The sequence below is a fragment of the Macaca nemestrina genome, chromosome 12, assembly GCF_043159975.1.
Source record: "Macaca nemestrina isolate mMacNem1 chromosome 12, mMacNem.hap1, whole genome shotgun sequence".
Classification (NCBI taxonomy): Eukaryota; Metazoa; Chordata; class Mammalia; order Primates; family Cercopithecidae; genus Macaca; species Macaca nemestrina.
Genome location: NC_092136.1, coordinates 110428868 through 110717225, shown reverse-complemented (window position 1 = coordinate 110717225; position 288358 = coordinate 110428868). Strand labels below are relative to the sequence as shown.

The 288358-nt window shown below is 38.5% G+C and overlaps 1 protein-coding gene, 1 long non-coding RNA gene and 1 pseudogene across 6 annotated transcripts; 2 read left to right on the top strand and 1 right to left on the bottom strand.

The window, feature by feature from the left end:
* The first annotated feature begins 24933 nt into the window (after positions 1 to 24933).
* On the top strand, positions 24934 to 27709 carry LOC105493638 (heterogeneous nuclear ribonucleoprotein A1-like; annotated as a pseudogene).
* A 72768-nt stretch (positions 27710 to 100477) lies between these two features.
* LOC105493640 (Rho GTPase activating protein 20) lies at positions 100478 to 225084 on the top strand. 4 transcript variants are annotated; one of them, XM_071075569.1, is made up of 15 exons: positions 100478 to 100571; positions 120077 to 120159; positions 175447 to 175611; positions 181606 to 181755; positions 189340 to 189381; positions 190301 to 190385; positions 193215 to 193292; positions 195561 to 195627; positions 197844 to 198032; positions 209836 to 210014; positions 211207 to 211368; positions 216068 to 216177; positions 218431 to 218620; positions 219701 to 219815; positions 220926 to 225084. In XM_071075569.1, exons 2-15 carry the CDS (start codon positions 120080 to 120082, stop codon positions 222779 to 222781), a joined length of 3468 nt encoding a protein of 1155 aa, XP_070931670.1. In that variant the 5' UTR covers positions 100478 to 100571; positions 120077 to 120079; the 3' UTR covers positions 222782 to 225084. The 4 variants fall into 4 exon arrangements, with proteins under 4 accessions (XP_070931670.1, XP_011759754.1, XP_011759755.1 ...); XM_011761452.2 differs by lacking the exon at positions 100478 to 100571 and adding an exon at positions 100769 to 101080; XM_011761453.3 differs by lacking the exon at positions 100478 to 100571 and adding an exon at positions 101096 to 101542.
* Positions 135091 to 152536, bottom strand: LOC139357586 (uncharacterized). Of its 2 annotated transcripts, none has more exons than XR_011611052.1 (4): positions 152410 to 152536; positions 151485 to 151573; positions 150784 to 150884; positions 135091 to 135210 (listed from the first exon to the last, which is right to left on the bottom strand). It is a non-coding gene; the product is annotated as an uncharacterized lncRNA (long non-coding RNA). The 2 variants fall into 2 exon arrangements; XR_011611051.1 differs by lacking the exon at positions 135091 to 135210 and adding an exon at positions 150472 to 150567.
* Positions 225085 to 288358: the final 63274 nt, after the last annotated feature.

Here is a 288358-nt window from a genome sequence, read left to right as displayed (position 1 = left end):
TTACAAACTGCTAACAACTGTATGACATGATACCCAATATCATTAATCATTAAGGGAATGAAATAAAAACTTCAGTGGGATACTACCTGATACTCATTAGGGTGACTACATTTACAAAACAGAAAATAATAAGTTTTGACAAGGATGTAGAAAAATTGGAACTCTTGTGCACATGGAAATGTAAAATGATATAGCCACTGTGGAAAACAATATGGTGGTTCCTCAAAAAATTAAATACACAATTACCATATGATCCAGAAATCCCACTCCTGAGTATATGCCCAAAAGAATTGAAAGCATGGTCTTAAAGAGATATTTGTACACCCATCTTTATAGAAGCATTATTCATAATAGCCAAGAAGTGGAAGCAACCCAAGTGTCCATCAATAGATGAATGGATAAACAGAACATGGTACGTACATACTATGGATTATTTAGTCTTATAAAGGAAGGAAATTCTGACACATGCTACAACATGAAAGATCCTTGAGGACATTATGCCAAGTGAAATAAACCAGACACAAAAGGAGAGATATTGTATAATTCTACTTACATGAGGAACTTAGAGTAGTCAAATTCACAGAGACAGAAAGTAGAATGGTGGTTGCCAGGGGCTGGGGGAAGGGGGATAATGGGGAGTTGTTTAATGGATATAAAGTTTCTGTTTTCAAGATGAACAAGTTCTGGATATTGTTTACCTAACAATGTGAATATACTTAACACTACTGGACTGTACACTTAAAAAGGCCAGTATGGTGGTAATCTTAACACTTTGAGAGATCAAGATAGGAAGATTGCTTGAGGTCAGGAGTTCAAGGTTGCAGTGAGCTAAGATCCGGCCACTGCACTCCAGCCCGGGCAACAGAGCCAGACTCCGTCTCAAAAAAAAAAAAAAAAAAAAAATTACCATGGTAAATTTTAGGTTATGTGTAATTTGCCATAATTAAAAATTTTTTACTTAAAAAATTTTATCAGCCTCTAAATTCATGAGTTAAATAAGAAAAATACACAAAACAAATAATTTAGAAGTTCTTTTAATTGAAGCTTACAAAAGACATTTCTTTTAAATGGCTTCTTGGCTGAGAAGCACTTCCAGAGCAGGCTTAGAATCATTTCCACTTACACTCTAAGATTACCAGCCCTCTGGCAGCTACAAAGGACTTCTGGACATCTCTTCAAGCAAATCTCTGCATTTGCAATGAATTAAGTACAGGAGAATACACACAGGCTTACAAGACATAAATAAATATACAGCACTGTTCAACCAAAGTTAGTGTTGAACTGAAGAGTAGCAGGTGACATGAGGAAACAAGTACCAAAAATAAGGGAACAAGTGCAAAAGCTGAAAAAAAATTATAAAAATGTGACTATTTTCCAACATATAATCTAGAATAGATGGTATGGCCAGAGCACTGCTCTGGGGGTCAGAGGACTTGCATTTTAGTTCCAACTCTTGCCACAAAACAAGTACCACATTGTGTCCTTTGTAAAGTGAGCTGAGTGGACCAAATCACTGAGACCCTACCCATTCCTTCTCACCACACAGGAAAACATTTTAAGCATCTATTTAAAGCAGAGATTCACCATCTTGTTTGTGTGTTACTGAAACCCTAAAAGAGGAAGCAAATACAATTCAGTATACTGAGCTCTGAAAAATTGCAAGAGAAATCTGACAAAAATCCATCCACTCTTGAACACCACCGTTGCTACAAATACAAATTCACTTTAAGCTCTGGGGTAGTAAACTGAACTTGCTGTCCAAAACATGATTATGCACATGTCCCGTTGCATATTCCTGTTGGGGGTAATTGTCCCCACACTCTGGGACACACAGGCTTCTTCAAACTACAGAGTGAATCACACGTAGTGGTTAGTTCTCAGGGAAATGAATTTTCACTTGGGTAATGTAATAGTCTGCTCAGGTGGTTTAAACAACATAAATGTATTCTCTCACAATTCTGAAGACTGGATGTCTAGATCAAGACGTTGGCAGGTTTAGTTTCTCCTGCAGCCACAGTCCTTGGCTTGCAGACCATGGCTTTCTCACCATGTCCTAACATGGCCTTTCCTCTGTGCATGTATGCTACGGTTTGGCTCTGTCCTCACCCAAATCTCATCTTGAATTGTAGCTCCCATAATTCCCACATGTTGTGAGAGTGACCTGGTGAGAAATAATGGGACCATGGGAGCAGTTTCCCCACTACTGTTTTCATCATAGTGAATGGAAGTCTCATGAGATCTGATGGTGATATAAGAGGAAACCCGGTTGCTTGGCTCTCATTCTGTCTTTGCCGGCCACCATGTAAGACATCCCTTTGCTCTCCCTTGCTCTTTTGCCATGATTGTGAAGCCTCCCCAGCCACGTGGGAACTATGAGTCCATTAAACCTCTTTTCTTTTATAAAATTCCCAGTATCTGGTATGTCTTCATCAGCAGCATGAAAACGGACTAATACTACGCATATCCTTAGTATCTCTCCATGTATCCAAATTTCCTCTTCTTGTAAGGATACCAGTCATGTGGGATTAGGGTCCATCATAACAGCCTCATTTTAACTTAATCACTTCCTTAAAGACCCTCATCTCCAAAACAGTCTCATTCTGAGATACCAGGGTGTAAGCCTTCAATATATGAATTTTAAGGGGATGTAATTCAACCCACAGTAGGCAGTGTATCCCCAGAAGCCAGGGGAGAAAAATAACCTTAAACACCTGTAGTATATTCTGCTTCCAACATTTGCTAAAGTGAATGTACTGACAAAACATGTATTTGTAGGCCTCATTTGCCTTCATTTGCAAAATTCTTGTAATCATAGTAGCTACTCAATAGTTTTGTTGAGAAGATTGAATTTGTTTGACCACTCAATACATTGAGTTATATAAACTACTATTATTATGAAGTGATGAGTGTAGTAGGAGATATAAATGAATGTAAGACATCTCAGCATACAGAGTCATGACATCATCCAAGCCAGTCCAAACAGAGCTCAGTGTCTCCTTCCCAACCTGGTCCTCTTCTCACCACCACATCTCCCCATCACATGGAGGTCGAGGCTGCAGTGTGCCGAGATCACACCACTGCACTTTGGCTTGGGTGTCAGAGTGAGACTAAAAATCAAAACAAACAATACTCCATGGGAAGGACCCAGGAAAAAAAATGTGTATTTTTCTTTTTGATAAAAACTAATAATTAAACTTTATATCATGTTTTTTAGTTTTCAGTACACTTTTCATATGTTTATCTTATTTAATTCTCACAAAAACTGTGTGAGGTAAGCAGTATTTTTATCCCTTTTTATGGACAGAGAAACTCAGAGTTAGCAAGTTGTGTAACTTGCCTCAAATGACAGGGCTAGCAAATAGGGCATCCTGACCCGAGGTTACTAATGGGAGTTAAGAACCATCAGGTCCTTGTCTTCAGTCTGAGTATATTGTTGCTGGATCAAATCAGCATTGCTTACTGAGTGCCTATTTGAGTTTTCAGCAAAGTTCCAAGTTTGTTCTGCTATCAGAAGGACATGAGTTTGAATACCAGCTCTGTTGCCTACTTATGTTGTTCCTTGGGCCAAGTTATTCTTTTCTTTGTTCTTGCAGCAACATTGACCAAGTGCCTTCTATATGCCAGGTACTGTTCTAGGCTCTGGGAACACAGCAGTGAGCAAAATAGGCATGAACATATTCTCATGAGCTCACAACCTAGAGGCAAATAAAGATGCATTACCGAAATCGTTCCAGAGTCACAACTGCTATGCAGAAAATGACACAGGGGAAGGGATAGAGAAAGATTCTGGGAAGAAGAGAACTAATTTAAAATGGAGTGTCAGGAAAGACCCCTTTTAAGAGATGAGATTTGGCCTGCAACCTGATAGATCTACAAAATAACCACCACTCCTCGATCAGAAATCACTAAATTCTTCAGCAGAAAAGTAACATTGATAAGAAGGATCTAGACATTCAAAGATCTGGGACCAAGAGAACAGAAAATCCAGAGACTCTAAAACAAGATTTCCTTGAGGTTTCAACAGAAAGAAGGCCCTTGAGACTGAAGCATAGTGAAGGAGGGGAAGATTGGTAGGAGAGAAGCATGAGAAATAAGTTAGGCTGTATTATACAGGGTCTGAAGGCCAAGATAAGGAGGTTGAACTTTATTATAACTGCAACCAGAAACCACTAAATTTTTAAGCAGGAAAGTGACATCATGTGATTTATGGTAACTGCTCATAAATCTAACCTCTCTAAGCTTCAGTTTCTTCATCTGCAAAATTCTTGTAATCATGGTAGTAATTCAATAGTTTTGTTGAGAAGATTGAATTTGCTTGACAACAACTCAATACGTTGAGTTGTGTTAACTATTATTATGAAGTGATGAGTGCTGTAGAAGATATAAATGAATGTAAGACATGTCCATGCACTCAACTGTTTTGCTATTCAACAGCACTAATTTAGTCTTTCTGCATTTTTGCTGCTTTTTAAAATGCAATGTAAGTTTCCCATGCAAGAATACGTTCTATATAATTTATGTAGATACTTTGCCCTCAGAGAGGTGGAGCATAATTTCCCACTGCTTAAGTGTGGACTGTGCCCAGTGACTTCCTTCCAAAGGGTACAATATGGTAAGGTGTAACCAAGCACCACCTGTACCCCAAAAACCTATAGAAAAGTAAAATTTGTAAAAATCCTTACCTGGAAATAAAAAAGATAACTTTGCAGTGGAGAAACACTACCTGAGCCAGGTGACCAAGATTAACATCAACAGTGATAAGTCATATGGAGAGTATGTACCTTAGATATGATGTCACGAGAATAGCACTTTACATCTGAGATTTGCCTCCCCAAAACACAATATCCCGATCTAAACATGAGAAAAAGTATAGACAAATCCCAACTGAGGGACATTCTACAAAATATCTGACCACCACTCCTGAAACTGTCAAGGTCATCAAAAACAAGGAAAGCCTTAGAGACCATCACAGCCCAGAGATGCCTAAGGAGACATGGTGACTAAATGTAATATGGTATCCTGGATGGAACTGTGGAGTAATAAAAGGACATTAGGTAAAACTAAGGAAAGCAAAATAATGACTTTAATGATAATGTATCAGCATTCTTTCATTAATTATAACAAATGCACCATACTAAGGTAAGACTTGAAAAATAGGGGCAATTGAGTGTGAATATATGGAACTCTGCACTATCATCTCAATTTTTCCTCTAAATCTAAAAGTATTCTGAATAAAATGTTCGCTTTAAAAAATGCAATGTTGCATCTTTATGCAAATTTTGGTTAATTAATCCAACACCCCTGGAAATTATAATTATGACATTTGAACATGATGTTATAAGTACAACAATTAGAATACACCACATAATATCCACAACTTACATTAAAGGTATATATTGCATAAAGACACACTGCAAAATTCACTTGCAAAATCCAGAAGTGTATACTGCTTTGTGATTCAGCTTTATTCCAGGGAGAAATAAAGAACTTAAACTGTGTTAGTAGAGGTCATCATCTTTTTCTCTTCTCTCTACTTTTTTCCTCTTTCCAGTAGTTTCTAAAAGGCCTCTCTGGTTTAGTCCTGCAATCCCCATCCATGGTTGTGGCAGAAACTGTGAGCCATTCACCAAACCATTTCCTCTTCCTCCTGGGCTCACAGCTGATTATCTTTCCCAACCATCTTTGGCCACTTAGCAGTGGCCCAAAGACTGAAGGTGAACAGGGGTGATTTGTGCCACTTCCTGGCCAGCCTAGCCCACAAAATCCTTTTATATAAGATCCTCCATGTTCTTTCTCCTTAAATTGGCCAGACATCCATGCCCAGGACCACCTCAAGAGCCACGTACCAAAGATGGCAGAACCTCCATTAATCTGAGTCCCCAACTAATTTGCAGAGTCCTCCAGATCTACCTGGAACTACCACGAACTTGTTTTTCTGTCACAACAGTAGTTTCCTCTAACTAATGCAATGGTACAATCCATTGCTGTTGGTCTTGTTATGTTAAAAATCTCCTCGCAGATGTTTGTGACCTAATTTCTGAAAACATTTGGCCCTTCACAGAAAACGTTTAATAGATACTCACGAGACTCTAAAGGATCTCCCTGGTTTCATAGCACATTCTTTGGTTTCCAGCTGCATCTGTCCTCCAGCTTCTCCTTCAGAGAGGAGCATAAAAATCTCTGCGCTGGATTACTATCTAGTTCTGTGATGGGTATCTGGAAAGTAAATACAGGACCTCTATTTAGGGAGCTTTGTCCATAGATGTATCTCCTCCTTGAACTCAATTTTAGATTCTGCCTATTCTGTGCTCCCAGTGCTCTGTGATTCCCTCGGCAAAGTACTCATCACACCATATTTTTGTTATATGTCTGCGTCCTCTGTGTAGGCTCCTGCAGGTACTTGATGTCTTGTGCAGCTTCATGCCCCCGACAACTAGCCTCTGCCTGGCCCCCAGGAGGTGCTCAGGGACTTGAATTAATTTGGGAGGAAGTGTCGTTTTCTAGATTTACTACTTTGACACAGAAATTAGACTCTTCTATAATAATAATCATTAAGCACCTTTCAACAACTACAAGCAATATCTTAAACTCCCTTTAGGAATGTTCCCAGGGCAACAGCTCTGTCACCAGCACAGCCACCCAAGCATTGCAGCAGTGCTGTGATGTTTACATCATGCACACAGTACTTCTGTATAAATCGTGAGCTCTAACTAGAGGCAGGGACAGTGGTAGCTCACCACCACATGGAGCCTGATCAACACCCTTGCGATTCCTGGCCTCCTCTCAGTGCCAACAGGAATCCAGGTGGTGCCCACCGTCCTTCCATGATACAGGGCTAGACTCTCAACATGCTGCAGGATCAACTGAAACCAAGTATTGGCCCTGTTCAAGTTTGTAAAGATGTTCTGATTTTCCAACATTGTTGTTTGATTTTTCGCAAGGCAGGAAAATCACTATGATTCTGTTTTCCACGATCGCTAGCTTGTTTATTTCTGATATGAAAATTTCGGAAAGAAGTAGTTGGGACCCGGAGAAGCAGTGGTTTAGTGGATAAGGGCAAAAGCTTGGGAGGGTGACAGATCCAAATTTGAATTCAGATGCAGTATTTACTAGCTTTGTGAATCTGGGCACATTGCTTAAACTCTCTAAGCTCAGTTTTCTCATCTCTGAAGTGGGAGCAGAAAGAGTACTCATTCACTACAATGGACTGCTGATAAGGGAGATACTGTACATGGTTAGCATGGTGCTTGCTATGTAGTAAATAATCAATACGTGTTTACTATGCTTGTTATATGAGTATCTTTTTCCTTAATTTTATAGTTGAGTGAACTGTGGCCTGGAGAGATTAAGTGATTCACACAGCTAATTAGGGGCAGAGCAACTGTAATAAATTGGGTTATTCTGAGCCTCGCTGTGGGGTTCTGCCCATTACAAACTACAGTTTATTCCCATACTTCAGGTTCTGAAGATCAATGCACTGTTTCCCTGATTGGGAATATTGTGCCATTTGCTTTTTCAAGACTTTCAGTCAGATTGTAAAGAGAGACAATTGCCTTGCTTTTAAGGCACTCATAATCTAAGCACAATCTAAGACTTGTGTGTAGGTGGAAATAGAAGACACACAGATTGCATATTAAATTGGACAAACAGATGTTCTAATATGACATCCAAAGAAATGTCCACAGGAAGAAACGAGGTAATTTGGCACCTTTCTGAGAGGTTCTGGCAGATGTAGAAGGTGGACACTCAAGAGGCACAGATAAAATCGAGGGAACAGGGATTAGAGATGTTTCTACTCTCAGGGAACATTGTGTAGGAGAGCCTTCAGGAGGACAATAACCATTAGTGGAGAGGAAATTCTAAGAAGTTAGCTACTCACAAACCACAGAAGTCCCCAACTGAACCTACACTCAATGCGTCCTTATCTAAGCCCATTCTAGGCACTTCCTCACCATGCCTCATGAACATCATTGATGGCATTTCCAATCTCCTGTCACCCATTCTCAACTCCTCCTTCTCCCTCGCATCCAGCCATCACCAAATTATGTTGCTCCAATCTGAAAATTGAACCCACCTGCTATCCCCACTAGCACTGCCCTGTCAGAGCACAGGTTCACTTGCGGGAGGCACTGCTGCAGTCCCCGACTGGCTAGCAGTCTTTGGAACTTGAACCCTACAGCTGTTTTCTGCCTCACACCCTCTCTTCTAGAAATTATCAGAGCATGATAGCTGTTAGAGAAGACTGTTTGTTCTTCAGGATAACCTCAATTTGCTCATATATTTGCTTTAGTGCTTGTGTTTCAAATGGAAAAATAGACATAAATAAGGCAATTAGCCCTGTAGAGTGTGAAATCGTTAGCTACTAAATCAGTGAGAGGACCGTGTTAGTTTTATTTTGTTTTTAAGTAATAAACATCTATATCTGATCATAGAAGATGATTTTTTAAACTGCAGGGCTATTTTGTTAAGAACTCTTTAGGTCCCTCTAGGCTTAAATTATGATACAATAATGAAGACATTTAAAGACTTTTATATGGAATGAGAAGGAGTTAAGTGAAAAAAGACTGCAAGAAAAATGAAACACTTAAATCGTTTATCAAGTGTTCACTCGGTGTCTGCTGTATATTGAACTCTGCCGGGTACTATAATTGTGGCAGAAGAATTTTAAGACCTGGTTCCTGCTCTGGAAGACCACATAATCTGCTGCTGATAAAACAAATACACGTGATACGACTGGAGAATGATACAAGTCACCATTGTATAGTATTAAGAAGAGGAAAAATAAATAATCTCAGAACAGGACATGAGACTAAGCCATGATTAACTTGTTCTAGTTTCACAACACTATGCCTTTCCAGAATCTTAATATTTGGTTCAGTTGCTTTGAAAATATTTGGTCAAATTTCAATTTCATTCAAATTTCTTTTGAATGAACATTTTTAAAAATTATTTCAAATTATCCCAAAAATATGCAGCACAATTTGATTAGAATTTATACTGTACTGTTTTCAAACAATTTGTTTTATTGGAGTCAGATAGAGGAAGAAACATACATCTTCAGAGTCATGAGTGTTGGCTTTACAGCAACTAATGGATCATTTGTGAATTGAATTATTTTTTAAAATTAAGTTTTACCTATTTCTATCTTTTTATTATTGTTAAAGAAACCTTCATTATGAGAAAAGACAGAAAATGCAGACAAAACAAATATAAAATATTTGGAATCATCTTTTCATTTATATTTATATACATTTCTAGCAAGAATAGGGTAATATCTCACACCATTTTGTAACCTACTGTTTTCACTTAATATATTATGAATAGTTTTCCATATCAACAAATATATTTCTGTGACATTTTAATGACTACATAATATTCCATATGATCAAATCCAGTGGTTTTTATATATTTTGGTCTCAAGACTCCTATACACTCTAAAAAATTATTGGATACTCCAAAGAGTTTTTGTTTAAGTGCATTATATCTGCCAATATTTATCATATTACAAATTAAAACTGAGAAACTATAAAATATTTTATCCATTCATTTCAACAGAATAATAAACCAATTATATATAAACAACTTTTTATGAAAAATGATATTTTCTAAAATAAAAAATTTTAGTGTGAAGAGTGGCATTGTTTTATATTTTTGGAGTGTTCTAAAACCTGGCTTAAATGAAGGCAGGTGACTCGGGCGTGGTGGCTCACTCCTTTAATCCCAGCACTTTGGGAGGCCAAGGCGCGCAGATCACGAGGTCAGGAGATTGAGGCCATCCTGGCCAATATGGTGAAGCTCTGTGTCTACTAAAAATACAAAAGTTAGCTGGGCATGGTGATGTGTGCCTGTAGGGTCCCAGCTACTTGGGAGGCTGAGGCAGGAGAATTGCTTGAACCCAGTGAGCCAAGATCGCGCCACTGCACTCCAGCCTGGTGACAGAGCGAGACTCTGTCTCAAAATAAATAAATAAATAAATAAATACATAAATACATAAAAAGGCAGCTGAATATCCCCTTTTCATTCAATCTATTATGATATCACATATCATGTAGCTTCTGGAAAACTCCACTGTCTACTTACAAAACAATGAGAATAACAAAGACAAATGATGTTGTAATACTATTAAGAAAAAGTTGATCTTCCAGATCTCCTGAAAGTGTCTCAGGGACCCCATACATGAGTCCCTGGAACTCCCAGGGAGCTCTGCGCCACATTTCGAGAAATGCTGATCTAACCAATGCTCGATTTGTAAACATCTGTATTGTATATAAACTGCATCTTGTTCATAGAAATACTTTCAAGATGCTTGAGTACATTACTAATAAGCTAACTGAAAGACTAGAATGTCATTCATTGGAATGCAGCATAAATTTTCAATAATAAAAATAACAGCCACTTATGAACTGCTTTATATATGGTAGACACTTTGTTAAGGACTTAAGAGGCATTTTCTTAAGACATTCTCACAACACTGCAAGGTAGATAATTCCGTTTTTAATTATACAAAGGACGCAGAAAAGTTCAGCAATTGCTGGTGTTTCAACTGAGGTCTTCCTCACTAGAAAGCCCATGCTAGGCCGGGCGCGGTGGCTCAAGCCTGTAATTCCAGCACTTTGGGAGGCCGAGACGGGCGGATCACGAGGTCAGGAGATCGAGACCATCCTGGCTAACACGGTGAAGCCCCGTCTCTACTAAAAAATACAAAAAACTAGCCGGGCAAGGTGGCGAGTGCCTGTAGTCCCAGCTACTGGGGAGGCTGAGGCAGGAGAATGGTGTGAACCCAGGAGGCGGAGCTTGCAGTGAGCTGAGATCCGGCCACTGCACCCCAGCCTGGGCGACAGAGCAAGACTCTATCTCAAAAAAAAAAAAAAAAAAAAGAAAGAAAGAAAGCCCATGCTATCAATCAAAACAGCATATACTGCCTCCCATGAGGCACAGCAGTTAGAACGGGAGCTGAGTACAGGTAAGAAGTAGAGCTGGGTGGTATATCATATCGTGATTTGTTATATATTAACTTATCAATATCTAGATAATTTCATAGAGCTTATCTACATAATTGTGAGAATTTGATTTTTCAAACAATTTTCATTTTATGTACTAGATACTTAGGTCACTGTAGATGTAGCAATATTAGATTCAAATCAAGACATTTACACAAAATCATCTACATGATGCATGTAATTTTTGTATAGATGTTTTCTGCTATATCTTCCTTGTTTTTACTTTAACCTTCCATTATTTTTATGTAGGTGCCTTTTCACACCAATGAATAAGTTCGTTGATCTGATAGCAATAAAATGTAATAGCTTCCCTTATTGAGAAGTTCCTAAATACTGACTCTGTGCTAACTGCTTTCTATGTATCATCTCTTCTTAATCCTTAAAACAACTCTATGGGGGTAGGTATTAATTACCACCACTTTACACATGAAGAAACTGATGCTTAAAGAGGAAAGAGGCAAAGCAGAGGAAAATAGGACTGAACCAAATGCTACGTCTTTAACCACCTTCTACCACCTTCATGGTGATCATATGTTCTCCATCTTTTTATGCGCTATAGCACACAGTAAATGCCAAAGGACTGCAAAGTAAGGACGTGAAATCTTACAACCAGCATCCCTACATACTGTGGTCTTTCAGCTGGAGGTTTGTGAGCCACTTCACACAGAGGATAGCAACTCAGTACTCAGATCCTATTTGACTCAGCCCAGTCTAAGATCTGGCCAGTATTTCTCCTCTGATCCACAATGATGGCAAGTCATAAAGCACAGCATGCACTGCGATTACTTCTTTCTTTTAAAACAGCATCAGTCATTTCAGAAAGCTTGGATTATACAATATGTTGGAAATTCACAACATTTATTTCTGGACTTGACACTGACCATTGGCTCGGATATCTATGTCAGTTTCTGGCATTAGGCAGAAGAAGAAAAATAATTTTCTGTGAAAGCATTTGAGGGGGTATGATCATAACAACCCTATGACAATTATAGAACATAAGGATGATGCTCCTTAACGGAGGTTGAAATTTATAAAATACACTGAGTCCTCTAAAATGGCCTGAAAGGCTTTGGAAGAAAGGTTTCATGTAAAATGAAATAGTATTATATATAAAGCCAGAAGAATATAGTATATAATATGCATGTATAGATAATTATTCCTATTAACAAATGAATGCAATATAGTTTACTGAGAATACATTCATAGTAATAGAATAAGATACATGCCTGTAGACCAGATGTCATCTTGAATCCCCTGAGAGATCTGGACCAACGTAACCTCAACTCCAAACCCACAGACAACTATTGAGTGTTAATTGTGTGTCGGGCTGTAGCAGAGACTTCTTGTTGCCTAAACAATAGCCATTCTCCTTTTCAGTGTTAGAACCCCAGTATCGCTTAGGATGCCAAAATGCCCAGTAAAGATATTTGCCCTCTCAGATTCCCTTACAATCAGGGGATGCCATGTCAAAAAGCTCTGGCCTCTGACACATAAGCAGAAGTCTGATAGAGATTTCCTGGTAAATTTTTGCTTTTCCTGACAAAGGCACTACCTTCTTCCTTCCTCTTTATTCTTCCTGCACTGGACAGGAGGCTGGAGGCAGAGTGGCCACTGAACACGTGTGAAAAAAGCCAAGAGCAGAAAGTTAGCAGGAGCTCAGGACCCTGGCCCCATCTGAGAGCCAAAGCATCAGTCCTGTATATTCCTCAGGACTTCCTGACATCCCAGGAAAACAAATTCCAACTTGGTTAAGCCACAAGAGTTGAAGTTCCGTGACTTGTGTCCAAGCACCTTCTGGCTCAGCCACAGGCACAGTTCATGGCCTTTAGACACATTATTTCTTTAAATCCTCAAAACAACTCTATGACATAGGCACTGTTAGGTCCCATTTTATAGATGTTAACACTGAGATTTACCTAAGAAACTATTTCCCAAATGTGAAATGGGGGCTGAAAATGAGAAAACAGAAAATCTAAATTTATGGGCAATGGCATATAATGCCCAGATATCTCATGAGTCATAATGAAGTAGCAAAAATAAATAATTCACAAGGAAAATGAACAATAATGGTCCTCTCACTTGTCTGGCAAACTCCTGCTCCTCGTTAAGTCCCAGCTGAAATGCCAACTCCCTATTAAAATCTTCGTGGACTCCCCCAGGTAGATCAACTTTGCAGTCCTCTCTCCTCACATAGCCCCCTCTAGTAGCATTTATTGTGCTTTATTATAATTGATATGTTTATGTGTCTGAACCACCAGACTGTGAGCAGTTTGAGGATAATAATCAGGTCTTATTTATTCAGATCTTTCTAGGGGTAAGCGCAATACCCAGCATAATGGATGCAGTGCATGGTTTCAATTGGCAAAGCCCTCATTAGTAATATTAAAAAAAAAAAAAAAAACTGTTTTCTGGTTTTCAGATGGAGATCCACAGCAAATGATGGGATGCTACACATCAGCTCTAATAACTGAAGACAAATTACAAATATAGGAAATTAATGATTAGGAGAAACTAAAAGGGAAATAAATTACAGAAAACTGAAAAATGTAATAATGCAAATCAGGGGTTTCCCTGAATTTATGTGTAAAAGCAATGTCTACGGAATTTGCAGCAAAATGAAGCCCATCTTCTTTGGCTTTGGTTTGACTGTTAAAAATCTGAGACTTTTTTTTTTCTTTTTTGCAATTGTCTTCAATAAGACTGGAGTCATGAATACCTTTTTGCTTTTGCTTTTGCTTTTTTTTATTTTTTTGGCAAAGTCTACACAAATGAGTATTTGAAAACTTTAGGACAGGTTTCAAGAGATAGGCTAGGGACCATGTAACTTGGAGGAAAACACATGTTTTCATTATTCACCTGAGAAATGCAAGGGTACAAGTGATGAGATTCCATTTGGTTGGTGTTACTATTGAACACAAAGGAAATGGGGCCTTGCCCTCAGCTCCACAAGTTAAAGGCCACACTCCGGCCTCCTTCATCCATTTCTCCCTACTAGACAAAAAGGATGTGTCCACCCAGAGCCTGCATCCCCCCTTCTGGGATCTCGGCTCACTGCAACCTCCGCCTCTGGGGTTCAAGTGATTCTCCTGCCTCAGCCTCCAAAGTAGCTGGTATTACAGGCACCCGCCACCACACCCGGCTAATTTTTGTATTTTAATAGAGATGAGTTTTCACTGCGTTGGCCAGGCTGGTCTCAAACTCCTGACCTTAAACGATCCACCCACCTCGGCCTCACAAAGTGCTGGGATTACAGGCATGAGCCGCCTTGTCTGGCAATCCTACTTCTAAGACTAATTGCAGCCTCTCCGTTGGGTCAAGGGCAGACTGGTCTAGTCCCAGAGGATGGCCAAGAAGTAGTAGAGGGCAGTGGGGAGTGGACAAAGCTCAAACACACAGGCAGGGATGGCCCCACACAAGCTCCCAAGGTTCCTCACTGTGTAGCAGGAAGTGGGCCACCGGCCAGTGCTGTCCCTCCAAACTGCCATGTCTCGGTGCACTTCTCCAAGCCAAATGACAATCACAAACTCCCACCTGGCCTTCCAAGTCCTTAGTGGGTATTTTTATCAAAGTAAGAGGATAGAACATTTTTCACTTGTTTGTGATCCTGATTTATACACTAAAAATTAAAACATGCCTTGTAACTAGACTTCCACTTACGCTCTTGCCCTGGGCACCCTTAATGTGAGGAGGCAGTAGTAACGATAGTCAGTGTATAAAACTGAGAAAGAAAAAGATAAAACTGGCTGGGCACGGTGGCTCACGCCTGTAATCCCAGCACTTTGGGAGGCTGAGGCTGGCGGATCATGAGGTCAAGAGATGGAGATCATCCTGGCCAACATGGTGAAACCCTGTCTCTACTAAAAATACAAAAACTAGCCAGGTGTGGTGGCACCTGCCTGTAGTCCCAGCCACTTGGGAGGCTGAGGCAGGAGAATGGTGTGAACCTAGGAGGCAGGGGTTGCAGTGAGCCAAGATTGCGCCATTGCGCTCCAGCCTGGGAGACAGAGCAAGACTCCGTCTCAAAAAAAAAAAAAAGAAAAAAGAAAGAAAGAAAAAGATAAAACCTAAAAGACTAATAGATTAAAAGGCTTCCCTCTCCAAATTCACAGTAAATGTGAACTCTGAGATGAGAAAGATTCAGACCCTAAGAGCACGTGATACAAAATAGATGCTGATTAAACACTTGTGGAATGAATTAATGAGGAACAAGCATGTATTGCGTGTTCAGCTCAATGACAGCATTGTCTATATGACGTAATTCGGGGTATACAGGGAAGCCGAGCATGACCAGGACCACCCACCACCCCACTGGACCTCACAGAGTCCTACAAGGTCCTCAGGTGACCTTGGCATTTCCTCTCCCGGCCACTCCAGTGCCTCTGTATCCCTTCATGCTGTTCATGGGATCAGCATTTTTTTGAGTTCTCATCCTTTTGGTTTTCAGACAGATTTTCACCCTTTTTAACATCTCAGCAATTTCTTTGACCTCTCCCCTTGTTCTGTCCCACCCTCAGCCAATCAGCAGCCAACACCAGACCTCCCAATCTCTGCCCAACCCCCACTCCCAAATTCCTGCAACAATCACCCTGTACTACTTCCCCTTTTAGGGGTGCCAGTGAATCTTTCTTCCCCATTATATGTGACAACAATGTCTTACTTAATTTTGCTTTCCCACAGCACCTGGCACAGGGCTTCTCACCCAGTTGGCACTGAGGAACATTTGTGGAATATTCATTGAATGAATTTTGGATGCAGTAGAACCATTTTAAAACATTTTTATGTTTCTAAATTCCTACATGAATATTTTGCATTAAGAGCATAGGTTCTGGCGTCAGGCTGCCTAGATTCTAATCCCTGCTCTGCCACCTCCTACTTGTGTGATCTTATGCAAATCAACCTTGGTTTCCTCCTTTGTAAGATGGAAATGATGACAGCTCCTACCTCAGAGAGTTGCTGTAAAGATTCATGGAGTTAACATATGTAAAACTAAGAAGTGCTTAGAACAGTACTTGGTACATAAGCCTTTGATATGTGTTAGCTTTTGTTGTTGTTGTTGTTGTTGTTGTTGTTGTTGTTGTTGTTGTTTTTGAAACAGAGTCTCTGTCACCCAGGCTGGAGTGCAGTGGCACGATCTTGGCTCGCTGCGACCTTCACCTCCGGGTTCAAGCAATTCTCCTGTCTCAGCCTCCCAAGTAGCTGGGACCACTGGCATGTACCACCACGCTCAGCTAATTTTTGGTATTTTTAGTAGAGACAGGGTTTCACCATGTTGGCCAGGCTGGTCTCGAACTGCTGACCTCAAGTGATCCACCTACCTCGGCCTCCCAAAGTGTTGGGATTACAGGCGTGAGCCACTGCACCCAGTCACATGTTAGTTTTTATTTAATCTTCTCAACAAGCTTACTTGGTAGGTACTATTGTTTCCATTTTCTTTTTTTTTTTTTTCTCCTATTCTGTCTTTTATTTATTTATTTATTTTTATTATACTTTATGTTCTCGCGTACATGTGCACAACATGCAGGTTTGTTACATATGTATACATGTGCCATGTTGGTGTGCCATGACCCATTAACTCATCATTTACATTAGATATATCTCCTAATGCTATCCCTCCCCTCTCCCCCCAGCCCACAACAGGTCCCGGTGTGTGATATTACCCTTCCTGTTTCCGTTTTCTAGGCGAAGAAACTTAAGGTGTTTGGAGGACTAAAGTAATGTGTCCAGCCTCACAGAGCCAGTGCTCCACAACTGAAATTCCCACCAGGATCAACCCACTCAGGCCTAGGGCTACGGACTCCTCACTACATCACTGCACTGCACAAGGCAGTCACTAATAAATGCCCTGTGACTCAGCATGACAGAAACAGTGGAGCAGACACTAGACAGGTGCAATCCCGTCAGCCAGAACTGCCCTGTGGTTTTACTCTCTGAGAATGGGGAAGCACAACGAGGGTAATTTCTCAAATCAGACAGCCCTTTTGAATCTGGCCTGGGAATCAACGTGGACTGAGTATTTTTTTCCTATGAGACTTCAGACCTGCCCCACCACCTCTCTGGCACCAGGAACACACTGTGACTGGTGAGAGGGGATGTGGTTCATAACTGCCCCACTTAGGCCATATAAAGGGCCATATGGAAGCCAGAAGGGAAAAAAAAAATGAGGTTCTACAATGCATCCCAAGATAGCATAATATTTAATACTTTTAGAAGCACAAGACTGGCTAAAACTCCAGTAGGCACTCAATAAATACCTGGGAGCTTGTCTCCTTGATAGAACTCTCCTGAACCTGACAACTGGCCAAATCATTGCCTTTAAGAGCCATGTCTGTCCCCAGCTCCCACTATATTTGCCTCTGGGTTCAAGTGATCCTCTTGTCTCAGCCTCCAGAGTAGCAGAGACCACCGGCATGCACCACCATGCCCAGCTAATTTTTTGTATTTTTAGTAGAGACAGGGTAGTAAGCCCTTAATCAAAAGGCCTATGAAAGTAGAAGCAGCAATTTTTATTCTAATATGAGATTTTAAGTTCTCCAACTCTTAAGGATTTGACATGCTAAATTTCTTTGTGTTAAGAAATTGTTTTTAAGAACATGTGCCTGGCATATCCCATGTCAGGGGAACATGCCAGAGGAACTATAGAAATAATTCCAGATGCCAGTAAAAGCAAAAACAAACAAGCAACAGAACAGATGCTGGAGTGTGCTCAAGTTATTCAGTAGCTTGATGAGGTACTTTTTTCTCATATTGAGTTTTTTTGATTGCTGTTTTGTTTTGTTTTATTTTAAAGTAGTGTCTTGATACATTGCCCAGGTTGGTCTTGAACTCCTGGACCAAGCAGTCTTCCCACTCCAGCCTTCTGAATAGCTGAGACTACGGGCGCACACCACTCACCTGGTTCAGATTCGTTTTTAATCTTCTTTTCTTTTGTTTTCTTTACTTTTCTTTTCATCTTTCTGAAACTGGGTCTTGCTCTGTCACCCAGGTGCAGTGGCATGATCTTGGCTCACTGTAATGTCTGCATCCTGGGCTCCAGTGATCCTCCTACCTCAGCCTCCAAGGTGTGTGCCACCATGCCCAGCTAATTTTTGTACTTTTTTGTAGAGACAGGGTCTTAACATGTTGCCCAGGCTGATCTCGAATTTCTGGGCTCAAGGGATCCTCCCACCTTAGCCTTCCAAAGTGCTGGGATTACAGGAGTGAGCCACCATGCCCAGCATTTCAGACACTTTAAGGTCATAATTTTTACTGTAATCCCTAATTAATAATTTCCTATTTTTCAAAGGCTTTCATTAATCATTGAATTATTTCATGTTTCAGATAGGTATAAACCTATTATTTCATGTTTGGATATTTTGGTAAAACAAATTTAAGCAATTTCTTTAAATTCAGGTCTTTGGAATAGATTGTTTTTTTAAGTAGAGTAACCAAAAGCTAATTTAAGTTCATCTAAATTCAAATATTAGTATTAATCAAGAAATTTAGTTCCAATTTTCCAAAGTTGGAAAAATCTACAAAAGAAAATAACCACAAAACTTTTTTTCTCAGGGTTCAATGCTTAGGTAAATCATGCAAAATAACACAACACATGCTAATATAAGAAATTTGCTTTTAAAAATGTTTGTGAAACTACAGGTCATAATCCACTGAGATCATAAAATCAATTCAGTAAGTCACAAACAGCATCCCTTTTGAAAAGTGAAAGACAATTTTAAAAAGATAATTATCAGAATACATTGCAGCTGGTAGGTACATCTTTGCAAAATTTTTGTCTCAACTCTTTATGTGAATACACACACACACATGTTTATTGGTAATGGATGGTGATAGAAATTTTTTTTTAATGTGGGTTTCCTAAAATATGTTTGAAAGCCTTGTTCTAGAAATGTCCTTCAGTTAACACATCTTCTGCCCATGAACCATGTACATGTACAGTTTAGTACATCCAGTCAACAAAAGTTTCTTGAATGCCTATGTGAGAATTAGCATTCTTGCTCATGACCCAGCGCCCCAAACTATCTAAGACTCATTTACGTTAACCATACTCCAGTGCATTTTAGCATGGATTAAAATGAAAAAGTATTTAGGCCAATCCAAAGGTAAGCAAAAAATTAAATTAACTAAAAAGCCCCATTGTTCAAGCATACTCATGGTTGTTTGTAATAACCCTTTGGAAACTTGAAACTGAAAACTACTTCCTTGGCATTTTTTTCCTCCATCCTGTACACACACTGATAAGTTATTGTGGGCAAGAAATGTTTGGGAGGATATGAGTTAGCACAGAATTTTTCATTCAAGGGAAAAAAGTGTTATATTTATTTTGAGAAGAAATGTCATGCAAAAATTACACAGATTCATAACTTTTAAGCCATGTGTGCTTTCTAAAGTTTGACACTGTCTCTTCCAGCACAATTTCTCAATCTATTTCAGTGCTATGAATTTTATCATTATTTAAAAATTAATTTTTGAATAAAATTCCATCTCAGTTACATAGATTCACAATTATAAACTTAAAAAGATTATTCAGTTTGTAGCTTAGAGCATACCAGAATTTACTCATATTATATAATAAGATTCTGCATTCGTAGAGAAAGACTTTGCTGAAAACATTAGTGTAAATGCGAACGGTTAAGATGGTTGTTAAAATTTTTAAATCACTTTCATTTTGGGTATTTTAAGTAATTTTGGGGTGCCTTAAGTGCTTCAGTGAAATATCTCCACAGAGTAATCCTTCAAAAAGTGTTGATTAAATGATGTATTTGGAGAGTTAATAAATGAAGCAATCAAGCAGAAGCAATAAATCTATTGATAATTTTCACCACAATATGTTTATCGCCAAAAAGCACTGGTTGCTGGTGAAATCTATTGAACACTTGCTATGTGCCAGGAACTAAGTTAGGCATTTCCATGTGTTCTCTCATTTTATCCTCACAAAAATGTGGAAGTGAATACTAGCATTATGGCCATTACACAGATGAAACCACTGAGACTTAAATAACTTTTTCAATGTCCCACAACTGGTAAGTGGAAGAATAGGATCTAGGATTTGAGATGGAAAAAAAATTCAATATTGGGTCCAAATTCTAACAATCTTAAGTGAATCCTTTGGGCTGCTTTATTTTTATGAAAGAGCCTTCCGGCCGGGCAGTTACTTACACCTGTAACCCCAGCGCTTTGGGAGGGTGGGGCGGGCAGATCGCTGGAGCTCAAGAGTTCAAGACCAGCGTGGGCAACATGGAAACCTTATCTCTACCAAAAAAGATTTTATAAATTAGCCAGCTATGGTGGTGCACCTGTAGTCCCAGCTACTAGGGAGCCTAAGGTGGCAGGATCGCTTGAGCCCGGGAGGTAGAGGCTGCAGTGAGCCGAGATCACACCACTGCACTCCAGTCTGGGCAACAGAGAGACACCCTGTCTCAAAAAAACAGAAAAAAGAGCCTTCCCACTTCAGCCCTAAGACCAGAATGATTTGCCCACTTTTTGGAGCCTTCAGGAAATGGAATACATATCTGAGAGACAGACTTAATGTCTAATCTGCAGGAACAATCTTTCATGGTAGAGATGGGAGGAAGTGGGGCTGTGCAGTTGTATCTTTGGATGGCCTTTCAAGCTAAGACCTTGATCTGCTCAAAGCAATTTCTCTCCTTCATGCTCAATGAGCCCTGACACTTTGGTGTCCTGGATCTGTTACTCATATTTCTTTTATACTGGAAACCTGCAGACTCTCAGCTCTTCCCAGGAAGGCAGGGCCAGGTTGTTCGCCACAAAGCACTGGTTGCTGGTTGAATCAAGAGTAGGTGGACCGGAAACCAGTAGGTGGCTTTATTCAAAGGATCTCACCCAACAATGGCAGTAGAATGAGCTAAGCTAGCCAAGCTAAGTTCCTCTGGAATTTGGCTCAGGAAATATGGAGAAGGGAATGGAAAAGAATGTGGAGAGAAGCTGAGACAGTAAGAGAGAAACTATATGGGGCCAAAAGAGAGAGTCAAGAAGGCAGAAGGCCCCTAGAGCTGGCTTTCTGTTCCAGCTCCCATCCATACATGGCTATTCATATTTTGTTTTTATAAAAAGTTTGTAAACACCTCTTTTTTTCCTTAAGGAACCCACTGTTTCTTCTCCTAACTGATCTATTTAAATTATCACTGTGACTATGAAACATGGAATTAAAACCATAGACACTACTCCATGAGCATCTATTAGCAACGATCTCATAGTAACTCTATCACCCAGACCTTGTCAAAGGGTGAGAGAGGCCTGTGCTTTTTCCAACTGGTTCCTGGCATATGTAAAAAGTCAAAACACCTATGTGCAACTTATAAAAAAGTTAAAGCTTTTAGTTTAGCTTTTTAAAGAAAAGGTGGACCTTTTCTTCCTCGGGCTTGTCAGTGGATCTCTGTGACCATGCAAAACTCGACCAGAGATTGTATCAAAACTCAGTACTTGCAGCTCTGAGTGAACATGAAGCCAAATAACCCTGTGGGCTCCCCCTCTGCTGTCCTTGATACTGCTTTAGGAAGGAGAAGCCAGGGCCAGAATTAAGGGGGAAGGGAACACAGGATAGATGCATAGGGCAGGGGTACTTTGGTTCCAAGGAAATAAAAGTTCTAAGTCTGTGGTGAAGAAGACCTTCAGTAAGCGGCTAAACGGGAGTGCCAGGAACATATGAGAAAGGTAAGATGTGGAAGAAAGAAGGAAGACCTCATAAAAGGCATGGGTGGCTGGGCGCAGTGGCTCACCCCTTTAATCCCAGCACTTTGGGAAGCCGAGGCAGGCGGATCACGAGGTTAGGAGCTCAAGACCAGCCTGGCCAACATGGTGAAACCTTGTCTCTACTAAAACAAACAAACAAACAAACGAAAAACCCCACAAAAATTAGCTGGGCGTGGTAGCGTGCACCTGTAAGCCCAGCTACTCTGAAGCTGAAGCAGGAGAAGCACTAAACCTGGGAGGTGGTGGTTGCAGTGAGCCGAGATCGCGCTGCTGCACACTGTAGCCTGCGTGACAGAGCAAGACTCTCTCGGAAAAGAAAAAAAAAAAAAAAAGAAGGCACGGGCTACAGGAAGAAGTCAACGGTAAAACGTTCACTTCATGCTTTTCCCTAGGGTCTTTCTCATAATACAAATACATGCATTTGCCTCGAGCTTCTGTCTCTTGATCCTGATCTTATAACATCAGCATCTGCATCGCACCTTACACTTTCCACAGGACTTTCACCCACCTTATTATACTTAATTCTTACACCACTAGGAGTGGGACAATATGCTTATTAATCTATTTTACAGATGGTAAAGTGGAGGCCGAAGCTATTAATTTTGAGCAGCACAAATCCAGGGGTCTTTTTTTCATTGCACTATTCTTGAAACAGGCAGGTAAAAAGCTTCTCTCAGACATCACCACCTCTGCCTTTGCCTGTTCATGCAAGTCTGAGATAAAAGAAAAAAGGAGAAAATCTAATTTCTCCACAATATAGAAATGTAATTCAATACTAATGGGTATTTCTGCTATAGTTATTTTATATGCAGGACTTTTTAAGGATTCACCCTCAGAAGACTCTATCCCTTCTTAGTCCTCAATTATATATATCACTTCTTATTTTGACATAAAAGATGAATATTTCATTTAGGCAGGCTTATTGGAAAGGGTAACACACTATCTTGGTTGCCCTACTTTAAAAAAGATTCTTTATGCTTACTTGGGGTTAAAAATAGCTTGATTTTACAGCAAAAGCTTGATACCGCACATCCAACACAAAGTGTACCAGATTAGGCCCCCAGGACTGGGCTCTTTCACTCTCCAATATCATATTTTTCTCAAAGTCTCCTTGCCCAACCTCAAAAGTTCTTGATATGAAACAAGTAACTTCATGCTTATTTTTAAAATCTCAGTAAATGTGAGGAACCTTTGCCATAGGAATAATGACTACAAGCATGTCCTTATGTATCAGTTCATGGTTCATAAAACATTTGTATCAATATCATATGCTAATCATCACAATACACAGAAATGACTGTTAACTTCATATAAATGTTCGTAATCAGAATCAGAAAGATTAACTTGCCCAAAGTTTCACAGCTCGTTGGTGGCAGATCTGGGACTAGAACCTAAGCACCCTGAATAACTGAATGTGGAGAGAAGACATTTATTCAGTGTCTTTTCAATATTCCATGATCATTTCTGCATCAACAGTAAATCCTAACATGATAATTTATTTATTTAACAATCAAGCAACAAAACCCTATTCATTAATTCATTCATTCAATATTATCTGAGCCCTTTCTCAGTACCTTTTCTAGGTACTGAGAATACAGCAGGGAAATAATAGACAAAAATGTTATATTTCAATTGTGATTCCAGCTAATTATTTGTGTGTGTGAATATATATATTTACATTGCATTACATTGTATTAGGTATTAAAAGTAATCTAGAGATGATTTAAAGTACACAGGAGGATGTGCATAGGTTATATGCAAATACAATTTTACATCAGGGACTTGAGCACCTGTGGATTTTTGATTTTTGACTAGTGTGTGTGTGTGTGTGTGCATGTGCGCGTGCACGCACATGTGCATGTGTATGCCTGTATATACGTATATACAAAATCTTGAGATGTGTTATGTATGTGTGTGGGTGCATGCACCCATAATGCTAAATAGTAAGAAATATTAAGGAGAAAAATAAAGCATAGATGGAAGTGGGAACAATTATTCATGTGCACCAGGAGAGTACACCTTGCTCATCTGCTTTAGTTTTATGGTTTCAACAGTAAAAACACTGCAAACAACCTAACTGCTCATTTTCATGAAAATGGATAAATACTGCGTGGCAGAGTTACAGAATGGAATATTATGCAACAGCAAAAATGTATGATCTATGTGTACCAGATACAATATAGTTTAATGATAAAAATATAACCTTAAGTGGGGAAAAGCAGAAAGTCACAGAAGACTACATACACTATCATGTCATTTTTTAACCAAAAAAAAAAAAAAAGCAAAACTAAATGACATACTCTTCAAGAATACATACATATGTGGTAAACATATTTTAGATGGTTAAAAATGCAAACTCTAGTAGGAAAGTAGAGGGTTGGATCAGAGAAAAACACACAGGGCTGTTTCGTTGATGTTGAGAATGGTTTAGCATCTAGGATGGGTGGTAGGGTCATGAGTTTTCATTTTATTATTATGCTGCAAAACTTCCATATATGTTACATATATTATTGTATATTTATCAAATATATGACAATACATAATTTAAGACATATACGAGAAGAACACTTAGAATTATGTTTTTAAATCATTTCAGATTGTTTATATCACAAAGTTGCATTTTATATTCGAGCAACAGGCAGCCAAGAAGATGTGTACAGTACACTGAAGTTTACAAAGGCCTTTCTTATAATGTCTTTTTTAAATCTTGTATAGTAGTTATTATTATCCCTAGCTTTCAGATGAGTAAACCAAGGAAGAGCTTAAGTGATTTATTTAATCTCACACGACTCGCCAGTGGGAGAGATGTCTTTAATTGTCTAAAATTAATGCTCCTATAACCATTTGGAAGCACAGGGCTTTCTTGCTCAACAAAAGACCAAATAAATCCTAGAACATTAGAGCTGGAAGGAGTTTAAAGATCAACATTTTCAATTCCTTCATTTCACAGATGGAGAAAAGAAGACCCACATACATTAAGGATTTGCCTGGCATCACACAGCTCCTTTCAATGGAAGAAAGGACAGTTGACTCGTCTTGACTCACATCTGAACCCGAGTGAAGCCCTTTTACACTCTGTCAGACTGCCTTTGAAGTAGATTGATACTATTATTTTGTAGCCACTAGGCTATAAGAAGACCAAAAACTTGAACTTAAGGCATGCCAAATATCCATCATTCAGATGAATGTTGAAGACTATTATTCATAACAGAAAAGCTACAGAGAGTCTTATTTATTAATAACATCAACTGATGTATTAAGTATCACAGCACTTTACTTATGAATGCAAGTTTGATATATGAAAAAAAAAAAATTCCGGTAACAAGATGAAAAACCCAACAGCTGCTTTCTGAAGAGAGATAAAGAACCTTATCATTTGAAGAGATCCTCAATCTGAGACATCCAATGAAACATCAGTGATACTGGTTCTTAAAATGGCATCAGAGTCATTAAAACATATACAAATGAGTTGTTATATTAGTCTTTTAAGAATACTCAGAGCCTCAATAGTCTTTCCTCACACTCCTTATAATCTCCAGTTACTAAAGGTTTTTAAATTCATTTAAATAAACCCTATAGTGAATAACCATAAAAAGTAGAATGAGGAGATGTATTTGTCAGCTTACTCCTTTCTGCCCGTGGACGCCGCTGAGGACACATCATTAAAGTCTCTCTTCTCCCTGCCGTCATGTCTAAGTCAGAGTCTCCTCAAGAGCCCAAACAACAGCCGAGGAAGCTCTTCATTGGAGGGTTGAGGTTTGAAACATCAGATGAGAGCCTGAGGAGCCATTCTGAGCAATGAGGAATGCTCACAGACTGTGTGGTAATGAGAGATCCAAACACCAATCACTCCACGGGCTTTGGGTTTGTCATATACACCACTGTGGAGGAGGTGGATGCAGCCATGAATGCAAGGCCACAGAAGGTGGATGGAAGAGTTGTGGAACCAAAGACAGCTGTCTCAAGAGAAGATTCTCAAAGACCAGGTACCCACTTAACAATGAAAAAGATATTTGTTGGTGGCATTAAAGAAGACACTGAAGAACATCCCCTAAGATATTATTTTGAACAGTAGGGAAAAATTGAAGTGATTCAGGACATAGGCATGGGAAAGGACTTCATGTCTAAAACACCCAAAGCAATGGCAAAAAAAGCCAAAATTGACAAATGGGATCTAATTAAACTAAAGAGCTTCTGCACAGCAAAAGAAACTACCATCAGAGTGAACAAACAGGCAACCTACAGAATGGGAGAAAATTTTTGCAATCTACTCATCTGACAAAGGGCTAATATCCAGAACCTACAAAGAACTCAATCAAATTTACAAGAAAAAAACAAACAACCCCATCAAAAAGTGGGCAAAGGATATGAAGAGACACTTCTCAAAAGAAGACATTCAGACAGCAAATAGACACATGAAAAAATGCTCATCATCACTGGTCATCAGAGAAATGCAAATCAAAACCACAATGAGATACCATCTCACACCAGTTAGAATGGCAATCATTAAAAAATCAGGAAACAACAGGTGCTGGAGAGGATGTGGAGAAGTGGGAACACTTTTACACTGTTGGTGGGACTCTAAACTAGTTCAACCATTGTGGAAAACAATGTGGCGATTCCTCAAGGATCTAGAACCAGAAATACCATTTGACCCAGCCATTCCATTACTGGGTATATACCCAAAGGATTATAAATCATGCTGCTATAAAGACACATGCACACGTATGTTTACTGCAGCACTATTCGCAATAGCAAAGACTTGGAATCAACCCAAATGTCCATCAGTGACAGACTGGATTAAGAAAATGTGGCACATATACACCATGGAATACTATGCAGCCATAAAAAAGGATGAGTTCATGTCCTTTGTAGGGACATGGATGCAGCTGGAAACCATCATTCTCAGCAAACTATTGCAAGAACAGAAAACCAAACACCGCATGTTCTCACTCATAGGTGGGAATTGAACAATGAGATCACTTGGACACAGGAAGGGGAACATCACACACCAGGGCCTATTGTGGGGAGGGTGGATGGGGGAGGGATAGCATTAGGAGATATACCTAATGTAAATGACAAGTTAATGGGGGCAGCACACCAACATGGCACATGTATACACATGTAACAAACCTGCACATTGTGCACATGTACCCTAGAACTTGAAGTATAATAATAATAATTAAAAAAAAGAAAGAAAGAAATCATGACTGACCAAGGCAGTGGCAAGAAAAGGGGTTTTGCCTTTGTAACCTTTGACAACCATGACTCCACATATAAGATTGCCAATTCAGAAATACCATATTGTGAATGGCCACAACTATGAAGTTAGGAAAGCCCTGTCAAAGCAAGAGATGGCTAGTGCTCCGTCCAGCCAAATAAGTCGAAGTGATTCTGGAAACTTTGGTAATGGTCGTGGAGGTGGTTTTGGTGGGAATGACAACTTTGGTCATGGAGGAAACTTCCGTGGTCGTGTTGGCTTTGGTGGCAGCCATGGTGGTGGTGGATATGGTGGCAGTGCAGATGGCTATAATGGATTTGGTAATGATGGAAGGAATTTTGGAGGTGGTAGCAGCTACAATGATTTTGGCAATTACAACTCTCGGTCTTCAAATTTTGGGCCTATGAAGGGAGGAAACTTTGGAGGCAGAAGCTCTTGCCCCTATGATGGTGGAGGCCAATACTTAGCCAAACCATGAAACCAAAGGGGCTATGGGGGTTCCAGTAGCAACAGTAGCTATGGCAGTGGCAGAAGATTTTAATTAGGAAACAAAGCTTAGCAGGAGAGGAGAGCCAGAGAAGTGACAGGGAAGCTATAGGTTACAACAGATTTGTGAACTCAGTCAAGCACAGTGGTGGCAGGACTTAGCTGCTATGAAGAAGACATGTTTTAGACAAATTAGACAAATACTCATGTGTATGAGCAAAAAACCTCAAGGACTGTATTTGTGACTAATTGTATAACAGGTTATTTTAGTTTCTGTTCTGTGAAAAGTTAAAGAATTCCAACAAAGGGTTTTAATTTTTTTTTTTTTTTTGGCACCCATGTTGTTGATTGCTAAATGTAACAATCCGATCATGATGCTGAATAGAATAAATGCCTTTTTTAAAAAAAAGAAGTAGAATGAGGAAAGGGAAGAGTACTGGACCTTTTTTCTGGAGTCAAAAGACCTAGGTTTAAATATCAGATATGCCATTTACTTGCTTTCTGAGGTTAAACAAGTTTCTCAACCTCTCTGATCCTTGGTTAACTGATATGTAAGGTGACAATGATAATTACTACCTTACAGAATTAAGAAATATAATGTATGGGGAAGGTCTTAGTAAACAGTAATAATACAAATATCCTTGTAGCTTTTATACAAAATCCTGTGACTCAATCATTCAATTACATAATCATCCATTCAATAAGCATATTGATCACCTACTCAATAAATGAGTGACACTGTTTTTGACACTGTGGACCATTCCAAGATACAAAAAATCTAGCTTTGGCTGTTTGGGAACCAAAGGAGATATTTTTTCCTAATATATGTAAATATTTATAATATGAACCCGTATGTAATAACGTCCGTAGAATTAGTACAGAAAAAAAGGTAAGACTACAGGGCTGGGAGAGATCAATCTGACTAGGTGATAAGGAAATGCATCTTAAAGAAGACAGCATTGGGCCAGTTTCTAAGGATGGGCAGGATTTCTAAAGGAAGATGGTGGCTTTCAAAGTGGAAGAAAAAGCATGAGCAAGGACTTAGAAATGGAAGCACACCTTCCATCATCCTCTGGATCCTTATTTGTTTTTTATGTGAGCACCTGGTTTTTCACAGTGTCATTTTGTTTACTGGTGTCTCCCTTGCAAGTCCAATGTATTAGACCATTCTTGCCTGACTATGAAGGAATATCTGAAATTAGATAATTTGTAAAGAAAATAAACTGATTTGGCTCACAGTTCTGCAGGCAGTACAACCATGGTGCTGGCATTTGATCAGCTTCTGTAGAGGCCTAAGGGTGCTTTTATTCATGATAGAAGATGAAGTGGGAGTAGGTATGTCACACGGCCAGAGCAGGTGCAAGAAGGGGAGGGAGGTGCCACACACTTTTAAACAACCCAATCCTGAACTCACTCATCATCAAGGAGATGCAATTAAGCCACTCATGAGAGATCTGCCCCCATGATCCAAAAACCTCCCACCAGGCCCCACCTCCAACACTGGGGATTATATTTCAACATGAGATTTGGTGGGGACACAGATCCAAACCATATCATTCTGCCCCTGCCCCCACAAATCCCATGTTCTTCTCACATTGCAAAATATAATCATCTCTTGCCAATAGTTCCCCAAAAGTCACAATTTGTTTCAGCATCATTCAAAAGTTCAGAGTCCAAAGTCTGAAACAAGGCAAGTCCCTTACACCTATGAACCTATAAAATTAAAAAATATATATTTCTTCCAAGACACAGTGTGGGTACAGACATTGGGTATACACTCCCATTCCAAAAGAGAGAAATTGGCCAAAACAAAGGGGCTACAGGCTCTGTGCAAGTCTGAAACCCATTAAATCTTTAAGCTCCATTAAATCTTTAAGTCATTAAATCTTTAAGCTCCAAAATAATCTCCTTTGACTTCATGTCCCACATGCAAGACATAATGTAGCAAAGGTGGATTCCCAAGGCTTTGGCCAGCTCCACTCCTGTGGATTTCCGGGTTCGGCCCCAATGATTGCCCTTACTGGTTGGAATTGAGTGCCTACAGCTTTTCTAGGCTCAAGATGTAAAGCTGCCAGTAGATATACTATCCTGGGGTTGGGAGGTCAGTGGCCTCCTTCTCACAGCTCCACTAGGCAGTGCCCCAGTGGGGTCTCTGTGGGGCCTCCAACCCCAAATTTCCCCCTCAATACTACTGCCATAGTAGACGTTCTCTGTGAGGGATTGCCCCTGCAACAGTCTTCTGCCTGGTACCCAGGCTTTCTCATACATGCTCTGAAGTCTACAGAGAGACTGCAAAGTCTCCTTTACTCTTGTACTCTGCATGCCCACAGGCTTAACACCACATGGAACTCTCCAAGGCTTATGACTTGCATCCTCTGAAGCAGCAGCTTGAGCTGTATCTGTGGCCCTTTGAGCCATGGCTGGAGCTGGAACAGCAGGGATGTGGGAGCAGTTTCCCAAGACTACACAGGACAATGGGGCCCCAGGCCTGACCCATGAAACCATTTAGCCCTCCTAGGCCTCTGAGCCTGTGATGGGAGGAGCTGCCTCAGAGATTTCTGAAATGCCTTTCAGGCCTTTTTCCCATTGTCTTGGCTATCAGCACCTGGTTCTTTCTTACCCATGCAAATATCTCTAGCAAGTGGTTGCTCCCCAGCCCACTTAGATTCTTCCCCTGAAAATGGTCTTTCTTTTTCTACCACATGGCCAGGCTGCAAATTTTCCAGATGTTTAAGCTCTGCTTCCCCTTTAAATATAAATTCCAATTTTGAGTCATTTCATTGCTCCTGCATCTGAGTATAGTATGTTAGAAGCAGCCAGGCCATATCTTAAATGCTTCACTGCATAGAAACTTCCTCCACAAGATACCCTAGGTTGTCACTCTTAATGTCAAACTTCCACAGAGCCCTAGGGCATGGACACAATACAACCACCAAGTCCTTTGCTACAGAATAACAAGGGTAACCTTTCTCTAGTTTCCAATCAGTTCCTCATTTCTATCTGAGACCTCAGCAGCCTGGACTTCACTTGTCCATATCACTATCAGCATTATGGTCACAACCATTTAAGCAGCCTATAAGAAGTTTCAAACTCTCACTCATCTTCCTGCCTTCTTCTGAGTCCTCCAGACTCCTCCAACTTCTGCCCATTGCCCAGTTCCAAAGCTGCTTCTACATTTCCAAGTATCTTTATAGCAATGTCCACTCCTAAGTCCCAATTTTCTGTGTTAGGCCCTTCTTGTATTGCTATAAAGGAATACCAGAGACTGGGTAATTTATAAAGAAAAGAGATTTAATTGTTTCATAGTTCTGCAAGTTGTACAAGCATAGCACTGGCATCTGCTTGGCTTCTGGGGAGGCCTAAGTGATCTTTTACTCATGACAGGAGGCAAAGCGAGAGCAGGCATATCACATGGCCAGAGCAGAAGCAAGAGAGTGAGGAGGGAGGTGCCACACACTTTCAAACAACCCAGACTGTCATAAACTCACTTCTCACCAAGGAGATGGCACTGTGCCATTCAAGAGAGATTGGCCACTATGATACAAACACCTCCCACCAGGCCCTACCTCCAACACTGGGGATTATATTTCAAAATGAGATTTTGCAGGGACACAGATCCAAACCACATCATCCACTAACCCCAGTTAGAATATGAGATCTTTGAGTGCCAGAATCATGTCTCGTAAAGCCTAAGGCAGTGCTGGGTCCACAGAGAGGGTTCAGTAAAAGAGCTACTGACATACTTTTATAGAAGGCTCCATGTGTGCTTTCTGAATGAAAGGACAGGGAATAGAAAAATACCTGCACAGAAAAGTGCTTTAAATTAATGAGACTAATGGTATATATAAACCAGCACATTTTCCCATAAACTTGGCCATTTTCCCATAAACCCTATGTTTTGTATTTTGCAAAGCAATAGAATTATTACTTTACTTTGGGAAGAACACACACACACATACACACACACACACACACATAGACACACCAAGAAGGAGAGAGTGAGACTTAATCTCTAAAGCTTATGTGTGACTTGTGTTTTGGATGTCAATAAAGATAAAACAAATAAAGCTGGGAAATGTAGCTTTGCTTAGGGTTTTAAAGATTCTTTCTTTTTCATAAAAAACTTCTTAACTTGAGTTTATACCTATCCAAAGCAACAAGCCCAATGCCAATTTTATACATTTTGAAGGCTATGGCAATCTTTCTCTTGATTTTGGTTCTTTTTATAACTATATTCCATTATTATCAAAACATCTTTGATCTAGTCCCTGTCCTTCATGTGAGATAGTTAAGAGTGACTCCTAATATTAAATCCAGAATACATGGTTTGAATTAGAAGCTGTAGGAAGATTAATCTCTAATATAAAGTTATTTGTAGGAAAAATATTCCATGATACTCTATGTGTAAATTATTAACAAATGCATTTCCAGTGAGTCTTTTTTCTCACTCTTTGGTTCTGTGAAACAGCAGGAAAAAATATATTGCCAATTAAAATATTTTTATAACTTTATTTTTATTGCCTTTGAGATAAATCTCAGAGTACAAGTTTTTGAGAAGACCTCCAGCAACAAAGACCTATGTATATTATATATGCTAACAATTATTTTCTGGTTTGACTTTGGGAAAAAGAAGATAAAATTCATATATTATAGAGAGTTGATATTGATATTTTTGTAAAGAAAGAAATACCAAGCAATCATTCAATATTACTCTAGGGAAGTTTTCTGGCTTGAGGGTTTAAATAATATTTTTATTTATATAAAAGTACAGTGTAAGATCAATTTTGTTTCCTTTTCATTAAATAGCAGTAGGCAGTTTGTCTGCATTGCATTTGAGAGATACTTGTCTTCTTGCCTTTGGCAACTTAAGAAGATAGCAATAGATAGGAAATAAGACATCTTTTATATTTATATTATACATTGGATTCTAGAAAAAGTTGCTCTTGAAAAGGGCTCCAAATTAATTTTTGACTTTTCAAAAAGCAATTTTCAGTGTCCAAGCAAAGCGGAAGACTGAAAAATTATTCAGTAATTTGAATTCTAAGTAGCTTATTTGGATAATTGGAGGAGAAAACATTTTATTTACTCATTCCTTCATCCATTTATTCAACAAATATTTTCTGAGACTCTCTGGTTCCACGCATACATTCAGCCCTGGAGATTCGGTGGTGAACAAGATAGGTACAGCCCTGCCTACTGGAAGTTAAATAATCTTCTTAGGACTCCTGCCCTTCCCAATCATAAGAAAATCATATTCTGTTCAAGGATAAAGAGAATGTAGCCATGAAATTCAGGCAAAAATAATAATATTAACAGTAACAATTCTGTAAGGAGCCCTTGTGCTGTGTGCATCATAAAATCACTTCCATCGTTACATTAGCCAAAGAACGCTTGCCCAAAAGCTTATTGCTTCTAAATCAAGAGTTTTACAAAAACAATAAAACATTATTAAATGATAGTATCGTATCATGTACATTTGCCATTAGAATAAGTTTAAGTTTTCAAGGATAGCTTTTAGAAAATTTTCTCATATACAGAATCCCTCCTATTTGGGCAGCTGCCTGCAGGGAAGGGCAGAAGACACTGAATAGAGGATCTAACCTGCTTTTCTCCTATTGATAATATATACATAATTTAAGGAAAACTGACATACAGAGCAAGATTTAGGAAACATATGGGACATAGGTCTCTTCTATCACTAAATTTTAGTTTCTGATAAACTGTATCTCTATTCAATTCAACCCTCATCTTCCCTATTTCCCTGGCCTTATGTTTCCTTTATAAAGTAGAAGATCCTGTTTTGTACACACTGTCTGGTGATTGGGATTAAAGAGTTGCCGCTCCTATTCTCTGAGTTCCCAAACAAAAGACCCTTAATAGTAACAGCTTATCCTGGCAAGGTCCTAATCATGGTTTCCTCCACCCTGATAACTAGCCTGTGTCTTTCCACTTCCATCATCAGAAATATAAAAATAAAATTTCCATATGCATTGAAGGTTTCATTTAGAAAATGAGATTAACACTGATTCCTACTCAACACACACAGCTCTCCTGAACATAATATGAACTAATAACTAGAATGATTCTAAGTGCTTAGAATGAACAATTGTCTAACATGAGGCTTACAATCCTCCAAATTTTTTTTCAGGGATATTTGATGTGTAGTGACTGGAATATACTAAATGCATATAACTATATTTTAAATAGTACTATCAACATTGGGTTTTTCTATTATGGCATTAATGCTAGTAAGATAGCAAATGTAATTGTCATAATATATTACATAGGTAGGAATGAAAGAGGAAAAACATTTCGTTAACACACTTCTCATATCAGTGATACATAACTTCTGATTTCAGTGATACATAAGTACAATATCACATCAATTCTAAAATCAGATTTCGTTGAGCAATGCTGATTAAAAACAGGATGACATTTAAGTCAAGCTGGACAAATCTAGTATTGATCAATTTCGTCTCAAGAAAAATTGTGTATAAAAGAAAGATTTATAGGCCTTAACTGTTGGCTCTTTTGTTTTGAATAATAATTATAATAATAATCATATAATAGTTATAGTAATAGCAACTAACATCTATAAGCAGAATATATGGAACTCACTTTCTATGCATGATATCTTTTAATCATCACAATAGCCCTATTGAAAAAAAAAATACTACAATTATCTTCATTCTACATACAAGGAAGCTGAGGTGCAAATAAAGTAATTTGTCCAGTTATGTAGCAAGTAAGTAATGGATTCAGGACTCAAACGCAGGCAGTCTATTTTCATTATGTAATAGGACTAACCCCTAGAAGAACAAAAAAAAATCTGCACTACTTTGGTATTTATTGTAACTGAAAGAAGTAAGGTAACAACTAAATTTTAAAAGCTTATGATCCCTGGAAGTAGGGAAGGAATGAAATGCAGCATTTCTCAAACAACATTTATTGAATATGGATTCTTCATCAGAGAGACTCAAAATCACTCTGTGTTTAAATAGGCTTATGAAATACTGGATTAAGCCAAGTGAAAGAGTGCTTCTTGCTAGTGCATATTTTGGGGTCTTATTATGCTGATATGCACTATGAGTCTATGAAACGGAGATGTAAAAAGAAAAAGGGATTTGATCAAGAGCACTTTTCTTTTATGGGGCATGTCTGAAGAAGTGAACTAAAGTTTTTTCAACACAACTTTGAAAAAACTCATCTAAGGAACAAACTGGGATAGAAGTTGGGTGAAGAGAAGGGCAGCAGAGGCCAAGTGGAGAGCATAGGCCAAGTAGAGGGCCAGTGAACAGGTTTGCTCACAGAGTACAAGTGGACTGTATCACCTTATAACAGGCATCACTGAAATAAATTATAATACAATATAATAGTAACACAGAAAGTTCTACAGGGATCTGGAAGGTCAAGTAATCACTCTTTTGGCAGTTTCTTTCCAAAGGGGAGAAAGTGAGGATGTTTGCCCCACTTGAGCTTGATGGTGGCAGCAGCTCAACTGACAGCCTGAGAGGCAGCAGCCTGGAATGTCCCCTGCTGGAAGGGACAAAGCAGCCACTGTTCAGTAGGCTAATAGGGCTTGCCATTTTGGAGAATCCATGGAACCATTATCAGAGAAGAAGAGGCCCTGGAGGATACCAAATGGCAGTTGTGCTGGCCAATTCTAATGGATATGCAACTGGGATGACAAAGGCCCTGTATGTGAATGTGTGCATGATTCCTCTAACGATTTCCTGAACTAGTTGAGAGGAATTTGAATATAGCTGGAGTCTCCTCAGTTCTTCAGGTGGAAACTGAGCCATAAAAATAGCACACTATGCTTGCACATAGCATATTGTGTACAGCTACCATTTATTGAGCCCTTAACCAGGTGCTACATACTATGTTAATGATTTTATATTATTTAATCCCCAGACACCTCTACGATGTAAATACTATTATTATTCCTGTTTTGCAGTTTGAGAAACTAAAACACAGATAGTTCAGTTTACTTGAGCAAGGTTAAAGAACTAGAAAGCCAGGGGCAAATAGAACTCAAATTAAGTTTTAAAATACCATGGAGCTTTCTTTTGGCTGAGAAAAGTTTAATGAATTCCAAAATCTATTTGTGAATAAAAAAGAATTTGGCACATCAGTAGTAAAAGGAAACTTCCAAAGACTTAACAACAAAAAAGAGTGTCAACAAAAGATCTAGTTTAAATATCAAATTTAGTAGTGTAATTACCAGTCCAATATCCAATATTCAGCCTAGAATTTAGTATTGGAATTTAGTATTGGAATTAAGGTTAAAGCTTCCATTTTTGATGAAGATTAAAAAAAAAAATTCCTGATAATACCACTTCCATTAAACATTTAACCAGAAACCCTAGATAATGGGGTAAAACAGGAAAAATAAATAAAAAACAATAATATACAATTCTTATTGAAATGGAAACAGGCAAACTATCATTATTTACATATAATTTTCACATTGTAGCTTGTATAAGCTCTACACCTTCTGCTTAAGCCCTCCCATGATTTCTCATCCATATCAAGCCAAACTATTCTGGGTCAAGGTTAAAGTAGCCTTGCTACAGTCTCTCTCTCTCTCTCTCTCTCTCTCTCTCTCTCTCTCTCTCTCTCTCCTGGAAATCGTTTGCTAAGAAACAAACTACCCCCAAAATTGAGTGGCTTAAAACAATAACCATTGAATTGTATCACATGATTTTGTCTGTGTTAGGACTTTGGGCAAGGCTCAGCTAGATGGTTCTTCTGTCTCATGTGGCCTTTACTGGAGTCACGTGGTGGTATTAAGTTTGCAGCTAAGCTGGTCCAAGACAATATCACTCACTTGTCTGGCACCTTGGCAGGGGCAGCTGAAAGGTTGGGCTCAGTTGAGGCCTTCTTTTCTTCACGTGTTCTCAGGGCCTGACTATGTGGCCCTGCAGCAGGTTTTCAGCCTTCTTACATGTCAGTTTAGGGCCACAGAGGACAAAGATAAAAGCTGCCAGTCATCTTAAAGACTAGGCTCAGGATGGGCACCACATCACTTCTGCCATGCTGTAGTGGTCACAATAGTCAGAGGCCAGCCCAGATTCAAGAAGAGGGGAAATAGACCCACATGTCTATGGGAGGCATCTTTAAGAGTGTGGGGCCATCTCTCATCTATCACATTCTCCAGCCTTTTCTCATACTACTCTCCCCTCACTCACCACATGTACTTTCTTTTTGTTCCTCAGATAGGCCAAGATTATTCCTCTTCCAGGATTTTGTGTGTGCCAGGAGTGTTCTTATCCTGACTGGCTCTTTCATGTGATTAAGCTCCCAGCTTAAATGTAATCTCTTCACAGAAGCCTCCTCCTCACCATTTTGTGAAGGCCTTCCCTGGTCACCCAACCTAACTCTCTGATTTATTTCCATAGTATTATTACCATCACTGCCACACAATCTCTCTGGTTTTGTTTTTGTTTGTTTTTCATAGCTCTTCCAATTAGAATGTAACAGCAGGAGAGCAGGGACCCTGACTATCTTGCTCACTTCCTCATTCTCAGCACTTAGAACGAGGCCTGGCACAAAATCGGTCCTTAGTAAACATTTGTCAAGTGAAATATGAAGTGGTGGACTGAGATTCGAAACTAGATGTGACTGACTCCAGAGCCAAAACCAAACTGTCCTTGTAACCCTTTGTATTCTAGGCAGATACGGTCTACCTAGAACCTAGGGCAAAGATACTATACAAAGAAAACAACTCGCAGACACCACAAAGAAGGGATTAGCTAGTATGGAAGCTGCAGCCAGGCCAACCTATATAGAAAATTAAAAGAGAAGTTTCCATTCCAGCAAAGTCCAACATTTCTTTGCCTGACTTCGTTTCAGCCATTGTTGTTTTGACTCTTGGTGATGAAAGATCTCCAGGGTGTGGTGTTGCCTCAAGGCCATTTGCAGCTTGGGTCTTGTTTCTGGTTAGCCCCCTCTGACACTCAGTTTTGCTGGGGACACACCAGTGAGTGTTGCCTCGTCCAATCTGGAATTGGGCCACAGCCGTGTTTGTCCTGAGGCATTAGGGAAACATGGTTTATAAATGCTTGTTTCCTCTGAGTCACTGCAGGGACTTGTTCCTTCAGTACAAACTTTCTGTTTGGTTTTATAACTGGGGAAGGAGGGGGTGGGAGCCAAGACTAACCGGATCAGGTTTGAAAGGAAAGGGGAAGTAAGAAAATTTAAATAGATTTTTCTATATTAGTGAGAACGACAAAGGAACCCTTATCTGGGTCTCAGATGCATGCACAGAGTTCCATCTTTATTTGTTTATTTGCCTTAATAAGAAAAGGAAAAATTCACAGACTAATTTTTTCCCCTCAGGTTTCCATAAAAATGCTGGAGACGTGACAACAGTTTTACAAAAACAGTTTAAGAACAATTAAAACACATATAACCCTTTTTTAAAGTTTATATTAAATGGTCTTTATTAAATAAAAAGGAATTTTGCTTCTAATTTCCAGGCAATGTTGACTGTATTTTCTCAATGACCAACTATTAGCTTTTATCATTACTGTAACTTTTCTGTGATACATTTTCCAGATAAAAAGATTTAACTCTTTATTTTCAGTCTTTTAAATATATCATGACTTACTGCCAGGCTTCTCATCTGTAGAATTCAGCTTATAATAACAATTCTTGCTCATAATAACCCATAAAGTTATTATGAAACTCAAGTATAATTAAAGCATAGATATAAAAGTATGATTCCTAATTCATTCATTAACAGTTGACTTTGTGTAAATTACCATCATAATTATCAAGCTCAAACATTTAAGGAGCATCAGTTAGGTGTAGGGCCCTGTGTCTATCATTGGGAACATAAGAGGTACCAGCCAATCCCTGATCTCAAGGGGATTACAACTCAGTACAGAACTAGATATGAGCTCTCTGAGCCATGGGTTCATCATCGTTAACTAGAGGAAAATACTTAATTTTGTGCCTGGCATAGAGTTCAAATACCACAGGTAAGTTTATTTTAAGTTCCAGGGTACATGTGCAGGATGTGCAGGTTTGTTACATAGGTAAACGTGTGCAATAGTGGTTTGCTGCACCTATCAATCTGTCACCTAGGTATTAAGCCTGACATGCATTAGCTATTTATCCTGATGCTCTCCCCTCTCCTCACCCTCCCCTGACAGGCCCCAGTGTATGTTGTTCCCTTTCCATTTCCATGTGTTCTCATTGTTCAGCTCCCATTTATAAGTGAGAATGAGCAATGTTTGGTTTTCTGTTCCTGCATTAGTTTGCTGAGTATAATGGCTTCCAGCTTCATCCATGTCCCTGCAAAGGACATGATCTCATTCCTTTTTATGGCTGGATAGTATTACATGGTGTATGTATACCAAATTTTCTTTATCCAGTCTATCATTGATGGACATTTGGATTGACTCCATGTCTTTGCTATTGTACCACAGACAAATTTCATAGCAGATTCTGCCAATATCCTGCCCAGTGTGCCACACACAACCTCCAGTTATGAGTTCGGTACCTAAGGATTTTTCTAGAAGGTTGAATTCTAGCCACCCTCTTTACACACACTCACACACACATAGGGCACAGGCTGGAAGTATCAGGAACTAACAACCTCACCTCCAGCAGTGAGTACTCATTTCAACAATGAATAATGGGCGTGAGTGCACAAATTGCACCCAGCTCCCTCATCCTCCATTGGGATAGTTCCAAGGCATGTGTTTCATGGTGTTTCCTAGGGTTTTCCCATGGGAATAACCTTCCATCACCCACTTTGATAGATGGTGTCATAACACATCCCTTCTTGATGCCTTCCTTTTCCTGCATCACTTCCTCTTTCTCCTGCTGGAGTTTCATGGGGTCACCTCTCAGATACAGTACTTGCCCTTGAATCTTTGTCTTAGGAACTACTTCCACAAAACAAAACAAAAAACAAAAAACCTCACACTGAGATAGTTTTCTTCCTTACAAAGAAAACTTGCTTATGGTTTTAATGCCCAGATGAGCCAGTTAGCTTTGTACAAAAGGAAAATTCCATCCCATTACCACATCTATCTTGGCTATTGTTATCTTTAAAATATCTAAAAATATGGTAAACAAATTTATAATTGTTGAAGTTCTTTAATATATACTATAGCATTTAATCTTCACAAACAACCCTCAGAGATAATCAGAGAAAATTGAGACTGGAAGAGGTTAAATGTCTTGTCAAAAGTTAAAGGGTTGACCAGGCTTGGTGGTTCACACATGTAATCCCAGGACTTTGGGAGGCTGAGTTGTGTAGATCACTTGAGCTCAGGACCAGCCTGGCCAACATGGCAAAATCCATCACTCCAAAAAACACAAAAATTAGCCAGGTGTGGTAGTGCAGGCCTGCAATCCCAGCTATTCCAGTGGCTAAGGTGTGAGACTCGTTTGAACCAGGGAGGCAGAGGTTGCAGTGAGCTGAGATCATGCCACTGCACTCCAGCCTGGGTGACTGAGCGAGACTGTCTCAAACAAACAAAAAAAGTTAAAGTGTCAGTAAGTGAGAACACTGGATCTCAAACCAAACAGATCCTGTGCTTTTCCCACCGTTCTCACACTGCTGACTGAGAGAATGCATAGAGTGGAGAGCAGGCTGCTCCCCACTCCTGGAAAAGTGACTCTAAGTGCATGTTCTCCTGTCAGGGTCAGGAGTACCATCTCTGTATACAAATGTGAACTCTTCAAGCTGTCCTTTTAAACTGAGACAATGGTCATCATTTAACACCTCTGGAAAGGGTGTAAATGGCAGATTTACTAAAGATGCTAAGTGACACAGAATAGAGTATTCCAGTTTTTATTGTTCCATAATACTTTAAAGGGCTAAGGAGATCTGAAGTACCTTGATAGGTCAAATTTAAGGCCCTTGAGTCAGAGGCATTGAAGGGTTTGAAAATGGTGCCAGCAGGATCTTCCTTGCCACCAGCATCTTCCGTTCTCCTATAAGGGAAGCTTTAGTTTCTCCTCGACAAAGTGAAGCTTGAAATATCAACCTCTGTTACCAACATTTCTTGTTACATGAAGATTCACAACAGAAAAATGCTTATTTTTTATTCTAGCTGGTATTGTTGAGTACCTGCTTTATTGCTGTCATAACTGGTAAGAGCTTTAAGGCTTGCAAAGAACTCAATAACACAGGTCAACAATAAAAGTGAGAAAATGGAATTAGTACTGGGGCAACAGGTTCCTGAGTTTCAGAGTCTGCTGTCTAAATCCAGTGTCCAAAACTATGAGATGCTTCAGAACCAAACCAGTGGGTGGAGCCAGTGGCAGGGGAGTCCAAGTAGAGGTGATATTATACTCAACTGGGTATGGGCAAATTAGCTCTAGTCAATACAGAATTGCACTCAGAAGCTGGCTGAGGTGGAGAAGAGTGCCCAGCCCAGAATAGGAGGTTGGCCATGAACCCCACAGATTGTCAGAACTAGATTTCAGGAAGGGGCTTCAGTCTCTGCTTGAAACTAGACTGCTGGGCATACACCTAGTTTCTCTGATGTGACCTGTGTAAGAAGTCTTCAGGGAATACTGTGACTGGATAGGCAAGAAACCAGGGCTCCCTCCAGGCATATAAGTGATGCAGCACAATTCATTCTAGACTATAAAACCTGGTTGAGATGGGATATGGGAGAGTGGGGTAGGAAGCTTCCTAATATAGACTTTACCTTGGCCTGGATTATTTCAGACACCTCCTCAGAGATGAGCTTATATGCTGATTACAGCAAAAAAAAAAAAAAAAAGACAGCAGAGGAAGGTATACTGTGGTCCCTGCTTTCAAGGGGTCACCAATCCAGTTAGGGATCCAAGACATGTACCCACTGAAGAGAACCCTTTAGATTGGGCAACCTTGGAAACAGTTGTTACAAAGAAAATGATAGCTATACCAAAAAGTCTTATTTCAGAGGCTTACTTATATGAAGACATTTGGAAAAGTAATTTATTTGGTTCACTAATGTTTCCAATAAGTATGAAGAACCACAGTCACTTCCACTCACAGCTTCTTTGGAATGTTGAAATTGGCCTGCAGAGCACGCAGAATGTCATTAAAGATTTACCCCGTTTATCCACCATCACCACTCCCAAGAGCTGAAGAGAACTGAAATAGGATGTGAGCTCTGAAGCCTTCAGGACTTGGCCTGAGACTGCTATTTGGGGGAATTTCATTGATTGCCCAGGAAAAAAACTCACAGTATGCATTTTGAGACAGCTCTTTGAGCAGTAAAATGGCAAGAATGCTATTGCCTGCACCCATGAGAAGATACGGCACTTGGAATTTGCCAACTGTGTTTCTCTGGGCTCCTAGAGACCCAGATCCTATCTACCTGAGCTCTTCTTAGTTTCCTCTTATGAACACAATGCAGAGGAGCCTTTAGTTGTCATTTGAGCCATTCTAAGACCTCAGACACAGAATGGGGAAGTGGAAACCCTGGGAGGAAGAGGCAGCGATGGAGGCTCTGAAATTGAAGAGGTCAGGAATAAAATTTCTGCTCAGCTCAGTGCCCTTAGGCAAATTATGTAATATCTCTGTCAAATAAGAAGAATATTAACATCTCAAGTTAGTTAGGAAAATTGAGATAATCCAATAAAACATTACCAAGCAGTTCTTATGTTCTAGACTTGGAATTAGGTACTGGTAGGAGGGTAAAAAGATGAATTCATTCACAAAATGTTTACTGAGTATCTACTATTAACTCAACAAATAAAACAAAGCTCTCACTTATGTTCTACTAAAGAATACAGGCAAAAAAAAAAAAAAAAAAACAACCCCACACCTAACCCAACAAATATGTCTAATGTCAGGCATTAGTAAGTGCTCTAAAGAAAAATAGAGTGGGATAAGGGGACAGAAAGTGAGGGAGGGTGAAGAGTAGGCCTGCTGGAAGGAGGGTGGCCAGGGAAGGACTGTTTGAGACATTAAGGAACTGGAATGAAGTAAAGGAGCAGGCCAGGCGGCCAACTGGTAGAAGAGCATCTCAGCAGAGGGGACAGGAGGTATGAATCCTTGCAGTGACAGCATGCTTGGCGTGTTCACAGAAAGGCAAGGCTGCCCCTGTGGTTGAAGCAGAGCAAGCAAAGGTAAGTGTGGCAGGGATGAGGTCAGAGAGGTGTGTGAGGGCTAGACTGGGTGGGGCCTTGGAGACATTGAAAAAAGATTCAGACTTTGTTCTGAGTGTTATGGGAAGCCACTAGAGGATTTTGAGCAAGGGGTGATAAGATATGGTTTATATTTTCAAGGGATCACCCTGATTATTGCATGCAGAATGGACCTGAGAGGAGGGCAGACAAGAATAGAAGCAGGAAGAGTTAGAACAGGTTATGCACAAGGATGATGACTAAGGCTGGCTGGTTAGTGACAGGGATGCTGAGAAGTGGTTGGATTGGGGGATGTTTTGAAGATAAAATTAATAGAATTTCCTGATAAAGTAGGTATGAGAGAAAGAGACAAATAAAAAAAAAATCCAAGTTTTTTGGTCCGAGTATCTGGATGAATATAAGCATCATTCACAATGAATGAGAAGGAAGAGGTTTAAGGGGAAAGGAAGTCAAAAGTACAGCTTTGTAAAGGCTGGACTGAATATGAAAAGTAGAGACATCTGGTAGGCACCTACGTAAATGAGTGTGGCGCTCTGGAGAGAGGCCAGGGCTGATCATATAAATTTGGGAGACATCAGGGTATGCATGGCATTTAAAGCCATGACTAGATGACATCACCCAAGAGTTAGCAGGCTGGAGAAAAGAAGAAGTGTAAAAATCAAGCGCTTTGAAAGTCCACTCTTTAGTATTTGAGTGAGGAGAAGGAGAAGAGAGAGATGAATAAGTCTCAACCTGAAGGAACTCGTTAGTATGTAACCAGCACCATGTCTGGGACATATCAGATGAGCAATAAACATTACATCTCTCTTATTTATTTATTTATTTATTGAGACAGAGTTTTGCTCTGTTGCCAGTCTGGAGTGCAATGGCACCATCTTGACTCACTCCAACCTCCACCTCCCAGGTTCAAGTGATTCTCCTGCCTCAGCCTCCCGAGTAGCTGGGACTACAGGTGCCCACCACCATGCCCAGCTAATATTTGTATTTTTAGTAGAGACGGGGTTTTACTTTGTTGGGCAGGATGGTCTTGATCTCCTGACCTTGTGATCTGCCCACCTCAGCCTCCCAAAGTGCTGGGATCACAGGTGTGAGCCACAACACCCGGCCCCACATCTCTTTTTTTTTTTAACTTTTGTTTGAAGTTCCAGGGTGCACATGCAGGATGTGCAGGTTTGCTTTATAGGTAAATGTGTGCAATGGTGATTTGCTGCACAGATCAACTCATCACCTAGGTATCAAGCCCAGCAGCATCCATTAGCTATTCTTCCTGATGCTCTCCCTCCCCCACCGACGAACCCTGGTGTGTGTTGTTTCCCCCACAATGTGTCCTCATTGTTCAGCTCCCACTTATAAGTGAGAACATGTGGTGTTTGATTTTCTGTTCCTGCGTTAGTTTGCCAATAATGGCTTCCAGCTCCATCTATGTCCCTGGAAAGGACATGATCTCATTCCTTTTTATGGCTGCATAGCATTCCATGGTGTACATGTACCACATTTTCTATATCCAGTCTATCATTGATGGCCATTTAGGTTGATTCATGTCTTTGCTATTGTGAATACTGCTGCAGTGAACATATGTGTGCATGTATCTTTATAATAGAATGATTTATATTCCTTTGGTTATATACCCGGTAATGGGATTACTGGGTAAACTGGTATTTCTGCTTCTAGATCTTGAGGAATTGCCATGCTGTCTTCGACAATGATTGAATGAATTTGCACTCCCACCAACAGTTTAAAAGCATTCCTTTTTCCTCTGCAACTTCACCAGCATCTGTCGTTTCTTGTTGTTGTTGTTTTTTTTTGTTTGTTTGTTTTTTTTGAGGAGTTTTGCTCTTGTTGCCCAGGCTGGAGTGCAATGGCACGATCTCGGCTCACTGCAACCTCCACCTTCCAGGTTCAAGCAATTCTCCTGCCTCAGCCTCCCAAGTGGCTGGGATTACAGTCATGCACCATTGTGCCCAGCTAATTTTGTATTTTTGGTAAAGACAGTGTTTCTTCATGTTGGCCAGGCTGGTCTCAAACTCCTGACCTCAGGTGATCCACCTGCCTTGGCCTCCCAAAGGGCTAGGATTATAGGTGTGAGCCACCACACCCGGCCTCTTGACTTTTTAATAATCACAATTCTGACTGGCCTGAGATGGTATCTCGTTGTGGTTTTGATTTGCATTTCTCTAATGATCAGTGATGTTAAGCTTTATTTCACATGTTTGTTGGTCACATGAATGTCTTCTTTTCAGAAGTGTGTGTTCATTTCCTTCCCCCATTTTTTAATGGGTTTGTTTTTTTCTTGTAAATTTAAGTTCCTTATAGATTCTGGATATTAGCCCTTTGTCAGATGAATAGATTGCAAAAATTTTCTACCACTCTGTAGGTTGTCAGTTTGCTCTGAGGATAGTTTCTTTTGCTGTGTGGAAGCTCTTTAGTTTAGTTACATCTCATTTGTCAACTTTGGCTTTTGTTACAATTGCTTTTGGTGCTTTTGTCATGAAATCTTTGTCCATGCCTATGTCTTGAATGATACTGCTTAGATTTTCTTCTAGGAGTTTTATAGTTTTGGGCTTTACATTTAAGTCTTTAATCCATCTTGAGTTAATTTTTTATATGGTGTAAGGAAGGGGTCCAGTTTCAATTTTCTGCATATATGGCTAGCCAGTTCTTCCAGCATCATTTATTACATAGGTAATCTTTTCCCCATTGTTTGTTTTTTGTCAAGTTTGTTGAAGATCATATGGTTGTAGTTGTGCAGTCTTATTCTGAGTTCTCTATTCTTTTCCATTGGTCTATGTGTCTGCTTTTGTACCAGTACCACGCTATATTGGTTACTGTAGCCTTGTAGTATAGTTTGAAGTCAGGTAGCATGATGCCTCCGGGTTTGTTCTTTTTGCTTAGAATTGTCTTGGCTATACAGGCTCTTTATTGCTTCCATGTGAATTTTAAAGTAGTTTTTCCTAATTCTTTGAAGAATGTCAACAGTAGTTTAATGGGAATAGCATTGAATCTATAGATTACTTTGGGCAGTATGGCCATTTTCACGATGTTGATTCTTCCTCTCTCTGAGTATGGAATGTTTTTCCATTTGTTTGTGTCCTCTCTGATTTCCTTGAGCAGCGGTTTGTAGTTCTCCTTGAAGAGCTCCTTCCATCCCTTGTTAGCTGTATTCCTAGGTATTTTATTCATTTTGTAGCAATTGTGAATGGGAGTTTATTCATGATTTGGCTCTCTGCTTGCCTGTTGTTGGTGTATACGAATGCTTGTGATTTTTGCACATTGGTTTTGTATCCTGAGACTTTGCTGAAGTTGCTTCTCAGCACATTTCTTCTTTATTCTCAGTAGAGTCACTGGACATTAAGTAGAGGCAGATTACCATGTGAATTACAGTGACAACAACATTTAATGTCTTACTAAGGATATCTGTGCTTTGGAGAAAAGAAGTAACGGTGAAACAAAAAGTGAAAGTAGAAGATGAAACTGAGCATTAGTTTTGGAGTCACAAAGAGTAGATTTGGCTAATTTCTTTAGAACGCTAAACTCCATTTTCCTTCTCTATAAAATGGGGCTAGTAATAATAATAACCTGTTTTGCCAAACTTTTATAAAGCTCAATTGAGATGGTGTATATAAAAATACACATTATCTCATATATGCTATTTTATATACTATTGTGAAATTCAAGAGCTGTGCTTCTTCCAAAGTCTCTAGGGGAGGATTCATTTCTTTACCTCTTCCAGCTTACAGGAATCATCTGCATTTTGTGGCCCCTGTCCCCTTAGTAATGCTGGAGTTTGTCTTCTGTCCTCACTTCTCTGACTTATACCTCCTGATTCCCTCTTATCAGGACTCTTGTGATTATGTTGGGCCCACTCTAATAATCCAGGATAATCTTCCCATCTCAAAGCCTTTAATTTAATCACATCTATGAAGTCCCTCTTGCAATGTAAGGTAGCACATTCTAAATATTGGTTCTTGCCTTTTAAAAGACTTCTTAATCTAAGAAGTGTAAGACAAATGCATAAGTAACTATAGTAGAAGACAAAATGTAGTCAAGCTATCTCAACTGTACCACATTCAGTAGGAAGGAAAAGACTCTCAGATAAAGATTAAGAAAAATGTCAAGGGGAAATGATAGGAAGGAAACAAAAATAATGTTAAGAATTCAAGCCCAGATCATTAAGTTAAATAAAGGAGTTGTCAACAACATAACTATGAAAATCAGAATGGCAGCAAGGGATGGGGGGCTGGTCTCTGTTATATGATAGGTGAAGTCTGAGACATATTTTAGAATACCTAGTTCAAGATATCCAGCAGAGAGTTGGAAATGAGATATGCATTTGCAGCTAAAAAGAGAAATGAGGTTGGATATATGAACATAAAAGTCATTTGTATAGAGACAGAAGTTGATGCCTTGGAAGTAGATAAAATTGATGAAAAGTAAGAAGATTAAAGAGGACTAAAGAAAAAACTTTTGAAAGACAGTTTAGAGAGGAACTCGTAAAGGAAAGAGGAATGGTCAGAAAAACCGGGAAATTAGCACAATGAATATCACAAAATCTAAGCAGGAGTTTCAAAAGAAGAGATGGTTGGCACTATGAACAATTTCAAATTACCAATGTGAGTAAGGAGGTGAAAAGAGATGTTCACTATGGTAGAATATTTCTACTATACAAAGGCAATAAGTGAAATACCCTCAAGAGCATACATTATGTAAAATAATTGTTATGAGTCTTGACAGTGTGTATTACCTTTGATTTTAATAGTATATTTCATTTTAAGCTTATATAATTTAATTTTTAATAATGGCTGTGTTTAACAACAAGCTCAGATAATTTCTGAAAATACAATGATTGACAATTACAAGCCAGAAAGAGTCTGCTCCAGCACATCAATGTTCTGGCTTAAAAATGCACAATTTCATCATTCTACTATAAAGATACATGCACACGTGTGTTTATTGTGGCACTATTCACAATAGCAAAGACTTGGAACCAACCCACATGCCCATCAATGATAGACTAGATAAAGAAAATGTGGCACATATACACCATGGAATACTATGCAGTCATAAAAAGGGATGAATTCATGTCCTTTGCAGGGACATGGATGAAGCTGGAAACCATCATTCTCAGCAAACTAACACAAGAACAGGAAACCAAACACCGCATGTTCTCACTCATAAATGGGAGTTGAACAATGAGAACACATGGACACAGGGAGAGGAACATCATATACCAGGGCCTGCAGGGGAATGAGGGGCTAGGGAAGGGATAGCATTAGGAGAAATATCTAATGTAGATGAAGGGTTGATGAGTGCAGCAAATCACCATGGCACATGTATATCTATGTAACAAAACCGCATGTTCTGCACATGTATCCCAGAACTTAAAATATAATTTTAAAAAAGAAAAGAAAAAACATCCACAATTTCTTCATTCATTCATATTGATGCCATGCCTGCTCTTTGCTGGGCCCTGAGCTAATTACAGAGGAGATGAATGTAAAAAAGAGACAAGCCCTTCGCTTGAGGATCTCAGTTCAATGGAAGAGACATAACACTAGCAATACGTATGAGTGTTGCAATAGAAATCTATACAGGTCTGACAAGAGAACAAAAGAGGAAATAACCAATCTTGCTGCATTAGGGGAACAAAAAGTCCATACTCCTTAGCATGAATTAGAAGAACCTCTATGAACTGGTCCTTCCTTACTTACCAGCCTCAGCTCCCATAACTCTACTTATATCCAAGTGGTAACATGATGATTAGGCACACAAGCTATACAGTCATGTGCACCTGTGTTCAAATACAAGTTCTGCTACTTATCCACATTGAATCACTAAGTAATCTTCCTTTCTAAAATGAGACTAATAGTACCTATCTCACAAGGTTGTTGTAAAGATTGATGCAGATGATGTCAATAAAATATTTAGTAAATACTTGGTGCACAACTTGCAATAAATTGTAGCAGATGTTCTTATTTTATTTGTGCCCCACTATGTTCCAGTGATAATGAAGTACTTGTAATTTTCGGAACACAAGATGACTCTCCAGGATCTATGCCTTTGCCTGATGAATTCCTGCTTATTCTTCAAAATTTAATGCACACATCTGGTCTCCTCTGTCAAGAGCTAGATATTCTCTGTTCTGTGTCACTACTATGCCAAGTAAATGCTATCTCATTGTTGCACTGATCACAGGATAACAGCAAAGTGAGGCTCTCTTATGGATGGGGACCATGTGTTATTCCTCTTGTCATCCCTAGTGCTTGACACGAAATAGACACAAGATAATGTCCAATTAGTGAGCATATTTAATAGGAAAAGATAAAAATGTAAGTGAAGAAGAAAATACTTAAGATTTTAAAATGTTCTTGCCATTTGATCCAGTAATTTCAACTTTAAGGAGTTTAGGAAACAATCCTAATTAGAGAAAAAGTCCTAAATATAAATGTTTTCTGCAGAGTTATTTATAATATCACAAACCATAAAAAATAAAGAAGCTATATATATGATAATAGAGACATAATTCTCATAAAAATATGTGTGATACAACTACTGGGCAAATTATTATGTTATCATTAAATATAATAGGTATAAAAACCATGCAATGACAAGGGAACATGCCAATGACATAAACAAGTAAAAAAGAAGAAAAAATTAAAAGCATTATCTAAATGCACACACATACAGACACACACATGCATGTGCATGTATGCACATAGAAAAAGAACCGAAGGGAAATAGACCAAACCTCCCAACAGAGCTTGGGTTGGAGTATGGGAATTATAGATGACTCGGTGATTTGTTTCCTTTATTGGGAAAGGGACCATTTCAAAATTCATCTTCTATATTTTCTATAAATAATGCATTACTTTCACAAAGCTTTAAGTTATAATGTACTATTCAACATGGTTTTCTGAACTTCCCTAGGAACATTCAGCAGCCTGGGAACAGAATCAGAGAAAGCTAATAGTTGAGTTTTCTCAGAAGTAAAGAAATTTGAGAATCTTAATTGTAGCATCATGAGCATCACTGACACGAGGTCCGGCCTGGATAGGGAAGTATATAAAAGCCAGAACAGGGTCATGGTCTGAGAAAATGTGGTCAGACAGGAAAATATTAATCCTTTGTATTTTGGAAATAGAGTGTGAGGGCCAAGCTGAAATAAATGGATAGCTTCTTTGGTCTTATTTTAAGACACTATTATAATAAACTAATTCATCTGATTACCCAGCCCACATGAAGTTAGAAGCAGTTAATTGAAGGAGGCATATATATATGAAACCAAATTAGATGGTCTAAGCTGCTGGATGTAGGATGTCCTGCAATAAGAAATAGGAGTTGATTCTACAGAGGTAGCGGCCACAAGGACTGGAAAGCATAATAAGCAAATTGGGACCTGAGAAAGGGGCAAATATTGTACACCCTGAATAGACACATATGACATCATTGTATTACAGTGCAGCATGAATTACAGCATAGCAACTCATACTTGAAACAATAATTCCCACACCGCAAACATGAACCCAGAATCTTCCTGATACAGTTTGGCTGTGTCCTCACCCAAATCTCATCTTGAATTGTAGCTCCCATAATTCCCACATGTTGTAGGAGATAATTGAATCATGGGGGTGGTTCCTCCCATACTGTTCTCGTGATAGTGGATAAGTCTCACGAGATCTGATGATTTTATAAGGGGCTTTCCCCTTTCATTTGGTTCTCATTCTCTCTTGTCTTGCCACCATGTAAGACATACCTTCTGCTTTCTGCCTTGATTGTGAGGCCTCCCCAGCCACGTGGAACTGTAAGTCCATTAAACCTCTTTTTTTCTTTATAAATTACCCTGTCCCAGGTATGTCTTTATCAGCAGCATGAAAACAAATTAATATATTTCCTTTTAAATTTGTGAAAAATCAATGAGAAAATGTATATGAAAGCACTTTGTAATGTGTCAAATGCTACACAATTGGTTCATTATTATTTTTAGCACTCTGTGAAGGAAGACAGTAATACAAATAATGCATTTTTAAATGTGTCTATCCAAGCCAATTAATTTTTTAATTGGCTCTTACAATTATCATTTTTATTGATCTAGAAATTTTATTTTTATAGAATACCTCATTTTCTAATACTGCTGAATAAAAAAGATGTTATTGTTCCCTTGGGATGATGTCTCATAACTTAGAACAAATGACTTATTCATATTTTCCAGGGCAAATTTGAGAGATGGAGAGCAAGACAGCAAGAGAGAGAGAGAGAGAGAGAGAAGATAATAGCTCAGGACACCTGGGGGAGGGAATGCCACAGATGTGGAAAGAAGGAGCAGAAAGAGGCAGCAGGGTTGCCTAAAATAAACTTTCCTTACTCCCCACTTTTGCTGTGTTGGCCAGTGACTGGCTGCCAGGCTGCATGCCAAATTCCAAAGGACAAGTAAATAAACAGTTAATGCAAGTTATTCTGCAAATTTGCACATGCCCGCCCACACAAGCACTAAATTAAACTTTTCCCAGCTGAAATCAGGCTGCAGGCAAATAAGAATTGTTACCTCTTCTTTCCTCATTAGACATCCTTACTGTGACTTTGGCTCTGGGAAATATTTGGTTGTCAAGCAAGGTACTAGTTAATTTGAGCCCTTTTGCCCAAGTCAGATTCATTCCTGAATATAGCAACTTCACTTGTTGTCCTTGAGAAGAAGCTACAGATAGTGGTGTGGTCAGATTTATGCATGTAGAAAAAAACAAGCCCACATTCCCCCGAAATGTCTTAACTTTGACCAGCTCCAACTGGATTTTATTGCTATTTGATTTCTAGAGGGCCATGTGCCTGACCGCCCAGGGGAATAGACAATGCTCAGAATGAATATTGAAATACCAAGTCATTATTTACTCTGGGGGACTGCCAGAGCTGCCTGCTGCCTGAGTTTTAGGGGAGCCGAGTAAGGGGTTCCTATTTTAAACACACAAAGTAAAATAATTCTCCGTGGTCCCCTCCAGATAGCACAAAATGAAGTCACTGCAAAGAGTGATGTACCAAAATAAGATATCTAATGAGAAAGAGCGTTTTCTTATTGTGATCAAAACCTGATGGTGGGGCCCAAGACCAATCAGTGTAAGTGGATCCCTCACCTACCCTGCCCAATACTTGTATGCAGATGAAACAGAAAAATGTATGGCAAGGGCAGCTTTGAGTTGGAGAGGTACACTTGACGGCCCTACCAACAACCTCCATACATAGCACGTGCTGAAGAGGAGAAGCCATGGTGAAGGAAAGCCCGTGGGGAGCTGATTATAGACCCATGAAGTACATGCCTGTTTTCAAGCTTGCAGTGTCTTAGCTGGTGCCTTCTTTGAATGCCTCATGTATCACAGGCAGAGGCAGCTAGGCATCAAATCAGAAGAACGAGCGAAGGATTCCCCAGGCACTTTTTTGAAGGCTGGCAGTTCTAAAAGGTCATCCTGCTAAAATGGGAAGTAATTCATGGGCTGGTGGTGATTCTGCCTTTGGTAATAATAAACAAAGTTGAGACCAATGATAATATTTAGGATCCCCCACTATGTAGTGATGAAGGAGAGTGATTCTGATGAATTCTGATTGCTTTGGAGGAAAAATGCAAAGAAAATTAATCTTCCCCTTGGGGGTAAAGTCCTCACCACCGGAGGTCAATGGCCCCTCTCCCAGAAGTGGGTTCGAGGCTCCCATTAGGAATAAATATCCTGTTTTACTTTTAAGAGGTAGCATTTCACCTAATTATAAAAGTATGCCATAATTTTCAAAAATATATAGGGCTCCCTTACACAATTTACTACCCTTGAAAACTGTAACAACACATAGGGATGTGGCTCCTTGCTTGGATGGGACCAGACTGGAATGCCGGGTCAGAGTGCAGCATTCACCATGGATAAAAGACAGGATGGCTGATTTGAATGAAAGCCAACACTGAAGTTTCCTGTAACCATGGTAACCAAATCAGAAGCACATATTAATGATAAGCAAAAACAACTGGCAGTTTGCCTAGGCATCACTTAGAAGTATTAACTTCCTAAGGTGAGTGCCATGAACAGTCTACAGAAAAACAGTTCTACAACAAGTCCATAACATTCACTTATTCTCCCTGAAAACACATGTGCACACACACATACACACACCCCCCACAGGTTTGTTGCTGTGGTGGCAGTGGTACAGGTGTGCACCGTCAGTATTTGTTGCAGATACAGAAGCACTACATGAGATCAGGGAGCAGAGCTCATTACTGGGGCTGATTTCTGGGAATTTGCATCTCTTCTTTATTGAGTGGACTCCAAGCAGAGACTCGCATTTCCCTAGCATGGCCTTACTTGTCATCTAGCTACATTGCTTCACTGAGAAATGAAGATTGAGAAATTCAGTCTTTCAAAAATAGGGGTCATGATAATAGCAACCACTTCTACAGCACTTTTATGTACCGGTCACCATTCCAAATTATTCCTAAATTACATATCTTTAGTTAATTCAGTTTCCCCCATAAGTAGCATCAAGGTAGTCCCATGGCCATCTAAGCATAAGTCATTTGCCTTTCCATGGTATGTATAGTCTTAGGAACCCTATAGTGGAAGTTTACAAATCCATAATCAGGAACTGGGATCATCAGCGAAATTTCGGTGAGCAACTCACAAGCTTCAACTTCAGAAGACCTGAGTTCAAGTTTAAGTTCCCTTGCTTCCTGCATAACTTCGGGCAACTTGTCTCAGGTTCAGTTGCCCCATATCTGAAATGGGGATAATCAGTTTTTACCTTGATGACTTTATGGGATTATATGAAATGTTGTATATCAGGGCACTTAACTTGCCCCATCAGCAAAAACTGTTCCTTCTTCTGTGTTATCATTGCCCATTTTATTTGTGTCTCTTATAAGATACCCTACAACCTGGCTTTCATTAGTTTTATGTAAGTCTAATTCATTGACTTATGAGCTCTTTAAAGGCAGGAATAATATATTAGTATTTTTGTATGCTCAATACCAAACCTAGTTTATTTCTATAAATTAGTACTTTCATATAACTTATAAGGAGGTCACTACTGGAATGTTTAACTGAATTTAATTCAATAAAGCTGAATTGGATTGATTTGAATTGAATTTGCTGGCTATTTGCTCCTCAATTACCACTTCTTATTGTGAGTATCTGGAATGGGCAGTAGACAGTGTTGGGCAGCTTGGGCAAGATGGGATCTGGAGTAGATTCCAATCAGAGTTTGGGGTGAGATTGAAGCCACAAACCATCAGTTGGAGGCATGTGTCTGCCATCACTTTCTGCACAGGCTGAGGCTATATAGCCAAATCTAAACATTTGAGCTCTGTTTCTGGAACCAATACTGTTCTTCTCACCTAACTGAGAAGCTCTTCAATAATACCATTTTCCTTAATCTGTTTCCCTATTTCTAGGCCCAAGAAGTAATATATCCATATCTCTAAGAAAAACAGTATCCCCTTGAATAAGAGGAGACAGACTGATAATGATTTTGAGGGTAATATGTAAACGTGTACGATCATTTTGATATTTGAATTTTTAATAAAGATATCTGTCTTTTATCTTTCACAAGTAAATCAATGAGATAATGTATTGGAAAGAGCTTCTGTAAACTTCAATAGACTACACCAAGTTAAGTTGTTACAAGAATAAAAATCTGCATGGCATCAGTTGCCTCTGTTCTATCACTTTTAATGTAAGGAATTTGTAAACTTGGATTCAGGTCCTGGAGCCAGTTCCTCTGTCCAGCTGTCAGGAATGTCACAGCTGAGTCAGGGTGCTCTGTGGGGCCATCCTCGCATCCACAGGGTTTCCTCTCCACAGCCTGAGCCACTCCTTAGCTGGATGCTTGCCTGCCTCATACCAATTAGGCTTTCAAGCATAGGGCAAATCTAAACCAAGTTTCTTTGGGTGTTTCTAGGGGTTAGGCATTCTTGACTTCGCAATCATGTGGTACTTCATTATCTTCTATGAGCATTGCTTTTGCGGCCAGCATCGCTCCAGGAAGTACAGAGTGCCTGGCTGAAAGTAAATCTTGGAGTGTTTCCAGTTCTTCACAAAGAGCAGTTGATCCTTTAGTAGTAGCTGGTATTCCAGACTTTGCAGTCCAAGATGAGAAATTCAGTCTCTCAGAAACAGGGGTCATGATAACAGCAAACACTTCTATAGCACTTTTTATGTAGTAGGCACCATTCCAAATTATTCCTGAATTATATATCTTTAGTTAATTCACACTATTAGCCCTATGAAGTATAGATATTTTTGTTAACTCCGTTTTATAGATGATGAGGCTGGGGCACAGAGAAATAAATGCCTTGACCAAAGTCATATAGCTATGCAGTAGTATAGCCAGCATTTGAACCCAGTTGGTAGAGCTCCATACTCTTAATTACTATGCTATTTATAAAAAGGGGTATAGAAAAGTAAAACATACAAACTCTAAAATCTCATTATAGCAAATAATTTTAACTAATTCCCCCTCATTAAGACTCTTTCAAGATGCCTCTTTCATAATTTTGTTGCCTGAATGTTTTCTTCTACCGTCTCTCTGGCATTGCTGATAATCAGCAATAGAGTGGCCAAAAGGGAAAAAAATAATCCTCTCTTTCTCCTTTTTTCTTCCCCTTCTTCCCAAACATATTGAATCCTAATATCTACTAGTAATTGACCTCAGAGTGAAGTATGAGCATAAATAAGTTATGTTGTCAAATAATTCACAATCTATAGAAGGAAACAGAAATATAACTAGTAGTTCAAAGTTTTATAGTTAAAATATACAGTTATTTTTTGTTTTGTTTTTGTTTTTGTTTTTGCAGGAACACTCAGTATCGCTAATTCTGCCTGGAGTTCCAGGAAAACAGAAAAAGAAAGAAAAGAAACAAGGATTTGAGAAAAGTCCAAAAACAGATGTTGATTACCTCTCAATAATTAAAAGTCCTTTCAATTCAACAGATGTTTAGAGAGAGTCCACTGTAAATCTAGCATTATATTAAGGTCCAAAAGCATATGAAAGATGATATGACAAGGTTCCTGCCTCAAGAAGCATATAACTTTATTGAGGAAATGAAAGCTACACCCACAAAAGTATTAGAAATGTATGACAGAGTGACAAATGCATCATGTAGACAAGAAATGCAATAGAAGGTGAGGGAAGGGAGCTATATAAACATGGAGTTGAGAAGTCACAAAGAATGTTACGGAGATAGGACCTCACTGTATGTGTTTTGTGTACTAACCTTACTATGGCTCCATCTTATTTACCTACCCCTATTTTCCCTTAGCCAGAATTTCTCTGTCTAAAAAAAAGGTTGTATTTATTTTTATAAGCTGATTTGAATCCTTTTTTTATAAAAGGGTAGAGAAGGAAGGAAAAGGAGGGAGAGAGGGAAGAAAAGAGAAAGGAAAGAAAAGTATCTCCATTAACCCTTGAACCTTACTATGGTCTGAGGCATTCAGTCCAACAGCATATCATTATGTAAACACTGTAGTAAAGCGAAGTGTGTAAGAACATAAGCTTAAAAGTTTGACTTCAGGGAGTTCAGCTCTCAGTTCTGTCACTTATAGGTATGTGACATTGGACAAGTTACTTGTGTCTTTTGAAAACTTTGAAGGAAGAAATCTAAAACTATTTTCCATATTGATATTCCAAAAGCTTTTGTGTATTTTTCCTTCCTGCAGCCTCTAATTCATAAGCCACATATGGAGGCCTTGGTTTTCTCACCTGTAAAATGGAAATAATACTATTACTTTCCTCAATAGGTGTAGTTAAGCTAAATACATTAAAGTGCTTAGAGCAGCCTCTATACATAATTATTATTTGTTAGTCATTTGGCAATTATTCCTTGAACATTTCAAGAAGTGAGCTAAATCTTGGGAATATGAAAATAAACAACTCACAGTCTCTATATTTAAGAATTTCACAATCTAGTGCAAGACATGCTAAACAAATAATTTTAATACAGTTTGGTATTTGCTAAATTAGCCATATACAGAAGCATATTTTCATATTATACTTTAACTAGCATAGCATAAGAATGCATTAACTTTCTGCTAGGCTTATCAAACCATTGGCTAAAATTGAGCTCATTGTCAAGAAAAATTTCTGGATTTTGTCATGTGAATTATTACTTATTCGCCTCTTCTCTATCCTGTAATATGCAATCGAAATTTTTAAATGTGTCTTTTTCTGTATTACATTTCATCTGCTTTAAGCAGGTCATTCCAACTTGTCAGCACTTCTTTAAATCTTAAATATCATCCATAACCCTCATTTTCCCTCACAGGTTTTTGTGTCATGTAAATTTGATGAGCATGTCATCCACTTCTTCACTAGGTTTATGAAGAGGACAGTCAAGGACAGAGCCCCATGGCACCATGAAAGACATCCCTTCATGTTAGTACCTAAGTATTAATCAACCTTTTGATATTCAACAAATTGTATTAAACTAAGTTTGACCTCACTGTATTATGATTCAGTCCATGTTTTTAAGTTTTGCTTGTCATTATATTTTACTGAATTTTTATTTTATAAGTTAGGTAATAAGAGACTATGGTGTTTTGCTAAACTCCAGATATATTCCCTATACAGTGCTCCTTGATCTATTAAGCCAAAACCCTACCAAGGAATAAAAATAAATCATTTTTAATGGCTCATTCTGACCCCTAACAATCACCACTTTCTTTCCTAGTACTAAACTGTCTGATGATTATCCCACCTCTCCAACTCCTCATCCCACCCCTCCCCATCCTCTAAATTGTGAGCTCCTCTGGGTCAGAAACATAATTCTTTGTCCATAGCACCTAGCATACTTCTGGACATATAATAGATGATCAATAAATAGTTGTTGAATAAATGAATAAAACCATCTGTCCTATTTGGTTTAGGGTGAAGTTTTATCCAGGATATTCCTTCACTAAATTACAATAACTATTCCAGGCCAAGTATGCGATCATTCTTTGGAATTTATTAGGTTATGGGTTATTAATAATAATAATAATTTCAGTCACTAACTTAGAAATGATGATGTACAGCATGGCACATATATACATATGTAACAAACCTGCACATTTTACACATGTACCCTAGAACTTAAAGTATAATAATAAAAAAAAAGGAATAATGGTGTAATGTTAATGGATAACAAAGAGAAAATGCAGCTCAATTTCTGTTTTACTTCTGCCTTTTCAAGGAGAATGGTCTCCATGTTGAAAAGATTAGAATAAAATTGGTTAGATAGGTATAGAGATTGTAAGAAATCTGCCTATTCCCAATGAGTTCCAGTTTCTATGTGGATTAAAACCAGGGAACTCAGGTATCTTGCAAATAAAATCATTCTAGGTCTACCAGCGGCCTCTAAAAATATGTTGAGAAGTCTTGGAAGCCTAGAATAGGTAAAGGTAAATAGCATTCTAATTTTCTAAAGAGAAAAAAAGTAGATTATGTCACTTGGCATTATTCTAGACTGTAAAAGGAATGGTTTGCGAACACCCAGAAAAGAAACTGGTGATAGCTTAGAGAAGACCAGTTAAACTTCTCTCATTTCCTCTTTGACAATGTTCTGGGCTGATTTTTCTATTATTCATCAATTACAGAACTCCTACTCCAATTAGACACTGTGCTAAGTGCTAGGGATATAACAGTGAACAGGACAAATATGGTCCTTCCCAGTCAATCTTAACCGAGTGCAGGGGTTACAAATGTTGGCTCACAAATCATACACACCAAGCAACTGTTGTTTGGCCAACACAGTGTTTCTTAAAGCAGTTTTAATTAGTTGGCACCATTTTAAGCTGGAAGTTTTCATATGACAATCTAGATTTCTAACTTATTTTAAGATAAGAGGAAAAGCTAGAGAAGACTGTGATGCCTAAGAGATGGATAGTCAAGAAGGAAAGAATGGGTTGTTCCCCAGAAGGCTACCCACGCCTCACATGCCATTTATCACTATTCAAGCCCCAAAGGCACAGCTCAATATTCCCAGTGGTTTAAAGGGAATCATCCCAAGCAGGGCCCATAAAAGCCTCCCCAGGGAGCTCGGCCAGGTTCTACAGCTGCTCATTGTTTAGCAAGACCAAGAAAGCTAAGGATGACATAGAACCAGAGTCAATTCTCTTCAGACCTGAGAAATATTCATTACTCTGCTACAGCCTTAGAGAGATTTAGGGAGATCCCTGATGAGGACCTGCCCCTCATAAGCACTTTGGATAAATATTTCTGTCAGTCGCTGGCATCTGGATGTCAAGAATTTTATGAACATGGAGATTAGCTCCAGATCCATCACTCCTATAGAATATGTAACCACCCAGGCTTAGCTACTGCTGGCAGCTCAGAGTTAGAGTCACTTAACTCCTAAGCCAACCGTCCTAGAATAACATCCTCAACTCTTATTTACTCAAAATATTTAGATACAATCTGGGGAACTGAAGAAGGAAAAAATGACCTTCTGCAGAAGATAATGGGTAGGTTTGATTTACCAATTCAGGACTTCATCTGTTGTTGTTTTTAAACCACAGTTACCATAACAATAGCTCTTAGAGAAGTCTCATGCACAATTTTTGCTCATTTCATTTTGGGGAACTTCAGAACACTGTGTTATATCTGATTCAACAAAGAATGTTTCTAACATTTTACCATTATATAAACTATTTGCTGAAGCTTGAAGTAGAGTGCCTCTTCTGTTCCTAATTTACCAAAGAACTTTTAATCAAATGATTTTTCTAAATCTATTGAGAATATTGTCATTTTTATTTTTACTTTCTATTAATGCAATACATTCATTATTAGATTTTCTAACATAAATGTGACCACAAATTCCTGAGATAAAACATTTTCAACATGATCTATTACATTATTATATATTCTTTCCAGATTCAATTTACCAATATTTTGTTTAATACTTTAATATCTCTGTTCATAAGTGGATTGGACTTTGATTTACTTTTATTTTCCTATGTCCAAATTTGATATCAAGGTTATTTAATATTACAAAACGAGTTGGAATATTTTCCCCTTTTTTCTGTTACCTTGAAGACTTTGTATAGGACTGAAATGGTCTGCTCTTTATAGTTTTGTAGAAATTACAAAGTCATTTAGTAAGGTGTTTTCATTCCAGGATGATTGTTCATTACTGAGCAATTTTTTTTCAAGTTATAGGGCTACTTTAATTTTTCATTTCTCTTTGAATAACATGTTCATTTTGTATATGTTTTAAAGTTTGTGGGCAAAATGTAAAATTTATTATTGTCTCACTAACTCTACTATGTTGTATTATGACCCCTTTTTATACCTAAGATTTTTTTGTTCTGCCTTTCTTTTCATGATCAGTTCCATTTGAGATGTGTCAATGAATTTTTGGCTATATTAACTTAAATTATAGTATATTTATTTTTTGCTTTTTTAGGGTGTTATTCTGTTATCTCATTACTTTTAATCTCCTTAAATCAGTTTTGTTTCTTTTCTACCTTAAATTTTACCCTTCGTTTATTAAATTTCAGCTTTTCTTTTCTTTCTTTCTTTTTTTTTTTTTTTTGAGACAGTCTCGCTCTGTCACCCAGACTGAAGTGTAGTGGCACAATCTTGACTCACTGCTATCTCCGCCTCCTAGGTTCAAGTGATTTTCATGCCTACCCCACCCAAATAGCTGGGATTACAGGCATACACCACAATTCCTGGCTAATTTTTTGTATTTTTAGTAGAGACAGGGTTTCGCCATATTGCCCAGGCTGGTCTCAAACTCCTGGCCTCAAGTGATGCACCTGCCTCAGCCTCCCAAAGTGCTGAGATTACAGGTGTGAGCTATCTTGCCCAGCCTTACATTTTTTTCTTTTGAAATGAAAGCATTTAAAGCTATAAAAAAAATTCTCTAGCTATCAACAGAGTAAACAGGCAACCTACAGAACGGGAGAAAATATTTGCAAACTGTACATGTGGCAAAGGGCTAATATCCAGAATCTACAAGGAACTTAAACATACAAGCAAAAAAAAAAAAAAAAATTAAAAAGTTGACAAGACACCTGAACAGATACTTTTCAAAAGAAGACATACATGTGGCCAACAAGCATATGAAAAAAAATGCTCAATATTACTAATTATTAGAGAAATGCAAATCAAAACCACAATGAGATAACATCTCACACCAATCAGAATGGCTATTGCTAAAAAGTCAAAAACTTACAGATGCTGCTGAGGTTGCAGAGAAAAGAGAACACTTATATACTGTTGGTGGGAGTATAAATTAGTTCAACCATTGTGGAAGGCAGTGTGGCAATTCCTTAAAGGACTAAAACCAGAACTACCATTGCACCCAGCAATCCTACTACTGAGTATATACCCAAATGAATATAAATTGTACTAACAAAAAGACACATGCACACATACATTTATTGCAGCACTATCCACAATAGCAAAGACATGGAATCAACCTAAAAGCCCATTTCAATGGTAGATTGAATAAAGAAAATGTTGTACATCAAGGAGATACCACAGAAAAGTAAAAGTCAATTAAATGTTTTAAAATATAGGATATGAATGAAAAATTCTCTAGAGAAATAGGTATCATACAGAAAAAACAATCAACTTATGGAAATGGAAAACACATTTAAAAAATACAAAATGCAGGGCAAAGTTTCAATGATAGACTAGAAAAAGTAGAAGAAAAAACTTCAGAGCAAAAGACAAGGCTTTTACATTTACCCAATCAGACAAAGACAAAGAAAACAATTAACTGAACAAATCCTCCAAGAAATTTGGAACTATGTTAAATGGCCAAACCTAAGAATAACTGGTGTTCCTGAGGAAAAAAATCTAAACGTTTGTAATACTTATTTGAGCAAATAATTGAGAAAAAACTTCACCAGCCTTGCTAGAGATCTACAGAAGAACCTCAAAGAACATCAGGGAAATTGATTGCAAAAAGATCATTGCCTGAGCACATAGTCATCAGGTTATCTATATTCAAGAAAAAGGACAGAATCTTAGGAGCTGTGAAGCAAAAACATCAGATTACCAATAAAGGAAAACCTATCAAATTAACAGCAGACTTCTCAGCAGAAACCTTACAAGCCAGAAGGGACTGAGTCCCTTCTTTAGCCTCCTGAAACAAAATAACTGTCAGCCAAGAATTTTGTATCAAGCAAAACTAAGCTTCATAAATGAAGGAGGGATAAAGTCTTTTTCCAATAAATGCTGAGAGAATTTGCCACTACCAAGTCAGCACTACAAGAAATGCTAAAAGGAGTTTTAAATCTTGAAACAAAACCCTGAAATACACCAAAATAGAACCTCCATTAAGCATAATCTCACAGGGCCTATAAAATAATAACACAACAGAAAACAACAACAACAAGGTATTAAGGCAACAACATTGTTGTTGAGCAGTACCTCACATCTCAATAGCAACACTGAATGTAAATGAACTAAATGCTCCACTTAAAAGATACAGAATGGCAGAAAGGATAAAAATCTACCAACCAAGAATCTTCTCTCTTCAAGAGACTCACCTAACACATAAGGACTCACATAAACTTAAGGTGGTAAAGGGGAGGAAAAAGATATTCCATGCAAATGAACACCAAAAGTGAGCAGGAGTAGCTATTCTTACATCAGACAAAACAGACTTTAAAGCAACAATGACAACAACAACAAAGATGGATATTATATAATAATAAAAGGATTATTCCCACAGGAAAATATCACAATCCTAAATATATATGAACCTAACACTGGAGCTCCCAAATTTATAAAACAAATACTACTATACCTGAGAAATGAGATAAATGGTAACACAATAATAGTAGAGGACTTCAATACTCCACAGACACGACTAGACAGGTCATCAAGACAGAAAGTTAACAAAGAAACAATGGTCCTAAACTATATCCTACAACAAATGGACTTAACAGATATTTGCAGAACATTCTACACAACAGCAACAGAATATACATTCTTTTCTTCAGCATATGGAACATTCTTCAAGGTAGATCATATGATAGGTCACAAAACAAGTATCAATAAATTAAAGAAAATTGAAATCATATCAAGTATCCTTTCAGACCACAGTGGAATAAAACTGGAAATTAACTCCAAAAGGAACCCTCAAAACTATACAAATACATGGAAATTAACCTGCTCTTGAGTAATCTTTGGATCAACAATGAAATCAAGATGGAAATTTTAAAATTCTTTGAGCTGAACAATAATAGTGACACAACTTATCAAAGCCTCTGGGATATAGAAAAAGCGGTGCTAAGAGCAAAGTTCATAGCATTAAATGCCTACAGTAGAACATCTGAAAGAGTGCAAATAGGAAATCTAAGGTCACATCTCAAGGAACTAAAGAAACAAGAGCAAACCAAACCCAAACCCAGCAAAAGAAAAGAAATAACAAAGATCAGAGCAAAACTAAATGAAATTGAAACGAAAAATACATAAAAGATAAATGAAAGAAAAAGCTGGTTCTTTGAAAAGATAAACAAAATTGATAGGTCATTAGTGAGATTAACCAAGAAAAGAAGACAAAATTCAAATAAGCTCAGTTAGAAATGAAGCTAGAGATATTAGACCAAGACCACAGAAAAACAAAAGATAATTCAAGGTTACAATGAACACCTTTACACACACAGACTATAAAACCTAGAGGAGATGAATGAATTCCTGGAAATATACAACTCTCCCAGATTAAATCAGGAAGAACTAGAAACTCTGAAAAGACCAATAACAAGCAACAAGATTGAAATGGTAATAACAAAATTGCCAACAACAACAAAAAAAGCCCAGGACCAGATGGATTCACAGCTGAATTCTATCAGATATTCAAAGAAGAATTGGTATCAGTCCTATTGAAACTATTCCAAAAAATGGAGAAAGAGGGAATCTCCTTAAATCATTCTCTGAAGCCAGTATCACCCTAATTCCAATACCAGAAAAGGATGTAACAAAAAAAGAACATTAAAGAACAATATCCCTCATGAACATAAATGCAAAAATCCTCTTCCAAATACTAGCTAACTGAATCCAACAGCATGTCAAAAAGATCATATGCCATGATAAAGTGGGGTTTATTCCAGGGATGTGGGGATGGCTTAATACATGCAAGTCAATAAATGTCATATATCACATAAACAAAATTTTTTTAAAATCACATGATTATCTCAATAGATGCAGAAATTACAGATTTGACAAAATCCAGCATCCCTTTATGATTAAAACCCTCAGCAAAATTGGCATAGAAGGGACATACCTCAACGTAATAAAAGCCAGCTATGACAAACAAACATTATACTGACTGAGGAAAAGTTGAAAGCATTCCTCCTAAGAACTGAAACAAGACTAGAATACCCACTTTTACCACTTCTATTCAACATAGTACTGAAAGTCCTAGCGAGAGCAGACAAGAGAAAGAAATAAGGGACATCCAAATTGGTAAAGAGGAAGTCAAACTGTCATTGTTCGCTGATGATATAATCATATACCTAGAAAATCTAAAGACTCGTCCAAAGAGCTCCTAGATCTAATAAATGAATTCAGTAAAGTTCCAGGATACAACATTAATGTACACAAATCAGTAGCACTGCTATACACCAAGAACGACCAAACTGAGAAACAAATCAAGAATTCAATCTCTTTTATAACAGCTGTAAAAAATAAAATACAGTACTTAGGAATACACCTAACCAAAGAAGTAAAAGATCTCTGCAAGGAAAACTACAAAACATGGCTGAAAGAAATCATCAACACCACAAGCAAATGAAAATACATCCCATGCTCATGGATGGGTGGAATCAATATTGTAAAAATGACTATACTCCCAAAAGCAATTTACAGATTCAATGCGATTCCCATTAAAGTACCATTATCATTCTTCACAGAACTAGAAAAAACAATCCTAAAATTCATTTTGAACCAAAAAAGAGTCCACATAGCCAAAGCATGACTAAGCAAAAAGAATAAATCTGGAGCATCACATTATCCGACTTCAAACTGTACTACAAGGTTATAGTTACCAAAATGGCATTATACTAGCAAAAAAATAGGCATGTAGACCAATGGAACAGAATAGAGAAGCCAGAAATAAAATCAAATACTCACAGCCAACTGATCTTTGACAAAGCAAATAGAAACATAAAGTGGGGAATGGACACCCTATTCAACAAATGGTGCTGGGATAATTAGCAAGCACATGTAGAAGAATGAAATTGGATTCTCATCTCTCACCTTATACAAAAATCAACTTAAGATGGATCAAAGACTTAAATCTAAGACCTGAAACCATAAAAATTACAGAAGATAACATTGGTAAAACTCTTCTAGATGTTGACTTAGGCAAAGAGTTCATGACGAAGAACCCAAAAGCAAACGCAACAGAAACAAAGATAAATAGATAGGATTTAATTAAACTAAAAAGATTTTGCACAGCAAAAGAAATAATCAGCAGAGTAAACAGACAACCCAAAGAATGGGAGAAAATATTCACAAACTATCCATCCAACAAAGGACTAATATCCAGAATCTATAAGGAACTCAAACAAATCAGCAAGAGAAAACCAAATAATCCCATCAAAAAGTGGGCAAAGGACATAAATAGACAATTCTCAAAGAAGATATACAAATGGCCAAGAAACATATGAAAAAATCCTCAACATCACTAATTGAATATGAATCAAAACTACAATGCGATACCATCTTTTACTCCTGCAAGAATGGCCATAATTTAAAAATCAGAAAATAATAGATGTTGGCATGGATGTAGTACAAAGGGAACACTTTTACACTGCTGGTGGGAATATAAACTAGTAAAACCACAGTGGAAAACAGTATGGAGATTCCTTAAAGAACTAAAAGTAGAGCTACCATTTTTTCCAGCAATCCCACTACTGGGTATCTACCCAGAGGAAAATAAGTCATTATATGAAAAAGACATTTGCACATGCATGTTTATAGCAGCACAATTCACAATTGCAAAAATATGGAACCAGCCTAAACGTCCATCAACCAACAAATGGAAAAAGAAAATGTGATATATATACACCATAGAATACTACTCAGCCATAAAAAGGAATGAAATAATGGCATTTGCAGCAACCTGGATATAGTTGGAGACCAATATTCTAAATGAAGTAACTCAGGAAAGGAAAACCAAATATCATATGATCTCATAAGTGGGAGCTAAGCTATGAGGACACAAAGGCATAAGAATGATATAATGGACTCTGGAGAGTCATTGGGGAAGATAGGATGGTGTGGGATACAAGACTACGCATGGAGTACAGTGTACACTGCTCAGGTGATGGGTGCACCAAAATCTTGGAAATTACCACTAAAGAACTTACCTGGCCGGGTGCAGTGGCTCACACCTGTAATCCCAGCACTTTGGGAGGCTGAGGCAGGCAGATCACTTGAGGTCAAGAGTTCAAGACCAGCCTGGTCAAGATGATGAAACGCCATCTCTACTAAAAATACAAAAAAAAAAAAAAAAAAGAAATTAGTCGGGCATGGTGGCAGGCACCTGTAATCCCAGTTACTTGGGAGGCTGAGGCAGGAGAATCACTTGAACCTGGGAGGCAGAGATTGCAATGAGCCAAGACTGTGCTTTTTTGAGAACCTGAGGCTTGTGTGATTCTCTTGGCAAAGGACCTCAGCACAGGGAATGAGCAGTTCCCTGGGGCATTTCTTCAACCCCATTTACCAATGTATAGATGACAGATGATCAAACAAACACACACACACACACACACACACACACACACACACACCCCACCACCAGTACCAACACTACCAACTTGAATCTAGAAGAGAAAGCAAGTATATAAAATAAAACAATTAGAATCAGTCTCTAAATCCAAATATAACAAAATAAACTACCCAGACATCCACAGGGAAAAGTTAAAAATGAACATTTTTTCATTATAATCTCACTATGCCACCTTTATGTTAGTTTTTGTTTGTTTTTAGAGATTTTTTTTTATTTTAAAATTATACTAGGTGGTTGCCAGGGGCTGAGGAGAGAGGGAAATGGGAAGTTACTATTTAATTTAATGAGTACAGAGTTTCAGTTTTGCAAGATGAAAAGAATTATAGCAATGGATGATGCTGATGGTGGCACAATGTTATGAATGTACTTAATACCACAAATTGTGCACTTAAAAATGGCTAAGATGGTACATTTTATGTTGTGTGTATTTTGCCACAATAAAAAAAAATGTAAAGGAAAAAAAACCTACATCAGATGTTGAAGACAAGGAAAATATGTCATTTTGAGATTTCATTTTCACTCTGTAGAAAGAGTGAAATGCTTTTAATGGCAATTAATGCAGAGTCCTGCTTTTTCATACTGATGACCACCTGCCCAGTACAGAAAAGTGAATTTAGCTTAACAGTCTTAGGAATTTTCATACTGTCCTTAAAACCTTAACACACTGTGCTGTAACAATATAGCATTGCTACTAAATGCAACGGCTTTGGGCAAGTCACACTGGCTTGTCTGCAACCCACTCTTCCCCCTTACTAGCTAAGTGGCTTTGGGGGTAGTTACTTAAGCTCTCTGAGCTTCAGTAATTTATGGGCATTAATATTTACTTCTTGGGACTGTTCTAAGGATCAGTTGAGATCGTGCATGTAAAGTGCCTGGCCCATAGTAAGCACCACAAATAGTGTTGATGATTATTTGCACATGCTATTCTTTATGTCTGTGCTACCTCCACCTGCCCACACTTAGCCTGGCTAAAGAGTTACTTCCAGAAAGCCCTACTGATCCAGACACCCTCACCCCAATCCCTAGTGCACTCTAAGTGTGTTGAATTCTATACTTCTTCTTACCACATGCATTATAATTATGTATGTCATTGTGTCACTAGATTGTGAACTCTTTGAAGGCAGGAACTATCTTGAATCTTTATAGCCAAAGAATCTAGCAGCACTTGTCACATAATCATGAAGAACAATGTTATATGTCCTCTAAAAGATCTAATATAATCTTCAGGAGTATTTATAAAAATAGCATGGTCTCTGTTTTTAAAAGCTTTTACAAATAAACTCTGACAATTGGGATGGAATCTTGTAGAACATTAGCTGCATGGTTGGATTAGATCCATGGTTCCCAAGTGTGTGAGAGTGTTGTAGGCAGGGTAGGGGGTAAGTTTTTCAAGCATTCTTTCTTGGGAAACTATTCTAAGACTATGTTATTATGTACTTCTGTGTTAAATTACCCTTCTTAAAAAGTGAAAAGAGAACTATGAATATTTAGAGAGTGGGGATCTTTTGTTCAGTTTGGTTTAACGTTCTTAATTGGCAAAATTAAAAATTAGCAACTTTTTCTGTTCTCCACCCTCTAGCATTCCAACATTTTAAAAAATTTAGTTCTCAGTGAGACCAAAACCCAGAAACCAATGAACATTAAAGTTCATTTCAACCCTTATTCTGGCTGTGTGATAGAGAAATTGTGTTCTCTACATACAGCATCTGATCATACATATAGGCACATTTTACAATTTAGGAAACAGAAAAGACTCCCCAAACTCCTATCACCAACTTCCACTAATGGTAACCCTAGATGTTAGGTGAGTGACAGATTTTTGAGAACTTACTCATGACGTTAAATTGAAGCCCCTTGTCACCAAGAGATTGTCTTTCAGAAGGAGGCGCTAGGGATGGGAAGTATGTGGGGCCCTAAGAGAACATTACAAGAGGCCATGCTGTTAGGTGGACTTTGTTTTCCAAAGATAAAACAGAAACTATCAAAGCCACATAATAACACTGCTACTACAAGCAGACTGACATCTTTTCCCAAAACTTCATTAAGCCATCGTTTGCTTTTCCAGTATTTCCTTTTTGATCACTCCAAACAAGAAAGATGCATTATCTTTTTAAAAATTGGCTTGAGAATCCTCTTGTCTTCTTGTTAACTTAGAGATGTCAAAAATCAGTGTTTATGACATTTTAGTTTATATATGGGAAGTGACAGTTCAAACCCTGAAATTGGCTGATGTCAAATAGCCAGATAATGGAAACTTCTGCTAAAAGGTTAATCATGGAGGATGGTGGGATGAAATGTGGTTTAGAGGAAACTTGCAAAACTAAACATGCTAAGCACCTGAAAAATAATCTACAGGACAAAACTCCCTGTAGAATCGGACTCGGTAGGCTTAGAAGAGGGCTATTTGTTATCAGTGGTAGTGCAGTTCTGTTCCCTGTGCTTTCCCCAAAACAGCCACACGACCTGTACTGCAGGGAAGACTAGAAAAGATTCTAGGACTGCATTCTGCCTACAAAAAACTAAATTATAACATTTGTCTTGACAACAGTGGTTGAAGACAGTCCTAATACCTAATAAGAGTTATTTAGCAAGCGTCTGAAGGCTTTATAGTCAAATGGAATATTTATGCTGAAAATAATCCTATTGTGCCTCCCTAAGAAATTCAACTTTCTACTCTCCCAACTATTTCACATCTTCTCTTCCCTGCTCAAATCTCTAACTACCCCTCCTCCTTCCTCCAGCTAAAGACCTCACCTCATACTTCATAAAAAATGTAAATCCAATTAAAAAAAAAGCCACCTCACTGCTTAATAATCCTACCAATTTCCTTGCACCTGCACCCTTTTCTCTCCTACATAAATGTCTGCCTTTTGAGTGGATCATTCTCATTGACATACAAACATCCCTTACTGTCTTCCATCTTAAAAAACAAACTTGGCTTCCTTGACTCTACATCTCAAGGTCCTGCTCTGTTTCTCAGATCCCCTTCTGAAGAAAACTCCTGTCTCGACTTGCCCACCTCTCATTCACTTTCCAATGTACACTGATTGTGTTTTCGATCCCACAGCACATCAGTGACCTAACTTTGCCAGTGCGGTATTCTCCATATCCATCTTTTGTGAACACCCAGCAGCAGTATTTGTTGTGATTACAGAGTCTTTCTTCCTAAGCTTCTTTCATACCACTATCACTTGGTTTTCCTCCTACTCCACTTTGCACTGTACTTGCCAAGGTCTTCTTCTTCTAGCAGATTCTAAATGTTAGAGAAATTTGGGACTTTGTCCTCCACTCTCTATTCCTCTCTATCTATGCTCTCTGGGTAATCCTATTTAGTCCCACATGTTTTAAGATAAGGATTCTGAAATTTTTAGCTGTAGTCCCGGGATTCTTAAACTTTGGTGTCATAAACCCTCTTGGCAGTCTGATTAAGCCTAAGAGCCCTATCACAGGATAATGATTCTATAGGCATGAAAGAGTATTACAAAAGAAACAACAAATTGTAGTACAATATAGTTATTAAATTAAAAAATGATATAATAAAAGATAATTTTCTAAATTCATTAAGTAATATGATAAAGCATAGGACTTAATAATGAGGATCAATAATATCAATGTGGTGGTGAGTATACATAATATTCAAGATAATGGTAATGATATGAAAATATCTCTAACTTGTACTGTTGAATATATCATGAATATACCCAATGTTACTGTTTTGTTGTCTATAATCATAATTGAGAGAAACACTGAATTTCAATGAAAATTGAATCCAGTAATAGGTAACATAATAATGATAAAATAGGATATATTCCAGGGGAAAAAAAAGAGATATATAAATGGTGTGGTGGCTAATTTTATTTGTTGACTGGGTCACAGGGTGCCCAGATAATTGATCAAATGTTATTCTAGACATTTCTATGAGGGTGTTTTAGATGAGATAACCATTAAAACTAGTAGACTGAGTAAAATACGTTCCCCTCCCTAACGTGGGTGGCCTCATCCAATCAACTGAATAGAAGAAAAGGGTTAGTCCTATCCAAGTAAGAAAGAATTCCTCCTGTCCGACTCACATTGAACTGAGACATTGGCTATTTCCTGCCTTTGAACTCTAACTGAAATATTGGCTCTTCCTGTTGAGCCAGGGTCTTGAGCCTTTTGGTTTTCAGGCTGGAACTACACTATTGGCTCTCTTGGGTCCCCAGCCTGACAGTCCTACAGATCTTGGGACTTTTATTCACTCTCCATAATTGCATGAGTCAATTCTTCATAATAAATAAATAAATAAATAAATAAATAAATATTCTGTTTTCTATTGGTCCTGTTTTCTTCTGGAGAATCCTGACAAATACAAATGACTATCAGCACATGAAAAGATAGTAAACATCATTAATCATAAAAAAATTCAAATTGAACCCAACATGATACTACTACACATCCTCTAAAATAGCTATTTTTAAAATAATAACAGGTGTTGGTGAGGATATAGAGCAATGAGAATCCTCATCATTGAATGTAGATATGGACAATCAACTTGAATAATAGTTTGGCAGTTTTCTTATAAAGCTAGATACATACTTATAATACATTATAACAATTTCATCCCTAGGTATTTAACCAAAGAAATGAAAGCATTTGTTCACTTGTGGTGGGATATGGATGGCCCCAGGCATGCAGCAGTCTTGCAATTATTTAAACTTTCAGTGGTTAATTGGGGTGAAATACTAATGGAAGGGACTGCACTGGTGGGTGCAACTTGTCAAGCATTGGAAAGTACAGGGGAAGTAGTAATTATAAGCACCATGTGGAATTGGATGGAAGACACTTATAGTAATGAATCATCAATTAAAGGCTAATCACAAAAACCAGAAGATATCCTTGTGGTATCTCCTCTCTTCTCCTCTCCTGTGGCTAGAGAGCAAAAACAAACTTAAGAATCAGAGTAGCAGAGCTTCAAAGGATGTTGAATTCTCCACCTTCGACTTCAGCAAGTCTGATACACCAAGCTTAGGGCCCTAATTCGGGAAGATTGGGAGATAATGCCGGCACACTGATAGGGTAGTACTTGGAAGCTTGGAGAAAGCAATGGCTCATAGCAAGTGAAGTAAAATGCCACAACTGCTGTGGTAGACAGAAGAAGAAGGAATCAAAAGTCTCAGAGAAATGGGCAGACTAGGGTATATATACCACATCAAAGGCCAGAAAACCTACTATATTTTTCTGTTTTTCAGCTGCTGACAAAGACATACCTGAGACTGGGCAATTTATGAAAGGAAGAAGTTTATTGGACTCAGAGTTCCATGTGGCTGGGGAGGCCTCACAATTATGACAGAGGTGAAAGACACTTCTTACATGGCAGCAGGAAGAGAGAGAGCTTTTATAGAGAAACTCCCATTTTTAAAACCATCAGATCTTGTGAGACCCATTCACTATCATGAGAACAGCATGGGAAAGACCCGCCCCCATGATTCAATCACCTCCCACCGGGTCCCTCCACAACACGTGAAAATTATGGGAGCTACAGGATGAGATTTGGGTGGGGACACAGAGCCAAATCATATCACCTACTATATGGCTCTGTTCCATGGGAGGATCTGAAGAACACTCCATTTACCAAAGCAATAACCAATGAGCTGAGTGGATGAGAAGGGGAGCAATATCACTACCTATTGCTGGCAACCCCCTGCAGGCCTGAGCTGACTACAAGAGATGCTATTACAGGACCTGGCTCCCTGATAACAATGGTGAGCCTGAGATTCTCGAGCCAGGTGGTTGTGCTTACCTGTTTAAAGCAAAATAAGTGCAATCATGGTAATAAGCAGCAAGGTGAGGGTAGCAGCCAGGAAGGTCTGGACCTGAAGAGAGCTAAAGCATTAGTTAACACCATTGTTCTCAAACTTGAGCATGCATCAGAATTACCTGGAGGGTTTTTAAAAACACAACTTGCTAGATTCCACCCACCGCCTTGCTGATTTAGTAGTTCTGAGGTGGGACCTGCTATAATGAATAATAAATAAGTTCTCTGGTGATACTAATACTGCTAGTTCAGAAATCACAAATTGAGAATCACTAGACTAATAGAACATGGCACTCCCAGGGGCAAGATACACAGTCAACAAGAATATTGTTAAATATTTAACATCAAGAGAAATCATGAATGAATAATCAGAAGGCTAAAGGCCTGATTATTCATCCTTAATTTATTTTTTTAGAGTGGGGCTTATGGAGGCCAACTAATAGAATTCTGGCTCAGGTTTGGCTCACAGTGGATCCATTGGATCTATGGACCCACCTGGTTATTTCCTCCATATTGGTTCCTTGGTTTGTGGAGCAAGAAATATCATACTAAAAAGGCTAAGTGGAAACCTCTGAAACTCCTCACTTGTAACCCAAGAAAGAGAGTAAACCAAAAATAAAATTGCATCCTGGGAGGAACAAAAGAGAAGATTGTCATGCTTAAAGACCTAAAGGATATAGAGATAGTGACCCACATCATAGGACCTCATTTAATTTACCAGTCTGGGCCCTACAAAAACCAGATGGGTCCTGCAGGATGAAAGTAGACTAAAGCAAAATAAATGAAGCAGTAGGTCCAAATACAGCTGCTGTGCCAGATATGGCTAAAACTAATTAGCACCGTCTTATTATGGTATAAGGCTACTGACCCGATTAACAGATTTTTTAACCCTATCTGAAAGGAAGATAAGAATCAGTTCACAATCATGTGGGAAAGACACCAGTATAAAATTACTACAGTCTTACCCCAGGGTATGTTCACTGTCTTGTTCTCTGTCTTAATACAGTCCAAATGAACCTGGACCATCTAGACATTCTGCAGAATATCATAGTAGTCAAATGGTCATAATTAATTAACAAGATGATTAACAAGTGGAAGTACATTGGAAGCCTTGGTAAGAAACATGCACTGTATAGGATGGGAGATAAATCCTATAAAGATTCAAAGATATACCAGATCGATGAAATGTTTAAGGGACCATTGAGGAGCTTAGGACAAGTCCGTCAAAGTAAAAGACAAATTATTCCATCTTGGCTTCCTGTTACGAAAAAAGAACCACAAAACCTGGTTCTTTGAATCCTGGAGGTAGCCTATGCCCCATTTGGGAATGGTACTCTGATGATTTAGTGCGTAACCTGTAAGGATACCAGCTTTCACTGTGGCTCAGATGAAGGATATGTTCTATAGCAGGTCCAAGCTCTGTGTAAATAGCCTTGCCACTTGGGCCATATGACCCAGCAGACCCTATGGTATCTCTGGTGGGAAAAGACACTGTGTAGAGTTTCTGGCAAGCACCAATAGGAGAATCACAAGTAGATCTGAGGGTTCTTGCTCAAAGCCATACCATCGACAGCACAAAATTATATACCGCTCAATAAACAGCTCCAAATGTGCTGCTGAACCCTTGAGAGCATCTGATCATGAAACATCAAATGACTATGAGGGTAGAACAGTTTTTCATTCTGTCAGACCCACCATGTCACAAGGTTGTACTCTTCCAGCATCAATCCATCTTAAGATATAAATAGTACATTTTCAATTGAACTCATGGAGGGCCAATTCAAGGAGATAAGTAAGCTGATGCAGGGGAATCTTTGAGCAGTATACTGGTCACTTTGTATGAAAAGAGAAGTGGACCAAGGTTATAAATTCAAAGCAGTGACAATTGACTTGGCTAGTTGATCGGAGGTCTGGAGGAAATAGATTGGATGATTGTATACAAGTCTGCAGAAGAGGCATGTGGGTAGATGTATGGGAGAGAACATGATGAGCGAAGATCTTTGTATCCCATGTTAAGGTCCACAAGAGGGCATCCATCCACAAAAGAGGCATTTAACAACTAAGTAGACAGAATGACCTGGTGTTTGATGTCAGCCAACCTCTGGCCACTGGACAAACAAGTGCAAGCACAATTGCTTTATAAAAAGAGAAGTTAATTCATGGGTCCAATTGCTGGTTCAGCTACTGCCATAGCCAAAGGTCCCATGCGCCAGCAACAAAGACCAATCTGAGTCCTAATGCAGCACTTAGCAACCAGCTACTTCACAAGTTTATTTCAGTGGATTCTCTAAATGCTGGAAAGAACAGCAATTCTTCTTGACTGGAATTGACACATATTCCAGGTAGGGTTTACCTTTCCCACCCACAGGGCCTCAGCTAGTGCCATTACCTGAGGGTATACAGAGATGATAACACTACAAGGATAAAGTGCCATTCTCCAGGCCAAGACAATTTCTATTTAGGGCCACTGGTGGGCCACTGGGGCGATACTCCTCTGCTCAATTTTGATGGTAAATGGACAAATATTGCATCCATAGCCTAAGGAGGGTGTGGTGACCAAGTCACTCATACCCCTCAGGTATGAGTGACTGACTGAATGAGCCCACCAGTTAAGCCACATAGGCCTGTTGAGAGGCTGGTAGTAGAGGGATATGAGGTGTGACTTTCACAACAGCTGTAGATGCAGAGATTGTATTGCGTCCTACTAATCTTCCTCTTACAAATCTCCAGGAAAAGAGACGAACTGCAGTCCTGGGGACCATCCCAGATGTCCTATGTGAAACAAGAGGATCTGTACATCCCAAGAGGTCAATTCTAGTGGATTCTTTGGTATACCATCCAGGCTCTTTTTCAGTACCAAGGCACATACAATATCAGTAGCCAGGAGTATTTGCTGCTAATTACTCACAGCTGTGTCTCCCTCCAGACCTTGCCCTCTGTGAAACGGTACTACTTTGTCCAAAGTTATGCTCCCTTTTCACAGGAAAGTCCACATCTAATAACTGGTCTATGTGGGATTACAAGAACTCAACCCTCTTGCCTCAATTGTGGATATCTCTGAAGTCCCAGCCCTTCAGAGTTCCCTGTGGGGTTAACTGAGGCCTCTGTTGCAAGCTGCATCCCACTTCTGCATTTCTATCTGTCCTATCCTGCTTCCTTTGCTCCCTCAGATTTGTGCCTGTGAACACTCACTTGATAAACCTCCTGCATATATATCTCAGCATCTTAGAGTCTATTTCCTGGGAATCTGACCTGCAACTGTAATGTTACTTTATGTAGTTTGTAGCATGGCTGAAATATTAAAAGAATGGGGGTATGAAGACCAGCTAGAAATTGTTAAGTACCAAAGCAAGAGATGTTATAGGCCTGGCTGAGAAAGTGTGTGTGCGATGGGGAAGGAGATGCATATTTGAGAGGGATTTCAAAAGGAGAAGAAGCAGTATTCCATTCTGATTCAATGTGGAAATTAAGAGAAAGGTAGGAGTAAAATTTAGACCTCTGGTTATTGATAGAATGGCTGTGCAACTGAGAGAAAAGAAGGGCGAATAGCATAATAGGGAAGAGAAGGTGTTTGCTTAGACCTGTTGTATTTGAGGTGATGGTGTACACCTGAAGGAAATGTAGTTACTTTAATATATTCCATAGAAAACATGTAAATTGAGTGAGTAGCAACCACTCCTCAGTCATCCTTGTGCATAGATTTTTCTTACACAAGGCCTATAGGTAAGGATGAGCTCACTAAACTCCAACAGATTGATTCTTGGATGTTTCTCTTATCTTCATTTTTTCCACTTCCAGATTTGAGGTCTGATATCAGGAATGCTCTGTGAGATGATCAATCTTTATGATATTTTTTCCTGAAAGTAATTAAACGGGCTGAAAGTTAATTGTATAATCTACCAGGTTGAGAGATTTGTAAAATAAATAGGATATTTTTAATATACCAGACCATAGTTGCAATGGACAGATACATAAAACTATTTCTCTAAAGTCAAAGTATAATCTCTTTATTTTGCAGAGAAGCAAATAGACTTTAAAAGCACAGAACTATCAGAGGCATGCAAAACGTGTCAGACTATGTGAAAAATACTCCATAAGACAATTTGATCAAATCAGCTTATCTTGTTATGCATTACTTTCCTCAACCCATCTGCAGTTTGGGAAAAGTGTATTTTTGAAATTTAAATATGCTGAGCCCCTCTCTCATATGCTTTTTTAGGCCATTAGGCTATTAATACTATATTCATCTGTATTAGATTTATTTCCTTAGGAAAAGGCAGCCACAATAGTTATAAATACGCAATGTACTGCAGAAAGGACTGAAAATGCTTCTGTGTGTTACTTCTCCACCATAGGGTATTTCTTAACAACGTGTTTAAAGACCTAGTCTTCTTCCGCCTCCCAATCTTAGATCAGTCCGTCAAATTAAACTTGCCAGGACATACTAGGTTTGGTATGCCAATGCTTGTTTGCACACGAGTTTCTTCTTTCTTGCTTGTTTTCTTGCTTTTTGTCCCGCTTCCTCTTTCCCTCTCTCCCTCCCTCTCTCTCCTCCCTTCCTTCCTTTCTTCTCTCCTTCCATCCCTCCCTTTTCTTTTCTCTCTCTCTCCCTTTCTTTCTTTCTCAACATAAAGCTGGAGGCTTAAAGGGAAGCAAGTTGACTATGACCATCCATGGAATGTGAATACATCCTGTGTCTATTTCTGTGTTCTAGCACAAAACAAGATATGCATGTAAAGCGTCTGCCAATAAAATACTTAAATTCAGAATCCTCCAATTTCTGTACTTGTATTTCATTAGCATTTTGGAAGAGTGTTAATATTTGGTTAAGCTAAATCCTGCTGTTGCTCTTGTCAAGATAACATAAAAATGCTGTATCAGCTGTAATTTTATCTTGACTCCTCTTAACATCCTCCTACAGAGCAACAGTGTGCCTATAGCAACACAGTCTGTGATACATTGCATATGTCTTCATTTGATGTCTTCTTTCTACAGAGCATTATTTTCTCACCTTGTCCTTGGATTCAATGTGGATGATGCCTAACATTACTTTCCAACCAAAAGACTTAAAAGAAAATATATTGGTACTTTAATTCAGCAATCATATGATACTCAGAAAATGAATGTGTATTTCTCTCCCTTCCCTGCCACACACAGTGTGCAAACAAAGGCTCTGTCTGATCACCCAGCCTGACAAGGCAAGCCCTTAAGCTATGCCACAGCTTAAGCACATGTCTGCAAATTTAATTTGCTAAAAACCCCATTAAACAATCATGTATATTTTATTTCTTTCCTTTTTTTTTTTTTTTTTTTGCTTATTACTAAAGCATTTCCATGTGTAAATACAAGTATTTTCTTTTCTCATCAGTCTCCACTTCCTGCTCTGTTCTTCGAGTTATGGTGGCATTCAGTAATTTAACGTTGCCATGTTTTATCACTGGAGCTGTAGAAACAGCCTACAGTGCCTTAATAATAGGAAAGAAAGCTCACATAGGAAAGAAATGTCCTGGCAAGTTTAATTTACAGGGATGTGACTTCCTGTTGTCTCACTCATATTTGCATACTCTGGTTTTGTAAGGTCTTTTTGTATGGCTTGGGAAAGATGGAAGGATTCCTTCTTCCCCTTCTTCTCCTCCTCCCCTCCTCTACTTCTTCTCTCAGGAGATCCTGTGCCTGTTCCAAGGCTTAGAGAGTCAAGGAACTCCAGAATTAACTCGTGGCCCCCAACCTAGAACTAAGGTCCCAGGACATTCATGTCCACATTAAACAGAAGATCATAATAATACCATTTTTTGTGTAGTGCTTTGCATTACACAACATGCTTGTACTTACATTCATCTCATATATACCAAGTCAACAAACCCTTGAGGTATTAAATATGTCTAAATTGAAGTACAGAGCAGTTAAGTAATTTGCCCATGTTTACACAGTTAAGAAGTAGGGTATGGAGCCAGAAAGCAAACTAAGATCTCTAAGAACAGAGGTTCCCTGATTTGGATTAATGGGCCTCAGAAGGAAAGTGCCAGGAGCAAATTCATAAATTTAGGTGATTTTGAATTTGTATTGTTAAGGCAAAATAACTTTCCGGTATAAATAAAATGCTAGGTAGTCAAGAGTTATTGGATAGCAATATTGTACATGAAAATGCCTAAAATGTACAGTGACTGAAAAAAATGATATAAATATGCTTGTGGACATTAAAAATATTTTTATGGACTAGTCATTTGTTCCTCCCCAGCAGGTATTTTTCTTGATTGTTTTGGAATAAAGCCATTTTCAGAATTCATACTTTAAATCAACTATAAAATGTCTCTTCATAGAATGATCATTTCATAAAATGCTGTTGTTAGCCCAACCTACTTCTAGGTATGAAAGTAATGAGGTGAACAGATTCAAGGTTAATTGCTACCCAGAAAAGAATCTATTTGCAAAGCTATAATCCTAGATCAGTTGCCTCTCTGAATCAGGCAGTCAACATTCACTATTGTAGGAAATCGGATCCATTTTAACATTAATCTAAACATAGAACAATTAGCAAAGAAACTTTACTGGTATTATAAAAAAATTAACATATTTCTAGACAAAATATAAAATGCTTTTTAGATAATCCGCAATTTGGGATTACTTGAATGCTGGATCCATTACTGGATAATCTTATTTTGCCTGCAGAAGAATTTGTTTTAAGTCTTTTAGTTTTAAAATTTCAGAGAAGCATCTCTGATTTATTTTTTCTGATTTATGATTCTTGGAAGGCATGTCATTCTCTACAAGAAACTAAAGAACAAATTCAAATAATGATAGGAGTTTCTTTCCATGACCCATTCCCTCAGAATGTGGGTTTATTACACAGTAGGATAAATCAGAACATAAATTACTAATCACTATGTCTATCTCATTCACAAAATAAAACCTATATTCATTTATTTGCTCATTGCTGAAGCAAATTCACTGTAGTATAGTCTGTACACGTATCAAACTTCTTTTATTTTCACAGAACCCATCTCAAAGCAATTGCCTCTTCAAGGCAATTTCAGTTTTCTAATTCACAAACATAGCACTTGGCTACTGCTTCATAGAATTATACTGTAAAACATTTCCCGATCTGTCCATCTTTCAGTAGAAACTTTTCATTCTAAATCTTAAAATTGTATATGTATGAATATGCCTTAAAAAAAAAGAAAGAAAGAAAACAAAGGAAGAGTAATGAAGTATCTGAACAGGTAGAAAAAAACAGTTTATTAAGTTTTGTTTGTTTGTTTATTTTCCTCAGGACAAAAAATATTTCTAGGCTGAAGAACTAAGTATAGAAATGTTTAGTTATGCTGTGAGAACCTCACACTCTCTGCCCTTCTCTAGTTTCTTCCATTTCTGGAGCACAGCTAGAACCACAAGCTCTGTAACCACAAAGCCAGCTCTGATCTTGAAAGAAAATTGCCTTGGGCATGTTTACTAGGTCATACAATTGGGTTGTTAAGGAAAGTCTTAGGAATCATGATTTCTCTGTGTAGCATATTTTCCAAGAAAGGGTGAGGAGGGAAGAAAAATCGATATAAACATATCAAAGTAATAATTAAATCTCTGTAAAAGTTTATTTCTGTTTCTGCAGTAGCATATACACGATTGTACACACATACACCACATACGCACACACGCACACACTCTCTCTCCCTGGAAAGCACATAAGTGGTGGCTCTGTCATGTGATTTGGGGAAATTATTTTACCTTTTAACATTTCCGTTTCCTGATCTAAAGGGGGAAAATTCTCCAAAGATTATGAGGATTAAATGAGAGAATGAATGTAATGGGCTTTGAAGTTATACAATTTGGGTTAGAATCCTGCCTCACACAATCCTGGCAAGTGATTTACTGTCACAAAACCTCAGACTCCTCATTTCTAAAAGCAGGAATAATAATAGTGCCCATCTCCTGGGTTTTTTATGAAGACTACAGGAGATAATAAAGGACTTAGTCCAGTGCCGAGTACACAGTAGGCATTCTTGAAATGATCATTATCTTTTTCCCTTTCCCTTCAGTTCCCAAATGCAATCTTATGATTATTCTCACTAAACTTCTTATCCATTTGATGATCAAACTCTCCATTACTAAAATTAAGGAACCTAGGGAAAAATTCATTTTAAATTTCCTTCTGAAGTGTGAAACTTACATAATGTGCTCATTTGTAACTGCTTTTGTTTACTAAACAAGTTTGTAAAGACTTTTAAAAATATCTTTCACTAGCACTTTTTAGAAACAAAAAATGTTAAGTACAATAAGAAAATGAAAATAAGAGATTTCCATACCCAACATTAATTACGGTTAACATCTTAGCAGATTCACTTTATTTTTCTTTCTTCATTCTATAGAAAAATAACTCTATTCTTTTAAAAAGATGATACATGCTAAGTATAAGAGATCAAACAATCCAGAAGACTAAAAGCTTTAAGATCACTTTAAACTCCACTACCCAGAAATTATTATTATAAATATTAGGAGAAGATAATTCAGGATATTTTCTATATAACTACAGATAGATGGACTAACACATGTATGTATTGATGGATGAATGGATGGATGGATGAGAAATTACTTAAAAATTAAATGGGCCAGGTGTAGTGCCTCATGCCTGTCAGCACTTTGGGAGGCTGAGGTGGGTGGATCACAAGGTCAGGAGTTCGAGACAAGCCTGGCCAATGTGGCGAAACCCCGTCTCTACTAAAAATAAAAACTTAGCTGGGCGTGGTGGCAGGAGCCTGTAGTCCCAGCTACTCGGGAGGCTGAGGTAGGAAAATTGCTTGAACCTGGGAGGCAGAAGTTGCAGTGAGCCCAGATCACACCACTGCACTCCAGCCTGGGTGACTCCATCTCAAAAAAAAAAAAAAAAAATTAAATCATATTTTCTTGGAATTTTTTTAAAAGAAAACAAGTAAATTGAAGGAATGTCATATTCAGATAAAATATTTCTCCTCAAAAGATATTATTTTCCAAAACAGCTCTTTAAGGTTTTATGTGGGAAATGAGGGTTTTAAAAAAGAGAGTATGAAATATTAATAAAATCTGTCATTTTTTAAACATATAATTATCCATTTTATTCAATATCCATTGATGCTATGCTTTAAAGAAGACTAAATCTTCTTTCCCTCTCTACTCCTCTGATTTCTCAAAAAGTTTTTAGTTCTTTTTTACCTTTACATTGTTAATATTTTGCTATTTTTGCATCTTCTCCTGTTACCATAATACCTGAAATATTTTATATTGGTTTTATACTTAAGTTGATTCATTGCTTACCCACAAGTCTTTTTATTATGGTTTCCATATTCATGAATTCTTTGATTCATCTCTTAGCTGGCTAGCTTTATATTTCAAGATCTTTTTTCAATAATGCTGTGTTCCCCCAAATTGTATAACATTTGATAATATCCGTTTGTTGCCTTTATTTCAGAATACCATTTTGGCTGGGTATAATTCTGGAATCACTTTTACTTGCAAAACTTCCATTAATGTGTTTTCCTCTGGCTGCAGAGAAATCTGAAGTTCCTCATCCTTTTATGCATGCAACGAATATTTACTAAGTACCTACAATTTGCCAGACACAGTTTTAGGCACTGATGATACAGCAACAACAACAACAAAAACAAACAAACAAACAAACAAACAAAATATTCCCTGCCATCATGAAGCTCACATTATACTGGAACACTTGAAGTTTAACAGCTTAATAAAGGTAAGTCTTGATGCTAAGTATTAAATCTACCAAGACATAGGATGATTTTTCAATCCTCAGATTAAATTTTTATGTTTAATTTATTTGATTGCTTTGGGTCCTTGTTTTATCTTCTTATGTATGAAACCTCTCTTTTCATTTCATATGTAATGTCATCTTTGACCACTTGTTTCATTACTTAATTTGCTCTATAGAAGGCAGAGTTTATAAAGAATTACTTCCTGTTCCATTAGGTTATATTTGCATTTAGGTTTGTCTCTCTCTTTTGCATGCAATGCATGATTTCATGCTGTGCTATAGTATTTTTGCATAGTTGTCATGCCATTTTGTTTCACCTTGCTCATTTTTTTCTATCTCTTCTGAGATTTTATTATATGTTCTGGTTGGGGTGAAGGATGGTATACTATTCCTGCCTCAGCCTCCTGAGTAGCTGGGGCTACAGGTGCCCGCCGCCACACCTGGCTAATTTTTTGTATTTTTTAGTAGAGACAGGGTTTCACCGTGTTAGCCAGGATGGTCTCAATCTCCTGACCTCGTGATCCTCCCACCTCAGCCTCCCAAACTGCTGGGATTGCAGGTATATAGTATACGCGCCCAGCCAGATGGTATACTATTCTGGTGGGGAAAGACCCTCAAGTTTTGGATCACTCTTTGAATTGATGTATAGCCTAGAGTCCTCCTTCCCATAAGAGAAGCAGCTTTACCATTCATTTTGTATCACCTGTTTCTCTCCAGTCGCAGTTCATGCTAATTATTGATCAGAAGGAAAAAATAAATGAAACTGCTTACTCATTTTTTTTGTAGACGAGGCAATATTGGGTAGAATTATATTTAGCCATTTCAGAAGTTTATTCTCTAGGATCTGGAGTGAGGTGAAGAAGGCAGCCCTATTACTCTTCCTTACTACTCTACAGAATTGTTTCCCCTCTAAGTAACCAGGTTTTGAAATTTTGGCTTAGGTCAATGGATTTTAACTTTGGATGCACCTTTGCAGCTTTAAAAATTCCTGAAGCTTAAAGATTTGATGTACAGGTTGTACCCCAGACAAATTGAATCAGAATCTCTGATGGAAAGAAACCAAAATATTATTATTAATATTATTATTTTATGTATGTATGTATGTATTTATTTATTGAGACCGAGTCTCACTCTGTCACCCAGGCTGGAGTGCAGGGGTGTGATCTCGGCTCACTGCAACCTCCGCCTCCAGGGTTCAAGCAATTCTCCTGCCTCAGCCTCTTAAGTAGCTGGGGTTACAGGCACTCACCACCAAGCCTGGCTAATTTTTGTATTTTTATTTGAGACGGGGTTTCGCCATGTTGGCCAGGCTGGTCTCGAACCAGGCAGGTGATCCACCTGCCTCGGCCTCCCAAACTGCTGGGATTGCAGGCGTGAGCCACTACGCTAGGCCCAAATATTATTCTTAAAAGCTCCCATAGTGGTTTGAATGCTTGAGAACTTCAAGCTGAGGACATGCTCCTTTCCTTCTTTGGTGGCTATAGGAGATTAAAAACAAACAAACAAATTCTTTTTGCTTATCTTGTGATATGCTTTTGGAGAAAAATTCTATGATAAAATTATAATTTGCCACACTTTTAAGCACTTCTTAACAGGAAACTGAACTGTTCTCAATAATTATTTGCTAATTGCTTAAGTTATTTTTCATATAAATGGTACAGTCCTCTGAAATCCACTTCTGCCTTTCACTCACTCAACACATACCTATTTATCACAGGAAACAAAGCAAAACCCTCTCTATTTCATTCATAGATCATAGAATAGTCCTCATTTTTAGTAAGAATAAGAGTAGTACAAGTGCTATAGTTATATCCAGTATTAGAAAATCATAAATTCACATTTTCAACAAATGTCTATGGGATCTAAAGTCATGTTTCTGTTCAACATCTTGAAGGTATATGTGTGTGTGCATGTGTGCAGTTTGTGTGCATGTCTTTGCCCACATATGTGGTAGGAAAAGAGAAATGACAGGACTTTAGGAGATGCCTACATTAAACATATTGGCAGGAAAAGAGGCTCCAGTGAAGACAGCTAAAAGAAGTCAGAGAAATAGGAGCACAACTAAATTCAGGCTTTAGAAAGATAGAAAGCACATCTAAATTGTTCATTTTATACCTTTAGTGCCTAAGATGGTGGCTAACACAACCTCGGTAACCTATATACTTGTGAAGTGAATGAATTAATGAATGAATGAGTAAAAGAGACATACAGTTTCATAGCTGCCAAGAAAAGAATGGCAAGTCATATGCTACAAAGAGTCATCCTTAAATTGATTGTGAAATTTATTGCATTTGATCATTGGGAAATCATAGAAGGGATCTCATGTTAGCAAGAAGGGAAGGCAATGAAAAAGTAGAGGCAACGAATATGAATTCTTTTCTCAAAAAGTTGGCAAAGAATAGAAAAAGAAAGTGGAGGGAGGGTAGTAAGTGATAACTCAAGAGGGAAGCATGCTGCAAAAAAAGTTTTATTTTAGAATAATGAAAACCTGGATTTCTGGTTGCTGGTTCCACATGGAAGGAGCTTGGAAATTGCCACTCCACTCTAACAACAATTAAAAAGCTAAACAGAGGGGAAACAAATCAACAACTCTTCTTGGATCCAGAGAGAGGAAAAGACACAGAGGTAACTGCTGGCCGCAAGGTTGGACAGACAGAGAGGCAAACATAGGGAGTCACAGTTTAATTGGAGCAGAGACTCACAAGTGGAAACTGCAGGGGAACCAGTACTGGGTGAGGAAAACCTGAACTGTAGTTAACAAATTGCTGGAATCCCAGGGCAGACAAAGATGAGACTTAAATCTCTAGGGGTCCAAGTCTTGGAGAGGCCTCCACATTTTCATGAGTTCTACCTCCAGACTCGATCGGGTCCTCATAGTAAACGTCAGGAAAAAAAATCGCCTCATGCTTCTGGCAAAAGAAGGATTTAAAATATGGCAGAGCACTCTGTTCTTCTTAACAAGTTCTGCCCTCAGGAAAATTAGTTAACCAGAGTCTAACCTGCTGGAGTATTAACAGGGCCTTAATGATCCATGGGGAAGGAAATACCCAACTCGAGTCACCTCTAGCATTCCACTTGGAAGAAGGTAAATGCCCAACTCCAACCTATTCTAGCCATTCTGCCCCACCTAAGGGAGAAAAAGGAAACTGAGAAACATCTGTGAAGTTCACAGTCCAGAGGTATAAGCTCAGTAAAAGACTGAAATCTAGTCATAGTACTGATGCTTTCCCTCTTTCATTACATCACCCCTTTCCATTATATTGTAAAGGCCTATTTACAACAGTTCCTTTTGATCCAGTATGTGATGTCTGACTGTGAACAAAACTTAAAAGATATACCAAGAATCAAAGAGCAGAATGTGAAGAGATAGGAGAAGCATCCGAACCAGATATGGCAGAGATATTGGAATTATTAGAAGAAGGAATTTAAAGCAAATATAATTAATATACTAAGAACTCTAATGGATAAAGTAGAGAGCATGCAAGAACAGTTGGGCAGTGTAAGCAAAGAGATGAAAATCCTAAGAAAGAACACACACAAAAAATGTAAAGATCAAAAGCACTCTAAAAGAAGTGAAGAATTCCTTTGATGGGATTACTGGTATACTGGACATAGCTGAGGAAAGCATCTCAGCTTGAGGATATATCAGTAGAAACTTTCAAAAGTGAAAAGCAAAGATAAAGACTGAAAAAAACAGCACAGAATATCCAAGGACTATGGGACTACTCCAAAAGGTGTAACATACATGTAACGGTAATATCAGAAGGAAAAGAAAAAGAGATAGGAACAGAAGAAATGTGTTTAAAAATATTGACTGAGAATCTCCCCAATTTAGTGTCAGAGATCAAACCACAGATCCAGGAAGGTCAGCAAACACCAAGCAGGATATATGCAAAAAAAAAAAAAATTAAATTAAAAAAAAGTAAGGAAAAAATCCTGAAAGAAGCCAGAGAAAATAAACAACTTACCTACAGAGAGCCAATGATTATAAAAATGGCATCCAGCTTTTCCTCAGAAACAATGTAAGCAAGGAGAGAGTAGAGTAAAATATGTAAAGTGCTGAAAGGAAAAAAAAAAGCCAACTTAGAATTCTGTACCTTGTCAAATTATTGTTTAACTGTGAAGGAGAAATAAGTACGTTCTCAGACAAATAAGACTGAAGGAATTTGTTGCCAGTAGGAATTTCCTGCAATTTGCCTTATGGGAAATGTTAAAAGAGTTCTTTAGAGTGAAGGAAAATAATTTAGGCCAGAAACTTGGATTTAGGTTAAGAAAGGAAGAGGATCAAAGAAGGAATAGGGAAGGTAAAATAAAAACTTTAATATTCTTGGACTTAATTGATCTAACAAATAACAGCTTATTCAAAATAATAGTATTATTACACACACTTACGTATATATCATATATATGCATATAGAAGCAAAATAAATGACAGCAATGATATAATTGACAGAAGTAAAGAATTAGAATTATTTTGTTATTATAAAGTACTGGTGCTAACCATAAAACAATACAGTGTTGTTTGAAAGTGAAATTGGATTACTTGTGAATATATATATATTGTAAAGCTCTAGGACAATCATTTTAAAAAGTTTAAAAAAAGAAATATAGCTTAGTGTGTGTGTGTGTGTGTGTATATATATATATATATATATATATATATATATACTAAGAAAGAAGAGAAAATGGAATCACACAAAATGCTCAGTTAAAATTACAAAAGTCAGAAAAAGAATGGAAGACATAAATAGAAAAAAATAACAAAGGCAACAAATAGAAAATAGTAACAAATATGGTAGATATTAATTCAACTATATCAATAATCATTTCAAACATCAGTGGTCTAAACACACTAATTAAAAGGCAGAGATTGTCCCTAAGCAAAAAGAACAAAACTGGAGGCATCACTCTACCTGTCTTCAAACTATACTATAAGGCTACAGTAACCAAAACAGCATGGTACTGGTACCAAAACAGATATATAGACCAATGGAACAGAACAGAGGCCTCAGAAATAATGCCATGCATCTACAACCATCTGATCTTTGACAAACCTGACAAAAACAAGCAATGGGGAAACAATTCCCTATTTAATAAATGATGTTGGAGAAACTGACTAGCCATATGCAGAAAACAGAAACTGGGTCCCTTCCTTACACCTTATACAAAACTTAACTCAAAATGGATTAAAGACTTAAATGTAAAACCCCAAACCATAAAAACCCTAGAAGAAAACCTAGGCAAAACCATTCAGGACATAGGCATGGGCAAAGACTTCATGACTAAAACACCAAAAGCAATGGCAATGAAAGCCAAAATTGACAAATGGGATCTAATTAAACTAAAGAGCTTCTGCACAGCAAAAGAAACTATCATTAGAGTGAATAGGCAACCTACAGAATGGGAGAAAATTTTTGCAATCTATCCATCTGACAAAGGGCTAATATCCAGAATCTACAAAGAACTTAAACATCTTTACAAGAAAAAAACAACCCCATCAAAAAGTGGGTGAAAGATATGAACAGACACTTCTCAAAAGAAGACATTTATGTGCCCAACAAACATGAAAAAAACCCATCATCACTGGTCTTTAGAGAAATGCAAATCAAAACCACAATGAGATACCATCTCATGCCAGTTAGAATTGCGATCATTAAAAAGTCAGGAAATAACTGGAGTCTCACTCTGTTGACAGGCTGGAGTGCAGTGGTGCAATCTTGGCTCACTGCAACCTCCACCTCCCTAGTTCAAGTGATTCTCCTGCCTCAGCCTCCTGAGTAGCTTGGACTACAGGCACCCGCCACCATGGCTGGCTAATTTTTTGTATCTTTAGTAGAGACTATGGGGTTTCACCATGTTGGCCAGGATGGTCTCCATCTCTTCACCTCACAATCCACCCGCCTCGGCCTCCCAAAGTGCTGGGATTACAGGCGTGAGTCACCGCGCCTGGCCAAGGAATGCTTTTACACTGTTGGTGCGAGTGTAAATTAGTTCAATCATTGTGGATACGGTGTGGCGGTTCCTCAAGGATCTAGAACCAGAAACACCATTTGACCCAGCAATCCCATTACTGGGTATATACTCAAAGGATTATAAATAATTCTACTATAAAGACACATGCACACATATGTTTACTGTAGCACTGTTCACAATAGCAAAGACTTGGAACCAACCCACATGCCCATCAATGATAGACTGGATAAAGGAAATGTGGCACATATATACCATGGAATACTATGCAGACATAAATGAGTTCGTGTCCTTTGCAGGGACATGGATGAAGCTGGAAACCATCATTCTCAGCAAACTAATACAAGAACAGAAAACCAAACACTGTATATTCTCACTCATAAGTGGGAGTCGAACACTGAGAACACATGGACACAGGGAGGGGAATATCACACACCAGGGCCTGTCAGGGTTTGGGGGCTGGCGGGGGGATAGCATTAGGAGAAATACCTAATGTAGATGACGGGTTAATGGGTGCAGCAAACCACTGTGGCACATGTATAACTATGTAACAAACCTGCATGTTCTGCACACGTACCCCAGAACTTAATGTATAATGAAGAAAAGAAAGGGAAAAAAAGGACAGAGATTGTCACAGTTAATTTTTTAAAAATACTCCACTTTATGTTGTCTATAATAAACCCACTTTAAATATAAAGACACATACAGATTAAAAGTAAATAGATGGAGAAAAACACACCATGCTAACATTAATCAAAAGAAAGCAGGAGTAGTTACATTAATTTCAGACAGGTAAGACTCTAAAGCAAAGAACATTAGAGATAAAAGAGTATTACATAATAATAAAAGGGTCAATTCTCCAAGAAGACAGAACAATCCTTAACATGTATATGTCTAACGACAGAGCATCAAACCATGTGAGGCAAAAAAATATGACAGAACTGAAAGGAGAACCAGATGAATCTGCTATCATAGTTGGAGGCTTCAACACACTCCTCTCAGAAATGTATAGATCCATATGGCAGAAAATCAGTAAGGGCATATCAATGAACTGGATAGGATGGACATCTATAAACTCCATCAACCAACAACAGCAGAATACACATTCTTCTCAAACTCACATGGAACATCCACCAAGATAAACTACACTCTGGGCCATTAAATACACCTTAACAAATCTACAAAAATGGAAATTATACAATGTCTGTTCTCAGATCACAATGGAATTAAACAGAACAGAAAGATAACTATGAAATACAAAAACATGATTAAATAACACATTTATAATAAATAACACAGTGGTCAAAAAAGAAACCTCAAAAAAATTTAAAGTATTTTGAACTAAATAAAAATGAAAATGCAATTTATCAAAATTTGTGAGATGCAGCAAAATTAATGCTTAGAGGGAAATTTACAGCATTGAGGCATATATATTAGAAAAAAAGAAAGACTGAAAATCAATAAGCTGAGTTTCTGCCTTAGGAAACTAGAAAAAGAACAGCAAATTAAATCTAAAGCAAGCAGAAGAAAATAAAGAATAAGAATTAGTGAAGAAATCAATGAAATTGAAAACAGGAAATCATTAAGAAAATAGGAAATCAATGTACCACACAAAGAGTGAATCCTAAGGTGAACTATGGACTTTGAATGACTATGATTTGTCAAGGTGGGTTAATCAGTTGTAACAAATATACCACTCTGGTGAGGGATGCTGATAATGAGGGAGGCTATGAATGTGTAAGGGAGGGGAGGTAGAGGAAAATCTCTGTATTTCCCTCTCAGTTTTGCTGTAAAGCTAAAACTACACTAAAAAGTAAAGTCTTCTGAAAAAAAAATTACATTTAAAAAGTTGTAAAGACTTAGGTATATTTTGTCAATATACTTAAGTATTTCTTTCAAAGGAAAGAAACCAATGGAGAAGAATTGATTAAATGAGCGCATATCCCATTCTCCCATCCCCATTCCATTAAAATTCATTGTGTAGAACTAGAAAAAACTATATTAAAATTCATACGGAATGAAAAAAGAGCCCAAATAGCCAAGGCAATCATAAGCAAAAAGAACAAAGCTGTAGCCATCACATTACCCAACCTCAAACCATACTAGAGGGCTACCATAACCAACATAGCATGGTAGTGGTACAAGAACACACACTTAGACCAATGAGACAAAATGAAGAAACCAAAAATGAGACTGCACACCTACAACTATCCAATCTTCCACAAACCTGACAAAAACAAGCAATGTGGAAAGGATTCCCTATTCAATAAATGGAGCTGAGAGAATGGGCTGGCCTTGTGCAGAAGATTAAAATTGGACCCTTCCTTACACCATATACAAAAATTAACTCAAGATGAATTACAGACTTAAATGTAAAACCCAAAACTATAAAAACCCTAGAAAACAACCTAGGCAATACCATTCAAGACATAGGTACAGGCAAAGATTGCATAATGAAGATGCCAAAAGCAATTGCAACAAAAGCAAAAATTGACAAATGGAATATAATTAAACTAAAGAGCTTCTACACAGCAAAAGAAACTGTCAATAGAATAAAGAGAAAACCTACAGAATTGGAGAAAATTGCTGCAAACTAGGCATCTGACAAAGGTCTAATATCCAGCATCTAAAAGGAACTTAAACAAATTTACAAGAAAAAAAAAAAAACATAAAAAAGTGGGCAAAGGACATGAACAGACACTTCTCAAAAGAAGACATATGTGTGGCCAACAATATAAGAGAAAGCTCAACATCACCGATTTTCAGAGAAATGCAAATCAAAACCACAATGAGACCATTCACACCAGTCAGAATGGCTATTATTAAAAAGTCAAAACATAACAGATGCTGGCGAGGTTATGGAGAAAAAGCAATGTTTATACACTGTTGGTAGAAGTGCAAATTAGTTCCACCGTTGTGGAAGACAGTGTGGTGATTCCTCAAAGATCTAAAGAAAGAAACACCATTTGACCCAGCAATCCCATTACTAAGTACTTACAAAAAGGAACAGAAATCATTCTATTGTAAAGACACATGCACATGTACGCTCATTGCAGCATTATTCACAATAGCAAAGACATGGAAGCAACCTAAGTATGCATCAATGATAGACTGAATAAAGAAAATGTGGTATTAACACATATACACCATGGAATAGTATGCAGTCATAAAAAGAAACGAGATCATATTCTTTGCGGAGACGCACAGAGCTGGATGTGATTATCCTTAGCAAACTAACACAGGAACAGAAAACCAAATACCAAGTGTTCTTACTTAAAAGTGGGAGTTAAGTGATGAGAACACATGGACACATGGAGGGCAACAACACACACTGGGGCCTTTTGGAGGGTGGAGGGTGGGAAGAGGGAGAAGATTGTTAAAAAAAAAAAAAAAAAAAAAAAAACACTAATGGGTACTAGGCTTAATACCTAGGTGATGAAATGATTTATACAACAAACCCCCATGACACAAGTTTACCCGTGTAACAAACCTGCACATGTACCTTTAAACTTAAAATAACAGTTTTTTAAAAAGAGAAAATTCATTGTGTAACTAGCAGTGTTGCTGATAGGACTACATTATCATATTAACTATATTAGTACTAATTATATATAGTAGATAGATAGATAGACCAAGATATAGATAGATAGACAGATAGACAGACAGATAGATACATAGACAGATAGATAGATATCTTGACTCTGCCACTTATTGATTGCGTTACTTCAGAAAGTCACTTAGCTTCTCTGAACCTCATCTTCATATTTCAAATGAATTTAATAATACCTACCTTTTTGGTAACAACATACTAATATAGTTAGGACTATATCAGTACGTTAACTACATAGAGAGAGAAGAAAAAATTAAGAAGGAATTTAGGAGTGCTTCTTTGCAGAATATATCAATGATTTTAATATACACATTTTATAATATACATTACAATTGTCACACGAGCAGTATTACAAAACCTGTTTGACTCTGGAACCCTTTTTTGTAAAGCATCTTAAGGGATTCCTGTTCCCTATAGCATACTTTGCAAAATATGCTTTAAAGTAAAAATTCTTTCAGAATGCCTGCATCTAATTTCTTATCTTTTATTTGATGTAAGCATTTTAAAATAGTGCTTTTTCAAATTGTCAATATCATTTTTTGTTATTTTCTATTGAAGTTATGCAACAGTTTATTTTTACTTGTAACTTAAGTAGTATTGAAGGAAAAGGACTGAAGTCTCATATTTTTGAGAGTCAGAACTGGATTGGAATGCTGCTCCACCACCTATTAAGCTGAACAATCTTGCACAACTCACTAAACTTACTCATGAGACCAAGCTTCCTAACTCTACCATATCAGCACAGACAATAATCAACTTTGCGGCAAATGTAGCAGTGAATTAGGAGTATGGTTACAAGGACTATTTCCACAAATCTCTGGAGAGGATTACACCATAAACATAGACAGGACTAACAAACATCCAGTCAATCGAAATGCCTAGGAAAAACCAAAAGGAAAAAGAAAAGAAACCCAAAGTGATTTGTGACAGAGAGAAGTGTCACAAATTGTACTTACACTCAAAGAATGGGCAAGAGCATGAGGCATGCAGTAGACAATAAATGATGAATAGTTAATTAATTTGGTCTGGTTCACAGAGCAATCTAAACTTTGATGGAAAACAGACATTCCTCCTCCTTGTTGCTGTTTCTTGTTAAAATATCAAGTTACTTTGTAAAATACATTTTTAAAATGATGAGGCTAAGCCTCTGACCAGCAAGCAAGTTGATCGTGGACTAAGGAGGAGGGTTTGGGGTCGTATTTAGTTTTATGTCACATGAAAATGAGTGCAACACAATTTATGATGCTCCCCAGTTATAAGGAACAAAAAGAAGACCGCACCATCAAGTCTTAGTAGTTAAGAACATGGGCTTTGGTGTCCTGGTTTTGAATCTGGCTCTTGTGCTCAGTAGCTATATGATCTTTGACAGGTGGCTTAATATCTCTAAGTACATGGCTCTTCATTTGTATAGTGGGCATAAAAATACAAGCCATTAGAGTTGTTTTTGAAGATGATGGTAGTGTATAAAGTACTTAGAACAGTGTTTGATTGCCAAATTTATATCTCCCTATCCTTCAAAGTCAAATACCAGTGAATGGTAGCTATTGTTAATACTGTAACACTGTTGATATTGTAAGCATATATGTTTTGAACCCAATCAGACCTGAATTCAAATCTTGGCTCTGCCACTAATTGATTGCATGACTTCAGAAAGTCACTTAGTTTCTCTGAACCTCATCTTCATATTTCAAATGAGTATAATACCTACCTTTTTGGTAACAATGAAGTATGTAAGGTATACCTAACACACGGGAGGCACTCATCAAATGCCAGTCTGCTGTCTACCACTTTCCCTAGAAAATGTCCAGATTTTCACCATGGAATCCAAGGTCCTTCACAGTGTGACCCCAAGCTCTTTTTCCAGCCCTAGCTCCAAACACCCTCTCACTTATACTCCCTTTTCTCCTTTATACTCCCTTTTCTCCTTTCTTCCTCCTCTCTATTCCCTAACTCCAGCCCATAAGCTTCCTCTCTTAGAAATGGGATTATGTATTTTGAGGAAATAGCCCCTTTTTAAATTCCAATACAAGAAAGAAAAAGAGAGCTCCACATTTGGTCCTGATAATTACTTAAGGTCAAAAGCTCTCTTAGATCAAGGTTCATAGTCATCCCTGAGAGCTGAGTCACTGGTGCCCTCAAATGACAAAAAGTCACAAGGCTTTCTGTGTGTCACTTAGACTGGTTAGAGAAGCATCTAGACTCTACACAGCTGTCTTCTTGCTCTGCAGAATTGAGGGTCGAGGAAGAGGCTTGAGTGCAGGTCAGGGAGAGGCAAGAATTCATGTCTGAGATGCAGGCAGGAAGATCTGATAGGACATTTGTGAGTCTGGATTGAGTACCGAGAGTAATGGAGAGCCACTGAAGGTTTCCAGGAGCACACAAACGTGATCAGACTGGTGTTTGAGAAAGATGGAATATGTGTTACTGCTTAGAGGAAGGCAAGGGTACAAGCAAGGAGACTTTTTGTTATTATTGTCATTTTAACCATTTTTAAATGTACAATTTATTGGCATTAATTATTCACAATGTTGTGCAGCCATCACCACCATCCATTTCCAAAACTCTTCTCTCACCCCAAACAGAATCTCTGCAATCATTAAGCAATAACTTATTCCTCTCTCCCCCAGCTCCTGGTAAACTCTTACCTACATCCTATCTCTATAAATTTGCCTATTCTTTAGAATATGAAATATCTATATTTCATATGAGTGGAATCATACAATACTTGTTCTTTGTATCTGGCTTATTTTAATTAGCATGTTTTCAAGGGTCATTGATATTGTAGCATGTATCAAAGCTTCATTCCTTTTTAAGGCTGAATATATTCCATCATTATGTGTATACCACGTTTCATTTATCCATTCATCTGCTGATGAACAGCTGGGTTGTTTCCACATTTTGGCTATTGTGAATAATGATGCCATGAAGACTGGCATACAAGTATCCATTTGAGTCTTTGATTTTTACTCTTTGAGGTATATACCTAGCACTCAAGTGGAACTTCTGGGTTATAAGGTAATTCTATGTTTCACTTTTTATGAATCACCAAACTGCACCACTTTTTATTCCCCCCAGGAATATATGAAGGGGGAGGAAAACTCTTTAGGAAAAAAAATCTAGTACAGAAGTTTTCTGTGGGTATGGCTGCAAATAAAAATGAAGGGAAAGATCTCAGGTGCACAAAATAAGAGTAAGGAGAACGCGGTGGTCAATTGCGTGCCTCTGTGGATGAGAGTAACTGGGCTGCAATGGGGTGAGAGGCTGTTGAATAGGTTTGAAGAGAAAGAGAAATCTGTCATTTTCACAAGGTTTTAAGCTTGAGCTACTGAGGAAGATGATGGTGGAAGTTACATAGAACTGGTGAGGGTGGCAGAAGGAGATAAGGAGTTAATATTAATTCAACTTTAGACCTATTGGAGTTTGAAGTGTTTTCAAGGCATATGTATTAGTCTGTTTCCACACTGCAAATAAAGGCATATCCAAGACTAGATAATTTATAAGGAAAAAGAGGTTTGATGGACTCACAGTTCCACATGGCTGAGGAGGTCTCACAATCATGGTGGAAAGCAAAGGAGCAACAAAGGCATGTCTTCCATGGTGCCAGGCAAAAGAGTGTGTGTAGGGAAACTGCCCTTTATGAAACCATCAGATCTCGTGAGACTTATTCACTATCACGAGAACAGCATGAGAAAAACCTGCCCCTATGATTTAATTACTTCCCCCTGGGTCCCTCCTATGACAGGTGGGGATTATGGGAGCTACAATTCAAGATTCAAGATGAGATTTGGGTGGAGACACGGCCAAATCATATGAGCATATAAGTGAGTCAGTTTGGGTGATCAACAGGGAGGTTTGGGAGGTAGTCAGGGAAGTAATTAAAAAGGACTCCGTTGGTATCGCATGCAAGGAATGAGGGCAAAATCACAGAGGGTTCCAAGGGCACCAGGAAGAGTGAGGGTGAATCCCTGAGTATTTCAGGGCTGGAAGAAAAAAGGAATAAGACCACAGAATTATTTGAGAAGGAAACCAGAAGAAATACATGTTAGTGATTTTTAAGGAGTGAGGAAGAACCCAGGCCATGGTCTTGCCCATCAACTACTCTCTTACTAGCATTCTCAACTCTCTCGCATTATTCTTCATCACACCCAGCTGGCATACCTTCTCCTTGAATGAATCCTTGAAGAGAAACCATAGGCTTTGTAGGCAGTCCATTATAAATTCATGGCTACATACTTTGGCTGAGCCCTCAACACAAACTTATCCTTGCCTATTCTCACTCTTCAGTGTCTGTTTAGAACATTCAACTCTCCTCCAACCTCCAACCCTTAGATTCACCCTGCTGCCCAATCTCAGCAGACTTCACTGATTCACAAATGGAACACATACGTTTTGAGTTCCCAGCCTCAAACTGTCTTCAGTGCCTCCTGTTTTATAGGGAAAATAGAACACATCAGAAGAGCTTTCTATCTTAGCACCCATTCTTTCCTGCTCTCCTATTATGATAATGAAAGCACTGCTCTTGCTCTGATCTAGGCTAACTCTTCTATCTTTGCTCTAGAGGTCCCATTCCCATCCCATTGGTCCCAGTGTCTTCAGCTTCTGGGTCACCCCTAATGTCTTCCCATCACTATTTAAATATACTCACATCTACAGTTACACCCATGTGGCTTTCCTCCAAACTCCTATCCCCTCCAGCTCTCTCTCCTCCCTGTCCCAATCATACTTCCCAACAGAGTTGTGCACATTCACTGTCTTCAGTTCTTCCTCACTTCTAAATCCCTGGTCCATTCATTTCACTTGAGTCTTTCCAGATAAACTCACCAATGACCTGCTGGTTGATAAATTCAATAGATATTTTTCAGTCATCTTTCTTGACATTACTGATAACTTTCTCCTTCTAGAAACACACTTCCTTCTGGCTTTGTTTTCCAAGTGAAGACTAACATCTTGCCTCACTCTTAACAGATCTGCCTTGTACTTTAGTAATAAAATAGATCTCATCTTCCTCTGATAGCTCCTACCCTTTCTCATATTCATTCTGGCCCAAGCTTCTTGAAAGAGTAGTCTCAACTTTCTCTCTTCTCATTATACTTTAGTCTTTACCAGCTTACTCTCTTGCAGCAAAAGATACTGTCAACCGTTTCTGTTCTTGAAAAACTCTATCACTTTGGCTTACTTTTTTTAAAAAAAGCATCCACTTTGTGTTTCTCATTCCCTGGCCTCTTCTCTATGTCTCTTGCCACTTTTTCACCTTCCATTGCCTTATTTGTTAGTAGTTTCCCAGCACTAGGGACAGTGATGACTATGAGAGTTCATTTCCCTTAGGGTTGTTTTGAGCATTTAATGAAATAACACAGCTATGACTCAGTTTTAGCTGATTGGTTCCTTGGAGAAGTTGAGTTTAACGTTGTTAACTTCTTGATTTTTTTTTCAACAGAACCCAGAATTCTATTTGAAATATTTTGATTTTTAAGGTTAGTAATAAGTTTGAAAAGAAAGTGCATATGTTGAAAAACATGCCCGAACTCACCCAGATGGCCATCAGTTTGCAATCACTCATGTAGGGTATTTGGATAGCAGTCAATGATTCTTGTGTGCATCTTGGGGTTTGCAAGCACTATTTCTGGGGATTCATCTTGATTGTACCCCGAGCGCCTGGCACAGTATCCTGCACATAAATATACATCGAATGAAAGAGTTTCAGGAACATCTTTTTATTTTTTAATTAACAAACAGGGTCTCACTATGTCACTCAGGCTCAAGTGCAGTGGCACAATCATAGTTCACTGTAACCTTAAACTCCTGGGCTCAAGTGATCCCCCTGCCTCATCCTCCTGAGTAGCTGGGACTACAAGCATGTGCCACCACACCCTACTAATTTTTTTTTTTATTTTTTGTAGAGACAGGGTCTCGAACTCCTGGCCTCAAACAATTCTCCCTCCTCAATCTCCTAAAGTGCTGAGATTATAGGCATGAGTCACTGTACCTGGCCCAAACATTTCCTTTTATAGTTAAATTTCTTCACTGTTATTTAATCTAATGGTTGGCAAAACATTTTGGTTTCATTCTTAGTTTCTGCTAAAGGTCTGCTATTGGCATTTCCCAGCTGTTAAGTGTTGCTATTCCTAGTAGTTTGCTTTAAGATTTGTTTCGAAATATTCTGGATACTTCCTGCTTTTGTCAGACATAGGTCATCACACTCCCTTAACTGTCTTATCACTTTTGTTTTCTGGCACCACCCTTTTCTACAACATAACATTCCTAGTGCATGGAAAATAGTTTCACAGTCGAAGGAATAGTCCAGAATTGTTTCTTTCCCATCAAAGTATCTTCCTTAAATTGTACAGCATAATAATGGAGATGAAGATGGTTTTTTCTAATATTGCATCCATTCTTTCAAAGGTAAGACATTGAAAAAAAATTCATTGAGAGCATACTTGTGTGCCTGGCATAAAGAAGAAAAGACAAAATACGATCTTTTATTTCAAGGCAAGTAAAACAGATGGTAATAGTATAATGTAATATGTGCTATAAAGAGAAAGAAATACACGCAGGAGAGGCAGTTGGCCACGTGGCTAAGAACACAGGTTCTGAAGCAGACTTCCCATGTTCCAAGCTTGGCACTACTACTTACTAGCTGTTTGAGCATATTACTTAATATCCTTGTGGCTTGGTTTTCTCATCTATAAAATGGGGTAGTAAAAGAAGCTACCTCATAGATTATAGAGATATAAGTAAATTAATGTGTGCAAAATGCTTAGAATAGTGTCTGGTATTAAGTAAGCAATCAATAAATGTTACCTACAGTAGATGCCCCACCTGTATGGTTGGTGTGTGGCGGTAGCTAGGTAAGGAGAAATGAAGTCAGGAACTGATTTTTCTAATAATTATTGATTCAAGTCTGGGAGATTTATTTCCTCAACAAATATTTACTGGGCATTTACTATGCACCAAGTGTTAGATATTTAAGTGTAAAGTAATAGGGGTTGGAAATATAAAAGGAAAAGTTCCCGCATAAGGCAAACAGCAGGTTCAAAGTCACAAGGATGTGAGATGGCAAGGCGAGTTCTTGGAAGGGGAGTTCTTGGCGAATTCAATGTGACAGGGAATAGGGTGAGAGTTGAAGCAGCGCAATAAATGACAAGAGAAACAAGTGGAGGCAAGGGTGTCTGTTTATAGGCAGCCTTGCATATACATCATACTATGGCATTTGAAATTTATCCTGTAAACACAAGGAGCCAAAGAAGGGTTTAATCAGGGGAGTGATGTGATCAAATTTGTGTTCTTAAAACACGACTCTGGTGATAATATTAATCTGAGCAAAGTCAGTTTTCTTTAGGTATGGAACAGTTTTCTATGGAAACCAAAACTAATGGGTTTTGAAGTAAAAGCACTTAAAAATTAAGAAGTAAAAGTGAGTTTTCCAAATATGCAGTGAAATACTACTTTGATTTGGAACATGCAGTATTGATCACAAAAAGAAACATGTGAAAAAAAGATCACAAAAGGAAACATGGGGCACTCTGAGTGGAACAAGCAACTCTACCAGCCTGGCCCTTCTAAGACCTATCTCATAACCCTTGTGTGCCTCCTTAATTCCTTTAGCAAATGAACGTTTATTGCACCAGACACTGCTTCAAGCGCTTGGTATACAACAAAGAACAACAACAACAACAAACCCACAAAAGATTCCTGCCCTCTGGAAGCTTGCATTTCTCCGAGATATAGATAATAAACACTAAACATACTAAGTAAATTACATGATATATTAGAAGGAGATTAAGTGCTATCGAAATAAAACAGAGTAAGGAAAATTGGGACCGTGCATTTATGATAGGAACCAAAAGAAGCTAACAAGTTGTAAGTGGATGATTTCAGCAAGGAATGAAAGGAACTGCAAAGTCCTCTGCAGTGTGGAATTCATGACAAACTCTATGCTGGGGGCAAAGTCCTGTCGCTGCACATGGGTCTCAGCTGCAAAAAGAGAGTCACCAGGAAAAACTGTGTATGTATATGCATACATACACAAACACAATAACAGATGATTTATAAATCATAGATGTGACTCACACGTGTGTGTGATTTATAAAGCCTATGTAAGCCTACTTTAAACAATATGATGTGGACAAGGCTTAAAACGGGCTGGAACATTTTCCCCCTATTATTTCCACAATAAACAATTCCTGGGCATGGTGGTGATGATGTGTGCGCGCGCGAGTGTGTGTTGGACAGCATGCCTTCCTTGGAACAGAGCCGGCCAGAGCCCTGTTCTTCTACAACCTGTCCTATCAACAGCCTAACCAGGCAGGAACCTCGATTTTTTTCTTCTTACCACAAAAGCAAACCAAACCCCTTCCACAACCTAGTATCATAGCGCGGTGTCCTTCCTCACTAACCCACCACTGCTTCTCTAGTCCTGACTCCAAGGGAAGAATGCCATCTACCGAATCATCCGTACCAATCAAGCAGCCCTGCAAAGTGCAGCAACACTCAGCTCAACGCCGGTCAGCTCCAAATCCCCTGCCTCTGATTATTCTTTGGCCTTTAAAATATTTTTGCCACTATTTGGGCTGACAGGAAGTTATGCTCTCGGCCCAGATATCTGATAAACACTTCCACATATTGTAGCCTTCTCAATAGCTTAGCCAAATTTCGGCGTCCTCGCTCAGTCTGCATTTTCCTTCATTGCGCTTTCACGTTTGGAATGCCCTCGTCTCTGCAGCCTGCAGACAGCGGAAACCGCGGGTGCAAACGTGCAGGGGCAGCTGACACGACCGGCTGCTGAAGCCCACTCAGGGTTAGACAGGCTAGCGTTGGGGATTGCACAAGAGGTCAGGCGATGCTGTGGGCTTCCAAATTTGCACAGCCGCGACACTCTGCGACATGCCACCCTATCCCGAGGCCTCGGGACTGTGGGTGGGGCGGGGGATACCCTCCGCAGTCCCCTGAAAGCGAGGCAGGAATCACTACAACTCCTCTGCTTAGGCTGAGGTCGCCACCGCTCCGTGGATGCAGGCGCTGCAGCGGCGCCTTCCGCCGCCGCGGGCACGGCGTGGCGCGGGAAGGGATGGGGTCGGGTGGGAGTGGGCAGGTGGCGGTAGAGGCGCGTGTCCGTGCACTGGAAGCCCCGGTGCGTGACACAGGCCGGTGAGCTCCTGCGGGCTGCACCCACGCGAATTCACAGACCGAGAAGGTCAGCCGGCGATCCGTGCGCTAACCTATGTAGAGAAACGCCAGCCAGGCGCGCCGCAGGCTGGGACAAGGCGACTGGGGCCCAGGCTGGAGGAGGGCTGAGGAGGGTTGCGGGGGCGGGCCCCGGCGCTGGGCGCCCAGAGCGGAGGGGGCGGGCACGAGGCGGGGCGGGCCGCGGCGCTGACTGGCTGTCGACGCTGCACTAGCCTCCAGCCCGCGGTGCCGAGCGCAGGCGGAGGTACATGGCCCCGACGGGAGGCGCGCGGCCGGCACCCGGAGCTCGGCTCCCCGCCTGAGCACGGCAGCCGCGCCTCGGCCCGCGCGTCCTCGCCCCTCCGGCCGGCCGCCCGCGGACATGATCGTGTAGCCTCCTCCTGGGCTAGGATTTGTTTGAAGATTTTCTTCATGGAAGCGATGTCCCCCCAGCAGGAGACTCTAGGGGGACAGCCGGGGCGCTCCTCTTCCCTGACAGGAGTGTCTCGGCTCGCGGGAGGCAGCGGCACCAAGAAGGTGAGGACGCTGAGCGGGGGCCCGTGCCCTCCGCCGCCGCAGCCCCCACTCCCGGCGCGCGCCCTCCGCGCCCGCCACAGTAGCGCGCTAGGCGGACGCCGCGAGGATTTGACGCTCGAGGCTCGCGGCCCCTAACGGGAGTCCCAGGACACTTCCCGCCCTTGACGGCCGGCAGCGCCGCCACCTCCCGCGGAGCGCCCGCTTCTCCGTTTCTAGAGCCTTAATCTTTCCCCGAGCGACCCCGCAGCCTCCCTCCCGTCTCCATCCGCCGCCGGATCGGCAGCCCGGCTCCTCCCTCAGTCGAGGCGCGCGGGCTGGAGTGGGCGATCGCCTTTCCCCGACCCCTCGCCGTGTCCCTGGGCCCCCCGAAGTGGCCTGGGCGAACACTGCCCTTTGGCGGGGTCAGCCCCGAAGTCAGGCCCGGCGATGTCTGCCCGGGAGCGGCAGCCGGCGCTGAAGAAGGTAGGCGGCGGGGCTGCGGCGCTAGTGGGGTCGGCCCCCTCACCTGCCCGCCGAGGCGCGGCTGCTCCATGGCAGTTTTCGGGGGGCAGATATAGGGGGGTACTGCCCCCCACACTAGGATCCTGGATGATTCCAGGTCTCCGAGGTGGGGGTCACAGTTGGAGGGGAGACTGTGGATGCTAACGGTCGACTCTACGGTGACATATAGGTTTGGCTGGGCCTAGAACCGGGCAGGGTGGGGGCGGGTGGGCTGTGGTTGGGGGTCCTGAGGGCTGAGGCGGGGGCCTTCTCCCTGCGCTGGTCCCCTGGCCCCTGGGACTCTGGCCGGGCTGGAGAGGGGTCCAGGTGTCGGTGTGGGCGTGGGGGCAGCGCGTGTTCCCTGTCAAAGCTGGGAGATGGATGCAGGTGACAACTTGTAGCGTTCCATTCCAATAAACACAGCCGCGGTGCTGCGGGAGGATTCCGATCCGGGTCAGGTTCCGTTGGAACGGTTCCCTTAGCAAGTGCACGTGGGCCGCGGGCTGCCAGCCTCGGCCGTTCCGCTCCCTGAGGAATTGATTTGGGTGTTTCTAGCCCTGTCTGCCTATCCCCCGCCTCCTCACCCCCGCCCCCAGTATAAGACGTTCTGATATTTGGCCATTTTTTTCCTTGTCTTAGTGGTGCACTTCCAGGTTTTCTGGAAACAAGTGGCGATTAGAGGCATCTTCTAGCTTTTCCTTAAGAAATATCTTAAGGGGTTGCATTTGTTTCATTAGAGACTTAAAGGGGTTACGCAGGTTCCCTGCTTGTCTTATTTTACTGCCTTTCATAAATCTTCCCACCAGGATCTTGGGTTGGCTAGAGGTCAGTTGAAGAGAGGTGATTGGTGTGCCGAGTATAGAAATGTGTGGGAGTTCCCAAGGACCTTGACCGTGTCACGGAGCCATCGAAGGGTGTCCGTGAACTTGATGATGTATGGGCTGTAGTGCCCGCTTAGCCTTTGATGTATTGAGGCTGCGGTTTGTCCTTGTCGCTTTTCCCCTTCAGAGGTGGAGGGAATGTGTGTGTGTGTAGTCAAGTCTTCCCAAATAAAACGTGAATTTATCAGGCTAGCCCTACATTTACTGACATAAATTTTAAAACTTAAAACATTTTCTTTTTGTAAACGTAAGGAATTGGAAGAAAAAGATTTATTTTTCTCAACAGTTTTCTTTTTCTTTTTCTTTTTTTCTTTTTTTTTTTTTTTTTTTTTAGCTAAGGGTAACACAGCCAAAGGGAGGAAGCATTAGAGAGGAACTTCATTATCATTTATCAAGTAATGCTTGTCCAATAAATGCAGGGTTGCTTCACTCTTTTCTCACGTTCTTTTTACTCATCGTAGTCACTATCCTTAAGATGCTGTCATTTGTTATGAAACAACAGCTTCACACATTAACAAACCAGTACCTACCTTTCCAACATCGTTGGGAAAAGTAAATGTGAAATTCAGTAAATAATGACATATAAAAGACACTTAATAAATGTTAGCACTTACTGTTTGCAATATTCCTGTATCTGTAATTCATACCTTTGTGTCCCAGTTGTTCAAGCCAAAAATCTAGGATTCATTTTCAACTCATTTCCTCTCTCTGCACCAACCAATCCATCAGGGAAGCTACTGTCAATCCGAATGTGTATTGAATTTCTCCACTTCATCTCCACTGTTCCCATTGTAGTCCAAGCCAAGCTGCCATCTCTCACTTGTACCTTTGCAGAAATGTCTTAACTTGCCTAACACCTTTCTTGCCCTTTTTTGATCCAGTCACCACTTAGCACCAGAATAATCTTTCATAATGTAAATTAATCATGTTGCTCACATGCTTAAAATCCTGCAGTGACTTTTCATCCATTTGTAATAAAATTCAGACCCCTTTTTCTTGGCCCTGTCTACTTCTCCCACCTCATCTACGCGTCCCCCCTTGTTTGTGTATTCTCCAACCACACGGGCCTTCTTCCTCTTCATGTATCAAGTCATCAAATTCATTCTTATTTTGAGGCCTTGATGGTGTTTCTCTGTGCTTCAGCCCCAGGTCTTTGCAGTCTTGACTTTCATATTGTTGTCAGATCGTAGGTGCTAGCAGAGGCCTGCCATTGACTACCTAAGTGGAAGTTGCTCCTCAGTCATTCTGTGTGCCTTCTGCTTTATTATCATCTTAGCATTCATCCTTGCCTGATATTTTCTTATTTACTTGCTTGTCATCTGTTACCCACATCCCTCACCAGATTGTGAAAACCATGATAATAGGGACCTTATCTGTATTGCTTAAGGCCGCCTCTCCAGTGCCTAGAATAGTGTCTGCTGTATATTAATTAGATTTTCCATAAATATTAGTTGGGTTATATACAGCAGTGAACAGGACAGATGTGGCCCCTGGCCTCAGAATTTATGGCTCAGAGCAGGGTCAGCAAACCTTTATTTAAAGGACCAGATACTAAATATTTAAGGTTTGTAGGCCCTCTGTTACAGGCTACTCAGTTCTGCCATTATAGTGCTAAAGCAGCCATAGACAACGTAGAAATGAATGGACATAGCTGCGTTGTAATAAAACTTAGTTTGGAGAAACAAGTGGGAGTCTCTGTGGTGTAGTTTCCTCTCTCCTGACTAGGGGAGAGTAGTGCCACTGAGTAGTACATTGTGTAATGATAGAACTCCTTTATCTACCGTGTCCAGTTCAGTAGCCACTAGCTACATGTAGCTATTGAGCTCTTGAAATGTGGCTGGCACGACTGAGAAACTAAAAATTTTTTAACAGCTTCACTGAAGTATAATTGATATAGAATAAACTGCACATATTTAAAGTATATAAATTTAATAGTTTTGACATATATATACGCTAGTGAAACCATCTCCACAGTTTAGCTAAGGAACATATTCATCATCCCCCAGTGTTTCCTTATGTCTCTTTCTAATTCCTTAATTCCCTCCCCATTCCCACACAACCACTAGTCTGTTTTCTGTCACTGTAGGTTAATTCACATTTCCAAAGATTGTAAGTATAATCATACTTTATATTCTTTTTATGTCTGCCTTGTTTCATTCAGTACAATTACTTTGAGGTTTACCCATGGTTTTGCATGTATCTATAGTTCATTTTGTTGCTGAGCAGTATTCCATCATGTAAATAGACCACAATTTATCCATTCATCTGTTGATAGGCATTTGGATTATTTCCAGTTTTAGGCTATTACAAATAAAATTGCTGTGAACATTCATGTACAAGTCTTTGCATGGACTTCATTTTGGGGGGGTTAAATACTTAGGTGTGGAATAGCTGGATCATATTTAACATTTTAAGCATGTATATATATGTGTGTGTGTATGTGTGTGTGTGTGTATATATATATATAACATTTTAGGTATATATTTAACATTTTTAAGAATCTGTCCAATTGTTCTTTCCAAAATGGTTTTATATTCCCCCGGCAGTGCATATGAGTCCAACTTCTCCCAATTTTCACCAACACTTATTATTATCTGCCTTTTTTAATTACAGTCATCCTAGTGGATGTAAAATGCTATCTAATGGTTTTGATTTGCATTTCCTCAATGACCAGTGACATTGAGCATCTTTTCATGTGCTTATTTGTCATCCATATGTTATCTTTGGTGAAGTATCCAAATATTTTGCCCAATTTTAATTGTGTTTTTCCCAGTCTGTGACTTGTCTTTTTACTTTCTTAAGAGTGTCTTTCAAAAGAACAGAAGTTCTTATTTTTGGTGAAATACAATTTGTCATTTTTTTTTCTGTAAGCTTCTTAATTATGATCAACTTGAATTTAAATCTGAAGAGCCACATGTGTCTAGTGGCTACTGTATTGGACAGCACCGGTCAGAGGAAGAGACAAAAAAAATTAATAAATGGTGATAACTGTTATTAAAGGAACAAACATAACCCTGAATTAGACAAATGTGGTTGTTGAGCTAGATCATTCTGCATTAGAGTGTTCAGGGAAGGCCTTTTTAAAGTGTCCCTTAACTCTCTTATGGCTTAAAAAGACCATGCCATAAAAAGAAGTGGGAGCATTAAGTTCAAAGGTCCTGAGGTAGATATGTTTGAGGAGCTAATATATAGATGCTGTAAATGAAGTCAGTCTCTTAATAGTATAGCCACATTTATTATTTTAATCTCAAGCAGAATTGCCTAGCTAGATCATTCACTTTTACTCACTACTCAGAGGATTTCATTGTTTCCAAAAGTCAAATCCACTCTCAGAAGACAAAGATTTTTCTATCACTGAGGCACTTCCAAAGAATATACAATAAATTTGCACAGTAATTCCTAAAAATTGGATTCTAAAATATAATAGCATATAGATAAAGCATAGATAATACTTTAAATTATTCTGGAATCATACATCCTTGAGGATATCCACATTTTCACAGAATAGTTTTAATGAAGTGGAAGCACATATTAGAATCATTTTAGGAATGATTTGTATCAGACTCAAATACTCTGACCTTTTGGTTTCATATACTAATTGAAAAATCTTTAAATAGGATGAGTGTTGGAATAGGGAAAAGAGACTTATAGGCCCAGAAAGCCAGACAAGGGAAAATAATTTTAAAATAGCTCTAACATTTTTAAATGTAGCAGCTGCTGTTGTAAACTTCATTCTGCCTTTTCTTTCTAATTCTCTGGGTCCAAATCTGTTTATAATACCTCATGGTAAAACAAGGGCGAACTTGGACCATGTGTGTGTCTTATACTGGGGCTCGAATTAAACATCTTAGTGAGTAAGCTTTAGTTTTACTCTTCAATACTGAGAAAAATATTATGCCCATAGTTAAACTAGTATCCTACTCAATTCTTATCTGGTGTTACTCACAAAATGAGTTGCATAAAATCAGATACGTGAGATTGTTTTGTCAAGGAGGATCCTAGAATTATAAAAATAAAATTAGATTAATCAGGAATGGCCTCTGTTATCCCTCATGTGACCTCTGAACTTCCGATTGGGCTTTGTTTCTTTGTATGTAAAATGGGGTAATAACCCCAATCCTGCACATCTCACAAGGCTGGTTTTTATGGGTCATGAAAGGTAAATGAAAACACTTTCCAAAAGTGCAGGAGTTATTAGTGTATCTTGTGAGCGTAGGTGTAAAGCAACAACAGGAGTTTGAGTTTAAAAATGTAACATCAGAACATGTACATGCATATGAATGTATACCATCCTTTAAAGCAGTCGTCATTGGAAGCCATGAATATAAAATACCATGAGGCAGAAACTTGAATAAAAATATAAGGGTTGACTATAACTTATGGAAGAATAAAGAAAATTTAAAAATCTCTTTAAGTGAATGCTTAACTATATTTAAAACACATCAATTATATGAGGCAGGTATTAATTTTTTCCTAAAGAAGGAACTGAACCATGTCAATGCTACAGTACAGTTTAAGTGGCAAAACTGGAATTTGAACCCAGTTCTTCCAACTCCATTTCTCTTTTCAATGAGACTGTTGCTGCATTTGTTATTGTTTGTAACATAAGATACAGGGGAGAGTAGGTTTGAATTATGTGTATCCAGCTAAGAAAAGTACAATTGAGGGCCTTTTCTCAATTAAAAAAAAAGAGTATACATTCTTTGGAGAGTGGCATTTCTACCCTCTCTGTCTACCATTGAATGTTATGTTCACTGCTACCATTAGGTAAATATTAGGTAAACATTGACTTTTCGTGACAATGAATGACACAATCACTGGTCTAATTACTTTGGTGATTTTTATGCTTGGGTGTCTGACATTTTCAGATGTTTTGTATAAGGCAGATGTATTTGAAGAGCTCTTAGCCGGCCTGATCTCTATGCTGATACCTCAGCCTTGCTTGCTATTGGAAAGATTGCCATATTCTCCAGAAAAACTCAGAAGAGCCTATTTCAAAGTTATGTGTGAGTGCACTGAATCCTAAGCCTCAGATGATTCCACTGTGGAAAATCATGTGGAAACCCAGTTGAAACTCTCTCAACTCAGTAAACTTTTATATCACTGCCCCACTGAGTCTGGAGGGAAAAACTTTGTGTCCATAGTTATTCTCACTTAAAATGTGAATACAATAGTGCATTTTACCATAGCAGAAGAAAAATTAGTTTTTGTGACTCTAAAGTTTATAAACTAGAATAAATTGTAGTTGTATAAAATAAAAGTAAAGGATAATCTTTTTATATATGTGTAAAAAGTAATTATTAATTTTGAAGATTGAGTCCCCTAAGTTAAAATAGGCAGTTGGAATTCGTAGACTGAAAGTTCACAAGTCATAGATACCTAAATAGTTAGCGCAGTTGTTGCTTTTAGTTCTAAAGTGAAGATTGTCATGAAGCAATTTATCACCCTCTGTGCCTTCAGCATTCTCCCGGGTTATGATTTGGCAAAAGGGCTGCAGGACAAAAGGTGGAACATGTTCAGTAGATGGGGGAGAACTGAGAAAACTGATGGTATCTACAGGAATGAAATCCTCTCCAATCAATAACTTAGATGTCTGAATTCTTTCACAATTCTTACCTTTCCATCCAGGACTTGGAGGCTATCCTTTTCAAAGTAAAGTCGTGTTATACCTTATGGGACTACATACAACTTAACAAAAATATGTAATTGTAAAACTTGCCTTCCTAGAAGATATCTGTAGCTGAAAATATACTAGATTTCAACTTAAATTGCCGCTAAAATACATTATAAAGTGTCACAAAAAATAGGTATATAATATCAAAGTTATATGTGTGTATATAACACTTGTATACTCATAATATGCACAGTGCTTTGAGGAAATACATATTTTTATGATTCAATGGAGTTTGATTACTCGTACCCCTCATGTCTTCAGAGCATTTAGTATAAACCTTTAAAGTAAACTTTAAGTGAAGGAAAAGTTTGCTCTCCTGTTCTGTTGGTACTTCAAGTGTTTAGGATCACAGGGATTCTAGAGGTCCTGATGTGTGCAGAAAGCCTGCAGAGAGAATGCTCAATTTAGTAGTGGCAACTACAACAGTTTTCTGAAGCAAACTAGGATAGGGTTGATCTTTAGCTTTTGTTTACTTGTAGGAGACTTTGCCACAATGTAGGAGACTGGAAAGGGAGCAGAGATGATTGCCTTTGGTCAACCATCAATAATGGGGCTTGCAGGCAATACAGCCCAGTTTATTTTATATTTTGTTTCAGTCTTATTTTCTTTAGGACAAGTTTATGTTAGAAACATCTAACTGACAGCAGAAATAGCCTCATCAGCACTGTAGGTCAGTGGTGTGCTGAGAGCAGCCTTGACCTAATTTTGACAGACACCTGTCACATGACACAACTGAAATGTAAAACTTGTTTTTGGATGTCTGGTCACTTGTGTGTGGACTCTGAAAATGGAACGTATGTGTGCCCACACCAGCTCACATATCAAAGATCTGGAAAACACAGCTGCTCTGTGGCCTTTTGCTTTCCTTATTTACCTGAGTCCTAATTTACACCTAGGAGAGTGTGTTTTTATTTCCTCTCCTATCCCTACATTCACTCTTTCGAACCTCAGCTTTAACAATAGCCATCACCGGGTAGGTAACACTATGTCTGAATCTAGATAGACCTGGCTCTGCTTTTTTTTTTTTCTCATTTTGATATAGTCCGTTAGTTTTTTACCATTATGGTTTTAGGATTTGATCACAGTATTTTTCCCCTCTGCGTTGAAAACAATGAGGGGCTACCGTAAGGCAAAGCTTCCCAACTGTTGCAAATGTGTCTGACAATTAGCCCCTTGGCCTTCAGGTGAGTGGATGGATACTGGGGAGCCAGGGTGCCCCTTTGTTTATCATAGAGTGTTATGGTTGTACAAATATAATTTTGTATGGACCATTATGTGAAAAAGGTAGGAAGAAACTATTTTTTACAGGCAGGTTCCTGCCCTGCAAGAAACTATTAGGCAGAGAACATTGGTGATTGACTCTACCTACTCCAGGGTGCTACTTAAAGATTATCATGACCAAAGGTTGAAACTTGTAGCTTTGCCAAAGAAAAAAAATCCAGCCAGCATGAAGACCCATGGTGATGCTCCATGAATCCTGCATGTGTGAGGATGGAGGCAAGGAAACAAAGAATAATATATAAGGGAAATTCTAATATCCTTATATTTATTTATGTACGGCACTAAAGCACTTAAAAATTTACTGTCTATATGTTACATTATCACAGTGCCTTTCATTTCAGAGGACTTTCATCCATATATATATGAATGAATATATCTATATAGTGAGTAGGGCAGGTATTATGTCCATTTTAGAGAAAATCTGAGAAATTAAGTGGTAGAACTAGGGTCCAGAATTAAGGTCCAGTGTCTCCTAGCCTAGTGCCCATTCTTCTGCATTACATAGATTATCATATTTATTGTTGTATTTCAACGTGGTAATAGTCCTTCGGAAAGAGGAAAGAGCTGAAAAGTAAAATCATTTCTTTCTTCGCAAAGGAACGTATATTCATTTACAGTAGTCTGTACTGCGATTACATTTATTTTAGCTAAATGTTTAAACTGGTTCTGATTGGGATGATTTAGAGGTAAATAGAAGATCGTATTTATCACAGACCAAATGGACAAGAGCGGGAAGCTTCAGCTTACCTAGTGGTCAAAACCTTGTTGTGATAGTAGGACCCAGAAGCAAGGTGCAAGGTTAAAAGTAATTCTCTTTTTCCCTTACAGAGCCAGTGTTGTTGAAGTATAATTATTCAGTGGCTTGGATATGTCTCCACAAGTAAATGCCACAGGCATGTAGGGAAGACAAGAAATACTTTAATGCTCACCAAATTGCACAGACTAGCCACAAAAGAATTAATAGTCAAGTTTGGATAAGCTAATTTGTAAATTTGATTACTTATTTTTTCTAGCCTTGAAAATTTGGAGTTCTATAAAAGCTTTCCCAGTGCCCCTATTTTAATACTATGCTTATTTTAAATGCTTGAAAGTGACTTCACCATCCATAATTCAACTGAAATGCTTGATTTTTTTCCCTCATAAAGTGACTGGAACAAAACAAAGCATGAAAAATTGCAGTTCACCTCCAACTTTAATCTTTCATCCTGTTCCTTCCTTTTGATATGCTTTGTTTTTCTTTAATCTCTGTGAGAACTAATAATGAGTAGATTCAGAGTGATTTAGAGGTTCCAAAAATAGTACTATATCTCTTGGCTGTCATGAAGTTAAAATTCCAGTGAGAGTCTACATACAGGTTTTTATGTAAAAAGTGTTTTCTGCATTGTTGAAAATAAAACAACAAAACTTTTTTTCTTCAGTTACCTATTTACAACTTCATTTTTTCTACATAGGCACACTTGTATTACCACCTTAAAATCTCAGATTTTGGATATGTTAATTCATTCACTCAATACACAACTATTGAGAATTTGCCATGTGAAAACCCTAAGGACACCGGAGGAATAGGGGAGGAATGGTGGCAAATCACAATAGACAGGAAGTAAGAATAGATATGTCATGTAAATGGAAAACAAAAGTGAGCAGGAGTAGCCATCCTCATATCAGATAAAACAGACTTTAAACCAACAATAGAAAAAAAAGACAAGAGCATTACATAATGATTAAATGTTCAATACAAGAAGATTTAACTATATATGCAGCTAACACCAAAACACCCAGATTCATAAAATAAATACTACTACACCTAAGAAAACATTGATAGTAATACAATAATAGTGGGGTACTTCAATACCCCACTAATATCACTAGACAAATCATGAAGGCAGAAAATCAACCAAGAAACTCTGGACTTAAACTGAACTGTAGACCAAATGGACTTAACAAACATTTACAGAACATTCTAGCCAAGCAGAGAATATACATTCTTCTCAGCTCTACATGGAGCATTTTCCATTATCGACCATATGCTTGGCCATTGAAGAACTCTCAATAAATTCAAAAAAATCAAAATCATATCAAGCATCTTCTCAGACCACAGTGGAGTAAAATTAGAAATCAAGACCAAGAGGAACTCTCATAAACACACACTATGTGGAAACTAAACACCTTGCTCCTGAGTGACCTTTGGGTAAACAGTGAAATTAAGAAATCAAAAAAAAAATGTTCAAAACAAATGAAAATAGAGACACAACATATCAAAACCTCAGGGATACAGCAAAAGCAGAACTAAGAGGAAAGTTTATAACTTAAATGTCTACACCAAAAAGATAGAAAGATCTTAAATTTACAACCTGATGTCACACCTCAAGGAACTGGAAAAATAAGACCAATTGGAACCCAAAGCTAGCATTAAAAAAAAAAAGAAATAACAAAGATTAAAGCAGAAGTAAATGAGATTGAGACAAAAAAAAGATATAAAGGATCAGTGAAACAAAAAGTTGGTTATTTGAAAGGATAAACAAAAATGACAGACTGCTGGCTAAATTAACTGAGAAAATTCAAGTAAGTACAACCAGAAATGATAAAGGTGACATTACAATTGATAACATAGAGATACAAAAGATCATCACAGACTACTGTGAACATCTCTATGTGTATAAACTAGAAAATCTAGAGGAGGTGGATAAATTCCTGAAAATATAAAACCCTACAAGATTGAACCAGCAAGAAATAGAAGTCCTGAACAGACCAATAATGAGTAATGACATTGAATCAGTAGTAAAAATCTTCTAACAACAACAAAAGCCCAGGACCAGTCAGATTCACAGTTGAATTTTATCAAACATACAAAGAACTGGCATTCAATCTTACTGAAACTTCTAAAAAACCAATGAGGAGGGATTATTTCCTAACTCATTCTATGACACCAGTATCTCCCTGATACCAAAATCAGGGGAGGACACAACAGAAAACGAAAACTATAGGCCATATCTCTGATGAACACAGATGCAGAAATCCTCCACAAAATACTAGCAAACCGAATCCAATAGCACATGAAGAAGATAATTTATCATGATCAAGTGAGTTACATCCCAGGGATGCAATGATGGTTCAACATCCACAAATCAGTAAATGTGTTTCACCACATACACAGAACTAAAAACAAAAACCATACAGTCATCTTAATAGATGCAGAAAAGGCATTCAATAAAATCCAACATCCTTCCTGATAAAAACCCTTAACAAAATAGGCTGATGAAAGAAATCGTAGATGACACAAATGGAAAAATATCCCATGCTCACGGATTGGAAGAACCAGTATCATTAAAATACCCGCACTATTCAAGGCAATCTACAGAGTCAATGCAATCTATCTCTATCAAATTACCAATTTCATTTTTCACACAATTAGGAAACAAATACTAAAGTTCATATGGAACCAAAAAAAACAGCCCAAATAGCCAAAGCCATCCTAAGCAAAAAGAAAATCCAGAGACATCGTATTGCCTGACTTCAAATTATACTACAAGGCTATGGCAACTAAAACAGCATGGTCCTGGTATAAAAATAGACATATAGATCAATGGAGCAGAATAGAGAACCCAGAAATAAAGCCATATGCCTACAACCAACTGATCTTCAACAAAGCCAACAAAAATAAACAATGGGGAAAGGACATCCTATTCAATAAATTGTGCTGGGAAAAATTGGCTAGCCACATGCAGAAGAATGAAACTAGACAAATGCAAATGCAACATAAAAATAGACAAATGGGATTTAATTAAACTAAACAGCCTCTGCAAAGCAAAAGAAAGAGTAAACAGACAACCTACAGAATGGGAGAAAATATTCACAAATTATGCCTCTGACAAAGGACTAGTAGAACTTTACAAGTAGAACTTACAAGGAACTGAAAGAACTCGACAAGAAAAAAACAGCTCCATTAAAAACTAAGCAAAGGACATGAACAGATATTTCTCAAAAGAATAAAAGCAAGTGGCAAAAAGCACATGAAAAAATGCTCAAAAATCACTAATCAGAGAAATGCCAATTAAAACTACAATGAAATATTATCTTACACCCATCAGAATTGCTATTATTAAAAAGTAAAAAAAAAAAAAACAAAAAAAACAGGTGTTGGCATGGATGTGGAGAAAAGGAAACATACAATATTGATGGGAATGTAAATTAGTTCAATATCTATGGAAAACAATATGGAGATTTCTCAAACAACTAAAAATAGAAATATCATTCAATCCTACAATCCCATTACTGGGTATCTACACAAAGGAAAAGAAATCATTATAAAGACACCTAAACAGAAAAAGACACCTGCATTTCTATGTTCATCACAGCACTACTCACATTAGCAAAGTCATGGAGCCAACCCCAGTGTCCATCAACAGTTAACTGGATAAATAAAATGTGGTACATATACACCATGGAATACTATGCAGCCAAAAAAAGAATGAAACCATTTTCTTTGCAGCAACATGGGTGGAGCCTAGAGGCCATTATCCTAAATGAACTAACTCAGAAAATTAAATACCACATGTTCTCACTAATAAGTAGGATCTAACAATCGATATAAATGGACATGAAGATGGAAATAATAAATACTGGAGACTGCAAAAGGGAGGTGGGTGGGAAGGTGGCCAGAGTTGAAAAACTACCTATCAGATACACTGTTCACTATTTGGGTAATGAGTATGCTAGAAGCCCAGTCCTCACCAGTACACAATATACTGATGTAACGCACATGCACATGAATCTAGAGTTTTTTAAAATTTTTAATTAAAACAATAAGCAGGTGGGCAAATTCCTCAGATCTCTGAAGAACTCAAATGGAGAGCCACTGAAACTTTTTGTACAAAAAATATATTGGATAAAAAAAAATTTCCATTTTCATATAGTTCAAATGATTGTGATAAGAAGAAAATTATAACTTATGGCTAAGGACCAGTTTGCTGGACTGGAGCCCAGTGGTTTAGTAATTTGATAGTTAGGTTTCTTTGGTATTAACCAAATCAATTTGCATATCATACAATTCACCCACCTAAAGTTATGTTTAGTGGCTTTTAGTGTAGTCATAGAATTGTACATTCATCACCACAGTAAATTTTAGAATATTTTCATTACCTCAGAAAGAAATACTGAACCCCCTTAGCTATCATCCCCCAATTCTGCCGTCTCCCCAAACTCTAGGCAAGCACAAATCTTTAAGTCTCTATAGATTTGCTTATTCTGAGCACCTTATATAAATGAAATCATATATGGTTTTTGTAATGGTTTCTTTCAATTAGTATAATGTTTTCAAGGTTCACTCATGTTGTAGCATGTATCAGTATTTCATATCTTTTTATTGCCAAGTAATATTTCACTGTATAGATATACCACATTTTGTTCACCCATTCATTCATCAGTTGATTGGCATTGGTAATGTTGCCACTTTTTTACTACTATGAATTATGCTGTTATAAGCAATTATATGCAAGTCTTTTTGAGGACATATGTTTTTATTTCTCTTGGATATGTACCTAGGAGTAGAATTGCAGGATCATATGGTAACTCTATGTTTAACCATTTGAAGATCTGCCAAACTGTTTTCTGTCTTACCAGTTTTCATTCCCACCAGCAGTGTATGAGAGTCCAGTCTTCAATCCTCACCAACCCTTGTAATTATCTTTTTTTATTATAGTCATCCTAACGTGTGTGATGTGGTATCGCATTGTAATTTTTATTTGCATTTCCCTGATGGCTAATTATGTTGAGCATTTTCTCATATCCTTATTGGCAACTTGTGTGTCTTCTTTGGAAGACTGTATTCATATCCTTTGCCCATTTTTAATTGGGCAATTTGCCTTTATTATTGAGTTTTAATATTTCTTTATAATAGATACAAGTCGCTTGTCAGATATGTGATTTGCAATAAAATCTTTCCCATTCTGTGGGTTGTCTTTTCACTTTCTTAATGGTGTCTTTTGAAGCATGGAAATTTTAAATCTTGATGGTGTCTAGATTTTTTCTTCTGTTGCTTGTACTTTTGGTGTCGTATCTATTAATAAGAAGCCACTGCCTCATCCAAGATGACAAGATTATGCCTGTGTTTCCTTCTAAGATTTTTATAGTTTTTAGCTGTTACTTTTAGGTCTTTGAGTTAATTTTTGTATATAGTCTGAGGTAGGGGTCCAACTTTATTCTTTTGTATGTGGATATCCAATTAGCACCATTTTTTCTGTTGACAAATGATTAACTTTATTGTCAGGCAGATGTTTACTATGTAGCTCAAAGTGATAAGTGTCAACACTGTGTTCAAAAGGTGTAGTTTGCAGTGCACAGATATACTCTTGCAAATGTTTACATTTTTCTTAATGACACCATTCCAGCAGAGCCCCTTAAAGGTTTGTTTGTTTTCATATGTGTGCATTTGGGTATGGCAGTATTTATGTGGTGAATGACTGGGTTTTGTAATTCACATAAAACCCTCATTTATAGAGTGTATAGTTTGTGCCAGGCCTTATACCAGGATTTGGGAATGCAAAAATATGCTTGCTACAGAGTAGAGTTCAGTAAATAATTGTTGAAGGAAGGGAGAAAATTTAGGAAGAAGACATAGCCCCTGCTCTCTAGAAAGGGTCAGAAACATAAGTGTAATATGAAATGCTACTACTGAGGCATCATATATGAAGGAACACAGGGAGTTGCATATGTAATTAATCCATGTATTTAAAATGACTTGAAGTGGAAAGCACCTTGCAGATTAGTTGATAATGTTGCTGCAGATTTGTGTTATTATTTAAATGTAAAAGATAAAAACAAATTACTGACATTTGGTTCTCATATTCAGTTATGACCTTTATTCATTTACTCTTAGACATAATAGGTTTTTTTTACCTCCAATACTGAATATAACTGCAGAGGAGACAGCAGAGGGTCAAAGATCCTTTGGAAGTAATGGCAAAAACAGCAATTACTTGTATACCAACCTAATAATTTCTCTCTAGTATTCATGTTATACTTTCTTAATAAAGGGCCATTTGTAAATAGACAATAGTTTTTAAAATTTAATCACTCTTTATTCCATTTTAGAACTTCTTCCCTTCTCCTCCTCATTTTTTCCCATTTCGGGGACAGAGGAGTAGATAGATACTACTTCATATTTGTTTGTTTCTTAACTCACATAAAATTATTATTTAGTTTTTGGGGATACTTAACACTAGGTAAGTGGTACGATATTAAACTCATTCCCAAAAGATTAATGCAATTAATTAATTGGGTATTTTGCCTAAATGTATAGCTTATCATTTCTTTAAAACATTACCTTTTAAATATATTCTATTTCACAGTGGTATCCACTATGTATGAGGTCATCTAGTTATAAACATCAAGTACAACAGAAAATATATACCATATACTGTTTGTAGTTTACTTTGTTTTCTGCGAGGCAAGGAATTATAGTTATCCCTGTCACAGAACAACTGTGAAATTTGTTGGTGCTAAGATAAGCATAACCTAAACCTGTCCTGATAAGCTTGTACTATTATACATCTGTAAAACAATCAATAGTTTCATTCTATTTTGATGTATTTCACATAGTTGTTATAAACAAGAAAATCTAAGTTTTCATTGCCTGACAACAGATTCTTTAAGAGATCAGTGAATTTATTTTGAAGTTATTACTGGCCCTTTGTTTGGTTACACTTTTGAGCAAAAGAAAAAGATCAGTGTATTTTGAATGAATTAATATCTAAATCTATTAATCCCCAGTTATATTGGCTGCTTGTAAGACTTTTATTACTTATTTAGAATGAATCCTGTGAATCCTAAATGTACGGTTCATGTAATGTTTATTTTCTTTCATATCCATGGTGAATGTTTGGTGGACACTTAATGTGGGACTATCAGAAATAGAAGGGATCTAAGTGTGTAGTCCAAACTATCTCATTTTGTGGGTAAGGAAATGGAGGCCCAGAGAAGTGGCTGAATTGCCTTGGGTTGCACGTCTCATTAATGATAGAGTAAGTCTGAGTGTGAACAATGGAACCTGAAATAAAAATAAACTACCTGCTGATAGTTTGATTGCATTCTCTTCAATATAAATCAAGCTGGATGAGGTGGCTACACTCAGCATTTGACCCCTTACACATCTGACAATTTTAAAACTCAGAAAATACGGTCTATTCACTATTATACAAATGATCTTCTACAATAGATTTACATGAAAAACACCCATTTCAAAAGCACCTTTTCAGAAGAAAATGTGTCACCCTTCTTTGATTATCCATTCTCATGTTTAACAGCTATCATTCTCGGGAAGATTTTGTTACATCAGAAAGTTTCTTAACTTGAGGTTCATAAATCCCTAAGGAATCCATTTTATGGGCGTTCTGAACCCCTGAAGTTGCATGCAAAATTTAGCTCACAACTTTTATAGATTTCTCAACAAACCACTACCCAAGGTCAACCTGGATTTTCATTCCATGTTTCTCCCCATTTCTTTTTGCCTCATCTTCCTTGGAAGATGCTTGCTTTCCTCCATATTACAGTTCTGCATTAATTTTGAGAGATTATTACTGTTTCTAAATGAAGGATCTCAGATCATTTTATCCTTTTTCATAGGTTTTTTTCTTCACATTTTAAATCATTTTACACTGTCTTTTGAATCCTTTCCAAAGTCTTCATAAACCTGAAAGCCAAGAAGCTCAGAATTAGAAACTATGTACTAATGAAGATCTAGTTTAGAATCTTGGATCTGCTGACAGTGATTTCAGAAGGTTAGAGAAAGCAGATGTAAAACTGCTGAATGGCAGATCCTCAAGGACAAAGCAGACAGAGGGTGTAAGGGACAAAGGTAAACCTTGCAAGAGTGGGTACATTTCACACTTCAAAGTAGTAAATTGGTCCTGTAAAGGGAATCAGGATAGAGAGTAGGAATCAATTCCAGGCCTGAAGATGAAACACAACCCTGCAAAAAATCGGGAACATAGCTTGATGGATATGAACAAACTGCCACTTTTCTTAGTAAAATCAATCCCGTCTTTCAGTATTGAGATTCTTCACATGAGGAAGTGCAATACAAATACTTATCTCCCAGTTTTCCTTTCTGCTTGTAACCTCTGCAGTCACACGAGCCTAAGGATCTTAGATTCCTGCAGATTATGTTCCTAAGAGGTGTGAGTAATGGAAATAGTGAGATGGGGCTTGCACACTATAATATATAAATTAGATTATTGAAATCACCAGTGTTGGAAAGGATTAGACTTTTCTAAGAATCTGATGATAACTCTGGGCTGTTTCTCTAGAAGGAAGACATCAAATATACATCATGCAAAAACTTTTTATATAAGTAACCTGGCCTGAAATTTATTTGTGGTTAATAACTCCCAATTGAGATGTTTGATAGTGTCTATTTTTAACCCATATGTTTCCTGTCATTTATTGATGTTTTACATAATTATTTCAGCTCCTGTCTCAGCTGTGCTAAGGAGATTTGGGCCTATAGCTTCCACATGTGAGCCAAAAGATTAAGGAGTGGAATAGCAACACCGAGGCCAGAGCAGTGGTGACAATAATTTGGGAGAGATCCCTAGGAGCATGGAGAATTTTTGGGATAAGAATTGTGCCAAAGAAGTCTAGCATCCTCTTCCCACTGGATGATTCTTTATTCCTATGCTAGAATCATTGTTTTACTTTTAAAACTACAAGCCGTTCCTTTATGAATCACATAATAGGATACTGACACTGAGCTGGCTAGTTTTATATGGTTCCCATCGGAGCAACATCCAGTTCCCAAGCATGACTGACCTAGAGGTAGTGGGTAAGACCTTTGGCGAGGATACAGGGGTGAGAGGGATGAAAGGGCATAAAGACACAGGGTGAGAAGAATGGTTTTGATAATACAGCCTGCACTTCGCTTATGGCTGTTTGTGACTATATGGTTAATTTTACTCATCTGCCTCTAGTGGCTGTATCTAGATATGTTAAATATATAAGACTAAGTTTAGAGAGTAATTATCTGAATAATTCAAGTTGAATAAACTTCATTTACTGCAATTTTAGGTCATTGGAACAGAGTACCTGAATTATCCAGTTGCTTATATTTATATACGACCTAGGAAAAAAAAAGATTTTTTATTGTTTGAAGTTACTGTTTTAAAAAAAGTCTATTTGGAAGAAGGGATTCCCAAGTGTGTTAATATTTTTGCAAAAATCTAGTCTCTGTGCTTTGGCTTTAACTGTTTTTGCCTCTCCTTTACTTGTCTTTCCTTGAAGCCAAATTTGCCTGTGAAATAAAGATAGTAGTATCTACCCGGATGACATTTTGGATTATAAATAAGATAATCCATGTCCAGCCTTTAGCGTAGAACCGGACACATGATAACCAGTAATAATGGTTATGATGTTGTGTTTCTCCCAAATATTCTGGTAAACATTTAACCTCTTTATTCTCTGACCACAAAAAATACTTATTGCCTTTACCACTTTTTGACACTTATTGTCCTGTTTTGTTTTTAAACTATTCTATTTTAGATGTTACAGTTTTATCTCCATAATGAAACTGTAGACTCCTTGATAGGCAAAGATAGGCAATGCAAAACTTGTTAAATTGGATTGAAAAAAATCAACATTGTCTTGCCTTACAAGCCACGTGGTCTTCATTTTGGTTTGTTTCATCAACAGAAAATGAAAACACTAGCAGAAAGGAGGAGGAGCGCTCCATCTCTTATCCTGGATAAAGCTCTACAAAAACGGCCTACCACCAGGTAAGTGCAAAGCTTTGTATTACACATTTAGTACGTGCTTGGAACTTTATATTAGATGAAGTGTTTTTCAGATCACATATTCTTTAATGTATAGAGGTTGTTATCACCACCAGAATTCTCTGTGTAAGAGTAGAAAATACGGCCGGGCGCGGTGGCTCAAGCCTGTAATCCCAGCACTTTGGGAGGCCGAGACGGGCGGATCACAAGGTCAGGAGATCAAGACCATCCTGGCTAACACGGTGAAACCCCGTCTCTACTAAAAATACAAAAAACTAGCCGGGCGAGGTGGCGGGCGCCTGTAGTCCCAGCTACTCCGGAGGCTGAGGCAGGAGAATGGCGTGAACCCGGGAGGCGGAGCTTGCAGTGAGCTGAGACCCGGCCACTGCACTCCAGCCTGGGCGGCAGAGCGAGACTCCGTCTCAAAAAAAAAAAAAAAAAAAAAAGAGTAGAAAATACAACTTTTGTTCTGAGGTTATTTAATAGGGCCCAGCTGGTATATATGCTCAGTTGCTTTAAAACTGATTCAAAAGTGAATTTCACCCCAGAACGTAGATAAACTTGAAAGTTCCACATTTTAACAAAATTTACTTGTAAAATAGAAATCAAAATACTGAAAAATCAATGTTTTGTTTCACACAAAACTGCATGTTTTTAAATCAACACAAAGTGATGGCTGTGCATGGATAGGCAGTTTTTCTTACCAACTTTAGATATGAAGGAAGATAACCATATTAAGATTATTTTTTAAAATGGAATATTGATTTATTTTAGGCATTGGTTAAATTAGTGAAATTCAAAGTGGAAAAATAAGCTAAATATCTGTGAACAGAGTCATTTCACCGATGGAGGCTAATTACTATTTCAGTGGACATTGAAATAGACATTTTTTTCCAGAGCAGGAGCAAAAGTTTATTAAAAAGATTTAGAACAGAAAGGAAAGTACAACTTGAAAGAGGCCCAAGCAGACGACTTGAGAAAACAAGTACGCAGCTTGACCTCTTGACTTGGGGATTTTGTATGTTGGCATAATTCTGGAATCTCATTGGGAAGCTGCTGATCAGTTTCAGGTGTTTTCTGTCTATTACGCTACCGCCTTTCCCTAGTGCCAGCTGTGACCAATTATTACTTTAGAGAAATGGTTAACAACCACCTGACCATCAACTGATGGTCATGCAATACTCCTGGTGTGTGTTGCGGGGAGTCCTCTCCCGCCTTGCTCACACCTGACTACCGTAACATTTCAATAGACATTTTAAGAGTCTTTCATAATGTGTTGAAACTGAATAGTCATTATTATTTTATTCATTAATTTATTCATTGTTTCAAATTCAAATATTTGTTAATTTATTCATTAATTTTTAAACGGCATTTTAACTCATAAGAGTTTTTATGTTCAAGGAATGTTACAATGATTTTTCTCTAAGCTGTGAATCCTTTTAGGTAAAGTGAAGGCTTCACCAACTTTAAAGTGAAGATATATCTATTACTATGACATTTCTTCAAATTGTGCTAATTTAATATAAAATCTATATGATTGGGAGGCCAAGGCAGGCAGATCTCGAGATTAGGAGATGGAGACCATGCTGGCTAACACAGTGAAACCCCGTTTCTACTAAAAAAATACAAAAAAATTAGCCGGGCATGGTGGCGGGTGCCTGTAGTCTCAGCTACTTGGGAGGCTGAGGCAGGAGAATGATGTGAATCCGGGAGGTGGAGCTGCAGTGAGCCGAGATCGTGCCACTGCACTCCAGCCTGGGCATCAGTGCCTTAATCTTGGACTTGCCAACCTTCAGAACTATGAACAATAAATGTCTAATATTTATATATAAAAAGATATACAGTGTGTTATAGGAGCATGGATGTTATTTATGAAGAGTTAGAGGAGTTTTTGAAGGAAGTGACCTTTGAGAGAAGGCTAGAGAGTATGATGTGTTTAGAAAACTGCAAACATTAGAATTCAGAGTATATATACAGAAGTCTTTTGTTTTTGCTAACAGGTTGATCTTATTAGTGAACCTTTAAAGTAACAGTATTCAGAAACTATTCAAAATTCTTTCTCAAAAAGGGGAAAATAACAGCTGAGTATATTAAAACAATGTTCATATTGATTATGTAGACATTATATTCTTGTTATATATTACCATACTTTAATTTCTTAGCATCTGAGTGGTATTTTTCTGAAAAATGTAAATTCAACCCCTATGAAAAATAGTATGGCACATTTTCAAAGAACTAAAAATAGAAATACAGTTCAACCCAGCAATCCCATTACTGGGTATCTAAATAAAGAAAAAAACCAGTTTTATCAAAAAGACATCTGCACTCTTATGTTTATTGAAGCACTATTTACAATAGCCAAATCATGGAATCAAACTAAGTATCAACAGTGGATTAAAGAAAATGTGCTACATATATACCATGGAATACTATGCAGACATAAGAAAGGACGAAGGATGAAATCATGTCCTTTGCAGCAACAGGTATGCAGCTGGAGGCCATTATTCTAAGTAAATTAACACAGAAACAGAAAACCCAATACTGTGTGTTCTCACATATAAGTGGGAGGAAACAATGGGAACACATGGACAGAAACATGAAAACAAAAGACACAAGTGACTCCAAAAGAAGAGAGGCAAGTAGGGGGCAAGGCTTGAAAAACTACTACTGGGTACTACATTCACTGTTTGTGTGATGGGTTCAATAGAAGCTCAAACCCTAGCATCATGCAATATACCCTTGTAACAAACATGCACATGTACCCCTGAATCTAAAATTTAAAAAACGAGGTTGAGGTTTTTGTCACTGAAAAATTATATGAAACAATAAAATTAAGATCATATTGGAAAATACACAGTCTTCTGGGAAATCTTTTGATTTGTTGTATTCAACAAATAATCATATGATCATAGAATTAGAAGAAGTTTAACAAATAATATATTTCAACATTTTCATTTTATTTTTAAGAAAACTAAACCCTTTAACATATGCGCTCAGAGTCTTATCTTAACACAAGGATGATTATGACACAACGTTAGATCATCTTTAAACACAGAAATGAACACTACTGTGTCAAAGAGTAAAAGTGGTTGACTGCAGCCATGTAACCACTCACCTTAGAAAACATCTAACCTTCTTAGTATGAAAGATGTCTTGTCACATTTCCTAATATAATAATTACTTAGAGAAACCACCTCCAGCAGCTCTGAATGGTGTCACATTAAAAAAAAAATGTTAAAATCTGTGAACTGCCTCTCCTTATGTACTCTATGCATTCACCAAAGAACACTGGAGACAAAACTACGTTTAACACACAAATACAGTTAACTCATCAGTTAATTTAAATCTTTCTTCCTCTTTAAATCCAAATCCAGCTCTTGTTCATTAAATTATTTTTAAAAAGGATTCTTTGATATCTCCTGCAGATTTACATGCAAGCTTTATCATCTACAAGTCATTAATTACTAAGTAACAACTATGGAACAATAGTAAAAATAGTAAGGTTCTACAGCAATGCCAAAATCAAATATGGGCGTAATTCAAAAACTATAAAATGTCAATAAATGAAACACTATTTCTTTACTGTCTGCCGAAACACTGCCCACAAATCTTTTGCAATCTAGTTCTCATGTTACATTGCAAGAGACAGAAATGATTAAGGGGGAAGGCTATGAGAATTTTGCTGTATAAAGTACTACTTGAAATAGATCTGTTATCATCTTGGACTTTAGACATTTCTCATATTTCTGGAGTATAATGGATAGAAAAGCAAAATTCTATTTGCAAAAATTTGCATTATTTGTAACAACTTTGGAAAAAGAAGTATATCACTGAATACTACTATTTAGTTTTTCACTATAAAATTTAAGTTTTAACTATAGGATTTATTTAAAATAACAAGTTCATTAATAATTCATAAAATCTGATTTATGTAACTTTTCAGGAACATACATTATAAAAAAGTGGACAAAATTCAAAAGACTTTCTTGAATGTTTATTATAATAGGATTTGATCTCCAACTTTTTAAAAAAACTGCAAGAGACTTGAAAAGAACTCTTACATCTACGTTTAAGTGAGATTTAAACATGAGGGACAACAAAAATCTGAATCACTTCTGAACAGGCAAGAATTTAAAAGGATATACAAATGATTAATAGTAGTTACCCCTGGGGATGGAGTAGGGACTTTACTTTTTGTTTTATACATGTCCATATTGTTTTCTTTTATAAGAAATATGTATTACTTCTGTCAATTGTAAATACTTAAAATTCTATCTCATATTCCTTTTTTATAAGCAAATAAACATAAAAGCATTCTTTTATATCATGCAACAGTGGTCCTCCACCAAGCATTCATTAGAATCCTATAGATAACAGTATTATATTCTATACTTAAAAATCTATAAAGATGATAGCTCTCATGTTAAGTGTTCCTACTACAATTTTTAAAAAGAGTGCACAGAATTAACTATGGATTTGAAAAATATGCCTATGTCTGTATCCCACTGTAGAATACCGAATTAGAAAGGCTTAGAAATCACTAAACTAGAGGACCCTTTCAGGTTCTTTCTAATCCTGAAATTGTATTGCTTACAAATATTTTGCATACCTTCAGAGTACAAGCACCAAGAGCTGCACAAAATAAAAACATAATCTCATCTTTATAAGATTATGAGAGAGGTGAAGGTCCCATTCCTTAGCATTGTGCACCCTAATTACTGATCTAGAGAAACTTCCAGGAAATTAACTGAAGATTAAAACATACATATATATGTTAGAAGTTGCAGTAAGCTATGATCGTGCCACTGCACTCAGACCCTGTCTTTATATATAATTATATGTTATTTTATATATTATGTATATTATTAATATTATATATATATTAAGACAGGGTCTGAGTACAGTGGCACAATCATAGCTCACTGCAGCTTCCAACTCCTGGGCTTCAGTGATCCTCCCACCTCAGCCTTCCAAGTAGCTGGGACACACATTACCATGCCTGGCTAATTTATTTTTTTATAGAGACAGAGTCTTGCTATGTTGCCCAGGCTCAAGTGTTCCTCCCACCTTGGCATACCAAAGGGTTTGGATTACAGGGGTGTGCCACCGTGTCCAGCCAAACTGACTTTTTTCCTTATAGTTATTTTGACACAAAATAACTTGCTACTCATCATAATTTGCTACTACTAAGCTAAGAATCTGGGAGAACTGGCTCTAATGTAAACACCAGTTCTTGAAGAAGTGATAGGGAGGCAGTGTGGGGAAGGGCATTGTTGTATATTATTATATTGATTCTCAACTTAAAACAATAAGAAGTGGCATTTTTCAGTGAGTCAGATAAGTGTTAGCGTTTTCCCTAGCATGGCACTTCACCTGTGTCAGTAGTTCTTGATTCTATTAAACCCAATGACCCTTGGTTATACAAAAGTCTATATATGTGTTTAAATTCCTCTTTTTATATCCTGAAATGAAATTCACAGATATTTTTAAAAAGTCAAAAATAATAAAACACTCTAACAGTAACATACAGAAAAAAATGAAAGTAGTTCTTAATAAAGTATGTATTTCAATAAGTACATGCTCAGATATGATTACACTAAAGACATCTAAGTAAAGATGCTTACAACTAGTTACAATTAATATATTCAGATTTAAGAGAAGTCAGATAAGAAATGTCATGTAACAAGCACAGAAAAATGAAGCCCGGTGATTTTTAGAAATGGTTCCAAGCAATACAGAGTACAATTATCTGTTGATGTACAAGGTAGCTACATTTCTGAAAAATTTAGTGTTTATTGAAATGTATAAAAATACTTTGTGCTTATATATAAAATAGGTTACAGGAATAGATAATGAGATAAAGATTTTTTTCCCCTCTTCATGCATATGCTACACAGGGGACTTTCAAAAGCTATGCAGGAACCCACAATTCTTCTCTACGCAGGATGTTCTGTGCTTTCCAGGGGATGCCTAGCATCCCTGGCTGCTGTCACTAAATCACTGACCAAGCATAAATGTTCCACAAAATTCCAAAGTGTTCCCTAGAGGTTAGTACCACCCCCACCCTCCCATGAACCACTGGTTTGCATGAACTTTCAGTACCTGCATGTATAGTTATCGCAGATTCTCACCCTGGGGTACAGTGGGGGAAGATGATTACTGGTTCCTGATCTCAGGCTAAAGCTTCTATGACATAAGGACTACTTTCAACTGAAAAACCTTAGGACACTTCATATTCACAAGCTTCCAATAAAAAATTTTACCCAAAACTGTGTATTTGTTTAAAAAATTTGTTAAAAAACAATAATTTTTACATCTATAGTAGAGAATTAAAGACAGCTATACTGATTAATTCTGTTTCCTCTATCCACCTCCCCTAAAAAAATACTGTCCCTTGAGGTTTCTAGATAATCAGTGTTAAACTGTGAAGATACAACCTTTCTCTTTTATCCACACTAAAGCCGGGATACACTGATGCAAACAATGCAGATGTCATTTATATATGACACTGAAATATATCACTGTATTTTTATTTGGCAGAATGACTTCCTAATTAAATTTTGATTAGGCATCTCTTAAAAGGAGTTTACATTTCTTGATCAACCCGGTGACTAAAGTGTATGTCTTCTGGGGGTAGGTGAGAAAAACTACTGAGTCTGAGAACTTGCTAAGTGCTCGGAAGAAAGTGACGTTGAGTATTTTGGTACATTTCACTTGTTGGGATTTGGATATGTAACTTATTTTTAATACTGAAAAACTTCCATACTTCCATATAGATTTTTCTTATTTTTTGAGACGGAGTCTTGCTTCTAAGATGGCATCTCTTACTATGTCCTCACATGATGGAAGGGGCAAACAGCTCCCTTGTACTTCTTTTATAAGGGAGCTAATTCTCTTCATAAGGGTTCTGCCCTCATGACTTAATCACCTCCAAAAGGCCTCACCTCTTAATATTATCACATTGGTAATTAAGTTGCAACACTTGAACTTGGGTGAGAATTGTATTGTTAAAAATCTATAAAGATGATCACTCTCATTCACACCATAACAACTGGTTACTCCAAGCCTCAGTTTCCTCATCTGTGAAATAGGAGTCATAACAGTACCTTTTTAAAACATTGGCACATAATAATTGTATATATTTGTTGGGCACAGTGTGAAAACCACCCTATATATCTTTTAATCATAGCACTCAATCATACTTCATTGGAATCTCCTTATATGCATGTTTCCTGTAGTGTCCTAGCACACATTTATTAATAAAATAATACCTTGTACATACTTGCTGTTCAGTTATTATTTGTTGGATGAATTAGTGAATACATTAATGTCTCCATTTGCAAACCAAAAGAGGAATTTAATAGGTTAGCACAGTAGTTTCTGACTTTCCTGACTTCCTTTAATGTATAAGACACTTTACTTTCTCATTGGTATTTGTGAAAGTCTTGATAGGGAAAATGGAGATTTTTTAAACAAAATGTTTCTTTGTTATTGTTAGGAAGTAATTTCATGCAGCAAAATACCACAAGAGCTCATGTATATGGTTTAGAAATCTCATATATATTGGCATTCTTACGGTATTTCTTCATTGTTTATTTAGGAATGAATTCAAGTCATACAAACTTTCCCTTCAAAAATATATTATTTTGATATGGTGAACAGCCCACTTTGTAGAAATTGCACAAAAATGTATCCACTTTTGTTTTGGGTAACAACCTGTTACCACTTTCAAGTTGATATTCACTTGTCTATCTCCATCTCCACCTCCAAGTTAATTTATTGTGTTTGGGCTGTTAGCAAGACTTACTTTTTAAATCTTGCTGAGAGGAGGGAAAGACAACACCAGGGAAGAATTGTGGTATAGGAGAAAGTGCTTGGTCTTTGGTTGCATTTAAATGCTGGCACTCTATCCTAATAATCTGTGTGACCTTGGATAAATTACTTAATCTCTGAGTCTCAATGTTTTCCTCTGTAAATATGGATCATAATGCTTACATCATAGAACATAAAATGAGGAAATAAGTAAAAATGCTTAGAATATTAACTTAGTTATTATTACTTCCCTTCCCTTCCATTTTTTATATATATATTTTTTTTTCCTCTGTCATGTTAGCATCATAACTTCAATATTAGCCTAAAGTGGATAATAGCTTATCATACTTTCAAATGAAGGAAATACATTTATACTCTACAGTGGTTTACTGAGGATTGTAGTAAAATCTACTTTCATAACAGAATGAAAAACTGCCTTTACCTATGATATATATATATATATATATATATATATATATATATAAAATGAAACTTTTAAGACTCAAGCCTTCTGGCTCATCTATTAATGTCAAGCTTGTTAATAAAAAGCACCTACTTTATCATCACAGCATTGTATAACTAGAAGTGGATCATTGATCCTGGCTCATTACGTAGCAGAAATTGAGACAAAAACTTCCTCTAGGTCACATAGTTGATTAATGTCAGAGACAGGACCAGAACCCAGGTGTCTGGTCTTAAAGGAATATGATACAGTGCCTAAGTGCATAGACTCCGAAACCAAATTGCCAGGTCTGAATCCTGGTACTTCCCCTTACTAGGTATGTGTGATCTTGGGTAAGTTTTTCAACCAGAGATAATAATAATACCTACCTCATAGGATTTTAAGGAGAACTAAATGAGTCTCATATATGTAAAGTTCTTAAAGTAGTCTCTAGTACATAATCAGTGCTGCATATGTATGTAAGCTATTTATTATTGTTAGTAGTAGTAGCAGTAGTAGCAGCAGAAGGAAGTACACATTCTCATAGAGAGACTCTTTGAAGACCATAGCAGATGGGAAATTAACAAGATGAAAGATGGAGAATCTGGAAGCCTGCTAGAGTCTAATATTAAATTCATTTTAGCAAGACAATTATATTTCTAGGTCTGGCCTAAAGCAGGATTAACTCAGGATATTTGGATTTATTTTTGGTAGACCCTGACAACTCTTGAGTTCTCCCTATGTAGAGGTTCTCAGTATGCCTAGAATGACTCTGGGAGATGGGGGCTTGCGCCATGGAAGATTGACCTGCTTTGCTCAGTCACTTAAGATGAAGAGGCTCTAGGAGGTTTATATGTGCCAAAGCTGTGAGTTAAGTTTAGGTACTTGTAGAATTGGCTGGTTTAGGGTACAGATAATAGAGTGAGAGAGCCCAATCAGAAGGCACTTGTAACTAGGAAAGCGCCATTTGCTAACTGGCTTCCACTTCCTTTGGGTCCATTCACTTCTGTTGTGCATGACCACACACCACCATGCTCACATTGTCCTACTCTGACTATCCCCCATTGTGTTCTACAAATTCCTCATTATTCCACTTCCTTTTTCCTCTGTCATGTTAGCATCATAACTTCAATATTAGCCTAAAGTGGATAATAGCTTATCATACTTTCGAATGAAGGAAATACATTTATACTCTACAGTGGTTTACTGAGGATTGTAGTAAAATCTACTTTCATAACAGAATGAAAAACTGCCTTTACCTGTGATAGTTTAGTGTGGACCTTCCAGATATAGTAATGGGAATGAACTCAACGACCTCATAAAGGCCACTCTCATGCTGAGACTCTAAGGTAGTTGTAATAATGATTGACATCACTTAAAGGAAAAATTAAAAGAGAACTTACTAGACTTTTTGGAATTTTATAAACTTTCTATACCTAGATATGGTTTCTTGGTTTAAGACTTAAATAAAATTTTGAACTTTAGAGGAAATTTTAAAAATCTTTAAGACCTTTTCAAAATTACCATAAACTATACTGACATGTTATTTTAGAAGAGTTCTGTGCCAAACACTGTTCCATGTGCTGTCTTTCATTACATGCCAGCTGGCTCTACATCAGATCCATTCCTACAGTTTTGGACAATATGTTGTGAGGTTTATAATTGAGAGTTCCGTGAATGATCCAAGGTATGTGATGAGAACACCAAAGTAGAAATTTAATATGTGAAGATTGCCAGTAGCCTGCAAAACCCCATCGTTTTTCCTTGCAATGAGCATTTTTCAAAGTTGTAAACTTCAGATATAGAGACAGCAATTGCTTTATACAGTGGCAAAATTGGCAAATTTTTTACCAAAATGGAACTCATTACTTTGTTAGACAAAAGGTTTCCAGGCCCATATATTGCTTTATTCTTTTCAAACTACTTTTCATACTCTTTAAAAAATGATCAAATACATCTGTTTGTGGTGCAGTGTGCTAATTTTCTTGTGGTATTATTCTGGTAGGAAGTCTTTAGGAGATTTAGTCCTCCACATTCTACTGGGCTTTGATGGAGTCAAATTAATTTATTTTTGTAGCTACAGAACAGCACATCCATTTAATTTCTTAATTCTAACTTTAGCTTAATTTGCTAATTGCAGTTATGATTCAATTATGTCTTTCATTTTGGTACCAGGAAAGCACTACCTCGTTAGTGCATGTTTATTTGCCCTTCCTCACCCCTGTTCATAGGGATAGCAGTCTGTCCTATGACATCCTTGCTATATTGGACTAGATACTCCCTTCCCCTGTACAACTTGAAAGCTAGGATTTCTCAGAGTTTTGGCATTACATGATTGACCTTCCTTCAGAACCTTGAGAAAAAGACATATTAGGGAAGCCGAAGAGCAATTATTACTATTATTGAGAAGCTTCATATTATTGTGGTTAAGAAAGTGTGGACTCTATAGCCATTCTTTTTTAGGTTTCAACCCTGGCCTTTCTTCTTACCAGCTGTGAGAACTTTGGCAAGTTGCTTAACTTCTTCAGGTCTCACTTTATTCATCTGTAAAATGGGGAAGACTTCATAGGGGATTAAATGAGTTAATATTATAATGTATTTGGCATATTGTAACTGTTATATAATTTTTCATTAAATAAAATTATTAAAAATATATAAATCTTTAGGGTCTCCTGTCACATGTCTAATTTGCCGAGTGTTCCGGGTTTAGGTCTTGCCTCAACTTGACCATAGGTCAACTCTTAGTTGGATGGAAAGAGGGTAAGAGTCTACTGCTGCCTGAGAAAGTGTTCACTTCCTCAAAGTGTTGAAAAGCCACAGAAAGAAATGTCCGTTCTGGAGTGACCAGCTGTTCAATGTATATTGAATTAATGCTTACGTGTTCACCATGTCATCTGGATTATGAGTCACTCACTGCCTTTGGTTTTCTGACACATAGTTCTGAGTATGATGAGAACACACAGAGAATGGATTCTAGTCTCTTGCTCTAGCACTGTGTGACCCTGATGGAGCCACACATTCTTTCCATGACTAGGACTTTTTCCCCTCATCTGTTGGTGCTAGGGGAGGGGAGAGTAAAGTTGACTAAATTCTTTTCGTACTTCTTTCACCCCAGCTCTATAGTTTTGTGTTTTCATTATTCTAACCATACCTCAGTTACAAGAAGAATGAAAATCAGTGTGAATGTTCTTGTACACCCTTTCATTGCAACTCATAAAACATCTCTGAGTGTGTCTGTCACACTGTTGAGGAGTAAGTAGTATCCTCTTTCAGTGCAAAGGTCAAACATTTGCTTAGGTAGAATCTTTGGTCTACTCGTTTTCATGTCGTTTTGGTAACTAGCCTCCACAATGGCCTTCAGTGTGATTCCCACCTCCTAGTATTCATACCCTTGTCTAATCCCTGCTACACTGTATCAGAGTTGCTCTGTGTAACCAATGGAATTTGGTAAAAGTAGTGATGTCCCACTTCTGAGATTAGGTTACAAAAGGCAGAGTTTCCTTCTTGATTGCTCTCACACTTTCTTTCTCTGACCACTTGATCTGGAGGAAGCCATGTCATGAGCAGCCCTGTGGAGAAACCCACAGGTGAGAAACCAAAGCCTGTAATAGCCACATGAAGGCTCTTGGAAGCAGACCCTCCCACTCTAGTCAAGACTTCAGAGATTGCAGCCAGCCCTGGCTGAAACCTTACTGCAACCTCATGAGAACTAAGACCCACCCAACTAAGACACTTCCAGGTTTCTGATCCTTATACATTATGTAGGGTAATAAATACTTGTTTGGCTGGGTGCAGTGGCTCACAGCTGTAATCTCACCACTTTGGGAGGCCAAAGCAGGTGGAATTGCATGAGATAGAAGTTCAAGACCAGCTTGGGCAATGTGGTAAAACCCTGTTTCTACAAAAGAAAAATGTGAAAATTAGCTGGGCATGATGGTGTGCACCTGTGGTCCCACCTACTTGGGAGGCTGAGGTGGGAGGACTGCTTGAGCCCAGGAGGTTGAGGCTGCAGTGAGCCGTGATTGTGCCACTGCACTCTAGCCTGGGCAACAGAATGAGACCCTGTCTCAGAAAAAATAAATAAATGTTTGTTGTTTTAAGATGTTATGTTTGGGGGTAATTTGTTATTGCAGCAATAGATCAATACAGTCGTCTTCAAGTTATGAAACTAGCTTTCTAGAATGTTTCTCTCGTGTATTAATATGTTTTATGTATTCTTACAGCTAGAGGTGGAAACAGATACTCTTCCCATTTATAAATGAAAAGGCCAATTCCCCAGATCATGTAATTTGTTGGAAAAGGGGCCAGACATCTTTTTTAAAACAAAACAAAACAACATCTTTATGGAAATACAGTTCATATGGTATAATTCACCAGTTAAAAGTGTATACTTCAGTGGTTTTTACTATATCCACAGGGATGTGAAACTATCACCAAAATCTTCATTTTCATCCCCAAAAAAGAAATGCATAGCTATTAACTGTCATTCCTGATTCTCTCCTGCTGCACTTCCACATCCCCAGCTCTAAGCAACCACTCAATTGTTTTCTGTGTTTATAACTTTGACTCTTCTGGATATTTCAAATAACTGAAATTGTGTGCTGTGTGGTCTTGGTGGCTAACTTCTTTCAGTTAGTGTGATGTTTTCAAGGTTCATCCATGTTGTAGCATGTATCAGTACTTCATTACTTCCTATTGTATAGATAGGCATACCACATTTTGTTTATTCATTCATTAATTCATGGACATTTATTTAGGTTGTTTCCACATTGTGACTATTTATGAATAATGCTGTGAACATTCATGTATAAGTTTTTGTTTGCACATGTGTTTCATTCCTCTTGGGTATACACTTGGAGTGGAATTGTTGGGTCTCATGGTAACTCTGATCTTTTGAGGAACCATCAAACTATTCTCTAAGGCAATGGCACCATTCTCCATTCCCACCAGCAATATATGAGCATTCCAGTCTCTCCACATCCTTACCAGCAGTTGTTATTTTCTATCTTTTTTATTATAGCCATCTTAGTGGGTATGAAGAGATAGCTTATTGTGGGGTTTGTTTGTTTGTTTTTCCTGAGACAGGGTCTCGCTCTGTCACTCAGGCCGGAGTGCAGAGGTACGATCGTGACTTACTTCAGCCTCAAAATCTTGGGCTCAAGTGATCCTCCCACTTCACCCTCCTGAGTAGCTAGGACCACAGGTGCACACCACCACATCTGGCTAATTTTTGCAGAGACTGGGTTTCTCTATCTTTCCAAGGCTGGTCTCAAACTCCTGGGCTCAAGCCATTTGCCCACCTTGGCCTCACAATGGTGGGATTACAGGCATGGGCCACAACATCTGTGGCCTTATCATGGTTTTTATTTGTGTTTCTCTAATGATGTTGTGCATTCTTTCATGTATTTATTTGTCATTTGTATGTCTTTGGGGAGGAATTTCTATTTAAAACTTAAGGCATTTTTAATTGGGTTGAGTGTTTATTAATGAGTTTTAGGAGTTCTTTATTGTCAAATTCTGTTCTTAATATTATATGTGTATATGCAAAGTATAGGATTAAAGCATTTCATTTGAAGTTTGTAAGTCCCCAAAGCACTTGAATCTGAAACATCATGATAATGAAGACCAGCTAAATTTGAATTGTCCAGTTCATTCTGTATTTTGTATTTATATGCCTTTGGGTTGGTATGTTTTTTCATCAAGTCTAACTTTGTTTTTGGAAAAGAATAATTTCTATACATTGAATCCAACTGTGATCCTTTGTCAGGTTTCTATGATATAGAGTCTATAAAATAATGTTAATTAGCTTGATTTAGCCATTCCACATTGTATGCATATATCAAAATATCATGTTGTACACCATAAATCTATAAATCTATATGTTTTGTCAATTTTAAAAAAACTTATTTTAGGATATTTAGGTCTTTTTTATAATTTTCATTTTATAGAATACCTACTTTTCATTGTTGAATACATTTTTATCATAAAATTAACATATGTACATTTTGGAAAATTTGGAAAATGCAGGGAGGTACAAAAATATTTTTGATTTATATTCAGGGATATCAACCTCTATACCTGATGTGGTTTGGCTGTTTCCCCACCCATATCTCATCTTGAATTGTAGTTCCCATTATCCCCATATGTCATGGGAGGGAACTGGCGAGAGGTGATTTAATCATGGGGGTCATTACCATCATGATAGTGAATGAGTTATCATGAGATCTGATGGTTTCATAAGGGACTTTTCCCTTTTTTGCTCGGCTCTTCTCCTTGCTGCTGCCATGTAAAGAAGGACATGTTTGCTTCCTCTTCTGCCATGGTTGTAAGTTTCCTGAGGTCTCCCTAACCCTGAGGAACTGTGAGGCAATTAAACCTCTTTCATTTATAAATTATCCAGTCTCAGGTATGTCTTTATTAGCAGCATGAGAACAGACTAAAACAATACCTCTTTCTGTCATTCAGCTTCAAAGTTTATGTATTTTGAAACTGATGACAAACATGATCAATGTGATGCTATATATGGTTGAAATATTCTCTACTTACTGTATTTATGTGTTTCTCATATGGAAACATGCTGAAAGTAAATACAATTATATGGATTTGTTTTAACTTCTAACATGAAGTAGAGAGTTGTGGAATAAATGTGCAGGAGTTGTAATACCATATATTTTTATTTTCAACATCTCAGCTTTTCCTTACAAAAATGTTGTGATTCATTCAAAGACTGCTCACCATGAGGCAGGCACTCTATCAAATTAGATCTGCTTTTCTGTGCTTGCCTTCAAGGAGCTCATAGCCTGGTGGAGGAAAAACATTTGTCAGAAGTAAATTACTTGAATAGACTATAAGTGTTATAATTAGGGTAGAAACAAGAGAACAAAGCAGCTGCATTAGGGCATGAGGGAAAGCTTCATGAGGTACTGCTATCTATGCTGGGTTTTGAGGGATGAGTAGGAGTCCTCTAGCACAGGGATCCCCAATCCCCAGGCCACGGACCAGGCCACGGACCAGTATTGGTCCATGGCCTGTTAGGAATCTGGCAGCACAGCAGGAGGTGAGTGGCAGGCAAGCAGGTATTACCTACCACCTGAGCTCCTCCGTCTGTCAGATTACTGGCATTAGATTCTCCTAGGAGCACAATCCCTACTGTGAACTGTGCATGTGAAGGAGCTAAGTTGTGTGCACCTTATGAGAATCTAGTCCCTGTGCCTGATAATCTGAGGTGGAACAGTTTCATCCTGAAACCATCCTTCCTCCTCCTCCACAACTCTCCACCATCCATGGAAAAATTGTCTCCCACAAAACTGGTCCCCGGTGCCAAAAAGGTTGGGAACCACTGCTCTAGCAGAGACAACAGGTGATACAATGTTCTAGCAATGAGATTTTAAGTTAGAGCTCAAAGTGTGTAGAAAGGCATGACATACTTTGAGAAAGGAGATGAGGCCAATAAAGTAAGTAAGGACCAGGTCAGAAGTGGTCTCTGTCAGTCTGAGGGCCTTAGATTTCTATATAGTAGGGAAATGTTCTGAGAAAATCAAAGTTAGTGATATGATTTGTGGTTTTGAAAACTGGCTCTATCAAATAGCTGATTGGAAGACAGACAAGGCAGGTAGACCATTTAGAAGACAGTTGAACATCATTGAAGCAAAGGATAATAAAGATCTGAACTGAAGCAGTGAAGAGGAAAAATAGAGATATTTAGAAATGAGAGTAAGATTTGGTTGTAAAGGTGATGGATTGATGGTTGCAGCAAACCACCATAGCATATGTATACCTATGTAACAATACTGCATGTTCTGTACATGTACCCCAGAACTTAAAGTATAATAATAAAGATGAGATGATATATATAATTCATTATCACAGTTAAAAAAAAAAAAAGAAAGGAGCTAAGAATGAAGTTTCTAGTTTTTGAAGACTGGGTAGATGGTGATGACATCAGTCATTAACTGACTGGCTAATCAAGAACTTGAACAAGTTTTGAACATGGTGAGTTTTGAGGTGTAGGACAACATATTAGTATTGGTAATAAGGGTTGAGTATCCCTTGTCCAAAATGCTTGGGACCAGAAGTGTGTTTTGGATGTCAGATTTTTTTTTGGATTTTGGAATATTTGCATATAGATAATGAGAAATCTTGGGGATTTCTAAGTACAGAATTCATTTATGCTTTATATATGCCTTATACAAAATATATATGCCTTATACATATAGCCTGAGGGTAATTTTATATAATATTTTAAATAATTTTGCACATAAAGAAAAATTTTGACTGCATTTTGACTGTGACCTGTCACGTGAGATCAAGTATGGGATTTTCCACTTAGGCCATCATGTGGTCGCTCAGATTTTTTCCAATTTTGGAGCATTTCAGATTGTGGATTTTTAGGTCAGGGATGCTCAACCCATACTAATAATTGCTTTAATTTAAACTGAGTGCTTACTAGTTGCCAGGTTCTAAGTATATTGTATATACATTGTTGAATGGCTTTTTCATTTTACAAATAAAGATATTTAATCTTAGGGATTTAAAATAGCCGGCTGAGTGTGGTGGCTCACGCCTGTAATCCCAGCACTTTGGGAGGCCGAGGTGGGTGGATCACAAGGTCAAGAGATCAAGAACATCCTGGCCAACATGGTGAAACCCCGTCTCTGCTAAAATACAAAAGTTAGCTGGGTGTGGTGACACACACCTGTAATCTCAGCTGCTCGGGAGAATTGCTTGAACCTGGGAGGCAGAAATTGCAGTGAGCCGAGATCATGCCACTGCACTCCAGCCTGGGTGACAGAGTGAAATGCTGTCTCAAAAAAAAAAATGGCCTTAGTTCTCACAACTATGAAGTAATGGAGTTGAAATTTAAATTTACTTCCCTCTGACTCTAAAATTTGTTACCTTAGCCATCATATTAGACTGCCTGTTTTGAGAATTTTCTATTTGGTAAGATAAAGACTGTACCTAGGACTAGGTTTAAGAAACTTCACTGTTACTATTATAATATGGTGGCCATAAGATTCTGTCTGTTCTGGCTCCATGTAGACATATCAGAGATCATCACTTTAAATGAAAGTGACACAATGGTTCAGAAATGATTCTGCCACTTACCAATCACTGACTTTTATCTCTAAATGTGGAGGCCAATTCTTTTTATAAATTACACTGCTTAGTGTAATTCTTTCATTTACTTATCTTTAGATATTTCCTAGTATAAAGCAGTAAGTTAAAATGTTATTTTATTTGGTTTTGTTTTCTTTTATGGCCATAATTTTTAATGTAGATACCTAAGTTTATGGCTTGTATCAGAGAATATGGTTGTATCGTATCTGATTTTTAAATTTTTATGACTTGATAATGTAGTTTTTATGAGTACTGTATTAGATATATGTTTGAAAAGTATGTTATTGATTGTGTAAATCATCAATATCCTTCCTAATATTTTGTCCTCTTGCTCTGTCATTTGCTAAAAGGGCTGTGAAACTTTTGCCACTTAAGTTGTGGACTTGTAAATTTATTCTTCTTAGTTTCTTGCTTTCTGTGTTTTGAACATGTATTGTTAAGTTCATAAAGTTTAGGATCTTTTGGTGTCTTATACCTTTTATCAAATGGAAATATCCCTCTTTTTGTCCTATGTATTTCTTTTGTGTTCCCTTTTGGCTCAGCAGGATTTTTTTGAGATTCATCTATGTTGTATGTATCAGAAGTTTGTTCTGTTTTGATATTGCCAACTAGTATTCCATTTTATAGATATGAAACAATTAGTTTATTCTATTGAGAGATATTTGAGATATTTGGGGCTGCTATGAAGAAAGCTGCTGTCAACATTTGTGAGATCTTTATGTGGACATATGTCTTCACTCTGTTGGGCAAGTATCTTAAGAGTTGAATTACTAGATCATGTAATGTTTGTTTAAAAGAAATCACAAGACCTATTTTCTAAAGTAGTTGTACCATTTTACATACCTATCAACAATGTATGAGAATTCTAGTTGTTTCACGTCCTCACCAAAACTTAGTAATAATAGCTTAAGACATTTTCGCCAAGACCAACATTTTGGCTTGATACCTTAAAACATTTCAGCCAAGCCTGGCTAACATGGTGAAACCTTGTCTCTACTAAAAATATGAAAAAATTAACTAAGTGTGGTGGTGCATGCCTGTAGTCCCAGCTACTTGGGAGGCTGAGGTGGGAGGATCGCTTGAACATGAGAGTCAGAGGTTGCAGTGAGCCAAGGGCAAGACTCCATCTCAAAAGGAAAGAGAAAAAAAATAGCCATCTGGTGGGTGTATGGTGCCATCACATTGTGGTTTTAATTTGCATTTTCTTGAAGACAAATAATATTATGCATCATTTTATAAAATATTGCCCATTTGTATGTTTTTCTTTGTGAAGTGATCTGTTTAAACCTTTTGCCCATTTTTTCATGTGTAAACTTGTAGAGTTGAAAGTTTTTATATATTGTGGATATAGGTCCTTTGTTCAATATATATAATCAGATGTTTCCTCTAAATCTGTCTTTTCATTTTCTTAACAGTACTTTTTTAGATGCAGAAGTTTTTAATTATGATAAAGTCTAATTTTTTTTTCTATCAAGCTGTAAAACTTATTAATTTTGTGTCCTATCTTAGAAACATTTGAATACTTGAAAGTCTCAAAGATGTTATCCTATGTTCTTTTCTACTAAGCCTGGGATCAAGTTTGATTAATTTTGTCTGTGGCATAAAGTAAGGGTAGAGGATTATTATTTTTCCTATGGATATCCAGTTGTTACAGTACCAATTATTGAAACAGAGTTTCTTTTCCCAGTGTACTTTCCCAAAAAGTACATATGTTTTCACTGTGGAACCTTTGTAGAAAATCAGTTGGCCATATATGTATACATCTACTTCTGGATACAGTTCCATCAATCTACATGTCTGTCCATACTGATATTATAATATCTTGATTACTTAGCTTTCTAAAAATCTTTGTTTTTGTCGATATTATGACTGTTTTTATATTTCATGTTCATTTATCCATTGCTAATATATAGAAATACAATTGATTTTTTGTTATTGACCTATTTTTAAATCTAAAAAAAGTTCTATTAGCTTTAATGTAGATTTTTCAGGATATTCTACATACACATTAATTCCATTTGTGAATAAAAATAGTTTTACTCTTTCCACTGTAATTTGTTTGATTTTTATTTCCTTTGCTTGCCTCAGTGTACTAAAATTTCTACTGTGTTGTTGAAAGTGGTAAGAGCAGACATATTGTCTTTATTGCTGATCTTAAGTAGGGAAATATTCAGTCTTTCACCATTAAGTATGATGTTTGCTTTAGGATTTTTTGGTAGATGTTCTTTATAAAGTGGAGGAAGTGCCCTTTAATTCTAGTATATGAGGTGTTTTTTTAAAATCACGAATGTTTGTTAAATTTTGTCAGATGCTTTTTTCTGCAACTTTGAGATGATCATGTTGTTGGGGTTTTTGCTTTAGTCTTAATATGGTTGATTCCATTGATTTTTTAATAAACTTTCTATTTTGGAGTAATTTTAGATTTACAGAAAAGCTGCAAGAATATTACAGAGTTTTTTTAGATTTCTCAACCAGTGTACTATATTTTTAGCATCTTACAATGTTACAGTACACTTGTTATAACTAATAAACCAATATTACATTATTGACTAAAGGTCATACTGTATTCAGATTTCCTTGGCTTTTACCTAGAGTACTTTTTATATCCCAGGATCCTACCCAGAATACCACATTAGATTTAGTCATCATGTTTTCTTAGTTTTTCTAAACTGTGAGTTTTTCTTAGACCTTAGGTAAGACCAGTCAAGTAATTGGAATGTTCTCCAGTTTGAATTTGTCTGATTATTTCTTGTGGTTAGAAAGGGATTCTGAGTTTATGGAGTATTTTTCAGTCTGTGTTCATGAGAGAGAGAGGTCTGTAGTTTTCCTGTATTATCTTGTCTGGCTTTGGTATAAAATGGGTTGGGAACTATCACTTCCTTTTTCTGAAAAATTGTATGAAGGAATGTCATTATTTCTTCCTAAAATGTTGGGTAGAATTTATCAATGAAGTTATCTAGGTTGAGTTTTGTTTCTGGGAAGATTTTTAATTATGATGTTTATTTAATAGATATGGAACTATTGAGTGAGTATTCAGTTTCCTCTTGAGTCAGTTCAGGTAATTTGTGTCTTTCAAGGAATGTGTCTATTTCCTCCTAGTTGTCAATTGATGCAGAGTTATGCATAATATTTTAATTATGTTTTTAATGGGTGTAGGAGCTATAATGTTTCTTCTTTCATTCTTGATATTGATAATTTCTAAATTCTCTTTTTTCCCCCAGATCTGTCTAGTTAAAGGCATATCAATTTTATCTTTTCAAAGAACCAGCTTCTAGTTTTGTAGCTTTTCTGTATTGTGTTGATTTTATATTTCATTGGTTTATTTTTGAGAGATTTTTTGAAGTATAATTATGTACAATGAAGCACACATAAAGTGTACAATTTTGATGAATTTTTATGTTATATACCAACATTATGGTCAAGATAATGAACATTTTCATAACCTCCAAAGGTTTCCTTGTGTGCCTTTGCAATCCATCCTTCCTTGATACCACAAGCCTATCCTCAGGCAATCAGTGAGCTGCTTGATAGGTTAGTTTGCATTTCTGAGAATTTTATATAAATACCATGCTACTTTTTATTACTGGGTACTATTGCACTGTGTAGGTATACCAAAACCTCTTTATTCCTTTTGTTAGTAGACAGTAGGGTTTTTTTTAGTTTTATGATTAAAAATAAAGTTGCTTTGTACAATTATTTACAAGTATTTGTATGTACTCTTACTCATATGCTTCAAACTTCTCAGTAAGTACCAAGAAGTGGAATGGCTGGGTTGTAAGGTAGCCGTATATATTAAGAACTGCCAAATTATTTTCTAATGTGGTTGTATGATTTTATATTCCACTAGCAGTGTGTGAATGTTACAGTTGCTCCATATCTTTGTCAACACTTGCTCTGGTCAGACCTTCTAATTTCAAGTATTCTATGTGTGCGTTCTTATATTTCTTTGTGGTTTTAATTTGTATTCCTCTGATAACTAATGATGTTGAGCATCTTTTCATGAGCTTAGTTGACATCGCTAGATAATCTTTAAAAAAGAGTCAGTTCACATCTCCTCATTTTGTATTGGGTTTTTTTTTTCTTACTGTCCAGTTTTAAGTGTTTTTCATATGTTCCCAATCTGTGCTATCCAGTATGGTAGGCACTAAGTACTGGCAATTTAAATTCAAGTTAACTAAAATTGAATATATAAATTCAGTTCCCATGTCACTCTAAACACATTTCAAGAGCTCATTTAGCCTAATATGAGTAGTGACTTTCTATTAGTGCAGAGATAAAATATTTCCATAATCTCAGAAAATTCTACTGGCAGCACAGTTCTATATATAAATCCCATGCGAATATTTTACACTAGTATATAACTTGCCTTTCTCTCATAACAGTGTTTATCAAAGAGCCAAGTTTTAAATTTTAATGAAGTCCAATTTATCATTTTTTCTTTGAGTTTGTGCATTCTGTGTCCTATTTTTTTCTATATCCAAAGTCAAAATTTCCTTCTATGGATTCTTTTAGAAGTTTTATAGTTTCAGATTTTACATTTAAAACTATGATCCATTTTGAGTTAATTTTTATATATTTTATGAAATAAGGGTCAGTGTTCATTTTTATTGTGCATGGCTATTCAGTTGTTCCATCACCATTTTTTTGAGCAAATTATCCTTTCCCTTTTAATTGCCTTTGTATCTTTGTTAAATTCAGACATATATCAGAGATATTGCAAGTTAAATTATAAACTACCAAAAAGGGCAAATATTAAAATAAAGTGAGTTGCATGAATTTATTGGTTTCCCAGTGCATATAAAAGTTATGTGTAAATTATTGTAGTCTATTAAGTGTGCCAATGGCATTGTATATTTTCTTTCTTTTCTTTTTTCTTTTTATTCTTCTGGAGACAAGGTCTTGGTCTGTTGCCCAGGCTGGAGTGTAGTGGTGCAATCTTGGCTCACTGTATCCTCCGCCTCCAGGGCTCAGGTGATCCTCCCACCTCAGCCTCCTGAGTAACTGGGACTTCCAAGTGTGTGCCGCCATGCCAAGCTAATTTTTTTTTTATTTTTTATAGAAACAGTTTTGCCATGTTGCCCAGCCTAGTTTCAACCTCCTTGGCTCAAGCAACCTGCCCATCTCAGCCTCCTAAAGTGCTGGAATTACAGGTGTGAGCCACACACCCAGTCCAGCATTATATCTTTGAAAAACAATTTATATACCTTAATTTAAAAATACGTTATTGTTTTTTAAAAATGCAACCAATCATACAAACTTTTTGTTTGTGGAGGGTCTTGTCTCAGTATTGTTGGCTGCTGACTGATAAGGATGGTGGTTGCCGAAGGTTGATTGGCTGTGGCAATTTCTTGAAATAAGAGCACAATGAAGTTTGATACATTGACTTCCTTTCACAGAAGATTTCTCTATAGCATGCAGTACTGTTTGACAGCATTTTCCCCCACAGAACTTCTTTCAAAATTAGAGTCAGTCCTGTCCAATTCTGCTACTGCTTTATCAATTAAGTTTATGGAATATTCTAAGTCCTTTGTTGTCATTTCAGCAGTGTTCACAGCATCTTTACAAGGAGTAGATTCCACGTCAAGAAACCACTTTCTCTACCCATCCTTAAGAAGCAACTTTATTATGAGATTGTAGCAATTCAGTCACCTCTTCCAGCTCCACTTTTAATTCTAGTTATCTTGCTGTTTCTACCACATTTGCAGTGACTTCCCCCACCGGAGTCTTGAACTCCTCAAAGGCATCCATGAGGGTTGGAATCAACTTCTTCCAAACTGTTGTTAATATTGATGTTTCGACCTCTTCAAATGAATCACAAATGTTCTTAATAGTATCTAGAATGGTGAATGCTTTTCAGAAAGCTTTCAGTTTACTTTGCCCAGATCCATCAGAGGAATCACTGTCTATGGCAGCTATAAGACTTGAAAGTCAAAATTATTTCTTGATCCATGTGCTGCCAGAATGGATGTTTTGTTAGCCAGCATGAAAACAACGTTCATCTTCTTGTATATTTCCATCAGAGTTCTTGGGTGACTAGGTGCATTATCGGTGAGCAGTAATGTTTTGAAAGGAATCTATTTTTCTGAGTAATAGGTCTTAACAATGGGCTTAAAATATTTAGTAAAACATGTTGTAAATAGATGTGCTGTCACTCACACTTTGTTGTTCCATTGATAGAGCACAAGCAGAGTAGATTTAGCAGAAAGTAATTTCAGAATGGTAAATAAGCATTGGCTTCAACTTAAAGTCACCAGCTGCATTAGCCCCTAACAAAGGAGTCATCCTGTCTTTTGAAGCTAGACATTGACTTCTCCCTAGCTATGCAAACCCTAAATGACATTCTCTTCCAATATAAGGCTGTTTCATCTACGTTAAAATTTGGTTGTTCAGTGTAGCCATTTTCATCAATTATCTTAGCTAGATTTTCTAGACAACTTGCTACAGCTTCCACATCAGCACGTAGTGCTTCACCTTGTACTTTAACGTTATGGAGTTAGCTTCTTTCCTTAAATCTCACGAAGCTACGTCTCCTTGCTTCAAACTTTTCTTCTGCAGGTTACTCACCGATCTCAGCCTTCATGGAATTGAAGAGTTTTAGAGCCTTGCTCTGGTTTAGGCTTTGACTTAAGGGAATGTTGTGGCTGGTTTGATCTATCCTGATCACTAAAACTTTGCCTGTATCAGCAATAAGGCTATATCACGTTCTTATCACTCATGTGTTCATTCACAGAGCCCCAAAACAATTACAATAGTAACATCAAAGATTACTGATCACAGATCACCATAACAGATAAAATAGTAATAATAATGAAAATGTTTTAAATATGTGAGATTATCAAAATGTGATGGAAATGTGAAGTGAGCACATGCTGTTGGAAAAAAATGGTGCTGATAGACTTGCTTGATGCAGGATTGCCAAAAACTTTCAATTTGTAAAAAATGTACAAAGTACAATAAAGTGAAGCACAATAAAACAAGGTATGTTTATAATCAGTCGGGTGTGTAAGTGTTGGTCTTCTTTGGATTCTGTGCTGTTCTTCATGCCAATATGACCCTTTCCTGATTATAGTAACTTTAAAATATGTTTTAAAACATGTTCTGCAAGTCCTTTGGCTTTGTTTTTATTTTTCAAATTTGGCTATTTTAGGTCCTATAAACTTTCATATATTTTGTGAATCAGCTTGACAATTTCTACAATAATAGTGCTACTGATTTCAATAGTGATTGCATTTCATTGGTATTAGTGTGGGTGAAATCAACATTTTAGCAATATTGAGTCTTTCTATCCATGAACACAGTATCTCTTCATTTATTTCAATGAGCTTTTATTTCTCTCAGTATTGTATCGTTCTGAATGTCTTGCACATTTTTGTCAAATTTATTCTTAGGTGTTTTATATTGTTTGATGCTGTTGTAAATGGCACAGTTCTTACATTTCAAATTCCAATTGTTCAATGGTAGTATGTGGAATGAATCAGCGTGTGTGTATATATATGTGTGTGTGTATATGTGTGTCTGTAGACACACATATATATACATATATATATGTACCTTTGGGTACATCACTTCTTCCCAGCCCTATGAGTTTTAGAGTATTGTCTACCTGCTTTTTCCTAGTGGCTATTTTCCCAGCGTCAGGTAATTTCCTCGCATACATGCACTGATCAATTCTCAGATGAAACTTGTGAGGAATACTTTGCAGATCTCTGAGCTCTATCTCTGGACAGCTCTTTTCTCAAGGCACTCTGTTTTGTGAATTCCATCCAAGTTGGCCTCCTTGATTTTTCAACCCTGTCTCCTCAAGCTGGGCTCTGTTTGGTTTCTTATTCCCTGCACTGTGCAATGGAATCTCTTTCTAGGCTGCTATCTGAAACAATCTTAGACCTCACCTCATTTTTTTCTCTTTTCTTAGGAATCATTGTTCTGCGTTTCTGTTGTCCAATGTCTGAACATTTTTGTTTTATATATTTTTTCTTTTTTGTTGTTGTTAGGTTAAATTATTCTAGCATAATCAGGAACAGAAATCTCTATTTAAATGACCTTCATTCTTTATTATTTCCTTCCTTTCATGTATTTTGGATTTTATTCTCCTTTTTCTAGTTTCTTACAATGAAAATTCAGATTATTGATTTTAGACCTTTGGTGTTTTGTATCTAATATGAGACCTTTTTAAACACTGTTTTAGATGCATTTCACAAAATTGGATATGCAAATTCATTTTTACATATGTGTTTTTGTTTTCATCCCATTCAAAATGTTTTTTAATTTCCCTGTGATTTCGTCTTATACCCATGGGTTTTTGTTTTACGGGTACTTTCCTGGTGTCTTTCTGTTATTGGTTCTTAATTTACTTCTATTTTAATTGGAAAACATGCTGTGTTTGATTTCTGCAGAGTACCTACTGGGATTTTTGATTGGAATTGCACTGAATTTATAGACGGTTGAGGTAGAATTGACATAGGAACAAGATATATTTCTCCCTTATTTAGGTCTTCTTTAATAACTCAACAGTGTTTTGTAGTTTGCAGTGTACTGGTGCTTTATATCTTTTTTCATATTTACCCTAAGTATTTCATATTTTATTGCTAGTGTAAACAATTTCTGTCTTTTTTTTTTTTTTTTTTTTTTTTTTTTTTTTTTTGAGACTAAGTCTCGCTCTGTCACCCAGGCTGGAGTGCAGTGGCACAATCTCTGCTCACTGCAAGCTCTGCCTCCCAGGTTCACACCATTCTCCTGCCTCAGCCTCCCAAGTAGCTGGAACTACAGGCACCTGCCACCACTCCTGGCTAATTTTTTGTATTTTTGGTAGAGATGGGTTTTCACCATGTTAGCCAGGATGTTAGTCAGGAGCCTCAATCTCCTGACCTCGTGATTCACCTGCCTCAGGCTCCCAAAGTGCTGGGATTACAGTCGTGAGCCACCGTGCCTGGCCCCTTCTTTCATTTTTTGAATGTGTGTTGTCTGTATCTAGAAATACAGTTGATATTGACGTGTGTGTGTGTGTGTGTGTGTGTGTGTGTGTGTGTAATGTCTTATATCCTGCAACCTTCCTAAACTCACTTATTAGCTTCAGTGGATTGTTTTTGTAGGTTCCATTGAACTTTCCACATAGACTACCATGTCATCTGTGAACAAGTACTGTTTTACTTCTTCCTTACAATCTAGATGCCCTTTATTTCCTTTTCTGGCCTGATTTATCTGGCCAAGATCTGCAGTTAAATGTTGAAGAAAAGTGGTTCTAGTGGACCTCTTTGTTTTATTCCTAATATTAGGAAGAAAGAGGAAGTTGACTTCTATATCTAGATTGCTGACTTTTTTTCTTGAATGAGTATTACATTTTGTCAAATGCTTTTCACCATCATTACCTACTGAGATGATATGATTTTTCATTTTAAATTTGTACTATGTGAATTATATTGATGAATTTTAATGTTAAAATGACTCCACATTCTTGGGATAAACTTCACTGGGTCATGATGTAATATCCTTTTCATATATTGTATTCAGTTTGCTGATGGGTATTTTTAGAATTTTTGCCTCTGTATTCATGAGAGGTGTTGGTTGCGCACTTTTCTTTTCCTCTAATGTCTTTGGCTCTGATACCAGGGTAATAATGCTGGCCTCTTGGTTGGGTTGGGAACTATTCTCTCCCCTTCAATTTTCTGGAAGAGTTTATATAGAATTAGTTTTATTTCTTTCATTAGTATTTGGTAGAATTCAACTGTGAAGCTGTTTGGGCTTGGAGTTTTCGTTCCTTTGCTTTGTGGGAAGGCTTTAACTAAATATTCAATTTCCTTAATAATGCTATTCAGGTTGTTTATTACTTTTTGAGTAAGCTGTGGTTGATTATGTAGTTCAAGGATTTTTTTTTCCATTTCAGTTAAGTTATCTAATTTATAGCCATATAGTTTTTCATAATATTCCCTTATTATCCTTTTAACCTAGAATTATAGTAAGAAGTAAACTATTACTGAACTTGCAAACTTAATTCATTGGTTTTAAAGGCCCTTTTCAACTAAATTGTGAGAATGAATTTCTTGTCCTCCTGCTGTTTTTCCCCACTGTGTTTTTTCCCTTCTGTGTTTCAGATAAACACATAAGTTCTTCATTTAACCTATGTAGCATCTGTAGCAATGTTACCTTTGGAATTCCTGATATTAGTAATTACAGTATTAATGTCTTATATAGTATATTATATATATAAGCATATTATATATTAGTATTATATAATATATAGTGTAATATTAGTGTATTTTTTCATATTCCTGAACAGTCTAGCAAAGTTTTTACAATTTTATGAGTACTCTCAAAGAACCAGCTTTTAGTTCATTTATTTTATTACTTTTCTGTTTTCTATTTCATTGATTTCCACTCTGATATTATACTTTTCATATTTGTTTTCACTTAATTTGCTGTTATTTTCAAGTTTCTTAAGGTGTGAATTGAGGTAGTTGTTTTAAGATCTTTTCTAATTTAGGCATTGAGTACCATAAATTTCTCCCTAAGTACTACTTTATTGGTATTCGACAAATTCTGAGATGTAGTGTTTTTCTTTTCATTAAGTTTACAACACTTTGCCAATTTTCTTTTTAATTTCTTCTTTGATATATAGGATTGCTTAAAGGGCTTTTTTTAATATGAGAAGATGTTCTTGGTTCATCTTGTATATTTCCTACTTCAGACCTGAAGTCAGTTGTTTCTCCAAGACTACCTTCTGGGGACAAGGGTCATTCATTTCTACTAGGATCATCATTTCCAGATCTTTTCAGTGCACATAATAAGGAAAATTATCTTTAGAGGAAAAAGTATGTCATGACTGAGTTTATATTGATTTCCAATTCAGATTCAGGACTACAGATGTTTGTTTAAGTTAACCTAGTCCAATGTTAACATTCATGTTTCTTTTATGCTGAAAATACCACTCTCAGTGACACTGGGAATGTAGGAATTAAAATATCACATAATTACTCACATTATCTTATAATGTATAAGACTATTAATAGTTTCAGAAAAACAGTATCAACACTACCACTACCAATATGATTCCTGGAAATTGTTTAAGATTTGTTTTGGCAACTATCTTTACGGCATATCCTAGTAATAATGTATAACCATATTAGTGTTTTTTAAAGTCGCTTGGACTACTTTTTCTATGTGTGGTTATGCTACTAACTGGACACAAATTTTAATTTGTTTTAATTTTATTTTTTATAGTTTTACAAAGTTTTTATTTGGTTTTATAATTATGTAAACATTTACATAGTTCAAGTTAAATCTATTAAATCAAGATGTATTCAGATAAATTTCAGCTTCTATTTCTGTCTTCTCAACACTGTTTTTTTCCTTTCATTGGTAACCTTAAAATTTTAATCTTTTGATATAAGCAACTATGAATTTTATATATATCTTTCTTAGATAAACAAAAATATACTATATACTTTTCCACCCTATTTTTTCACATAACGATATGTCTGTGGGATCACTTCTTACCAGTACATAGAGATACTTTTCTTCTCTTTCTACAGCTTCCTGGAAATTCATTGCTTATGTATGCCATGGTTTATTCAGCCACTTCCTTACTGATGAATTATCATGTTGTTTCCAATCTCTTGTTATAAATGATCCTGCAGTGAAAAAACTTTGTGCTTCTTTTTTATTTTTTCTACATTGCAGAAGTGGATTGCTGTATACTGTCTTGTTAAATATTGCCACTTTCCCCTCATAAGGGTTGTACCATTTCCATTCTTGCTAGTGACATAGAAGAATATCTGTTTTTACCACAGCCTCACTAAGAGAGTGTCTTAATATGTTATATCAGAATACTTTTAATATAAATATCTATTGGTGTGAAGTAAAAACATTTTAAGTTACATGTTATCCTAAATAAATGTGAATTATGTTTATTTTGCCATGAAAACATAGGAAATTTATCATATAAAAATAAGAATTCATCAGTACAGTAGAGAAAATAATGTTCTTTATATAAAAACAAGTGTTGAATTTTTTTACTATATCCATTTTTTAAGTATAGTTTGGATTAGTGATGAGAGTTTTTTTAAAGTATAATTTGGGTACGTTAATGATGAGAGTGTTACTGAATTTTTCTTAAACTGGGCATTTGTACCCAGATAATATTTTTATGTCAGAATTACAGTAAGAAGTAAACTATTACTGAACTTGCAAACTTAAATCATTGGTTTTAAAGGCCCTTTTCAACTGAATTGTGAGAATGAATTTCTTGTCCTCCTGCTGTTTTTCCCCACTGTGTTTTTTCCCTTCTGTGTTTCAGATAAACACATAAGTTCTTCATTATTATATAAAAATGAGTTTATGGTTATGTTTGTGCACCTGGATACTGAAATAGACTAATTCCTCTTGGACTTAATAATTTTCTGCTTTTTATTAAAATGAAAATAGGATAAAGACAGGAAAAAAAGATGGAATGAGTAATAGCTTTTTATTTTTTAAACCCCAGCAAACACTGAAGAGATGGAATAACTTTTAAGTGAAACTACTGATTTGACAATGGTCTTCTGATGTATTTGTTTTGGAATTATGTAAACTGCTGAACTGAGCCTCAGAATCTGTGGCATAGAAAATCTGCAGTCGGTTTTCACTGGGCATTTTATTTTATGACTGACGAGTCTAAAAGTGAGAGAGATTGAATGCCTAAGGCTACAGAGCAAGGAGTGTTAGAACTAGAGTTAGGGCCCAAGTTTTCATTGTCCTCATTCTAGCCCCAATTTTTTTCTCATATTTGGCCTTAAAAATAAGAAAGTATATAAAAAAAAAGACCAACATAATCATACAGGACATTCATAAAGAATAGCAACAGCACCTGCTTGTTTCCTAAGGCATTAAAAATATTCACCTGGGAATGTGAGTAACCTCTTTTAGTTCTGAGAGGAATGACTTTGCGGAGAGGTCAGGATGTTTGGCCTTAGGGATTGTACTTCTGGGAATAACCACTCTGTCTTGGTATAGGAGACAGGGTAGATCTGTTGATGGGCTTGGAAAAATTGGCTCTGTGCTCCCACAATCTAGTGAAAATAATATGAAAAAAAAAAAAAAGGTTGACCTGCCAGCTCTTTCCACCTACCCCCAAGTTAAACCTGCAGATTCAACCCCTTTTGAAAACTGTTGGAAGAACAAATCATCTCTTTTTTCAGCACATGCCTTACCGTGTTATTATTTATGTACTTGTATCTAGTTCACACAGTTCTTTCTGTAGGCCAGTGACTGGTCACTTGACTCACCCATTAGGTACCTGGAAGGTACACCACTCTTGTGAAAACAAAAACTTCCTAAGGTAGTGGTCCTCAAAGTGTGGTCCTAACCCCAGTATCTTCAGCATCACCTGGAACAAGTTAGAAATGCCGATTTTAGGGCCTTGCCCCATAATGAGTCAAAAATTCCAGGAGTAGAACCTTGCATTCTGTGTTTTAGCAAGCCCTATATGTAGTTCTGACATAGGCTTAAAAATTTGATAACCACTGACCTAGGGCATTTTCCAGGTTAAATTACTTAGAAGTGATTAAGCAGTAGCCAGGAGGGATAGCCCAGGGAATGAGTTTCAGGTAATATAGTTAACTCCTTAGCAACACTTGAAGGGCAATTTCCAAGCCTTTTTAGGATTACTGAGTGTCCGGAGAGCTACTGCAGGTCCCAAGACAAGGAAAAAAAAATAAACAATAAACAACAACAACCTGAGTACTCGGATGCTGGAGGAATGGATTAAACCTCAGTTCTCAGTGCAGAAATGAAGTCCTTGCCTAACAATATATTATCTGTTTTTCACTGTATTTGCATTATGTAATCCTAGGCTAAACTCTACCCTGTAAATAAGAATGATTTTTTAGCCTATCCCTTTTTTGTCTGCTTTCCTTCCTACATACAGGCAGAGAAACAGATGAAATTAGTAGTTTTTCCGACTTGTCAGGCATAAATTATTACTTACTGTTTCCTAGTAGGAGGATCTTTCTCCATAGCTACTTTTAAATATATATTCTAGTTTTTGTGCCAACGAGGAGATAGGAACTGTAGTACCTTAAGGAAGAAGAGAATTATTCACGAGCCACAGGGAGACAAATATTTTCCTAAAGCATGTGACCCTCTGGCTCCTTCAGGTTTCTAGAAAAGTCCCAAATGAATAGGGCTGCAGAGGATGTTTAATGCTACTACTGCTCTGTGATGGAGAACCATTACTATCAGTAGTAACAGCCATTATGTATCAGCACAGATGTGTTCCAGATGTGTTTAGCTAAGTGCCTTACTTGGATTATCTCATTTAATCCTCACAACAACCCTGAGGAGTAGGCATGAATACTTCTATTTGACAGACCAGTAAAATGCAATTTAAAAGGCTTACCCAACTATCCAAAGTCACATAGTCTTTAAGTGGTAGGTCAAGTTTCAAACTCAGGTCTGACTGTTAAATTTTGCTCTTAATTCTCATCTCCTGGAACTTCCTCCCCATACTTCAGCCCTAGACATTCCCTTTCCTTCCCCTTCCCATTTCCGTTTCCGTTTCCGTTTCCCTATCCCTTTCACTTTCTTTTTTTTTGCCAGAGTCTCGCTCTGTCACCCAGGCTGGAGTGCAGTGGCATGATCTCGGCTCACTGCAACCTCTGCCTCCTGGGTTCAAGCGATTCTCCTGCCTCTGCCTCCCATGTAGCTGGGAGTACAGGCATGTGCCACCACGCCGGGCTAATTTTTGTATTTTTAGTAGAGATGGGGTTTTGCATGTTGGCCAGGCTGGTCTTCATCTCCTGGCCTAAGGTGATTTACCTGTCTCAGCCTCCCAAAGTGCTAGGATTTACAGGCATGAGCCACTGTGCCTGCCCAGCCCTAGACATTTCTAAGGTCTATTTGCCTCCCTTTACCTTGAATATACTCCCCTTCTGTTTGTCTTCTTAGATAATTACTTCAAGGGTCAGTTCAGCTGATGCCTTGTGATACTTCTCTTGGCCAGATCATCCTATTTTTCCTCTTCAAGCTTCTCCCACTCCTCACACTAAATTCCCATTTGTTTTAAATGTAAACTATATCTCCTTCACCACACATTTTAACATAATCATTTCTTTAGGTTTCTGCCTCTCAGTAGCCAGTGACTACCTCATAGCCAGGTTTAGTTTCTTATTCGCTTGTCCTGATAACTCTAGCTTTGTATTTCCTTTCTGTGATCTCAGAATCAGAAATTTAGAACTAGAATGGACTTAACAACAACAAAAATTTAACTCACATCTTAAAGGACCAAGGATTGAAAAAAATAAATGGCTAAAAACTGCTGCTTTCCTTAATGAAATAAATCCTCAAGAGACCATGATTTCTATTTAGTAATGAATAAAGGCCATATAATCTTACCAATGAATAAAGGCCATATAACCTTAAAAATTATAACCTCTATTGAATCCATTAGTGAACTGAGTTTGTAAAACAACCAAGTGAACTAAATTTCAGAGTAGCAAGCCCCTCTAAAAAGAGATAAGATGCATAAACTGTTTTACCTTTGGAAGAGCATGGGAGGAAGAGGTAGCTGTCAACAAAATGGGTAAAAAGAAATCAATTAAAAGTTGAATGCATTTCTTAAAGGCACCAAGTAAGGGCTAAAGTATCAGTTTAGTAACTGGGATCCCGAGAACACAAAGACAGTTGACATTCATGTGCAGGTTCTTTTCCATGGGCCTCCACTGATTTTCTCCCAAAAAAAAGTTTGGAGGTAGTTCAGGAGATGGAAGAGAGCCCATCTCAGTGGCTGAGCATGCAAAAATTGATTTGTTGACTTGGCGAGACACCTGAAGCACTGGCTTCTTTCTCAGAACGTTTTTAATACTCACAATGGAGGAGCACCAAACCCTCTCATCCCCAGGGCCTAGGTGAACTTCTGTTACTTCCTGGGGAGAGGTAGAAGCAAAACCCATCTGCCTCTTGGAGAGGGAATTCTCTCCCTTACTAAGAGGACTCAGGCAAATACCCCCTGGGGAAGAAGTAGAAATAAAGGCCATATATGGGGGAGGTGGAAAAGCCTCTTGGTCTCTGGATTCTGCACCAATACAAAGCAGAGGTCTGCTACCACTAAAGGGGAAACTGGAAACTCTTTTGCCCAAGAGCTTCCACCAATTCAAAGTAGAATTTGATAGGCATAGGATTGAGGAGGGACAGGAAAATGAGAAGACCCTACCTCAGAGGCTCAGGTACACAGGCTCAGCCAAAGAAGGACTAAGAATTCCACGTGCTCCCACCAAAAGCCAAATACTGAGTAACAAGCAGTAGGAGTCTACTGCTGGAGCAGGAGCAGTAGCTACAAGAGACTCCCTCCACCCCCTGCACATAGTCCTAGCATTTAGGGACTGCTGAAAGTTGAAAGTAGAGAGAGCATCAACAGTGAAAAAAACTCTCTAGCATCTCAGACAACACATTAAGGCCTCCGTTTTTAGAGTTTACATTCTAGTGGAGGGATGTGGATAGCAAAACACACAAATTAAGGTAGTAGAAGGTAAAGTTGTTCTCATGTCTAGTATGAGAAAATAAACCAGGACAATTAGAGAGTGACTAGGGTAGGATAGTCAGGAAAGGCCTCCCTGATCTTAGACACCTGTTAACATCCCATGGCAGATACTCAGAAAAATGCCTGGCCCTAAGGGAAATAGAGACACTCACATAGCCTTAGGAAATGTCATTTATAAAATAGTACTTCTTCTTTCCCCTCTTTTTTGTCATCTCTGTGCCAACCTCAAGGAGCTTCCAGATTAAAGAGTGAGAGATTAGAGATAGATACTCTCACCCACTTCAAAGACCTGCCTCTTCCTTGATCACTAACCCTGACAGTATCTGCCACCTTCAGAGGAAACCCATGACTGTCTACAAGGGGCTTTACAAGACCATAACAAGATCGATATTCATGATCATAATTTATTTAGTAAATACTTATTGAGTATTTCCTATGGCCAAGCACTTCAGGTGACACAGCAGTCAACAAGACAGACAAAAACCCTTGGCATTGTGGAGCTTACCTGAACGTTCCAGTGCAAAACACATTAATCCTAGCTGTAATTCACATATACGTCTTTCATGCTTCCTCTCTGTAGGTTTTACTGCTAGTAGTTAATTGATAAGGTAGATTTAAATCTCATTCTCACTAAACTTTAGAATTCTTTCTATTATAAGACAGTGACTCTTCCTACTATACTTGGAGTTGGTACCGCCTAGTTTAAAATTTTCTGTTCCCTGATTATTTCATGTGTCCTTGCCTTGTCTCATTAGATTGTTAGCTTCATGAAAGAAGGGACTCTGAGTTGTTCTGCTCATGTTTTGGGCACATTCAGTTCTGGTTCCAGGAGAGAAGAAGGCTTTCTCCCAATCCCCTTTTTGTTTTCTTCTCTTTCAGAAAGCTGACTACTTAGCTTCCTGGTGCTAAATAAAGAAGAATATAGTCTCGGATAGCTCAAATGTAGTTAATTTGAATCTGTTGTTGTGGAATACTAACTCTCACCATGTAGATATCCAGAGTTGGAGTCAGTGGAGAAGCTTTTTCTTTTTTTTTTTTTTTTTTTTTTTTTTTGAGACGGAGTCTCACTCTGTCGCCCAGGCTGGAGTGCAGTGGCGTGATCTCGGCTCACTGCAAGCTCCGCCTCCCGGGTTCACGCCATTCTCCTGCCTCAGGCTCCCGAGTAGCTGGGACTACAGGCGCCCGCCACCGCGCCCGTCTAATTTTTTGTATTTTTAGTAGAGACGGGGTTTCACCGTGGTCTCGATCTCCTGACCTTGTGATCCGCCCGCCTCAGCCTCCCAAAGTGCTGGGATTACAGGCGTGAGCCACCGCGCCCGGCTGAGAAGCTTTTTCTAAAGAATGAGAATGAAACTTCTACTGGAATCTAATTGTATTCTGCTTAAAGATTTATTCTCAAATCTTCTCCCAACCCCTAGATTGAGAAACGTGTGGAATTTACTTACAATATAATTATATTGGGAATGATAGAATTGGTTGAGCACTTTCCCTCTAACCTCTCTTTCCAGATAGGCCTTTATGCTGGGGAATTTTGCTTTAGCACTTATGCTGAATGTTCAGAGGAAGGACCTTATAGCATTGCACTAAACTTCTCACAGTCTGGAAATAAATCAGACCACATGTGTATTTGCTCGTTCTACCAACACAGATGCAATACATGCTTTCTGCTTTGTTAGGGGAATAATGCCATTTTAACTATGTGAAAAATGACTTAAAATGTGGTTTGGTTTTAGTTAAGCTATCAATTTTATTTTGTCTGGCTTCTAATACGTGGTTTTCACACTTTAACATGCATCAGCAATTACTTAAAAGTATTTCATTATTACTAAAATTTTAAAGGCTTTAAGTAAAATAGAAATTAAGACATTTGTTATTTAGCACTAATTTATGATCATTGTGATTAATCTCTTGATAATTTGAACATAAGGAAAATGTTTTTGAGAATGACTTTTAATATGATGATTTTAATATGATGGCTCCCCATAACTGGTGTCCAATAGGTAAGTACTTTAATGTTTCTTGATTTCCTTCAGTTCAGTTTGGACTTCAGTTCAGCCAATATTTGTGAGTATGTGCCAGGCTTTGCTTTTTATTTTACTTTAAGTTCCAGAGTACATGTGCAGGATGTGCAGGTTTGTTACATAGGTAAATGTGTGCCATGGTGATTTGCTGCACCTATCAACCCTTCTTCTGAGTATTAAGCCCAGCATGCATCAGATATTTTTCCTGATGCTCTCCTTCCCCACCACCCCGACAGGCCCCAGTGTATGTTGTTCCCTTCCCTGTGTCCATGTGTTCTTATTGTTCAGCTCCCACTTATAAGTGAGAACATGCAGTGTTTGATTTTCTGTTCCTGTGTTAGTTTGCATCCAACTCCATCCATGTCCGTGCAAAGGACACGATCTTGTTCCTTCTTATGGCTGCCTAGTATTCCATGGTGTATATGTACCACATTTTCTTTACCCAGTCTACCATTGAGAGGCATTTGGGTTGATTCCATGTCTTTGCTATTGTGCTGCAGTAAACATATGTGTGCATGTATCTTTATAACAGAATGATTTATATTCCTTTGGGTATATACCCAGTAATGGGATAGCTGGATCAGATAGTATTTATGGTTCTAGGTCTTTGAGGAATTGCCACACTGTCTTCCATGATGGTTGAACTAGTTTACATTCCCACCAACAATGTAAAAGCATTCCTGTTTCTCTGCAATCTTGCCAGCATCTATTGTTTCTTGGCTTTTTAGTAATCGCCATTCTGACTGGCATGAGATGGCATCTCATTGTAGTTTTGATTTGCATTTCTCTAATGATCACGGATGTTGAGCTTGTTTTCATGTTTGTTGGCCACATAAATGTCTTATTTTGAGAAGTGTCTGTTTATGTCCTTTGCTCACTTTTTAATGGGGTGGTTTTATTTTCTTGTAAATTTGTTTTAAGTTCCTTGTAGATTCTGGATATTAGACCTTTGTCAGATGGATAGATTGCAAAAATTTTCTCCCATTCTGTAGGTTGTCTCTTCGCTCTGATGATGGTTTCTTTGGCTGTGCAGAAGCTCTTTAGTTTAATTAGATCCCATTTGTCAATTTTTGCTTTTGTTGCAATTGCTTTTGACATTTTCATCATGAAATCTTTGTCCATGCCTGTGTCTTGAATGGTATTGCCTAGATTTTTTTCTATGATTTTTATAGTTTTGGGTTTTACATTTAAGACTTTAATCCATCTTGAATTAATTTTTGTGTAAGACGTAAGGAAGGGGTCCAGTTTCAATCTTCTGCATATATGGCTATCCAGTTCTCCCAGCACCATTTATCAGCAGGGAATCCTTTTCCCATTGCTTGTTTTTGTCAGGTTTGTCAAAGATCAGATGGTTATAGATGAGTAGTCTTATTTCCAAATTTTCTATTCTGTTCCACTGATCTATGTGCCTGTTTTTGTGCCAGTACCATACTGTTTTGGTTACTGTAGTCTTGCAGTATAGTTTGAAACAATATGGCCATTTTCACGATATTGATTCTTCCTATCCATGAGCATGGAATGTTTTTCCATTTGTTTGTGTTCTCTCTGATTTCCTTGAGCAGTGGATTGTAGTTCCTCTTGAAGAGGTCCTTCGCTTCCCTTGTTAGCTGAATTCTTAGATATTTTCTAATCTCTTTGTAGCAGTTGTGAATGGAAGTTCATTCTTGATTTGGCTCTCTGCTTGTCTGATGTTGGTTTATAGGAATGCTTGTAATTTTTGCACATTTGTTTTATATCCTGAGACTTTGCTGAAGTTGCATATCAGCCTAAGAAGCTTTTGGGATGAGACGAAGGAGGTTTTTGGACATAGGATCATGTCATCTGTAAACAGAGACAGTTTTACTTCCTTTCTTCCTATCTGAATACCCTTTATTTCTTTCTCTTGCCTGATTGCCCTGGCCAGAACTTCCAATACTATGTTGAATAGGAATGGAGAGACAGCATATCATTGTCATGTGCTGGTTTTCCAAAGGAATGCTTCCAGCTTTTGCCCACTCAGTATAATACTGGCTGTGGGTTTGTCACAAATGACTCTCATTATTTTGAGGTATGTTTGTTCGATATCTAATTTATTGAGAGTTTTTAACAATTAGGTATTTTTATTGAGGCCCTTTTCTACATATATTGAGATAATCTTGTAGTTTTTGTCTTTAGTTCTGTTTATGTGATGAATTATGTTTATCAATTTGCATTTGTTGAATCAGCCTTGCATCCCAGGGGTGAAACCGACATGATCGTGGTGTATAAGCTTTTTGATGTGCTGCTAGATTCAATTTGCCAGCATTTTATTGAGGATTTTTGCATCGATGTTCATCAGGGATATTGGCCTGAAGATTTCTTTTTTCGTTGTATCTCTGCCAGGTTTCAGGATGATGCTGGTCTCATAAAATGAGTTAGGAAGGAGTTCCTCCTTTTCAGCTGTTTGGAATAGGTCGAGAAGAAATGGTACCAGCTCCTCTTTGTACTTCTGGTAGAATTTAGCTATAAATCTGTCTACTCCTGGGGTTTTTTGTTTGGTTTGGTTTGGTTTGGTTTGGTTTGGTTTGGTTTGGTTTGGTTGGTAGGCTGTTTCTTACTGCCTCAATTACAGAACTCGTTATTGGTCCATTCAGGGATTCAGCTTCTTCTTAGTTCAGTCTTGGGAGGGTGTATGTGTCCAGGAACTTATCCATTTCTTCTAGATTTTCTAGTTTATTTGCATAGAGGTGTTTATCATTTTCTTTGATGGTTGTTTATATTTCTGTGGGGTCAGTGGTGATATCCCATTTATCTTTTTTTTATTGTATCTATTCGATTCTTCTGTCTTTTCTTCTGTATTCGTCTAGCTAGCAGTCTAGTAATATTTCATTAATTTAAAAAAAGTAGCTCCTGGATTTGTTGTTGTTTTGAAGGGTTTTTCGTGTATCTACCTTCTTCAGTTCCATTCTGATCTTAGTTATTTCTTGTTTTTGCTAACTTTGGGGTTTATTTGCTCTTGGTTCTCTAGTTCTTTTAGTTGTGATGTTAGGATATCTTTCTAGCTTTTTAATGTGGGCATTTAGTGCTATAAATTTCCCTCTTAACACTGCTTTAGCTGCATCCCAGAAGTTCTGATACATTGTCTCTTTAATCTCATTAGTTTCAAATAACTTCTTGATTCTGCCTCAATTTCATTGTTTACCCAGGAATCATTCAGGAGCAGGTTGTTCAATTTCCATGTAGTTGTGGTTTTGAGTGAGTTTCTTAATCTTGAGTTCTAATTTGATTGTGCTGTGGTCTGACAAACTTATGATTTCAGTTCTTTTGCATTTGCTGAGTAGTGTTTTACTTCCAATTATGTAATCAGTTTTAGAGTAAGTGCCATGTGGCCAGGCTTTGTAGTTTGTAAGTAGCAAAATTGAAAGATCTGTCCTCGCATCAGGACTTAGAATTCCAAAACTACATTGGGCATCTTAGCACATGTGTGCACAACTTAGGTCTTTGAGAGGGGCAAGTCTGAATTAGAGTCTGTTAGCATGGGCAAGAGAGACAGTTGGCTAAAGTTATTTCAAATAGCTTTTAACTTTTTCTCACTTTTTAGAATGCTTTCATCACTTGAAAAAAAATCCCTGCTGCTGTGAACTAAATTGCATGAAGCATTCATCTTTCCTGAATTCTCCCCTCTTCCTTTGTTTTGTTTTTATTTAGAAGCACTAGTGGAAAATAATTCCAGCAGTAGAGTGGTGTGGATGTAGAGGTGAGACTACAGTCATAAAGGTAGAGAATGGGAGCAGATAAGCAGATAAGTCTGCCGCCACTCAAGAGAGTTAGTTACTCCATTGTGTTACTGGAACTGTGGTGATTACCAGCCAAAAGAAAGAAAAACCTCCCTTTCCCATCCCCACTCTACTCCAATTAAAAAAGATTATTTGTAGCACCACAGATTCAGATCAAAGTGGCTTTAGGATTTCTCTACTTTCGTAGTTAAAGAAGAAACTAAGGATGCTGTTTTGTTTAGTTATTCATTCTGCAACATTTGAATCCTCTGTACTAGGCACAGTTCTAGGAACAGGGGTTCAGAAATAAGATTTGCATCCTACCTTGATACATACTGTAATTAAAGTGCCCACTAGGAGCTTACCATCCAGTTGAGAAAACATGGCATATAGATATAAGTAGAAAACATGAAAGATGTATAATTAAGTGCTAAGTAGCACATTGTAGCCTATACGTATATTAGTCAACAAATAATTATAACACCCATTTATGAGTCAGATACTGCTCATATACCAGGGACACAGAGATTTTTTTTTAAAGATTTCATATAGTTTATGTGCTTAGAGAGGAGAAAGATCAAGAAATGTAGGTGTTAATATTTGGCAGGATAGTACTTAAAAGTTTCCTTTCAAAGCCAGCTCTTTTAGTTATGAATCAGTTAATTGCATCAGCTCATTTGTGTATCAACCTGAATATTGACATTTTGGCATAAGTGAGCAGAAGGTAGTAGGTAAGTTGCTGCCTAGAGTATACTGCCTTGAGGACTTTGTAATGTGTATGTATAATACAATATTTATAAATTTCCTAAATAGGAGTTATTAGGTGATTTTTTTTCAACTTTTATTTTTAAATCAGGAGGTACATGTGCAGGTTTGTTAAAAAGGTATATGGCATGATGCCGAGGTTTGGAGTATGAACGAATCCATCACCCAGGTAGTGACCATAGTACCCAATAGGCAGTTTCTCAGCCCTTGGCCCGCTACCTCTCTCCCCCTTCTAATAGTCCCCAGTGTCCATCGTTCCCATAATTATGTCCATGTGTACAAAGTGTTTAGCTCCCACTTGTAAGTAAGAATGTGGAGTATTTGGTTTTCAGTTTCGTGTTAGTTCGCTTAGGATAATGGCCTCCGGCTGCATCCATACTGCTGCAAAGGACATAATTTCATTTTTTATGGCTGCATAGTGTTCTATAGTGAATATGTCCCACATTTTCTTTTTCCACTATTGATGAGCACCTGGGCTGATTCTGTCTTTGCTATTGTGAATAGTGCTGCAGTGAACATACAGGTACATGTGTCTTTTCGGTAGAATGATTTCTTTTCCTTTAAGTGTGTGCCCAGTAATGTGATTGCTGAGTTGAATGATAGTTCAACTCTTAGTTCTTTGAGAAATCTCCAAACTGCTCTCCACAGTAGCTGAATTAGTTGACATTTCCACCAACAGTGTATAAGTGTTCCCTTTTCTCGGCAGCCTCACCAATATCTGTTCCTTTTTGACTTTTTAACAGAAGCCATTCTGACTGGTGTTGTCAGATAGTGTCTCACTGTGGTTTTGATTTGCATGTCTGACAAGTAGTGACAATAAGCATTTAAAAAAATATGTCTGTGGGCCACTTGTATGTCTTCTTTTGAGAAGTGTGTGTTCAGCTGGGCCCAGTGGTTTATGCCTGTAATCCCAGCACTTTGGGAGGCCGAGGCAGGCAGATAACTTGATGCCAGGAGTTCAAGATCAGCCTGGCCAACGTGGTGAAACCCCGTCTCTACTAAAAATACAAAAATTAGCCAGGCATGGTGGCTCACGCCTATAATCCCAGCTACTCAGGAGGCTAAGGCATGAGAATCACTTGAACCCATGAGGCAGAGGTTGCAGTGAGTCATGATCGCACCACTTCACTCCAGCCTGGGTGATAGAGCAAGACTGTGCCTCAAAAAAAAAAAAAAAAGGAGAGAGAGAGGGGGGGAGGTATCTGTTCATGTCCTTTGCTCACAAAATTTTTAATGGGGTTATTTGATTTTGATTTTGCTTGTTGATTTGTTTCTTATAGATTCTGGATATTAAACCTCTGTCAGATGCATAGTTTGTGAATATTTTCTTTCACCCTTTAGATTGTCTGTTTACTCCTTTGATCATTTCTCTTGCCATGCAGAAGCTGTTTAGTTAATTAGGTCCCACTTGTCAGTTTTTGTTTTTACTGTAATTACTTTTGAGGTCTTAAACATAAATTTCTTGCCAAGGCCGATATTGAGAAGGGTATTTCCTAGGTTTTCTTCTAGGATTTTTATAGTCCTACATTTAAGTATTTCATACATCTTGAGTTATAGGGAGATAGATACGGGTCCAGTTTTATTCTTCTACGTATGGATAGCCAGCTATCCCAGCACCATTTGTTGAATAGGGCATCTTTACCCCCTGATTTTTTTTATTGACTGTGTCAAAGATCAGAAGGTTGTAGGTGTGTAGCTTTATTTCTGAGCTCTCTATTCTGCTCCATTGGTCTCTGTATCTGTTTTTGTAGCAGTACCATGCTGTTTTGGTTATTGTGACCTTGTAGTATAGTTTGAAGTCAGGTAATGTGATGCCTCCAGCTTTGTTCTTATTACTTAGGATTGCTTTGACTATTTGGGGCCTTTTCTTGTCTCATTTGAATTTTGGAATAGTTTTTTTCTAATTTTGTGAAAATGGACATTGGCAGTTTAGTAGGAATTGCATTGAATCTGTAGATTGCTTTGGGCAGCATGGTCATTTTAATGATATTAATTCTTCCAATTCATGAGCATGGAATGCTTTTCCATTTATTTGTGTCATCTTAGATGTCTTTCAGCAGTGTAGTTCTCCTTGTAGAGATCTCTCACCTCCTTGGTTAACTGTATTCTTAGGTATTGTGTTCTGTTTGTGGCTGTTGTAAATGAATGGCATTCTTGATTTATCTCTCAGCTTGGTCATTATTGTTGTATAGAAATGCTATAATGATAAAGGGTTCAATTCACTAAGAAAACTTAACTATTTTAAGTCTACACACACCCAACATTAGAGCACCTAGATTCATAAAAGTTCTTTTAGACCTATGAAAAGACTTAGATAGCCACACAATAATAGTGGGAGACTTCAGTGCCCCACTGACAGTGTTAGATCATCGAGGCACAAAACTAAGAAATTCCAAATTTAAACTTGATACTTGACCCATTAGACCTAATAGACACCCACAGAATACTCCACCCAGCAACCACAGAAGATTCTTCCCATCTGCACGTGGAACATTATCTAAGATTGACCACATGTTCACTATAAAGCAAATCTCAATCTAAAAAAAAATCATGCAAAGCATACTTTTAGACCACAATGCAATAAAAATAGAAATCAATATCAAGAAGATTTCTCAAAACCACATAATTGCATTGAAATTAAACAGTTGCTCCTGAATGACTTTTGGTTAAACAATAAAATTAAGGCAGAAATCAAAAAAAGTATTTGAAATTAATGAAAACAGAGGCACAGCATACCAGAGTCTTCAGAATGCAGCTGAAGCAGTGTTAAGAGGAAAGATTATCATACTAAACACCCACATCAAGAAGGAAGAGCTCAAATTAACAATCTAACGTCACATCTAGAGGAACTAGAAAAACAAGAACAAAGCAACCCCAAAGCTAACAGAAGAAAACAAAGTCAGAGCAGAAATGAATGAAATCGAGACATAAAAATCTATACAAAAGACCAGTGAAACCAGAAGTTAATTTTTTGAAAGAATAAACAAGATTGAGAAACTGCTAGGTAGAATAACAAAGAAAAAGAAGATCCAAATAAGTGCAGTCAGAAATGACAAAGGTGATGTTACAACCAATCTCACAGAAATACAAAAGATCCTGAGACTATTACACCTCTGTACACACAAATTAAAAAATCTAGAAGAGATGGATAAATTCCTGGAAATACACAGCCTCTCAAGATTGAACCAGGAAGAAATTGAAACCCTGAACAGACCAATGAGTTCTGAAATTGAAGCAGTAATGGAAAGCCTACCAACCAAAAAAAGCCCTGGACCAGATGGATTCACAGCCGAATTCTACCAGACATAGAAAGAAGAGCTTGTACCAGTTCTACTGAAACTATTCTAAAAAGTCGAGGAAGAGGGACTCCCTAACTTGTTCTACAAAGCCAGCATTATCTTGATACCAAAATTTGGTAAAGCAACAATGAATAAAGAAAACTGCAGGCCAATATCCCTGAGGAACATAGACACAAAATTCTCAGCAAAATACTACCAAACCAAATCCAACAGCAAATCAAAAAGTTAATTCACCACAATCAAGTAGACTTTATTCCTGGGATGCAAGGTTGGTTCAGCATACACAAATCAATAAACATGATTCACCACATAAACAATTAAAAACAGAAACCATGTGACTATCTCAGTAAACACAGGAAAAACTTTCAACAAAATCCAACATCTCTTCCTGATAAGAATCCTCAACAAGCTAGGTATCAAAGGAATATACTTCAAATAATAAGAGCTGTCTATAACAGACTCACAGCCAACATCATACTGAATACACAAAAGCTGGATCCATTCTGTTTGAGAACCGGAACAAGACAAGAATGCCCATTCTCCCCACTTTTATTCCACATAGTACTGGATGTGCTAGCCAGAGCAATCAGGCAAGAGAAAGAAATAAAAGGCATCCAAATATAAAAAGACATCAAACTATCTCTCTTCACTGACGATATGATTCTCTACCTAGAAAACCCTAAAGACTCACCAAAAGGCTCTTAGAACTGGTCAACAATTTCAGTGAAGTTTCAGGATGCAAAATCAGTGATTTTTTTAACTTTAGGAGATCCAGAAATTATATATAGAATTATTTTTAATCAGGTTTAATTATTTCATTCCTTTAAGTGTACCATTATGTAATTATTATCTCAAGAAAACTCAAACTGTTGGAGTTCCCAGTAAGTATATTGGTGACCTTGTTCATTGTTGAATCCATAAACAAACTAACGGAACCACATACAGTGTAATCATTACACATATAAATTTCTTTGAGTAGCTTGAATTCAAAATGAGTACCCAAACAAATTTTACTCAGTGGATAATGAAGAGAGGTAGTATTTTTAAGTCACACACAAAGATGACTAAATTGGTTTGGAGGTTTCTCCAATGCTTAGTTGGGATCTGTTTCTACTCATTCTTCTCATTCTTTCATAATGAAGGTTTTGTGTTGTTTTGTTTCGTTTTGTTTCACTTTTTGTTTTGAGATAGGGTCTTGCTCCGTTGCCCAGGTTGAAGTGTGGTGGCGTTGTGATAGCTCACTACAGCCTCTGAGGGTGGGGCCGAAGAAAACATAATGCAGCAGAACTATCTTAAAGGGTTGCCATTTTCACTAGGCTCTTTGAAGTTCAAATACTCTGCTTTTTCTTGATTAGTGGTCTTGCATCAATATATATAGTTCATATATAAATTGTTTCCTTTTAAAGTCTTTAGAGACAATGCTCATAAAATCTTGTTCCTTTCTTTCTTGATAATGTTCTATCAAGTGCCTTGTACTAAGTGAATTCCTAATAGATGTTGTTAAACAACTTCTGTGTCAAGGTTAGGAGGAAATTTCGTAGTTACTCTCTTCTTTGGAAATAATAACTTTGTGTATGGATCTCACTCTATTAGTGTAACTCTGTGTATTAGTGTCCTTCTCTGACCTTCACTCTCTCCTTCCATCTTTCTGTTCTGTCTTCACTTACTTAATGTTTATGTTTTCCTTGGTCTTTAAATATTAGTATCATTGTTGATATATTGATCTCATTGTATCACATATGCTTCCATCAGCATCTTGATAATTTAAAAGTGCTCCTTTATATATTTCTTGCTTTTAAGCCCTTGCTCACTCTGTTTATCTAGCCGTTTGTCCACCTATCTTACCAAGCCCTTATCCTGTCTTCATTCATTTTGATGCTGGTATTACTATTATCACTAGGTTCTGTTCTCATAATACAAGTCATAATTCAGACTATGAACTACATGATTTATTATTTAATCATTGAAGTTATAGTATATATTACATACAATCACATTGTTATCATCACTATGTGGGTTTTTTTTGGTAATTTCAATGTGATTTTATCAAGATAATAGAATGTAAGAGTACTTTCTCATGTTTGATCTCAAGACAGATAATTGCCATAGATTAGATTTCCATATAATATACTTTTAGTTCTAGGTGTCCAATATAGTCATAAATAAATAATAGGATTTCATTGTTGAATAAGATAGAGTTTTGATGTTGAGAGTGGTTTTTGTAGCTTCATTTCAGTAGTCTTTTTGTTCCAAATGATATCTGGACTGATTTATTCCCTAACACTCTGCAGAGTTACCTGTTACACAGGCGATATAGGAAGTTCTAACCTACATGTCAGAACCAGGTAGGGTAAAACAGATGCTGGAACGTGATAAGCTAATGAGCTGAGCTTACCCTTTAGACAGTGTCTATGCTATGATCATTGGTACTATGCATTGAGAAGATTAATTTGAGAGAGGCGAGTAATATGGATTGGAGAAAAGAGAGAGGGAAAAATTAGATAATCCAGTTAGGAGTTTATTATAAACTATAGGTTATGCAGATCCAGAGTCAAGAAATTTTATTTTTAATTAGAATATTCTCAAAACATAACAAGTGACTTTATGTGGGAAGCAAAAGAGGGAGAGTCTAAAGGTAAACATTAGGATCCTTATGCATTGCTGGTGGGAATGTAAACTGGTGTAACCGTGGTGGGAAACAGTTTGGCAGTTCCTCAATAAGTTAAACATATAATTACCGTATGATCTAGCAATTCCACTCCTGGGTATGTACTCAAAAGAAGTGGAAACAGATGTTCAAAAACAATATGTACATGAATCCTTAGCACTATTCACAATAATAGCTAAGTGGTGGAAACAGCCCAAATGTCCATCAGTTAATGAATGGATAAACAAATGTGCTATAGCCATTCAACGGAATATTATTCAGCAACAAAAAGGAATGAAGTGCTAATACATGCTACAACATGAACAGATCTTGAATACATTATACTTATGGGAAGAAACCATAAATGAAACGATAGATACTGCATGATGTGAAATACTCGAAATAGGCAACTCCGTAGAGACAGAAAGATGTTAGTAGTTGCCAGGGACTAGGGGGAATGGGGAATGACTGCTTATAGAAAAGCTTACAGACTGCTTATAGACTATAAGCTTAAAGCTTATAGACTGCTTATAGAAAAACCTATATGGTTTTTCTTCAGGGGTAATGAAAATATTCAGGAACTAAATAGTGATAATGGTTTTACAACACTGTCAATGTGCTAAATGCCACTGAATTATGCATTTTTAAATGTTCACAATTGCAATATTTTACGTGTGTTTTTTATACTAGTTTTTTTTTTTTGTTTAAAAAAGAAAAAGCACACTAGTGTAAGAACCATAGACTAATGCTTTCAGAGAACTCGGAGGTTCAATAGACAGAGTAAAGTAACAGAGAGGGAATGTGGCTAACTGGGCATTCAAAATCAAATGTTTTTTTAAAACTCTTATTGTGAGGGTGTCAAATAAAATATGAGTGTGGGCTGTGGTTTCCAACCTCTGCTAGAAACTGAGCCAAGCAGCTAAACTAGTTCCACAAGAGTAGAGAAAAAAAATCAAACTTATTTACTCTATATATTAATATAGCAGTGTCTAGACAGTACATATAGATGCTCAGTTATTTGATGAAAAATTAAAAATAAGGAAATAAAAGTCTGGACAGTAAGGTTATGTTCTTCTTCTTGGTCAATTTCATCTCCAGCTCACCCCACCCCCAGTAAATCAATGTATTAATTTTAACAGTCTCTATCTTTTATGTTTTCTGTTGTCTTTCCTATCCCTTTCTCACTGCCAACTTGGGTGTGCAACATCTCTTACCTAAGATTACTGCCGTAACTTCCTAATGGTCTCACTCCCTCTAAGTTGCCTTCCTGTGTATTCTTCAATGTACAGGTTGAGTATCCCTGTTACAAAATGCTAGGGACCAGAAGTATTTTGAATTTCAGTGTGTTTTTTATTTTTGAATTTCAGTTTTTTTAATTTTTGAATATTGGCATGTAGATAATGAGATATCTAGGGGATGGGACCCAAATATAAATACATAATTTATTTGTATTTCATATACTTTATATACATAGCCTGAATGCAATTTTCTTAATTTTGTTCATGAAACAAAATTTGTATACTTGAGGCCAAGTGTGGAATTTGTACTTGTGGTGTCATAGTGGTGCTCAAAAATTTTAGGATTCTGGAGCATTTTGGATTTTGGATTTTCGGATTAGGGATGCTCAACCTGTATTACAAAATGCAATGTCCTGCTCAAAATCCTTTAGCACTTCCAGATAAAATCTAAGCCCCTTACATGATAGGAGAAACACTGATGAGTGTACCACTTTCTCATCTGCTGCTAATCTTTCTCAAGCCTTTATAACCCCTGCCGTTCTGAATTTTCCAGTTACTGAAGCACAAGGTGCATATTTGACACGCTCTTCCTTCTTAAAGTGCCCTTCAACCTTCATTGGTCTCTCTGTTTATCCTTTAGACTTTGGTTCCTCCAAGGAATTTTCCTAGCCAATGCAGTCTGAGATAGGGTCTCCTGTTTTTGCTTTTATGTACTCCTGCACTCCTAATTTCTTTTATTGCACTTACATCCCTTGTTTATCATCATGTTACTTGTCTGACTTATCTATCAGATTGATAACTCCTGGAGGCCAAGGACCCAATCTAGCTCCTATGCCTGGCACATGGCAGGTACCCAGAGAAGAAAACCCTTATCACTATTACAAATAATTTATTATATGGTAATTGCATGCACAATAAATGTTGAATGAGAATATTTACGATATATAAAGCAGAATATAGGTGTTAGATGTCATATAAGAGATGCCAAGCAAGGATTCAGTTGATAAAAAGTCATGAAAGAGTTGACATTTAGAATGGGCGTTGAGAAATGGGTAAACTTTTGGAAGGTAAATTTTATTTAGTTATTCAACAATTATCGATCAGTGACCATGTGCTAATTATTTTACCAGGCTTTAAAGTTATCCAGATCCTATCTAGTACTTTTTATCATAATCTCTAATTGATTACTAATAAACATTGGCATTTCCAAGTATTCTGAATTTTATTTTCTTTATAATTTATGATTAAGCAACACTGCCTCTGAAACTTTAGCTGAAAGTGGGCTCATTTTTAGAATGAACTTTAGTTATAAATACTGGTATGTTACTGTGGCCATGTTTTGTGAAAGCTGTTTTCTAGTTTTAGTGAAAAATAATCAAGTTTCTAAAACTTGTTTTTGCTTTTCAGAAATGATTTCACAAGCCCATTTGAAAATGGAATGTTAATACATAAAAAGCAGGCAACAGGTGAATTCCTAGACTCTGCTTGTATTTGTTAGATTATTTTAGAGCTCTGTTAATTATAACTCGTAAGTCCTTATTAGGCTATATTAAAAGGCTAAATAGAAGTTTCTAGTCTTACCCTTTCCCCATTTCCAACTCTAAAAGAGTAAAATAAACACATCTACACTTCACTCAGAATAAAAATAAACACTTCAGAGTCGTAAAATTGAGAAATACGTTTTTAAGTAGGAGACTTTAATATTGTATTTAAAAAAACACAGAAGTTGTGTTTTTGTTTCCTTCCATGGAAATTTTTTCCTTTTAAATTATGTGAGTGCTGAGACGTTTACTTTTATTCTAGTGTACGGCATGAATTTTTTAACCAATACTTAGTTGACTAAAGTCTTCAGGCATCTCTCGCCACACTTACATATAGGTTTTTAAAATGACAGCCTGATAGATGCACACAGAAAAAGAAAATCGTTTAATTTTATTGTGAATTCTCCCTGACACCAGCACCAGTCCACTTATTTGAAAGCAATATCATGAGGAGGAAAATGAGTTATTGTGTATGAAAATCCTTTGGGATTGCTTTAAAATTTAAACTTTTAAATAACCTAATTAATCTTTGGCCTAGGCCAACCCCACCCAAAATAATAATAATAATTTTCCAATCACTTCAGATTAGCCTTTATTTATAAACATTTAAATGTTTTGGAAGTATTGTTTAAACCAGGGATCCGCAAACCATAACCCAGACAGGTTGCCTATTTTTGTAAATAAAGTTTTATTAGAACACAGCCACACCTGTTCATTTATGTATATGATTGATTTTGCAATACAAGGGCAGAGTTGAATAGTTTTGACAGAGAGGGTATGGCCTACAAAACTTACACTATCATCAGACCCTTTGAGTAATAGTTTGAAGGTCCCTAGTTTAAGCCATACTGCAATCTGATGGCTTCTTCTTATAATCAAGAAGCAGTTATTTGTTGGATACCTAAACCAAAATGCAGAAGCTTTTTCCTCTTGCAAAGTTTTCTTGTTATGCAATTAAAAAATTAAAGCTCAGCAAAATATTATTTTAGCCATTCTTTCATCCATTCATTGCTTAGTAGCCTTGTGCTTGCTCGGTTTCAACAAGTGAAGGCTTTATTTTTGTTTTCTATACGTTTGAAAATCACATGTACTAAAAGATTCCAAAGTTATACCTTCTTCCACTCCCCCAAAAGAACTTGAGAAAGGATTTTTTTTTTTTTTCTGTGATGGTGAATGTAGGCCTTTTCTTTGTTCTCTGCTTAATTCCAACCTATAATATCAAGCATAGAAACTCCTTTTCCCTTTTCTTTCACAGGACTTTGATTTATTTACTTGCCTTGTCATTCACCTATATGTATTTAAGTTATACATAATATGTGGTTAATTAGCAATTAGTGAGCATAGTAGACTTCACTTCCTGGAAGGGGTAGCTATAGCTGAGAAATCATAGGAAATGATGGAATAACTCTCAAAAGTTCAACTTAGCTGAAGTAGAACTATAAACTACTTATACTTACTTGGAATACACTATTGTAGAATTTTACAATGTTAGAGCTAGAATGCGTTGTAGACTCATGATAGAGAGTTGATCTAATGTGCGTCAGAATCAAATTTCAGTGTGCGTTAGAATCACCTGACTGGCCTGTTAAACTGCAGGATGCTGAACCAGCCCTCCAGAGTTTCTGATTCCATAAACCTGAGGAAGGCCTGAGAATTTGCATTTTTAAAACATGTTGCTGGTTGATGATGATGATGCTGATCAGGAGTCCACACAATGAGAATGTAATAGAGAAAGGGATGGCTGACCACTGGGGATTAATTCAGAGCTATTAGGATAGTGTATAGGCCTCATACTTTTAGTATACCCAGGGGAGATCAGACACTGTGACCCATACTATTCAAACACAAGAAACATAGATAAGCCATAATTCTCCTTTTTTATAGCTGCCACATGAACCCGATAATTGAGCTGACAAGTCATGGCCTCTTACACCTTATTCGTTGTTGGAGACCCTGACAAATACTTGCTCTTTGAGCTCCTCGTTTAATTAGACTAATTTAAAAAAAAAAAAAAAAGCTGTTCTCATTGTCATTATTATAACTTTTGCATGGCGTTTAATTTAGTTCAACTTTGGATTGTTTCCCTGAAGTGACTCTCAAATATGCTTAGCTACATATTTATAAACTATATTTTAGGATTGGAGTGTTCTCACAGAGATAGCTAATCATATCCATTATCCATTTCCCTCTCATCAATAATCTTAATTCCACCTTTTGGATATATGTTTAGTTAGTCCCATATGTAAATTATAAATGAAATTTAAAGATCTTCTAGTCCTAGTCCAACTAACTTACTTTACATATAGGAAACTAAGCCAACCAGGTAACTTGCCATATCACACTACTTAGCAAGAAGACTTGGATTAGCACTCCACCCAAGTCATTAAATCCTAAACCACTGAACTCAATCACCATGGCTGGAGGAGGAAGCTGAGTCAATGCAGTGTTTGCCCGTTTGAAAGACTATATAGAATTTTTTAAAGTATGTGAAACCATACTTGTAAATCACCTTAGTAGCTGTATATTTTGGCTACCCTAAATAGCTTCAAATCTGTAAAATGAAGGATAGTAATACCTACCTTCAGGGCTGATTGTTTATCTCTTACCTTTCCTTCCTCACCAGCTGTACCCACTTTAGAATCTTTAAAGTCACATTCTCGTGTTCAGCTGCTAAAAAAACAAGAGTTTTTGCCCTTAATTCCTCACTTCTCATCCTTTTACCCCTCAAATTCCAGACATTTGAGTTCTGCCCACACCATTCTCCTGGAACTGTTTCCTCAATGGTCTTAATGACCAACTGATGACTTTTTACCCCGAGACATCTTTTCAGACCTCAGCTTGTTATCCCTTTTGTCAGTTTCAGCACTCGTGACCACCACTACTTTTTATTATTTTTCTGCTACTTCATTCACCAGTCTCCATCTTTGTTCATAGGTTCTCTTCCCTTCATCTCTGCAACGTACATCTTTTCTCAGGGATATGTTTCTGCCTTTTTCTTATTTTGTGCTCCTTCCCTTGGCAGTTCTAGCCATTACAAAGAGTTATTTATGCACCTGTCTTTGTATGACATCTCTGCTTCTGACATCTCTTCCAAGTGCTGCATGCCTACCTGATTTTGCCATACCACCTAGCCCACTGATAATTTCAGACTCAGTGTATTTGAAATTGAGGTCATATCTTCTTTCCCAGCCACTATAGGCTTTCCCTCCTTTGTTCTTCATTTTCGTTAATCTCTAAAATGTGCAGATGCTCCTCAACTTACAATTGGTTATGTCAGAATAAATCTATCATAAGTGGAGAATATCATGAGTAGAAAATGCATTTAATACACCTAACCTAGCACATGAAAAGAGTAAAATTCAAAATCTGAAGTACAGTTTCTACTGAATGCCTATCAGTTTCACACCATCATAAAGTGAAAAAATGGTGAGTCAAAAAATATATAGAAATGCAAAAGACCTAGATTATCTAAAACAGTCTCAAAAAAGAAAAAGTTGATGGACTTAACACTATGTAATTTTATGATTCACTATAAACCTAGAACAATAAGACAGTGTGGTTATAGCATAAGAATCAATGAATCAGTGCAACAGACTAGAGAGCCTGGAAATAGACCTATGCTTGTTAGTCATGTAATTTTACAAAGGTGCCAAAGCAATCCATTGAGGAAGGGAATTTAAAGATCTATAGTCCTAGTCCAACTAACTTTACATATGAGTAAGCACCAAGTCTTTGGTGTAAATGGTGCTAGGAAAATAAAGTATTTGTATAGAAAAAAATGAACCTGGCCCTTTTCCTTATTAACCAAAATTAATTTGAGATGGATCATAGACTTAAATGTAAAAACTAAAAATCATACATATTTTAATAGAATGCATTGGAGAATATCTTGATGAGTGGGGGATAGGTGAAAGTTTCCTAGAAAGGTCACAGAAAGTAAACACCATATGAAAAAATTTGATAAACATTATCAAAATTTAAAACTTTTTGTCAGAAACATTGTTAAGAAAGTTCACAGACAAGCAACAGACTAGGAAAAAATACTTTCCAAAACATGTAACCTGACAAAGGACTGGAATTTAGGATCCAATACATAAAAAAGTTCCTACAACTCAATAGATAATATGTATATAATAACACATAACCCAAATTGTTTTAAATGAGCAAAAGACTTGAAGACAGTTCACCAATGAAGATAATGCAAATGCCAGTAAGAACGTGAAAGAAATTAGCAGAGAAATGCAAATTAAAATCCTAATTAAAGACTGGGTGTGGTGGCTCAACTTGTAATCCTCGCACTTTGGGAGGCTAAGGCATGCAGATCACCAGAGGTCAGGAGTTCAAGACCAGCACGGCCAACATGGCAAAACCCCATCTCTACTAAAAATACAAAAATTAGTTGGGCGTGGTGATGCATGCCTGTAATCCCAGCTACTTAGGCGGCTGAGGCAGGAGAATTGCTTGAACCCAGGAGGTGGAGGTTTCAGTGACCGGAGATCGCGCCATTGCACTCCAGCCTGGGTGACAGAGTGAGACTGCCTCAAACGAAGAAAAAAAAAATCCTAATTAAAGGCTACTATACATCCACTAAACTGGCCAAATTCGAAAGACTGACAACACCAAGTGTTAGCAAGGTCGTGGAGCAACTGGAACTCTTTTACAGTGTTGCTGGGAATGTAAAATGGTACCATCGTTATGGAAAACTGGTAGTTTTTCTAAAATTAAACATATACCTACTCTGTGACCTAACAATTCCACTCTGAGGTATTTACCCAAGAGAAATGAAAACATAGATACAAAAAGACTAGTACCAATGTTTAATAGCCATTTTATTATTAATAGCTAAAAACTGGAAACAGCCCAAGTGTACAACAATAGAAGAATAAACTCTGGTATATTTATACATTGAATACCTAAGTGAGATAAAGGAATGAGTTACTGATAAATGTGATAACATGAATGAATTCCAAAAACATGATGAGGAACTAATATCTTACACAAAAGAATAGATACTGTGGTTCAATTTGTATAAAATTCTAAAACAGGCAGTCTTCCATGGGAAAAAAAAATCAGAATAGTTGTTACCTCTGGGGTGATCAAGTAAGGATTGACTGGTATAGTTTGAGGTATTTGGCATCTGACCAAAGATTTAAAATATGACCATTGTACAGGGTTGCATGAGAGAGTAAATTCATCACAGTATGAGACTGTCCAGAGGCATATGGCAAGGGGCCACCATCCAGAAGGGAAGGAGGGCAGGGGAGAAAAGAATCAGAGCAGATATTTCTGGAGAGAACATGTCCATTCCTCAGTAGTGTGGAATGGCTAGGTCAGAGAGCTCTAAAGGGCAGGAGCATCTTGGGGGTTTCATAACCACAGACACTCTCTTATCAATGGCCAGCAGGTGCTGGGTGTAGTTCGATGGAGTATGCAAAGCAGGCAGGCTTTACTGGCTAAAAATCTGATTGATTGGGCTATTTTTAAAATACTTCGATATATAAAAATTTGAGTTTGGTACTAATGAGGTTTTGAACTAACAGGTCTCAGCCTGCAGTAAAGAAATAACTCAGGAGCCAATCCATAGAGACTATATTTGGTTAATTTATATAATATTTGAGAAGGGGCAAGAGGGAATTATTTGGAGTGATGATCATTTTCTAAATCTTGTTAGAGGCTTAGATTACACAGATGAGTACATTTGTCAAAAGTCAGTGGATATACACCTAAGATTTGTGCATTTTGTTGTAAATTTTATATCAAAAGAAAAATTCAAAATAAATCATTGAACTCTAGTTAATGATATGTATGCTGAAGCATTCAGGGGGATATGTACTGCCTGTATGTAGTTTACACTGAAATGCCAAAAATAAAATGAATTATTCAATGGATGGTTGGATAGGTATTTAATAAAGCAAGTATAGTAAAATAATAATGGTAGAATCTAGATTGAGATACATATACATGTGTTTATTATAAAACTATTTCAACTTTTCTTTGTTTCAAAATTTTCATAATGAAATATTAAAGACAACTGTGTGTAGAATAGACTCAGGACCAGTTAGGATGCTATACCATTGTATTAAAAAACATTACAGAGTTTTATAGTTCTTGACCAACTATAAAATGATCATTTGACTAACTGATCTGTGGCATTTGATCTGTTACAGGGAAAGTCCTTCTGCTAGTGTTGACACGTGCACATTTCTGTCATCATTTGTGTGCTCCAGTAGGACTCTGCTGATTGATGGCCGGGCAGAACTCAAAAGAGGCCTCCAGAGGCAGGAGCGGCATCTTTTTCTATTCAATGATCTGTTTGTTGTGGCCAAAATCAAGTACGTATACTATATACTCCTGATTATCATTATAAAATTGCACTTTTACTAACAAAGATACCCTTTCTACTCAATGCTTACTGTAAGAAGGTTTTGCCTCTGTTACTATAGGTAATGTCTAAAGTGATTTTATGCCCTTTTTTGCAAAAAAAAAAAAAAACAAAAAGGTTGTTCATTTTTTCAACAAGTGTTTATTTAGGTTCTGTTCTGTGCCATGTCCAGAATAAATGTAGGAAAATTCAATGAAGAATGTGATGGGTATGGTCCCTGCTCTTTGGGAGCTTATATTCTAATGTGGGAGCTTACAGTCTTATGCATGGGATGAGGGGGAATGACAAATTGTGATTAGTACTATGAAGAAAATAGGGTGCTGGGTGAAGTAAAAGATGGCATATATGTTAGGTAGGTGTAGTCAGGGGAAAAATTCAGTGAAGTATGAAAAGCAATCAGCCATTCAGATATTGGGAGGATGAGCATTCCAGGGAGAGGGCACAGCAGGTGCAAAGATAGTTGAGGAAAGCTTGGCCCTTGGAGGAGTTAAAAGAAGGCCTGTGTAACTGGAGCATAACAAGCCAAGGAGAGTAAGATGAATTAAGATTAGATAAGTAGATAAGGGTTAGGTTATAAGGACCTTTGTAGGCTATATTAATTATCTATTGCTATTTAACAAATTACCCAAAAACATTACAGTTTAAAACTATAAATGTCTCATGCATTTCTCTGAGTCAGGAGTCTGAGAGTGTTTCACTGGATGGTTCTGGCTTATGAGCCTTCATGAGGGCCCTCAAGCTTGTTGGCTTGGGTTAAAGTCATCTCAAAGCTCACCTGGAGCTGGAGAATCTACTTCGAAGCTCACTCAAGTGGATGCTGTTAGCCTTAGTTCCTCAGTAGCTTGTGGCCAGAGGCTTGAGTTCCTCTTCACATGGATGAGTAAAAGGCTCCAACTAAATACTCATTTATAAGAGATGGTATAGAATGCTTAGTGAATTGTTTATACATTTTTTTAAAATTAAAGGCAAGCATAATGATGAGAACTGTTTCGGAATGTGATTCGGATGGAAGGAATGCCTACAGATGTAGTTTTGGAGTGGATATGGTATTATAGGAATAAAGAGAAAGAAAAAGTTTCTCCAGCCACATCTTTGCACTAGGTCCATTTGAAGTTCTAAGTTGGGAAACTATTAATAGAGGAACAAGTCATTATTTTCAAAAAACAGTTATTCCCTTATTTAAAAATTATTAGATGAGTTCTCTATGCTAAGTATTATAATAGGAGAATCACAAAGATTTCGTTTAATTTTCCTGACAATCCTCCAAGATAAGAGTTGTTTCAGATATTGAACACTGAGGCTCAGGAAGGTTTGTTATATACTAAGAAATGGCAGGGCTGGGGTTTGAATCTCGACCTTACTTCCAACGGCTGGCTCTTTCTATACTTTTTAGCACATGGTACTCATTAGGTATATAGCTCAGCCTGGAGGTAAATAGACAACATAATTTTTTATAATAACCAGTTTTCTGAACCTTAAGATCTTAAAGACGATTTACTTATAGCATGCATTCAGTTCTTATGGAAGAATGTATTTTCCTTCACCTTTTTCGGATATTTCCCCCCTTAGCAGTTACAATGATAATTAGAATACAGGACCTCTGTTTTTTTACCTGAGGTTATTTATTGTTCTGTATACTGTTAGCATATAAGTTGTTTTTATGGAACCTATGTTTTGCTAAAAATATTTTATAGAAAGACAGTTTCTTTTTCACTAGAATATTGCTGTTTTTAGATATATTGGCAAAATGTGTACTCATTGTCTGCTTCTGTAGCTGACTTTTTATTTTGATTGTCCCTTTCTCACATAAGGTTATACCACTTTTTCCCATACACTGTTTTTGAGATAACTGTATCCACTTCAATGTTTTTGTGAAGTGAAAAAAAGTCTATCAATTGATTTAAATGCTGTTATTTAAGAGGTTCAAATTATGAAAGATTATTTTAAGTACTTTTTATACCCATTGGGAATATTTAAAAGTGTGAGTGATCTAAGTTATTTTTTGGCATAAATCCAAAACCCCTGAGATGGAACATACATATTTGAGATTATTACTATTATTATTATTATTAAATCCTGCCACTTTGCAAAAATTTTGACCACCATTTTTTAGGAAATTGATTACATGATCATTCCACAGCAAAGATTTAGTTATATTCACAGATCCTTCTTAATATGAAAGAACTTAATTTTTATGAAATAACCAAAAGCAAATAGTCCCTGTAATTCCAAACCTATGTATTTTAGGTCACTTCTTACCCTTGGATGAAGGATTGAGTGTTACCCTGGATCAATTAATTTGTTGAAATAATCTGAAATTAGCAATTAAGTCTCTTACTGAGCCATAGGAGACAAGGAGGGGACCTTAGGTTCCATACTACATCAGCTCATCTTCAGGCTTCTTTTAGTTACTGCTTTCAGTCCTTAGGTTGGGCCTAGAGAAATAAACTTGAGTGGGATAAATAATCAACTGCTACATATTTGTTCAGCGAATTTTAGTAAGTACAACAATAAAGCGGGTGTTAAATGCTTCCTTCAATTGACTGAATTATTATATTTGATCTGTTTTGTACTGGATGCTGACAGTATTTGCTGAAAATTGTTTTGAGTTTATGGTAATTCTTTTCCATACTAAATTAGTAAAGTATTAAAGCCAGATGGGTACTTGGGGACCATTTTTTATATTCATTTGGAAGATAAATAGGTTACTTTTCCAATAAAATCATGAGTTTTCATTTTTAAAAAAACAGGATCTGTTTTACAAACATTAAATTATTTAGAAAGAAGTTTACTATTCTCTCTGATAATAACCATGGAGCACCCATATGGAATTTACAGAAAGGATGAATGACTGTATTTACCTCACATGCTCATAAGTCATCACTATTATCATATTTTATGAGAATAAGCAAATAGTAATGAGTTCTCTTTAGGTGAAGAAGATGAAATAAATTTATTAATAGAATTACCATCAGATATTTGTGGAATATATAATGATCTCTACCCTAAAACATATTCGGTAAGACATCCCTATCTTAGAATGGGGAGAAATCTCCCTGGAATCCTGTGTATTTCATCAGTTCACTGGAAATTTTTCCAGTATGAAGATAGGAGGATAGGAAAGCAAAGTGTATCTGTCAGCTTAATAAATTTGTAGTAAGGGACTACATTGTCGAAATAAAGAATTTGGCCAGGTGCAGTGGCTCACACCTGTAATCCTAGCACTTTGGGAGGCCAAGGCAGACAGATGACCTGAGGTTAGGAGTTTGAGACCAGCCTGACCAACATGGCAAAACCCCATCTCTACTAAAAATACGAAAAAAAAAAGTAGCTGGGCATGGTGGCAGGCACCTGTAATCCCAGCTACTTGGGAGGCTGAGGCATGAGAATCACTTGAACCTGAGGGGTGGTGGTTGCAGTGAGCCAAGATCACACCAATGCACTCCAGCCTGGGTGACAAGAGTGAAACTCTGTCTCAAAAAAAAAAAAAAATTTATTTTAGGGGGTTTTGTTCAGTCTGTTCATATTGGATTCACACTTTTTAATTCCTGTCTTTGTAATACTATTGGAGATAGTCATTGTCATGCTATTGGAGCCAGTCCACATTAAATTAGCATTTTTTAATTTCTATAGTCTAATACTATGGGAAATTGAAAGTGAAAAATCTGAAGAACCATTCTATGACCCCAAGAATGCCCATTTTAATATAAAACTTTAGTGGAATACTTCTTTTAAATATTTTCAAACTAGTCCATCTAGCTTTATGTTCATAAGTGTTCATGAGATTTCTTCCTCCGCCTCCATAATAGCCATATCAGAAAGCCGTGTAGCTCTGCAGAGATTAAAAAAACAAAAAGCCAAAGATAGAAAAGCTGAAGAGAACTTCATGGAAAATATAATTTCACCCAGGTTTCAGGTGCTTTTTAGGAATAGCGATATCCAGGACTTTTTATAGATGTCTAGTGGTTAAGAGCATAAATAAGCTCAGGAGTCAGCACTGTCCAAGTTTAAATTCTAGCTCTGCTACTTAAGCTGTGTGACTTTTAGCAGGTTAACCTCTCTACGACTCCATTTCCTTACCTATAAAATTCCTGAGGATCAAGCTAAATAATGTGTGTAAAGTATTTACAACAATAGTATATGGTAAGTTCTCAATAAATATTAGCCGTTGTTTTTATTATAGGAGAATGGAAGTCATTGTTCATACTTTTAGACAGTTGCTTGTTTTGGAAATCGGGGTAGATAATGTAGCACCTTATTGATCTAGGGAAAGGATCTTTGGGATGACTTTTTTCCCAGGTCAATGGATGTGGATGTTCCCACATGATATCTGCAGTATCTACTAAGATAGAGACTTGCATCAGAAAATACAAAATACATGAAAACAAATATGGAAAGATACCTGTTTTTTCAAAAGATGTGTAGTTTTAGTTTTATATTACCCAAACAGTTGGCATCAACAAATAAGATTTGGTCTGTAATTGGGTCTGTTTTATTTTTAAAATCTAAAGATTCATAACAATAGGGGGGGAAATATTGAAATATAGGAAGAAGCCTTAATGCCACAAGACACTTTCTAATACACTTAAATTCTATGGGAAGCATACATGAGGCTTTGAATCTAGATTTTCCTTCAGTTCCTGCAAAATCCTTTTTCATCTTATGAATTTCACTGAAAATTTTTAACTTTAAATAATCCATGAATCAGAGGAATTTTAGGGATACTTCCATATAAGTTACCTTTGATTTCATTTTAACTTTTAGTATTTACACAAATGGTTCTGAATGCCAAGAGGTACCCATGTTTTCCTGAGCATTCTCTTTATCCTTGTTGTTGCCTTCTATTTAAATCTCAGGTCCCTGCTAGCATTAAACCTGACAATTAGGTCAAGAGATATGGTGGTTTCCATATCAGGAGTCTACGGGGATTAGGTAGAAATTGTCTAAAAGCAATTTCACTTGAATTAAAATAGATCACCTTCAAGGTCCCCAGAGATGAATGTTAATTGTGTCAATCCTACTTTTTTTTTTTTCAAGTTTGGTTTAGGTTCTTTTTGGGGGGCTGCAGATTTTTACTTTTAGCCAGAATATAAGGGGAAATGGTTGAACAAAATCTAAGAAAGGAAATTTAAAATAACCTATGCTTCTAAAGCCTAGAAAATCTTGTAACCACTTCATTGAAAATGTATTATAAATTATTCTAATTAACTACAGGGATTTTTTTAGTGCATCTCTCTTAAAATGAAAATTTTATAAACATTTTAATAAATCCTGTGTATTTTCTGTTTTCAGCCAAATTGTTTTGGAAATTAGCAAGTTATAAATAATAAATGAATTAATATTTTGTAACAGCAGTACAAATTAGGTTTTTAATGCAGTGCTTGACATACAGAAAAATAAGGTGGCCAGTTTATGGCTATTTCTTGCCATAAATGCAGGCATGAGGACTAATTGTTTCACCAATGTTTCAAAGATCGTCTTGGGCCAAGGTAGCCAACCCTGTTTTAGTTTACTCTTCTAGGCACTGAAGATAAAAACACTGAATAAGACACTTGGCCCATGATTAGTGAAAAATGGTCCTTTTATCACAAGTACAGAAGCTCCCATAAATTATTTTTCTTCTAAAAAAAAAAGGATACATGTGCAGAATGTGCAGGTTTGTTACATAGGGATATGTGTGCCATGGTGGTTTGCGGCACCTATTGACCCGTCCTCTAAGTTCCCTCCCCTCAGCCCCCACCCCTCAACAGGCCATGGTATGTGTTATTCCCCTCTCTGTGTCTATGTGTTCTCAATGTTCAACTCCCACTTATGAGTGAGAACATGTGGTAGTTGATTTTCTGTACCTGTGTTAGTTTGCTGAGGATGATGGCTTCCAGAGAAGCTCCCATAAAATTTAAGAAACAAAATAACAAAAGGTTCTGTTTGGTTTTTATCTTTCTAGATATAACAATAACTTTAAGATAAAAAATAAAATTAAATTAACTGATATGTGGACAGCAAGCTGTGTGGATGAAGTGGGAGAAGGCAACACCAATGCCATGAAATCCTTTGTTTTGGGCTGGCCCACGGTGAACTTTGTGGCCACTTTCAGGTAAGAATCACAGCTTGTCCTCTATTTACCTGGGTTAGCTACTATGATCATTTCTAGGACTGAAATTTAAAAAATAATAATAATCAAATGTTATTCATCTAATTTTTAAGAGGGAAGTATTTTGTTCTGATTGTGTATTAAGTCAGTAACTCATCTGTTGACACATACACCCAACCAAAATACTTGTATGCCATATATTTCTCCCAATGGGCTTTTGATTAAAATATGTGAAAATTAATGGTAAATATTGGGAACTCTTGGGATCATTTACCTTGGTTTGACTTGTTATTTTTGTGGAAAAAAAAAAACAGGAACTTCCAGGAATATGGAAGGGGAATAGAGTAGTCCCATCTTTAGGAACCCCTCTTCAACATCCTCTTCCTTAATATGTAGGTATTTGTTTTACATATTGAGCTTTTAAGTCTTATCAGTCTTTTCAAACCACTGAAAAAGACCTTCATTGAAGCAAATTGTATAGTCCAATTAAGTTTCAGTAAGTGGTTTATACTCTCGAATTTTTAAATAGTGTTTTATTATACAAATAAAACTAATGTCATGAAATACTGGTTACTTAAATTGTGTAGCAGGTTTTCAGTTGGTGTCTATAGAGATGTGACAACGAAAAGCAAAGGTATCATTTTAAGGAGTCAGAGCTTCCCAAGACTTATTCCTGTGCTAGGATGGGGTTGGAGAATGTATGAATGCAGAATATTTGTCCTCTTCTAATGAACATGCTTAATTGGCACCGTCCAGTTCAGAGTGAACAATCACAGTCACAACCTGTGATTTTGAATAACTGTGTCCCAACCTCTCCAGTATTTGTTTTACACTTAAAGTTAGTGTTCATCCCATGCACATGATGCTTTTTGTTTTGCTTCTCTTCTTGCTACCACAAAACTCCTAGGACATCATCCTAAAGCCAGACAACTAAAATTTTCCACGATGTTAATCTATTAAAAGATAGGCATGTCATTAAATTCTATTATGTACTATTTGGCCTACCACAAGATTTTAAGAACTAATTTGGAAAAAAAAAAAAGTGTTTGTTTCATTCTCAACATATCTTTTCCATGACAGATTTCTCTAGATATTATCATTTCCTATTGCTTAATCTCCTTGGAGTTACAGGTGAAAGGACGTAATTTTAAGTGAGGGTATGACTACATGACATTTTTAATCAAGGAATTTTCGTGAAACTTCTTTTATCTTAAGAAGAGGGGAAAATGTGGAAACAAGTTTTACCTATATTATATTATTCAAACTATGGTTCTTTAACCAAATGATCAAGGTTAATATCACCAGTGATGTCACGTAGGTAAAATGTACTCCTTGGTATATTGTGATGAGAAGAACAATTAACCTTGTGATCTTCCTCCCAAAAACCTTTAACTCCAGTCTAATCATGAGGAAATCATTGAACAAACACACATTGAGATACATTATGCAGGATACCTGACCAGCACTCCTTAAAATATTCAAGGTCAAAAAAACAAAATCAGAGAAAGACTGAGAAATGGTCATAGATCAGTTACTAAAGAGATATAATAATTATAATGTATTCTAGATTAGCTTCTAGAACAGAAAAAGGACATTAATGGGAAAAATGGTGAAATCTGAATAAAGTCAAGAGTTTGATAGTAATGTACTAATATTAGTTTCTTAGTTTTGACAAATGGGCCATGATAATGTAAAAGAATAATATTAGATTCCTCTAAACTTAAACAGCATCAGAACTATGTAGGGAATCTCTGTATTATCTTTGTAACTTTTATGGAAATCTAAAATTTCTGAATTTATTTTTTTTAAAAAGTGAAGTGTTGAGGAGTTCTGCCTCTGATATGTCAGAGTGAAGTCTTTTGGAGAGGAATTTAAACTTGGAAGTAGGCACAAGTACTGGGTGAGTTTCCTGTTTTTAAGGCCTTAGCCTGAGGGCAGGGTACAGTTACATCATAGTGTAGGACAACTAAAACTGGCAGAAACAGTCTTTCTGAGCTGAAGAACCAGAGGACAGAAGCCATGTCATCCACAGCTATTGTGGGATGAGGGGGAGAATCTCAAAAAGGAAAGTAGCAGAGAAGGCAAGCTCCAAATTCTATGTATAAACACTGCCCAAATCTCTGACTGGTCACCAAACCCCACATGCATGAGATAGACTGAAAGCATCTTGAGCTAAGACTGAAAGCGTTGAACTGAGCTGCAACCCATCACAGATGAAATAGAGTTTGTAGCATCATCTAATCAAGTTAGTTTCTGCTAAAACAAAAATATCAACACCGTTCCACAAATATAACAGAATACAGTCTCTGAAACATTTGGAATGTCCAGAATACAATCTAAAATATCTTGACATATGAAGAACAAGGAAAAAGATAATCAACAGAGACCAATCTTAAAATGATTCATATGTTGAATTACCAGAAAAGAATTTTAAAACAGCTTTCATAAGTAAGCATGGCAGGTAAAAGGAAAATTCAATTTAAATTAATAAAAAGATAGTAAATATCAGCAGAGAAATAGAAAATACCAAAAAGGGCCAAATGTAAATTCTAGAACTGAAAACTACAATATTTTAAATAAAATATTTTCTGAGTGGCCTTCTTTGCAGAATGGAAATGAAAGAGGAATTGGTGAACTTGAAGGTTTATCAATACAAATTGTCTAATCTGAGGAACAGAAAAAAAACAAAGATTTTTTAAAGGAAAAATGTGTCACAGACTTGTGGGAATGTATCAAAAAGTATAATATACATCTCATTGGAATTACAGAAAGAGGAGAGGAAATGGGGCTGAAGAAATAGTGCTTAAAAACTACCCAAATTTGGTAAAAGGCATAAATATTCACATTCAGCAAGCTCACTGAACTCTAGACAATGTGACTATTAAGAAAACTATACCTGGTCATGTTATAAACTACTATAAACTACCATAAATCAAAGATAAGAGAAAAATCTTGAAAGCAGTCAGATAAAAACAATGTATTACAAATAGGAAAATGACAATTTGAATTATTATGGCCCTTTCATTAGAAACTATGGAGGTTAGAAGACAGTGGAACTTTATTTATTTATTTATTTGTTTGTTTATTTATTTATTTATTTATTTATTTTTGAGATGGAGTTTTGCTGTTGTTACCCAAGCCATAGTGCAATAGCATGATCTCGGCTCACTGCAACCTCTGCCTCCCAGGTTCAAGTGATTCTCCTGCCTCACCCTCCTGAGTAGCTGGGATTACAGGTGCGCACCACCATGCCCAGCTAATTTTTTTGTATTTTTAGTAGAAATGGAGCTTCCCCATGTTGGCCAGACTGGTCTCAAACTCCTGACCTCAGGTGATCCGCCTGCCTTGGCCTCCCAAAGTGCTGGGATTACAGGAGTGAGCCACCATGCACAGCTGACAATGGAATATATTTTTTAAAGTGTTGAAACAAAAACCTTTTAACTTAGAATACAATATTCAGCAAAAATATTATTTATAAATGAAGGTAGAGTGAAGATTTTAAAAAAAAAAACTATAAGGCCGGGCGTGGTGGCTCAAGCCTGTAATCCCAGCACTTTGGGAGGCCGAGGCGGGCGGATCACAAGGTCAGGAGATCGAGACCACAGTGAAACCCCGTCTCTACCAAAAATACAAAAAAATTAGCCGGGCGCGGTGGCGGGCGCCTGTAGTCCCAGCTACTCAGGAGGCTGAGGCAGGAGAATGGCGGGAACCCGGGAGGCGGAGCTTGCAGTGAGCCGAGATCGCGCCACTGCACTCCAGCCTGGGCAACAGCGTGAGACTCCGTCTCAAAAAAAAAAAAAAAAAAAAAAAAAAAAAAAACTATAATAATTTATTACTAGCAGAACTGTCTTACCAAAAAAAAAAAAATGTTAACACAAATTTTCACACTGAAGTGAAATACAAGAGGGAAGCTCAGATCTTTAGGAAGGAGTGGCAATCATTGGAAATGTTAGGGAAATCTAGGTCATGATTCATTTAAAATTCCATCGGGTAGCGAGTTAAAGAAGCAGTCTCTCCAGTTACTATAATAAGTGTTTTTTGTAAATATAGCCAGCCACAGTGGCTGGTGCCTGTAATCCCAACTGCTTGAAAGGCTGAGGTGAGAGGACCACTTGAGGGGAGGAGTTTTGAGACCAGACTGGTCAATATAGCAAGATTCCATCCCTACAAAAAAAGTCAAAATATTACGCAGGCATGGTAGCATACACCTGCAGTCTCAGCTACTTGGGAGGCTGAGGTGGAGGATTGCTTGAGGCCATAGACCTGGGCAATATAGACCCCATCTCTAAAAAAATGTTTAAATTAGCTGAGCATGGTGGTACCCATCTGTAGTCTTAGCTACTTGGGAGGATGTGGCAGGAGCTTTGTTTGAGGCCAGGAATTCAAGGCTGCAGTGAGCTGTGACTGCACTACTACACTCCAACCTGGGCAATATCTCTAGCCTGAGCAAGACTTGGTCTCAAAAAAATAAAAATAAAAAGTAAAAACTAATAGCATTGAAATCTAAGACTGACAATTGCCAGAATCTTTGAAAAACTCTCCATTGAGTCAAATTGAGGAAAGAGCAGACAATCAATGTGAACTTTTCATGCTTTACTTGAAAACAGGGTAGTCACATCCCAAAAAAGCCCAAAAGGAATTTCATCTCTATCACTACATATACTCTGATTCACCAACTTAGGATCTATATCTACCAGAAAAATAGGTGCTGCACCTTGATTTTACAAATAATGGTACTATGGAATGGGAAAATTATTCAAAAAACACAGGAAGTACTTGAATCTGACAGTAGTCTGTCTATAAGAATCAGAAAATAATATGTTAACTTAAGTACCTACTGTGAATCTTAGACTACAAACTCAGGTATGCATGTTTATTTATAGATCAAATTAAAACTCATCTTAAACCCCCATTTTGCCAGGCTGGTAGGAAATCAGATTTTCTTCTTTACTGGAACTGCTGTTTTTGTAAGGTAGAACTATAATACAGGAGATTTCTAAGATGCCTCCAAAACAGACAAAGGGCTTCTGACTTTAGTCTATTGTGGTCACTGCTGACATTTTTTTCTATGCTCAGAGTTGTCCCTGTATATCCAGAGATGTTCTGCTTCTTTGCCATAAGGGGCGGGCAGAGGGTGGGTGGAAGATATCTTTGCTGATATAAAAACTTTGGTGCCTAGGACCCAGCCTCCCTAATGACTCCTTAAAGTCATTTCCTCTGGGTTCTTTCTGTTTCCTTCGGGCACCTTAACTGAGTGACATATGGTTCCCGGCTCACTGTCAGTGATGACAGGCCTCTATCTCCTCTAATCTGCCATGCCCTTTTTATTTTCCAAGATACACTGCTTTCTCCTGTCTTGGATCTTACTATCTTTTTAAGGGGTTTAAGTATTTATAAAACCCAGAGATAGCCATTGACTTTGAAGTACTTCTATTTTTAGTCCCTTAAAAATGCCTGAGATTCAGAATTACTAAAGAAAGGGAGTCCTGGATTCAGGTATAGAGCAGGGGGGAAAGGGAAATATATAAGAAGATTACACAAATTCATCTCCATACGTTAACCTGACACATTTCATAATTTATATTTTGAAGTAATATATGCTATATATTCAAACAAGGGAACACAGCAATGAAAATGAATTGGCCGGGCGCAGTGGTTCATTCTTGTAATCCCAGCACCTTAGGAGGCCAAGGCAGGCAGATCACCTGAGATTGGGAGTTCGAGACCAGCCTGGCCAACATGGAGAAACGCTGTCTCTACTAAAAACTACAAAATTAGCCAGGCGTGGTGGTACATGCCTGTAATCCCAGCTACTCGGGAGGCTGAGGCAGGAGAATCGCTTGAACCCAGGAGGCCGAGGTTGTGGTGAGCCAAGATTACACCATTGCACTCCATCCGGGGCAAAAAGAGTGAAACTCCGTCTCAAAAAAAAAAAAAAAGAAAAAGAAAAAAAATAATTATCTAAAACTACATATAGTAATATAATTAAATATTATAAACATAATGTTCAAAGAACCCAGACACAAAATAGTATATACTTTATGGTTACATTTATATAAAGTACCCAAACATGCAAAACTATTCTATGCTATTGGAAGTCAGGATAGTGGAAACTACTGCCTGGAAAAGAACATAAGGGACCTTCCAAGGTGATTTTCTATTTCATGATCTGGGTGCTGGTTTATGTGAGTGTGTTCAGGTTGTTAAAATTCTTCAAGCTGTACATGTAAGCTTTGTGCAGTTTTCTCTATATATCTTTTATTTCAGTTAAAAATTTTAAAAATACTAAGTGTCTTAAAGGGACAATTTTCTTTAACTGCTTTGAAAAACGTTAGCAGGTCTGAAGCAAACCTCTTATCTATTTCTCAACAGATTTTTGCTAAATAAATCCAAGACTTGACATAAGTGAACCCAGAAAATCTATTTTAGAAAAGAGAGTACATCAAAAGATAGTAAGGAATTGTGAAAGATGGAAAATGTATGCTCAATGGTAAAAAAAAAAAAAAAAAAGTTATACACTTTCTGATGGCCAATCCTGGCAGATTGCTTATGGAGAAAATTGCTAAACAACAAAGTTAGTGAATAAATGTATTTTTGGAAATAATAAAATAACTAGGATTTCCAACATCTCTAAAAAGATTAGAAAATTAGCCAGGCCTTGTGGCATGCATCTGTAGCCCCAGATACTTAGAAAGCTGAGCCAGCATGATCTCTTGAGCCCCAGGAGTTCAAGGCTGCAGTGAGCCATGATCATGCCTCTATACTCCAGCCTGGGCAACAGAGCAAGACCCCTGTCTTTAAAAAAAATGAGAGAGAAATATGATTTTAAAAGTTTGTTAGTGACAAGACTACATAGGAATAAACTTTAAATTATTTTTAATCTTAAGAATTAATAGTGAAATCAGCATAAAAATTAATGCTAATTTAGTTGCAAATTGATCTTAATCAGACGGTTATAGTTATTAAGAATAAGTTTTCAACTAACAAATTTACTAAATGATAACCTTGCTGCATGTGATTTTTAAAAATGTTTCTTTTCCTAATAGCAAACTGGTTTCTGGGCAAAGAGATTTCCATTCACATGCCAAATTTCTCTTAATCTCTGTATTCTCAATATTAACCATACTTTCTATTTGTATGGCCGTTTGAGCTACAAAAATACTAACCCAGTTTCATAGATGTAGAAACGGAGGCTTAGAGGTTAAATGACTTGCCCATGATTGTCTAGCTTGCATATAATTTTGAAACCAAGTGTTAGATTCCAAATCAAGTACTCTTTCCACTATAGGAACTGTCTCTCAGTGATACGATACCACTTGTAAAAAAGCAGTAAAGTAGAAAAGAGGGTTTGTCTTAGATCCATCCAAAAGGATTTAATAAAACTACGTTTGACTGTAGTTTTTCCAAAGGGATATTTTCACTGCAGAGTTCTCCAGAACACAATTATGCCAAGGTTGCAGCTTATGTGTGCAACTGCATTAGTAACAACAGGCTGTTGACATTTTCATCTGGATTGACAATCCTAAATCTGTTAGCATAGGTATTTTATGTGGTTTAATTTTTCTCTCCCATTTTCTTTGATTGCAGTTCTCCAGAACAAAAGGACAAATGGCTCTCTCTCCTTCAGAGGTATTTTTTCAGTATTCATATTTTTAATCTTTAACCTTTAATAAATGAAGACATTTTCTGCAGAGATGTGCCCCAAATTATTCCCCTTCTCCTTAGTCGAAATTGTTCATTTGTCCTCTAAATAAGCTGCTGTTTATATTGTACACTAGCTACTTACTTGCTATAAATAATGTTCTCTCATTACATGTATTTCTTAACTTTCTAGGAAGGAGAACATTGAGGTCTAGTTACATCATTTTAGACAGAAGTTAGTCAATAATCTCCTCTCTTTTTCCATTGTCTCCAGCCTACCAATTGGAGCTAACAGTTTCCTCAAAGTATGTATTAAGTTTCCATAAATGCAGGGTTTTCTGCTAAGCACCTCAAAAATAATGGTAGTTATTATCCCTACCATTGAGCATGCAGACTAGAATGATTGATTTAGGCTCATCTATTAGACTTACAGTCCTTCCCTCCCTCCTGTCCTCTCTCCCTCTCCACACAATAGGATAACCAAGATTTACACCCTACTGGGGAGTTAAATGAGAAGTACAAGGCCATTGCTTTGGTTTGACCTTATAAAATATTTATTATATATGTTCCTATACTTATCAGTAAGGTGCTGGACCTGTCCAAAGAAGACAGGGAAACTTTGAGGGTAAAACATTACCCAGAGGTGCCCTAACCTGGTTGTGCTTCTCAAACCTCACTTGACCTGGATGTCCTATTTTTTTGTGCCCATGCCTAATGTCCTGAATTTTTTTATTCTCTTCCAACCCATAATGTAATCTGACTTTGCTGAGTCTTCTCATCTATCTTTTTAAAAAATAGCATATAAGTATATTGGAAATATTAGCAAAATAGGTTGATTTTTAAAATAAGCCATTAGCGAATTCCATCTGACTCAGTGTTGTTTTGGGTTGTTGTTGCATTTGATTAGATACATCAATCTAGAGAAAGAAAAGGACTATCCGAAGAGCATTCCCCTCAAAATCTTCGCCAAGGACATTGGGAATTGTGCCTATGTAAGTGTTTCTAAGCCAGAAAATTAAATTCCAAGTCCCTGCATAAGATAGAACACTATGGATAAGAAGAGAGACAGGCAGGCAGGAAGGCAGACTGTGTATGTGCTATGAAAGGTAGGCATTTAGAAATACCACGGGGAAAATCCTTTTTCCTGGTTATATGTATGTCTTCATATATATGGAAAATAAGCCCTAGAGAAAATGAAGCAAGAGAAATTCATATGAACTACAGTATTTAACATTTACGCTGGGAAAGAACATTGCTTGTGAGATGTCTCTTTCCTCCCTCCGGTATGAATATTTCTCTGAATCTTTTCAATAGCAGCTGCAGAGGCTTGTAGTAAAGCTGTTTCCACAGGAGTATTTCCTATTATTATTAAGCAATTTTTTCCCAACTTGTCACTTCTTAAGCAGAAAGTGGTTTTGAAAAGTTCTTCATTCTTTAAGTTTTTAGGGATTGAATCCCTTAGGTTCACAGGAGGATGATCTAGGAGAGGTGACATTTTTAAAGGATCAGCACTTTACTACTTCACAGTGTCTACCATATCAATCACATAAATGCTAAGTCTTTAACCCCAGCTATTATGTATAATTTGATGACAGAAATCATAGTACAAGAGATAAATGTTATCAATTATGAAAAATATGAAAATTTGTGAATAGTTTATGATACTGTCAATTGTCATACTTCACAGCAGCTCTAGATCACACAGAATAGCTTTATTTGTGTGTGGAAAAATATGTAGTGCAAAATAGTTATGTTTTGGCCAAAAGCAAAAGTTATGCAAATGTTCTGACCACCTCCTGAATGCCAGATGTCACTGCTTGAGGGAAATACTCAAATTTTTATAGTACGAGACTACAGAGATCTGTAGCAAAGTAAAACAAAACAAAACAAAAACCTGTTTTTTTCTGTCTGCTTTGATTCAGTTGTGGCAGTTGGTTACATTCAGGATTTCCTGTAAAATCCCTTAATTTTTTTTAACACTTTCTTTTCAGTATATGGAAAGTGTGTACTTGAGAAAGGACTGATGTCCCACTGTCATTTTGAAAGAGAAGATAAGAGATATGGTCAGGTTGGGTGCTCTGTTTTTATCACTAGTACCCTGGTTAAGTCAAGGATGATGTAACATACTCTGTCCTTTGCTCTCTAAAGTAGCTTTCATAACAAGACTCTCGTTCAGGGAGCCCTGCCTCCAGAGTGATTCCCCCAAATAGGAGTGCATGTGTGGGAAGCATTCTTTATCTTTGCCCTCTAGTTATACACACCTTGTCAGTAAATTATGCCAATATGGAACAAAATTGCCACATTTTCAGTTCTGTCTGTTATTTGTTTACTAGCCAAAGAGTTCTTTCTACTGAAATTCACTTGTTTTGTATACTGGAAAAGCATGTAGGAAAAAAATATACTTTCTATAATTATGTTTTGAACATATATGCCTAGTATTAAGAAAAACTATTATCTTAGAAACCAGGTTATTGGGAGGATAGATTCTTCACGTTACAAGACTTCATGGGAGAGTTTCTTTAAATTAAATGGAAAAAATTTTAGACTTTTTAAAAATCAGAAGCCTTTTTAAAAATTATCTCTCAAGTTAAAGCCCAGTATGTCATATAACTATAACACTCTGGTAGAAGACAGACACTGGGTTGAGTGCTCCAAAGACTCCCTGTTTCACTCAGACAATTTTGCACAATCCTTGGGGCTACCAGGAACAGTTTGAAATTGTGCATTTAAAATGCTTTTTTAAATTAAAATTCAATTAAACAATTTTTAGAGGCAATTCATCATATCAAATAATTCACTCAGAGAAATTCTATTAATGGAAAGATAAATAATGAATTATCAGATTTCAGTTACCTATATTTTTGTATCATTTTTGTATTTATGCTACTTTTTTATGCCATTTAAGCCTTCTTTATCAGGGACACAGCCCTAATTGCTGATTTAATCTTATAATTCTCATGTGTAAAACCTATGTATATATCAAGTTTTTTTACAACATAGCATTTATATTTAAGTAATGCATTTTGGAATTCAGCGATCTCTATAGATATCTCAGAATCTTCTTAACTCTTTTACTGTTTGCTGCAAATTGTCTATTTTTAAGTAAAAGTATTCAGTATAGTTTAGCACAGAGCTTTTATAGATATTCTGTTCATTGGCAGAGTTGATAATAGAATTGAGCTTTCTAAAATTTTCAATTCTTTCTTCTAGACTTATTTTTTTATGTCCTCCAGAGATTTCAACAATTAAAATCTTAGTGGCCACAGTGTGTGACACATGGAAAGTTCCCAGTAGTGACTTTTAAAAATTCAAAACCTTAAACATCTTTTGCAACCAGTTATTATCCTAATTCTACCTAACCTGACTTTATACCATGCAAAGAAATAAAACCCTGTATTGTGAAAACACTACTAAGGAAGAAATAGAGATTCAGCTCTTGCCTTTTTTTAATTACCCATTGCCTTATGGAAATACAATTATGGAAATAAGACAGAGGACCAACCTCACTGATTTATTTTTTTAATTGGGAGCTGGGTCCATGTACTCTCTCTGAAATATATGTAGTCTTTCTTATTTGCTTAAGTTTTTATATTCTGTAAGCCATGCATCCTTTAAGAGAAATGTTTTATTAGAGGGCATAATTTATAAGGAAATGAAAGCAAATTATAATCAAAGTTTTATGTTCTCCCTAAATCTTATGCTTTACTCTGTCCACACTTGAAATCAAGATTTGCCTTTCAATAATCATTTGACAGTGACTATTTGTTAACCTGTTTTAAAATTCATTATTTTATAGCTATATTTCTTATTTTTTTCTACAGTCTAAAACTATAACAGTAATGAATTCAGATACAGCGAATGAAGTTATCAACATGTCATTACCAATGCTAGGGATAACTGTAAGTTATTCTGCTAGATATTCTTAATTAAAAATAAACTTTGATTATTTAAATTTATGTAAGTATTTTCCTTCCATCATAAGGCAGTTGATTATTAGAGATACCAAAGTCATACTTTACTCTCCAAAATATAGAAAATAAGAACATTAAAGCTTTAATATGATTAATATATGGGTGGTGCTGTTCTCCTATTTTAAAATCTGTGTGATCTGAAAATTATAAGATTGGACTATAATTTTAAAGTGACAACATGTATTTTATTATGTATGCTGTATATATATATATAAATTTTTTTGGTATAAAGTTCTTAATAAAGCGTCATACTCCTTCTCTCCTTGCTACTGGTCACAATTTGACTTTTCCCTTATATAATTATCCTGCTATTATCTCAAGACTCGGTCAGTCTTAGGATGATGAGTTCTGAAGAGTTTGTTCTGTGGTAGAATTTTTACATAAAACCATATTGGCTGGCTACAGGACCTAAGCATGATAGGGTTAATACCTCTGATAAATTGGTTAGTAAAAAGACAAGTTTTGAATTAGATCATGGATTTGGAGAGCTTTAGTGTGCACACCACATTCTTCCCTGTTTTACTTTTAGCTTTGTATCTTTCTCTTTTCTGCGATAGAGGTGAATTTTTGAGAATTTTAGGAGTGGAGCAGATTAGAACATTTGAGGATGAGGTAGAGGAAGGAGAACTGGAAGACTGTCCTCATCACCTTGCTACCAGTTGTATAAACACCACACAATGAGTACTTTCATTAAAGGGAATGACTTTCAAAAGGATGATAACTAAAGGAAGCACTTAAAAACACTATTCCCTCAGTGAGATTCTCTGTAAAATGAAAGTACATTGTATATAAGCAAATCTAAATACAGTTAATAATACTGTGGAATACTATGGCATATCTTAAATATGTGTCATGTTACATCATTCAAGGAGCACTGTTTGCAGAGCAATTCATGACACATATTTAAGACATGCCATAGTTTGATTACTTGTGTTTAGATTTGCTTATACACAGTACTATAGTAAGCCCTTTAGAACTCAGGACAACTAGAATTTGGGATAATCTGATAATTAGTTAAATTTAGTGATATAAATTTGATTACATTTAAAATATATGCACTGGGTAAAGTAGGCACCTCCATTAATTTCTAAGCTATATGAATATATTTTGGAAGAAACTAGATAGTTTTAGAGGTATGTAGCGGAATTAATGACAGGATTCATTCTCTTATCTATGCTTTTCCTTTGGATAAAATTATTAATCTCCTCAGACCAAAAAAAAAACTGTTAATTAAGAATTGAGACTATTTGGTTATACCAGTTTTAAGGGATTATTACAGTGTGTTTGGACACTATATAAAAAGAAAGGATTTTTATTAGATTGGTCTTCCTATTTACAATAAATTTTTTGACTAGGAGGGATGGGGCAGGGAGGAAGTAACAGATAAACTGAGTATGGGGGGAATGGAATGGTTTTTATGGTATTATAAGGGCAGGGCCATGATTTTTTATCAGAAGTTAAAGGCAAGGATATGAAATATTGCCAACAGACTTATCTGTTCTAGCTTCATTTAAAACATTTCTGCTTTATCCCTCCTAGAGAATTCAGAAAAATCTGTATAATTTAGTATCATTTCTTTCAAGTGGGATTTATAATGTTGCCGGATTATAATTCTGCTAGTGAACAATTTTATTGTTTTCCATGACTGGGCCTATTCTCTAGAATAGAATTCTTGTCCTTTCTTTCCCCAGGACTGAACTTGCCTAAACTAAAGCCAGTAGAGGTTGTGCCAATTACTTATCTCCTCAAAGCCTCTTGGTCATTCTCCTGCTCAGAAGCAGCTGAGCTAATAATCAGCCTTTGAGATATTACTTTTTAATCATAGACACAGCAGTGTTTTGTGGTTTTCTGGATAATAAGGTTGTCTTTGCAGGGGCATGTTGGAGGTTAAGCCCAATATTCTCTGAGAAGTGGAGGAACATAGCAGAAGTCAGGACTCTAAAGGAGAGATTAGCCTTTTAGAGCCAGGAAGATTGTTTTTCCTTTGTAAAGGGGCCTAACTATGATTTTACACTCTGTAGGCTACCTATATAGTGAAGGCCTGATTCCACTGCAGTTCATGGATCTCTAACCATCACTGAGTAGGGGGCAGGAGGGAGGACACAAAACCAAAAAAAAAAAAAAAAAAAAAAAGTGTCCTCATTCAAGTATCAGATGTGAAAGATTTATTGTGACATTTAACTCTTTATCTCTAAGGGCTCTGAGAGAGATTACCAATTATGGGTCAATTCTGGAAAAGAAGAGGCTCCATACCCACTCATTGGTAAGTTTTTGCAGAAGTCTAAGATAGCATCGATTGTGTTTTAATTATAAGTCTAAGTGTCTCCGAGAATTGGTCATATGGTCCTAAGCTTAAATAGGAAATTTCATGGTGTTCATTTAATAAATATCTATCAAGAATTTACTCTGTACTAGACAAATAATATCTCCTCATTCAAGCTAATGGTATAGTTGGGAAGAGAAATACAAACTTTTCTCTCTGCTTTTTCATTTGACAAGAGTCATCCTGCCAAAGCTTTTTAAATTTTTTTCTAAGAAAGAAATATGTATTGGTATTTTTCTCCATACATTTGTTTTTCATATTCAGTTTTTACATTTCCTGTTCCCTTACCTACTATGTGCCTCTATGGAAGACCATCTAAAATACAACCATGCATCTTAATTCATCAGTGAGTATGTAACACCTGCTATATACCCAGAACCTTCCTAAGCTTCATGAAGAAAATCAGATTAACCCATTTAGACTCCTAAAAGTCTTTATTATCTGCTACTTCAATAACTTAATTGTTTTGCTATTTCTCTAGTCAGATTTTCCAGCATTTGTCATAAGGAATTGTTGATAAATATGTTCCATTTTACCTTATTTAAGCCGTTAACTAAAAAAAATTTCTTGATCAGTAATTTCATTCAGTGTGGGTAACAGAAATAGAACAATTAAAGGACAGTATCTTTACCAAATCTTGAGATGATGACGATGATAATCATGATGATGACAATTTCTGTTAACAATTTTAAAATGCTTACTACCTGCCAGACATCATGCAGAGCATATTGTATGCATTATTTCATGTAATTATTTCATTTATCTCTGAGGTCACAACTGTGTAATTCAGTGTTTCAAGTGATCTTAGTAATCTAAAACCAAATTTTTCTACAAATGTATATGCTCAGATTTAGAATACAGAAAGTGATCATGCACAGAGCTGAAGACAAAATCGACTGTATTTCAAATTTTTAATGTCATTTTTGTAATAGTCAATGAGCAATAGTTAAAGTTATTAAAAATCAAACACTTAAAATAATTATTTTAATAAAATATATTAATGAAAACTATGTAGATGGTAACTTTTAGGCTTATGACAGCCCCAAGCTTCCCGACTAGCTCTTACTGAAAAACAATGGGACATAGGACATTATTGTCCCATGATTTAGCAGCAATGCTTAATCATTATTTTAATGTGCTCTGTAGACCTCAATTATAGATTAACTGCCAGCTATTTTGATAAATTGATTTCATTTTATTGTCATAGAAGCCTTTTTCTGCCTTAATCTCTGGAAGCTGCTGTAGTACTTGATATAAATGAAACATTGACATTTTATGCCTAGACCAGGTGAAAAGGAAGAGTAAGAATTCGCTGAGTTACATTTAGTGATAAGTCAAGAATAGAAGGGAACTTGCTCTCTGTACTTAAAAAATCTACATCACAGTGGTATTTGAGGACCACACTAAAAGGACATAATTACTTAGAATACTAAAGAGTTAAAATCATGTTGTAGTCAGATGTCCAGGGTTTAGTTTTTATAGTTTGTACATTCCTTTTTGCATCTGTTTCTGTGTTTCTGATCCCCTGCAGTCTTCCTTCTGATTATTGCCTCTGAACATCAATCTCAGAGGGCAGCAGTGAGAGAGAAGCATAAATCAAACCAGTCCCAATGCTCTTGAGTAACTAACTATATAACTAATAAAAACTAATGAAATGTTTTCAGGCAAACATCTTGTGTTAAATAATATTAATAATAGTGATACTTGACATATATAGATCCTTATACTTCTGTGGTAGGTAGAAAAAATATTTTAAATCAGATTTGAGACTGAGCAAGGACATGTATTTGCTGAAAAATTATAGATCTAGTTAATGTCAGAGGAGACAATAGAATACCTTTAATTATCCTTAGATGCACACATTGGAAAAGTCAGCATTATGGAACTCACAAACTGATCTGTGCATTCATTCCATACAAGATAATCTTTAAAGATTTTTTTCTTCTTTTTCTCCCTCCTCCCCTTAAAACTACTTTGGTAGGACCACCTGCATGCTGGTCTCCAACTGTAAGAGTGTAAATGATCATTCTGTCAAACAAAGGGATTCTTTATGCCAAAAGTACCAGGAGTAAATTGCAGTACACTCCTATTTTGTAGTACACATGCTAACAGTACCAGTCAGCCTGAAGTCTACATTTAGATTTTTCTCTGTGTAGGGCATGAATATCCATATGGAATTAAAATGAGCCATCTTCGAGACACTGCACTCCTGACACCAGGATCAAAGGACTCTACCACCCCTTTCAACCTCCAAGAGCCCTTCCTTATGGAACAGCTCCCCCGAGAGATGCAGTGCCAGTTCATCCTGAAGCCCAGCCGCCTGGCTGCAGCCCAGCAACTGAGCGGTGAGTTGCTTCTAGCCAAAGTTTTCATTCCTGAACATAAATTTACTACTCAAACCTCCCGCCAGATGAGGTATTTTTTCTTGGAATTTGCTAAGTATTTTGAAAAGGAAAGATGGACTTTTAGAAAAAGATGGTTTTATAAATCAGCAATAGGCATGATTGACTAAGAATCAGCAGCTAGCAGCTAGTAGCAATACAGTCTGTTCCTTCTTTCTTCACCATTCTTTCCCCTTTAACCTTATTCCTACTGCAGAGTCAAAGGCACTAAGCAGTACTGCAGGTGCTTCAATGCCTTCTTTGTACTGTAATACACTCCCAACTGTGTGTTCTCCCTAAATGGCTGCATTATAAAAAGGAGGCTGTCAGTGATGGGTGTCAGAAGATTGTGATGCCCTACCTGGATTCTGGTGCTGATAAGTATGTGAAGACTAAGATGATTTCTACAGAAGTCTCTCCTTAGCCTACTACTCTAATATGAATTCCCTGTGAACATAGCAGCCTCTTACCCACCCCACAGTAAAGACTCTGGAATGATAAAAGTAATGTTCAATATAAGAGAACCGTAATTTACCCTAACCCAAGTTTGAGCTTTAAGCTCTGTCTGAAAGGAAGATTGTATAAGCAACAGAAGAAAACTGATACCAAAAAGTATGAGTGAGATAGTAGAAAATTGATTGTGAATTTCTATAGCTACCTTTGTCAGTGTGAACTGGGAGACCCAAGGATTTGTGTTTGCAAAGGACCAAACTTGGACCCCAGGCGTAGTAAGTTTAAAGGGATGACATAGACCTTGAGAGATCACTGAGGCCACCTTCCTGCCACTTGACAGATTATTGGCATCGTCTGAGTGCCAGGGGAAAGTCTGAAATCCTTCATCTGTGTGTGATTCAACTGATACAGTATTAATGAAAAATTAGCTCATACTGTTTCTATCTTCATTACAGAACAACCCTACTTTAAGAAACATTTGTATGTACCTATCTGAACTTATAGAAAACAAATTAAATCACTCATTGTAAGGAGTTTTTTTGTTTTTGTTTTTGTTTTTGCCTTAAGTGTTAATACACACCAAGATTGTTTTAAACAGAATCTCCTCTAATGCATTTAAAGTTGTTTAATTTCTAATTTATATTTCATACTAAAACATAGTTTCTGAAATAACTACATCAAGAAATTGTAACAGCATTGTGAAACTTATTTTCCTGTTCGCCCCTTTGATTCAAGATTTTGACATTTTATTGGACAAAAAGAGTTGTAACCACCATCTGTTTTCTTCAGCCAGCCTTTGTTCATTCTATTTTTCATCTCTGGAAGCCCAGATTCCTTCTGCTTCTTTCAAACCTACTAAACTCTACCACTTTCTCCATCTGTTAGTCCCCCTGTCCGTCTTTACTTTCCTCCTTATGCAACTTGAATTCCATGGTTATGGTGATCATCCCTGTCTAGCAGAAAACTTCTTTTTCTTTCACCCTCTTTTCTACATTCCTATACACCTCCTAAAATCTCATCTCTAGATGAACTCTTTGCATGGTTGGAAGAAATCATATAGCATCAGGGCTACTCTGTATCATTAGTGACCAACCTTAATGGACATTTCATACTGGGAGAGTAGTCTTAACTTTGTTTCTGTGCAGCATTCTCCAGCTACTTGAATCAACTGTGTTATATAAATTTCTACCCACGTGGACATCCAGCCTGTCACTTTCTGTTGATGACGTAGCCTCAAATTTATACTTTACCAAAGGCATTAGTAAATCAGTAGATCAATCATCAGGGACTCCCTCATCTTGCCAACATCAGATACACAAATTTACCTTGAATTTGTTAACAGTCATCTCTCTATAATAGTAAATTGAGATTTTGGACTCTAAAATTTTTTGCTCACCTTGGGTAATTTTGAAAGGGGAACACTGAGACATTGTGGTCTTTCCATCCACTAAAATGTGAGCTCCATGAAGGCAGGGATTTTGGTCTTTTTTGTTCACTTCTATATCCCCAGTACCTGGAAAAGTGCCTGGCATATACAAATAAGTATTCAATCAATATCTATTGAGTGAATGAATAATAGGTCTGTTGTCAGCTCATTAAAGATACATAGGGTATCTTTATAACTAGGCTGAGGAGGAGAATAATCTTCTACTCTTCTACCTTTGTACCTATGTTTTTCAAAACTGTTTTTCTGGGTCCTTGTCAACTTTATTTTATAATAATCAGGAATCCTAAGGGTTTTAACCAGTTTTTCTAATGGCTTGCTCAACTAACTTGCAGGCATCCTCTGCTTAGTTTCTTTCTATTGGAAGGGAGGCTAGATGATTCCAGCTGTAAATGATTCATAGTAAATGGGATGAGGGATGGAACAACTATAGACCAGTGATGCCAAGGGCCAGCTAAGAGCATCAGAATCACCTGTGTAAAAAATTACAGGTGAACCACTAATGTTGTTTCTTTTTAAGTACAAAAGAATTTGATGAGCAACTGCCTTTACCAGTGATTTAGATCAGGGGTCAGCAAACTTTTTCTGTAAGGGAACAGATAGTAAAATTTTGCAGGTCAGTATCACAAATCAGGGATATTATGTAAGTGTTATGTAACAGGAGAAAAAAACAAATTTCCACCAAATTTTATTGATAGAATTCAAAATATAACAACAATTGAGTACAATTTTATGTAATACAAATCCAATAAGTGAGAAGTGAATTCTTTGGAGGGATAACATTTCACTTAGTTGGAATTTAAAGTTAGTGATCTAGCCATCAAAATTGAGTACAAACATTCTGATCTATAATAAAATTTTTATATTTCATCTTTGAAAACATATTTTCTCACATAGGTACTGCCAAATACTGATATCATTCTACAAGCATCTAATTTCAGTTCAGCATATGTCTCTTTTACATGGCATTTGTAGAATTTTGTTAGATTCTTCTCCTGATATTTGCCTTTTAGCATATCATTTCATTGCAGATAATCACTTTCAATTGAAGGTTAGGTGGAAGCTCTTCAGTTGCATAGTGAAATGGATTTTGAGATATGGAAATCGCCTTTGCTCTTGTATTGAGAAACACTACTCAAACTGTAGTTTGAACTCAAAAAACATATCTGCTGTAAATTTTTATGTGAATCAAGATCTTGCTTCTTGTTTTAACTTTTGATGGCACAAGAAGTGTATAAAGCAGCTTAATATTACTTGTAATTAAACATTCATTGTTTTCCAAAGGACTACAGTAAAAACTTTGTATGTAAGCACTATTTTGCCTCGTAATTTTAGGTTGGATTTATTATGAAACATCATCATATCTACAGCAAAAACTAACTTTCAAAGCCATTTAGTGTCCATTAATAGAGGTCGAAGGCTGTTCTCATTCATAACAAGTTCAATCTGGGCCCTGAGTTCAAAATATCACTATGAAACTTTAGCAGTGCTGAGCCATTGAAATGCTGTGTGATAGCATAATGCAGGATAACGTTTAGCATCTATTTTTAACAAAAATTCGCAGAACTGACAATAATCAAGTCCATGAGAGTAAATGAAGTTCACTGTTGACAGTACTGATCCAGTAACACTTGATAAATTTCCATATTTTTCAGGCAGTACCACTGATCAAAACAATACAATGAATAATCATAGGTATTAAACACTTTAAATTTTCACAAGCTTTCTAAATTTGTCAAATTACATCTTTTTCTGCTCTACATATTTTCACTACCATGAAATATAACACAGCAGATTCCACTTCAGGTTGTACTGAATTATTGTTTTCTCAAATGCTTTGAAAATATTCTTACCCATAGTTGTTCTATGCAGACTATTCAAGGTTAATTCTTCAGTCACTTCAAACTCAGCATTGACTTCTTAGCTAGACAACTTAGTGCTATTGGTAACATTTGTCACTTCATCAAGAACGAAGGAAAGTCACTTGCCTTGTTTTTTAGTTTACTATTGATATTACTCCTAATGCCCTCAACTATTCAATCATCTATTCTCACTAAAAGGCTGATAATCTTAAATCTAGTTTCTCTGGACCTCTTTCTTAATCTACTGCAAGCACACAGATTTAATCAGTTCACCATTGGTAAATGGGTAAATGGCTTTCCTTGGTTGGCTAACAAATGAGCCACTCAGAAACTTTTATTGTAGCCTCATTTTTATTTTTGTGAGGAAATGCTGCAGTAATGATATATTTCATATTAAATATTTTTCTGATCCATTGCTTATGAGTTGGGAACATTATGATTAACCATTGGTCTGTTAACCACTGACATATATTCTGTAACCACAGCTGTTACTTCATTGCACAGTAAACATAATATTTTGCCATTAGTTCCATAACAAAGTTATCTGCATTTCACTTTGCCTTAAAAATTTAACATTAGAAGAAGTCCACTTTTCTTTTATTGTTTTTACATAATAAGTAATAAAAAAGATGTTGTGGTATCATGATACATGTGGCATTTGAAACAGTCAAGATGTAACAGGGTCACTGCAATTTGTAGTGCCCCGAGCAGCAGTGCAAAGTAATGAACGCACCACATACCATCTGTGTCACAGCTGCTTTGCTATTGAGTGTGAAGTGAAAGCAGCCATAGACATTACATGAATAAGTGTGGTCATGTTCCAGTAAAACTATTCTAGACAATAAAATTTGAATTTTTTTTTTTTTTTTTGAGACGAAGTCTCATTCTTATCACCCAGGCTGAAGTGCAGTGGCACAATCTTGGCTCACTGCAACCTCCACCTCCCGGGTTCAAGTGATTCTCCTATATCAGCCTCCCGAGTAGCTAGGATACAGGCGCCTGCCACCACGCCTGGCTAATTTTTGTATTTTTAGTAGAGATGGGGTTTCACCATGTTGGCCAAGCTGGTCTCAAACTCCTGACCTCAGGCGATCTGCCCACCTTGGCCTCCCAAAGTGCTGGGATTACAGGCATGAACCATCACGCCTGGCCTAAAGTTTAAATTCCATATAATTTTTATATGTTACTACGTATTATTCTTTTGAATTTTTTTCAACTTTTTAAAAATGTAAAAGCCATTCTTAGCTCACAAATTATCCAAAGGGAGGTGGCAAGCCAGATTTGGTCCAGGGAGCATAGTTTGTGCCCTCTGATTGAATGATTAAAATATGCATAATTTAAAACATGCCAGCTAAAGTCTCCATATTCTGCAAGACTTTATAACAGCTCACACAAGTAACAGCCATCTTATTTGACTTGTCTTCATTCCTTTGCCTGTTACTTCTTTGTCATGTTCTAATTTGAGCAAGAGTATCTTCATGCTGCTTTGTTCACATACATACCAGCTATTAACCTGACTTCTAATGGGGAAAAATGAGCTAATACTTCTTTTTTGGCACATAGTATAAACATAGAATTTTGCCTTATTTACCAAGTGCCAGTTGTTCTAGTCAGAATCTTTCACACTTGTTTGTGGCCTGTATATTTAAAATCCACAGAATTCATAAATTCTTAAATTGCTTAGTCCTAGGAAATGGGTATTTTGCACGGTCTCTAATGTGAAAAACATGTCTTGTTTTCTCCCCTGGAAACAAAGGGTTAAAATCTAATGATTTCTGTTAGAATATTGTCTGAGAAAAATATTTTATTTTTAAACTAAATATAAAGCTTTCTCTAATAAGCTTTCAGAAAATATCCCTGTTAACCAGGATAACCATTGGTGAACACAGTCATTGCCAATCTGTTTTTCAAATTTCTGCCTCAGTGTAGAGAAGGCCTCCTAGTAAACAGCCTTATACTGAAAACATAAGAGCAGTAGATCTTTCAGAAGGCCCCCTCTGAGACTGAGATCTGTAACTCGTCTTTGGAATGGTTGGTCCCCAGTGGGAAAGCTCTAGTGTTAATTGTGAAGGTTCAAGATATAGACATTCAAAGTTCTGACCTCAAGGTCCCACTCACATGTTACTGTTACAGGTTACTGTTACCGTTGCATGTTACTATTAGATGTTACTGTTACAACACTTTGGGGTTGTCACTTTTCCGGCCAGAAATCTCTGTGGACAATGACGCCTTTGCCCAAGATTTGCTCAGTCCACTGGGTTCATTCCACCCACTCGGCCTTGCAGGCTGCACTTGGCTCTTACTACCAGCCTGGATCCCATGCCTGCCAGAGGCAAGTCAGGTGTGGAGTGGCGAGGGGTGTGTGAGTGAGCCTGGGGCCTGGCCACTGCACACAGTCAGACCAACTGCTGCAGTCGAGCGGACAGCTCCACGTGCCTGCACGGGTGCTGGCTGGCTGTGAGGCTGCAGCCAGATCAGGCACACTACCAGCAGCTTCCATGGCTGGCACCAGGGAACACAGTGGTGCCCAGAAGCTTGGAGATGCCAGGAACTGCAGGGACTCAAAGTGGGAGCCACAGCCCTGCTCAGGGAGCTCCCAGGTCTGGGCTTCCCAAAGGGCCACAGCTCTTATCTCCTTCTCTTCACACACAACGTGGTAAGCAAGGGGCATGTTTCAGCCCTGTCTGTTTGTGTTACCATTCTTTCAGCCTCACCATTCAGTGGGTCCCAAGTTCTCATCCTGTGACCAGGAAGAATGAGGCACACAGACAAGTAAGTGAATGGTTAGCAAGATGAAGAGGAGCTTTATTGAACAATAGAACAGCTCAGAGGAGACCCACAGGGGGCAGCTCCTTTCTGCAGCCAGAGTGTCCCATCAAGTGTTCAGCTCCTGGCAAAGAGAGTAGCTCCTCTCTGCAAGCAGGTTGTCCCGTCAGATGTCCAACTCCTAGCAGAGAGGGTAGCTCCTCCCTGTAGTTGGTGGTTTTGTCATCTGTGCAGCTCTCAGAGAGGAGGCCCTGGAGTGGGTAGCTCCTCTCTGCAGATGGTCATCCTCACGTCTGCAGCTCTCAGCAGAAAGGAGGCCCTGGAGTGGGTAGTCCTCTCTGCAGCTGGTTGTCAGGACATCTGCTTAGCTCTGGCTGAGCCTAGGAGCTTTATGGGCCTCAGAGGGGAGGAAGAGCATGCTTATTTGTCCATGGGCAGCCATGGGCAGGCCCAGAAAAAGCACCACAAGTTCCCACTCCAGTCCACAGGACTGGCAGCCTGGCTCCCAGCCTTCAGGCCCTCCCTGGCCTGAAAGTAGGCCTCACCAGGGACTCACCCCCTTCTGCCCAGGAACCTTTCTGCCTCCTGCTGCTGTTCATGGTGCCTGGGCTATAGGTGCAAAGAGGCGCCTGCAGGCCAGTGCTGAGCTGCCTCAACCCCCCATTGGCTTCCCTGCTATGCTCATTGGCACCCAAAGTCCAGAGCAGGCCAAAGCACCAGGGGGCTGGCATGTCAGCACTGCCCCAAGTGTGTGCACAACCCAGCTGGGCTACAACAGCACCTGGGCTCACCCAACTTTGCACCGTGATCAGAGCAGGTGCAGACAGTAGGGAGAAGCCAGGCAGTGGTAGCAGGCACTTCTGAGCCTGCGAGGGCAGGGGTGGCCTTACAGAGCACCCAAGAGTACAGAAATGCCTACGTCTACAGCTGCAGTTTGGTTGGCTACAGCTGTGTTGGGGGATGGGGAATGGGGCCCTGCATGTTCAATGGAGCAAGAGGCCTGGGTCTGCAACCATGACTTGGGTGACTGGAGCTGCACCTAGGAGGGCGGTGTTCCTGCCTGCTCCTACCTGCCCCCTACAAGAGCACAGGGAGGCCTGGTCTATAGCCATGACTTGGGTAGCTGCAGCTCCTGGGAGGGCAGGGCTCCTACCTGCTCTGTGGAGTGAGAAGCCCAGGCCTGCAACCACAACTTAGGTGGTTGCAGCTGTACCCGGGAGGGCAGGGCTCCCACCTGCTCCCAGGTCCTGAGAGCCCAGGGATGCCAACGTCCATAGCCATGGCTTGGGTGTCTACAGAGGCACCCAGGGACCTCCCACCCAACTCAGAAGGGGCAGGGCTCCCACTTGTCCCAAGCGCCTGCCAGCTCCATGAAGTGCACAGCCCTGGCCATGCCTCCCCGCTACAGCCAGTGTGACTGCAGCAGCTGCTCCAGACAGCCCACTGCTGCCATCATTACTTCTAGGAAATCTTCGTTCTTTCAGGCAGGTAACACTTTATACATATCTCTAGTGTAACACATTTTTTAAAATCACATTATGATTATCTGTTTATATAATCTACTTGTCTCTTTAGACAATGACCTTCTTAAGACCTGGGAACTCATCCCAGGGCTTAGTCTAGTGTATAGAACAGAGTAGAAATTAAATGAAAGATTGAATGGCTTACTCATCCCTAGTATGGAAAAACTTGGAGTGGAAGAGTTCTGGAATTAAATGGAATCTTTGTGAGTGTAGTCTGAAATAGTTCTTAGAGTTCCAGTCTGTCCTGAACTCCCAGCTCTATGCCCAAAGTAGGTTCACTTTCCACACCTACTTCAGACTTAGGACTGAACTAGAATTGAACTTTTATGGTGGCTGGTAAAATACGGGATACATCTTTTTTTCTACCTGTTTACCCTGTAGTTCCAGTATTCACCTCTGTGTTTTCTACTCTAGGAAAAAAAAAAAAAAAAAAAGGTGGGGATATTCTTAATTTGGGAAGTTATATGGCCGGAATAGAATTTCTAACATTTTTGTTATGATTATTATTATATAAACACAAAGTTTTAAGCACTGTAAATTTTAACATTAAGTTATCTAATTTAAGCATGTAAACACACTAACTTGAATCTTGCCAGGGACATTTAGGAAAACTAGATTTACTTGAATTTAGTTTGCTTTACATTTATTTACATCACTCGTATTTTTTATAGCAATAGCACGTTTTTTCATTAGCCTTTGTGACATTTAGAAAGTAAGATCTGTGCATTAAAAGCTCTGTAAGAAAGTAAACTTTAATGAATTTTTTTTTCTCTCAGACCCAGAGGAATCCTGAACGCTCAGGTTGAATGCCATATATATAGCAAAAGGCATGGCTACAGCTGAAAGTATTTATGATAAAGTAAAGGACTCAATTTCTACTTTATCCTCTGTCAACACTCATAGGGTAGCTAAGTATATAACTTTTTAATAGAGCATTCTTCTTAAGTATGTGAAAGCTAAAAAAAAAATCAAATAACTTTTTATTTTGATTGTTTTAGAAATAAAATCAGGGCTGGGTGCAGTGGCTCATGCCTGTAATTCCAGCACTTTGGGAGACCGAGGCAGGGGATTGCTTGAGCCCAGGGGTTTGAGACCAGCCTGGGCAAACATAGTGAGACCTCATCTCTTAAAAAAATAATAAATAAAAAATAAACATCAAGTAAATGTGAGCAAACCACAACTGAGCACAAGTACTCAACATATATATTCACATATATATTAAGCACACATTTGCATAGATTGACCTTGCTAATACAGGAACCCCTTCCTGGACTTCAGAAAAGGTTTAGTTTCCTTTTCTGTTTTTGTTTTATTTTTTAAATAATGGAGGTTGGGAATGTCAGGACAGGAAGAAACTGCTTTAGTTAAGTGGAGTATTGGTATTCCTTCATAACTGGATACCTGCTGAAGGCTGTGAAACCACATGGAGAGGAGGTGCAGAGAGGTTGTCCTCTTTGTGGGGAGGAGATTGGTATCTTGGCAACGTTCATCAAGATCACTGTGACAAAGTAGTACTTTCCAGAGACTGTCCTATACAATCCTTTCAATAAGCCTTTGAGGGCTAATTCATATCCGTTACATTTTAAGGTTGAGGAAAGAAAAGGGGTTAAGTAACTTGGTCTAAATAAGTGAACTGGGAGTGCAGAGAAGCTCCTGACTCTGGAGCCAAAGAGCTTTACATACCTGTGTGTGTGTGTACATCAATGATGCATTTGCTGTATTTCAAGGAAGTGGTGTGTAGATGATGGTCTTAAGGCCATTTGGTAAAATGTTGCTTATTTATTTATCCTCCCACAACTTGGCTTTTTAAATATTGAGTTAAGTAGGTTATTCTAAGGAAATAAAATTCTAAGGTTCATTATAGCCAGACAATATAGAAGACTTCTTTGGAATTAACATGTCTAATTCCACTGAAATGACAAGACTGCTGACTGTGTCCTCCTTAAAAAGATCAATCCTTCAGTATTTCATTATCAGGGAATGTTGGTTTAGTTTGGCGTCATAAAGAACAGTGCCACACAGCCAGTCTAATTACCAATTCCCATGCACTCTCACTGGAGAAAAAGGAGTCAAACCATGAGTGGGCACTACCTAGGCATTATGGCTCCTCACATCTCAGTTCTGTCAACCTTAATTGCAAGCTTTTTTGAATCTGCCCCCATGAATGCAAGCTTCAGGGGTTAGCCAGAGATGTGGGCAGAATTTATACACAATATTTAGGGCTCCCACTATCAGGTTTTCTTCTTTCTGGGATCCACCCTCACTTTCCAGCTGTGGGTACCTCTGTCTCCCTTCTCTAGTTCTTCAAGCCAGTAAGAGTAGAGGTTTCTTCCCAACTTTTAGTCACCCCTATTACCCTGGGGCCTGCTCTCAGCCTAAAAGCTGTAAGATTAGAAAACTGACCCAGTGCTATGCCATTCCCTTCATCCAAGTGTCACACTTTGACCTCTATATCTACCTTCTTTTGTTCACTCTTTAGTGCCTTCAGCTAGGTTTATTTTGGTTGGTTTTCCAGAGTTTATAGTTGTTACTTGTGTGTATCTGTTGGGAAGAGGGGACAGAGAGGTCAGCCACTTTTAAAAGTGGAACCTTAAAGAGCTTTTTGTGTATTGAATCATAAGCAAACCTGTTAAACTTCATATTAAAATTAGACACAAATGACACCAAAAACATTTTGGCACTATAGTATAAAACCATACCTTACTATTGACCTTTCTTCTGCCTATTCTTTTTCATGTTGTCTTTTTCTACTTAAATCCCTCCTCAATTTCAATTATTGTTTAATAATGACTTAGCGAGTACTTACTAGATGGAAGGCACTATGCCAGATGCTCTTATCTGTTAAAATCTTGTTCATTCAAAATCCAAGTCAAATGCAAACACTCCCAGGATCACCCCCTCCCTCTTATTGACCACATGTGATTTACTTTCCTCTGAATGCTTTTAGTACTTTGTTCCTACCTTATGACATTATATTTATTAACATACTTGCTTTTCTCTCCACCCCAACCAGTTCTTCATCTCTGTTAGATTATAAACTTCATCAGTAACGGCAAGTCTCACTCATGTTTGTGTCTATCCATGCTGCCTTAAACATACTTTAAAGTCAAGAACTGAAAAGAAACATAAAAGTCTGCAGTTGCAAAGGAAGGAAAAAACTTTAGGACATTAGCTTCCTGTCTGTGTTCTCAAGAGGAGAGTAAGATGTCAGATACTAAAGCATTATTTCTAAAGAACATCTTAACCAAGAAAACTCCTCTCCTCATTATTCTCCCCACTTCCCTTCTCTTCCTCCTGCTTCCTCCATTTCCCTTTCATCTTGTCCTTCTCTTACTCTTGCTTCCCCTTCCACCTTTATCTTTCCCTCTTCACACTTCCTTTTTTTCTCAGTATTTAACTATAGTCTTATTTAAACTTTTCATATGCTTAGTCTCCTCTTTAAAGTGGGAAAATAAATGGATTTGTATGAACAGACCAGTGATGTCCAAAAACTGGGTGGGAGAAGAATCCAAACATTTGATTCTTCCTTTATTGATTCGTCTTTCATTTATAAGATACCATAATGAAATTTTATAGGTTGAATTTTCAATGACAAAAGCCACATATTAGCATCTTTTTCTCTTTGAACCATAGCAACAAACATACCATAAAATGGAAATTATAGAAATAAAATTAAGTGAATGAAACTCATTTTTCTAATAAGCTCACTTCTTCCTTAGATTCAGGTCATAAGACATTTAAAAGGAGAAGATCTATCATAAACTGGGCCTTCTGGCGAGGTTCTAGCACTCACCTGGACAACTTGCCCACATCGCCAACATCACCTATGCCAGGACAGCTCTTTGGAATTTCTCTGCCAAATATTTGTGAGAACGACAATCTGCCCAAACCTGTCTTGGTAAGGCTCATTTTGGTCTGTAAACTGACGGGGAAGGGTGTTTGGGAAAGGAGAGCTCTGCAAGGTAAATCTGCCCCCAAATGGAAAAATTATAGACATCATTGTCTTTGGCTAAGAATCTTCATTATTATTCCTCCAAATAACAAAATCAGATTTAGCTACTGTGAAATCAGAAGGAAGACATAATAGGGAGAGATAACCTAGTCTACTGATTTCAGGAAAGAGCCACGTAAGCCTGCTCAGATAAAGTAGAATTTGCTCTGTAGACAGAGAATTCACATTATTCCTCACAAATCCTTTCTTGAACGTCACATTGTTCTCAAAGTCTTCTTTGATCATTGTAGCAGCAGAAGCTACTCAATGTTACACTTAGGTTTTTAAATCCGTTTTATTTCTATTTCAAGTGCTCAGGCATTAAGATACATTCCCTGGCATTTGTTTATCTTTTGTATATAGAGTGGGTCAGATGAAAGCCACTGGGTTTACATTATCTCCAGTTGATATTTTAAATAATCACTGCTAAGCAGCATTTATTGAGTCTCCAGTATCCTTCAAGCACTATACTAGATATATGGCATTTTATACTGTATTATGCATCTACAAATGCCAGACACTTGTCTAGCCACTTTGTTTATTCTTCACAACAGATTTAGGGGATAGTTATTATCATGTCGTCATCCCATCCCTACTTTACAAATTGTTTTAAAGCCTCAGTACTGTACTCAATGTTACACAGTAACTAAGTGGCATAACTAGGTTTTGAATCCCAGGGATTGCTTGTGTTCAAAACCCATTCTCTTCTTACACTGTAAGCAGAGGACATAGTGATAGAAAGCAAAATTAGAGAACACTTAAAACTCTCTCTGAGCAATTTTTAGGAATACAGTGCATTATTAACTATAATGATAATGTTATATAATAGATCAGGTGACCTTATTCCTCCTAACTGAAATTTTATATCCTTTGACCAACATCTCCTCAACCTCACCACCACGCCCAGCCCCTGGTAACCACCCTTCCACTCTCCAAAAAGGTGACTTTAATTTTTCCAGCCATTTATTTAGCTCCAATCCTTCAGTGCTTTTACCCTAGCACACCCTAGCCTCTGGCATCCAAAGAGGGCAAGTATATACATTGCCTTATTTGTGTGTGTGAAGTATCATTTTGTTTATTTTCCTTTGCGTCCCCATAGGATATGCTTTTCTTTCTTAATCAAAAAGGACCCCTCACCAAAGGTATCTTCCGGCAATCAGCCAATGTGAAATCCTGCAGAGAACTAAAAGAGAAATTGAATTCTGGAGTTGAAGTACACCTAGACTGTGAATCTATTTTTGTGATAGCATCTGTCTTAAAGGTAAGAAAAGTCCTCCCTTTATCCACCCCATGGTGTAGCTCTAGAGAAAGAAAAGGGTGTTTTACTTTTTCATTATGAACATTATTTCTATCTGCAAAGACCCATAATAGATTTAACATAATTTTTACACTAAAAAGTGTTTAAAAAACATTTCACAAAGTCAACATTGGACTTTAAAAGCTACCACTGATGATATAACATATCAAATATGCTTTTTAAATTTTTTATCCCACACTGATCTCATCTTTACTTCTGCCACTCCATGTAAAAAATAAAAATTTTAAGTTTAAAAAATCAAAAAACACACATATACCAAAAGAGACATCCTGCTTATGATTTCCTCACTATCTCACTACGTTCTTAATGAAAGCAGTTTTCAAATATAAACATTAAATGTTTGAAAATAGGTAAAGAGGCCGGGCGCGGTGGCTCAAGCCTGTAATCCCAGCACTTTGGGAGGCCGAGATGGGCGGATCACGAGGTCAGGAGATCGAGACCATCCTGGCTAACACGGTGAAACCCCGTCTCTACTAAGAAATACAAAAAATAGCTGGGCGAGGTGGCAGCGCCTGTAGTCCCAGCTACTCGGGAGGCTGAGGCCGGAGAATGGCGTGAACCCGGGAGGCGGAGCTTGCAGTGAGCTGAGATCTGGCCACTGCACTCCAGCCTGGGCTACAGAGCGAGACTCCGTCTCAAAAAAAAAAAAAAAAAGAAAATAGGTAAAGAAGTTTGCCATAATAAACATTTGCCTCACAATTGAAATAAAAAATTGCTGAAATCACTGAAAATTCTATTTATTTTCATAATCATCATGCCTTCCCTTGTCCCCTAATGCCTTTTACCTTTTTTTTTTTTTTTTTTTTTTTTTTTTTTTGAGATGAGGTCTCAGTCTGTCACCCAGGCTGGAGTGCAGTGGCATGATCTCAGCTTACTGCAACCTCCACCTCCCGGGTTCAAGTGATTCTCCTGCCTCAGCCTCCCGAGTAGTTGGGATTACAAGCGTGCACTACCACGTCCAGCTAATTTTTGTTTTTTTACTAGAGACAGGGTTTCACCATATTAGCCAGGCTGGTCTCTAATTCCTGACCTCAGGTCATTCGCCCGCCTCAGCCTCCCAGAGGGCTGGGATAATAGGCATGAGCCACCGCACCAGACCTAATGCCTTTTACTTTAAAAGTGGAGTAGGAACGACTTCAGCATCTAAGTTTTCTTTTACTTTTACCACACTTGGCATTCTTTATGGTTCTTACACTTTACCCATTGTTACTTAAGTCACGTCCATAGTTACAGAGATACAGAGTTCTGAAATGTTTTCTGCCCCCACATTCTTGGAAATGCTCTACATTTTTGGAAACACCTACAGTCAAAATGAGCTTTAAGCAGAGCTTTTGACCTTAGCAGTATCTTCTGCAGACCTGTGTCAGGCTCCCACGTCCCAAAGAATTAGAATGCACCAGAGCTAGGGGTCGAGACAATGCCCCAGCCTGTATCTCAGGCTGAAACATGAAAACCAAGTTAAGGAAAATATGGTGAAGAAGATTCTTGCATACCCCTACTCCAGCTAAGTGCCCAGGTGCTTATAGAATGTTACTTCATGACTTTATATACAATCAGATGTTTCTTGGTAAATAAGCCATATCTGCTCTTAAACCCTGCTATAGATTTTTGCAATTAAATATCATGCAAGAGAACTGGAGGGTTGAAGCTAAGGTCATCTCATCTGTTTTGCACAGGGTTTATGATTACTCTTCAGTCCTGGAACACACTAAAAATATGAATACGTATTTTACATATACACATATGTAAAAATATGTAGCCAGATATATATGCCAAGGTTTTTTATGCATGATAAAATTTTTTTTATATATCTCTTAATTTACAAAGGTAAAGCTTGTGTTTTTTGGGGTTTTTTGTTTGTTTTTTCAGACGGAATCTCGCTCTGTCACGCAGGCTGGAGTGCAGTGGTGTGATCTCAGCTCACTGCAAGCTCTGCCTCCCGTGTTCACGCCATTATCCTGCCTCAGCCTCCAGAGTAGCTGGGACTACAGGCGCCCACCACCATACCCAACTAATTTTTTTGTATTTTTAGTAGAGACGGGGTTTCACCGTGTTAGCCAGGATGGTCTCAATCTCCTGACCTCATGATCCGCCTGCCTCGGCCTGCCAAGCTTGTGTTTTAAAACAATTTTCTTTAAACAACCAAGAATGTCTGCAGAAAAAAAAAAATTCTTACTGTGCTGTTCTTCATAGCATTACACTTCTTAAAATTTTGTGCTAAACTGTTGATGCTATTGCAAAGAAGCATGGTTCTAGAAGAGTTAAATTATGTTTCAAATTGTAGAAATATTTGTCCAAAAATAACCAAAAGGCAAAAAATGATCCAACTGATTGAAAAATCTGGTTAAATGTGTTCCAAGTAATTAGCATTTTATCGTATGTTTTACCCCCTTTTCTTCCAAGTGCTTGCAGAAAGGGAGATAATTTTTAGCAAAAGTTTTTAAGCTTTTGTTTTGTTTCTTGTTTTTAAATCTGTTTTGAAGTGGTACTTACATTTTCCTTTAATTTTTCACTTATGCTGGTTTTGCTTAAATATAAGTTTAAGTTAAAGCTTAACTCTTCAAACTATAATTGGATGAAAATTGCTTAAGACACTATAACTTTGATCCATCAAACCTTTGAGGAAAAGTTCATATTTAATCCTGCAGTATCTCATCTCAAATGAATTTGGGGGTTCTGCTGATGGCCTTGGCTCTGCTTTTGGAGGAGAGGAGACATTCAGTTAAGTGCTGTGAGCTGGTGATTGCAGTTCAGAATCGGCTCTCACATCCTTCTCAGCTGTGATGATGGTTGTATTTCGTAACTTGTTATTCCAGCTGTGGGAGAGTTCATTGAGATGTTACGAGTTATTATCTTTCAAGTGTAGGTTTAAGATGTTAATGATGTTTTTCTTCAAGACAGATCATAAGTATGTTTTCCACAGAGATTTAAAAAGAGAGCTATTGTCCCTACCACATTTTGAAATAACAAATTTTGCCTCTTCTAAATCTAACTTCTAAAGTGGGTACAGCAGCTAAAATTAGTTTGGAATTATGAAAATTAAATCACTTTACCCAAAAAGAGGTAACTTTTGTAATGATATACCTGAATCACAAGTATGCAAGTACATTTCTGCTAGAAGATATAATAGAACAGAAGAAGACTTTGAATTAGTCAATCTTCCTTCTTGTTAAACATTCTAAAAAAAAAAAAAAAAAAAAAAGGATGGTAATAAAGTGACATGACTACAAAGAGGCTTTTCAGATTATCTTAAAATCTCAGTTACAGTTGATTGGCCTTCTCTTGGCTCCCATTAATATTTGGCCATATGCAATATAGCAGTAGTTCACTAATGACCTCTACTATGACTAGGACTGTGCTTGGCATTGACATGTACAAAGAAGGTAAGGGTCTGTCCCTACCCTGGAGGAGCTCATAAGCAAGTGGGGAAGATGCCCACACAATCAGCTAATTGTAGCAATAAGTTATCACAGCTTCTATATTACTGTTATAAACATGATATCTAAGTAACAAGGTGTGGGTTGCCTTCAATAAGGCACATAGGTAAAATTATTGATTTGATTTAGCAACAGTTAAAATTGCCCAATTGCTGACTTTCACCTGTCCTCATGTTGTAAGCAGGGAATTGCAAGAGGGTAGCCAACCATGTGTATGGTGCTTAAACACGATATTGAGTTTACTCTGGCTAAAGTTTACTAAGGTGGAGATCAGACTGTAAGCTTGACCTTGGTAATGCCACAGCAAAAGCAAGAGAGACAGTTGGCCTAGAGTCAACTCTGTAGGACCAGGACAAGAACCAAATTTTGTTATTTTTAAGTTTTTTGTAAACAAAAACCAAACAACAAAAGCTAAACAACAAACATCCTTGGTCATTTACTGTTTGTGTCATAGTTCAGCCTTACCACACTCAGCCCTGCCAGTGATCTCAGCAGAATAGGGTCTCCTCGAAAAGGATAATATCCTGTGGACATGTTATTTAGTGTACATCGGGCATGGGTGTGCTGCCCAAGTTTCTAGAACCCAGCCATCACCTGAAATGCTCTCTCTCCCCAAATATATGAGAACCTTTCTACAGGGAATACAGGGAGAAACCTTAAGTACCTCTTTATGCAACTGTGCACTAATACCACTGGAATATAAAGTTCTAAGGTAACAGATACTTTGTTTTATTCACTTCTCTATCCCCAGCAACTTAAATAGTGCTTGGCACATATGAATAAATGCACATAGAATGATTGAATTAATGACTATCAGACAATGAACCTCATAGATACCTTGGTGCATTTCCTTGAACTAGCCGTCTAAGGGACAGGGGAAAGGAATTTAGGATGGTTTACTGCCAGACCTTCTTATGTCATACTAGTTCACTAAAATGTATGCAAACAGGAAGTTTCAGCCAAATGGGTTGTCCTTTATTTTCCCACAATAATGAAGACTCCAGTTATCCCAATGATTTTTGCTGTAAGAAAATCAAAGTACATGTTTCTGTGTCCCCAAGTCAGTGGAGAGTTGGTGCAGAGCTGTGTAGTTCACAGAAGAGAGTACTTAAGGGAACTTTTCAACAAAATGTCTTCTACTTTCTCTAATACATGTTTGGCATGAGGATAATGATTTGAAATATTTGTTTTTCAATCTATTTAAGGATTTTCTGCGAAATATTCCAGGAAGTATTTTTTCATCAGATCTCTATGATCACTGGGTCTCTGTAATGGATCAAGGAAATGATGAAGAGAAAATAAATACTGTTCAAAGGTAATTATTCTAATTTGGTCATGTCTCAAATATACTTTTAAAATATTTTATAAGATTATTTATTAAAATAATGACAGCTATCAAAGTCATATCCATGTGGACCAGTTTAGAAATAGATTTATGCTAGTTTGTCATTGTTTTCCTCCTTAATCTTATAGTTGAACATTGTAATACTTGAACATTGTATACCTTCCATATACCTGAATCTGATGGGAGCTGAAATCCATTAGTCCACTAGCTAGTACTATAGGCCCAGTCTTCAGTTTATGATCTTAATTTTTGTAAATATTTAACCAGACAACTCATCATAGATTGCATTCACCAACTGAAGTCATACAGAGAAAATGAGCTATTCTGTCTTCTCACAGAACTCACAGCCTGGTAAGGTAGATAGAAAAATCAAGAATTACAATGCAGTACAATCAGTGCTAGGGGGGAGATTTGGAGAGTGTTGTGGAAGCACAGCAAAGGCACAGTTAAGTCCTTGAAAAGTGGAAAGGAAAAGCAGAGTTGCAAAGTACATCTGATCATAAAGGATGTGCTGTCTCTACTCATGCAAAGGGAAATTGCTGGTAGAACTCACTACCCCATTCCTGAATGTTTCCTGCATTATAAGAGAATAGGAAAGAAACGTCCCTTAACAAAAAGCAATATTTCTACTTCTGTGAATACTCAAGAATCTCAATATTATTTACTTGTATTTGCTTGTTTAGTACAGTTGGTTTTTTTTCTTAAGCAACTTTCATATATGAACTATCTACATCTTTCACCAGTAGAACATAGTACAGCTGCTGAAGACACCAGAAACCAAGGCCGTTTAACAAAACACCACCTCCACTTCCATTATAGTTTGGCGTAAACCATTCAGATAGTGAGCATCAAATTCTAAACTTTGTTGCTAATTGTCTAAAACACTATATATCCTATAAGCTGTTAAATGATTTTTTTTGGAAAAAGGTAAAATTATGACTCTCATGCAAATATGAACACGTGAAATATTTTGTTTAAATCATTTATGAGGGAACTAGTAAGATGTTAACCAGTTCAAAGGAGATTTCAAAGTTGAAATCACATATACATTCATATATATTCATATATTCATAATCGTATACATATTCATATATATATGAATCAGAAATGCTAAAGTGAATTTGCAAATAAATACAAACAAAACTGACCTTTTCTGTCAGGGCAGGGGTGCAGATAAATCAGTTGTCTCTCCACCAGACAGGAATTTTCACATATTTAGACAAGTATTAGATGCTCTGCTATCAGTTGTTTACAACTTACACAGAGTTGTAAAATACCTCTTATTGTGAAAAATCTTAGGGCCCTATAGAAGCAGAAAACCCAAACGCTTATGCCAGATGCCTTATTTTCCATTGAATACACCCAGTAATCTTTTGTTCTATTTCAAAGTCCTTCATAACTTACCCTTACAAAAACTATGCTCATTGTCGGTCTATTGTACTGAAGAAAGGCCTCCCTGTTATTTGTGCAAGCAGCAGTCAGACTATCTTGTTTTCCCTAGGTTGCAAGTTTCTATTGAAAAAAAAAAAGAGTCATGAATATCAGTGTATTTGTAGTTTTTTTGGATAATAGTAGTCATTTTTGGTGACTGATCATTTAAAAATTCCTTATCAATTACAACATGAGAACAGTAGAAAATATACTACTATAAGCAACTTATATGTGAAAGTGATACGATGAAACAGATTTAGGACAAAATTGACCTTGGAAGCTGGTGGAGCAGAGCATAAGCTCTCAAAATGGACCTGGACGTCTTGATAGCTAAGGTTTGGGTTCTTACCAAGAGACAGCATTGCTGTGCTGCTACTTGGAAATAAAGGAGCATTTTATAAATTACTGTTTAATTTTATCAGAAAGCTTTTTGTCGTTTTTGGTTGAAAATATTCTGAAATGTTACAGGATTGGCCTAAGTTTGCATTATGCTAGTTTCAGGGAAATATTTCAGGTAGCATTTTTTTGAATGAAACATTTTTCTGCATTATTTTACATTTTCATTGAGATGTGAAGACAATATTAAAAAAAACAAAAAATAAATTCCCAATGCCTATTTTTTCTTTCTGTCCAGGCAGTCCTCACTTTGTATGGTACCATGTTAACTGAAACTCTTGCATATCTGAACTATGTTCTTGATTTGCCCTCTTCCCCATCCAAAGTGAGAGTTGCTTGTCTTTACAAGTTTTTAAATGAAATGTCTTGCTTAAAGAGTAATTTTTCTGTCTTTAGGCTATTAGACCAGCTTCCGAGAGCCAATGTTGTTCTCCTAAGGTATCTTTTTGGGGTGTTACACAACATTGAGCAACATTCCTCATCCAATCAGATGACTGCATTTAATTTAGCTGTGTGTGTCGCTCCAAGTATTCTTTGGCCTCCTACTTCCTCCCGCCCAGAACTAGAAAACGAATTTACAAAAAAGGTAATGAAGTTTTTCATTTTTATGCCCTGGGAGACTGAGTCCCCATTTTGAAACTGAAATTTGGGGTATTCTAAAAGATGATTTCTTAAATAACTTTAGGAAAGTGATTTGTTAAGTAGGAAATGATAGCAGATGGGTTACTTCTCTTTTCCCTTTAAGGAGGCTAAACACTATGACTAAAACCATAAAGTGAGAAAGCAGCTGATATGATTTTTAAAATGAAAAAAAAAAAAAAGGACTTTGGAGTTAGGACAGCCAAGCTTTCATTCTCAGCTCTACCCCCTTGCCAGATGTATAGTCTTGGGCAAAGTTACATTGGCCTACAGTGTCCTCATCTAGAAATAAAATGGAGTCGGTGATATTACAGTAGTTATTTGAAATCCCACTCCTGTAGTCCCGGGCAGTTAATAAGGGGTGTGGGGATATCAGTTCCGTTGCTCTTAACATTTCTCCTGCCCCTTGGCCTCAGCTACTGGGGCAAGGAAACTTCAGAAAGGTTCCAGTACCTCTCAATGGAGTCACAAAGCTCCCTAATCAACTCTTACCTTTCCCCACAAGCACCTCTTGTTAGGGAGCCTAGCAGAAGGTGGCAGTAGATGGATAGACCTGTCAGCCAAATGCTTGGGTAGAGACTAGTCAGGAACACAAGTTTTCTTCCTAGCTGTCTTTCTCCTTCACAGTGCACTCGCAGATGAGCCCTCTTCCCAAGTTTATGACAGCCTGCCCTTTACACAATAAATGGTTTTTATAAGTCTTTGTCTAATGATGCTTTATAAATTTTAATAACAAAGTATATTTCTTTACCCAGTTTTACAAACAGAGCCATTGGTATAAAACGTTAACATTAAGGCAAGGCTACAAATAATAACTTTAGTCCACCGATTACATTTCTATGCCCAAAGTACTTTTAAAAGTATCATAGTTTTTTAGGGGAAACTGTTTAATGTACTTTTAAAGCAGATACGAATTTTTCTGTGGGTACATGTGCTTTTTGTTGTTAAAATCAGGATTTATATATGAAATGTGATTTATAAACATGTAATATGAAAAGTAATACTTCATTTGTCCTTTTTCTTACAGGTTTCTCTGCTTATACAATTTCTGATTGAGAATTGCCTTAGGATATTTGGAGAAGAAATCACTTCCCTCTTCAGAGAGGTTTCAGTGAGATGTGACACTAGAGAGAATGCCTCAGGTATTTTGAATGATTGGATTGGTTTTTGTGAGAAACAGACACATGTTTGCAAACATACTGGGATAGGGGTTTTCCTGGAGTCCACAGCAGCTGAAGTGAAGGGAGCCTCTGATCCAGGTCAGTGGGGCCCAGGGCTTTTGATCGTTCCTTAGATGGCCTGCCAATAGGTTAGCATGTGTTAACAGTGTAGTGGGATTAAGAACTATATAAAGATTAGGTTCCAGCCTTCAATAAGTTAGTGGCAGCATGCTGTGGTATGATGGTTTTTGATGGGCTTTTTATGAATAACCCTAGTATGTATAACAGAACTGCTGTGGGTGAAACTGGTGTAGAAAGCCCAGAGGTAGTGGAGGCATGAGTGGTTTTGTTTGTTTGTTTGTTTGTTTTTAGTCCTCTCCTTCCTCATACTGGTCCCTCAGGCACCTCAGAATTCTAGTGTGCTATGAAACAGTTTGAAACAACTAGCATCATTTGGCTGGGAGGGTGGGGGAACATTGACTTCGAAGACATACAGCTGCCTTCAGAACCTGAATCCCTGTGCCATCAATTACTAGATATGTTATCTTTGGCTGGTTATTCTATGCCAGTGAACATCGTTGTCTTTATCTCTAAAATGTGGATAAAAATAAAGTCTAACTTTTATGGTCGTTGTAAAGATTAAATAAGGTAATGGGTATTAAAGAACTTTGTAAAAGGACATTGTTAGAGTTAGTAAATGGTTTCCCCAAGACTAGCGTTAAGTATGTGTAACCACCAGCAACCCGTTAGAAGGCAGAGTCTCACTCACAATCTGGATATACTTATACTATGAAAGCATTAATTCCTTCATATGTTTCACCATTTCTTGGTCATATGACATGTTCATTGCCTTAAGAAAATTTTAAGGAAAGCCCATTCGTCAGGAACTGATATAAATCTCCTATACCCCCGTAATTTTATTTTTATTCTTCACTAACAATTGAGATTGTGAAAGATTCTTTCTTGAGAGCAGGAATTTGCACACTCCACATGAAAAGAGAATTCAGCTAAGCACCATAGTTTGTTCTTAAGGAAGCATAAGTATATTTGTGGTAAGTAAACATGCTAATTATGGTTTAATTTTTTTGACAGATATTTCTTGCTTTCAACTGAATGACTCCTCCTATGACAGCTTGGAAAATGAGCTAAATGAGGATGTTGATGCGCCATGCAGTGACTTGGTAAAGAAACTTGGCCAGGGGAGCAGAAGCATGGACTCTGTCTTAACCCTCAGTGACTATGATCTTGACCAGCCCGAGGTGGAAGGCCTTTTAACCCTAAGCGACTTTGACTTGGCCCATTCTAAAGATGAAGATGTTCAAATGAAACGGCCTCTTGAATCCAAGCCAGTGAACATTTTAGTGTACACAAAGATCCCACTGCGGGATCATGCCAGGGCCCCGTCTGCCATGTGCACACCCAGCTACCTGTCCACAGCTGCAGCAAATGCTGCAAAAAGCCTGAGGCGACACCGGCGTTGCTCAGAGCCCAGCATCGACTATCTGGATTCAAAGCTTTCCTACCTCAGGGAGTTTTATCAGAAAAAGCTACGCAAGTCCAGCTGTGATACAATTCTTTCTCAAAAAGATGAAGACTATCTGAAGCAGAATCAACCCCTCCAGGAAGAGGGAAAGACATGTTTTAAACAGAGTTTAGTCACAGGCACTGATGTCAGCAAGAAAAATCCCACTACTCAAAACACTAAGAAGAAAAGCTTGTCTGGTGGTGAAGGAAATCATATGAAACTTTTCCCTAAGTCCAAGCCAGTGGCCATTTCTGTGGCGTCTTATAGTCCTGTGTCCTCACAGGATCATTCCAAGAACCAGCCCTTTGATGTGGATACATCTGGATACTCCCCACCACACACAGCAGATGCCCTCAAGGGTCCAAGGACACACCGGCGCTGCTCAGAGCCCAACATAGAAGACCAGAACCGCAAGCTGACCTATCTCAGGGGAATTTATTCAAAGAAACAACATAAAACCAGCTGTGAAGCTGGTCTCTTGCATGGAGAGGAGGATTATCTCAAACGGCATAAGTCTTTGCAAATGGAGGGGCAGAAGCTTATTAATCAGAGTTTAGTCATGGGGATTGAGGTGGGCAAGAGTAGTGCCACAAACCAAAACACTGAGAAGGTTCTACCCCCAAAATTAAACCTTTGCCCAAGGACCAGCTATTCCAGCTTATCCTCCCCAGGCACTTCCCCATCCGGCTCATCAGTAAGCTCCCAAGACAGTGCTTTTTCTCAGATTTCTGAACACTCTGTGTTTACACCCACTGAGACTTCCTCTCCAATAGATTGTACTTTTCAGGCTCAGAGAAAACGGGAAGAGCTTTCTCCTGACTTTAGCAATGCCAGCCATGTTTCTGGAATGCCCGGTCCCTCATCAGGGCAGGCTTGCAGCCGCCCAGCCTATACAAAGAAGGACACCATGGAGTGGCATTCACAAATGCATTCTGTAACTCTTCATCCCAGCACATGGTTGAGAAATGGTGTGGCCAGTTTGAAAAACTGGTCCCTCAAAAAGAAAGCAAAGGCAGCCAGACCAGAGGAAAAGAAAACAGATTCTCCAAAAGGACCCCTAGAGCCACCCCTACATGCTTCTGGTGTTCCAGAAGCCAACTCACTGCAAGAGGAACAAAAAGACTTGCCCTTAAGGGCAGCTGAAGGACTGGCCCCCATGCAGTCAGCCCAAAGTTGTAGTTCTTCTCCCTTCCAGGACTCAGAGAGACACTGTAGCTCTCCATTCAGCCTGGTGGAGAGCAGACTCAAGCTGTGTATGAAGTCACATGAGGAAATAGAGCCTGGTAGTCAGAGCTCTTCTGGTTCTCTCCCTTGGGAAAGAGCCTCAGCCAGCTCTTGGACTCTAGAGGATGTGACCAGCCCAGACTCAGGGCCTACAGTGGTCTGCGACATTGAGGACAGGTATTTAACCAAAGACATTTAACCATAATAAGAATCTGATGTCCACAAGAACAGGAACTGGGTTAATAATAATAGACAATAATTATTATGACCACTTTGTATAAGATACCTGGGAGAGGTAGCATAAGGATTATCATTGCTAATACTTAGGACAATGAAATAATTCTCTTTATTGAGACTACTTGACAAATAACTTTATGCTAAAACTTTTGTCACCTAAGTGTTTAGGAGGCTTTTTCTTATTAAAGGTTGGGATTGGTCCTGTCATGTGGTTTTAGAGATACTAACAGAGGGCTAGCGAAAGCATCTTCTGTAGAGGAACCACTTATGGGAACAGTCTGTGAGATTGGTGTCCTGAGAAGACCAAGATATCATGAATGAGGAATAGGGGCCTGAGGAGAGAGGGGAAGGGTACAGAGAAACCATCTACATTCCATGGAATGTTTTTAATAAGTAGGCAAGAAAAATGCCACTAATCAAAGCATTAAGTGTGTCCAGTAATGAAGAACATCATGTAAAACCTTTCCCTAAATCCAAGCCAGTGGCCATTTTTGTGGGATCTTACTAATCATGTGTCCTTACAGAATCATTCCAGGAACCAGGCCATTGCTACAGCTAGAGTGGAGAAAAACAGAGTGACTCAAAAGCCATGGGTACCATGATAATCAGTTTTGTTGGTTGTATTTGTCAATTTGTTTTTTCATTAGTGTTGAAGTGCTTTGCAAAGGCTTCAGGAAACAGAGTTGTGAGGAGAAAGAAGAAAATGGCTGCTCATGTCAGTACCCTTTTGAAAGGTGTCTCTGGCTAGAAACATTCTTCAGAAAAGCAACTTTCTCTATTTAGAAGGTGACCTCCTGACAGCATTCACTCTCAGTGTGCGGGAAAAGACCACAACAACAGTCCTTTCTCAATTACACGAATGCTGTTAACGTGATCAAACCATGGCATCACTTTGCTGAAATGTTTCTGCACAGTCCTGCCTCTTAGGTTATAGTCAGCCAGAAAAAAACATAAATCATCCCTTTCTGATTTTTATAGTTTGGCAATTGAGAGAGCAATATAGAGGGTGGCAGATTATAAGGAGTCCCACAATAGAATACCCAACAAAGTGGCCACCAGGCCTTCTCAGACAGCCATTTGCTTTGGGTTTTACTTCCAGACGTTTCGCATTTTTGCTCCAAATGTTTCATGGCTTATACCCCAATTGGTTTATTTTATATCCATGGACCTTTCTCCGCTTTCTTGACTTAAAGTTTACAGCAGTACATCTCATCACCTAGGAATAGATTATCAGGCCTTGCCAACTAGTATGCAGGGACGGCACTGAAAATGGATGTGCATCTTCTTTCACATTAACTACTTACCTATAAGAAGTTGCTCTGAGCCCATTCTCTTTAGTTCACCACCAGATGGATCTTTCTCTCACAAGCTAGCTTATTCCAAATTATTTGTCTTATCAATCAGCCAGAAAATGGTCATATCAAATGTTCTTTCTTTTTTGTTCTAAAGGTTGCATTTTCAGTTATAGGGAAAAAATGTTTTCTCTAAGATAGAAGAAGTTATTTCAGTATTAGCTATAGGTGCTACCTACCTCGTGGGGACATGGCCCTGTTTGTGCTAACCATTACAATGATCTTTAAGAACTCTGCATCCAAAGAGCTACTTCATGACACTGGCCATCTCAGTCACACATGTGAAGTCGATTTCACTTTATAACTAACCAGTCCCACATATTAAGACTCCTAAGTGGCCATATGCATCTTTTTTGGTATAATATATAAAGTCAGCAGGGACTCCCCTTTCCCTTAGGGCATACTACTGTCAGAACTGCAAGATGTGAATGAAGCTCTTATGGCTTGGAGTGTCTTTCTGGAAGAAATTGCCTTTTTCTTTTTCATATTAGCAGGTAAAAAAATCATTCACCCAGTTTGAAGCATCGAAGAAAATAGTTGCTGAGGTTTTTTAATAACCATTCCTACTATCTGTGTTCCCTTAGATACTCCTGTAATTCTTAATGTGAATAGTTTGTTAATATTACTGTAAAGTATTATATTGTATGATTTGAAGACAGACTATATGTCATTTTATTATACTCCATCAATCTATAATATATTAGACTGATGCTTTATCTAAAATGCTTTGAGTTTGTATAATATATCTTGACAAATTTTACTACCATATGTTATGTAATAAATGTGTATTTTTGTACTTGCAGAAACTGCTGCTAACTTTTAAAGTTGTTTGGTTTTCAAGGCACTGATAATGGATATGTATGAAGTCCATGCTGTCTGTTAAATAAAATGCCATTCTGCAGAATTAACCATCCCACCAGAGCAATATTGCCCTTTGTAGAATTGTTCTAGTTAATGATCCTAGTCTCTGCCTAACATTGGAAATTTCATAGAGTATAATTAATGTTGAATTTGAACCTTGAGCTTTTAGTCAGAACCCATGGTCAGTCTGTCTTTTTAGGAAAAGTGGTTTTATAAAATATTTTTTTCTAATGTTATTTACCAAACAAGTCATGTTTTAGATACAAAGTCTTCATTTTCTTAGGCATTATGTTGTCATTGTGCTCCTGGAATGAGATATAGTCAGTATTTTTATGTCAAAGAACCATCAGATCACTTCGATTGTGTGAGATTTTCTTATCTAAGTTTGGACCATTCTAGCCAGAATACCCAGATGACCCCAGATACATGCCAAGACGCCTCTGCTTTTCAGGTCATAGAAATGTATTTAATATGACAAGATTGTCATGACTGCTACAGCTTTGCCGTCTTAAAGTTGGCTGAGTTTCCCCTCTGTGTAAAGTTAATCACTATTTCAAAGCGATTCAAAAACATATACTACTTTAGTCCAGAAAGAATTTCTTCTAACTGGGTGGAAAAGAACACAACTCCAGTCAGGTAATATTTGGGCAATGTACACACACACTGGTGTTGATTTCTCTCAGAAACACAATAATTAATTTCACTTTTTAAAAAGAGTCTTAATCTAAAAGCACTGAATTTAAGAGATTATCTCCTTTGTGCTTTTCTACTTTTCATGACATAACATTGATTCAAAGGGATCTAATGTATATCTTTGAACTAATGCCATATTGTTTCTGCTAAAAAAAAAATTCTAAGAATATTATGTATTTTCATCCAAATTTTGGTGGCAAGTGTTTAATTCGTATTTTCCTTCCAGGTCATGTTTTGTTTGTTTTGTTTTGTTTTCGTTTTTGTTTTTTGTTTTGAGACAGAGTCTCACTCTGTAGCCCAAGCTGGAGTGCAGTGGCGTGATCTCAGCTCACTGCAACCTTTGCCTCTGGGGCTCAAGCAGTTCTCCTGCATCAGCCTCCCAAGTAGCTGAGACTACAGGTGCGTGCCACCATACCCGGTTTTTTTATTTATTTATTTATTTTTAGTGGAGACGGGGTTTCACCATGTTGCCCTGGGTGGTCTCGAACTCCTGAGCTCAGGCCATCAACCCACCTTGGTCTCCCAAAGTGCCAGCTCATGTTTTAATGACACAGAGAACATCTTTACAAACTGCCTATTCCAATGCAAAGAAAAATTCATTACAAAAAAAAAATTTAGTAAATTACTTTTATTCCCTGAATAATAAAGTTGGATAAAATGTTTACTTTCTTCAACATCTATTCTGGCTGTGAGGATTTCTCATAAGGTAAGTTTCTAAGTATTCTTGAGTTCTGTGCTGACTTACCCTGAGCTAGCATTTTACCCTGTTCCTGAGCCACCTTCATGTTGCATTCAGGTTTTTTTTTGTTTGTTTGTTTTTTTAAATACCATGAATTCTTAGCTCTGCCCTCCATAATGTCAGATGTTATGATAGAATTAATTGACAGAGGGCTCTGGGTTGTAATTTGTAAAGTCTTGTTTTGAAATCCCAAAGAAGTACACACAGATGATGGTATTAGATGACCATTGCTCCTTTTTTTTTTTTTTTTGAGATGGAGTCTCACCCTCATTACCCAGGCTGGAGTGCAATGGCGCAATATTGGCTCACGGCAACCTCCGCCTCCTGGGTTCAAGCGATTCTCCTGCCTCAGCCTCCCGAGTAACTAGGATTACAGGCATGTGCCAGCACACCCGGCCAATTTTGTATTTTTAGTAGAGACGAGGTTTCTCCATGTTGGTCAGGCTGGTCTCGAACTCCTGACCTCAGGTGATCCACCCGCCATGGCCTCCCAGAGTGCTGGGATTACAAGTGTGAGCCACCACGCCCGGCTGAGCATTGTTCTTTAATGTGTGTTCACTTAGTACAGCACCAGAACAGAACACATTTTTAGATCAAAATATATTTTAACATTTGTTAAGGCAAAATATATGTTTTCTGGAGTTGAATTTTGCATGATAATATATAGGCTTTGGAGACATTAAGATTTAAATGCTAGTTGTTATAGTCTAGACTTGATATTAGATTACAGTAACTTGGAATTAAATTTAGGACTTCTCCTTGCAGCCTCTTTATCTGTTATGAAGTGAATAAATCAGCTAAAATCTTGTGAGGTAGTTCCATTACTCTAAGCAAATAAAATGGGTGCTACAAAGAAATGCGCCTTCTCTGCCAGATCACAGGGGCTGCGATTGTTACTGCCTAAAATTTTCAGGAAGAAAGGAAATGAGTATCTTTTCCCAAGAATGGGATGATTAAGTAGCAGAGAATCATCAAAATACATGAACACAAGACGCTTCCTGCTTGATGGCACAGCAAGTGAGTAGAGAGGGGGGAAAGCCTTAAGTAAGCATTCTAATTCGTACAAGAAATTGAATCACAGGGAGTTTAAGAAACAAAACTGAAAAGAAGGAAAGACCATGGCTTGGGAAAATGAAAGTGTTAAAAGTGATAAAATGTTATTCAGGCAGCTACACTTTTATTGCCAGGTACTGTTCCAGACCCTAGTGATACAAGGTGAAAAAGAAATTATTTCTGTCCTCAAGGACTTTAAACAGGGAAGGGAAAAATTGGGCTGTGTAGAAGAGTGGGAACAGTAACATTTATTGGGTACTTTGTTGCATGTATGCACTGGTGATGAATGTATTACATGTAGTATTTCATTTAATGCTCACAATAGATCTTGCGTCCTGGGTACAGTCATCTGGCACCTCATTCTGACCACAGGCTTTTTTTTTTTTTTTACCTTTTCCTCTTAAAATAGGTAAGACAATACTTCTTTCGTCATAAAGCAGGCACAAATTATGTATGCGAGGACCATCCAGACTTTCCTAAATTCTTGTGTCTAGGCTGGGTATCTCAAATTTATGAAAATCATGTCAGAAATAATTCCGAAAGCTACGATGAATATAAAAATAATTGGACTGAGAATTTGGTTTACACAAAATGGCAGACTTGTGTCTCCATGCTCCTCTCTGCTAAGTACAACTGTAAATCCTGTAAGTATACAAGAGACAGCCAAAAGAAAATCTTGAAAGGGGTAAGAGGCAGTGAAACTGGTTTGGAACTCTAGGAGTGGGGGAACAACGCAGTGGCAGAGCATCTCACATCTCCTCACCAGTAGAAGAAGGTGACCCAAGGCCTGACCTTTCCCAACTAGCAACACAGGGCAGCTCAGAAATGCCCCTTTCCCTGATCAGTGAGAATCCCTCTGACACCACCTGGTGAAGCAGGAACCATCGGCAAGATGGACTGATGAGAGCCCCACTAGTAATAAATGGCCTTTCCTGCTAGGCCTGACACTTGCCTCACCCCTGAAAGATAGTTGGTCAGGCAGCAACAGAAAGAGGGACGCAGCCACAACCCGCAGCTCATCCTGGAAAGCTAATTGGCCACAGCTGCTGTAAGATTCCCCTCCCCTGTCCAAAAACATTGGAACAGCCAGACGATATGGGAAGGATTCCACCACAAAAAATACCCAGCTAGGGCTGTCTCAGGCATGAGGAACAAAGAGGCCTCCCTGACCAGAAACATCAAAATACACCACAAAAGCTCTGAAAATTTAAGTTGTCACTGGGCCCACCACCCCAAACATAGGCCAGATCTGTGGGTGCTGAAACTAAACAAGGTGACTGCCTGCTAAACTAAAAAGATTTATGTGGGACCCAGAGTCTCTTAATAGACAAAATGTCCAGGATACATTTGAAAATCACCTGTCTCACCAAGAACCAAGAAAATCACAATTTCAATGAGAAAAGACAATGTTAACATTAAGATGATTTTTAAAACAGCCACTCTAAAATGTGTCAGAAACCGAATACAAATTATCTTAAATGAAAAAAATATAATCTAAGCAAATAGAAATTATACAAAGGAACCAAATGGAAATTGTTAAACTGAAAAATACAATAGCAGAAATCTCAGTGTATGGGCTCAATAGCAGAGTGGAGATGAAAGAGCATAGAATCAGTAAACTTGAGGACAGATTGATAGGATTTGATGACAATCTGAACAACAGAACAGACTGGAAAAAATAATAATAATCAGAGTCTCAGGCACCCATGGAACACTAACAGAAGAGCCAACATTTGTGTCAGAGTTCCAGAAGGAGAGAGGGTAAGGCTGAAACAGTATTCAGGGAAATAATGGCTGAAAACTTAACAAATGTGGTAAAAGACATAAACCTACACATTCAAGAAACTGAAACCTAAGCAGGATAAGTGCAAAGGCATCATAATTGAATGTCTGGAAACTAAAGACAAAATCTTGAAAACAGAACCAACACCTTACCTATAGGAAAACACAATTCAAATGACAGGATTTATCATTTGAAGCCATGGAGGCCAGAAGGAAGTAGCACAACATTTTACAAGTGCAGAAAGAAAAAGAACTGTCAACCCAGAATCCCATATCCAGTGAAACCAACCTCGATGAATGAAGAAAGAATAAGGACATTCTCAGATGAAAGAAAATGTCAGGAGTGTGTCACTAGCAGATACATTTGTAAAGATTTGGTAAGGAAAGTTTTTTAAACAAAGTAAATAGAAAATTTGGAGCATCAGGAAAAGAAAACAGAAATAAGGGTATGTATGACAGACAATCCTCAGTTTTATAAATCATATTTGATACTTGAAACAAAAATTATAACACCATTTGATACTCAATGATATTGAAAAGTGGAAAAGATAAAAGGACCTAAATGGAAGTGAGGTTCCCATACTTCATTCAAAGTGGTAAAATGTTGGTACCAGTAGTGTGATATGCTACAGCTGTATATTGTAATATCCAGAGCAACTACTACAAAAACTATATATTTGGAGTGCGTGTATCTCAAATAATAAATCAAGATGAAATTCCAAAAAAAGTCTTTAAAACCCACAGGAAGAAAAAAAAAAGCAGAATAATAAAGCCAGAGGAAGCAAATAGAAAATAGTAAAATGGCATACTTAAGCTCTAATGTATCAAGAATTGCCTTAAATGTAAATGATCTACATATACTGATCAAAAGACAGAGATTGACAGAGTGTTTAAGTGTGCATGGGGTGGAGGAGGAATAAACTTTTTTTAATGACCTATTTCTTGTGTACAAAAATTAACTTTAAATTCAACAACATAGGTAGGTTGAAAGTAAAATGGTGAAGAAGATATATCATGCAAATATTCATCAAAAGAAAGCAGGAGTGGCTAAATTAAAACTGGGAAGATAGACCTATAAAACAAAGAAAATTACCAGAGACAGAAAGGAACATTATATGACAATCCACCAAGAAGACATAACAACCCTAAATGTGTATGCACAAACAGCAGAGCTTCAAAACATTAGAGCAAAACATGACATAACTGAAAGGAGAAATAGACAAAGCCCAATTATAGTTGGAGACTTCCACACTCCTCTCTCAACAATTAAATAAAACTAGACAGAAAACCAGCAAGGATATAGAAGAATTTTCATCAACACCATCAATCATATCTAATCAGCCTTTATAGAATAATCCATGCAACAGCAGAGTATACGTTCTTTTCAATTGCTCAAGGAACATATACCAAGAAGCCTTACTCTGGGCCATAAAACAAACATCAACATCTTAAAATAATTAAAATTATACAGAGTATGTTTTGAGACCACAGCGGAATTAAACTAGAAGTAAATAACAGAAAGATAACAGGAGAATCTCCAAACACTTGGAAACCAACACACTTCTGAATAATCCGTGAGTCAAAGAGAAGTTTCAAAAGAAAACTTTTTTAATCACAAAACTAAGTGGAAACACAACATTTCAAAATAGAGCAAGTCCTTGAATAACATCATTTCATTCAATGTTGTTTCATTATAACCCTGATGAAGAAAGATAAATAAATTGATTTCCAGCTGGGGCCACTGTCTATGTGGAGTTTGCACATTGTCTTTATGTGTGCCTGGGTTTTTTCTGGTACTCTTTGAGTTCCTCCCGCATCCCAAAGATGTGCCCGTTAGGTCCACTGGCATGTCTACATTGTCCCAGGATGAGTGTGGGTGTGTGACTGCACCCTGCATTGGGATGACATCCTGTCAGGGATGGTTCCCACCTTGCACGCTGAGTTGCCAGGACAGGCACCTGCCACCCGAGACCTTGAATTGGAACAACTAAGTATCTTACTTGTGTTTATTAATCTATTTTAAATATATAGAGAGGGTTAGTATTTATTCCAAGGTTCAATATTAGAATAATTTGGGTCTTTATTTAGAAGTTCGACAGTGTTTTTGTGACCAGAAACACCAAAGAAACTTAACTCTTGTTTATATCAATTAACCTTAGGTAAAATTGGTTTAATTTTGTCATCCTTTTGCTTAAAGTCACAGTTTCCAAGAACATATTGATGACATTAAATGAGGATTTACTACATATGAGATACTGGTAAAGCAGTGCCTAGAGGAAAATTTATAACACTAAATGCTTACATTAAAACAGAGGAAAGATCTCCAGTCAATAAGCTAAGACCCCACCTTAAAAAAACTAGAAAAAGAAGAGCAAAATTAATCCAAAACAAGCAGAAGGGAGAAAATAATAAAGATCAAAGAAACCAACAAAATTGAATATAGAAAAATAGAGAAAAAGGTGGCTCGTTTTTAAAAATCAATAAAATTGATAAATCTCTAGGAAGACTAATGAAAGAGAAAACAAATCACCAATATCAGGAATAAAACGAGATATCATTACAGATTCTGCAGCCATTAAAAGGATAATAAAAGAATACTACAAATAATTTTCACATTCATAAAGTTGACAAACCACAAATTACCAATACACCACCAAGATGAAACATAATCTGAATAGTCACATAATCACTAAATAAATTAAATTCACAATGTAAAGCTCCCAAAGAAAAAAATCTCCCAGGCCCAGATGGTTTCACTGGAGAATTCTAACATTTAAAGAAAAATTGTAACCAATTTTATACAATCTCTGTGAGAAAATAGAAAAGTAGGAAACACTTCCAACTCATTTTATGATGTCAGTATTATCCTGGTACAAATTCCAAAAAAGACAGTATGAAAAGAAAGAAAGAGGAGAGAGGAAAGGAAGAAAAGAAGGAATTACAGACCAATGTCTCTCATGCATTTATATGCCAATTTTTTAATCAGCAAACAATCTGGCAATGAATAAAAGGAATTATTTACTATGACTAAGTAGGATTTTTTTTCAGATATGCAAGTGGTTCAATATTTGAAAATCAGTATATCAACCATATAAACCATATATCAACAGGCTAAAGATGGCAAGTCATAGTATCATATAAATTGACACAGAAAGACATTTGAAAATCCAATACCCATTAATGATTTAAAAAAATAACTCAGCAAGTTAGAGGGAAAATACCTGTTTGTTTTTTGGTTTTGTTTGTTTTTCTGAGATGGCGTTTCGCTCTTGTCACCCAGGCTGGAGTCTAATGGTGTGATCTCAGCTCACTGCAACCTCTGACTCCTGAGTTCAAGCGATTCTCCTGCCTCAGCCTCCTGAGTACCTGGGATTGCAGGCACCCGCCACCCACGTCCAGCTGATTTCTTGTATTTTTAGTAGAGACAGGGTTTCACCATATTGGCCAGGCTGGTCTCGAACCCCTGACCTCGGGTGATCCACCCATCTCAGCCTCCCAAAGTGCTGGGATTACAGGCATGAGCCACTGCACCCAGCCTGTTTGATTGTTTTTAAATCTACAAAAAGTCTACAGCTAATCTCATACTGAAATGGTGAAAAACTAAATGCTTTCTCCTAAGATTAGGAACAAACCAAGGATGTCTGCTATCACCACTCTTGCTGAACGTACTACTGGAAGATATAGCCACTGAACTGAGGCAGGAAAACAAAGGCATACAGATTGGAAAAGAAGAAATAAAGCTATCTGCAAGTGTCATAATTGACATGACTGTCATAGAAAATCCCAAGGAATTTTTTTTTAAATACCTCCTAGAACTAATAATTTAATTCAGCAGGGTCACAGAATACAAAGTCAACACACAAAATCATTTTATACTTATATATGCCAATAACATGCTGAAAGTAAAATGAAAGACAATACCACTTATAATTACTCTAAAGAAAATGAAATACTTAGGCATAAATCTAACAAAATATATATAGGATATGAATGCTGAAAATTACAAAACATTGATCAAATGTTGGTGAAAATAATCAGAGGACCTAAATGGGGAGATATGCAATATTCATGGATTGGAAGGCTCAACGCAGGAAAGATGTCGACTCTTCCCAAATTGATATATAGGTTTAATTCAATTCCAACCAAAACACCCAGAAAGGATTTTTGTAGCTGTAGATAAGTTTCTTCTAAAATTTATTGGAAAGGCATAGGCCTTAGAATAGCTAACATCACCTTGACAAAGAAGAATAAGGTGAAAAGACCACATTTCTCAAAATTAAGGCTTACTGTACAACTAGAGCAATCAGGAGAGTACAGTATTGGTGGAGAGATAGACAAACATGTCAATGGAACATATCTGAAACACATCCATAGACTTAGATATGGCAGAGACGTTGGAATTATTACACCAGGAATTTAAACAGCTATGATTAATATACTAATGGTACTAATCAAAAAATTAGACAACATGCAAGAACATGTGAATACCATAAGCAGAGGTATGGAAACTCTATGAATAAAAAAACTCTAGAAATCAAAAACAGTGTAACAAAAATGAAGAATGTCTTTGATGGGCTCATCAATAGATTCGATATGATTGAGGAAAGAACCAGTGAGCCTGAAGAAATGTCAGTACAAACTTCCAAAACTGAAAGGCAAAGAGAAAAAGGAGTGAAAAATATAAAACAGAATATCCAAAAACTGTGGGAAAATTACAAAAGGTATGACATACATATAATGCAAATGCCAGAAGGAGAAGAAAAACAGAAAAAAAGCACTTGAAACAAAAATTATTGAAAACTTCTCATGATTAATGACACACACACCAAACCACAGAGCAAGGAAGCTCAGGACAAACACCAAAATATCTACACCTTGGCATATCATATTTAAACTGCAGAAAATCAAAGTCAAAAAGAACATATTGAAAGAAGGAAAAACAAATACCTAGAGGCAAAGGTAAGAATTACAATAGACTTCTCATCAGAAATCATGCAGCAAAAGAGAGTGAAATATTTAAAGTGTTGAAAGAAAGTAATCACCATCGGCCAGGTGCAGTGGTTCGTGCCTATAATCCCAGTACTTTGGGAGGCTGAGGCAGGTGGGTTGCCTGAGGCTAGGAGTTCGAGACTTCCTGGGCAACAAACATGGCGAAACCTTGCCTCTACAAAAAACACAAAAATTAGCCAGTCATGGTGGTAAGCACCTATAGTCCCAGCTACTCAGGAGGCTGAGGTCAGAAGATCACTTGAACCCAGGAGGTAGAGGTTGCAGTGAGCCAAGATCACACCACTGCACTCCAGCCTGGGGAACAGACCAAGACCCTGTCTCAAAAAAAAAAAAAAAAGAAGAAGAGAAAAAGAAAAGAAGAAAGAAACCACCATCCTAGGATTTTGTATCTTGTGAATTATCATTCAAAAGTAAAGGGGAAAAAAGACTTTCTCACACAACAAACATTGAGGGAATTTGTCAGCAGTAGAACAGACTTACAAGAAATGTTAAAAGAAGTTATTCAGAAAGAGGACTTATATAGAGCATTAGAGAAGGAATAAAGAAGGATAAAATAAAATATTTTATTTTTCTTATTCTTAATTGATCTAACAGGTAACAGTTCAAAATAAAAATACCAACAATGTATTTGGAGATTATAGCTTATGGAGGAGCAAAATGAATGACAGCAATGTTAACTGAAGATGGGAGGGAGGAATACTGTATTATAAGGTACTTGTGCTATCTGAAATGACACAGTGGTATTTGAAAGTGGACTTCGATTCACTATAAAAGTATATTGGAAACTCAAGGGCAACCACTAAAAAAAAGTAAGTTTTAAAAATGTATAATTGATATGCTAAAAGGAGAAAAAAATGGAATCATAAAATGCCCAATCAAAAAGAGAGGCTAAAGGAACAGAAAACCAAGGACAATGAATAGAAAATAGTAAAATGATTGATATTCATACAACTGTACGAAAATCACTTTAAACATCAATGGCCTCAACATACCAAAGAGAGACTGTCAGAGTCAATAAAAAAACCAAGACCCAACTCTGTGTCCACAGGAAACTCGCTTTAAATAGACGAAAAGTAAAGGGACACAGAAATGCTAACATGAATCAAAAAAAAAGCTGGAGTAGTTATGTTAATTTCAACAAAGACTTCAGACCAAAGGAAATTATCAATTTAGGAAGAGTTGACATCCTTACTGTGTTGTCTTCCAATCCATGAATATCGCATATCTCCCCATTTATTTAGGCCTCTGATTATTTTCAGCATTCACGTCTGTATATATTTTGTTAGATTTATGCCTTTCTCCTGTAGCAGGAGTAGCTGATGGGAAAGATAAGAAAAAGCAAGGTCTTTTTCATCTTTTCTTGGGTTGGAAACCCAAACTAGATTATATGCGCTCAGAGCAGTTTCAGATGCCACTAAACTAAGAGCTTGAATAGATCTGGGTTCCTAGAGGTGAGGCCTGACCCGTCTGACTTGAGGCGGTTGTGTCTTTCCAAGCCTAAAAAGTATGTGAGGATTCCTCTCCCTCTTGTGGCCCTTCTGCTTCCATCCACAGCCCTCCCAACTTTTAGTGCCAGTCCTGAAGGCTAACCATCTCTTTTGGTTTGGTGCCCCACTCCCACTTTTGGGCACAGATGTGGCAGGCTGAGTGCTCCCCTGGTACCTGCCCAGACTATTGGTCCAACCCTTTGCGATCACTTAGAAACTGTTCTTCCCCATAATCCCTCACCTCAGCAGCCCACTGACGACCCCCATCTCTCCTCACCGGTCCCCAGATGGTGCTCCAGCCAGGCTGACATGTGAGGGCAAACTATGTGTGTGGTGACACCATGAGTGGACCCACCTCTCAGGGACATGGCTGCCCGGAAGAGAGAAGGTCACTTTCTCAGCAGAAAGCACAGCTCTCAGCCCATCCCAAACCCAGTCATTGGAAATGAGCATAGATACATTCTGCCTCAATTTCCTCTTCTGTAACATCTACTCAAAGAACATAAAACATTGATTGAGTCATTTGATAAGTATGTATTGATAACTTGCTATGTGCCAGCTACTATCCTCACCGGGTACAGCAGTGAACAAGCAGTGCACAAGGAAACCTCCCCATCCTCATGGAGTTTGCACTCTAGTGGGGAAATCAGACAATGAATGTGACAAATGAGAAAATATTTTGTATATCAAATGATAGATAGTAAGTGCTAAGTACAGAAATAAAACCAGGGAGGGAGATGGAAGTGGCAGGAGCAGATGGAGTCAGTAAAACGTGGGGTCAAGTATCCAGAGAAGCCTCGCTGAGACAGGGGCTGGCTCTGTGGATACTGAGGGCAAGAGCATTCCAGGCAATGTGATGAATGGGAAAACTGTCCAAAAGTCGAAAGCCCTCTATGTGTGCATGGGTGAGGGAAAATGAATTGGACATCTTAGGTATTTTGTAGAGCTCCTTCCCTTCTATTGCCTCCAGGTTTTGTCAAAAGATTCACTCTATTATCTAGAATCTGAGCCATTTGACATGACCTCAGAAATCAACAGACCAGTCTCAGATGACTACAGGAGAGGCCACATCTAGCAAAGGTTCCACAGTTAGGAGGTGGCAGGATATTTCTCGTGCCTTCCCCATGGTCCACGTTTGTTCCTGGCATTTGCCTACCCGAGAAGCTGGTGATTTGACATTTACTCAGAACCCACCCTGGGGATAAGCCACGTCCAGGTTATGACCCAGAGACTGGCTTCCCTGCAACCTTCTCCAATGCCAAGTGCTGTCTTAGGTGAGGATCTGTGTCTATGCTGCTTTGGTTTCTAATCCTCTCAGTCGCAAGCACAGCGCCGTGTTCCTTCTGCTGTCTGTAACTCCTGGCACCCAGGGACACCCACAGAGGCTATACATATACTCAGAGCTGTGGCAGTGAACAAAAATGCTTGACCCCGTAAGATTGGGGCACCCCAAAACAGTACCCAGTCTCAGGGCAGTGATGTTTGACTCGGTCTGAATCTGAGGAAGTCTCTAACATGCGTCTTTACCTTCCCTCCATGTGGTACCAAGTGCAGGCTCCAGTGTCCGAGGAGCTGGTTTTAGTCAAAATAGCTCTCCTTACCGCGTGGCACCAGTGTACATAACTGGTTGGTCTGGTGTCATGCAGACAAAACAACTGCTGGATGGATTGCGGTTTCACTCTTTACCCAGCTCAAATTGGCACGTGTCTGGGTGGGGCCTGCCAAGTGTGTGGCAGGTTGGGGCCCTGCACATGCTACCATCTGCAGTGCTGGAGCTTTAGAGGCCTGGGGTACTCGGTTGGGAGGGTGGGGGCAACTTGAAAAGGGCTAAATGTGGGAAACTGATAACCAGGCTAGGGGCTGAGCATCAGTTCCCTAACCTGGAAAACTCTTCGGTTTTCCCCAGGTTCACCCTCTTATCCAGAGTGGGACCTGCCAGAGCTTTGACGTTCACCCCAGCCCAGCCCATGCCTGCGTGTGACTGACCAGGCTACAAAGGCTCTCTCGGAATCTGAGGTTAAGAAAGATGAAGGGCCAGTGCCGCCTGTCTGCAGTGGGCATATTGCATAATCACAGCTTTCTCTGATCTTTCTTGTGAGAGCTCTTCGTTTCTTCGCTTCTTCCTCTCAGCTTTGTAATATGACACCCGGCCACTGGCCTCTTATCTTTGCTGCCTCCCCACCTCCCAACTCCTCTCTCAGATATACACAGAGAACAGAGACTACTCCTGCTTTGAGGCCTCAAGGATCAAGTTCATTCCCTTAACACCCTTTGCTTGCTGGACTCACTGCTGATACCACAGCCAGGCGAGGACCTTACACTTTCCACCCCGCCTCCCACGCCACTTCATCCTGCCCTCATCTCCTCCCTCTCCAGATTATACAGCATCTCACTCAGGCTCTGGGGACCCATCTCGGGGTGGAGACAGGGTCTGGATTTGAATATTTGTTAGGGAGTTTTTTGGCTTCTCCACAAACTAAGAAGACATGAAAAAACAAGACTGCTGTTTTTCTCAGACCACTTTCATGTTTTGAACACTCCTTTGGAGGGGAATAAGGAGGAGCCCTGGGCTATCAGGCTAGATCCCCACATCTGGCTGGAGGAGGGGCAGCCTGTATGGTCCAGCTTAACACTTCTAGGCCTAAGCTCAGCTGGGTACCATGGGGGCAGATGTTTTCCACCTATCAAAAACTTTAGATCATTCCCATCACAAATTGGCAATCTGCATCATGAAGACTCCCTGCCTGCCCCCTTTGCTCCTAAGAGGAACTGTACTTTAAAGCAAGTAAAAAGAAAAGCATTGTCCTCATGTGGCTCTTCTCAAAGGCATGGACTGCAGTGAGCAGGGACCATCCTTCCAAGGTCTCAGACTGCTCGGGTTTCTCAGAGGTAGGAGCAGGATACCCATAACATGTTCAACATTTTGAAAAAGACAATTATAAAACTACACAGGTTAATGGCACTTACTTTTGGTTGTATGTAATTCATGAACCCATATTAACTTGTGGGAAAGTAAGGTCTGACTCCTGACAAAATAAACTACCTGCAATCCCATGAGTTTTTTGGTGAAAAGGTATGTTAAAAATTGGGGATGCAGAGGGGGAAGAAAAATCACAAAAGCAGCCATGAGAGGTCACGAGGCTAGACACCCATGGCAGCCTGCTCAGGGTCTCATTCTATGTCCCCATCCGTTGTGAACCTCTCAGATTCTCATGTGAGCCTCCCACTGTATAGCTCAACACCCAGCACACAGCACCATGGGACTAATACACCTCAAGGGTGTTTCTTCTGGAAATACAAACAGGTGACAAAAAAAATGGATTCAAGTTTTACAGTCTTTCCTTCCCACCTGTCCCCCAAGAAAAATGCTTTTGAACGTGAAATGTTCAGGAGTAAGAAACAGGGAAGCAGGAATTAGATAACACAAATAAGACAATGGACTACTGTAGGGTGGATGATAATAAGAGTGGTGGTTATTATAATATAATGGTGGTTATAATATAATGGTGGTTATAATATAATGGTGGTTATAATATAATGGTGGTTATAATATAATGGTGGTTATAATATAATGGTGACTATAATATAATGGTGGTTATAATATAATGGTGGTTATAATGGTGGTTATAATATGATGGTGGTTATAATATAATGGTGGTTATAATATAATGGTGGTTATAATATAATGGTGGTTATAATATAATGGTGGTTATAATGGTGATTATAATATAATGGTTATAATATAATGGTGGTTATAATATAATGGTGGTTATAATATAATGGTGGTTATAATGGTGGTTATAATATAACAGGGGTTATAGTATTATAATACTCATGATGACTTGTTGAGTGCCTTTGGCTTTCAGTTTATTCAAAGCCCACTGTGATATGGGCTGAGTAAACTCAACAACAACCCCCCATCTTACAGATGAATAAACTGGTCACTCAAGTAGTAAATGGCTGAGCCAGGCGTTCAGTTTAGGTCTCCTGATTACTCACTAACCTTGTGCCCTCTCCAAGCACCAAGCTGCAGGGCTGCTGTAACCTTAAAAGGTGAAGGTTCTACCAGCCCCTTCCACTCCCAATTTTTCCAGGTTCTTTTTGGTATCTCAGACCTCCTGTCTCTCACAGCTAAAAAGAGTCTCTCATATGAAAATTAGATCAGTCAGCACTAACCATTAAAGACAAAAACTGATAAATTGATATAAACAAAATTAAACATGTCTCCTTATCAAATTATACCATTAAGAAGATGAAATAGGCCACAGGCCACACACTGCTACATACACACACAGCACATATCTAACAAATCCAGAATATATAAAGAAATCCTACAAATCAAGTAAAGACAAAAAAAAAAATCCAAGTTATAAATTGGGCAAAGATCTGAAAAGACACTTCACCAGAGGAGATTTACAAATGACCAATAAAACACTTGAGAAATGCTTAACATCATTAGTGATAGGAAAATGCAAATGAAAACCACAATAAGATAGCACTCCATACCCACTAGAGTGGATAAAACTTAGAAGACATCATCCAAAGATGTAGGGCAACTGGAACATACATTACTGGGGACAGGTGTGGGGTGGGGCAGAAGAGTGTAAAATGGCATAGCCACTGAAAAATTGTTTGAAAATTTCTTGTAAGGTTCATGCATTTACTCTAGATACTTACCTAACAGGAGTGAAAACCATATGTCCACACAAAGACTTGCACACAAGATTCATTATAGTGTCTATTCACAATGGCCAAAACTTTAAACAATCCAAACATTTGTTAACAGGAAAACAGATAAATAAATTGTGTGTTCACGAAATGAAATACTATTTGGTACTGAAAAAGAATAAACTGCTGATACATACAACGACATGATAGAATCTAAAACACACTGTGTTGATCAAAAGAAGACAGACACAAAAGAGGGAATGCTGTGTGATTCTATTTCCATGGAGCCCAAGGACAGAAATTACTAGTCTATCATGATAGAAGGCAGAAAGTGGTTAGGAAGGTGATGGACTAGATTGGGAAGGGGCACCAGAGAGCTTTAGGGTAATGGAAATGTTCTGTATCTTATTTTAGGCAGTGTTTAAGCAGGTGTCTACAACTTTCAAAACTCTTCACACTGAGCCCTTAAAAACTATGTATTTTATTGTATGCTAATTAGCTCTCAATAAATTTAAAAACAGACCCTGCTGGGTTAGCTATAAGGGTCATAGCCTTGCTCCTTGGAGGCCAGTTTCTTCCCCTCTGACTGAAACCTGAGCTATGAGCTAATGAACTCCCCACATAGCCTGGGCTTAAGGGGTAATGGCAACGAAGAGTTTCAGCAAAACAACTCCAACCAAAAGCTGTTTCTGTCCAGCAGTGCTGAAAAGGAGGCTTCGGTCTGCCTCTCCACCCCACCCCAGGGATGTACGGGCCCCTTGTTTATTATCTTCAAAATATGGATGGGGAATGCCAGAGGTACTTGCCTGTCACCTCCCAAAAAGGAATAAAGTACAACTCTCTGCAAAGTGCTACCAGCTTAAGAGGCTCAGGGTCACAGGTCCTGCTGGGCAGAGATGTACCTCATTGCTGGCATAGAAGTCAGCTCCAATGACAGACTGGCTCCTAATTTTAGAATTCAGTGGACCTCACAGTTTTATAGGTTGATTGTAAAACTCTGGAAAAGGATGATTAAAAAAAATAAAATTAAATTAAAAAAGGGCCTCCAGCCATTTCTATATGTGCTGGACCAGAGTGCCTGGGTCCCTGCAGAGGCATAGTCCGACGGTGTCTAAACAACTTCTGGGGGCCAAAGAGTTCCTATCCCAGAGAGACCAGAATGCCAGGGGGCTTGGAAACCAGTCATAGAAGGGGCAGTCACAAGAATCACACGCCTTTACCTGGGAAAGTGTGGGAGACACCGCAATCATTCAAACACTTGAAAAGCTGGCTAAGGATAGAAGAAACAGGCTTCATTTATTCCAAATGGCAAAACGTCAACTAATGTATAGAAGTCACAAGAAGCTAGATTTTAATGCAACAAAACAAGGACCTTTGCAACAACTGAAGCTGCTTAACATTCCATTCACATATCAATTCATTTAGCAAATAATTTCTGAACACCTACCACCTGTGCACACAGCAGGATGGATCGGCTGCAGACTTAGCCCCAAAGAGTGTTTAGTGCAGGACAGGGGACAAGACATGACTAGAAATAACTCAGCTACAAGGCAACAGGGGACAAGTACAGACGAGAGGGCCAGAGCAGGAGAGGAAGGAATTATTTCCACTGCAACTGGGCCCTCTGTGATGCTCACCAGTCATTTTGCTCCTCTGTGTTCATTCTTTCATCCACTCAATATTTATCAAGTCCTGCTTTGTGTCAGGCATGATCCTAAATGCTGAGACATACAGCGAAGAAGACAGACAACTTGTCTGCATGGAGTTTATATACTACTTAGGAAAAAAAAACAGCCAAATGCCACACCAGTATTACATCAGGTGGTGACAGGTACTGCAGAGAAACAGCATTGCTCTGAATCTTTATCACTCTCTTCAACCTATGGAACAACCCCTACTTTCTTGCTTTCAACTGCAATGACCTCCTACCTCACTGAGAACATTGTGGCCTAAGCCCCTCTCTCCTGCCCATCACAACTGTCATCATCTCTCCCATCCTGAAGGAATTACTTTCGGATTCTGAGGAAAGAAAGATTCTTCCCCCAACACAGATCTCCCCACTAGTCTCTTCCCACTCCTCAGGGACCTCGCTCTATCAGCTGTGCCAGCCCCTGCTTATCTCTTCTCTCTTCACTTAGTATCAAGACCTCAGTTCACAGACCTGTTCATTTCTCAGACCCAAAGCAACATTTCTAGTCTATCCCCAAGAAGGCAAGTAGGTGTTAGTCAAGAGCTAAACTTAGACCAGTCCCAGGATCACATATGGACTTGCAGAAAAGCTACATCTGGTGGATTGGTGTATGCCCCCATGGCCACGGGGGCACGAGGTATGTGGGGATCATTGTGAGATCCTACAGGTAGTTCCCAGCTCCCAAATTCTTCAGAGCTCTCACTACTTGCCTCTACTGCTTCATTTCTTCTTCATCACCACACCTGCTCCACCAGGCTGTCTACTGAGACTGGTTGTGTAAAGATCACCCAATGATCACCTGATTGCCAGTACAATAATTTTCCCTGTTGTTGTGTTTGGTGTCTTCATAGCATTCCATGTGGATTTCCCAAGCTTATGTCCTCAGCTCTCTACTCAACTTTCTGTCACTCCTCAGACAATCTCATCCATTCCATAGATCCAAAATAACTTGTATTCTGGAAGCTTCTCCATTGCATCTCCTGCCCAGGTAGTTCTCCTTAACCACTGGGCAGTACCACTTGGATCTCTTGCTAAGCATCTCAAACTCTGGGTCCCCAAAATTGGATTCGTTTTTCTTCTTAAATGCCCTGTTTTCCTGAATAGCGTATCATAGTGTATAGAATCACCGATCTTGCAGTTAACCAAGCCAGGAAAATTTAAGGGATTGTTGATATATTTTATCTTATCTTCTACATCAAATTCATGCCAGCTCCTTTCTGTCAATTCTACCTCAGAAATCTCTCTTGAATCTGACCTCTTCCCCATCTTCATTGCCACTTCCTTAGTTCCACTCCTCATCTCCCTCTTGTCCTATTGAAATGACCTCCTACTTGTCTCCATTTCTCTTATTTATACTAAGTACTATTCTAGTCCAATTTCTTCTTCCCCTGCCTCTAGAATCCTCTCCTTAGAGGAAAAAAGTCAGCATGCTATTATTCCCTTAAGTAAAGATCTTCTGGGAACTACCCAAATGTCCTTTAAATGATGAATGCTTAAACAGACTGGTACATCCATACCATGGAATACCACTGCACAATGAAAAGGAGTGAACTCGATGTACACTGCAATTTGGGTGAACCTCAAGGAAATTATGTTGACTGAAAAAAGTCAATCTTAAAAGAATACATGTTGCATAATTCTATTTATGTAACAGTTATGAAATAACTTAGTTAGATGAAGGATATATTGCCAATTACCAAGCATTAGGGATGGGGGCATAGTGTGACTACAAATAGGAGACACAGGGGAATTTTGTGGCAATGGTAATCAACAAATACCATTCCCAAGATACTCAACAATCAAGTTGAAATCTAAATAAGTTCTATGGATTGTAGCAACATCAAGTTCTTGGTTTTGATATTGTGCTATGGTTGTATTGGAAGGGGCTGGGTAAATGGTGTATGGGACTTTGCTATACCTTTCTTTGCAGCCTCCTGCTGCCTGATCAACATGAAGAAACCCCATGTCTACTAAAAATACAAAATTAGCTGGGCATGATGGTGCATGTCTGTAATCCCAGCCACTAGGGAGGCTGAGACAGGGGAATCACTTGAACCTGGGAGGCGGAGGTTGTGGTGAGCCAAAATCATAACATTTGCACTCCAGCCTGGGCAAGAAGAACAAAACTCTGTCTCAAAAAAAATTAAAAATTATAAAATAAATACATAATTATTAAAAAATTAAAACACACAGCCAGGCACAGTGGCTCACACCTGTAATCCCAGCACTTTGAGAGGCCGAGGCAGACAGATCACCTGAGGTCAGGAGTTCGAGGCTGGCCATCATTTAGTAGAAAACCCATCTATACTAAAAGTACAAAATTAGCCAGGCGTGGTGGGGTGTGCCTGTAGTCCCGGCTACTCAGGAGGCTGACGCAGGAGAATCGCTTGCACTCGGGAGGCAGAGTGAGCTGAGACTGCGCCATTGTACTCCAGCCTGGGCGACCAAGCAAGACTCAATCTCAAAAACAAAACAAAACAAAAAACACACACAAGAAAAACCTTCACTGGCTCCCCATTTTTTACAGGACAAAATAAAACCTCCTTTGTTCAACATTCAACCTTTAGCAATGAGGCTTCACAGTATCTTTCCAGCCTTGTGTCCCACTGCTCTTCCTTTTATTCCCTTCATTTATTAATTACAACGGTTGCAAACCCACGATGGGTCTTCAGTGTGATATTGAAAATACAGTGGTAAGCAAGATAGATGAGACCCATGCCCTCAGAAACTGACAGTCTTTAGTGAAAGCCAATTTGGCAAGCAATTTTAGTGAAATGGGCCAAATGTTACATTTGGTACATGCAGCTATCTATTTATTAATACTCTCCTCATTCCTTTTCACTCATTCTGTTCCCTTTACCAAAAATGCTCTTCCCTGCAATAATAGACTTCCTTTCTCAACTCTTCTATGAGATCTTCCTATTATTCAATCATTCATCAAACATTTACTGAGCTCCAACTCTGTGCCAAGCCTTGTTTCATTAGAGCTTTGGGGCTACAACTATGAACCACACAGCAAGACCTCTGCCTTCAAGTGTCTTATGTTAGTGGGAGAGACAGATGATCAACAGCCAAATAGGACAAATGCCAGCAATGAGCTGGACAGCTGGACAGCTGGTTATGGCTGGATGGGTCAGGGAAGTGCTCACCAAGTAGGAGATATTTAAACAGACACTGAAATGGCAAGACCGAGCAGGGAAGAGCATTATAGATAAAGGTGAAAACTGGTTCAATGTCTTAAAAGGGAAACACTTGGGCTGTTTAAGGAACAGAAAGGTTAGTGTGCTGAAGCAATGTGAGAGGTAGAGGCAGATACTGGAGTCCAGAAAGTCAGAAAGGTGGACGAGGCCCGTTTTGAGGGGCATTTGTAAGTCAGGATGGTGGGTTTAGATTTTATTCCATGTACAACAGCAAGACTCTGGAGGGATTGAAGCAGGGGAGGAACATATCAGTCAGAGTCAACCCTCTGACAGGTGTGGAGAGAAGAAATTGTAAGGTGGGGGACAAAAGAAAGCAGGAAAGATCTAAAATTGGCACCCTAACATCACAATTAAAAGAACTAGAGAAGCAAGAGCCAACAAATTCAACAGTTAGCAGAATGCAAGAAACAACTAAGATCAGAGCAGAACTGAAGGAGATAGAGACACAAAAAACACTTCAAAAAATCAATGAATCCAGGAGCTGGATTTTTAAAAAGATCAACAAAATTGATAGACTGCTAGCAAGACTAATAAAGAAGAAAAGAGAGAAGAATCAAATAGATACAATAAAAAATGATAAAGGGGATATCACCACCGATCCCACAGAAATACAAACTACCATCAGAGAAGACTATAAATACATCTACGCAAATAAACTAGAAAATCTAGAAGAAACTGATACATTCCTGGACACATACACCCTCCCAAGAGCAAACCAGGAAGAAATTGAATCTCTGAATACACCAATAACAGACTCTGAAATTGAGGCAGTAATAGCTTACCAACCAAAAAAAAAGTCCAGGACCAGATGGATTCACAGCCAGATTCTACCAGAGGTACAAAGAGGAGCTAGTACCATTCCTTCTGAAACTATTCCAATCAATAGAAAAAGAGGGAATCCTCCCTAACTCTTTTTATGAGGCCAGCATCATCCTGATACCAAAGCCTGGCAGAGACACAACAAAAAAGAGAATTTTAGACCAATATGCCTGATGAATATCAATGTGAAAATCCTCAATAAAATACTGGCAAACCGAATCCAGCAGCACATCAAAAAGCTTATCCACTACGATCAAGTTGGCTTCATCCCTGGGATGCAAGGCTGGTTCAACATATGCAAATCAATAAACGTAATCCATTACATAAACAGAACCATCGACAAAAACCACATGATTGTCTCAATAGAATCAGAAAAGGCCTTTGACAAAATTCAGCCATTCATGCTAAAAACTCTCAACAAACTAGGTATTGCTGGAATGTATCTCAAAATAATAAGAGCTATTTGTGACAAACCCACAGCCAATATCATACTGAATGGGCAAAAACTGGAAGCATTCCCTTTGAAAACTGGCACAAGACAGGGATGCCCTCTCGCACCACTCCTATTCATTGTAGTGTTGGAAGTTCTGGCCAGGGCAATCAAGAGAAAGAAATAAAGGGTATTCAATTAGGAAAAGAGGAAATCAAATCATCCCTGTTTGCAGATGACATGATTGTAAAGTTAGAAAACCCCATCGTCTCAGCCCAAAATCTCCTTAAGCTAATAAGCAACTTCAGCAAAGTCTCAGGATACAAAATCAATGTGTAAAAATCACAAGCATTCCTATACACCAATATAGGTGTATATATACTATATTGAGAGCCAAATTGTGAGTGACCTCCCATTCACAATTGCTACAAAGAGAATAAAATACTTAGGAATGCAACTTACAAGGGATGTGAAGGACCACTTCAAGGAGAACTACAAACCACTGCTCAAGGAAGTAAAAGAGGACACAAACAAATGGAAGATCATTCCATGCTCATGGATAGGAAGAATCAATATCATCAAAATGGCCATACTGCCCAAGGTAATTTATAGATTCAATGCCATCCCCATCAAGCTACCAATGACTTTCTTCTTCACAGAACTAGAAAAAAACTACTTTAAAGTTCATATGGAACCTAAAAAGAGCCTGCATTGCCAAGACAGTCCTAAGCCAAAAGAACAAACCTGGAAGCATCACACTACCTGACTTCAAACTATACTATAAGCCTACAGTAACCAAAATAGCATGGTACTGGTACGAAAACAGAGATATAGACCAATGGAACAGAACAGAGGCCTCAGAAATAATACTACACATCTACAACCATCTGATCTTCGACAAACCTGACAAAAACAAGAAATGGGGAAGGGATTCCCTATTTAATAAATGGTGCTGGGAAAACTGGCTAGCCGTATGTCGAAAGCTGAAACTGGATCCCTTCCTTACAACTTATACAAAAATTAATTCAAGATGGATTAAAGACTTAAATGTTAGACCTAAAACCATAAAAACCCTAGAAGAAAACCTAGGTAATACCATTCAGGACGTAGGCATGGGCAAGGACTTCATGACTAAAACAGCAAAAGCAATAGCAACAAAAGCCAAAATTGACAAATGGGATCTAATTAAACGAAAGAGCTTCTGCACAGCAAAAGAAACTACCATCAGAGTGAACAGGCAACCTACAGAATGGGAGAACATTTTTGCAATCTACCCATCTGACAAAGGACTAATATCCAGAATCTACAAAGAACTTAAATTTACAAGAAAAAGGCAAACAACCCCATCAAAAAGTAGGCAAAGCATATGAACAGACACTTCTCAAAAGAAGACATTTATGCAGCCAACAGGCACATGAAAAAATGTTCATCATCACTGGTCATCAGAGAAATGCAAATCAAAACCACAATGAGATACCATCTCACACCAGTTAGAATGGTGATCATTAAAAAGTCAGGAAACAACAGGTGCTGGAGAGGATGTGGAGAAATAGGAATATTATACTGTTGCTGGGAGTGTAAACTAGTTCAAACATTGTGGAAGACAGTGTGGTGATTCCTCAAGGATCTAGAGCTAGAAATACCATTTGACCCAGTGATCCCATTACTGGGTATATACCCAAAGGATTATAAATGATGCTACTATAAAGACACATGCACATGTATGTTTATTGCGGCACTATTCACAATAGCAAAGACTTGGAACCAACCCCAATGTCCATCAGTGATAGACTGGATTAAGAAAATGTGGCACATATACACCATGGAATACTATGCAGCCATAAAAAAAGGATGAGTTCATGTCCTTTGCAGGGACATGGATGAGGCTGGAAACCATCATTCTGAGCAAACTGTCACAAGGACGGAAAACCAAACGCCACATGTTCTCACTCATAGGTGGGAACTAAACAGTGAGAACCCTTGGACACAGGGTGGGGAACATCACGCACTGGAGCCTGTTGTGGGATGGGGGGCCGGAGGAGGGATAGCACTGGGAGAAGTACCTAATGTAAATGACGTGTTGATGGGGCAGCGGGCCAGCATGGCACATGTATACCTATGTAATGAGCCTGCACGTTGTGCACATGTACCCTAGAACTTAAGTATAATAATAATGATAATCAAAGAAATTGTAAGGTGGGGGAAATGGGCAGGAGAAGAATCAGAGAAAAATTAGGAGGCAAGAGATGCTGGTGACTCCATGGTGGCTCCCTAGGGCCTTGTTCTCATTGATGATGTCTTATTGTCACCTTGGTTTAGGATTCATTGTTTATATGCCTGCCTTCCTGACTAGGTGTTCCTGATAGAGGAGAGGGACCATGTGTTATTCTTTTTGTCTCTCTCATGCCCAGCAAGCACAGTAGTGTCTTTATTTTCCAACCTTCATTTTAGGTTCAGGGAATACATGTGCAAGTTTGTGACATGGGTAAATTGCAGGTCACGCAGCTTTGGTGTACAGATTATTTCATCACCCAGGTAATGAGCATAGTACCCAATAGACAGTTCTTATTATCCTCACCCTCCTCCTACCCTTCATCCTCAAGTAGGCCCTGGCATCTGTTGTTCCTTCTACTTGTCCATGTGTCCTCAATGTTTAGTTCCCACTTCTAAGTGAGAACATGCAGTTTTCGAATTTCTGTTCCTATGTAAATTCACATAAGATAATGGCCTCCAGCAACTTCCTTGTGGCTACAAAGGACACGATTTTGTTCTTTTTTATAACTGCGTAGTATTCCATGGTGTATATGTATCACATTTTCTTTATCCAGTCCACTGTTGATGGGCATCTAGGTTAATTCCATGTCTTTGCCTATTGTGAATATTACTGTGATAAACATACGCATGCATGTGTCTATGTAGTAGAACGATTTCTATTCCTTTGGGTATATACCCAGGAATGGGATTGCTAGGTGGGATGCTAGCTCTATTTTTAAGTTATCTGAGGAACCTCCAAACTGCTCTCCACAATGGATGAACTAATTTGCATTCCCACCAGCAGTGTATAATCATTACTTTTCTCCACAACCTCACCAGCATCTGTTATTTTCCAACTTTTTAATAGTAGCCATTCTGACTGGTGTGAGATACTATTTCATTGGGGTTTTGATTTGAATTTCTTTGATAATTAGTGATATGGACATTTTTTTCCTATGCTTGTTGGCCATGTGCATGTCTTCTTTTGACAAGTGTCTATTCAGGTCCTTTGCCCATTTTTTAATGAGGTCATTTGTTGTTTGCTTGTAAATTTAAGTTCCTTATAGATTCTGGATGCTAACATGCAGAATTTTGTCAGACACATAATTTGCAAATATTTTCAACTCTGTAGGTTTTCCGTTTACTCTGTTGATAGGTTTTTCTTGTTTATTTGCTTGCTTTTTGCTGTATGGAAACTCTTTAATTCGGTCCCACTTGTCAATTTTTGTTATTGTTGCAACTGCTTTGGAGTCTTCATCATAAAATCTTTGCCAAGACCTATGTCCAAAATGCTATTTCCAAGGTTTTTCTGTTGAGTTTTTATAGGTTTAGGTTTTATATTAAAAGTTTTAATTCATCCTGAGTTGGTTTTTGTATATGGTGAAAAGAAGGGGTCCAGTTTCATTCTTCTGCATAGAGCTAGCCAGTTATCCCAGCACCATATATTGAATAGGAGGTCCTTTCCCCATTGCTTGTTTTTGTCAACTTTGTCAAAGATCAGATGGTTGTAAGCATGTGGCTTTATATCTGGGTGCTCTATTCTTTTCCATGACCTATGTAACTGTTTTGTACCAGTACCATCATGTTCCGGTTACTGTAGCTTTATAGAATAAAGTCAGCTGGTGTGATGCCTCCAGCTTTGTTCTTTTTTATTAGGATTGCTTTTGCAATTTGGGCTCTTTTTGGTTGAGAATCATTTCTTCTAATTCCATGAAAAACGTCATTGGTAGCTTGATAGAAATAGCATTGAATCTGTACATTGCTTTGGGCAGTATGGCCATTTTAACAATATGGATTCTTCCTATCCATGAGCATGGGATGTTTTTTCATTTGTTTGCATGATCTCTAATTTCTTTCAGCATTGTTTTGTAATTCTTGTTGTAAACAAATGTTTGTGTTATCTCTTTCATTTGTTTGTGTTAGCTCTGATTTATTTCAGTAGTGTTTTAGAATTTTCATTGTAGAGATCTTTCACCTCCCTAGATAGCTGTATTCCTAGGTATTTTATTCTTTTTGTGGCTATTGTAAATGGGATTACATTCTTGATTGGTTTCTCAGCTTGGACAATATTGGTATCTAGAAATGCTACCAATTTTGTACATTGATTTTGTATCCTGAAACTTTGCTGAAGTTGTTTATCAGATCTAGGAGCCTTTAGGCAGAGACTATGGGAATTTCTAGGTATGGAATCATATCATTGGCAATCAGAGAGTTTTACTTCCTCTATTCCTATTTGGATGGCTTTTATTCCTTTCTCTTGCCTGATTGCTATGGCAAGGACTTCCAGTACTATGTTATACAGGAGTGGTGGGAGTGGGCATCCTTGTCTTGTTCCAGTTCTGAAGGGGAATGATTCCAGCTTTTGCCCATTCAGTATGATGTTGGCTGTGGGTCTGTCACAGATAGCTATTATTATTTTTAGGTATGTTCCTTTAATGCATAGCTTGTTGAGAGTTTTTAATGAGAGGATGTTTCATTTTATTGAAAGCCTTTTCTGCTTCTATTGAGATCATGTGGTTTCTGTTTTTAATCCAGTTTGTGTGATAAATCACATTTATTGATTTGTGTATGTTGAACCAACCTTGCATCCCAATGATTAAAGCCTACTTGATTATGGTGGATTAGCTTTTTGATGTGCTGCTGGATTCAATTGGTTAGTGTTTTGTTGAGTATTTTTGCATGTGTGTTAATCAAGGATATTAGCCTGAAGTTTTTTTTTTTTTTTTCATTGTGTCTCTGCCAGGTTTTGGTATGAGAATGATGCTGGCCTCACAGAGTGAGTCAGGGGGGAGTCCCTCCTCCTCAACTTGCTGCAATAGTTTCAGCAGAATTGGTCTAGCTCTTCCTTGTATATCTGGTAGAATTCAGCCATGAATCCATCTGGTTCAGGCTTTTTCTGGTTGGTAGTCTTTTTATTACTGCTTCAACTTTGGAACTCATTATTGAGGTCTGTTAAGGGTCTCAATTTCTTCCTGGTCCAATCTTGGGAGGTTATATGTTTCCAGGAATTTATCTACTTCTTCTAGGTTTTCTAGTTTTTATGCACAGAGGTGTTCATAGTAGTCCCTGAGGGTTTTCTATATTTCTTTGGGGTCAATGGCAATGTCCCCATTGTCATTTCTGATTGTGTATATTTGGATCTTTTCTCTGTTTTTATTATTCTAGTTTGTAGTGTATCAATTTTATTGTTTCAGAAAACAAACTTTTGGTTTTGTTAATCTGTTGTATAGTTTATTTGTGCCTCAATTTCATTCAGTTCAGCTCTGATTTTGGTTATTTCTTTTCTTCTGTGAGCTTTGGGGTTGGTTTTCTCTTGTTTTTCTGGTTCCTCTAGGTGTTATATTAGGTAATTAAGTTGAGATCTTTCTAACTTTTTGATGTGGGCAGTTAGCACTGTAAACTTTCTTCTTAACACTGCTCTAGATGTATCCCAGAGATTCTACTATGTTGTATCTTTGGTGCATATGCACAGACCTCACTGCCATGCCATCACTGGACAAGAACTCCACCACCCCACTGCCACCAGTATCCAAGTGTGCATGCCAACTCTGCTGTGCCACTGCACTGCCACCCTCCTGTACATGCAGGTGGATGTAATGTATCTTTTCATTAGTTTCAAAGAATTTCTTGATTTCTGCCTTAATTTCTTTGTTTACCCAAAAGGCCTTCAGGAGCAGGTTGTTTAATTTCCATATAATTGTATGGTTTTGAGAGATCTTCTTGGTACTGATTTTTTATTGTACTGTAGTCCAGGAGTATTGTTGGTATGATTTCAGGTTTTTTTTCTTAATTTGTTGAGAATTGCTTTATAGCTGAGCATGTGGTTGATTTTAGAGTATATGCCATGTGCTTTTGGGTGGAATGTTATGTAGATGTCTGTTAGGTACATTTGGTCAAGTTTGAGTTTAGGTCCTGAATATCTTTGTTAGTTTTCTACCTCATTGACCTGCCTAATACTGTCAATGGGGTGTTGAAGTCTCCTACTATGATTGTGTGGTTATCCAAGTCTCTTTGCAGATCTCTAAGAACTTGTCTTACATATCTGGGTGCTCCAGTGTTGGGAATATATGTATTTAGGATAGTTAAGTCCTTTTGTCAAATTGAATGCTTTATCATTATGTAATGCCCTTCTTTGTCCTTTTTTATCATTGTTGGTTTAAAGACAATTTTGTGGAAAATAGGAATAGCAACCCCTGCTATATTTTAATATAAATTTTTTTTTTTGGTTTGTTTTCCATTTGCTTGATAGATTTTTCTCCATCCCTTTACTTTGGCCCGGTGGGTGTCACTGCATGTGAGATGGGTCTCTTGAAGACAGCATAGAGTTAGGCCTTGTTTCTTTATCTGACTTGCTACTCAGCACGTTTTAAGTGGGGCATTTAGCCCATTTATATTCAAGGTTAATATTGATATGTGCTGATTTGATCCTGTCATCATATTGTTACACGGTTGTTATCTAGGCTTGATTGTGTAGTTGCTTTATAGTGTCAATGGTCTATTACTTAAGTGTGTGTGTTTTTATGGTGGCCAGTAACAGCCACTCATTTCCATGTTTAGGACTCCCTTAAAGACCTCCTATAAGGCTGGTCTGATGATAACTAATTCCCTTAGCATTTTCTTGTCTAGAAAGGATTTTACTTCTCTTTCACTTATGAAGCTTAGTTTGGCTGGATATAAAATTCATGGTCAAAATTTCTTTAAGAATGCTAAATATAGGCCCCCAATATTTTCTAGCTTATAGGGTTTCTGCTGAAAGCTCTCCTGTTAGCCTGATGGAGCTCCCATTATAGGTGACCTGCCCCTTCTTTCTAACTGCCTGTAATATTTTTTTCTTTCACATTGACCTTGGAGAATCTGAATTACCATGTGTCTTAAGGATGGTCATCTTGTATATTTTGCAGGGGTTCTCTAAATTTCCCGAATTTGAATGTCAATCTCTCTAGAAAGGCTGGGGAAATTTTTGTGGACAATATCCTCAAATATGTTTTCCAAGTTGCTCACTCACTCTCCTCCTTTTTCAGGAATGCCAATGAGTCATAGGTTTGGTCTCTCTTTACATAATCCCATATTTCTCAGGGGCTTTCTTCACTCTTTTTTCCTTATTTTTGTCTGCTGAGTTGGTTTAAATAAACATTCTTGGAGCTCTGAGATTCTTTCCTCAGCTTTGTCTATTCTGCTGTTAATATTTATGATTGTATTACAAAATTCTTGTAGTGAGTTTTTCAGCGCTATCAGAGCAGTTTGGTTTTTTCTTCAAATGGCTATTTTGTCTTTCAGCTCTTGTAAAATTTTGCTGGATTCCTTGGATTGGGTTTCAACTTCCTTCTGAATCTCGATGATCTTTGTTGCCATCCAAATTCTGAATTCTATGTCTGTCATTTCAACCATTTCAGCCTAGCTAAGAACTATTGCTGGGGAACTACTGTGGTCTTTTGGAGGTAAGAAGACACTCTGGCTTTTGAGTTGCCAGAGTTCTTGCACCAGTTCGTTCTCATCTCTGCGAACTGATGTTCCTTTGATGTTTGAAATTGCTGTCTTTTGGATGGGGCTTTTTGCTTATATATCCTTGATGCCCTTGAGGGTTTGATTGTGGTATAAGTTGGGTTCAGTCTACTGGCTTCATTTCTGGATGATTTCGGGGAGCCAAAGCTCAGCTTAGCACTCCTGGCCTGTGTTCTCTAACCCTGAAGGGCTGGGACCAGGCCCACAGCTCCTTTGTTCTCTGGCCCCTCAAGGTTAAGCACCTGCTGCACTGGAGGGGCTGAGGTGTTCCCAGTCCACTGGCCACAACACTCTGCTTGGAGGTGCTGGCAAAAAATGCCTCATCAGAGTGGTGGCAGCAGGGTCCATACTCATGTACATGTGCTAGCAACAGCAGGACAGTGGCATGGCAGTGTTTGCATGTGTGCACTGGTGGCAGCAGAGCAGCAGTGTCCATGAATGCACATGCACCAGTAGTTGCAGTATAGTGGAATCCACCTGCATGTACAGGGGGGTGGCAGTGCAGTGGCACAGCAGAGTTGGCATGCATACTTGGGTACTGGTGGCAGTGGGGTGGTGGAGACCACGTGTGTGTACTTGTCTAGTGATGGCATGGCAGTGAGGTCTGTGTATATGCACCAGTGGCTGCAGGGTGGCAAGGTCCACCCACGCACACCTGCCAACCAACGGGAGGAGGCTGCAAGTGAGTGCATGCCAATGCTGGCCCATCTGCAGAAGCTCTCCAAAGGTTACACAGGGTGTGCTCATGAAGGAGATATGGTGGTGGCTCCTGGTAAATGCCCTAGTTGGGCATCTAAGGCTGTATGGCAAGTGGGCACAGCCAAGCAGGAACCCAAGGAGAGGCAGGCAGACATGAGGGTGCTCAGACATGGGGGTTGCCCATCCACCAGGCAACATAGCCCTGCTCTGTCCAGGTCTGACAGTCAACAAAGGTCACAGGCACCTAGAGGAGCATGGTGAACCTTGGAGGATGGGGGTTCCTGAATATACTCCACTGCAGCCATTCCTGCCCCAAACCCTCTGGGCTCTGCATGGCTAGAGGCCTGTCTCCACCAACTCCCCACGCAGCTCTCGCTGCCAGCTCAAATGCCCGTGGGGTCATGGGGTCTCATGCAGCTAGGATTCCAGAGGTCCACGGTGAGAGTGGTTCACTCCACACCTATTTAACTCACTGCTTCTCCAGGAACTTCTTGTGGCCAGGAATGAGTCCCGGTGCTCAGCAACCCCATGCAGGGTCCCCACTGACCTCCCCACTTCAGCCCAGGGCCTGTCCTCTGTCTGTCCCCCACCTGCTGCCCTCAATGCCTTCTTCCTGAAGATCTTGGAGTGTGCTGGTCTGCTTGATAGTCTTGTCTCTCAGTGGAAGAAGCTTTTCCAGCTTGCATCTAGTTGGCCATCTTGACTCCAATCTCAATAGTTTCTTAAGTAAAATTGCACTGAATACTTACGTCCAGCTAGGGGAGGAAGGAAAGAGGATCCAAAAATGCTTTACAAAGCAAATGGCATTTGAAGTAGTCCATGAAGGATGAGAAAAAATTGGACACATGGAAATGGGAGGATGGAGGGAGCACATGATGAAAAGAACAAAGATGGAAAAGCAGTAACTGTTGGGGGTGGGGCTGGAATGTAGTGATGTGAGAATCAGTCTAGAGGAAAAATAATTTGGAAAAGTTAGAAAAAGTGGGTTAGGGTAAAATTATGGCGGGTTCCTAAAGGTTAAACCAAAGAACTAGTCCTTAAGTTTGAGGACAATGGGGAAGCTATTGAATGTTTTTGAGCAGAAGAATGATGAAATTTGAACTCTATCTCAGAAAAACTAAAACTGGACTGGGAAAGAGAGGAGATGGAAAAGTGGAGAATGGGGTGCAAGATTCAAGGTAAAAGGTAATGAGAGTCACTTGGCCAGCCTATGCCCTTCTCTAGCTGAAGCAATGAGTTATCTCTGAATATGTTATGTCCTCACTCACACCAACTTTTCAGGGTTTTAAGAGCACAACATTTTATAGGGTCACCACACTTTACGCATTTCCTGTGTCTTAAGTCATTTGTGCCACTATAACAAAATACCTGAGACTGAGCAACTTAACAAAGAACAGAAATGTATTTCCTCACAAATTCTGGAAGCTGAGAAGTCCAAGATCAAGGTGCTGGCATCTGGTGAGCATTTCTTGCTTCATCCTCACACGTGGAAGGGCAAGACACAAAGAAAAGGCTAGAAAATCCACTCCCTCAAGCCCTTTTATAAGGTCCCTAATGCCACTCATGAGGGAGAAGCCTCACGACCTAATCGCCTCTTAAAGGACCTGCCTCTTGATACTATCGCACTGGCCATTAAGCCTCTACACCTGAATTTTTGAGGCAAAACCATCATTCAAACCATAGCATTCCTGAAAGCACAGGGTAAGGGGGTCGAATATTGTTTCAAGAGAAGTGTAGCCCAGCCTATTCCACCTGGTTTCCTGACAGAATCGGAGTAAAGTTGAAAAGGGTTAAGAAAGAAGTAACCTGCAAAAGGCAGACTCGGGGACTGCGAAGCCCCCAGGGAGAGGCAGGGATGCAGGGGCAGCCTGTTTGCTCCAGTCTGGGCGTTTGTCTTTCCATTTGTATTTCCTTCCAGGAGTATAAATATGTTTTCTTCTCTTGGTCTCCGGTTTGCCATGATTTCCAGCTCATTCCACTGGATTGGGTTATTTGCTGTGTTGGGTTGTTTTTCCCTAATGTTTCAGCTGTTTCACTCGTTGCCTTCTCCTTATGTGCAGTCTCTCGCTCATGGAGTTCCTCCTTCCACGGTTTGTTCCCCACATCGGCTGTGAATACAACTCTTACTCGTCCTCCTCCCTGCCCTCCCCATCCTACCACTTCCCACTCCTACCCTCTTCCACGTATGCTTCACTAGCCTCAGCAAGAGGAAAGAAACCAATATTTCACATTTATTTAGCGCTATTACAGACCAAGCACCATGCTCAACCATTTAGATATCTAATATAATTCCACTCTCATGGCAAGTCTGTAAAATAGGCTTAATTATTGTTCCCATTTAACAGTTGAGAAAACTGATGTTGATGGAGCTTACACAATTTACCTGTGGTTGCACAGCTTGAAGCCAGAATTGGACCCAGATCAGTATGAACCCAAATTGTCATCTGCAGCACCCAATGCTTTAATGACCATAAAAATCTATAAAAAGGTTAGTTTTAAAATATTTCCACATAAATCATTATAGAGTCACTATAGAATCAGTCCTTCTCACACCATCTCTTTCTTGTCCCTTCTTCTCCATAACAATTAGTCTGATGTTGATATGTATCCCTTCCATATGTTTTTAAACTTTTACCACGCATAGAGGTATCCAAAATCACATATAGTATTTTTTTCTTTCTTTTAATTCACAAATGGTTTTATACCAGGTATATTCTTTTGCTATTTCCTTTTTTTCATTTGACATTATACATTTGAGATTTATCCATGGTTATAAATTTGATCTATTTTTAAAACAATATTTCATTTTATGAATATAGTACATCATTTCTAATACTTTGTTATTACAGTCTGCATTCTAATACTTAGCTCTATGTGCCATGTGGAAGACTTTATTTAGCATGTATACCTATGATGTGGCAGGTGGGCAGGGAGGTGCTGGGAGAAGAGCATAGTCCCTGGCAAGGGCTCTACCCTCGGGCCTATGCCCATGGACCTAGGCAAGGACAGGCGCTTCTGTTTTCATACCCAAATGTTGCATTTCCCAAGACCACCCTGGCCCACCATACCCCCATCCTGTGCCTATAAAAACCCTAAGACCCTAGCGAGAAGAGACACAAGTGGCTGGACATCGAGAGGAACACATCGGCAGAAGCGCATACAAGCACACACAAGCAGCTGGACGTCCAGAGGATGTCGAGAGGAGCATGCTGGCAGAAGAACACACCAGCAGGCCATCGGCCCCCTGAACAATGCGGAGTTTGGCTGGGCAGACAAAGGAGAGCCCGGCTGCTGGGCAGCCTGACTCCAGGGGAAAACCATCTCCCTTCTGGCTCCCCCATCTGCTGAGAGGTACTTCCACTCAACAAAACCTTGCACTCATTCTCCAAGCACATGTGTGATCTGATTCTTCCAGTACACCAAGGCAAAAAAACCCTGGGATACAGAAAGCCCGGGTCAGAGCCCCACAGCCTGCCCGTCTGCATGCTCCCCATAGAGGTTTGAGCAGGGAGGCACCAAAGAAGCGAGCCACACCCCCATTGTACACCCTGCAAGGGGGACAAGGGAACTTTTTCCATTTTACCTAGAAATAAGATTTCTGTGTTGTAGGGTATAGGTTTTGTTTGTTTGTTTGTTTGTTTTTGACAGTCTTACTCTGTCGCCCATACTGGAGTGCAGTAATGCAATCTTGGCTCACTGCACCCTCCGCCTCCTGGGTTCAAACGATTCTCCTGCCTCAGCCTCCTGAGTAGCTGGGACTATAGGCGCACTCCAACATGCCTGGCTAATTTTTGTATTTTTAGTAGAGATGGGGTTTCACCATGTTGGCCAGGATGGTCTCGATCTCTTGACCTCATGATCCACCCGCCTCGGCCTCCCAAGTGCTGGGATGCACTCCCAAGTGCTGGCATGAGCCACCGTGCCCAGCCAGGTATCTCTATTTTTTGTTTTATTTTAATTTCCTGCAGTCTGTCTTCAAAGTGGTAGTATGAGTTTATACCCCCACTGGCATCCCACATTCTCACCATCACTTGGCATTATCAAATTCAGAAGCAAATATGTCAGAATCTAGACAGTGGTCCACGGATGCATTATGTTATTTTGTGGCATCTGCTGATAACAGAAAACCTAGATGAGTGTGATAGATGAAAGCCAGGCATCCAGATTAAAAGCAACCCCAACAGAAATTGACCAAATTAACAAAATTTAATGTAATAGAGACAGATTAAAGCATAAAAATAAAAGATCACTTTCACATGCACAGGATAGACAGATCTGGCTTAGTGACAGCCTCATATAAAGTAATCAGGGGTGGAGTGGGGTAAGGATGGATTTGGTTAACCAGAATCTTAATATGAATGATTAATGTAATACCTATTTATAATAAAGAAGTGAATGCCATCTGTACCAGACAGGGTTCTTTGGTTGCATACAAGAGAAGTTGATTTTGACTAACTCAAGTAGAAAACAGACAACTATCTCTGCACAGAAAGTTAGCAAAAGGCTACAGAGTCTAGATTGGGAAATGAGACTGGGAAAAAGACTGGGAAATGAGAAAAATCCTCAAGGACCAAGGAAAAAGAAGCCACAATGAGAGATGGGGTAGCAAGAATGACAGGGCCTGGGCCCCCACTGTAAACAGAGAGGCAGGTCCAAGGCAAGAGAAACATTGTTCCTGCGAGGTCCTGAGCTGGCCAGGCCCGACCAGAGCTGAAGTTCTCAGTGCCCACCTCGCTCTGTAAAGCAACACAGTTCCAAATGGAGCATTCAGAAGAGACATCTCTGGGAAACCTGGCTTTCACTGGACAGTTTGAAAGCCACTGCCAAGGGTATTCAGTCCTGGTCGAAGAGACCTGCCAGTTGTTAACCCACAAAATAGAAAGAGGGACAATTAGTACAAATTTCGAAGAGACTGAGTTGAGATCGGTATGACCAGAGACTTTCTAATAAATGGAGCATTCAGCAATGGATGTAGCAGACGTCCATGGTTTTGAGAGCTTGCTGGCCACTGCAATCGTTCAAGAAAAGACTGAATACCCTCTGATGGGATATAAGGGAGGAGATGGCTACATTCCCAGGAAAGAGACTGGAAGACCTGTGGGGTCCCTCTCAATTCCTTGATTGGTGAATCCTTTCCTACAAATGAACATTCTTTTATTGTCATTTCCCACCCCGCTATTGGCTTGATCAGACATCCTGGTGCCCCCTTGGTGGCCCCATGGGGCCTTGTTCTTATTGTTGATGTCTCACTTGTCACCTTAGTTTAAGGCCCATTGTTTATGTGCCTGCTTAGGAAGACAGGTTGAATTGTTATGTAGATATACAACTATGAATGCAAAAGCATCTATAACCATCCTTGAAAACAATTAGTATTATCCTCTTAGTACTATTTTAAATTCATTGTTCTATGATAAACATCATAATCACACTAGAAAGTCTGGGGAAAAAAGAGAAGAAAGGAGAAAAAAATGTACCTATAATTCCAACCAAAAGGTATGGCCATTTGAGGGTTTTCCCCCAGTCTTTTACATACGTGTATTTTTTCCTAAATGAAATAGCTAATTTCTTCTGATTATAAAGATAGCACATCCTTGGAATGTTCAATCAACACAGGAAAGCATAAAAAAGAAGAAAAGATTATCTAAAATGTCACCATGTCTGGCTGGGTGCAGTGGCTCACGCCTGTAATCCCAACACTTTGGGAGGCTGAAGCAGGCAGATCACTTGAGGTCAGGAGTTCAAGACCAGTCTGACCAACGTGGTGAAACCCTGTCTCTACTAAAAATACAAAAAATTAGCCAGGTGTGGTGGCAGGCACCTGTAATCCCAGCTACTGGGGAGGCTGAGGCAGGAGAATCTCTTGAACCCAGGAGGTGGAAGTTGCAGTGATCCGAGATCACACCACTGCACTGTAGCCTGGGCAACAGAGTGAGACTCCGTCTCAAAAAAATAAAAATAAAAATAAAATGTCATCATGTCAAATATCTTGGAACACGTTCTTTGTGATATTGTTCTGTGCATAAATATGCATAGATTATATTTTTTAACATTTTATATAATTGGGGTGCTACTATAAATGAATGACTTGAAACCCTTTTATCACTCTGCGATATGTCATGGAGCTCATTCTATGCCAGTGAATAGATAAATCTTGGCTTCTGTTTTACAGACCCCACAGCATTCTTTAGACAGCTGTTTCATAATTTAACTGATATGCTATTGATGAACATTTAGAACATTTAGGTTGTATCCAATGTTTTACTCTCTAACCAATGCTGCATTGAACATCCTGTACATTTGTCTTTGTCTGCTTGTCTGCTGATCTTCTCAGGCTGCATTTTCTCAGAATAACTCTAAGAGAACATCAGACCAAAGGCAGACTAGAGTGGTAAGCTGAATAAAAGAAAATTGGCCAACTCCAGCAGTCACTGTAACGAGGGTATATTTGTGTATGGGCAGAAAAACATTTCTCTCCCTGGCAGAGTGCCTACTCCAAAAGTGGGTGCTCATTCAGTCCTTGATATAGTTTGGATATTTGTCTCTACCCAAATCTCACGTTGAAATGTAATCTTCAATGTTGGAGGGGAGCATGGTGGGAGGTACTTGGATCATGGGAGCAGATCCCTCATGAATGGCTTGGACCATCCCCTTGGTGATAAGTGAGCTCTTGCTCTGAGTTCACACAAGATCTGGGGCATCTGGTCATTGACAATCGTGTGCACCTTCCCCACCCTTCTTGCTCCTGCTCTGGCCTGTGACACGCCTGCTCCGCCTTCACCTTAAACCATGATTATTAGCTTCCTGAGGCCTCCCAAGAAGCTGAGCAGATGCCAGCACCATGCTTTCTGAAGCCAGAAGAACCATGAGCCAACTAAACCTCTTTTCTTTATAAATTACCCAGTCTCAGGTATTTCATTATATCCAGGCAAGAATGGCCTCATACACTCCCAGAACATTTTCTGACACACCCTCTACAGAAAGCTCCCAGAACTCACCATTGGTGATACAAAGTGCTAAAGGTCCCACCCTCCATCCCCACCCTCCAGTCTCCCTACCACCAATAAAGCTCTGCCTCTTCCTTCCTGTATCCTGCACCACCATGTTTCTAGCCCTTCTTGTCCCTGAGAAACTGTCACTGCCGTACTTGCTTTCTTCCTCTATAAAGATGAAGACCTACTTTCTGCCCTTCTTCTCTCCATCCAAATTGTAGAGCAAACTCTCACCATGTCAGTTGGTGCCCTAGTGCCCTCTGGGTTAGCCCAGGTCAGCACACCTGCCTTCTAGGAATGAGCAAGTCCCAAATAGCCCCAGAAGACCTGGAGGGCTCTGAGTTACACTGGAGATCCACCTTATGTGGGGATTGGATTTTAAAGTCAGCTCATAAGCAAAAAAATCATAGCAGAGACTGTCTTCTCCCCAACACTCATTCTCCCCTTCTCACCTGCTAATAGAACCCCAGGACTAGTCTGGGTAACAGTATGCCCAGTCTCCTTTGAAGCTAGGTGTGGCCAATGCTATACAGGCTAAAGTCATCGTTGGAGTTGCTGGGAAAGCATCTCAAAGGGGTTTACTTGACTGAGAGGATCACCTTTGTGCTCTTTCCTCCCTTTCTCCTTCTTCTTGCCTAGAACGTGACTCTAAGATGTTACTGTAATCATCTTGGGCTGTGAGGTAGCCTTGAGTTGGAAAACATGTGCCAATACTAGAAGAACCAGAAGACAGGCAGAACCTGGGTCTCCCACAGCCGCAGAGTCACCAACCCAGACCATTTTTTTCTCTGGACACTTTTTGTTGGAAAGATATCAAAATTCATCTTAAGTCACTAATTTGAGTTTTATATTATATGTATCTAAAACTAAACTTATACAAATGATTAAAAGTACTCTTGAAATTTCCTTAGGACAACACCATGTTGAAGACAGTATCTCTCAGTAAGTCCAACAGAGCCAAGGTTTCCTCCATGATTACAACAGATTCATTTCTTCAGTGAGTATGAAATGAAGTAGATTGATCATTTTGAAGCAAAACCAAAACAAAACAAAAACCTTTCAACACCAAAACAACAAAAGACTCACTCTCTGTATGGTTCATAAAAACTGAGACCTATTGAAGAAAGCCTATGTTCTAATTTCCCATTCATGCTCACCAGGTATATAAGCACTGAGATTGGCAGGGACAATGGCCCCGACCGTTTAAGAGTGAGTAAGTGTGTGTGTGTGCTCCCACGCGTGTTTCTTTCTCTTTTATCCAGCAAATTGTTGAGTGTCCATAAATTAAATATGTGCTTGATGAAATCTCATTGTTTCCATAAGGAAATTTGTTAGTTATTAAATCAATGGATTTTTTTTTTTGAAATCCCTACACAAATCTCTTCTTAATATCTATTCTATGCAGGTACTTAGTAGCTTTTTCTTTTCAAAATGGCATGCCCCAGTGTTCTCATTCCCACGTGCTCGGGCTGGGGGACTTGGAGCTGGGCCCCTGGTCAAAGGGTTAGCTGGGAAGGAGCCAAATCTCCCTTCCAGCAACCTTTCCCTTTGGTTGCCTTCCCCAAGTATACATCTTGCTTAACCTCCTTCTGCAATATGCTTAACTATACCAAGAAGATGTGACCTCTTTGGAAAAACAATTATCGAATATATAGCAGTCCCTTAATAGAGTTGGGGGATTCATTTCAGGATCCCCTTGGATACCAAAATCCACACATACTCAAGTCTTGAAGTTGGCCCTGTGGAACCTGCATATACACAAAAAGTTGATCCTCCCTATCCACAGGGTTCGCATCCCAAGAGCACCATACCTTATTAATTTCTTTTGAAACAGGGTCTCGCTTTGTCACCCAGGCTGGGGTGCAGTAGAGCAACCACAGCTCACTGCAGCCTCAGACTCCTGAACTCAAGTAATCCTTCTGCCTCAGCCTTTCAAGCAGCTGGGACTACGGACACATGCCACCACACCTGGCTCATTTTTTTTATTTTTTGTAGAGACGAAGTCTTGCTATGTTGCCCAGCGTGGTCTCAAACTCCTGGCCTCAATCCATTTTCCTGTCTTGGCCTCCCAAGGTGCTGGGATTACAGGTGGGAGACACTATGCCCCGTATATTAGTCTGTTCTTGCACTGCTATGAAGAAATACTTGAGACTGGGTAAATTATAAAGAGGTTTAATTGACTCATGATTCTGTAGGAGGTACAGGAAGCATAGTGGCTCCTGCTCTGGGGAGGCCTCAGCAAGCTTTCATTCATGGCTGAAGGCAAAGGGGGAGTAAGGCACTTTACATGATCAGAGCAACAAGGAAAAGAGACTGAGAGTGGGAGGTGCCACACACATTTAAACAACCGGATCTCATGATCACTCACTCACTATCATTAGGACAGCACCATGGTGCTAAACTATTTATGAAGGATCACCCCCATGATCCAATCATATCCTACCAGGCCCCACCTCCAATATGGGGATTACAATTCGACATGAGATTCGGTGGGGACACAGATCCAAACCATAACACCCAGCTTTGACTTTCTATTTCTATATCGGGGCACTTGGTAAATATTCACTGGCTGGATGCAGTGGCTCATGTCAGTAATCCCAGCACTTTGAGAGGCCAAAGTGGGTGAATGACTTGAACCCAGGAGCTCAAGACCAGCCTGGGCAACATGGTGAAACCCCTTCTCTACAAAAAATACAAAAATTAGCCAGGTGTGGTGGTACACCTGTAGTCCCAGCTACTTGGGAGTCTGAGATGGCAGGATCACTTGAGCCTGGAAAGTCAAGGCTGCAGTGAGCCAAGATCACACCACTGCACTCCAGCCTGGCAACAGAGCGAGACATTGTATCAGATATATATATTTGCTGCTGAGGGGAAGAAGCCTTCATCAAGTAGCGTCCATTCTACCTGATGATACCAGGTATTCTCCTACACAACTCCTCTCCAGATACGAATTTGAGAGGATTTTACCTGCAAAGCCTGGAAGGGGCCCATGTTGCTTCACTTGGCCTTCCCATTCCTGCCTACCCCATATCTGGTCCAGGCTATGTCCCTAAATCATACTCTTCTCTAGTCCCTGTGTTGTGAGATATGCTCCCCACAGTCTTCTCCCCATTTCCCACTTCCCCTCTGGAGAGAGAAGTGCTGTGTCCTTCTCTAAACAGGAGACATCCACAAAGCCAGGATGAGTAAGCTGCCTTTCCCAGAGCACTGCACATCTTGAAGATATTTGTAATTTTACTCACAACTGGAGAATATAATTCATTGCTTTCTAAATCAAAGTCTACCAGCTGCCAGCGGACTCCCAAGACCATTTGTGCAATACTTAAAAGTAAAAACAAAGTGGAATTATTCCATTCTCACCCTATCTTCCCTCGCACACAAATATACACACTCACAACCGAGTCATTGGCTCTTGCTCTCTGACAGAATAAGCCACACCGCCTCCTGCTTGTCCCCTGCCCCACACCCCTTGGTCTCTAAGGAGAGATGGTTCAACTCCTAAATAAGACATAGAAACTTTATGGATGCAAATCAGGCCAGGAAGACTGCAAGGTTAAGAGTGAAATGCTGCTGGCTATACGGAACTTAAGGGAGAGAGGCAACTGCAGCCAAGGAGAGGGATGCACACTTGCTCCCCCATGCAGTTAATCATCTTTAAGCACAAAGGGATGGCTGCTGGGAAGATTAGGTGAGTCACAGCAGCTTGCCTAGTCTCTGCTTCCCAGCTGGGACCACAAGGTCAGGGCAGTCTGGCTAAGCCCTCCCCCATAACTGGCCTTGAGGGACAGGGAAAAAGCAGATTGCTAATCAACAGGACACATTGGAGAATGAGAGTGTCTTCCCTGCCCATCCAAGGCTAACAGGCACTATCCTGGGCACAGCTGCTCTGGCCTTGACTTTCTGCATGATTTCTGCATGCAGAAGCTGAGTGAATGCTAATGCTCAATCACACTCAAGAGATTGCTTTCAAAACCTGATTAAGTTCAATAATAACAAGTGCTGTCACATATTAAAGACTAATTATGTGTCCCACACCTTACTAAGTTCTGGGTATATACAATCACAGTTAATCCTCACTGTAGCCCTTTGAGGTGATACTTGGCTTATCCCATGTTTTTATAGATTAGGAAAGTATGACCCAGAAAGACTCAGTGAGCCCAAGGTTACTCAGTTGTTGAATGATGGATGCAGTATATGAACTTAGGCTGGTCTGATTTAGAAGCCACCATGTAAAACTACCAACATCTGCCTCTCTCCAGAAACTGAAGGAAGCTTCATGAGATAAAGTTATTTTTGAGCTAAACACAAGAGAAAATATTTTTTCTTATAAACAAATAGTAGATTATGTCTACTTCAGGGAAGATAACTGTAAAAATAAATAGGAGACAAATTTGTGGCTCAACTATAGCAGCAACCAATTATGTCATTTCTACTTAGTCTGAGTTTTAGCCCCTTTCCCATTTGCAATTTCTTAGCTTCATAGACCTTTCTAATCCTGTGTATGCGTGTGCCTGTTTTGTTTCCTTGTGTTTTCTGTAATCCACTGCAAATCTTTTGTGGAATAAGATAAGCAATAGAAATATGGAAAGGACAGGTGGACACACAGATAGATGGCACATAGATGGATGACTGGACTAACAGATGGATAGATGAGTGGAAGGACAGACATACACGGGTCAACAGATGAAGAGATGGACAGGCAAATGAGCAGATGTGGACAGACAGACATATAGACAAATATAGATAATGGAGTGGACAAACAGGTAGATGGACAGAGCTTCCCAGACGCATGTATGGTCTGACCCTGACTAATACCCACACCAGCTGCCTGTACCCTCTGAGAGTTGAACACAAGGTAACATTCCCACTAAAGGGCAGAGAGGCCTGGGAGATTATCTGAACTGACACCAAGTCGGTACCTGTCATTGGGAGTTCGCTTTCTCATTCCTGCTCAGCAAGGAGGGAGTAGGAATGACTTAATATTACAGTTCAAGTCCATTTCCTATGCCAGGACTTGCCTGGCCACCCTGGCTCTTGCCTCCCCTAATTCTCTGTACTCCAAGGGGACCCAATCCTCTCCATATGGACAATGTTACTGTATTTGGTGTTTATGTTCTATGCATGGGTTTTTGCACCTTCCCCCACTGGCCAATCCCAGCCAGATCATAAGTTCCCTGAGGGCAAGAAACACAACTCTTACCTCCATTTGCCCAGCACTTATTCAATGCACTACTGATGACATGATGGAAAATTGTCTCATGGAGCACATTATATAGGTGCAAATCACAGGCTTCTGTACTTAGGAAGTTTCTTTAGCCTCTGGGAGACAGTGTCACAGAATATGTTCAGTTCTCAATGACGTCGTCTGCAAGTAGCAACCACTGTTCATGAAAATGTCTCAGTGCCATGACAATGGCTTTTTATTGAGTGTTTACTAAGTGCATTATACAATAACAGTTACTAATTGTAGAGTGTCTGCTACTGATCTAAGTACCTTACATACAATAATTCAATCTTCATAAAAAACTATAAAACTACATTTTATAGGTAAGAAGACTTACAACGAGCAAGGTTAAACAACCTGCTCAAGGCCACACATCAGTAAGAGGCAGAGCTGAGATTCCAATCTCGATCTAACTCTAAGTCTATGGTCTTAACCACCAAGCTGTGGGCCACTTTTGATGCTTCCAGTAGAGGGAGTGCTCCTGACCTTCTGGGAAGTCACTAGATATTAAGAGGGAAGATTCTAACACTAAGTGCCCACATCAAAAAGTTAGAAAGATCTCAAATTAACAACCTAACATCACACCTAGAAGAACTAGAAAAACAAGAGCAAACCAACCCCAAAGCTAGCAGAAGAAAAGAAATAACCAAAATCAGAGATGAACTGAATGAAATTGAGATGCAAAAATATACAAAAGATCATCAAAATCAAAAGTTTGTTATTTGAAAGAATAAATAAGATTGATAGACCACTAGCTAGACTAATAAAGAAAAAAAAAAAGAGAGCTGATCCAAATAAACACAATCAGAAAGACAAAAGGGACATTACCATCGACCCAACAGAAATACAAAAAATCCTCGGGGACTACTACAAACACATCTATGAGCAGACCAGTAATGAGTTCCAAAACTGAAGCAATAATAAAAAGCCTACCAACTAGAAAAAGCCCAGGACCAGACAGATTCACAGCCCAATTCTACCAGATGTATAAAGAAGAGCTGCTACCATTCCTACAGAAACTATTCCAACAAATTGAGGAGGAGGTACTCCTTCCTAACTCATTCTATGAGGCCAGCATCATTCTGATTCCAAAACCTGGCAGAGACACAATGAAAAAAGAAAACTTCAGGCTAATATCCCTGATGAACACACATGCAAAAATACTCAACAAAATACTAGCAAACTGAATCCAGCAGCACATAAAAAAGCTAATCTACCATGATCAAGTAGGCTTTAATTCCTGGGACACAAGTTGGTTCAACATATATAAATAAATAAATGTGATTCATCACATAAACAGAAATAAAAACAGAAACCACATGATCACCCCAATAGAAGCAGAAAAGGCTTTCAATAAATTCAATATCCCTTCATGTTAAAAACCCTCAACAAACTAGGCATTTAGGGAACATAACTCAAAATAATAAGAGCCATTTATGACAAACCCATAGCCAACATCACACTGAATGGGCAAATGTTGGAAGCATTCCCCTTGAGAACCAGAACAAAACAAGAATGCCCATTGTCACCACTCCTATTCAACATAGTACTGGAAGTCCTGGCCATAGCAATCAGACAAGAGAAAGAAATAAAAGCCATCCAAATAGAGACGAAGTCAAACTATCTCTGTTTGTAGACAATATGATTCTATACCTAGACTTCAAACTATACTACAAGGCCACAGTAATCAAAACAATAAGGTACTGGTACTAAAACCAACACATAGACCAATGGAACAAAGTAGAAAGCCCAAAAATAAAGCCACACCTCTACAACCATCTGAACTTTGACAAAGTCAACAAAAACAAGTAATGGGGAAAGGACTGCCTATACAATAAATGGTGCTGGAATAACTGGCTAGCTTTATGCAGAAGATTGAAACTGGACCCCTTCCTTACACCATATACAAAAATCAACTCAAGATGAACCAAACACTTAAATGTAAAACATAAATATAAAAACTGTGGAAAATACCCCAGGAAATAGCATTCTGGATATAGGCTACAGAAAAGATTTTGTGATGAAGACTCCAAAAGAAATTGCAACAAAAACAAAAATGGATAAATAGGACCTAACTAAACTAAAGAGCTTCTGCACAGTAGAAGAAACTACCAACAGAGTAAACAGACAACCTACAGAATGGGAGAAAATATTTGCAAAGTATGCATCTGACAAAGGTCTCATATCCAGAATCTATAAGCTTAAATTTACAAGCAAAAAAAACCCCATTAAAGAGTGGGCAAAGAACATAAACAGATTTTTCAAAAGAAGACATACATGTAGCAAAAAGCATATGAAAAAATGCCCACATTGCTAATCATCAGAGAAATGCAAATCAAAACCACAATGAAATACCATTTCACACCAGTCAGAGTGGCTATTACCAAAAAGTCAGAAAATAACAGATGTTAGTGAGGTTGCAGAGAAAAAGGAATGCTCATACACTGCTGTTGGGAATGTAAGTTAGTTCAGCAATGTGAAAAGCAGTTTGGAGATTTCTCAAAGAACTCAAAACAGAATTACCATTCAACTCAGCAATCCCATTATTGGGTATATACCCAAAGGAATCTAAATCATTCTACCATAAAGACACATGCACATGTATGTTCACCATAGCACTATTCACAATTAGCAAAGACATGGATGGAGTCAACCTATATGCCCATCAATGGTAGACTGGATAAAGAAAATGTGGTACATACACATCACAGAATACTACACAGCCATATTTTAAAAAATGAGATCATATCCTTTGTAGCAACATGGATGGAGCTGGAGGCCATTATCCTAAGCAAACTAGCAAAGAAACAGAAAACCAAATACTCCACATTCTCACTTGTAAGTGGGAGCTAAACATTGAGTACATGTAAACACAAAGAAGGGCACAACAGATACCGGGACCTACTTGAAGGTACGAGGTGGGAGGAGGGTGAGGATCCAACAACTGTCTATCCAGTACTCTGCTTATTACCTGGGTGATGAAATTTAGTACCTTAAACCCCTGTGACATGTGATTTACCTATATAATAAACCTGCACTTCTACCCCTAAACCTAAAACAAAAGTTAAAACAAGTCACTAGAGAGTTTTAGTGAGTGCCTTCTTCCCAGTTCTAACCACATAACCCCTGTCTCTGATCAGACAAGCATGGCTGGAGGCCAACACAGAAACATAGCTGGCAATGGCTCACAGGGCATTTCCCATCCAGTAATGACCTGTCTGCCTCTGCTTAACTCCCAATACCACAGTGGAAAGGGCACCTGAGGGGAAAGTCAAACCCTTTCCTGAGTTGAAAGTTCACAGCAACCATTCAATGGTTTTGTGATGTTGCACAAGTCACTGAACTTCAGTGAGCCTCAGATTCCTCATCTGCAAATGAGAATAGTAACATCTGCCTGGGATACAACACAGTGATGTTGTGAGAGTGAAATCAAAAACAGAGAGTGGAAGATGCCTTGCAAAGAAGGGGACTCTGTGTGCCTCTGCCAAAGCTGTTGGCAGCATCTCTGCATCGAGGCCTATTAGAAAGCATGATCTAATTGGGTGATTCAGACGGGCTTCCCAAATGCATTACAGATCATTATTAGGAAATGCTAAGTGGTGTCTGAGAGTTCAACCAGCCCTAAAGGTTACTCTGAAAGCCTGTGAGTAAACCACAGTTATATCACTTTGGGCTCCTGGCCACCTGGCTGTGTTGCTAGAAATGCTTCAGACTTGCTCTGTTCGGACTTGGTTTGACCACAAGCATATTAAATATTAAATCATGCAGAGGCAATGGCAAGGAAAATAGCTATGTCAGGTGTTAGTTACTCTGCCTTTTGTTGCTATTCATAACAGTTTCCTACGCATTTAGAATGCTCCAACTTCAAGCCCCAGGCTTTGTTCTAATTTCACTGGAAATTGAGAGTAGGTCCCCAGACATTGACGCTGTGTTTCTTCATGCCCTTGACAAAGGAAGGGCTCCAGGACAGATGCAGGCCCTCTGCTCTTGGGAGAGAGATCGCTGCGTCTCAGTGCTGGGATTCAGCCCCTAAGACTTCCTGCCCCACTCCCAACAATGATCCCTGGTTCTTCCTCCACTCTTCAGGCCCTCACCTCTACAGCGCTGACCCTACTTCACCTAGAGCAGCACTTCAATTTTATTTATTTGTTTCTGAGACAGGGTCTCACTCTGTCACCCAGGCCAGAGTGCAGGAGCACAATCATGACTCACTGCAGCCTCAAATTCCTGGATTCTAGCAGCCCTCCTGCCTCAGCCTCCTAATTAGCTGGGACTACAAGTATGTACCATCATGCCTGGCTAATGTTTTAAATTTTGTATGGAGATGGGGGTCTCCCTGTGTTGCCCAGGCTGGTCTCGAATTTCCTGGGCTCAAGGGATTCTCCTGCCTTGGCCTCCCAAAGTGCTGGGATTACAGGCGTGAGCCATCATACCCGCTCTACAGCAGTAATTTAATGAAAGAATGAAACAGCCTGACCAATAGAGGGACAAACTGATAGGAGCCTTCTCCTGGCCTGCAGAAGCAGTAAACAATACCCTCTTTGTGGTAATCCTGCCAAAAGGGTTTCATCAACATGTAATCATGAGGAAGCAACCAGATAAATCTAGGATGTGGGACATTCTAAGAGACCATTGGCTTGGACTCTTCAAACATGTCGATGTCAATTTCTTAAAAGGCAGGAGATGTATAGATTAAAGGAGACTAAAGAGACACAATTAAATGCAATGTGTGGGTAAGTCTTGATTGAATTTAGGCCCCCCCAAAAAAACAGCTCTTTGAATTCTTGGGGAAAATTGGAGAAGTTTGAATATAAACTGCATAATAGATAATATTATTGGAAGAAGGTTAGTTATCCTTCTTCTTAAAAGATATATCCTTATTCTTAAAAGATGCATTCAGGGGGAAGAGACGTAGTGTCTGCAACTTTCACACGTACATACAGCTGATACTCATCTCTGACATTCTATATTTGCAGATTTGCCTACTTGCTAAAATTTATTTCAGAATTATAGCCCCCTGAATCAATATTCATAGGGCTTTGATGGTTACTCGCAGACGTACACAGAGTGATGAAAACTTTGAGTCACCTGATGCAAACATTCTCAACTGAGGTCAAGGAAGGCTGATCAACACTCTGTCTTCTTGTTTCACACTGTAAACAAGTGTCCTTTCTGTGGTCTATTTAGTGGCACATTTTTTGCATTTTTGTTTTTGTTGGTGATTTCACTATTTAAGATTGCCCCACGCACAAGGCTGAAGTGCTGTCTAGTGTTCCCATGAGCAAGACAGCTGTGATGAACCTCATGGAGAAAATACATCTTAGAGAAGCTTCGTTCAGATATGAGTCATAGCACTATCGGGCATATGCTCAATGTTACTGAATCAACAATATACATTACATAAAGTGTCTTCAAACAGAAATGCACACAAAACAAGCTTAATGAAAACGTCAGCAGAGGCTCTTAGCAATCTAGCCCTGTATCTCCTTTAGGAGAAATGGTTCCATGTTCTCTAATTCAGCGTTCACTTTGACTCTCTAGAGTATAACTATATGTAAATAATGGGAATCAGTTGTGTGTGTGTGTACATACATATGTACATGTCCATATATGTGTGTATTATATTCATGTACCTAGCATAAATAAATGTGACAAGTGATGAATCTAGATAAAGGGCATATGGATGTTCACTGTTCTTTAATCTTTCTGTGAATTTAATTTTTTAAAAAAAGTTGGTAAACACACACATGCACAAACTTGATCTGTTAAAGGATTGTCAGATCAATTTAGATGGTCTGACCAGCATTTTTTCAATAAAAGAGACTAGAATTGAATAGAACAGATCAGTACTTCATGGGTAGTAAAATAAAGTACTTTTTGTGAAACTTGTTTTCAGACAGCATGTAGATGTGTATTTATTTGCTGAATTGTGAAGTAGAATGTTTTCCTTATGATTTATGGTTCAAACAAATTTGAAAGTCACAAGCCTATAGGACCAAAGACATCCATCTACCAGGTACTCTCTGTCATCTCCTCTTCTCTACAAAGTGTCTGTGCTCCAGGTCCTCCCAGCATGCACCTCCAGAGCCAGTTCTCTTCCCAGGCTAGCCCCATCACGGGCTGTGGCTCCTCCCTGTCTGCTCTCACCCCATCCATTATCCTCTGCTTCTCCATCACCCACCCCTTTCCACAGCTCCTTCCAGGTACCTATAATCATGCTGTAGTCTCACGCTATCACTCCTGGGGCCAAGAGACCCTTTGCTGTAGGGCTCCACTAACCCATTACTCAGCCATCATCAAGCCCTTGTGCTTATCTCTGATCAGTGCACCATGGAGACAGATATGGAGTCTATGAGAGCAGAAGGGAGAGGAAATCAAGGAAAGCTTCCAGAGAGAGGTGATATTTCTGGGGTCCAGAGTCTCCTTTACTAAATGACTAACAAAGTCCTGCATGAAAAATAAAAATGTGGAGTCATGTTGATGCCAAGACAAGAGTTGGCCGGGCCGGGTGGTTCACACCTGTAATCCCAGCACTTTGGGAGGCCAAGGTAGGTGGATCACCTGAGGTCAGGAGTTCAAGACCAGCCTGGCCAACATGGTAAAACCCTATCTCTACTAAAAATACAAAAATCAGCTGGGTGTGGTGGCATGCGCCTGTAACCCCAGGTACTCGGGAGGCTGAGGCAGGAGAATTGGCTTGAACCTGGGAGGCAGAGGTTGCAGTGAGCTGAGATCGTGCCACTGCACTCCAGCCTGGACAACCAAGTGAGAATCCTTGTCAAAAAAAAGAAAAAAGAAAGAAAGAAAGACAAGAGTCAGCATGGTAAAGCGGTACAATGCCAAGAGATTCAAAGCAAAGGGAACAGCTAGCATAGCAGAGGGAAGAAGCAGCAAGAAGGGAATTGGGGGCAGGGCTGTCACAAGTGTGATAACCCAAGAATCAGAAATGTTAGTTAGGTCCCTTCCTGATGTCTCAGAGGCCAGAAAGAATACTGTAGCTTCTTCAAGTTACAGGAAGCCACCAGTGAGTAGGACGGAAACCACACACTGCTCTATTAACAGGCACTCACGACTCAGGAAATAGAAGGTGTCTTGCTAATTGGGAAAATATTTCCTCATTTCAGCTTAAGGTGGTACTAGACAGCTCCCTGTAAAGTGTCTGTTTTAGAGATAGGTGTTTACATTTACCATTAGGCTCAAAAAAAAGCCAGCTAAAATCACGAATATGAAGGACACATCTTGGAACACCAGACCCCCTTCTTCACCCTCAGCTCAGGTCTGTCACCAAAGCCTTCTGACCCCCAGTAGATGCCAGGATGTTCTTCTGGCCTGAATGTCTCAGGCTGGGGGAGGGAGACAGGTGGAGAGGAGGGAAGGGAGGTACTCCCTGTAGGGAAGAGGGTGATTCCAGGAGGAGGTGAAAGGAAGCACAGGGGCAGGGGGCAGGGGGCAGGTGAGGACCTGGCATGGCCCCAGAGAAGGCCTAATTCCTTCTGCGCTTTCCCTGGGACCAAAGGAAGTCTAGGGTATAAAAGGGAGAAAAGTCTAGGGTATAAATGATGAGGGAAGGAATTGCGGACTCAGAGGGAGATATGACCCCTTGAGTAGCTCTGTAGCTTAGGCGAGGATGCCCTTGAGGGGATTCCATCCTGCTTAGCCCCGAAGCTTAGAGAAAATCTCTGAGCATAAGCTCAAGAGCATGAATTCTGAGGCAGGACTTGGGGCAAAGTGAGGTGACCGAGGCAGACAAGGCCAAGGCACAGAAGGGGATGTGTACCTGCAAGGAGCCGGGACCTTATTCTGCAGGACGATGCTCTTGATCTTGGCTGGTCTGCTGAATTGCAAGGTGAGGTCTTTTAAAATATGCCATCCAGCCCCTTTCCACACTTGCCAAATTAGAATCTACAGGTATTCAATGACCTGACGTATTTTATCTCTACGGTTAGGTCCTGGCTCACTGAGGGAAGATCAGTGTGTTATAAGAAATAGCTGGTTCACATAGAAAGGTGATTGGCCAGGCCCCATAGCACAAGATTGGCAGGGGAGCCCCAAGAGGACAGTGGTGCTTTCCTTTGCCTACTCCAGGCCACATGATCCTGCCTTCGCTTCTTTCTGTAGGTTTGCTCCCCTGTCCGTCTTCAGTGCAGATTTCCCTAAATCTTACTGCTTTTCTTCAGCTTGCGCACACCTATTGCTCTGTATAACATTTTAATTCAAGAGCTCAGTGCCATCCAGCCATGGTTCCTGAGTCTCTTGGTAGGAAGTGTTTAGAGAGAATCACTGGTTTCTGTCCAGCTGATGGACTAGCTCTCCTGGGTTAAATCAGGAATTGGAAGTGGAGTAAGAACCAGGTTCTTACAGAACGTAAGTGCCCACATAAGCCCACCCACTTCAGCGGTGGTAATCAGAGCTGAGAAGACAACACAGACCACTCTCATGACAGCCCCGCACAGATAGTATTCCATAAAAGCAGCAGAAAGCTGTGGCTTAGAAAACTTCGGCCTTCTTAGAAAAATATACTGTCTTCACAAATTACTGAAATCATGAAGAAGAATATAAGCTGTGTTCTGAAAGTGGTTAAAGTCAAACAGAAAGCTACTGAAAGCACAGAAAAAAATGAGTTGGTTGCACAATGAAAGGTAAGCTGAGCTCCAGGTTCAATTGCTCACTAACTGGCTGGGTGACCTTGGGCAGGTCCTTCTCCCTCTCTGGGCCTTCCTTTCCCAGTCTGTAAAACAAGAAGCCTGAATGATAAGACCTCTTCTTGCTCCAAGATGTAATGTGTTTGTAAATGGCCTGTGCTCTTTGCTAACTGCAATTGATGGGCAATCTTGTATAAATAAATTTCACAATCCAAGGAGTAACTAGAAACAAGTTACCCATGAGATGAGAAGGCTGGCCCACGTAGGAGTTTGTTACATTTGTCCTCTGAGTCCACACAGACTTATTTGCATGGACTCTATTTGCTAAGGGCCAGTCTTCTTATGCTATCTGCCTTTGTCCTGTCCATTCTAGTGTCTTCTCACAATGCAACATGGGAAAACTCAGTGCCTAGTTGCTCCCAGGCAAGGATGAAACAAATGGGGCCCTCCAGACTGAGGTTCCCTGCAAGGAGAAAATATTTGGTATTTGTGGATCCAAAATAGCTATCAGTAGTTTTCTTGAGTGAATTCAAGTATACTCAAGTATACTTGAGTCTAAGTATACAGTACATGAGATGCCAATGTATTCCAGATCAATTAAGGTCCTTTGGCCTCTCAGTGAGAGCCTTCTTGCATTTAACGTTCACTTTTTGAAAACCTGCTGTAATTCTGAGCACCCCACTAATCCCTGTGCCTGCCATCTCTCTGCAAAGAAATCTCTGCCCTCCTTGCTAGTTCTCTTTTGTCCCATTGGTCATTGACCACCTACCATTTATAATTTCTTTAAGTTGAAGTCTCAAGCTGGTGTCCTATGGGAACAAATTCAGCGGTCGTGTTTGGCCTGCACAGTATTGGCCAGCATTGTGATATTGCCATTGTTGTTGTAAAATCTTGAATTAGGCATGGCATTTAAAACTTAGGAGATGCCACGTGCTCTGGTTTTCTGTTGCTGCATAACAAACCACCCAAACTTAGTGGCATAAAACCCAGCTGTTTCTCATGCTCATGCAGGTCAGGAATTTGGACAGGGTACAGCATGAGTTGCTTGTCTCTGCCCCCTGACATCTGGGAGCTCAGCAGGGAGGACCCAAACAGCTGGAGTAGTTTAAAGAGCTGAAGGTGCTGCTCAGAGCAGTACTATCACTGGTGTTCCCAGGATTCGTCCAAATGAGCCCCAGTTTATTTAAAATGTAACTATTAAAACATGAACCAGATGGCATTTATTCACTTTAAGAAAAGAGCCAAAACTGTATTTCCTTTTCTGTTGCCGTTGTTTTGTTTACAGTCGGGGTCTCACTCTGTCACTCAGGCTGGAGTGCAGTGATATGATCCTGGCTCACTGCAACCTTGCCCGCCGGGCTCAAGCAATCCTCCCACCTCAGTATCCCAAGTAACTGGGACTATAGACATGTGCCACCGTGCCTGGCTAATTTTTAAATTTTTTTTTTTTTTAAGTAGCAACAGGGTCTTGCTATGTTGCAAGGCTGGTCTCAAACCCCTGAACTCAAGTCATCCTCCCACCACAGCCTCCCAAAATTTTGGGATTACAGGCATGAGTTACCACATCCATCCCAAAATTGTATTTCTTAAATGACGAGAGAGTATAATAACAGCAAACATAAAGACTTATAAATGATTCTCTTCACCATCCTCAAAAGGAGGCACTGCTGAAAACTCCTCGTTTCAGGGCCTCCTTATTGGCATATTGTGAGTTACATTTTTGCCTAGGAAGTATCCTCACAATGAATCTAAGCTCCTTGCCCACACACACTGAAGAGGAAGGCTTCCAGACACTGTAAAGTCTTTTCACACCTCTCCTGGGCCTGGTCCCCCTGCTCGCCTCCACCTGGTTGTTAATTATTTTTACACATATTTTCTGGGTCTCTTGACCTTTTGTGACAGATGTTAATGAATATTGCCAAAGAGCAATTTTGGTGTATACTCAAAATTTGTATTCTCATCCTCAAGTATCAGGCCCCAAGCTGTCTATTTCATCATTGTCTGTTGCTTTAATAAATATTTCACATTCTTCTTTTAATGTGTCATAACCTAATGAGTTCGTTGTTATGCTTCACATTTTATCCAATGAGACCTAGGAACCATAAATTTGGGGTTGCATAATTATTAGTGGACTCCTGAGACTTTTATTTGCTTAAATGCAAAATATTTCTCATACTTTGTGAGTTGAAATGGCTCTCTTAATACAGTACCAGATTCAACAAATCCCTTCTAAATGTGATGCTTCCTCTTGATGTTAAATTTCTATTTTTAAATGGACAGAAGTAGTCAGTATTATGAAAATGATTAAAAGTCTTTGGTCCTGCGGGTATCACAAAATTCTACTCGTGCATGCCCTGTCCCGAGGGAAGTCCAACCAGCCCTTCCTGTGTCTGGTGGAGACAAGGAAGGTGCTGCTCTCACACAGGCTTTGGTGTGAGACAGATCCGGCTTCAAATCCCGCTGGGAATCTTTGGGAAAGTCTGGGTCACTCTTCTCACAACAGGAAAATCAAGATAGTGATGCCTGCACCTCACAAGGCTGTGGGGAGAACTGAGTATCTCTTAGCTGTCTCATATGGTTTAGTGGTTTGGTGCTTAAGCTGTGACGTCAGAAAAACCTTGACTCAAATCCTGGCACCAGCACTTACTAGTTGGGTAACGTTGGGCAAGTCACTGAAGTTATCAGCCTTAACTTCTTCATCTCTAAAACGGGACGCCGTCTATTGTTGAAGAGTATAAATGAGATAAGAATACACGTAAAATGCTAAGTCCAACATCAGGCACATAGTAGGCCTTGCTATCTATACTAACTCCTTTCCCTTCCTCTTAGTCCATGTTCTTCTAGACCCCACTTGCCCCTGCACCTCAACTTTATCTTAATCCTGGTTTTCTAGGGCCTGGATTTTTCAAGTATTCTGTTTATGTGTCAGAATGATAGTCCAACATCCAACTTAAGAACCAGGATTATAAAGCCCCAAGGGTCTGATTCCAGTGTTAAGAGCTCATTTCCAGCATATGGTGGGCCCCTGGGGTCACAGAGGACCCTGCTTTTATCTGGGAAGCTGCTACCACCAGGGTAGGAGCTCAAGAAACCACCAGCCTCAGTTTGGCAGCAGCCTTGCACTTAGCGAAGGAAAAGGCAGACTGGAGAGGCCTCTCCCCCGCAGTCCACATGGCTGTGGTGGCCAAGGAAGCTGGAGGAGAAGCAGAGTCAGGAGGCAGCAGGCCCCTCGCCTTCTTTTCCACAACTCCATCTTGACAAGCGTGAACCCCGTGAGGACCCCTGCTTCCCGAACCCTGCACCCCAGCATGGTGCTCCATGTCTCGGTTTATAACAAGTGACTGCTTTATGGCCAGACTTCATAGAAGCCTCTAGAGAACCATCTACATGAGGGGGCCTCTCCAGGGTAACTCAGCTGGTTAGAGGCAGTGCCTGCATCAGAAGCCAGGTCTCGGCCAGGCACGGTGGCTCACGCCTTGTAATCCCAGCACTTTGGGAGGCCAAGGAGGGTGGATCACGAGGTCAAGAGATCGAGACCACCCTGGTCAACATGGTGAAACCCTGTCTCTACTAAAAAATACAAAAAAAAAAAATTAGCTGGGCATGGTGGCACATGGCTCTATGCCCAGTTACTCAGGAGGCTGAAGCAGGAGAATCGCTTGAACCCAGGAGGAGGAAATTGCAGTGAACCGAGACGGTGCCACTGCACTCTGGCCTGGCGACAGAGCGACTCCATCTCAGAGAAGCCAGGTCCCAACTGAGCCACCCGGCTCTTGAATGGTTACTTTATCTGTGACCCCAGATAAAGATGCAACGTGTTGGAGGAGGGGTGGAGGTAATTCATATTTTTGTATACAGCATATGCACACACTGATATATACCCATTGACATATCCTATTTTTATAGCTACCATTTATTGAACATTTCCCAAGTGCTAGATCCTAATTAAATCTTCATAATATTACTATGAACTTGTTGTTGTTATTCTTACTTTATAGGATTTTTTTTGTTTCTTTTTTTGTTGTTGTTTTTTGAGACAGAGTCTCACTCTGTCCCAGGCTGGAGTGCAGTGGCGCAATCTCAGCTCACTGCAACGTCCACCTCCTCGGTTCAAGCAATTCTCTCACCTCAGCCTCCCAGGCAGCTGGGATTACAGGCACGCACCACTAAGCCCGGCTAATTTTTCCTTTTTTTTTTTTTTTTTTTTTTTTTTTTTTAGTAGAGATGGGGTTTCACCATGTTGGCCAGGCTGGTCTTGAACTCCTGACATCAAATGATCCACCCACCCTCAGCCCCCGAAAGTGCTGGGATTACAGGCATGAGCCACTGTGCCCAGCCCTTATTTAAATAGTTTATTTAAATGAAGTTCAGAGAAGCAACTCACCCAAAGTCACACTGCTGGAAGTGAGTAACTGAGCCAGAGTTAGAATTCAGGCATGCACACTCCAAAGCCTGGCTCTTCACCACCAAGAAACTGTCTCTCAAATCCAGAAACGAAGTTGTGTTAAAAGGGCAGGCTGCTACTGGATAACTTTTTATTTCTATAGAAATTGAGTCATGGTAATCATTTCAGGAAGCTCCTTGCAAATCAGAGAAGGTATTGAATAAAGACACCCAAGTCTTTGGAAGCTGAGAGCAGTCTGCTAAGGGTCAGGGGAGAGGCACAGAGTCCAGAGATCGGGATCTGGGGGAGGCCAAGCCAGAGTTTTGAGGGTGAGATCAGGAGCAGAGAAGAGCATGGCCAAGTTGGGTATCGCAGGTCCTCATGGGGAGCATCCTCAGCCACACAGGTGCCAAAACAAATGGCCCAGGGACCTAGATGGTTGGTGAGGTGGCACCTCCTCTCCCTTCCTGAGCTGGCTGGCAAGATCTTATAAATGGCAGGCGTCGGGGCATCCAAAGTTACTTGCAAGGTCATCCTTCATACAGAGCACCAGGTACTGCACCAGGCATGCTTTATAAGTAATTTTTAAATCCTAATGACAGCTCTGTGGGTGGCCATCCATGTCCCCAGTTTATCTATGAGGAATCAGGCTTTGAGAAGCTAAGAAACGTGTCAGTCAGTGGCAGAGAGAACTCACCTTCTGTCCCCCTGTACACCACACAGTGTGGACAAAACATTGACCATCTATATACCTGAGCATCATATTAAGCCCGCTGTTGGTCACTGACATGTCACCGGTCTCACATTTCTCTTTTTTTCCTGTTTTTTTTTTTTTGGGGGGGGGGGGTTGAGATAGACTCTCACTGTGTCACCCAGGCTGGAGTGCAGTGGCACGATCTTGGCTCACTGCAATGTCTGCCTCACATGTTCAAGCAATTCTCCTGCCTCAGCCTCCCAAGTAGCTAGGACTACAGGCACCTGCCACCAAGCCCAGCTAAGTTTTTACATGTTTAGTAGAGACGGGGTTTCACTGTATTGGCCAGGCTGGTCTCAAACTCCTGACCTCAGGTGATCCACCCGTGTCAGCCTCCCAAAGTGCTGGGGTTACAGGTGTGAGCTACCATGCCCGGCCTCTCACTTTTTTCCTCACTGGAAAAAAAGTTTGCTATCGCTTTAGGGAAAATGATTCCATTTTCTCAGTACTGCCTGCTCCTTTTATTTATAAAGATCTCTCCATGTGCCTTTCTGTCCAGCTTGCCATCACCATTCAGGCAGCTACCTGCCTGCCTGCCTGCCTGCCTGCCTGCCCACCTACCCACCTACCCACCTACCTACCGTCAGCCCCGGGCTTCATCACCTGCCTCAATTCCCGGGCTGCAGCAGACCAGCCTGTCAGTCCCACTGCAGTTGATAAATTGGCCTTTTCGCTGGAGTTGTACCAAAAATTTCTCCATCTGTCTTTGCCAGAATGCATGTTTCCAATTATGTGAAACTCTTCAGGAGAAGTTAACTCCTTTTTGAATTGGTCAAATCAAAACCGCGGTGTTTGGGAAAGCACTGCCAGTGCTGTAGGGGCCTGTGCTGGGGCCCACCGAGCCAGCCACCGCAGGATTACATGCGGCACGCAGGGCTCCTTTCTTAGGCTCCATTTTCTCTCATTTGCAGACAAGACAGGGCTATCCATTGTGGGGAAATGGGTCTCTGTGGTCACCGAGTCTTGGGTAAGTGGCTGGAGGCAGGAAGGGTGGGTGCGCCTCACCCCTCGCTCACTCCCACACCTTTGCTTTTCCAAGGCAATGTGGAAGCAGGATTCTGGATGGGTAGTGCAAGGAGGTGCAAACCTTAATGTCAGGCTGCCTGGTAAAGAGTTTCTAAATGAGGTGACCCACCCTTTCCCCTTCTCAGCTGAGAGCCTGGCCCTTCCTTCCCCTACTCTGAAGGCCTCGGCTTCCTCCCAGCCTCTGGCTGTCCACACTTAAGAATCTGTCTCTCTCCCTTGCTCTCTCCTGTCTTGAGCCCCGTCTCCCGTCCTACTACAAATGCACACTGAGATTTCCACAAGCACCAAAGCAAGAAGCACGGAAGGCTCAAGGGACCAGAGACTGTGTCTGCCACCCTTTGCTGTCCCCCGGATAGATTTCTTCCAGCCAGCAGCCTCATCTCCTTCAACCCCACTCTGGTTTCACATAGGCCAAGGGCCAAAGTGTTGGTGCCAAATTCAAAGTAGAGTTAATCCTGGATCACCCTCCCTTCCACTGATGATTTCGGCCGAGCAAATTTTTCATATCATTGCCTGCCCAGCTGGAACTCCATCCCCCACACCCCCTCCCTCAGCCAGCCAGTTGCTGCTGAAATAGGAAACACCCACCCTGTAAGTGCTCAGCCAAGTAGGAGAGGATGGGGTGGTGGTCAGGAAAGGCTTCAGCAAGCCTGCATTAGAACCAAGTCTTAGAAGGTCTTTCAAGACTTTAAGATGCCTGTGATGGGCTGTTTGGGAACTTTCCAAGTGAGGGGGATATGAAAAAGGCATTGGAGGGTGAGGGCTCATGAAATTTCACAGCCTGATGCAGGAACAGTATAACAGCATGAGCTTACCGTGGCCAGGCTGTGAGTGGGGTGCCAGCCAAGGGGAGGCTGCAGAGGAGGGCAGGAACCCCTCATCAAGGTCCCTGTGTGCAAAGGCGAGGATGTGGGACACGACCTTACAGAGTAAAGGAGTCACTGAGGAATTTTAATCAGGAGAGTTTTGCATTTTCCAAATATCATTATGGGAGTGCATGGAGAAAGATACAACTGGAAGCAGAGAAACTCTTGAGAAACTGATGTAGCCATGGCGCAGGACAGAGATGTCAATCAGAACCAAGGCAGAAGCAGTGTTGATAGAAAGGAAAAGACCCAGCAAGAAGAAATATTCAACATACAGAACATGCAGGATATGGTAAGTCACTGTGTCTGAGATTTAGAGGTGGGCACAGAAGGGCATCCAGGTCTCTGGCCCAGGGACTGGGTGGTTAATGGCTCCATTAATTTACCAAGACAATACCAAAGGAAGAGAAGGCTTGGGAGAGCATACAATGAGTTTGGTCATGGACATGAGAAATTTGAGCTGTCTGCAGGACATGTGAGTAGAGACGTCCAATTGGCAATTGACTTTCCAGGTCTGGAGTTCAGAAGAAGGGTCAGGGCTGGGTGGTGGTCCATGTATTGACCCCTGGGCTCCAGAATTCTAACCTGGTCTTCTTTCACTCAGCATCTAACTGCTCTTGCCCACTGACCCAAGTAAACTGAAATGGTTTGGGGAATCACATGGACAATATGGTCTTTAATGCCAAGAAGCCAAACTCCTGTGTAACTCTCCATCCCCCACCCACTCACCCTGCCAATTATCTGTAATCTAACAGGAGGAAATGTTTATTAAACTCTTGAGTGTCTCACTAGTGAATGGTGCAATTTTATGCCGCTACAGCTAATCTGGGATGAAAGAAACGTGGCTTTTTGATGGTAATGCTGTTTGGGGGACTCTCTGGAACTTTATATGCTATGTGACCTAAAGCAGAGAGAAAATTATGTGCAAAGCTTAAGAGACTAGAAACAGCTTAGCACATTTGGAAACTGCAAATAGATATCGTGGGGAGGTGGGACCAGAAGGGTGAACAGACATGAGAACTCGTGAGGTCTCGTAAATCATTTAAAAGAGTTTGGAGCAGGGACGTGATATAATCAAATTTAAACTTTAGGAATATTATTCTAGCTGAGATATCAGACATAATTTCAGGGAGTGGGAGAGAGAATCCAGGAAGCAGGTGGCAAGCTATTGTGATAGCTCAGGCAAGAGATAATGATGGCCTGGCCTATGGTGGTAGCGGTGGGAACAAAGAAGTAGAGAGATTTGGAAGCCTTTCAGGGAGCGGGAACCACAGTACTTGAGTAGTAAGGCTCCTACTAAAGTTCATCGTCACCTGAGATCTCTACCCCTTACCTGGCAAGATGAGACCCCCAAGGTTAGAAATAAGAACGAGGTTGTCCTGTGATTCTAAAGCATAGTTATAGAGCAGAGGGCAGGCCTCACACTTGGCTGTAAGATGAATGTAGCAGGTAGAGATGGTCAGCAAGATCCCCAAAGGAGACACAACAAAATGAGCCTTTAAAGAGTCCACCTATTATCGCTTATACTGTGAATCCAAAAGACTGCTTTCTATGTGTTGTCCGGTGAAACAAAATAAATGAAAACAATAAGCCTTCCATCTGGTTGGAACTACAAACATAGGCATAAATAGTTAAAATGAAATTGTACAATGAGGTTTTAAGACAATGGAAACAAAAAAGACCGATCAGAATGGAGAAGAGCTCATAAAAATAGCTACCAATTATTGATCACATACTATAGGTCAGGCATTTTCTCCTTTTAAGATTGGCACGATAACCTTGTGAAGAAGGTACTGTAATGCCCACTTTACAGATGAGGAAACTGAGACCCAAAAGTAAAATCTCCAGGCATGTTAGTTACCTATTTTCAAATGACAAATTACCCCAAAACATACTGGCTTAAAACAATAAACATTGATTAGCTCTCCCAGTTTCTGTGAGTTAGGAATCTGAGAGAGCTTAGCTGGCACTTCTGGCTCTCATGAGGTTCTCATCAAGATGCTGGTCAGCTGGAGGACTGACTGTGACCAGAGGGTCCACTTCCAAGGTGGCTCAGCCACAGTGGTGCTGGCTGTAGATGGGAGGCCACCATTCTCTACCATGTGGGCCACTTCACAGGGCCACTCCAGTGTCCTCACAACATGGTGGCTGGCTTCCCCCAAGAGAAAGCAACCCAAGAAAACAAGGCGGAAGCCATACCCCCTTCATTAGCTAGCCTTGGAGGTCACACAGCTCAGCCCTGATTCAAGATGGGACAGAACACCCAACAGCATGAGTGCCGTAAGGTGAGCGTCATTGAAGGCCATCTTGAGGATGTGCAAACAGACCTGCCTTCATTCAAGATGCAAGCTCAGGTCTGTGGACCATGTCTGCTTTACACCCATGTTCACAAAAAGTGCTCTGTGGTCAAATGAGTTTGGGAAACACTGGATTAAATAAAGTGACACACTTTAGGCCAGGCACGGTGACTTACGCCTATAATCCCAACACTTTGGGAGGCCGAGAGGGCAGATCACTTGAGGACAGGAGTTCAAGACCAGCCTGGCCATCATGGTGAAACCCTGTCTCTACTAAAAATACAAAAAAAATTAGACAGGCGTGGTGGCACATGTATGTAATCTCAGTTACTCGAGAAACTGAGGCAGGATTGCCTGAACCCAGGAGGTGGAGGCTGCAGTGAGCCGAAATTGCACCACTGCTCTCCAGCCTGGGCAACAGAGCAAGACTGTGTCTCAAAAAAAAAAAAGAAAGAAAGAAAGAAAAAGAAAAACAAGTTACACACTTTATATCCTCAGACCCGTACACTGTGATTTCTCCAAGCATAACATGACCTTTGGACCAGTTTGAGAAGTAGTGTCCCCTCTAAGCCACTAGGAGCTCTGGAAAGGTTTGAGATGCAAAGAGAAGATAGTAATGATCATTTTATAGAGAAGAGCAGTGAGGGAAACGTAGAAGAGAGTGGCAAGACGACAAGCCATAAAGGTAGGGACCATCCAAATCACCCTGGCCAAACTGTAAAGGGGCTGGGTTTTGCACGGCTTGTTTTCATTTTAACCTTGGCTCCAGTCAAGCTTTATTCAGATACCACAAGGGAAAACCATTTATGCTGTTCCGTTTACACTCTAAGAACAAAATGATATCTGTAATGTGAAACCTGCACTACATAAGTTGTAATCACATGCTTTTGTATCTCAATGAGATTCAAAGTAAATATTTTGGACTCTAATGACCTTAGAGTTCATCATCTGGCTACACAGTCAGATCACCTAGAGACAATGTTAAAATATAGTCATACCTGGGCTTCACTCCAGATCAAACAAATCAGAATCCAGAAACTCCAGGATGTGAGGCTCGGGGATCAATAGTTTTAAAGATCTTCCCTAGATGATTCTAATATGTGGCCAGAATTGAAGACCATTCTTTCTACTGCTCTTGTTCTAGCATATTCTGACTCTCCCTCTTTCTCTGCATGTCACCCCTAGCCAAAACGTCCAACTACCTAGAAACCATCTTATGTTTTCCTTCTCAGGACCCGGTACACAGCTTGGTGCATGGTTATTGATGTGAGCTAAAGGCATTTCCCAAGAAGCACCATTGTCCCCTGACACTTCTCTGGTTTGGTCTAAAATAACATGCTCTTACTGACAGTCTGAGACCCTGAAGGGACAGAGGGCATGACTGGCCAGAGATCCTTCTCAGGGCTTTAACATCTTATTGCCACTTTGGATGAGTTTTGATAGGGTATTTATCATTGACTACATGGACCTCAAGATTCCAACTGACACTCAACAAATCTTTCTGGGATTTTGAGACACAAAACTTCTTATCAGGTCATTTGAGGTCAGTGGAGACTCTGGCTTATAAAAACACCAGGGAAGAGAATTTCAAAGATGGCAACACTGTCTCAGTTATGTATCACATACCATTTTTTTTTAAAGCAAAAATCTTCTCAAACGATAATGTGAGAAAATAGTTTCTTTTTTTAATCTGTGGGATAAAATTAAGTTAAAACTAAGCCCAGGGGAGGACAAATATGGTTAGAAAGACAGATTTTAGTCATTGAAAAACATTTGAATTGTGGTTCTTTGTGGGGCAGGGCAGTTGAGGAACAAAGTTGGAAAGGAAACTTTCTGTATACATTTTTATAATTATTGGTTTGTGAACCACATGCATGTATCACCTATTCAAAAATTAAGTAGGCTGTAATCAATTATGCTCTGTATCAAATGAAAAGAAATGTCATCATAAGATTAATGAACTGCTTCAGTCTATTAGTATTTATTTTGCTTTTCAAATTTAAAGTAATTGAAAACTAATCTCTTCCACATTGCTGGATGAGTTCTCTGAATCACATATTCTTTGCCCTTTGCCTTTATTGAAGGTTTTTTTTTTTTTGTTTTTTCTCTTCTTAAACCCTATCCTTTACCCTGGGCTTCTTTACTGACCTTCTGGGACTCTGAACGCAGGACTTCAGGAGGTCTGATGCCCAAGAGATGGGCCAGAGAGCCATGTAATGAGCCAGGAAAAATAGGAAAAAATTCAGAGTCTGATGGAAGAATCTCAGGTTGGGCAAAGAAACACATCAGATTGGAAAATGATCTGGCTGGCATTTTCCCAACCAAATTGGATTGCCTATGCAGAGGATCTGGCCAACTGGGCAGAATAATCTTTAAGGGAATCAGAGAAGCCAACATAAGTGGAGAACAATTGCTTAGAGGCATCAGCCCTTGTGAGGCAGAGCATAGGCCAGCCTCACACAGTGTGACTGCAGCCCCCAACCACGGCTACTCTCTCTCACCAGCTTCCTGAAACTTCCTACTTCTGTACCTGGGAACTAAGCCCTTCCTTCCAGGATAGTAGAGTTGGCAGCTGCTGACCGTGGACGGCACCACATCACAGCTTCCATGGCTGGTACCAGGCCCTTCTAGGAGCAGTGGGGAGGCAGCCGAGAAGACAAAGGAGGCTGTGGGGAAGGCAAGGCAGAGTCGAGACCTGGGGAAAAGGTGGGCCGTGGCTCCAGGACCATCCTAGAAGCTGAAATGTTGGCCTAAGCAGGCCCACAGCCATCAGGAGATGGGACCAAGGCCATCGCCTCTGAACATCACTCAGAAGATGTAAATATAGCTGGAATGGGAGGCGCGTCACTTGGAAACTTGGAACCTGAGCTCCTCATGCACCCTGAAAGCCAGAGAAGCAGGGGTTCCTGTTGGTCAACTCTCAGTGGACCTCCTCGGCCTTTCCAGAGTCCCTCTTTCCATCCTGAGGGTTCCATAGAGGGGCTCTGTGGTGGCCACTGCCCACTGGCTTGACCTGGAGCAATGGGGAGGGCATGCGCTGGAGCCAGGCCACCTGGACCCAAGTCTGGTCACTCTGCTCGCCAGCCTGTGACTGTGTCAGTCAGGGTTCAGTCGTCACA

Bases quoted from the DNA above. Each gene is read 5' to 3' on its own strand.
- LOC105493640 (XM_011761452.2), top strand. From the start codon at position 100,976: ATGGAAGCGATGTCCCCCCAGCAGGAGACTCTAGGGGGACAGCCGGGG. The intron at 193,293-195,560 runs GTAAGTTATTCT...TTTATCTCTAAG, and splicing joins TACCAATGCTAGGGATAACT to GGCTCTGAGAGAGATTACCA. The intron at 211,369-216,067 runs GTAAGAAAAGTC...AATCTATTTAAG, and splicing joins TGATAGCATCTGTCTTAAAG to GATTTTCTGCGAAATATTCC.